Source organism: Lithobates pipiens, unplaced genomic scaffold, assembly GCF_037356315.1.
Source record: "Lithobates pipiens isolate NorthernLeopardFrog02 unplaced genomic scaffold, aLitPip1_a1.2 Scaffold_157, whole genome shotgun sequence".
Lineage (NCBI taxonomy): Eukaryota > Metazoa > Chordata > Amphibia > Anura > Ranidae > Lithobates > Lithobates pipiens.
Window position 1 is genome coordinate 66,465 of NW_027507746.1, and position 281,872 is coordinate 348,336.

At 49.3% G+C, this 281,872-nt stretch overlaps 4 protein-coding genes and 1 pseudogene across 9 annotated transcripts; 4 read left to right on the forward strand and 1 right to left on the reverse strand.

Annotated features, from left to right (window-relative positions):
* Nucleotides 1-65,863: 65,863 nt before the first annotated feature.
* On the forward strand, nt 65,864-76,062 carry LOC143981424 (zona pellucida sperm-binding protein 3-like). Its single transcript, XM_077479250.1, has 8 exons — nt 65,864-66,331; nt 67,758-67,870; nt 71,949-72,052; nt 72,149-72,326; nt 72,406-72,526; nt 72,603-72,694; nt 74,915-75,054; nt 75,806-76,062. Exons 1-8 carry the CDS (start codon nt 65,864-65,866, stop codon nt 76,045-76,047), a joined length of 1,458 nt encoding a protein of 485 aa, XP_077335376.1. The 3' UTR covers nt 76,048-76,062.
* Nucleotides 76,063-96,800: 20,738 nt separating this feature from the next.
* Nucleotides 96,801-107,997, forward strand: LOC143981425 (zona pellucida sperm-binding protein 3-like). The gene is made up of 8 exons (XM_077479251.1): nt 96,801-97,283; nt 101,677-101,789; nt 102,708-102,811; nt 102,887-103,061; nt 103,145-103,265; nt 103,344-103,435; nt 106,796-106,935; nt 107,751-107,997. Exons 1-8 carry the CDS (start codon nt 96,801-96,803, stop codon nt 107,978-107,980), a joined length of 1,458 nt encoding a protein of 485 aa, XP_077335377.1. The 3' UTR covers nt 107,981-107,997.
* A 14,949-nt stretch (nt 107,998-122,946) lies between these two features.
* On the forward strand, nt 122,947-165,695 carry LOC143981441 (zona pellucida sperm-binding protein 3-like). Of its 4 annotated transcripts, none has more exons than XM_077479281.1 (8): nt 122,947-123,429; nt 127,335-127,447; nt 128,352-128,455; nt 128,526-128,703; nt 128,786-128,906; nt 128,985-129,076; nt 132,372-132,511; nt 133,310-133,567. In XM_077479281.1, exons 1-8 carry the CDS (start codon nt 122,947-122,949, stop codon nt 133,549-133,551), a joined length of 1,473 nt encoding a protein of 490 aa, XP_077335407.1. In that variant the 3' UTR covers nt 133,552-133,567. The 4 variants fall into 4 exon arrangements, with proteins under 4 accessions (XP_077335407.1, XP_077335409.1, XP_077335410.1 ...); XM_077479283.1 differs by having other exon boundaries at nt 133,322-133,567; XM_077479284.1 differs by lacking the exons at nt 127,335-127,447; nt 128,352-128,455; nt 128,526-128,703; ... (2 more) ...; nt 132,372-132,511; nt 133,310-133,567 and adding exons at nt 158,481-158,593; nt 159,490-159,593; nt 159,674-159,851; ... (2 more) ...; nt 164,753-164,892; nt 165,449-165,695 and having other exon boundaries at nt 122,948-123,429.
* Nucleotides 165,696-168,484: 2,789 nt separating this feature from the next.
* On the forward strand, nt 168,485-182,175 carry LOC143981416 (zona pellucida sperm-binding protein 3-like; annotated as a pseudogene).
* Nucleotides 182,176-195,843: 13,668 nt separating this feature from the next.
* LOC143981426 (phospholipid scramblase 3-like) lies at nt 195,844-242,814 on the reverse strand. Of its 3 annotated transcripts, none has more exons than XM_077479253.1 (7): nt 241,683-242,676; nt 210,061-210,114; nt 206,328-206,355; nt 205,597-205,781; nt 202,423-202,584; nt 197,718-197,879; nt 195,844-196,355 (listed from the first exon to the last, which is right to left on the reverse strand). In XM_077479253.1, exons 2-7 carry the CDS (start codon nt 210,106-210,108, stop codon nt 196,296-196,298), a joined length of 645 nt encoding a protein of 214 aa, XP_077335379.1. In that variant the 5' UTR covers nt 210,109-210,114; nt 241,683-242,676; the 3' UTR covers nt 195,844-196,295. The 3 variants fall into 3 exon arrangements, with proteins under 3 accessions (XP_077335379.1, XP_077335380.1, XP_077335378.1); XM_077479254.1 differs by lacking the exon at nt 241,683-242,676 and adding an exon at nt 210,667-211,070; XM_077479252.1 differs by lacking the exons at nt 195,844-196,355; nt 197,718-197,879; nt 202,423-202,584 and having other exon boundaries at nt 205,609-205,781; nt 241,683-242,814.
* Between the last annotated feature and the right edge of the window lie 39,058 nt (nt 242,815-281,872).

Genomic DNA, 281,872 nt, shown 5'->3' on the forward strand with positions numbered 1-281,872 from the left:
TGGTGTAAGGCTAATGGTGAAAGACAACCTCCAACTACACAATATAATAACAGTATACCTTGTTATTACCTGAATGTCCTGTGTCTCCCCCTGCTGTTGAAAACAAGGAACAACACTCCACACCAGTTCACTTAACCAAAAATAACGTATTTTAACTGTAATAATGGTGAAGTAATACAATCACAGAAACTACAATGCCTCACCAACGTAGTGCAGCAATGCAGTGATTAACCACAATAATAAGTGTACATAAACTTGTAGTTGTATATACCTTGAAGGTGTGTCCTAAAGTGGAACTAGTGCCATAGGCTTGACTCTGGACAGCTCTCCCAGTTCCAGGCACACTCCAAGGGCTTAAGTGATATAAAAATTGACATCTGCAGTGTGTATGTATGTATGTATGTATGTGTGTATATATATATATATATATATATATATATCACTAGGGAGCTCCCCCTACTTTAGTCAATATACCAGGCCTTGTAATGCAGAATACAGTCCTCAATCTTCTTTCTTCTGCTAGCTTTGATATTTGCAATAATTTGTAATCCAAAAATTAGATGGCAAATATAACTGTAAATGAGTGTTGTACTTGTTCCTGTAGTGGAAACACCTGAGGTTGCTAGAACGATAACACAGGGTTAAGGACACTGTGCAAAATAGGCCTGAAGCCTGATTAACTTCAGTCTTTAGCAAAACCTTTTCTGTAGGGCTAGAGGTCCCAGCAGTGCTGTGTTGACTGCCTAAGTGCGTAATAGACAATGGGAATCAGCTGAAAAGTGTGACAGCTTTGCTCTGGTGCACTACGTCTTGCTTCTAGCCAGGCCGGCTCCGTTGCTCCGCAAGTTGAATCGGGTCCTTCTGGTGCTTCAAGAGGTGTCTCTGGATCCTCAACCGATAAGGGTCACTGTGTCTTGGTTCTGCTCTCAAAAGGATGGCAAAGTCTGTAAATGTTAGGCAGTGGCTGTAGGCCGTGCTCTCCGGAGACCTCCTCAGCAGTCCTCACAGGCAGGCCATACGTTCCGTAGAGACCTAAGATGGCCGCGCGGGGCCTTTTTATAATCTACCCAGCATGCAGTTCTGTCCAAGGTGACCATGGGTAGGTCACCTAGCATTCTGGGTAGGCAAAGGTCAAATAAAAAGAACATAAACCTAGTCACTTCCTGTGATGCTTTTCAATGTTCAAGAAAGAAAAGAATCCAAGGCCATTTCTTCTTATTGGTCGCTAGATGGCGCCAAATACTAAGCCATGATAATGTCCATAGACTTACATTGTAATAACATTAACATAGGATCAGTAGGCAGATATATTGGATAGTCTGACAACGCAGTGTTTTGATTTTATTTTTTGTACCCTTACAGGCACAGCTGTTATGTTGCGGACACTGACTGAAATCCTTCCTTTGCTTCTCTTCTGTGGCTTGGTTGACAACACTTCAGGGTTAACTTCCAGTCCTTTATGTTCCTTCTGGCTGTCCGTCTCCAGGATGATGAAAGGACCAGGCTGTTTACAACTCAAATTGATGGAGGCTCTCAGGCAGACTACCTCACCCGGCTGTATCAGTCTCTCACTCTTGTCCAGACACCAGATCTTTCCCACTCATTCTGGTGGGGCTTTCTCTTCGTGCACAAGATTCTGATACACCTGTGTCAGCATAGGGTGTATACTTGTGGAAAGAGTACTCATCTCTAGTGCAAGCAGCGTGAGTAGTCTTCTCACCAGGTCAGTGTTGGTTCCAATGATGATGGAACTCTTGTCAGCCCCTGGAGGGCGAGGGCACACTACGCCAAGGTGTCAAAGGTTTCAGCCCTTCCTGCTGTACTCGGGTCGAAGGTAAGCTTGACAGGTAGGTAACCATCATATGGGAAGTTCTGGGTACCTATCCCCCATATCTCCAGTTCCTCCAACTTTTGTAGTGGCAGGTGTTTGAGATACTTCTCATAAAATTCCCTGTAAAGCAATGTCACTTGAGCTCCAGTGTCCAGCAGAGCTTTGGTGTATATCCCTTCTATTTGGATAGAGACAATTGGTGAGGGACCCACTACCTTGGAAGGGAACCCACAGGGAGGGGTATTCTTAGCTGGCTTGGTGGCTTGCACCTTCAGCCTTGGTTTCCGTGGACTTTTTTCCTTCTTTTTTGACTTGCCTGAGGTCTCGGGTTTTTCTTGCGGGGGTGGGTTTGGAGTTAACTTCTTTAACAGGGCGCCAAGTTGACTCCTTTACTGGGGCCCTCTGAATTTTTCCACCAGCTTTTGTTCTACTTCCGACTCTACCGGACTTGGACACACTCGTCTGTAATGCCCCACTCCTCCACATTTGAAATAGACCTTTCTCTTTACCTGTTTCATAGCGTGGTTAGTGGTAGAGGCCACCAGCGTCTTGGGTGACGAGACTTCTGCCGTCTTTGGTTTCACCAGCCTTGCAACCAACATAGTCATCATCTCACATATTTCCTTCTGTGTCTGGAACAGTTTCTCCAGTCCAGGCTCACTTGTGAACAGATGGTGGGTAGACGAAAGCCAAGATCTCTGCTCAGCACTCGCTGTCAGGACACTGGGTTCTCGAGCGCCTGAGGGGGCGTCCAACTGTTGTACTTTGGCCCCCGTTGTGCTGGGAGGTGGAGGTTTCTTCTGCTTCTGATCTATCTCGATCTCCATCTTGGCTGCCTCATTAATCTCTTCAATGAGCACCTCACCTGGGGTCAAGAGATCTTCCAGGTACTGCTTCAACTGTAGCTTGATATAATCACTCCGTAGTCCAGTAGTCACGGACCTCTGGAATTTCTTCTGAATCAGTTCGGCTCCAAGGTGTTCTTCAGAGCCCTCCCCCTTTGATACAGACAGCAGGCGGTCTTTTAGCTCAATGGCTCGGAATAGAAAGTTCCGAGCCTCTTGACTACTCTGCGCCATATTTAGGACCTGTAGTCCTCACAGGCAGGCCATGCATTCCGAAGAGACCTAAGATGGCCACGCGGGGCCCTTTTATAATCTACCCAGCATGCAGTTCTGTCCAAGGTGACCATGGGTAGGTCACCTGGCATTCTGGGTAGGTCAAATAAAAGGAACATAAACATAGTCACTTCCTGTAATGCTTTTCAATGTTCAAGAAAGATAAGAATCCAAGTCCATTTCTTGTTATTGGCTGCTGGATGGTGCCAAATACTAAGCCATGATAATGTCAATAGACTTACATTGTAATACCATTAACATAGGATCAGTAGGCAGGAACGTCAGCGCTACATACTCTTATGTGAACACCATTGCTTTTCCATCGTAACTATAATGGACTACTGAACACGGCAGACCACGGCAGATTACCTGCAGCATATCACTGTCCACATCTTGGGTAAGGTAGATCATACCATATACCTACCCGCTAAACTTCTGTTACTTATGCCGCGTACACACGAATTTCCATCAAAAAAAATCTTGGTTGGTTTTTCCGAAAGGATTCTGCTCAAGCTTGGCTTGCATACACACGGTCACACAAAAGTTCTCAGAACTTTCGACCGTCAACAACGCAGTGACGTACAACACTACGACGAGCTGAGAAGTTCAATGCTTCCAAGCATGCGTCGAATTGTTTCCGAGCATGGGTAGGAATTTCGCGCGTCAGAATTTGTGCAGACGATCGGGTTTCCGGATCGGAACTTTTTCGAGAGAAAAATTCAGAACCTGCTCTCAACATTTTGCTGGCGGGAATGCCAGTCTGATGGAGCGTACACACGCTCGCATTTTCCGACCAAAACATCACATTGGTCTTTTGCTGGCGGCATTTCCGATCGTGTGTACGCGGCATTAGTCTGTTTGGTTTCTGATACTAATGATCGCTGTGCAGGCTATTTTCCTTTGTCCTGTGGACTGCAATATATATATATATTTGTGCTCACCAAATGGCTATCCATCCAACGAATAAAATTCAAACTACTACCAATAATTTACAAAGCTGTCCATAAGTCTGCCCCCAGCTACATCACTGACCTAGTCCCAAAATACCAACCAAGCCGCTCTCTTCGGACCTCCCAAGACCTCCTGCTCTCTAAGCTCCCTTGTCACCTCCCATCCTTTGGAACTCCCTACCCCAATCTATCCAACTGTCCCCTGATCTATCCATCTTTAGACGACCCCACAGCTATTACATTTTTTATCAAATGACCCTCCCTTTTTAGATTGTAAGCTCTATTGAGCAGGGCCCTCTGATTCCTCTGGTACCAAATTGTAATGTACGGTAACTGTATTGCAGGCATGTACTGGCCATCGGGACTACCGGGAGTTTCCCGGTGGGCCGATGGCTCAGTGGGCCACTCTGATTTAAGGGGGCTGGTGATGGGACACTCTGATGTAAGGGGGCTGGTGATGGGACACTCTGATGTAAGGGGGCTGCTGATAGGACACTCTGATGTAAGGGGGCTGCTGATGGGACACTCTGATGTAAGGGGGGTGCTGATGGGACACTGATGTAAGGGGGCTGCTGATGGGACACTCTGATGTAAGGGGGCTGCTGATGGGACACTCAAAATGGGCTGGTCTGGATGAAGTCCAGGGCCAAATTTCTTTCCCAGTCCAGTCCTGCTGTATTGTCTGCCTTAATTTTGTTAAGCGCTGCACAAACTGTTGGCGCTATATAAAACCTGTATAATAATAATAATAATAATCTACTATAATCCAATATGCCAATACCCTTTTTGCCGATTAACCTTAACAGCTTCATACAGCCTACTTCATTTACTATTTTCAGTCAAACGATTTTGAATGACTCTGAGATATTATATTTTTGCTGCCATTGTTTTTTCATAAAAGGAGTACCTGGTTCCACGTTTGATGCTGCCACATTGCTCAAATCTATATAGCATTTCTACGGCCCATATATTTCTGGACGTGCAGTGAAACCGTTCCCCCTACATGTTTGTCAGCGGTCTTGTGACCACTGAAATTACTTGTCTGGTCGTTTGACAACGTTGTCATTGGATAGTTAATGGCGAAGGTTATCGATTTTATACTTTATGTAGTCAATTACTGTGTATTTATACATACAATATATTTCTGTTTTGTTGTTATTCATTCATTATTTATATCTCTATGGTTCTATATGTGGTATCTTCTCTACGAATTTTCTCCTTTATCTCCAACAACATCTGTCTCCATGAGGGCAGGGCACAGGACAGGGATGCCCCCTCTCACCGCCGATGTTTAACCTTGCACTCGAACCCCTCTCCCATCATCCCGTTTCACTCGAAACTACACAGGGTTAAGGTGGGCTCCCCAAGAACTGCCCAGCCCTGTCTGCAGATGACATATCGGTCTTTACTTCAGACCCACGCACAGATATGCTACATATTCAAGAGGTGTTCACAATGTTTCGGGACTGCATGGGTTTGAGAATTAACTTCTCCAAGAGTGAAATATTACCACTACCCCCCCCCCGAAGAGGTGGGCAGAGACTACAGGAATGGAACAAGAGGTGGGCAGAGACTGCGGGCATGGAACAAGAGGTGGACAGAGACTGCAGGCATTGGCAAAAAGGGGTGGGCAGAGACTGTTGGCATGGTACAAGAAGTGGGCAGAGACTGTGGGCATGTAAAAAAGGGGTGGGCAGAGACTGTGGGCATGGTACAAGAAGTGGGCAGAGACTGCAGGAATGGCACAAGAGCACAAGAGGTGGTCAGAGACTGTGGGCATGGCACAAGAGGTGAGCAGAGACTGCAGGAATGGCACAAGAGCACAAGAGGTGGGCAGAGACTGCGGGCATGGCACAAGAGGTGGACAGAGACTGTGGGCATGGAACAAGAGGTGGGCAGAGACTGCAGGCATTGGCAAAAAGGTGGGCAGAGACTGTTGGCATGGTACAAGAAGTGGGCAGAGACTGTGGGCATGGAAAAAGGGGTGGGCAGAGACTGTGGGCATGGTACAAGAAGTGGGCAGAGACTGCAGGCATGGCAAAAGGGGTGGACAGAGACTGCGAGCATGGCACAACAGGTGGGCAGAGACTGTGCGCATGGCACAAGGGGTGAGACGGTAAGAGACTGCAGACATGGTACAAGAGATGGGCAGAGACAACGGGCATGGCACAAGAAGTGGGCAGAGACTGCAGGCATGGCATTAGAGAGACAGTTGGAGACTGCGGGCATGGCACAAGAGGTGGGCAGAGACTGTGGGCGTGGCAAAAGAGGTAGGCAGAGACTGTCAGCATGGCACAGTAGGTAAGCAAGAGTGAAATATTACCACTTTTCCAAACACACCTCTCCCTCCTTGGGCGCTTGGTTCAATCTTCCCAGTCGCCAAAAACCACATTACATACCTGCGAATCAAAATAGGTTCCCTCTATCAACTCAACTGCCTCCCTGTTTTCTCCATAATTACAGCGGAATTGGAAAGCTGGTCAGGTCTCCCTCTCTCAATGTTTGTCAGATGCCACCTATATGAGATGGTCAGCTTCCCAAAATTCCTGTACCCCCTACAGACCATCCCCCCCCCCCCCCCGCTATTGAAACACAAGGATCTCCAAAAATGATGTAGCGGCCATAACCTATTGGGCTTACTGGTCACCTCCGCTTGGCTTGCTCTTCCACGTCTAGGGGTTCCCAGGGTTGGTATCCAACAACTTGGACGCTGACACCAATAAAGTCCTTTTTGAAAAGTTTTATTTTGCAAGGGTAACATCTAGTAACACAGTCTCCTATAGGAACAGAAGGCAAGGGGTGAAGAACTCAGGCACCTTGAACTGCAGATACAAGAAAGTCTCTTATTCCACCCAGAGAATAGCCACTCGCAGCTGGGCACTTCAAGGCTGAACAGATCTCTAGCCGGAGATCATGGCAATCAGCACGCCAACTCAGAACTTGTCAAATTCTCCAGCCATGTACAAGTTATGACTTGAAAGTGAACAGGAACCTTTTTCCTCAGTAGCTGGAATGTTCTCTGTCTCCGGAATAGTACTGGAAAAAGTGTGGATTCGTCAATGTCCTTCCCAACTCAGTAACCGGGCACTTCTCAGCAGTTGTCGGCCCTCCTCTGAAGAGTCCTCCCCCGGTCACTTCCACGAGCTGTGGTGCCTCTCCAAGTCGAGAGCACACCAGCCGGTTCCGAGACTCGGGAACAGACGGATCCCTACCCCAGACCAGGCGGGTCTATTGGGGGTAACCAGCAGAACCACGTTGCGGGGTGTCGAACCAGGCTACCCCGGTCCTGGAAACCAAGACCAGACCACACGGGTCTCACAAACTCCTCTCCCTAAAACACGTGACCTCAACATCTTAAGTACCCCTTCCCAGACTCCTCAGCGGGCCTCAGCGGGCCCCGGCACTCTTAAGTACCCCTTCCCAGACTCCTCAGCAGGCCCCGGCACTCCCACCGATTGGTTCCGAGAAGGCTGATACCCAAACCGTCCAACCAGGCCTGGTTCTGAGCCTGTCATGTGCACCTCACCGCTCACATGACCAGGCAGAACTTCCAACACAGCCTGGCCAGACTGATGTCAAGGCCAACCTACATAATTATGTTGCGGGATGTCGGACACCCCATGACCGGGACCCCTCGCGGGGCTACCCCGGTCCTGGAAACCAAGACCAAACCACACGGGCCTCACAAACGCCTCTCCCTAAAACACGTGACCTCAACATCTTAAGTACTCCTTCCCAGACTCCTCAGAGGGCCCCGGCTCTCCCACCGATTGGGTATCAGCCTTCTCGGAACCAAACCTTCCAACCAGGCCTGGTTCTGGCTTGTCATGTGCACCTCACTGTACACATGACCAGGCAGAACTTCTAACACAGCCTGGCCAGACTGATGTCAAGGCCAACCTACGTAATTATGTTGCGGGATGTCGGACACCCCGTGACCAGGACCCCTCGCGAGGCTACCCCCGGTCCTGGAAACCAAGACCAGACCACACGGGCCTCATGAACTCCTCTCCCTAAAACACGTGACCTCAACATCTTAAGTACCCCTTCCCAGGCTCCTCAGCGGGGCTCGGCACTCCCACCGAGAAGGCTGATACCCAAACCTTCCAACCAGGCCTGGTTCTGAGCCTGTCATGTGCACCTCACTGTACACATGACCAGGCAGAACTTCTAACACAGCCTGGCCAGACTGATGTCAAAGTCAACCTACATAATTAAACCTCAGAACCCCACTACTGTTCTGAGGAAAAAACTAAATTTACACATGAGTGACATTTTGCCCAAAATGCCACCCGCTACAACTACAAAAAGCCCTAACCGCTTTCATATGGTGGGGGCATCGATCTCTAAAAGCTACATCTCCCCAAACCCCGAAGGGGAAGTTAACCTGCCAAACATACGACTTTACAATCTGTCCTGTCTCTTGAGAGGCGGTTTACACTGGATAACTAGACGTGTGTGATTGGTTTCGTACGAAACGAAAGTTCGTACGAATTTGCGAAAATTCATACATTCGTACGAATCCGAAATACAAATTTTTATGCATACGAATTTCGTACGAAATACGAAATTTCGTTTACGAATTTCAGATCCAAATTCATAACGAAAATTCGTAATTGTTAGGAAAAGTTAATGAACCTAAAATTTAAAACCCCAGGAAGTCAGCACAGCACAGGGATGGTGGGAACCCCTATGGGGAATTTCTATGCTTATGAATTTCATACCATTTACGAAATTTCTTTAAAGAATTTCGGAATTTCGGATCCAAATTAACAGAATTGTGACTGGTGTTTTGTTGACCAATCAGAGGAAGTCAGCACAGCACAGGGATGTTGGGAACCCCTCATAATGGGCACAGCGGGTATACACTCAGACCTGGGAACTCAGCACAGGGATGGTGGGAACCCTTCATAATGGGCACAGCGGGTGTACACTCAGACCTGGGAACTCAGCACAGGGATGGTGGGAACCCCTCATAATGGGCATGGCGGGTGTACAGACCTGGGAACTCAGCACAGGGATGGTGGGCCCCCCTCATAATGATAAATTCATCATAACGAACATTTGTTATTTTTAAGAAAAGTTAACGAAACTAAAGGTTAAAAACCCAGGAAGTCAGCACAGCACATGGATGGTGAGAACCCCTCATAATAGACATGGGCCCCCGTCAAAAAAATTGTTTTGTTTCATTCCGTTTCGTACAAAAAAAAGCGTATTTCGTAATTCGTGTACGAAATTCAATTCGGATTCTATAAAATATAAATTTTCGTTAGATTCGTAAACTTTTTGTTAAAATAACGAAAGTTCGTTGTGATGAATTTATCATTATGAGGGGTTCCCACCATCCCTGTGCTGAGTTCCCGGGTCTGTACACCCGCTGTGCCCATTATGAGGGGTTCCCACCATCTCTGTGCTGAGTTCCCAGGTTTGTACACCCGCTGTGCCCATTATGAGGGGTTCCCACCATCCCTGTGCTGGATTCCTGGGTTTGTACACCCGCTGTGCCCATTATGAGGGGTTCCCACCATCCCTGTGCTGAGTTCCCGGGTCTGTACACCCACTGTGCCCATTATGATGGGTTCCCACCATACCTGTGCTGAGTTCCTGGGTCTATACACCCGCTGTGCCCATTATGAGGGGTTCCCACCATCCCTGTGCTGAGTTCCCGGGTCTGTACACCCGCTGTGCCCATTATGAGGGGTTCTCACCATCCCTGTGCTGAGTTCCCGGGTCTGTACACCCGCTGTGCCCATTATGAAGGGTTCCCATCATCCCTGTGCTGAGTTCCCGGGTCTGTACACCCACTGTGCCCATTATGAGGGGCTCCCACCATCCCTGTGCTGAGTTCCCAGGTCCCTATTATGAGGGGTTCCCACCATCCCTGTGCTGAGTTCCCGGGTCTGCACACCCGCTGTGCCCATTATGAGGGGCTCCCACCATCCCTGTGCTGCTGAGTTCCCAGGTCCCCATTATGAGGGGTTCCTACCATCCCTGTGTTGAGTTCTCGGGTCCCTACCCCTGCTGTGCCCATTATGAGGGGTTCCCACCATCCCTGTGCTGAGTTCCCGGGTCTGTACACCCGCTGTGCCCATTATGAGGGGTTCCCACCATCCCTGTGCTGAGTTCCCGGGTCTGTACACCCGCTGTGCCCATTATGAGGGGTTCCCACCATCCCTGTGCTGAGTTCCCGGGTCTGTACACCCGCTGTGCCCATTATGAGGGGTTCCCACCATCCCTGTGCTGAGTTCCCGGGTCTATACACCCGCTGTGCCCATTATGAGGGGCTCCCACCATCCCTGTGCTGAGTTCCCAGGTCCCCATTATGAGGGGTTCCTACCATCCCTGTGCTGAGTTCTCGGGTCCCTACACCTGCTGTGCCCATTATGAGGGGTTCCCACCATCCCTGTGCTGAGTTCCAGAGTCTGCACACCCGCTGTGCCCATTATGAGGGGTTCCCATCATCTCCTGTGCTGTGCTGACTTCCTGGGGTTTTAACTTTTAGGTTCATTAACTTTTTGTAGCAATTATGAATTTTCGTCATGAATTTGGATCCGAAATCCGTGAAACAAAATTTCGTATTTCGGATGGAATTTGCCACCCCCCTCCCATCCACAATGCAAACCCCCACTCCACATGGCACAAGAGATGGGCAGAGACTGCGGGCATAGCACAAGGGAGAGACGGTTAGAGACTGCAGACATGGTACAAGAGATGGACAGAGACAGCGGGCATGGCACAAGAGGTGGGCAGAGACTGCGGACATGGCAAAAAGGGTGGGCAGAGACTGTGGGCATGGTACAAGAAGGGGGCAGAGACTGTGGGCATGGAAAAAGGGGTGGGCAGAGACAGCGGGCATGGCACAAGAGGTGGGAAGAGACTGTGGGCATGGCACAAGAGGTGGGAAGAGACTGTGGGCATGGCACAAGAGGTGAGCAGAGACTGCAGGAATAGCACAAGAGCACAAGAGGTGGGCAGAGACTGCGGGCATGGCACAAGAGGTTGACAGAGACTGTGGGCATGGCACAAGAGGTGAGCAGAGACTGCAGGAATAGCACAAGAGCAGAAGAGGTGGACAGAGACTGCGGGCATGGCACAAGAGGTGGACAGAGACTGTGGGCATGGCACAAGAGGTGGGCAGAGACCACAGGCATTGGCAAAAAGGGTGGGCAGAGACTGTTGGCATGCTACAAGAAGTGGGCCGAGACTGTGGGCATGGAAAAAGGGGTGGTCAGAGACTATGGGCATGGTACAAGAAGTGGGCAGAGACTGCGGGCATGGCAAAAGGGGTGGGCAGAGACTGCAAGCATGGAACAACAGGTGGCCAGAGACTGTGAGCATGGCACAAGGGAGAGATGTTTAGAGACTGCAGACATGGCACAAGAGATGATCAGAGACAGCGGGCATGGCACAAGAGAGACAGTTGGAGACTGCAGGCATGGCACAAGAGGTGGGCAGAGACTGTGGTCATGGCACAAGAGGTGGGCAGAGACTGTCAGCATGGCACAGTAGGTAAGCAGAGACTGTGGGCATGGCACGAGAGGTGGGCAGAGATCACGGGCATGGCACAAGCGAGAGACGGTCAGAGACTGCAGGCATGGCACAAGAGGTGGGCAGAGACTGCAGGCATGGCACAAGAGATGGGCAGAGACTGCAGGAATGGCACAAGAGGTGTGCAGAGACTGCGGGCATGGCACAAGAGGTAAGCAGAGACTGTGGGCATGGCACGAGAGGTGGGCAGAGATCACGGGCATGGCACAAGCGAGAGACGGTCAGAGACTGCAGGCATGGCACAAGAGGTGGGCAGAGACTGCAGGCATGGCACAAGAGATGGGCAGAGACTGCAGGAATGGCACAAGAGGTGTGCAGAGACTGCGGGCATGGCACAAGAGGTGGGCAGAGACTGTAGGCATGGCAAAAGAGGTGGGCAGAGACTGTGGGCATGGTACAAGAAGTGTGCAGAGACTGGGCATGGCAAAAGGGGTGGGCAGAGACTGGTGGGCAGAGACTGTGGGCATGGCACAAAGTATCCACCCCCCAGCAGGCCAGCACAAGTCCTCTCTCCTCTCAAAATGCCCCCTAGGACATACAGTATCCTCTTAGCCCCCCCTCCCCCACCCAAATCGCTGCCAGTATTTATTTCCAGCTTGTCTCTCTCACCTCCTGCTGTGTCCCCTCTCCCCATCCCCCACAAGTGTCATCTGTATTGTGTTTACTGACAGACCTCAGATCAGCCATGTCTCTCCTCCTGTCTGTGTACAGCCTGTATACATCACAGCCGAGGAGAAGGAGGAGACTCTGCCAAAGGCGAGCCGAGATCGCGGTGTGTGGGACGCTAAACGCATAGATCCCAACTGTCCCTGATTTGGAGGGACTGCCCCCGATTTGGAGAAATGTCCCTCTGTCCCTCTTTCCTCCTCATTTCTCCCTCATTTTGGTCTGATCTATATAGATGTATATAAAATGTACTTTTTATCTATCAAAAAGTGTTTCCCAGCGCTAAACCTTTCATCTGATTTCTAAATTGCTACATTTGTAAATTCCAAAAGCCGATATAAAGGAAGAGTATATTAATAGTAGTGATAGAAAAAAAGCACTTGTGGGCTTAACCAATCTTGTTTTTTTTATACAATTCTCCTTTAAGGGGGTGTGGCAAAGGGTGTGTCCTATGCCTGCCTACTTTTGCTGATAGGTGTCCCTCATCGCCATCTCAGAAAGTTGGGAGGTGTGCCAAACACCCTGCGTAAGCAGCGGGGCGGGTGACACTGGTGCCCACACTAGCACGCTCCTACCCGGGCAAGTGACTGAAGCCAAGTGGAATGGAAAAAGGGGTGGGCAGAGACAGCGGGCATGGCATAAGAGGTGAAAAGAGACTGTGGGCATGGCATAAGAGGTGGAAAGAGTCTGTGGACATGGCATAAGAGGTGAGAAGAGACTGCAGGAATGGCACAAGAGCACAAGGGGTGGACAGAGACTACGGGCATGGCACAAGAGGTGGAAAGAGACTGTGGGCATGGCATAAGAGGTGGAAAGAGACTGTGGGCATGGCACAAGAGGTGAGCAGAGACTGTGGGCATGGCACAAGAGGTGAGAAGAGACTGCAGGAATGGCGCAAGAGCACAAGAGGTGGACAGAGACTACGGGCATGGCATAAGAGGTGGACAGAGACTACAGGCATGGCATAGGAGGTGGAAAGAGGCTGTGGGCATGGCATAAGAGGTGGGCAGAGACTACAGGCATGGCATAAGAGGTGGAAAGAGACTGTGGGTATGGCATAAGAGGTGGAAAGAGACTGTGGGCATGGCACAAGAGGTGAGAAGAGACTGCAGGAATGGCGCAAGAGCACAAGAGGTGGACAGAGACTACGGGCATGGCATAAGAGGTTGACAGAGACTACAGGCATGGCATAGGAGGTGGAAAGAGACTGTGGGCATGGCATAAGAGGTGGGCAGAGACTACAGGCATGGCATAAGAGGTGGAAAGAGACTGTGGGTATGGCATAAGAGGTGGAAAGAGACTGTGGGCATGGCACAAGAGGTGAGAAGAGACTGCAGGAATGGCGCAAGAGCACAAGAGGTGGACAGAGACTACGGGCATGGCATAAGAGGTGGACAGAAACTACAGGCATGGCATAGGAGGTGGAAAGAGACTGTGGGCATGGCATAAGAGGTGGAAAGAGACTGTGGGCATGGCACAAGAGGTGAGAAGAGACTGCAGGAATAGCACAAGAGGTGGACAGAGTCTACGGGCATGGCACAAGAGGTGGAAAGAGACAGTGGGCATGGCATAAGAGGTGGGCAGAGACTACAGGCATGGCATAAGAGGGGGAAAGAGACTGTGGGTATGGCATAAGAGGTGGAAAGAGACTGTGGGCATGGCATAAGAGGTGTAAAGAGACTGTGAGCATGGCACAAGAGGTGAGCAGAGACGGCAGGAATGGCACAAGAGCACAAGAAGTGGACAGAGACTACGGGCATGGCACAAGAGGTGGACAGAGACTGTGGGCATGGCATAAGAGGTGGAAAGAGTCTGTGGACATGGCATAAGAGGTGAGAAGAGACTGCAGGAATGGCACAAGAGCACAAGGGGTGGACAGAGACTACGGGCATGGCACAAGAGGTGGAAAGAGACTGTGGGCATGGCATAAGAGGTGGAAAGAGACTGTGGGCATGGCATAAGAGGTGGAAAGAGACTGTGGGCATGGCACAAGAGGTGAGCAGAGACTGTGGGCATGGCACAAGAGGTGAGAAGAGACTGCAGGAATGGCGCAAGAGCACAAGAGGTGGACAGAGACTACGGGCATGGCATAAGAGGTGGACAGAGACTACAGGCATGGCATAGGAGGTGGAAAGAGACTGTGGGCATGGCATAAGAGGTGGGCAGAGACTACAGGCATGGCATAAGAGGTGGAAAGAGACTGTGGGTATGGCATAAGAGGTGGAAAGAGACTGTGGGCATGGCACAAGAGGTGAGAAGAGACTGCAGGAATGGCGCAAGAGCACAAGAGGTGGACAGAGACTACGGGCATGGCATAAGAGGTTGACAGAGACTACAGGCATGGCATAGGAGGTGGAAAGAGACTGTGGGCATGGCATAAGAGGTGGGCAGAGACTACAGGCATGGCATAAGAGGTGGAAAGAGACTGTGGGTATGGCATAAGAGGTGGAAAGAGACTGTGGGCATGGCACAAGAGGCGAGAAGAGACTGCAGGAATGGCGCAAGAGCACAAGAGGTGGACAGAGACTACGGGCATGGCATAAGAGGTGGACAGAAACTACAGGCATGGCATAGGAGGTGGAAAGAGACTGTGGGCATGGCATAAGAGGTGGAAAGAGACTGTGGGCATGGCACAAGAGGTGAGAAGAGACTGCAGGAATAGCACAAGAGGTGGACAGAGTCTACGGGCATGGCACAAGAGGTGGAAAGAGACAGTGGGCATGGCATAAGAGGTGGGCAGAGACTACAGGCATGGCATAAGAGGGGGAAAGAGACTGTGGGTATGGCATAAGAGGTGGAAAGAGACTGTGGGCATGGCATAAGAGGTGTAAAGAGACTGTGAGCATGGCACAAGAGGTGAGCAGAGACGGCAGGAATGGCACAAGAGCACAAGAAGTGGACAGAGACTACGGGCATGGCACAAGAGGTGGACAGAGACTGTGGGCATTGGCAAAAAGGGTGGGCAGAGACTGTGGGCATGGTACAAGAAGTGGGCAGAGACTGTGGACATGGAAAAAGGGGTGGGCAGAGACTGGGCCGGCATTCGCCGGGACTCCAGGATTTACCGCCACCCTGGCGCCCTCAGACGGCTGCCTGAGCTGCCTTACGGTGGCGCCGCCCCCAACCTCTACCCAACAAGCAATAAGCTTTGTATGCAGATTATGCCCACCTAGAGACATTTCGGGTTAAAACTTCCCTCCAGGATACACTCTTGGATCTCCATCATCATAAAATCTCTGATCTGTATGAACCACCGAACTCTCTATTGACAAAACCGATACACTCTGGCTCATATTGCTCGGCTTCCGGATCTCCAACACTGCCCTTTGTGCAGTGACCACAGGCCCTCCCTGCTCCACAGGCTCTGGTCCTGACCTCTTATCTCAGGTTGCTGGAGCCAAGTACCTATAGACAGGTCCATAAATATTGGGACATGGACACAATTCTAATCTTTTTGGCTCTATACACCACCACAATGGACTTGAAACGAAGCAAATTGCAGACTTTCAGCTTTAATCTGAGGGTATTCACATCCAAATCATGTGAACGGTGTAGGAATTACAACAGTTTGTGTATGTGCCTCCCACTTTTTAAGGGACCAAAAGTAATAGGACAATCGGCTGCTCAGCTGTTCCATGGCCATGTGTGTGTTATTCCCTCATTTACAAGGAGCAGATAAAAGGTGCAGAGTTCATTTCAAGCGTGCTATTTGCATTTGGAATGTGTTGCTGTCAACTCTCAATATGAGATCCAAAGAGCTGCCACTATCAGTGAAGCGAGCCATCATTAGGCAAAAAAAAAAACACAAACCCATCAGAGAGATAGCAAAAACATTAGGTGTGGCCATCAAATCAACTGTTTGGAACATCCTTAAAAAGAAAGAACGCACCTGTGAGCTCAGCAACACCAAAAGACCCGGAAGACCACGGAAAAAAAAAAACTGTGGTGGATGACCGAAGAATTCTTTCCCTGGTGAAGAAAACACCCTTCACAACAGGTTGGCCAGTTCAAGAACGCTCTCCAGGAGGTAGGTGCACGCGTGTCAAAGTCAACAATCAAGAGAAGACTCTTAGTGCAGCTAATGCCGCGTACACACGTAGCCGACTTCCCGCCAGACTGTCCGTCGGACTTTCCGAACGGGCTACTTGCCCACACACGGCACTTTTTCAGTGGACTAATAAGGCGTACTAAGTCCGCCCTACTATCCGCCCTACTTTTGAAATGAACGGACTCGCCCACACACTCGGAGGAAAGTCCGCTCATTTCGAGCGCGTCTCCAGGTAGGCGGGGCCCGCGAAGGAGACGCCGCTGGCCCCGCCACCTGGTATGAACTTAAAGGGGAACCCCAACGCCGAAAAAAATTGGCGTGGGGGTCCCCCCTAAGTCCACAACAGACCCCTGTCCAAGCACACTACCCGGCCGGCCAGGAAAAGAGGGGCAAGCGAGCGCCCCCTCCTGAGCCGTACCAGGCCGCGTGCCCTCAACATGGGGGGTGCCTTGGGGAAGGGGGGCCGCGCGGCCCCCCCACCCCAAAGCACCTTGTCCCCATGTTGATGAGGACAAGGGCCTCTTCCCGACAGAACCGAAGAGGGGGACAAGACCCCCGAAGTCAGAAGAGGCCACGGCGACGAAGAAGAATGCCGGGCTCCTCCACTAGCAAAAGAGCTACAAGAAGATAGCGGAGGAGTCCGGCGAGAAGACCCCCGAAGACGGAAGACCCCTGGAGCTGTGCAATAAATTATTTTATCTTGTGTGTTGTGTTTTTTTTTTGTACTTTATTTTACAGGTGAATGGGTAGGGGTACATTGTACCCCATGCTCATTTACATAGGGTGGGGGGCCGGTATCCGGGGGCCCCCTTATTAAAGGGGGCTCCCGGATTCCGATAAGCCCCCCGCCCGCAGACCCCGACAACCAACGGCCAGGGTTGTCGGGAAGAGGCCCTTGTCCTAATCAACATGGGGACAAGGTGCTTTGGGGTGGGGGGCCACGCGGCCCCCCTTCCCCAAGGCACCCCCCCATGTTGAGGGCACGTGGCCTGGTACGGCTCAGGAGGGGGGGGGCGCTCGCACGCCCCTCCTTTCCTGGCCGGCCGGGTAGCGTGCTCGGACAAGGGTCTTTTGTGGACTTGGGGGGGACCCCACGCCGATTTTTTTCTTTTCGGCGTTGGGGTTCCCCTTTAAGTCCATACCAGGTGGCGGGGCCAGCGACGTCTCCTTCGCGGGCCCTGCCTACCTGGAGACCCGCTCGAAATGAGCGGACTTTTCTCCGGGCGGGAAAAGTCAGTTCGTTTCAAAAGTACGGCGGACTGGCACACACACGGCCGGATTGTCCGCCGAAATGCGAGTCCGGCGGGAAGATTGGAGTGCAAAACTACTTTCTAAGTCCGCCGTACTTTCGGTTTAAAAAAGTATGCCGGAGGCTACACAGGGGGGGATTGTCTGGCGGACTTCAGTTTGCCGGACTTTTCCACCCGCTTGTTTGATCGTGTGTACGCGGCATAAAGCACATCTTGTTTGTTTCCTTTTCAAATCCATTGTGGTGGTGTATAGAGCCAAAAAGATTAGAATTGTGTCCATGTCCCAATATTTATGGACCTGACTGTACCTCCCAACATTTCGAGATGGGAATGAGGGACACCTACTAACAAATGTATGTGGGCATGGGACAAGCCCCCCTTGCCACACCCCCTTATAGAAGAATTAACCCCCAAAAAAAGGTTAATTAAAACCACAAGGACTTTTTTTTACGGCTACTATTCCTTTATATTGGCTTTTAAAATGCACAAATGCCGCCATTTAGAAATTGGATGAAAGGTTTAGCGCTGGGAAATACTTTTTGATAGATGAAAAGTTCATTTTATATACATCTATAGAGATCAGACCAAAATGAGGGACAAATGAGGAGGAAAGAGGGACAGAGGGACAGTTTTCGGTCTCCTAAACCCTCAGGGATATATACTCTATAGTCTTTGGCTTTCTGGATGTTCCTCTACCTAGGAAGATGAGAACACAAGCTAAAACAATCCAGTATAACAAAGCATGGTTATCCACATGCTATTATATGGCAGCTAGGAGGGCTATCCTCAAGCAATGGACATCACCCTCTTCTCCTACCACCAAAGATATTAAAAGAGACCTGCTGAACCTACTCAGAAAGGAAGATCTGGTCCTCTCCAACCATTGCAAGACGTCTCGCTTCCACCGCAAGTGGAACCTATATATCGACAGAGTATTACCGGAACTAAAATGCCAAATCCTCAGCTGTCTTTGTGACACTACTAAGGCCTCCAACTTTGACCTTAAGCCTCCTTAGGACCATCACCACAGATACACCACCACACATTGCAGGATGTTCTTCCTTGACTATCTTCCAATATCTGGCAGCTCTCCACTGCTCACTACTGATAAGTTTATTCTTTACCCTGCCATAAAACCACCATTTCTTACTGGTATTATCTTAGCCCTTGTACACACGGTCGGACATTCTGCCAACCAAATCCGTTGGATTTTGTCTGACGGATTTTGTCCAAGTTGTCGGAAAATCCGATCGTTCAGAACGTGGTGACGTAATTTCGTTACGATGGGACTATGTTCAGGCTAGTAGCCAATAGCTTTGGTGTAGGAATTTGATCTGAGCATGCGTGGCACTTTGTCCGATCAAAATTCTCTACACATGATCGGAGTATGTCCGATCGGACCAGTTTGTCGGAAAATATTTTCAACAAGTTGGAAAATTGGGTCCGACGGATATTCCGACGGAAACAGTCCGATGCAGACCACACACAGTCGGATTATCCGACAAAACGGTCCGATAGGACACATTCCGACGGAATCTCCGACCGCGTGTACAAGGGCTAAGGCCTGCTTGACTTTACTAATGCTTGACACGCTCAAGCTCAATAGTAGCTCATTCCATGTAAAACCTAGCTTGGGTTACCTCCCCCCACCCCCTCTTATGACTGGGAATGTTCTCTACAGAGACAGGAACTGAAACAGATGAAGAGTGCACAGCCGCTCTTTGCTCCTCAGCCTGCTGACCACTGCCTGTTGGTCCAGGGGTAGTCTCCCGGACCTCTGGGTCCACCTCCTCCCTAGTTTAGATAGCCCTATCCATGAAGGTCTCCTCCTCTATGTTCTGCTGCAGCCAACAGTCTGCAGCTTTCCCACCTATGTTATGGAAGACCTCCGGACAATCTCTGTGGAAATGGCCAAGCCTACCACATAGATTGCACTTAACTTTCTCATAGGTAGAACTGACGTGGCCAACCTCCCCACCAAAGACTACACTTCAGGATCGTACAAACACTTGCCACATGGGCCAGATTTACCATATTTAACCACTTTGGCCCTGCTAAGATTTACCCCTTTCCTGACCAAGCCCTTTTTTACCGTTTTAACTGACAATTGCGCGGTTGTGCGACGTGGCTCCCAATCAAAATTCTCCTCCTTTTTTTCCCCCACAAATAGAGATTTCTTTTGGTATTTGATCACCTCTGCATTTTTTTTATCGTGACTGCGACATTGCGGCAGAGAGATTGAACACTTTTGACACTATTTTGGGACCATTGACATTTACACAGTGATCAGAGCTATAAAAACGCACTAATTACTGTGTAAATGTCACTGGCAGGGAAGGGGTTAAACCCTAGGGGGCGATCAAGGGGTTAAGTGTGTTCCCTGGGTGTGTTCTAACTGTAGGGGGGATAGGCTCACTAGAACATGACAGAGACCGTTGCTCCCGATCACTGGGAGCAGTAGATCCCTGTCATGTTGCTAGGCAGAACCGGGAAATGCCTTGTTTACATAGGTATCTCCCAGTTCTGCCTCTCCGTGACACGATTGTGGGACACCGGCGGACATCGATTCCCAGAACTCTGTGCTCCTGCTTCACCACCAACCACAGCTTCACCTGAAAGTCTTTGTAAAGGCCGAAAAAAGCCTGGGACTCTCCTGGGAGACATCCTGGTCCAGGCATCAGAGGAGATCAGCACCACACAGACTGCAGCTGCTCCACAGGGAACCACACCCTCTGCACAGCACCACTTCTCTTGTCCTGTATGCCGTTTTTTTGCCGAAAACTCCAACCATGTCACTTCCGGTGACAGATTTCAGCAACAATTAGGGATTTTCGATGAGTTGGCTGTTTTCACAGAACACATACATACACAGGGCCGTCTTTAATATTGATTGGACCCTGGGCAAAACTTTTCTTGGGCCCCCCCCCCCCCCCATGCAGTTTTGCTCTCCGTCTGCTCTGAGACATACAATAAATAGCAGCTAGACTCAAAATCAGTTTACTGAATCAGATCAGGAAGCTATTGCGATTGGTTGCCAGAGGTTACAGTGTACCATTACCGCTCACTGACTGGTTTCTAGAGGTTACAGTGTACCATTACCGCTCACTGACTGGTTTCTAGAGGTTACAGCACACATTGCGGCTCACTGATTAGTTGCTAGAGGTTACAGCACATGATTTCTGCTTGTTGATTGGTTGCTAGAGATTACTGTGGACAGGGCCGCTGATAGGGCAGTACAGCCAGCCCTGTTGTACTGGGCCCGCCCCCATCAGCTCCACAGGGGGGCCCGGTCAGCTTTACAGTTAATTTCTGCAAATTAAAAACTAGAGCTTTCTAAACTAAGTTCTCCCCCACTAATACTTGCTTAGAGAAAGAGGGGGGGTTGTAATTACATTTTGCTGGGCCCCATCTGTTCTACAGAGGGTGAGCACAGAGCTTGGACTATTTCTCTTTTTTCGGGCGCATGTACATAAAGCTTCACCGCATATTGCTCTGCTAGTTAAATAGATCCGGCTGCCACTGCCCACTGCCTTCCCTGGCGGAGTGATAATATGGAACGTCGTAACTTAGCTCCGCCTCCCATGCCGACTGCCGAGACTGAGGTGAGGCGACAGGCGGCTCAATGGATAGGAGGGAGCAAGAACCTGGAGGACAGCGTGGCTGGACCTGCACTGCAGAGTGAGTGGAGAACAGCAGATAGAATCCTCACTGTCTCACGTAGGTAGGCTTACACACTGACACACAGCATAGCAGGTCATGATTATCTGCATTATGATCCTCATGCAGGCAGCACAGTCAGCATGTGCTCTGTCATGGATCTGTCAGTGTGTCATATTGCTGTTTGGTGCTTACTTTGTTATTGCTGTATGCTATTGCAGGGTTAAAGTTTGTAACACACAGTTAACAAAGTCAGCACCCAAAAGCCATGTGACACTGACAGATCCATGACAGAGCACATGCTGACTGTGCTACCTCTGTAATTTCCATAATTCTGATAATCATAAAATGCTGTGAGATGCTACTTTACACTTTCCTTGGGGGGGGTCAGTAAACGTGCCTCCCAATCACCCCCCTTTAACCACTTTCTGTCCAGCAATGTACTGGTACATTGTTGGATTGGAAGGGTGATATCTTGGTCATGGCTGCAGCAATGATCAGGATATTATTTTTTAGCCCCAACAAGTCTACACAAAGTAAAAGTAATCTTAGTGGCTAAGAAGCCCCTGGATTACTTTTGCAGGCAGTGGAAGGGGGTTTCACCACCGTTGCTCTCCCGTTCAATCAGGGGTCCCATTAACCACTTGCCGCCCGCCCTATTACAAATTGACGGCGGCAAAGTGGTTTCATAATCCTGACCGGACGTCATAGGACGTTCTCAGGATTATGAGCCGCTGCGCGCCCCCGGGGGCGCGCATCGCGGCGATCGTTGTTGCGGGGTGTCAGTCTGACACCCGGAGACTCTTTACCACGTCATCAGCCGTGTCCAATCACGGCTGATCACAGTGTAAATGGGAAGAGCCGGTGATCGGCTTTTCCTCACTCGTGTCACTCGCGTCTGTCAGACGCGAGTAGAGGAGAGCCGATCGGCTGCTCCTCTGACAGGGGGGTCTGTGCTGATCGATTATCAGCACAGCCCCCCCGAGGATGCCCACACTGGACCACCAGGGACGCCACCAGACCACCAGGGAAAAGGTAATCCTCCCTAGACCACCAGGGATGCCAATGGTCAGCACAATGGATGCCAATCAGTGCCCATAATGGATGCCAATCAGTGCCCACAATGGGCATCACTGATTGGCATGCATTATTGTTTGGCACTGATTGGCATCCATTAGTACAGTATAACACCAATGCCGCCTATGAGTGCCCACCTGTGCCCCCTATGAGTGCCCACCTGTGCCGCCTATGAGTGCCCACCTGTGCCGCCTATCTGTGCCCACCCATGCCCATCTGTGCTGCCTATCCATGCCCATCTGTGCCGCCTATCCATGCCCATCTGTGCCGCCTATCCATGCCCATCTCTGCCGCCCATCCATGCCAATCCGTGCCAGCTATCAGTGCCAATTTGTGCCACCTATCAGTGTCCATCCGTGTCGCCTATCAGTGTCGCCTATCAGTGCCGCCTATCAGTGCCGCCTATCAGTGTCCATCAATGCCACCTCATCAGTGCCACTTCATTGGTGCCCATCAGTGCCGCCTTATCAGTGCCCATTAGTGTAGCCCCAATCAGTGCCCATCAGTGAAGGAGAAAACGTACTTATTTACAAAGTTTTGAAACTGAAACAAAAAAAAACATTATTTTTTTCAAAATTTTCGGTATTTTTTTATTTGTAGCGCAAAAAATAAAAACCGTAGAGGTGATCAAATACCACCAAAAGAAAGCTCTATTTGTGGGGGAAAAAATGATACAATTTTCATTTGGGTACAGTGTAGCATGACCGCGCAATTGTCATTCAAAGTGCGACAGCGCTGAAAGCTGAAAATTGGTCTGGGCAGGAAGGTGTTTAAGTGCCCCCCCGGTATTGAAGTGGTTAAGGATGTGGGCAGCAACATCCAGTTCCTGGGACACAGTGAGAGGAGCTGATGATGTGCTTCCTACTTACATGGTCTCATATAAGCAAGCCATTACTGGCTTAAACAAACATCTGATCAAATCGATCTTTGTTTGATCAACTGCTTTGGAGGCCAGAGGAGAGATTTGGGGTCTAATAGACCCCAGACCTCTCCAGAAGGATGACCTGTCACTGCCCTATGCTATCAGAAGGGATGTTGTTCATAAAAGAGATACAAAAGGAAATTAAAGATACAGTGTACATTTTTTTTTTGTAATAAAATAAAATTGAAAACATTATTAAACTGCCTCTGTCCCCCTGTATTCATGCACAATAATGAACACGTGTGCATATGTAAACGGTGACAAATCTGCAGAGGTTTTGTCAGGTGAGGAGCCTAGGATGGGCTCGAGGGCGGGGTTGGGGGGGGGGGCCCAGTTGGGTAGGCTGTACGGGGCCCCATGATTTCTAACAGCGGCCCTGCCTGTGGATATGACCTCAGGGGGGCATGATATACATATCCATGCCGCCGGCCACCCGTATTTACATATAAATGCTGGTAATTTACATGTAAACACAGGGTCTGCAGGTGAGTCTTCTTTATACAACAATAGGGCAGAGCTGGGCAGAATTAGTAGCAGCACTTCACACTGAGATATCAGGACACAGCACAGGACTAAAACTTCAAGGGACAAGGGAATTTAAACCAGGATAGTTGGCAAGTATGAGGCAGCTGCTTTGGGCCCCACAACAATGACAGGGCCCAGGGCAGCTGCCCCGTTTGCCCTGCCTTAAAAACCGCCCTGTACATACAGCATATACATGTAGCACTAACCCCTGAAGGAGCTGCTGGTTTTGATTGGGATTACCGTTACCTTCTTTTCCTCAATTCACGTCTAGGGGTGTCCCGTGGTAGATGGCCCAGAAACTTGAGAGACTGACGACAGATCCGCATAAAGGGATTTTATTTGCAAAACGTAGACAGTCTCTTAAATTGGGATCAGAGGGTTGGAAAGGAAGTTCAGGTACTCTTATGCCCCGTACACACGAGAGGGATTAAGTCTGACAGACCTCCAAAGGAGTTCCGCCGGAGTTCCGCCGGAGTTCCGACGGAGTTCTGGCGGACTTTTCGACCGAACGGACTTGACCACACACCATCACACCAAACTCCGACGGAGTCGAACGTGATGACGTACGACTGGATTCGACGTAGGAAGTTCCTAGACAGTAGCCAATAGCTGCCCTAGCGTCGGTTTTAGTCCGTCGGAGTAGCACACACACGAGCGGATTTTTCAAAGGGGACCGGGTCTGGCGGAGTTCCGTCGGGAAAATTTAAAGCATGCTTCATTTCTAAAGTCCGTCAGACTTTAGCTTCGCTAAAGTCCGTTGCAGCCCACACACGATCGGATAGTCCGCCGGACTCAGTCCGTCGGAGTTTGGATGTCGAAAAGTCCGCTCGTGTGTACGGGGCATTAGTGTCAAAGTCAATGTTGAAGAACTTGCTTACTTTGACTGTATCCAGAGAATAGCCATTCGCAACTGGATGATCACTGATGTTGGACAGTCCCTCTCTCACAAGGCCTAGCAGCCAACAAGGTGCTTACTCAGGAACAAGTCTCTGCCACAGACGTTGTTGTAAAACATACAAGATAATGTCTCTGCCACAGACGTTGTTGTAGAACACGTAGGAAAACTAAACTTGAAGAACACTCGTAGGATACCTGGATCTTTCAGCCAGCTTGGCGATATCCACGAGACCGGATTCTCTTAGGTACTTCAGCTCCTCCAGGCTCTTACTAAGAAACCAACCCGTACGTGGTCTTCTTCTGAAGAGTCCTCCCCTGGAATGCTTGAAGTCACTGGATCTCTCCCAAACCGGAGACGGCACCCAACCACCTCAGAATACTCCTTTAGTTTCCTTGCATCGGGCTAGCCAGCCCCGAGACAACAAGTCAGGTGGATCCGCACCCCAGGCCATAGCCTTCCTGGGGGCTGGTCAGGAGGACCAGGACCATGAAGTTAATACATCCTTCTGGACCGGAACCCCAAACCACTTGATGTCCGCATCTTAAGTGCCCTCTCCCAGAAACCACAGCAAGAGCACCACTCCCACTAGGCGGGCTCTGAGAGAGAGTAATCTTAAAGCACCCAACCAGACTGTAGTTCCATGCCTGCCGGAAGAGACAGTGCCCCCCTGTGGCCAGGCTGAACATCTCATAGTCCAGTCAGACTGATGCTGAGGTCCAAATTTAAACAATTTTACCCAAAACAAACTGCAGTTCAGGTGGAACCTTAAATTTGAAAAACACATAACGTGTGCTCTTCAGGAGCCGGCGCTACATACAGTACGGTACAGGATGAGTTTGCTGTTTTGACGGGAAAACCGAGTAACGATTAAAAAAAAGTTGTTGTCGCCTTGGAGGTGGCCATGTTGTTGGTTACTAGCGGGTGGACTACCCCGTGTTCTGTCAAAACAACAAACTAGTCTAAATCTCCAATTATTGCTGAAATCTATCCCTGGAGGTGACATGGTTGGACTTTTCGGCAGAACACTAAGTGTAATTCTCAGTATCAGTTCTAATTTTATATATATGGACTCTGCACAGTACCACTTCCCATGTTTCATGTTCTGGGTGTAACTGATTTCCACCAGGAAGCTGGAGTAATGTAATTAGTTAAAATGTCTCAATAGGGAGGAGAATCTTTGTATGTTACGTCACTCTCATTCTTCCTTCTAGTTCATAAACTTGGCTCCAACTCAGGATAAGAGGAAGAGAAAGTCCAATAGTATTGTACATCAGACCACAGAGGAGAGACAGCAGAGAGCGGAGGAGACTCCACCAGGAGACATCAGACCACAGAGGAGAGACAGCAGAGAGGGGAGGAGACTCCACCAGGAGACATCAGACCACAGAGGAGAGACAGCAGAGAGCAGAGGAGACTCCACCAGGAGACATCAGACCACAGAGGAGAGACAGCAGAGAGCAGAGGAGACTCCACCAGGAGACATCAGACCACAGAAGAGAGACAGCAGAGAGCAGAGGAGACTCCACCAGGAGACATCAGACCACAGAAGAGAGACAGCAGAGAGCGGAGGAGACTCCACCAGGAGACATCAGACCACAGAAGAGAGACAGCAGAGAGCGGAGGAGACTCCACCAGGAGACATCAGACCACAGAGGAGAGACAGCAGAGAGCGGAGGAGACTCCACCAGGAGACATCAGACCACAGAGGAGAGACAGCAGAGAGCGGAGGAGACTCCACCAGGAGACATCAGACCACAGAGGAGAGACAGCAGAGAGCGGAGGAGACTCCACCAGCAGACATCAGACCACAGAGGAGAGACAGCAGAGAGCGGAGGAGACTCCACCAGGAGACATCAGACCACAGAGGAGAGACAGCAGAGAGCAGAGGAGACTCCACCAGGAGACATCAGACCACAGAGGAGAGACAGCAGAGAGCGGAGGAGACTCCACCAGGAGACATCAGACCACAGAGGAGAGACAGCAGAGAGCGGAGGAGACTCCACCAGGAGACATCAGACCACAGAGGAGAGACAGCAGAGAGCGGAGGAGACTCCACCGGGAGACATCAGACCACAGAGGAGAGACAGCAGAGAGCGGAGGAGACATCAGACCACAGAGGAGAGACAGCAGAGAGCGGAGGAGACTCCACCAGGAGACATCGGACCACAGAGGAGAGACAGCAGAGAGCGGAGGAGACTCCACCAGGAGACATCAGACCACAGAGGAGAGACAGCAGAGAGCGGAGGAGACTCCACCAGGAGACATCAGACCACAGAGGAGAGACAGCAGAGAGCGGAGGAAACTCCACCAGGAGACATCAGACTACAGAGGAGAGACAGCAGAGAGTGGAGGAGACTCCACCAGGAGACATCAGACCACAGAGGAGAGACAGCAGAGAGCGGAGGAGATTCCACCAGGAGACATCAGATCACAGAGGAGAGACAGCAGAGAGCGGAGGAGACTCCACCAGGAGACATCAGATCACAGAGGAGAGACAGCAGAGAGCGGAGGAGACTCCACCAGGAGACATCAGACCACAGAGGAGAGACAGCAGAGAGCGGAGGAGACTCCACCAGGAGACATCAGACCACAGAGGAGAGACAGCAGAGAGTGGAGGAGACTCCACCAGGAGACATCAGACCACAGAGGAGAGACAGCAGAGAGCGGAGGAGATTCCACCAGGAGACATCAGACCACAGAGGAGAGACAGCAGAGAGCGGAGGAGATTCCACCAGGAGACATCAGACCACAGAGGAGAGACAGCAGAGAGCGGAGGAGACTCCACCAGGAGACATCAGACTACAGAGGAGAGACAGCAGAGAGCGGAGGAGACTTCACCAGGAGACATCAGATCACAGAGGAGAGACAGCAGAGAGCGGAGGAGACTCCACCAGGAGACATCAGACCACAGAGGAGAGACAGCAGAGAGCGGAGGAGACTCCACCAGGAGACATCAGACCACAGAGGAGAGACAGCAGAGAGCGGAGGAGACTCCACCAGGAGACATCAGACCACAGAGGAGAGACAGCAGAGAGCGGAGGAGACTCCACCAGGAGACATCAGACCACAGAGGAGAGACAGCAGAGAGCGGAGGAGACTCCACCAGGAGACATCAGACCACAGAGGAGAGACAGCAGAGAGCGGAGGAGACTCCACCAGGAGACATCAGACCACAGAGGAGAGATGGCATTTTCCATTTTTTTGGGAGCAGTGATTTTAATAATGCTTAAAGTGAAACAAAAAAAGTGTAATATTCCTTTAAATTTCGTACCTGGTGGAGTCTCCTCCGCTCTCTGCTGTCTCTCCTCTGTAGTCTGATGTCTCCTGGTGGGGTCTCCTCCGCTCTCTGCTGTCTCTCCTCTGTGGTCTGATGTCTCCTGGTGGGGTCTCCTCCGCTCTCTGCTGTCTCTCCTCTGTGGTCTGATGTCTCCTGGTGGAGTCTCCTCCGCTCTCTGCTGTCTCTCCTCTGTGGTCTGATGTCTCCTGGTGGGGTCTCCTCCGCTCTCTGCTGTCTCTCCTCTGCTCTCTGCTGTCTCTCCTCTGTGGTCTGATGTCTCCTGGTGGAGTCTCCTCCACTCTCTGCTGTCTCTCCTCTGTGGTCTGATGTCTCCTGGTGGAGTCTCCTCCGCTCTCTGCTGTCTCTCCTCTGTGGTCTGATGTCTCCTGGTGGGGATCCCCAGCCATGTAAGCAAAGGGGGGAGGATATAGCGTGACATCACTGACCACATGACCATATTTGGGCAAGGACATTGACTCATCTGCTTTACGAGCATGGTCAATGACATCACTAGGTATATGCCCCGCCCCAATGGCCTCAGAACATGTCATTCATGGCGAATGTAGCAACAGAATCGGACCTGTCCCTTGTTCACTGGGATTTTTCATTTTTTGGTGAGTCGGCTGGGGGCCATTCCTAGTCATTGATGAAGATCTCCATCGCTTCAACAACATGGCTGAAAATGGGGGGGGGGGGGGGGGGGGTTCTTTTATTTTCCAATAAAAGATTTGGCAAAAAGTGTGTCATTATTTATACTTTTCATGTCTTTTATAATTTTACTTTTTACTTTTACTTATTCACATTGGGGGCAGTATCCAATGTTTACATTAAAGTGCCCCCCTTTACATCACAGCAACCCCCTTTACAATACAGCACCCCTTCGGACCAGAACACCCTTATTTACAATACAGCCCGCCCCCTTTACATCACCGCACCCCCCCTTTACAATACATCCCCCATTTACACTAGAGTGCCCCCTTCACAATACAGCCCCCTTTACATCACAGCACCCTTTTACACCAAAACACCCCTATTTACAATACAGCCCGCCCCTTTACAACACTGCACTCCCCTTTACAATACATCCCCCCTTTACAATACATAACCCTTTACATCACCACACCCCCCTTTACAATACAGCACCCCTTTTCATTAAGTGCCCCCCTTTCCATTACAGAACCCCCCTTTACAATACAACACCCCTTTACATTACAGAACCCCCCTTTACAATACAACACCCCTTTACATTACAGAACCCCCTTTACAATACAACACCCCTTTACACCAGAACACCCCTATTTACAATACAGCCCGCCCCTTTACATTACAGAACCCACCTTTTCCAATACAGCCCCCCTTTACACCAGAACACCCCCCTTTACATTACATCCCCTCTGTATAATACAGATCCTTATTTACATTACAGTGCCCGCTTTACATCACAGCCCCCCTTCCTTGTATCCCAGACCCCTTCACAGCCCCCTCCCCCACCTTCTTGTATCCCAGACCCCTTCACAGCCCCCTCCCCCACCTTCTTGTATCCCAGACCCCTTCTCAGCCCCCTCCCCCCCTCTTTGTATCCCAGACCCCTTCACAGCCCCCTCCCCCCTCCTTGTATCCCAGACCCCTTCACAGCCCCCTCCCCCCTCCTTGTATCCCAGACCCCTAGGTAGTGTCGTGGTCGGGATTTGAACCAGCGATCTTGTTTACTGCTAGGTGAAGGTGCTAAAACCTAGAGGTGACTAAGTACTACCAAAAAAAAAAGTAATTTGTGTACAGTGTAGCATGACCGCGCAATTGTCACTGAACGTGTGAGAGCGCTGAAAGCTGAAAATCAGCCTGGGCAGGAAGGGGGTGGAAGTGTCCGGTATCGAGGGGGTTAAAGGGCGGGAAGGTCAGGGGAGGCTGAAAATCAGCAACATGGAAGAGTCAGAGGAACACGACCAAAGTCAACATAGTCCAATGCCTGGCAGGAAAAATACAACACAAGACTGTCAGAGGCAAACCAGACAACCAGATTGTAATGAAACAAAAAATAGACAATAGACCCCCAACCCATCTGATCTGCACGTTGGTGAGGGTGGGAGACCATAAACTGGCCAAGGCTCAGAGTCTAAGCACCCCTCCACCGTGCACCAGATCTTCACATTGGTGAGAGTGGGAGCCCAAAAAATGGCTAAGGCTCAGAATGTAAGCACCCCCTCCCGCTAGATCTTCACCCCTCGTGGGATCTGCACATTGGTGAGGGTGGGTGCCCATAAACTGGCCAAGGCTCAGAGTCTAATCACCCCCCCGCCAGTTCTTTACCAGAGCACCCGGTAAGGAGATGAATGGCGGGTGGACCAGCATGTGGCCCTCAGTCACAGCTGACAGCAGAGCTTAGTACATAGCCAACAATGGATATCAGGAACAGGGACAGACAGAAGGTCAGGGCAGGCCGCAGACAAGCGTACTCAGAAGCAATCTGCAGTCTGTAGCAAGGAAACAGAAGGGCAGATCCGGTAAACCGAGGATCACTAGACCGCAGATTCTGGTTTTCTTTTCATTCTAAGTGGATAACAGCGAGGACCCCGTAAACTCCTTCACTGCCCGATACTTTTCTTTTCTTTTTGCACAAAACATAAAAATGCAAATTTTTGGCCTCAATTCTGCAAAAAGTACCGTGCAGTGACAGGTCCCTCTGCTTCCTCTGGTCCCTCTGCTTCCTCTGGTTCCTCTGGTTCCTCTGCTTCCTCTGGTCCCTCTGCTTCCTCTGGTTCCTCTGGTTCCTCTGCTCCCTCTGGTCCCTCTGCTTCCTCTGCTCCCTCTGGTCCCTCTGCTTCCTCTGCTTCCTCTGGATCCTCTGTTTCCTCTGGTCCCTCTGCTTCCTCTGCTCCCTCTGGTCCCTCTGCTTCCTCTGCTTCCTCTGGATCCTCTGTTTCCTCTGGTTCCTCTGCTCCCTCTGCTTCCTCTGCTCCCTCTGGTCCCTCTGCTTCCTCTGCTCCCTCTGGTCCCTCTGCTTCCTCTGCTTCCTCTGGATCCTCTGTTTCCTCTGGTTCCTCTGCTCCCTCTGCTTCCTCTGCTCCCTCTGGTCCCTCTGCTTCCTCTGCTTCCTCTGGATCCTCTGTTTCCTCTGGTCCCTCTGCTTCCTCTGCTCCCTCTGGTCCCTCTGCTTCCTCTGCTTCCTCTGGATCCTCTGTTTCCTCTGGTTCCTCTGCTCCCTCTGCTTCCTCTGCTCCCTCTGGTCCCTCTGCTTCCTCTGCTCCCTCTGGTCCCTCTGCTTCCTCTGCTTCCTCTGGATCCTCTGTTTCCTCTGGTCCCTCTGCTTCCTCTGCTCCCTCTGGTCCCTCTGCTTCCTCTGCTTCCTCTGGATCCTCTGTTTCCTCTGGTTCCTCTGCTCCCTCTGCTTCCTCTGCTCCCTCTGGTCCCTCTGCTTCCTCTGCTCCCTCTGGTCCCTCTGCTTCCTCTGCTTCCTCTGGATCCTCTGTTTCCTCTGCTTCCTCTGGATCCTCTGTTTCCTCTGCTCCCTCTGCTTCCTCTGCTTCCTCTGGTCCCTCTGGTTCCTCTGCTCCCTCTGCTTCCTCTGCTTCCTCTGGTCCCTCTGGTTCCTCTGCTTCCTCTGGTCCCTCTGGTTCCTCTGCTTCCTCTGCTTCCTCTGTTTCCTCTGCTTCCTCTGCTTCCTCTGGATCCTCTGTTTCCTCTGCTCCCTCTGCTTCCTCTGCTTCCTCTGGTCCCTCTGGTTCCTCTGCTTCCTCTGCTTCCTCTGGTCCCTCTGGTTCCTCTGGTTCCTCTGCTTCCTCTGGTCCCTCTGGTTCCTCTGGTTTCTATGCTTCCTCTGCTTCCTCTGTTTCCTCTGGTTCCTCTGTTTCCTCTGTTTCCTCTGGTTCCTCTGCTCCCTCTGGTCCCTCTGCTTCCTCTGGTCCCTCTGCTTCCTCTGGTCCCTCTGCTTCCTCTGCTTCCTCTGGACCCTCTGTTTCCTCTGGTTCCTCTGCTCCCTCTGCTTCCTCTGGTCCCTCTGGTTCCTCTGCTTCCTCTGGTTCCTCTGCTTCCTCTGGTCCCTCTGGTTCCTCTGCTTCCTCTGGTCCCTCTGGTTCCTCTGCTTCCTCTGGTTCCTCTGTTTCCTCTGGTTCCTCTGCTTCCTCTGGTTCCTCTGCTTCCTCTGCTTCCTCTGGTCCCTCTGGTTCCTCTGCTTCCTCTGGTTCCTCTGCTTCCTCTGGTCCCTCTGGTTCCTCTGCTTCCTCTGGTCCCTCTGGTTCCTCTGGTTCCTCTGGTTCCTCTGGTCCCTCTGGTTCCTCTGCTTCCTCTGGTCCCTCTGGTTCCTCTGGTTCCTCTGCTTCCTCTGGTCCCTCTGGTTCCTCTGCTTCCTCTGGTCCCTCTGGTTCCTCTGGTTCCTCTGGTTCCTCTGCTTCCTCTGGTCCCTCTGGTTCCTCTGGTTCCTCTGTTTCCTCTGGTTCCTCTGCTTCCTCTGGTTCCTCTGCTTCCTCTGCTTCCTCTGGTCCCTCTGGTTCCTCTGCTTCCTCTGGTCCCTCTGGTTCCTCTGCTTCCTCTGCTTCCTCTGGTCCCTCTGGTTCCTCTGCTTCCTCTGGTTCCTCTGCTTCCTCTGGTCCCTCTGGTTCCTCTGCTTCCTCTGCTTCCTCTGGTCCCTCTGGTTCCTCTGGTTCCTCTGCTTCCTCTGGTCCCTCTGGTTCCTCTGCTTCCTCTGGTTCCTCTGCTTCCTCTGGTCCCTCTGGTTCCTCTGCTTCCTCTGGTTCCTCTGTTTCCTCTGTTTCCTCTGCTTCCTCTGGTCCCTCTTTAAACTTGTAAACAAAAAGTGCCAAAAAATATCAGGTCTTCCAATGGGTAAAGGCTGTCCTCTTCTTCTTCTGAGCCACAGGCATTTGACTGACAGGAGCAGGAGCCTATGACTCTGCTGCCTTACATTAAGTAAGTAAGTAATGCAGAGTGAAGAGGTCAGTAGTAGGAAGTGTGCAGGGGTCAGGAGTAAGTAACACAGGATGCAGAGGTCAGTAGTATATATTGCAGAGTGCAGTGGTAAGGAGTAAGTAATGCACAGATTAGGGGTCAGTCGTTTGTAACACAGGATACAGAGGTCAGCAGTATGTAAAACAGAGTGTAGGGGCCAGGAGTAGGTTTTGCAGAGTTTAGTAGTAGCAGTGGCATGTAATTCAGTGTGCAGGGGTCAGGAGTAAGTAACACAGGATGCAGAGGTCAGTAGTATATATTGCAGAGTGCAGGGGTCAGGAGTAAGTAATGCACAGACTAGGGGTCAGTAGTTTGTAACACAGGATGCAGAGGTCAGCAGTATGTAAAGCAGAGTGTAGGGGCCAGGAGTAGGTTTTGCAGAGTTTAGTAGTAGCAGTAGCATGTAATTCAGTGTGCAGGGGTCTGGAGTAAGTAACACAGGATGCAGAGGTCAGTAGTGTATATTGCAGAGTGTAGGGCTCAGGAGTAAATAATTCACAGATTAGGGGTCAGGATTAGTAACACAGAATGCAGAGGTCAGCAGTGTGTAAAGCAGAGTGTAGGGGGCAGGAGTAGGTTTTGCAGAGTTTAGTAGTAGCAGTAGCATGTAATTCAGTGTGCAGGGGTCTGGAGTAAGTAACACAGGATGCAGAGGTCAGTAGTGTATATTGCAGAGTGCAGGGGTCAGGAGTAAGTAATGCACAGATTAGGGGTCAGTAGTTTATAACACAGGATGCAGAGGTCAGCAGTATGTAAAGCAGAGTGTAGGGGCCAGGAGTAGGTTTTGCAGAGTTTAGTAGTAGCAGTAGCATGTAATTCAGTGTGCAGGGGTCAGGAGTAAGTAACACAGGATGCAGAGGTCAGTAGTGTATATTGCAGAGTGTAGGGCTCAGGAGTAAGTAATTCACAGATTAGGGGTCAGGATTAGTAACACAGAATGCAGAGGTCAGTAGTGTGTAAAGCAGAGTGTAGGGGGCAGGAGTAGGTTTTGCAGAGTTTAGTAGTTGCAATAGCATGTAATTCAGTATGAAGGGGTCAGGAGTAAGTAACACAGGATGCAGAGGTCAGTAGTGTATATTGCAGATTGCAGGGGTCAGGAGTGAGTAACACAGGATGCAGAGGTCAGTAGTGTATATTGCAGAGTGTAGGGCTCAGGGCTAAGTAATGCACAGATTAGAGGTCAGTCGTTTGTAACACAGAATGCAGAGGTCAGCAGTATGTAAAGCAGAGTGTAGGGGCCAGGAGTAGGTTTTGCAGAGTTTAGTAGTAGCAGTAGCATGTAATTCAGTGTGCAGGGGTCAGGAGTAAGTAACACAGGACGCAGAGGTCAGTAGTGTATATTGCAGAGTGTAGGGCTCAGGAGTAAGTAATTCACAGATTAGGGGTCAGGATTAGTAACACAGAATGCAGAGGTCAGTAGTGTGTAAAGCAGAGTGTAGGGGGCAGGAGTAGGTTTTGCAGAGTTTAGTAGTTGCAATAGCATGTAATTCAGTATGAAGGGGTCAGGAGTAAGTAACACAGGATGCAGAGGTCAGTAGTATATATTGCAGAGTGCAGGGGTCAGGAGTAAGTAATGCACAGATTAGGGGTCAGTAGTTTGTAACACAGAATGCAGAGGTCAGCAGTATGTAAAGCATAGTGTAGGGGCCAGGAGTAGGTTTTACAGGGTTTAGTAGTAGCAGTAGCATGTAATTCAGAGTGAAGGGGTCAGGAGTAAGTAATGCACAGATTAGGGGTCAGTAGTTTGTAACACAGAATGCAGAGGTCGGTAGTGCGTAAAGCAGAGTGTAGGGGGCAGGAGTAGGTTTTGCCGAGTTTAAAGGTCAGTAGCATGTAATTCAGAGTGCAGGGGTGCAAAGAAAGCAAAGCAGAGTAACTCAGAGTTCCTGGGTCAGTAGTATGTAATGCAGATTTCATAGGTCACGTGTAAGTAAAGCAGAGTGCAAAAGCCAGTAGTAAGTAATGCAAAGTTCAAAGGTCGTGAGTAAGTAACGCATAGGGCCTGGGTCAGTAGTATTTAGCGCAGAGTTCGGTGGCCTGTAGTATATAATATACTGTGCATAGGATGTGGGATGTGGGAGTCATCAGGGTGGTGGTGGTTATGGTTTACCTATCAAATGGCTGGAATTGGTGAGTAGATTGTGATTACCGGTTGCCGATCCCCGGCCTCCGATCTCTTCTTCAGGTTGAAGCTTTCATCTTTAATAATTTAATCTGGTCACCATCCAGGGAAGTCTGCGAGAGGCCGGCATTGGAAGACTACTTTATCATTTAGAACCCAAATTTAACCAAAATGTATTTTTTCTCTCCGAGTGTCGGTCTGTATGGACGCGTTTTGTTCCCTCTGAGTATTTGGCATCCCGTACTTCCTGTCCTGGTGACCACCAGAGCATTGCTGTCATCATAACTTCCTGTCAGTGTGACCTATAAAACTATTGATCTTTATTATATGTTGCAGGGTATAAGAAATCTTTAATGTGGAACTCCAGCCAAACCTGAGATAAGGGCGGAGCCTTAGTAGATGTATCTATGGGGATTATAAATTTGGACCTACTGAGACCAACGGAATCTTAATTATCCCACTTCCCCACTTCCACATCCAAATTCCTATCCCTGTGCCATGTATACCTCTCCACTTCAGACTCACATTCTATTCCCCAAAGCACAAATCTACTCAACCCCGACCCCCGTCCATCACCCCAGGCTCCTATCCCATCACCAAAGGCACTCATCTACTCAACCCCGACACCCGTCCATCACCCCAGGCTCCTATCTCATCACCAAAGGCACTCATCTACTCAACCCCGACACCCGTCCATCACCCCAGGCTCCTATCCCATCACCAAAGGCGCTCATCTACTCAACCCCGACACCCATCCATCACCCCAGGCTCCTATCCCTCCACCAAAGGCGCTCATCTACTCGACCCCGACACCCGTCCATCACCCCAGGCTCCTATCCCATCACCAAAGGCACTCATCTACTCAACCCCGACACCCGTCCATCACCCCAGGCTCCTATCCCATCACCAAAGGCACTCATCTACTCAACCCCGACACCCGTCCATCACCCCAGGCTCCTATCTCATCACCAAAGGCACTCATCTACTCGACCCCGACACCCGTCCATCACCCCAGGCTCCTATCCCTCCACCAAAGGCGCTCATCTACTCGACCCCGACACCCGTCCATCACCCCAGGCTCCTATCCCTCCACCAAAGGCGCTCATCTACTCGACCCCGACACCCGTCCATCACCCCAGGCTCCTATCCCATCACCAAAGGCACTCATCTACTCAACCCCGACACCCATCCATCACCCTAGGCACCCATCTAGACAACCTTCACACCTAATCATCACTCAAGGCTCCTACCCCATCACTTTAGGCACCCATCTACTCATCCCTTACACCCATCCATCACCCCAGGTTCCCATCCATCTCTCTGCACCCATCTACTCAACCGTGATACCCATTCATAGCCCCAAATTCCCATCCCATCACCCTAGACACCCTTCTACTTAAACCTGACACCCTTCCATCACCCTAAGCTCCTATCCCATCAACCTTGGCACCCATCTACTCAACCCTGACACCCATCCATCACCCCAGGCTCCCATTACCCTTGGCACCCATCCCTTCAACCCTGTCACCAATCCATCACCCCTGGCTCCTATCCCATCACCCTAGACACCCATCAAGTCAACCCTGACACCCATCTATCATCCCAGGCACGTGTCTACTCATCCCAGTAACTTCTCCCCCCAGTCATCCCTTCCCTGATCTGTGGCACTCTTCTTTTTGCCCCTGACTTCTGTTAGACATGGCTGTATTGATGGCTATGGGGTTGCTGTTGGTTATGGTATCTAGAAATATGCTGTTGACTTGTCTTTGTTCTGTTTAACAGGTTAATGAACTCTCTGTGATAAAAACAAGTAAGCTCTATTATTGTTTTTTCTTCTTTTTTTTTTTTTGCTTGAATGTTTCCATTTTCCACTATTCCTTTCTTTGCCGTCAGTCTTCATAAGTTTTCCACCAATTATCTGGATGCTCTACAAGTGTAGTCAGTTTTTCCTTCTCAATGTTTAATGAAATTATAGATTTAACAGAGAACGTTTCCTGCTCCTCTTATTGGCCGAGCTGATTAGATCTCCAGATATATTAGATCTCCAAAATATGATTTTGTACATGTGCTTTGTGTCTATATTTTTCTCTTTTTAAACAAGAAATATTTGACATTAACATTTTATATTAAATATTTCCATACCCAGCCAACAGGTGGAGCTGTAGTCTCAATTTCTTACTTAGCGCCACCTATCAGTAAGATAAATTACCAGAAACAGACATAACATTTTGCTATAATCTGTCTATCTTCAGATACCTGAATTCCAGAAACTGTATATGTGAATTTATATTGAAGGGGAGATGGATGTAGCAATATCTAATCTATTTTTGTAGAATCTCATAGATGTTTCACCTCATTCAATAAATTCTTCTTATAATTCTGTCATTTCAGGCAAGGGTATATTCCAGAGCTGTAATGCCTATGATTTCTTTGGCATCGATGGCGAACTTGTGTATCAAGCCACTGAGCAGGAGGAGTGTTGTGGACCTGAGATTGATTGCAGGGTTACCAACACCCAAGGATATAATGTCCTCAACCTTCTTGAGCCTTCAGAGTGCTGTACCTGTGACACCAAGGCATGAAAGACTGGTTAGCCATACAGAGAGGACGTGTGGAATCGGGGACAACCCTTTAAGTAGCATCAATTGTAATCTCCATGTCTAGGCCCATTTCTTATATGCTACAACCCTCTAATAACATACAAGACATGAACATCTAGGATAAGTTGCAACTACATGAGGACAAAGTGCCTTCTTGCAAGCCTTTGCTGCCCTCCTCCTTCCTTGCAAGGTACCCTCCGAATGATAGGAGCATATGGTCTGGTATGGCACGAGAGGGAGGTCTGCACAATCATTTCCCCCTCTTTCCTGGCCACTAAGATGCATGCCTAGAAAAGGGACTCATATGGATTTTTTGTGGGATTACACACATTTATTTTGTTTATGTGCGTAGGGTTCCCATTAAAAATCTTAGATTTTGAAGCATACCAGATCCCCACCTAAAATAAGGGACTGGAATGGGTTTTGAGGACTCACAACTTTTTTATTTAGTCTGCCGTGCATGTTGGCTGGTATGTTTCACAAGGGAGGTGCATGCTTGCTGAGATACAAGGCATGGCCCTCTAGGACTGGTGAGATACAAGACATGGCCCTCTAGGACTGGTGAGATACAAGACATGGTCCTCTAGGATTGGTGAGATACAAGACATGGCCCTCTAGGACTGGAGAGATACAAGACATGGTCCTCTGGGATTGGTGAGCTACAAGGCATGGCCCTCTAGGACTGGTGAGATACAACACATGGCCCTCTAGGACTGCTGAGATACAAGGCATGGCTCTCTAGGACTGGTGAGATACAACACATGGCCCTCTAGGACTGCTGAGATACAAGGCATGGCCCTCTAGGACTGGTGAGATACAAGACATGTCCCTCTAGGACTGCTGAGATACAAGGCATGGCACTCTAGGACTGGTGAGATACAAGACATGGCCCTCTGGGATTGGTGAGCTACAAGGCATGGCCCTCTAGGACTGGTGAGATACAACACATGGCACTCTAGGACTGGTGAGATACAAGACATGGCCCTCTAGGACTGGTGAGATACAAGAAACGGCCCTCTAGGACTGATGAGATACAAGGCATGGCCCTCTAGGACTGCTGAGATACAAGGCATGGCACTCTAGGACTGGTGAGATACAAGACATGGCCCTCTAGGACTGGAGAAATACAAGACATGGTCCTCTGGGATTGGTGAGCTACAAGGCATGGCCCTCTAGGACTGGTGAGATACAACACATGGCACTCTAGGACTGGTGAGATACAAGACATGGCCCTCTAGGACTGGTGAGATACAAGACATGGCCTTCTAGGACTGGTGAGATACAAGAAACGGCCCTCTAGGACTGGTGAGATACAACACATGGCCCTCTAGGACTGCTGAGATACAAGGCATGGCACTCTAGGACTGGTGAGATACAAGACATGGCCCTCTAGGACTGAAGAGATACAAGACATGGTCCTCTGGGATTGGTGAGCTACAAGGCATGGCCCTCTAGGACTGGTGAGATACAACACATGGCCCTCTAGGACTGCTGAGATACAAGGCATGGCCCTCTAGGACTGGTGAGATACAACACACGGTCCTCTAGGACTGGTGGGATACAAGACATGGCCCACTAGGACTGATGAGATAGAAGACATGTGATGGAACGCCTTGGCACCCCACTTGGATGCTTTCGCCAAACAGTGCCTCCTGCCCTCCAAACCATTCCAGCAGACTGAGAGCTAATACCAGCCCTTTTACCCCAAGCACCATACACAGACAAGATGTTGATTTAAAATCTAAAGGAATGAATAGTGAGATACAAGACATGGCCCTCTAGGATTGGTGAGCTAGAAGGCATGGCCCTCTAGGACTGGTGAGATACAAGATATGGCCCTCTAGGACTGGTGAGATACAAGACATGACACTCTAGGACTGGTGATATACAAGACATGCCACTCTAGGACTGGTGAGATACAAGACACGGCCCTCTAGGACTGATGGGATACAAGACATGGCCCTCTAGGACTGGTGAGATACAAGACATGGCCCTCTAGGACTGGTGAGATACAACACACAGTCCTCTAGGACTGGTGGGATACAAGACATGGCCCACTAGGACTGATGAGATAGAAGACATGTGATGGAATGCCTTGGCACCCCACTTGGATGCTTTCGCCAAACAGTGTCTCCTGCCCTCCAAACCATTCCAGCAGACTGAGAGCTAATACCAGCCCTTTTACCCCAAGCACCATACACAGACAAGATGTTGATTTAAAATCAAAATGAATGAATGGTGAGATACAAGACATGGCCCTCTAGGACTGGTGAGATACAAGATATGGCCCTCTAGGACTGGTGAGATACAAGACATGACACTCTAGGACTGGTGAGATACAAGGCATGGCCCTCTAGGACTGGTGAGATACAAGACATGACACTCTAGGACTGGTGATATACAAGACATGACACTCTAGGATTGGTGAGATACAAGGCATGGCCCTCTAGGACTGGAGAGATACAAGACATGACACTCTAGGACTGGTGATATACAAGACATGGCCCTCTAGGACTGGTGAGATACAAGACATGGCCCTCTAGGACTGGTGAGATACAAGACATGGCACTCTAGGACTGATGGGATACAAGACATGGCCCTCTAGGACTGGTGAGATACAAGACATGGCCCTCTAGGACTGGTGAGATACAAGATATGGCCCTCTAGGACTGGTGAGATACAAGACATGACACTCTAGGACTGGTGAGATACAAGGCATGGCACTCTAGGACTGGTGAGATACAAGACATGACACTCTAGGACTGGTGATATACAAGACATGACACTCTAGGATTGGTGAGATACAAGGCATGGCCCTCTAGGACTGGTGAGATACAAGACATGACACTCTAGGACTGGTGATATACAAGACATGGCCCTCTAGGACTGGTGAGATACAAGACATGGCCCTCTAGGACTGGTGAGATACAAGACATGACACTCTAGGACTGGTGAGATACAAGGCATGGCACTCTAGGACTGGTGAGATACAAGACATGACACTCTAGGACTGGTGATATACAAGACATGACACTCTAGGATTGGTGAGATACAAGGCATGGCCCTCTAGGACTGGTGAGATACAAGACATGACACTCTAGGACTGGTGATATACAAGACATGGCCCTCTAGGACTGGTGAGATACAAGACATGGCCCTCTAGGACTGGTGAGATACAAGACATGGCCCTCTAGGACTGATGGGATACAAGACATGGCCCTCTAGGACTGGTGAGATACAAGACACAACCCTCTAGGACTGGTGAGATACAAGACACGACCCTCTAGGACTGGTGAGATACAAGACACGACCCTCTAGGACTGGTGGGATACAAGACATGGCCCTCTAGGACTGGTGAGATACAAGGCATGGCCCTCTAGGACTGGTGGGATACAAGACATGGCCCACTAGGACTGATGAGATAGAAAGACATGTGATGGAATGCCTTGGCACCCCACTTGGATGCTTTCGCCAAACAGTGTCTCCTGCCCTCCAAACCATTCCAGCAGACTGAGAGCTAATACCAGCCCTTTTACCCCAAGCACCATACACAGAGAAGATGTTGAGGTAAAATCCAAAGGAATGACTGTTTATTGAACAGAACTAAAAGTTATAAAAAGTTTCTAAAAAGTTTTTATAAACTTCAAACGTAGGTCAGTCACCACATGAACAATAAAATCAAGTTTTTACCCAAAACATCACACAATAGTTAGATAACAAGCTAAAGTTTAAACAAGGATAATATCATAAGAACCTCCAAGAGTTAGCAAAATTAGCCAACATACAGAAACAATAGGTGACTCAATTAACTCAACCAACAATGGGAATTCACACCTGGGAGGCACACAACGTGAGAGACACAACTCTTGCATTTTGTCCACTAGACAAGTCATCAGAAGATAAACAATGTTCCAGCAGTCTGATACAGTGGAATTCATTTATCTTCATAGATTTCTTGAGCATCATGGTTGATTAATATTTCTGTTCCAAGTGAAGGAGCCTCTCCAACTGACTCTGCAGGAGGGTCACCATATTCCCTCTGACCATTAACAAAATTAATATTACATCTTTCCATCCATTCCGGAAGGGAAGCCTTATTGTCCTTATGCAGAGAAGTAATACAAGCCTCACTTTCAGCATGCATCACATTGTTGTTACAGAATGATCTGCTCTCTCCGTGGGCCATGATCAGTGGGTTGGAGGCTTGTCCCTAGTCCTCTCCAAAAGCCCCTGTCCTGTTTGGGTCTTTCACAGTCTAATGCCTCGTATACATGATCAGACTTTCTGACAACAAACCCATGGAATTTTGTTTGAAGGTTGTTGGCTCCAACTTGTCTTGCATACACACGGTCACACAAATGTTGGGCAACAATTACGAACGTAGTGTCGTACAAGACGTACGGCGAGCCGATAAAAAGGAAGTTCAATAGTCATGTGATATCTCCACTACGATCGCTAGTTTTACAAGACCGAGCGCTTCCGGCTCATACTTGATTCCGAGCATGCGTGGACTTTTGTGCAACGGACTTGTGTACACACAATTGGAAAGTCGAACAACAAAAATTTGTTGGAGGAAAATCTGAGAACCTGCTAGCTCCTACATTTGTTGGCGGAAAGTCCAACAACAAATATTCAATGGAGCGTACACACGGTGGGGCTTTCCGCCAACAAAACTCACATCCAACATTTGTCCAATCGTGTGTACGGGGCATAAGACTGGTGAGAACAAATGCAAAACTTTGGGGACTATAGGGACTGTATGAATATAAAATATTGTAATCTAGACAGAGCTGGTTACAAGATTTGGTCCAAGAGGCCTGTTGTCAGAGAAGGACTTTGGCCTCCCATGCTTGCCTTGCTATTGCGCGCACGTGTGCGCAATGGCACACGTGTGCGCGCAGTGGCCCGCGAGTGTTTGGCTTGGCTATTTTAGACGGCTCTGGCATCCAAAGAGGTTGCTGGTTTGGTGTCAGCTTCCCGTTTGTACCTGTTTCCTGCTGTTTTGCCTGATTACCTGTTTTGACCCGGACCGTCCCTGACTACGTTGCTCTCATCCTTGATTCGACCCTCAGCTTGTTTAACGGACCTCTCCTGATCTGCCTTATGGACTCTCTTGCTTGATTACCCGTCCTGACCCTTAGCCTGCCTTACGGACTTCCTTGCCTGATTGTACGGATCTGACCGTTGGCCTGCCTTACGGACTCTCTTGCTTGATTACCCGTCCTGACCCTGGGCCTGCCTTACGGACTTCATAGTTTCATAGTTTCATAGTTAGTAAGGTTGAATAAAGACACCAGTCCATCCAGTTCAACCTGAGTGTCTACAATTGTCCCTATCCCTGTACATTACACACTCACATTGGTCCCTACCCTCAAGGAGCCCACAATCCAAGGTACCCATTCATATACTAGGGCCAATTTTTGACAGAAGCCAATTAACCTACTAGCATGTCTTTGGTTTCCTTGCCTGATTGTACGGATCTGACCTCTGGCCTGCTTCACGGACTCGTTTGCTTGATTACCCGTCCTGACCCTTAGCCTGCCTTACGGACTTCCTTGACTGATTGTACGGATCTGACCGTTGGCCTGCCTTACGGACTTCCTTGCCTGATTACCCGGATCTGACCCTTGGCCTGCCTTACGGACTCTCTTGCTTGATTACCCGTCCTGACCCTTAGCCTGCCTTACGGACTTCCTTGCCTGATTGTACGGATCTGACCGTTGGCCTGCCTTACGGACTTCCTTGCCTGATTACCCGGATCTGACCCTTGGCCTGCCTTACGGACTCTCTTGCTTGATTACCCGTCCTGACCCTGGGCCTGCCTTACGGACTTCCTTGCCTGATTGTACGAATCTGACCTCTGGCCTGCTTCACGGACTCTCTTGCTTGATTACCCGGATCTGACCCTTGGCCTGCCTTACGGACTTCCTTGCCTGATGGTACGAATCTGACCTCTGGCCTGCTTCACGGACTTGCTACTCTGTTGCCTGATCTCTTGTTACTTCCCGGATTGTTTACTACCACGCACGGGACCCTCAGCCAGTTCCTGATCTCCAGTAACTCACTGCTCAGCTCCTCAGCCCTCTTCAGGCACTTACACCTGCTGGTGGCCAGTGCTTCTGCATGCCACCCGCTCCCTGTACCACCTCCGGGGAACGGGGTGTGTGTAGTTGCAATGTGGCATGGGGCCCTCGGGCAGTGCCTGAGTGCCAGAATGGTCAGTCCGCCCCTGCTGTAGACTGTGCCCTGCAGCCTGCATTTCACGAATGGGCTGGAAAATGTTGGTCATGGAGTTCATAGCCCTGCAGAGACTATGCGATCCGCTCTCCATTATAAATGGAATTCTAATGCAGCATACACGCGATCGGATTATCCGACAACAAATGTTGGATGTGAGCTTGTTGACAGAAAGTCCGACCGTGCGTATGCTCTATCGAACATTTGTCGGCGGACCCCCCCACAGTTAGAACACACACATAGGGAACACATTTAACCCATTGATCGCCCCCTAGTGGTTAACCCCTTCCCTGCCAGTGACATTTTTACAGTAATCAGTGCATTTTTTATAGCACTGATCGCTGTATAAAATTACAATGGTCCCAAAAAATGTATCAAAATTGTCTGACGAGTCCGCCATAATGTCGCCATCATGATAAAAATCGCAGATCGTCATCATTACTAGTAAAAAAAAAAATATATATATATATATATATATATATATATATATATATATATATAAAAAATGCCATAAATCTATCCGCTATTCTGTAGACGCTATAACTTTTGCGCAAACAAATCAATATACACTTATTCAGATTTTTTTTAACCAAAGATATGTAGAAGAATACATATCGCCCTAAACCGAGGAAAAAAATCGTTTTTTTAAATATATTTTTTATATATTTTTGGGGGATATCTATTATAGCAAAAAGTAAAAAATATTGCGGTTTTTTTTTCTAAATTCTCTCTTTTTTTTGTTTATAGCGCAAAAAAATAAAAACCGCAGAGGTGATCAAATACCACCAAAAGAAAGCTCTGTTTGTGGGGAAAAAAAGGACGCCAATTTTGTTTGAGTGCCACGTCGCACGAACACGCAATTGTCAGTTAAAGCGACGCAGTGCCGAAGCGCAAAAAAGTGCTCTGGTCAGGAAGGGGGTAAAACTTTCCGGGGCTGAAGTGGTTAAGCAAGATGTGACATCACATCCACTGCGTTCTTTTTTAGTTACTGGGCATGGAGGAGGAGGGAGGGACTGGGCTGTTATTTAGGATCTGTGTACACGCCCACATGTGTGATGTCAATGGTCTCTTTAGCAATAGAGACCAAACTGAGCATGTGCAGCTTTACTACCCTCGGTGTGTCTTATCTAACCTTGCCAAGAGAACATGTCAGAGATCTTCTGCTCCCAGCGATTGGGAACAGCGATCTCTGTCATTTCCCTGGCAGCCCATCCCCTCTAAAGTTAGAACACACCCAGGGAACAGTTAACCCCTTGATCCCCCCCCCCAGTGTTAACCCCTTCCCTGCCAGTGTCATTTTTATAGCACTGATCAACGTAATAATGTCACTGGTGCCCCAAAAAGTGTCATATGGGGGGTCAGATATGTCCGGCACAATGTCGCAGTCCCGCTAAAAATCACAGATTACCGTCATTACCAGTAAAAACGATAAAAAAAAAAAAATTAAATAAAAGTTCCTAAATCTATCTCATAGTTTGTAGATTTGCGATTTTTTTTTTTACCAAAAATATGTAGAAGAATATATATCAGTCTAAACTGATGAATAAATTAGTTTTTTTTTTAATATTTTCTTTTTTTTGGATGTATATTATAGCAGAAAAAAAAATGTTTTTTTTTTTTTTTTTGTTTTTTTTTCAAAATTGTTGCTCTTTTTTTTTTATAGCGCAAAAAATAAAAACCGCAGAGGTGATCAAATACCACCAAAAAAAGCTCTATTCGTGGGGAAAAAAAACTATTTTGTTTAGGTACAGCGTTGCACAATCGCTCAATTGTCAGTTAAAGTGATGCAGTGCCGTATCGCAAAAAATAGCCTGGTCAGGAAGGGGGTAAATCCTTCTGGGGCTGAAGTGGTTAAGGGGCGGGGCTGGGAAGACGGCTGTGGCATCAGCTCTCAATGGGCTTCCCCACTGCCAGCTTAAAAAAAAAAAAAAAACATTTGCCGATATAAAAAAACAAAACAAAAAAATGGCGTGCCCCCCCCCCCCAAAAAAAAATAATCCATACCAGACTTTTTCTTATCTGAGCATGCCGCCTGGCAGGTCAGGAATGGGGGGGGGTTGACTGAGCGCCTCCCCGAACCATACCAGGTCACATGTCCTCAACATGGGGTGGTGCTTTGGGGCCCACCCCAAAGCACCTTGTCCCCATGTTGATGGAGACAAGGGTCTCTTCCCCACAACCATGGGCTGTGGTTGTGGGGGTTTGCGGGCAAGGGGCTTATTGGAATCTGGAAGCCCCCTTTAGCCCCCAGATCCCCCCCCCCATGTGAATGAGTATGGGGAAATATGTACCCCTACCCATCCACCAAACCACAGAGACAGTTTTTGACAATTCCATTATTAAAAAATAAAACAATAGTGTCCCCCCCCCCCGATGTAAATCCATCGTCAGTCACACCACCTGCCACACCGCCAGACTCGAAAAATAACAAAAAGAAATGCTTCACCTTCATTGACGGCTGACCGTCGAATGCCTCCTCCGCAGTTTGCCAGTTCTTATATAGGTAAGGGTGGGGCACCCTTGTGATGTCACTGACCCAGCATGCACTGTGCCAGGATGTCACGGGGGGGCAGTGTTGCCAGGTGGCCCCACCCTTACCTAGATAAGACCTGCCAAATGGCGGAGGAGGCCGTCAATGAAGGTGGAGCATTTTGTTCTTTTTGCGGGTGCGGTGGGCGTCGTGATTGATGATGAATTTACATTGGGGGACACTATTTTTTAATATCCGAGTAAAAAAAAAATTGGCAAAAAAACGGTGTGTGTGTTCAACATCAACATAGGGACAAGGTACTTTTCCCCCTGCCCCAAAGCACACCTCATGTTGATGGCATGTGGCCTAGTATGGTTCAGGGGGCAGAAGGTGCTCACTTGCCCCCCCCCCCTTTCCTGACTTGCCAGGCTGCATGTTCAGATAAGGGTCTGGTATGAATTTTAGGGGGGGACCACATTTTTTTTCCCAGTTTGGCGTGGGGTTCCCCTTAGAATCCACGTCAGACCTAAAGGGTCTGGTATGGACTGGGGGGATCCGACGCCATTTCTTTCTTCTTTTTTTTCTCAATAGCCGGGTGTCGGCAATTGCAAACACGAGTCAATGTAAATGTGATTAGATTTTTTTGCTGCAGTAGGTTCTATACATGCTACAGCTGCGCCACTTTAACCACTTCAGGACCGCCGTATTGCCAATGTACGTCAGCACAATGGCACAGGCAGGCAGAATCACGTACATCTACGTGATTGCCTTCCAGCGGGTGGGGGGTCCCATCGGACCCCCTCCCGCTGGTTACGGCGGTCCGATTCGGTGCAGGAGCGCTCCGTGATGAGGGGATGGCCGTTGGTTTTCGGCCACCCCCTCTGGATCGCTCCTGGCCAATGAGAAGCTTCCTCCCCTGTGTATTGTTTACACAGGAAGGAGGAAGTGATGTCATTCTCCTCGGGGCGGTCTTTTTGACCGGACTACGAGGAGAAGAGTAAAAGTAAGTCTGCACGAACACTACACTGACATGTAGGTACACACAGGCACACAAACCCCCCCCGATCCCCCCCCCGATCGCCCCCCGATCCCCCCGCCCCCCCTCCCCCCCCAGTCACAGTGTCACTGATTGCATTGATCATTTCTTTACTGATCAATGCATTCAGTGTCAGTTGTGACTAGTGATGGACGAACTTCCGACGGGACGTTTCGCGAACGCGAAACGCGAACGGACACAAACGTTCGCGAAAACGACCGTTCGCCGCGGGCTCCATTGACTTCAATGGGAGGCGAATTTCGCAAACCTTTAGGTCGAATTTGCGGCCACGGGGTAATTATTAGGGGGTAGCACGTAGTCCCACCACCTGGACAATAGCATAATACATGTATGAGGTGAATTTGGGATCGATAACTACAAGCATTTTTTTTTTATTTGGGAAATTGTTCTGACAATTCAGGACTATGGAGCTAATGAAGGCAATGGAGGAGAGGGAAGGTCAGGGACCAGGGTAGGCAAACAAGAGGGTGCAGGAGATACAGAGCACTGACAGCAGCACCGTAATACAGAGCACTGACATCAGCACCGTGACATACAGCGCTGACAGCAGCTCCGTGACATACAGCGCTGACAGCAGCTCCGTGACATACAGCGCTGACAGCATCTCCGTGACATACAGCGCTGACAGCAGCTCCGTGACATACAGCGCTGACAGCAGCTCCGTGACATACAGCGCTGACAGCAGCACCGTGACATACAGCGCTGACAGCAGCTCCGTGACATACAGCGCTGACAGCAGCTCCGTGACATACAGCGCTGACAGCAGCTCCGTGACATACAGCACTGACAGCAGCTCCGTGACATACAGCGCTGACAGCAGCTCCGTGACATACAGCGCTGACAGCAGCACCGTGACATACAGCGCTGACAGCAGCTCCGTGACATACAGCGCTGACAGCAGCTCCGTGACATACAGCACTGACAGCAGCTCCGTGACATACAGCGCTGACAGCAGCTCCGTGACATACAGCGCTGACAGCAGCACCGTGACATACAGCGCTGACAGCAGCTCCGTGACATACAGCGCTGACAGCAGCTCCGTGACATACAGCGCTGACAGCAGCTCCGTGACATACAGCGCTGACAGCAGCTCCGTGACATACAGCGCTGACAGCAGCTCCGTGACATACAGCGCTGACAGCAGCTCCGTGACATACAGCGCTGACAGCAGCTCCGTGACATACAGCGCTGACAGCAGCTCCGTGACATACAGCGCTGACAGCAGCTCCGTGACATACAGCGCTGACAGCAGCTCCGTGACATACAGCGCTGACAGCAGCACCGTGACATACAGCGCTGACAGCAGCTCCGTGACATACAGCGCTGACAGCAGCTCCGTGACATACAGCGCTGACAGCAGCACCGTGACATACAGCGCTGACAGCAGCTCCGTGACATACAGCGCTGACAGCAGCTCCGTGACATACAGCGCTGACAGCAGCTCCGTGACATACAGCGCTGACAGCAGCTCCGTGACATACAGCGCTGACAGCAGCTCCGTGACATACAGCGCTGACAGCAGCTCCGTGACATACAGCGCTGACAGCAGCTCCGTGACATACAGCGCTGACAGCAGCTCCGTGACATACAGCGCTGACAGCAGCTCCGTGACATACAGCGCTGACAGCAGCTCCGTGACATACAGCGCTGACAGCAGCTCCGTGACATACAGCGCTGACAGCAGCTCCGTGACATACAGCGCTGACAGCAGCTCCGTGACATACAGCGCTGACAGCAGCTCCGTGACATACAGCGCTGACAGCAGCACCGTAAGCAGCCCCAGGAGGAAGTCAGCACAGCACAGGGATGGTGTGATCCCCTCATAATAAGAACCCCCAGGAGGAAGTCAGCACAGCACAGGGATGGTGGGAGCCCCTCATAATAAGAACACCCAGGAGGAAGTCAGCACAGCACAGGGATGGTGGGAACCCCTCATAATAAGCAGCCCCAGTAGAAATATGACACCGCTCAACCTCTTCAAAGAGGAGGGTAGGGGCATATAGTACGGTGTGCTTTTTTGGGTCAGGGAAGTGAGCCAAATGAATTAAGAAGGTCTGTGTGCTTGATTCCAAAAATTGTTTATAGACATATACATGGTCTACTGATCACATGTGTTGAATTCCTCCGAGATCCATGCCTCATTCATTTTTAGAAATGTGAGGTAGTTAACACTGTGGTGAGCTAGGCGAGTACGCTTATCGGTCACAATCCCCCCTGCTGCGCTGAACGTCCTTTCGGACAGGACACTGGATGAGGGGCAAGCCAACAGTTCGATTGCAAATTGGGCAAGCTCTGGCCAGAGGTCAAGCCTGCCCACCCAGTAGTCTAGGGGTTCATCACTCCTCAGAGCGTCCACATCGGCCGTTAACCCAATGTAGTCGGACACCTGACGGTCTAGGCGTTCCCTGATGCTGGATCCGGATGACACCTGTCGATGGGTCGGCTGAAAGAATGACCTCATATCCGAAGTCACCAACACATCTTCAAACCGGCCTCTTCTTGCAGGCGCTGTTGGATTGGTACCCGCAAATCCTTCTCTGGGAGTGGGAATTGCTCCTCTGCCAGCGCACGCAAAAGCAGAATGCAGCATTTCTCGAAGCAAGGCCTGGAAGTGCTGCATTCTGACAGCCCTCTGCGACGGCGGTAACATTTCCGCCATTTTGTGTTTGTACCGGGGGTCTAAGTACGTTGCCACCCAGTACTGGTCCTTGACCCTCATGCTTTTTATACGGGGGTCCCTATTAAAACACTGGAGCATGAAGGCCCCCATTTGCACTAAAGTGGAAGCGGTGTGGTGGCCTGGCTCCTGCTCATCATCCAGGATAATGTCGTCCTCTTCATTCTCCTCTCCCCATCCTCGCACAACAGGGATCCCAGAAAGGTTTAAAGCATGCTCTTCTTGCTCCTGCTCATCCGCCCCGGCACCATCCTCCTCTGACTCCTCATCAGACTCCTGTTGTTGACTTGTCTCAGATAGAGTAGCCCCCCCTGGGAATTCATCCAGCATTGCGACTTCCTCATCTTCCCGCTCCTGCTCCTCCACAGCCTGATCAATGACACGACGCAATGCACGCTCCAGAAAGAAGGCATAAGGTACCATGTCACTGATGGCGCCATGGCTGCGACTGACCAGTTTGGTGATCTCCTCAAATGGCCGCAGAAGTCTGCATGTGTCGCGCATGAGCAGCCACTGGCGCGGTGAAAAAAAACCCAGCTCCCCAGAACCGTTTCTTTCGCAGAGTTCATACAGGTAGACGTTAACTGCACGTTTCTGCTGGAGCAGCCTATCAAGCATATAGAAGGTTGAGTTCCATCGCGTCGGGCAATCGCAAATAAGACGTCTGACCGGCAGATGGTGTCGCCGCTGAATGTCAGCAAGGCGAGCCATGGCCGTGTAAGATCTTCTGAAATGGGCCGAGATTTTCCTTGCCTGCCGCAAGATGTCCTGGACCCCAGGGTATTTGACAAGGAATCGCTGCACGACCAAGTTTAAGACGTGTGCCATGCACGGCACGTGCGTGATTTTGCCCTGTTTCAATGCGCTAAGCAGATTGGCACCGTTGTCACACACCACTTTACCAACTGTCAAATTGAGCGGTGTTAGCCACTCATCTGCCTGTGAACGCAAAGCTGAAAGGAGTGCCGGGCCAGTGTGGCTCTTTGCTTCCAGGCACAACAGACGCAGCACGGCATGGCAACGTCTCACCTGGCATGTGGAATAGGTTCTGGGGAGCTTGGGCGGTGCAGTGGAAGAGACGCTAGCAGCGGAAAAGGAGGAGGCAGCTGAGGAGGAGAGGGAGGAGGATGGAGTAGGAGGAGGAGAAGAAGAGTCAGGCCTGCATGCAATCCGTGGCGGTAAAACCAAATCTACACGGGTGCCACGGGTTACATGCTTGACGGCCGTCAGAAGGTTCACCCAGTGGGCAGTAAAACTGATATACCTTCCCTGCCCGTGTTTGCTAGACCACGTGTCTGTGGTCAGATGTATCTTGGCACCGACACTGTGTGCCAGAGATACATTCACTTGCCGCTGAACATGGCCATATAGCTCTGGGATGCCCTTCTCTGAGAAATACTTCCTTCCTGGGACCTTCCATTGTGGTGTTCCAATGGCCACAAATTTGCGAAAGGCCTCCGAGTCCACCAGTTTATATGGCAGTAGTTGGCGGGCTATGAGTTCTGACAAGCCAGCCGCCAACCGTTGGGCAAGAGGGTTATCCGGCGTCATCATTTTTTTACGCTCAAACATTAGGCCCACGGAAGCCTGCCTTTTTGCAGAAAAATGTGAGCTTGGCGTGATGGAAGGTGGAGTGGAGGACAATTGTGAGGAGAGAGGAGAAGGAGAAGTAGAAGACGAGGCTGGACGGTGAGAGCCTGCAGTGTGGCTTTGTGTGTTCCGTTGCTCCCACTGGGCTCGGTGATGGCTGCTCATGTGCCTTCTTAAGGCGGTCGTCCCTAGGTGAGTATTGGGCTTACCGCGACTAACGCGTTGACTGCAAAGATTGCAGATGGCAACGCTATTGTCAGCAGCGGACACGTTAAAAAAAGCCCACACTGCGGAGCCATGTGCCGGTGTCCTGGGAGCGCCAGATGTGACCGTACATGGTCGATGACTCGCTCCTGATACATTTGCAGTCTGCTTTGTCCCTGCTGTGCAATGTAAGTCATTGCTGCTTCTCCTCCCTATCTGCTGGTCCATATCTCCCTCTGAACTCCCCTCCTCTTCCTCTCTTGTGGGCACCCACGTGACATCACTAGACACGTCATCATCAACGTCACCTTCCCCACCGCTATAAGTAGAGTAGGCAGCAACACCGGGGACCAACCTCCTCCTTGGGCTGATCTGGGTACTGGCGTCAGACTGCTGAGTAGCGCTTGTTGCTACCTCCTCTTCCTGATCCAATACCAAGAGTGGCTGCGCATCAGAAATGTCCTCTTGATATGGATCGGAAAATAATTCCAGTGACTCAAGCGGAAGGTATGTGGTGGTGGTGGTGGTGGTCGTGTTGTTGGTGGTAGTGTCTTTGGGGGTGCACATAGCAGAGAGTGAAGAAGAGGGTGCAGATCGAGAGGATGAGGAGGGTGCAGAAGAGTAAGGCTGAGCGAGCCACTCAACCAAGTCTGGTGCATCCTTTAAAGTAATTGAACGCACCTTCTGCAACTTCCCACTTTGGCTCAAGCCTGTTGCTCCTGCCCTACCCCTACCACCCCTGCGGAAGGGCCTGCCTCTTCCTCTGCATGTCATTTTTTAAATGACCCTGTGACAAAACTCTTAGTCCCTATACCGCTGAAGGACTGCTGCAGTATAGGTGAGCGGTCAGCAGTGGTGCACGTCAACCCTATCTATTGTGGACCGATAGCGGTCCTTACAGAACAGCAGACTGTACCGCACTCAAGCCTATGTACCGTAGCACCCTATACCAAGTTACCAGTCCTTATAAGAACTTTTGTGGACCAAGCAGGTTGTGTATTAGTGTTTAGCAGACTGTACGTCAGTCCCTATACCGCTGAAGGACTGCTGCAGTATAGGGCAGCGGTCAGCAGTGGTGCACGTCAACCCTATCTATTGTGGACCGATAGCGGTCCTTACAGAACAGCAGACTGTACCGCACTCAAGCCTATGTACCGTAGCACCCTATACCAAGTTACCAGTCCTTATAAGAACTTTTGTGGACCAAGCAGGTTGTGTATTAGTGTTTAGCAGACTGTACGTCAGTCCCTATACCGCTGAAGGACTGCTGCAGTATAGGGCAGCGGTCAGCAGTGGTGCACGTCAACCCTATCTATTGTGGACCGATAGCGGTCCTTACAGAACAGCAGACTGTACCGCACTCAAGCCTATGTACCGTAGCACCCTATACCAAGTTACCAGTCCTTATAAGAACTTTTGTGGAACAAGCAGGTTGTGTGTTAGTGATTAGCAGACTGTACGTCAGTCCCTATACCAATGAAGGACTGCTGCAGTATAGGGCAGCGGTCAGCAGTAGTGCACGGCAACCCTATGTATTGTGGACCGATAGCGGTCCTTACAGAACAGCAGACTGTACCGCACTCAAGCCTATGTACCGTAGCACCCTATACCAAGTTACCAGTCCTTATAAGAACTTTTGTGGACCAAGCAGGTTGTGTATTAGTGTTTAGCAGACTGTACGTCAGTCCCTATACCGCTGAAGGACTGCTGCAGTATAGGGCAGCGGTCAGCAGTGGTGCACGTCAACCCTATGTATTGTGGACCGATAGCGGTCCTTACAGAACAGCAGACTGTAACGCACTCAGGCCTATGTACCGTAGCACCCTATACCAAGTTACCAGTCCTTATAAGAACTTTTGTGGACCAAGCAGGTTGTGTGTTAGTGATTAGCAGACTGTACGTCAGTCCCTATACCAATGAAGGACTGCTGCAGTATAGGGCAGCGGTCAGCAGTAGTGCACGGCAACCCTATGTATTGTGGACCGATAGCGGTCCTTACAGAACAGCAGACTGTAACGCACTCAGGCCTATGTACCGTAGCACCCTATACCAAGTTACCAGTCCTTATAAAAACTTTTGTGGACCAAGCAGGTTGTGTGTTAGTGTTTAGCAGACTGTGCGTCAGTCCCTATACCGCTGAAGGACTGCTGCAGTATAGGGCAGCGGTCAGCAGTGGTGCACGTCAACCCTATCTATTGTGGACCGATAGCGGTCCTTACAGAACAGCAGACTGTACCGCACTCAAGCCTATGTACCGTAGCACCCTATACCAAGTTACCAGTCCTTATAAGAACTTTTGTGGAACAAGCAGGTTGTGTGTTAGTGATTAGCAGACTGTACGTCAGTCCCTATACCAATGAAGGACTGCTGCAGTATAGGGCAGCGGTCAGCAGTAGTGCACGGCAACCCTATGTATTGTGGACCGATAGCGGTCCTTACAGAACAGCAGACTGTACCGCACTCAAGCCTATGTACCGTAGCACCCTATACCAAGTTACCAGTCCTTATAAGAACTTTTGTGGACCAAGCAGGTTGTGTGTTAGTGATTAGCAGACTGTACGTCAGTCCCTATACCAATGAAGGACTGCTGCAGTATAGGGCAGCGGTCAGCAGTAGTGCACGGCAACCCTATGTATTGTGGACCGATAGCGGTCCTTACAGAACAGCAGACTGTACCGCACCCAAGCCTATGTACCGTAGCACCCTAGACAGACCAAGTTACCAGTCCTGATAAAGAGCTTTGTGGAACAAGTGAGTTGTGAATGATTAGCAGACTGCAGCAGAAGGGCAGCAGTCAAGTATAATATTCTTTCTATATTTGGAAGAAAGAATATTATACGTGTACAAGCCTATTACCGTACCACTGATACCAGTCCTGAAAAGAACCTTTGTGGAACTAATAGTAACAGCAAGTCTTTAAAATTATCCTCACTGCCTGACACACTGCTTCCTGCCTGTCCCTATACAAATTGGCAAAAAAGAGTAGGCTGGAACGATTAGCTGGAACAGCTCTTTTGTGGACCTGATAGTAACAGCTAATGATGATGATGATGATGATGATGAAGAAAGACTAATCTGGCTGAGCTGTCCCTAAAATAGCAGCATACAGCGCTCTGTCCCTTTATCTAAACTGACAAAAGAAACTCAGGCTGCTGACCTAACACCTATACCAGTCCTGAAAAGAACTTTTGTGTACCAAATAGCTAGCGTTTTCTCTGTCCCTACTCCACACAGGATCCTTTCCCTACAGTGACAGAAGAAAGAATGTAAAATGGCCACCGGATCGGGTGTATTTATAGGTTAGGGGGAATGTCCAAGTGTCCATGAGCTGTCATGTCTCAATTGGTTGTCCTGTAACACATGATAAACGTGTCACGAAAGGTTAAAGTTCTTGTATACATTAAACACGTAAGTCCGCCGGGGCGAACGACGGAAAAAGGCGTTCGAACCCGCGGACGGCGAAAGTCGGAAATTCGCCGCGAAACGACCGCCGGGCGAACCGTTCGGCCATCACTAGTTGTGACAGTAAAAACTGTCAGGACAGTTAGTGTTAGGTCCAGGGTAGCCCCCTATCACCCCCCAATAAAGATTTAACCCCCTGATTGCCCCTAGAGTTAACCCTTTCACCCCCTTTTGCCAGTGTCACTAAGCGATCATTTTTCTGATCGCTGCATGTGTCGCTAGTGTCGCTAGGTAGCTAGTTATTTTTTTAGGTTCACCGCCAGGTTTTTATATCGCTAGGTACCCCGATATACTACCCAATAATGTTTTTAACCCCCTGATTGCCGCTAGTTAACCCTTTCACCCCCTTTTGCCAGTGTCACTAAGCGATCGTTTTTCTGATCGCTGCATTAGTGTCGCTACAGTCGCTAGGTAGCTAGTTATTTTTTTAGGTTCACCGCCAGGTTTTTATAGCGCTAGGTACCCCGATATACTACCCAATAATGTTTTTAACCCCCTGATTGCCGCTAGTTAACCCTTTCACCCCCTTTTGCCAGTGTCACTAAGCGATCATTTTTCTGATCGCTGCATGTGTCGCTAGGTAGCTAGTTATTTTTTTAGGTTCACCGCCAGGTTTTTATATCGCTAGGTACCCCGATATACTACCCAATAATGTTTTTAACCCCCTGATTGCTGCTAGTTAACCCTTTCACCCCCTTTTGCCAGTGTCACTAAGCGATCGTTTTTCTGATCGCTGCATTAGTGTCGCTACAGTCGCTAGGTAGCTAGTTATTTTTTTAGGTTCACCGCCAGGTTTTTATAGCGCTAGGTACCCCGATATACTACCCAATAATGGTTTTAACCCCCTGATTTCCGCTAGTTAACCCTTTCACCCCCTTTTGCCAGTGTCACTAAGCGATAATTTTTCTGAACGCTGCATCAGTGTCGCTAGTGTCGCTAGGTAGCTAGTTAACTAGGCTCCCAAAAAGTCCCCCACATGTGGTATCCCCGTACTCGGGAGAAGCAGCAGAATTTATTTTGGGGTGTAATTTGACTTCTGCCCATAGCATGTGTGAGCAATATATCATTTAGTGACAACTTTGTGCAAAAAAAAAAAAGTTTGTAATATTCCCGCAACTTTTGGCAAAATATAAAATATTCCATGGACTCAACATGCCTCTCAGTAAATAGCTTGGGGTGTCTACTTTCCAAAATGGGGTCATTTGGGGGGGTTTTGTGCTATTTTGGCATTTTATGGCCTTCGAAACTGTGATAGGTAGTGAGGAGTTAAATCAAAAATTTGCACCCTTAGAAATCCTGAAGGTGGTGATTGGTTTTCGGGGTGCCGTGCGCGACTAGACTCCCAAAAAGTCCCACACATGTGGTATCCCCGTACTCGGGAGAAGCAGCAGAATGTATTTTGGGGTGTCATTTCACATATAACCATGGCATGCGTGAGCAATATATCATTTAGTGACAACTTTTTGTAAAAAAAAAATTTTTTTTTTTTTTTTGTCATTATTCAATCCCTTAGGACAAAAAAAAATAAATATTCAATGGGCTCAACATACCCATCAGCAATTTCCTTGGGGTGTCTACTTTCCAAAATGGGGTCATTTGGGGGGGATTTGTACTGCCCTGCCATTTTAGCACCTCAAGAAATGAGATCGGCAGTCATAAATTAAAAGCTGTGTAAATTCCAGAAAATGTACTCTAGTTTGTAGACGCTATAACTTTTGCGCAAACCAAAAAATATACGCTTATTGACATTTTTTTTACTAAAGACATGTGGCTGAATAAATTTTGCCCTCAATGTATGACTAAAATTTAGTTTATTCGATTTTTCTTATAACAAAAAGAAGAAAATATCTTTTTTTTTCAAAATTTTCGCTCTTTTTCCATTTATATCGCAAAAAAAAAAAATCGCAGAGGCAATCAAATACCATCAAAAGAAAGCTCTATTTGTGGGAAGAAAAGGACGCAAATTTCGTTTGGGTGCAATATTGCATGACCGCGCAATTACCAGTTAAAGCAGCGCAGTGCGAAATTGCAAAAAGACCTCTGGTCCTTAAGGTGTTTATTGGTCCGGAACTGAAGTGGTTAAAGACAGACTAAGGGGACCCCCCAGGCACTGTATTTAAAGGCATTTTTAATTGTTATTGTTGCACTTTAAGCATCATTAAAATCACTGATCCTTATTATTATTTTTTATTGATACATGTCCCACAGGGCAGTACCCAAACCCCCATACCCCTTTTATGGTCAATTACTTGCATATGAGCCATCAAAATGGGGACTTTAGATTTTTCCTGTTCGGCTCCCATAGACTTTAATGGGGTTCGCCGTTCAGGTTTAGAACTTTTTCCCTATTCAGGAGTCCTGCTGCAAACTGAACAGGGGATTGTTCGGCCCTTGTCTACCCAGCATGACTGTGCCCCTCCCCCTGTACAAAGCCAGCTCCATAAAGACATGGTTTGACTAGTCTGGTGTGAGGGAACTCAAAAGTCCCACAGAGAGCACTGACCTCAAACCTACCGAACACCTTTGGGATGAATCGGAACACTGATGGTGAGCCAGGTCTTTTCGTCCAACACCCTACCAATGGGAGCAAGTTCCCATAGACACCCAGAAAAATCTTGTGGGAGGTCTTCCTAGAAGAGTGGAGGATGTTATAGCAACAAAGGGGGCAACTCCATATTAGTGGCCATAGAGCGAGGTTGATAATTCCATATTGATGGTCATGGGGGGAGGAAACGCCATAATAAGAGCCAAAGTTTTGGAATGGGATGTCCAACAAGTTTATATGGGCGTTATGGTCAGGGGTCCACAAGCATTTTGCTATATGGTATATTATAGTGAACTATCAGAATGCACTTTGGAATCCTCAGCGGTTTCCAACTTTCCCTGCCCCAGGAACCAGCCGCTCAGAAGTCAACCCCTTTATGGACTGGGGGGAGGGGTGGTGGCTTGGTGGTTATTTGTGTGGTGGTTGCAGCCTGTCATGGGGGGAGGTTAATGGGGGGTGCAGCCTGTCAGCTCGGGGGGGGGATGCAGCTTTTCACCTGGAGGGTTTGTATGTGGTTGTTGCAGCCTGTCACCTCACGGGTGGGGGGGGGCTGGGAGAGTGGGCAACCTAGGTCTCACCTGTCCCTGGCCGGATTTCCTCCCTCCCCTTCTTTTTGACAACAAAACCATGGATTTTTTTTCCGAAGGATGTTGGCTCAAACTTGTCTTGTATACACACGGTCACACAAATGTTGTCAGAAATTCTAAACGTCAAGAACGCGGTGACGTACAAGACATAGGACGAGCTGAGAAAATCGAAGTTCAATAGCCAATGGGGCTCTTCTTCTTGATTCCGAGCATGCGTGGAATTTTGTGCATCGGAATTGTGTACACACGATTGGAATTTCCGACAACAAGTTTTGTTGTCAGTAAATTTGAGAACCTCAACTCAAACATTTGTTGTCGGAAATTCTGAAAACAAATGTTCTATGGAGCGTACACACGGTCAGACTTTCCAACAACAAGCTCACAGCCAACATTTGTTGTCGGAAAATACTATCGTGTGTACAGGGCATTAGTGTTTCACAGTGATAAACCTTTCATCCAATTTCTAAATTGCTGCATTTGTAATTTTTAAAAGCCAATATAGAGGAAAAGTAGTAGTAAAAAAAAACTCCCTTGTGGATTTAATTAACCTTTTTTTGGGTTAATTCTCTGTTAAGGGGGCGTGTTCTATGCCTACATACGTGTGTTAGTAGGTGTCCCTCATTCCCATCTCAAAATGTTGGGAGGTATGTTTACTTCCTGTGTCCTCTGTAGACTTCCTGTGTTATCTACCCTGTGTTCTAAGTAAACTTCATGTGTTATCTGTCCTGTGTCCTCTGTACACTTCCTGTGTTATCTGTCATGTGTCTTCTGTGCACTTGCTGTGTTATCCGTCCAGTGTCCTCTATACACTTCATGTGTTATCTATCCTACGATAACTTCCTGTGTTATCTTTCCCAAGTCCTCTGTACACTTCCTGTGTTATCTGTCCTGTGTCTTCTGTGCACTTTGTGTGTTTTGCTGTCTTGTGTCCTCTGTACACTTCCTGTGTTATCTAGCCTCTGTACACTTTCTGTGTTATCTGTCCTATCGCCTCTGTATACCTCCTGTGTTATCTGTCCTGTGTTCTCTGTAAACTTCCTGTGTTATCTGTCCTATTTCCTCTGTACTCTTCCTGTGTTATCTGTCCTATTTCCTCTGTACTCTTCCTGTGTTATCTGTCCTGATTGCTCTGTACACTTCCTGTATTATCTTTCCTGTGTCCTCTGTACACTTCCTGTGCTATTTGTCATGTTTCCGTTGTACACTTCCTGTGTTATCTGTCCCGTGTCCTCTGTACACTTCCAGTGTTATCTGTTCTATATCCTCTGTGCACTTCCTCTGTCCTCTGTACACTTGCTGTTTTATCTGTTCTTTATGCACTTCCTGTGTTGTCTGTCCCATGTTCTCTGTACACTTCCTGTGTTATCTGTCCCATATCCTCTGTACACTTCCTGTGTTATCTGTTCCATGTCCTCTGTACACTTCCTGTGTTATCTGTCCTGTGCTCTCTGTACACTTCGTGTGTTCTCTGTACACTTCTTGTGTTATCTGTCCCGTGCCCTCTGTTCACTTCCTGTGTTATCTGTCCTGTGTCCTCTGTACATTTCCTGTGTTATCTGTTCCATGTCCTCTGTATACTTCTTGTGTTATCTATCCTCTGTATGCTTCCTATGTTATCTGTCCCGTGTCCTCTGTACACTTTCTGTTTTATATGTCCTTTGTACACTTCCTGTGTTATCTGTCCTATGCCCTCTGTACACTTCCTGTGTTATCTATCCCGTGTCCTCTGTACACTTCCTGTGTTATCTGTCCCATGTCCTCTTTACACTTGCTGTGTTATCTGTCCTTTGTCCTCTGTACACTTCCTGTATTATCTGTCCTCTGCACACTTCCTGTGTTATCTATCCTCTGTACACTTCCTATGTTATCTGTCCCATGTTCTCTGTACACTTCCTGTTTTATATGTCCTTTGTACACTTCCTGTGTTATCTGTCCTATGCCCTCTGTGCACTTCCTGTGTTATCTATCCCGTGTCCTCTGTACACTTCCTGTGTTATCTGTCCCATGTCCTCTTTACACTTGCTGTGTTCTCTGTCCTGTGTTCTCTGTACACTTCCTGTGTTATCTGTCCTGTGTCCTCTGTACACTTCCTGTGTTATATGTCCCGTGTTCTCTGTACACTTCCTGTGTTATATGTCCCATGTTCTCTGTACACTTCCTGTGTTATATGTCTCGTGTTCTCTGTACACTTCCTGTGTTATCTGTCCTGTGCCCTCTATACACTTCCTGTCTTATCCGTCCCGTGTCCTCTATACACTTCCTGTGTAATCTGTCCTGTGTTCTCTGAATGCTTCCTATGCTACTGCCCTCTAGTGGACACTGTCTCATAGCCAGATTTACTTGTGACCAATGTTCATCCAGGGAGAAGCGCCCTCTAGAGACAGCTCTGTGTTACAGTCCAATCTACCTGTGACCAATCATCACCCAGACAGGAGTGCCCCCTAGTGGCATCTCTGTGTATAAAATATTGTTTTGAAAATAGAAAAAAACTATTATATGTATCTAAAGCCTTTTTTATATATATTTTGGATTTCTTTTTTTTTTTTTATCTGTATTCCATTTGAGAAAATCCCCTTCACTTCCTGTCCTGTAGACAAAACAGGAAGTGAGAAGATATCATCGCAAAATGATTTCTCCTTTCAGTTATCAGAACATTGTGAAATTTCCCCTCTGTTCCTGTTCTGGTGATAACTCAAATTGAGGGGTTTAATCATCACTTTCTGTGGTCCCCAGGACAAATAGAGGGGACAAATCTTCCCAGAGGGGACACGGTAAGCAGTTACATCCTGACAGATGGTCCAATCCCTCCCTGTTGCACCAAAAGCTACAAGAAAAATGTTTTTGCCCTCACATACCCTTCAGGATCATTTTGGAAATAATGGAACATTTATTTGGGGTGACCGGAACTCTTCCGTCTCTCTCAGGAACTTCTGATTGAAGAGCGCAGGCACTGACAACGATCCCAATCTTGGAGCCAACACTGATTGGTGGATATCCCACCCAATCTGCAGACTCATCTCTTGTAAAGGACCATTCATCGTCTGTACATGTCATACATAGAATGAACGGGATGTATGAAGAGTGTCTGAAAGAAAAGAAGGAAAAAGTGGGTGGGATCAGTGTTATATATATATGGGTGGAGTCAGCGGTGTGATAAAGGCGGAATCAGTTGCGGTGATAAAGGCGCAGTCACAGATTAGAGTTGTATAAATAACAGAAACTTCCTTCAGCAAAGCTGAGAGGGATGGAAGGATTACAGGTGAAAAGAAGACCAGAGCGCCACCTGCTGGCTGAAGATAAAACCAAAAATATTCGCCTACCACATGTCATATCGATCTGATTGATGAAGGAGATATATGTACTGTATATATAGAGTATAAATGGATACAAATGTAGATTATTTATAGTTCTGATCAGAGTAAACATATAAAATCTGTACAATTGCTGCTACATATGATGGAAAGAAAAGCTTGTTGTCCTCTGTCCTGTCATGTGTGTGCATGACAGTCTCCTCCCCTGCAGTGCCCCTGTCCTCCTCAGTCTCCTCCCCTGCAGTGCCCCTGTCCTCCTCAGTCTCCTCCTCTGCAGTGCCCCTGTCGTTCTCAGTCTCCTCCCCTGCAGTGCACCTGTCCTTCTCAGTCTCCTCCTCTGCAGTGCACCTTTCCTTCTCAGTCTCCTCCTCTGCAGTGCACCTGTCCTTCTCAGTCTCCTCCCCTGCAGTGCACCTGTCCTTCTCAGTCTCCTCCTCTGAAGTGCACCTTTCCTTCTCAGTCTCCTCTCCTGCAGTGCACCTATCCTCCTCAGTCTCCTCCTCTGCAGTGCACCTTTCCTTCTCAGTCTCCTCCACTGCCGTGTCCCTGTCCTTCTCAGTCTCCTCCCCTGCAGTGCACCTGTCCTTCTCAGTCTCCTCCTCTGAAGTGCACCTTTCCTTCTCAGTCTCCTCTCCTGCAGTGCACCTATCCTCCTCAGTCTCCTCCTCTGCAGTGCACCTTTCCTTCTCAGTCTCCTCCACTGCCGTGTCCCTGTCCTTCTCAGTCTCCTCCCCTGCAGTGTCCCTGTTCTTCTCAGTCTCCTCCACTGCAGTGTTCCTGTCCTTCTCAGTCTCCTCCCCTGCAGTGTCCCTGTTCTTCTCAATCCCCCCCTGCAGTGTCCCTGTCCTTTTTAGTCTCCTCCCCCTGCAGTACACCTATCCTTCTCAGTCTCCTCCCCTGCAATGCACATATTCTTCTCAGTCTCCTCCTCTGCAGTGCACCTTTCCTTCTCAGTCTCCTCCACTGCAGTGTCCCTGTTCTTCTCAGTCTCCTCCCCTGCAGTGCCCCTGTCCTTCTCTGTCTCCTCCTCTGCAGTGCCCCTGTCCTTCTCAGTCTCTTCCCCTGCAATGCCCCTGTTATTCTCAGTCTCCTCCCCTGCAGTGCCCCTGTCCTTCTCAGTCTCCTCCCCTGCAATGCCCCTGTTATTCTCAGTCTCCTCCCCTGCAGTGCCCCTGTCCTTCTCAGTCTCCTCCCCTGCAATGCCCCTGTCCTTCTCTGTCTCCTCCTCTGCAGTGCCCCTGTTCTTCTCAATCTCCTCCTCTGCAGTGTCCCTGTTCTTCTCAGTCTCCTCCCCTGCAATGCCCCTGTCCTTCTCTGTCTCCTCCTCTGCAGTGCCCCTGTTCTTCTCAATCTCCTCCTCTGCAGTGTCCCTGTTCTTCTCAGTCTTCTCCCCTGCAGTGTCCCTGCCCTTCTTAGTCTCATCCTCTGCAGTGCACCTATTCTTCTCAGCAGTGGTGGCTGGTGCTCAACATTTTTTGGGGGTGCAAACAAACTGAAAAATACTGAAAAAAACATCAATCGCAGCCACTGTGCCATCAAACGCAGCCACTGTGCCTAACAAATGGCGCTACTGTGCCCATCAATTGCAGCCAATGTGCCCATCAATTGCAGCCACTGTGCCCATCAAATTCTGCCACTCTGCCCATGAAATGCTGCCACTCTGCCCATCAAATGTTGCTACTGTGCCATCCAATGCCGCCACTGTGACCCCCCTGCCCACTCGCCGTCTGCCCGGCGTTTACCCTGTCTCGGTGGGGCAGCGGGTGATAAAGGTGAGCGGTGTCCTCCGAGAGGTGTCCTTCGAGTGATGTCTTCATGTGACTCTTTCTGTCCTCTCCTCCTGTCAGGCATCCAATCACAGTGCCTGTTATTTCAGACAATCAGGTGATGGTTAACAGACCCGAGCACCTGATTGGCAGAGAGGTGGTTCAGTGTTAGGACAGCAAATATTCATTCTCTGTTCTAACACACCTGGGTGAACTGCGAGATCCAAGCAAGGCACTCACAGGTCAGCTTTTTTGATGCCTGTTTGAGCCTATGGCTCTAATCAGGTGCTTCAACCCCGCCCGCCCCGCCTCTGTAATTCAGATACTCTGTGCCCAAAAAGGGGCGGGGTCCTGATTAGGGGGTAGCAGTGGTGGCCATGGATAGATTCATGCAATGCATGAATCTATCCATTGGTCATAGAGGGGGTGGTTGGAGAGAGGGGATGGTGGCCGCGTGCCCTTATGGATGCACCGCCACTGCTTCTCAGTCTCCTCCCCTGCAGTACACTTATCCTTAGACTCCTCCCCTGCAGTACACCCATCCTTCTCAGTCTCCTCCCCTGCAGTGTCCCTGTCCTTCTTAGTCTCCCCCTCTGTAGTGTGCCTATCCTTCTTAGTCTCTTCCTCTGCAGTACACCTATCCTTCTCAGTCTCCTCCTCTGCAGTGCCCCTCTCCTTCTCAGTCTCCTCCCCTGCAGTGTCCCTGTCCTTCTTAGTCTCCCCCTCTGTAGTGTGCCTATCCTTCTTAGTCTCTTCCTCTGCAGTACACCTATCCTTCTCAGTCTCCTCCTCTGCAGTGCCCCTCTCCTTCTCAGTCTCCTCCCTTGCAGTGCCCCTGTCCTTCTCAGTCTCCTCCCCTGCAATGCACGTATCCTTCTCAGTCTCCTCCTATGCAGTGCACCCGTTCTTCTCAGTCTCCTCCCCTGCAGTGCCCCTCCCCTTCTCAGTCTCCTTCCCTGCAGTGCACCTGTCCTGCTCAGTCTTCTCCCCTGCAAAGTCCCTGTCCTTCTCAGTCTCCTCCCCTGCAGTGCACCTGTCCTTCTCAGTCTTCTCCTCTGCAGTACACCTATCCTTCTCAGACTCCTCCCCTGCAGTACACCCATCCTTCTCAGTCTCCTCCCCTGCAGTACACCTATCCTTCTCAGTCTCCTCCCCTGCAGTACACCTATCCTTCTCAGTCTCCTCCCCCTGCAGTACACCTATCCTTTTTAGTCTCCTCCCCCTGCAGTACACCTATCCTTCTCAGTCTCCTCCCCTGCAGTACACCTATCCTTCTCAGTCTCCTCCCCTGCAGTACACCTATCCTTCTCAGTATCCTCCCCTGCAATGCACGCATCATTCTCAGTCTCCTCCTCTATAGTGCACCTATCCTTATCAGAATCCCTCCCCCTGTGCCTGTCAGGATTACCTCTATCCTTGAGCTGAGTTCATTGGTTTGTATACCTGTTGTGCCCATTATGAGGGGCTTACACCATCCCTGTGATGACTTCCCAGATCTGTGCACCTGTTGTGCCCATTACGAGGGGTCCCCACCATCCCTGTGCTGACGTACCCAGTCTATACACTTGTTGGGCCCATTATGAGGGGTTCCCACCACCCCTGTGCTGATGTACCCAGTCTATACACTTGTTGGGCCCATTATGAGGGGTTCCCACCACCCCTGTGCTAAGTTCCTGGGTCTGTACACCTGCTGTTCCCATTATGAGAGGTTTACACCATCCCTGTGTTGAATTCACAGGTCTGTACACCTGCTTTGCCCATTATGAGGGGTCCCCATCATTCATGTGCTGGGTTCCTGGGTCTGTACACCTGCTGTTTCCATCATGAGGAGTTCCCACCATCCCTGTGCTGAGTTCCTTGGTCTGTACAACTGCTGTACCCAATATGAAGGGTTCCCACCATCCTTGTTCTGAGTTCCCAGGTCTGTGCACCTGCTGTGTCCAATATGAGGGGTTTCCACCATCCCTGTACTGAGGTCAATGGTCTGTACACCTGCTGTCCCCATTATAAGGAGTTCACACCATCCCTGTGCTGGGTTCCCAGGTCTGTACATGTGCTGTGCCCATTATGAGGGGTTCCCATCATCCCTGCACTGAGTTCCCGGATCTGTACATCTGCTGTGCCCATTATGAGGGTTTCCCACCATCCCTGTGCTGCTGAACCCTACAATAAATCTCTCCTGTTGGTGTGAGTGACATTAGTATTATGGTGTAGTATCAGTTGTATGTGATCCAATCATTGTACATCCTTGTGAGATTCCTCTCCTCCATGCAGCTTGTGTAGCACACTCCATGTGGACTGGTTTCTCCCATCTGATTCCAGTATGAGGATGAATCTAATCATCTTCTCTGGTGGATCTCCAGGGGGATGAAGTGACCTCCATTATTGGTTCAATCTCCCATCCATCATGTATAGTCCCAGCCATTGGGTGTGGTGATGATTTGCCCCAGCTGGGGGTATCAGTGGTTGGTGGGAGGGGTATAAAGGACAGCTCTCTCTCTCTCTCATTCATTGTGTTGTGTCTCTTATGGGCAGGATGGATTTTCTGGTGAAGGGTGGTTGGGTGCTGCTCCTGGCTGTGGCCTATTGGTCAGGGTTTGGCTGTGATGGAGTCTTGGTGAGACATGGCCGCCAGTCAGATTGGTGGAGAAGCAACCACCGGGCTCTACCTGGCCAGGGCTCTTCTAGATGGGGCTCCAGAGACTGGAATGCTAATCGCCCTGTTGTGGGTATTGGGGCTTCTAGGGGTTCACTTGCTGGACGTGTTGGTGGGGTTCCACGAGATCTGCCTCAGCCTGGGAGCTCCCCTATCAGCATCCAATGTGGCGAGGACAACATGGTGGTCAATGTCCAGAGGGATTTCTATGGAATTGGGAAGCTGGTCAAACCTTCTGACCTGAGCCTGGGGCCCCAAGGCTGCAAACCCAACCCCCAGAGTACAGACACCACTGTCACCTTCCAGATCAACCTCCAGGACTGCGGCAACATGGTGCAGGTAATCTTAAAATGTTCCCCTGTGTATTCTAGTTAATGGACCCCCCCTATAGTCCCCACCTTCCAGTAGTCTGTTGTGTAAAGAATCTTATCTGCTGCTTTTCTGGCTTCACTCACCTGGAACCACCTACTTCCTAATGAACCCGGTAGCTGATGTTCAATTGAGCTGGATCTGCCTTGATTCATATGGGCCCCCCCCCCCCTTTATTTTTATTTTTTATTTTTTTTATGGAGTGTACAGCAATTTTTTAACCAACTTTAAAGCTCCTCTTTGGGAAGGTCAAGCTAGAACTGAAGACATTTTTGGATAGGGTATGGTAGTGTTAGAACCTCTGTTGGGTACTATGTCCCATCTCTTCCTATCCTGTGGCCAAAACTTGAAGCAATAGAATTCCCCCCGAATGTCACCAGAACAGGTGCCCCTCATAGGATACCATGGCTCCCAATTGTCCCTGATTACAAGGCACGGTCCCTCTTTTCCCCCTCACGTGTCCCTCATTTTGGTCTGATCTATAAAATGCACTTTTTTTTTTTTTTTTTTTTTTTGTGGTTAATTCTCCTTTAAGGGGATGTGGCAGGAGGTGTCCTATGCCTAAATGCATTTGCTAGTAGGTGTCCCTCATTCCCCTCAAATGTTGGGGGGCGGTATGGGATACACTCTGTCTGCCGGCCACCCACGATCACTCAACGGGGATCTGTCAATGTAAACAGATCTCCCCCCCCCCCCCCCCCAGTTCTGTCAGGGGATTACAGAGTGATCGTCTGTTCCTAGTAATCAGGAACAGTAATCGAACTCCCCCCCCCCCCCCCCCCCCCCACCCCACATTTAGAAATGCCTCCCTAGGGAACACTTAACCCTTTGATCGCTCCGTAGTGTTAACCCCTTCCCTGCCAGTGTCATTTATACAGTAATCTGCATTTTTATACCCCTGATTGCTGTATAAATGTCACTGATCCAAAAATTGGCAAGTGTCTACTCTTTCTGCCACAATGTCGCAGTCCTAAAAATTGCGCGCGTGTCTTGCACCCACTACTTACAGAAGGATGTCGGTTATCTTTGGCCTTAGAGAGCCTCAGACTGGAAGAGGCTAAACACTTTGCTATGTAATAGAGGGCAGGTAAGCCTGCGGAGAGCCCACCCCTCAAAGGCACAGCGGCGCACTGGACACCAGCATATAGCAAATGTGTGCAAACTAAACCTGCTTCTAATAACTGCTAGGCAGGCTAATTTGGTTGTTTGCATACTGGTTGGTATGTTGAGCTGGGAATTTTCTTTGGTTGGGTTTTCTGGGCAACAAGGTCTTTTTGGGCCTGGCCTTGCAAGATGGGGGGCCATGCAATGGTGCGCTTGGGGCCTGGTCTCAGAAGTGACCCAAACAATGTCAGCTTTCATGTTGGTCTGTATCATTCTCCTCTTCTCTGCACAGATGACTCAAGAGTGGCTAATCTACACCACCAACCTGACCTACAACCCAACCTCCTCCATTCCAATCATCAGAACCAACCCAGCTGTGGTCCCCATAATGTGCTTCTACTACCGGTGAGTCAACACTACTGGATGAGCTTTACACTAAAGCACCATGCGGGTCCCAGCTGGTGTTCAGCATCTGGTCTAAGTTTGGACAGAGTGGGGGAAGGTTAAGCCCCTTGTTGGGTTTTTCTGCCATCTGTCCTTGTCAAGAGATTTCCATGCATTTCTTTTCCAGGAAGAAAATTTGTAGGAGGGTTGGGGAAATGGGATCAGTACTGCCATAGGACATGCAAATTAAATGCATTCAACGTTTTTTTACATACACACAAGCCATAAAATGTCAGTTTACAGAGATCCCTCAGTGCTATTTGGGATGTGGTACTTGTGTAACAATCATTTATTTTCCTGGTTGGTGTGTTGGTAGTCCATCTTAACAATATGGGTTTAAGTGTTTTTGTTTTAGGTACTTTAACTACTCTTGGGAGTCTGTCTACAACCTGACCCTTCTACTGCAATAATGACCAATTTAACATTACTAAGTAGTGATGGACGAACTTCCGACGGGACGTTTCGCGAAAGCGAAATGCGAACGGACCCAAACGTTCGCGAAACCGAACGTTCGCCGCGGGCCCCATTGACTTCAATGGGAGGCGAACTTTGCAAACCTTCATGTCGAATTTGCGGCCACGTGGTAATTATTAGGGGGTAAAACGTAGTCCCACCATCTGGACAATGACATAATACATGTATGAGGTGAATTTGGGATCGATAACTACAAGCATTTTTATTTTATTTGGGAAATTGTTCTAACAATTCAGGACTATGGAGCTAATGAAGGCAATGGAGGAGAGGGAAGGTCAGGGACCAGGGTAGGCAAAGAAGAGGGTGCAGGAGATGATCACCAGCAGCGTGACATACCGGAATGACACATGCACCGTGATAGAGGCATCTGACAGCAGCACCGTAATACAGAGCACTGACAGCAGCACCGTGACATACAGCGCTGACAGCAGCACCGTGACATACAGCGCTGACAGCAGCACCGTGACATACAGCGCTGACAGCAGCACCGTGACATACAGCGCTGACAGCAGCACCGTGACATACAGCGCTGACAGCAGCACCGTGACATACAGCGCTGACAGCAGCACCGTGACATACAGCGCTGACAGCAGCACCGTGACATACAGCACTGACAGCAGCACCGTAAGCAGCCCCAGGAGGAAGTCAGCACAGCACAGGGATGGTGTGATCCCCTCATAATAAGAACCCCCAGGAGGAAGTCAGCACAGCACAGGGATAGTGTGATCCCTTCATAATAAGAACCCCCAGGAGGAAGTCAGCACAGCACAGGGATATCATAAGCAGCCCCAGTAGAAATATGACACCGCTCAACCTCTTCAAAGAGGAGGGTAGGGGCATATAGTACGGTGTGCTTTTTTGGGTCAAGGAAGTGAGCAGACTGTACGTCAGTCCCTATACCGCTGAAGGACTGCTGCAGTATAGGGCAGCGGTCAGCAGTGGTGCACGTCAACCCTATCTATTGTGGACCGATAGCGGTCCTTACAGAACAGCAGACTGTACCGCACTCAAGCCTATGTACTGTAGCACCCTATACCAAGTTACCAGTCCTTATAAGAACTTTTGTGGAACAAGCAGGTTGTGTGTTAGTGATTAGCAGACTGTACGTCAGTCCCTATACCGCTGAAGGACTGCTGCAGTATAGGGCAGCGGTCAGCAGTGGTGCACGTCAACCCTATCTATTGTGGACCGATAGCGGTCCTTACAGAACAGCAGACTGTACCGCACTCAAGCCTATGTACCGTAGCACCCTATACCAAGTTACCAGTCCTTATAAGAACTTTTGTGGAACAAGCAGGTTGTGTGTTAGTGATTAGCAGACTGTACGTCAGTCCCTATACCGCTGAAGGACTGCTGCAGTATAGGGCAGCGGTCAGCAGTGGTGCACGTCAACCCTATCTATTGTGGACCGATAGCGGTCCTTACAGAACAGCAGACTGTACCGCACTCAAGCCTATGTACCGTAGCACCCTATACCAAGTTACCAGTCCTTATAAGAACTTTTGTGGAACAAGTGAGTTGTGAATGTTTAGCAGACTGCAGCAGAAGGGCAGCAGTCAAGTATAATATCCTTTCTATATTTGGAAGAAAGAATATTATACATGTACAAGCCTATTACTGTACCACTGATACCAGTCCTGAAAAGAACCTTTGTGGAACTAATAATAACAGCAAGTCTTTAAAATTACCCTCACTGCCTGACAACACTGCTTCCTTCCTGTCCCTATACAAATTGGCAAAAAAAGAGAACGATTAGTGGTTACTGGAACAGCTCTTTTGTGGACCTTGATAGTAACAGCTGATGATGATGATGATGATGATGATGATGAAAGACTAATCTGGCTGTCCCTGTAGCACACACCGTCCTTTCCCTTTCTCTAAACTAACAAAAGACACTCAGGCTGCTGCAAGAATCAGCAGCACAGCAAACCTATCAACACCTAACACCTATACCAGTCCTGAAAAGAACTTTTGTGTACCAAATAGCTAGTGGTTTATCTCTCCCTACTCCACACAGGAACCTGTCCCTATCGTAACAGAAGAAAGAATGTAAAATGGCCACCGGATCGGGTGTATTTATAGGTTAGGGGGAATGTCCAAGTGTCCATGTGCTGTCATGTCTCAATTGGCTGTCCTGTATCACATGATAAACGTGTCACCAAAGGTTAAAGTTCTTGTATACATTAAACACGTAAGTCCGCCGCGGCGAACGACGGAAAAAGGCGTTCGAACGTGCGGACCGCGAATGTCGGAAATTCGCCGCGAAACGACCGCCGGGCGAAACGTTCGTCCATCACTATTACTAAGCCCCTGTACACACGGTTGGAGATTTCCACAACCAAATACGTTGATTTTTTCCCGTCGGATCTTGTCCGAAACTGTTGCATACACACGGTCGGACAAAGTTGGCGAAAAATCCGATCTTTCAGAACGTGATGACGTAATTTCGTTACGATGGGACTACATTCAGGCTAGTAGCCAATAGCTTTGATGTAGGAATTTGATCTGAGCATGCGTGGCACTTGGTCCAATCAAAAGTCTCTACACATGATCGGAGTATGTCCGATCGGCCCAGTTGGTCGGGAAATATTTCCAACATGTTGGAAAATTGGGTCTGACGGATATTTCGACTGAATCGGTCCGATGCATAACACACAGTTGGATTATCCGATGACACGGTCCGATAGGACACATTCCGACGGATTCTCTGACCGTGTGTACAAGGGCTAAGAGTGATCATGGGAGGATCTGCATTGACAATGGTGGATACTTTTTTAAGTTTAACTTTAGAGACCGTCATGATCAAGATGGCGGGGGCTCCCTTTACCTTCCCTGAAGTCTTTACAATGTCCCTTTTTTGGCAATGTTGGGGTAATCATGAAGATGTATTGGCCTAATGAGGTTCTAAAGAGAATCTGGGGACACGTATATGGCGGCTGCTCCTACTCAAAGTGGTGGCAAACCCGCTTTGGGAAAATGGCTAAAACCTACAAGATGACAAAAGCATAATGAGCCAGCATACTAGATCATTAGGATTTAACTTAGATCAAAGCCCCCTGCAGCGATCCATCATCTCTTCTGGGAATTGCAGGCTCCGGTGTTGTGATTGGCCGGAGCTGCAATAACATCACTCCCGCTCACGGGAGCCACCGGTAACGGCACGTACTGCCGTTGATTCAGTGCCAATGACCTCCCCTGTATTTGCATGTGCCAACATCTCTTAAACCGTACAGGTTTAGGAGATATTCTGGGTAGCTACAGGTAAGCCTTATCATAGGCTTGCCTGTAGCAAAAAGTGGTCTGTAAGGGTTTACAATCACTTTAAAGGTTCAGGGATCATGTCCAGATCGTGGCTTCATTATCTGGCTCTTTCTTGTTACTGTCCTTCACCAGGAATGGAATCAACCAGACAGCTATGCTTTAGTAACATGCTGGCTAGTGCAATTGTAACCAGGATTTGACCCTATATTTCACAAGTCAGTGAACAGGAAATTGGTAATATAAATTTTGTGACATTAAATGACTACCTTTGATTCATTACTCGCCTTGATCTGGTTCTCTGTAGGCACGGTAATGTGAGCAGCCAGGCCATTAGGCCAACGTGGGTTCCATTCAGCACCACTGTGTCTTTAGAAGAAAGGTTGTCCTTCTCTTTGGTCCTGATGACTGGTGAGGAAGATGGTTGATCGGGAGGGGGGTAGATGTTGGGCCTTTACTAATCCCACTTTTTTTTTTTTTTTTTTTTTTTTTTTTTTATATATACAGAGGATTGGAGTGGTCCCAGAAGTTCTCCCATCTATCAGTTGGGGGATATTCTCTACATACAGGCCTCTGTGGATACTCACAACCAAATTGAGATGATCCTGTATGTGAACCGCTGTGTGGCCACCATATCTCCTGATGCCACCTCTTCTCCAAGTTATGACATCATTACAGACAACGGGTATGGGGGTTTTATTTTTTTTTGTTTTGGGGGGGGGGGGGTTGCTATGACCTAAATTGTAAGTTGCCATCTTCTGCAGGTGTCTGGTGGATGGAACACAAGTTGACTCCTCCTCAGCCTTCATCGCCCCAAGGGTCCAGACAAACACTCTACAGTTCACAGTGGATGCCTTCCGGTTCCTAGAGAATGATGTATCTCTGGTGAGGACTTTTTAAATTGGTTGCACAGATTGGTGCCTTCTACGAATGTTTAACCTATTAAAATATTCTATTCCAGATCTACTTAACCTGTTACCTGAAAGCTGCTGCTGCCACCCAGGTCCCAGATCCCATTAACAAGGCCTGTTCCTATAGTAAAGCCACAAACGGGTAAGACTATTAAAATGGCTGTTGGGTGTCCATGGGTCACTGCTCTTCCCATAGCCTCTGTCTATAATCACTTCTGCATGGATCTAGTAACCAGTGACTGGGACAAACTTTATGGACTTAACATGGTGGAATCCTAAAACGATAATGTAAACATGTAATAGTACAAAGGGAATCCTCTTGTAGGGCTCTTCCCATACCATGCACATTGGTAACATGGCTGGCCAGGTAAGTAGCCTAATGGGTTGAAAGTTGGTCTACAAGATCTCATGTGCCAGCATGATCAGAATTATGGGCATGGTACTCTGAATCTGCTTCTTGGACACTCTGTGGTCAGCTGTAAATTCCCTCCAAGGGGATCAATTTGTCACCAAGTAGAAGTATAGGCTCTAGATCTCAAATGAAGAATTCCTTGGGGACCTCGGTGTCACTTGAACTAGTATCCCTTATTGGAAGATTTCTACTTTATTACTTTTTTGGAGCCAGCCAAATTTTGAATTTTCTTTCAATTATAATGGTAAACTGGACAAAGGATGCATCTCCACTGTATGCATGGTTACATAGTTATGGTTAATAAGGGTGCATAAAGACAAGTTCAACCTGTGTAGAGAATCATTCCCCATATCCCCTGTGTATTTTTGCTAAGATGCCCAGCATTCAAGAGGTTTTAAACTATCCATACTTCCCACTGATTTGTGGAAGGGTTCCACATCCTTACCGCCGTGACTGAAACCCCCCTACACGGCTTGAGGTTAATCCGCTTCTCTTCCAGTCTCATTGGGTGGCCCCCGTGTCCTCTTATACAACCTGAGACTGGAAAGTTTCGTACTAGGGCTGGGATCACCATTGAGATTTGTATATCGCTATCATATTTGCTCTCAACCATCTCTTCTCCAAGGAGAATACATTTAGCGCTTGTAGCCATTCCTCATTGAGGTCCTCCAGTCCCCCATATTCATTTAGTTGCCCTTGTTTGGACTCTCTCCCTGCTCATCCTTTCTGAGGATTGGTGACCAGAACTGGAAGTAATACTCCAGATGTGGCTGAACCAGACTTTTATAAAGTGGCAGAATAATTGTCTATCTCTAGAGTAAATTCCCTTATTGATGCATGCCAATATTCTGCTGGCTTTGGTAGCCGCAGCTTGACACTGCATGTTTCTCAGTCTACTAGGACCCCCTAGATCAGTGATGGTGAACCTTGACACCCCAGATGTTTTGGAACTACATTTTCCATGATGCTCATGCACTCTGCAGTGTAGTGGAGCATCATGGGAAATGTAGTTCCAAAACATCTGGGGTGCCAAGGTTTGCCATCACTGCCCTAGATCCTTCTCCAACCTGGCATCCCCCTAGGGCAGTGATGGTGAACCTTGGCACCCCAGATGTTTTGGAACTACATTTCCCATGATGCTCATGCACTCTGCAGTGGAGTTGAGCATCATGGGGAAATGCAGTTCCAAAACATCTGGGGTGCCAAGGTTCACAATAGCTGCCCTAGGGGTTCCCCCCCACCAGTAACTTGCATTTTTTTTATCTTTACCACCAACTGCATTGCCTTAAGTTTATCAATGTTAAATGTAATTTGCCATGCAGTAGCCCACCCCACTAATTCAGGTCATCTTCTAAAGTTTCTATATCCTGCTGTGTTACCCTACATGTTTTTGTCATCCCCAAACTCTGAGCTCAAGCTATTTATCCCACCCTCATTTATAAATTTTAAACAGAATTGGTCCCAGGACAGAGCTTTGGGGTACCCTACTAACCACTGTAGACCATTCTGAGTATACGTTATTATACACAATCCTTTGGGCACGCCCCATAACCAGTTTTCTATCCAAGAACAAACATTATGGTCCATGTCTACAGACCTCAGCTTGTAGATTAAGCATTTGTGGGGACTGTGTAGAGTGACTTTTTTTTTTTTTTGTAAACCTGTCCTGATTACTGCTAATGATGCAGTTTTCATCAGAAAATTCTTGGATATGGTCCCTTATCCCCTTAAAGTTTACAAACTACACACCTTAGACTGACAGGCCTCCCTCTGGAGGGAACTATAGTTGCATCTGGAGGGTTGAGCCACAAGTCCTTTCAAGATAAATGTCAAACTACCATACCATGTTGGGTTTTCACCAAGCTTCCAGTGCAATGTCTAAAAAAAAAAAAAAAAAAAAAAAAAGCAAAAACGCAGGTTTTCATACTGACATTGAGTTCTCTTCTCCAGCTGGTCTGCAGTTGAGGGCCCCAGCAGTATCTGCCAGTGTTGTGGGACACCAGGCACCTGCAGCAACCCCACTGGTCTGACAGGAGGAAGGAGCCGATTTGGAAGACCGAGAGCCTTTGGGAAGAGGGAAGCCTTGGACGGTGAGTCTTGACCATGCAGCTGCTGCATACAATAGTGGTGTGGGGAATGAATTGCCTCCTGTAGCATTACAACAGGAGGGTTGAGAGGGGGATCCTGACTGGCTTGGGTTATTCCACTTGGCCCTGATTTTTATTTAATTTTTTTAATTTTTATGGCCCCCGGACAATAGAACAGGGTTCTGAGGGACAGATGTGGAAATGGAGGGGGGAGGCTATCACCTGAATGGCCTTCATATTGCTGCTTCTATCCCCCATAGACGACCCGCCCCCCCCCCCCCCCCCCAGTCATGCTTGCCTCAGTGGATGCTGCACTGACAACTGAGCCACTAAACACCGCTGATGGCTCGGTTCTCCTCCCCGAGCAATGCTGACAGTCAGCATTGTTTCTGTTCTACTTCTCCGTTCTCATCGGCTCACTGAGCTGCCATCAATCAAGGCAGCTGGCAGATCCAGACTTGGCAGTCGGGATGATGTGCTGCTTTGACTGATGGCGGTGACATTGGTGGAGAGCGGACTTCAGACCACTCTCCGCTGAAAACGGGTCACAGGAGTGCAAAACTAATTGAGAGGAAGAAGTCCAGCCTAAAAAGCTCAGGCTGGATTTCTCTAAGGGGTCAAACCCTCTGCTTTATTCTTTCAAATTGGTTGACATGACAATTTGAAGGCTTACAGTGGACACCTTCTGCACACTTGATTGGTAGCTGAGTTATCACCTGAAAGCTTTTAATTGCATTGTGTTCTGACTTTCTAGGTCCTACAGGAGAACCTAACATGGGAGAGGAACAGTCGGTGACCACCTTGGGACCTCTGCTTGTGATTGGGCCAAAACAAGATGACCTTGTAGCTGCAGTGATGAAGGAAGAGCCCGCCCCCGCAGAGCTCTGGTGGTTGGTGGCTGTCGGGTGTCTCAGTCTTCTGGTAGTCACTGTGTGTACAGTGTTCATTGTGAAGTCTCTGAAAAAGCCACAATATGTACTGTCTGTAGAGAAATAAAAAAAAAATTATCCTTTTTCTGTGGCTTGTCTTTCTATACTCATAGATGGTAATACAGTATAGGTTTAAATATCTATCATAGGGCAGAAGTCTGCCGCATGAGACCCACCTGGTCTTGGCCCTGTCTTTTATGGAGGTTTCTCCAATAAACTTCTCAAGGCAGAAGTCGTAGCCACATACAGTATCTCACATTTGTGTAGATATTTTCTTCCATCTCTCCATGTGACAACACTGAAGAAATGACACTTGTCTACAATGTAAAGTAGTGAGTGTACAGCTTGTATAACAGTGTAAATTTTCTGTCCCCTCAAACTCAACACACAGCTATTAATGTCTAAACCGCTGGCAACAAAAGTCAGTACACCCCTAAGTGAAAATGTCCAAATTGAGCCCAAAGTGTCAATATTTTGTGTGGCAGCCATCATTTTCCAGCACTGCCTTAACCCTCTTGGGCATGGAGGTCACCAGAGCTTCACAGGTTGGCACTGGAGTCCTCTTCCCCCCCCCCCCCCCCCCTCCCCCATGATGACATCAGAGCTGGTGGATGTTGGAGACCTTGCGCTCCTCCAACTTCCGTTTGAGGATGTCCCACAGATGATCATTAGGGTTTAGGTCTGGAGACATGCTTGGCCAGTCCATCACCTTTACCCTCAGCTTCATGACCTGTGCAGATAAGAGGTACACCTCCTTTTACCCAACCTGCTGTCCCATCATTACACCCCACACCTGTTCCCCATCCTCTTACCTAGAAGAATGAGACCACACTTTCTTTTGGGGTATAACCGGCCACAGCAGCCTTTTATTTACAAAAGATAAAACATGTATCAAACTTCAACCATCAATAACAAACTTCAGAAAATATATCAGTTTTTACCTGGTGGTCTTGTGCGGCACTTCCCCCAAATGTTCCACTTTTACACACACACCTCCCTCCTCATTAACTTAACCCTTGCTGTACCCTTTCCTCACTGTCATGCAGGCCCTTTACCTACTTTCCGCTTCGCTCCTCTCATTCCTGGGCCTCTCTTTAGCAAGACGGTGGTCCTTTTGGATGTGTTTGGGGTTATGTTGGAATACTGCATTCACATAGTTGCCAACATCACAAAAAAAAATGTTGGGACACTTTTTTTTTTTTACAGTAGGCGGAGTTGTATTATAATTAGGGGGTGGATATAGGCGTGGCATAGGGAAAGGCAAAAATGCAGCTTGGTTCACGTAAAATAGTGGGTGGGGCTTACACGGGCGTGGCTCAAAGGGTGTGTGGTTAGAGTCTGAGATGAATACGGGATGGAAGGACAGCAGGCCCCCCCCCCCCCCCCCCCGAATCTACTCCGAATACCTGGTGTTAGTGCTTCAATCATCCTGGCGCATGATTGTTATGGTGTCAGGATGATTGAAGCGCATTATTTCTATTATTGCATTGTAATATAAAATGAAATCATTAAACTCACCATAATGCAGAATCAGTGGGAGCCATGAGCGCGTCACTAGCCATGTTGCCTGCCACCAGGTGCCCCCAGCAGAGTCCCTCTTTACATCAGGTGCCCCATCAGAGCAGCCTTCCTCACATCTGTGTCTCCATCAGTGGAGCCCCTCCTTACATCTGGTGTCCCCATCAGTCCTCCTAACATCTGGTGCCCCTCTGACATCCAGACTGCGCCCCCCCCGACAGATCCTCCAGACTCGCTCTGACTGGCCCCCGACAGATCCTTCAGACTCGCTCTGACTGGCCCCCGACAGATCCTTCAGACTCGCTCTGACTGGCCCCCGACAGATCCTTCAGACTCGCTCTGACTGGCCCCCGACAGATCCTTCAGACTCGCTCTGACTGGCCCCCGACAGATCCTCCAGACTCGCTCTGACTGCTGCCCAACAGATCCTCCAGACTCGCTCTGACTGCTCCCTGACAGATCCTCCAGACTCGCTCTGACTGCTGCCCCCGACAGATCCTCCAGACTCGCTCTGACTGGCCCCCGACAGATCCTCCAGACGCCGTGACCATCATTGCCGTGTGGAAAGAGTTTCAACTGCGGTGCCGCAGCATCTCTATAGACCAGCTTCTGGTCTTCTTTAAAATGGCGGCCGGCGGAGACATTGTCTCTGCCGGCCGTGGACCTCTAGCGGCCAGCAGAAAAATTAACGGGGACAAACCGAATATCTCGGGACAAGGGTCCCAATCCCGGGAAATTCGGGACAGTTGGCAACTATGCATTCATGAATCCCTCAATGAACTGTAGCCCCCCCAGTGCTGGCAGCACTCATGCAGCCCCAGACCATGACACTCCCACCACCATGCCTGACTATAGGCAACACACACTTGTCTTTGTCCTCCTCACCTGGTTGCTGCCACACACGCTTGTCACCATCTGACACCAAATGTTTTTTTTTTATCTTGGTCTCATCAGACCACATGACATGGTTCCAGTAATCCATGTCCTTAGTCTGCTTGTCTTCAGCAAACTGTTTGCGGCTTTCTTGTGCATCTTTAGTAGAGGTTTCCTTCTGAGACAACAGCCAATGCAGATCAATTGTGTGCGGCGTATGGTCTGAGCACTGACAGGCTTCCCCACCCCTACAACCTCTGCAGCAATGCTGGCAGCACTCATACATCTATTTCCCAAAGACAACCTCTGGATATGACGCTGAGCACGTGACCTCAACTTCTTTGGTGGACCATGGTGAGGCCTGTTCTGAGTGGAACCTGTCCTGTTATACCGCTGTATGGTCTTGGCCACCGTGCTGCAGCTCAGTTTCAGGGTCTTGGCAATCTTCTTATAGCCTAGGCCAGTGATGGTGAACCTTGGCACCCCAGGTGTTTTGGAACTACATTTCCCACAATGCTCAACTACACTGCAGAATGCATGGGCATCATGGGAAATGTAGTTTCAAAACATCTGGGGTGCCAAGGGTCGCCATCACTGGCCTAGGCCATATTTATGTAGAGCAGCGCTATTTTATTTTTTAATTTTTTTTGATCCTCAGCTCTTTGCCATGAGGTGGCATGTTGAACTTCCAGTGACCAGTATGAGAGAGTGAGAGCGATAACGCCGAATTTGCCTCACCTGTTCCCCATTCACACCTGAGACCTTGTAACACTAACGAGTCACATGACACCGGGGAGGGAAAAATGGATAATTGGGCCCAATTTGGACATTTTCACTTAGGGGTGTACTGACGTTTGTTGGCAGCATTTTAGACATTAATGGCTGTGTGTTGAGTTATTTGGAGGGGACAGAAAATGTAAACTGTTATACAAGCTGTACACTCACTACTTTACATTGTAGACAAGTGTCATATGAAAAGATAGAATAAAACGTGAGGGGTGTACTCACTTTTGTCAGATACTGTATATAGGGTTACAAGGCCTGCAGACATACTACAGAATAATGGAGATTATGACTTGCTGCCCCTTAATACATCAGTGTGTCCTCATTTTGGCTTCCTAAATACCTCTTAATGACTTGTTCCACATTTTATCTGTTTCTTCACACGATCTATTATAGAAGACCAGGGAAAAAGCCAAAACCTGAAGGGATGGACAGCAAAGAAACAAAACTGGTTAACACCTTTTATCCCTCCTCTATTTGCACCTCCCTCAGAGCTCCCTCCTGTGGCTGATAGAATATGAAGAGAGAAGGGAGAGGACAGAATTAGGGATAAGCCGAACACCCCCCGGTTCGGTTCGCACCAGAACTTTCGAACGGACCCCAAATTCGAACGAACGTTAGAACCCCATTGAAGTTTATGGGACTCGAACGTTCGAAATGAAAAGTGCTAATTTTAACGGCTAATATGCAAGATACTGTCCTAAAAAGGGTTTGGGGACCCGGGTCCTGCCTCAGGGGACATGGGTCAATGCAAAAAAAAAGTTTTAAAAATGGCCGTTTTGGCGGGAGCACTGATTTTAATGACGATTAAAGTGGGAAAAAAAAGTGAAATATTCCTTTAAATATGGTGCCTGGGGGGTGTCTGTAGTATGCCTGTGAAGTGCCACGTGTTTCCCGTGTTTAGAACAGTCCCTGCACAAAATGACATTAAGCGGAAATAACACCATTTAAAACTGCTTGCGGTTTTAATGTTATATCTGGTTCCTGCAATATGGTTGAAAATCATTCAGAAAAATGGCATGGGTAGCCCTCCCTGCCCATTACCAGCCCCTTTGGGTCTTGTACGCATATTAAGGGGAACCCCGTACCCATATTAAAAAAAGGAAATGCGTGTGGCCCCCCAGGCCCTATATACTCAGAACAGCAGTATACAGGCGGTGCAAACAAGACAGGGACTGTGTAGGTTTGTTGTGTTAAGTTGAATCTGTTTGTCATTTTCAACTGGTACATTTTTAAAGTGTAGCTCCAGTCAAAAAAACTATTTTTAAGCTTTTTGGAAAACATAGGGAAGGGTTATCACCCCTGTATAATTTGTTTTGTCGTCCATCTTTTTTCATCTCACTTGCTGTTGTCTCCTTCCGTTTGCAAGTAGGAGATGTTTGCAAGTTGGATGTTTGAAAGTAGGGGCCTGCCCTATATGCTCTGCAGAAATGGCAGAACAAGGTGTTGGTGTTGCCACAACATTGTAAGCCCTCAAAGTGACTCTTGGTGGGCGCTGGAGCGCCCTGCTGTGAACGATTATATCAAGAATTGTAATTACATGCCATTGTTGAACAGTGGTAGAAAAATTGACCTTTGGTGGTTGTGGTGCTGGTGCCACAACACTATAAGTCCTCACCGTTACTCTGGGTGGGCACAGGAAGGGGCCCTCCTGTGAAATATTATATCAAGAATTGTAATTACATGTAGGGTTGCCACCTGTCCGGTTTTGACCCGGACAGTCCGGGTTTGGACACATGTGCCCGGGTTTCCACCCGTCGGAAACCCGGGCACACATCAACCGTCCTGTGGCAGCTGGATCTCTGGCTCCGGCCAGCGTGACCGCAACAAACATCAATGCTATCAATGTTCAGTTCACACTGCCTAAACATCGGTGCGCTCCGAGTCTGAGCCCAGCTCAGCAAAGGGCAGCAGCGGGTGTTCTGTGATTGGCCGAGTAGGCTGCAGGTCATGTGTGGGACGGACCGGATGGGGAACATGAAGGTCCCTGAAGAATTTGTCTCAAGCCGTAGCTGCTGGTCACATGTGGATGCAGGGCTGCACTGTGTCTGCATCATCGTGACAGCCCTGCATGCTCCGGAGTCCTAACCCGCGCTGTGTGTCTGTCTCCTGTCCGTCTCTCTCATCCGCTCTGTCAGCCCCCCCCCCCCTCCTGGCTCTCTATCTGCCAGACCCCCCCCTCTCCTCTCTGCCAGACCCCCCCTCTCCTCTCTGCCAGACCCCCCCTCTCCTCTCTGCCAGACCTCCTCTCTGCCAGTCCCTTCTCTCCTGTCTGTCTCTCTCTCTCTCTCTCTCTGCCAGACCCCCCTCTCCTCTCTGCCAGACCCCCCTCTCCTCTCTGCCAGACCCCCCTCTCCTCTCTGCCAGACCCCCCTCTCCTCTCTGCCAGTCCCCCCTCTCCTCTCTGCCAGTCCCCCCTCTCCTCTCTGCCAGTCCCCCCTCTCCTCTCTGCCAGACCCCCTCTCCTCTCTGCCAGACCCCCTCTCCTCTCTGCCAGACCCCCCTCTCCTGTCTCCCTCTCTGCCAGACCCTCCTCTCCTCTCTGCCAGATCCCCCTCTCCTCTCTGCCAGATCCCCCTCTCCTGTCTCTCTGCCAGACCCCCCTCTCCTGTCTCTCTGCCAGGCCCTCCCTCTCCTCTCTGCCAGGCCCCCCTCTCCTCTCTGCCAGGCCCTCCCTCTCCTCTCTGCCAGCCCCCCCCTCTCCTCTCTGCCAGGCCCCCCCCTCTCCTCTCTGCCAGTCCCCCCTCTCCTCTCTGCCAGTCCCCCCTCTCCTCTCTGCCAGTCCCCCCTCTCCTCTCTGCCAGTGCCCCCTCTCCTCTCTGCCAGTGCCCCCTCTCCTCTCTGCCAGTGCCCCCTCTCCTCTCTGCCAGACCCCCTCTCCTCTCTGCCAGTCCCCCCTCTCCTCTCTGCCAGTGCCCCCTCTCCTCTCTGCCAGTCCCCCCTCTCCTCTCTGCCAGTCCCCCCTCTCCTCTCTGCCAGTCCCCCCTCTCCTCTCTGCCAGTCCCCCCTCTCCTCTCTGCCAGTCCCCCCTCTCCTCTCTGCCAGTCCCCCCTCTCCTCTCTGCCAGTCCCCCCTCTCCTCTCTGCCAGTGCCCCCTCTCCTCTCTGCCAGTCCCCCCTCTCCTCTCTGCCAGTCCCCCCTCTCCTCTCTGCCAGTCCCCCCTCTCCTCTCTGCCAGTCCCCCCTCTCCTCTCTGCCAGTCCCCCCTCTCCTCTCTGCCAGTGCCCCCTCTCCTCTCTGCCAGTGCCCCCTCTCCTCTCTGCCAGTGCCCCCTCTCCTCTCTGCCAGTGCCCCCTCTCCTCTCTGCCAGACCCCCCTCTCCTCTCTGCCAGTCCCCCCTCTCCTCTCTGCCAGTCCCCCCTCTCCTCTCTGCCAGTCCCCCCTCTCCTCTCTGCCAGTCCCCCTTCTCCTCTCTGCCAGACCCCCTCTCCTCTCTGCCAGACCCCCCTCTCCTGTCTCCCTCTCTGCCAGACCCTCCTCTCCTCTCTGCCAGATCCCCCTCTCCTCTCTGCCAGATCCCCCTCTCCTGTCTCTCTGCCAGACCCCCCTCTCCTGTCTCTCTGCCAGGCCCTCCCTCTCCTCTCTGCCAGGCCCCCCCTCTCCTCTCTGCCAGGCCCTCCCTCTCCTCTCTGCCAGCCCCCCCCTCTCCTCTCTGCCAGGCCCCCCCTCTCCTCTCTGCCAGCCCCCCCCCTCTCCTCTCTGCCAGGCCCCCCCCTCTCCTCTCTGCCAGGCCCCCCCCTCTCCTGTCTCTCTCTCTGCCAGGCCCCCCCCCTCTCCTGTCTCTCTCTCTGCCAGTCCCCCCTCTCCTCTCTCTCTGCCAGTCCCCCCTCTCCTCTCTGCCAGTCCCCCCCTCTCCTCTCTGCCAGACCCCCCTCTCTGCCAGACCCCCCTCTCCTGTGTCTCTCTCTGCCAGGCCCTCCCTCTCCTCTCTGCCAGCCCCCCCCTCTCCTCTCTGCCAGTCCCCCCCCTCTCCTCTCTGCCAGTCCCCCCCTCTCCTCTCTGCCAGTCCCCCCCCCTCTCCTCTCTGCCAGTCCCCCCCTCTCCTCTCTGCCAGACCCCCCTCTCCTGTCTCTCTCTCTGCCAGACCCCCCTCTTCTGTCTCTCTCTCTGCCAGGCCCCCCTCTCCTCTCTGCCAGACCCCCCTTCCCCTCTCCTGTCTCTCTCTCCTCTCTGCTAGTGCCCCCTCTCCTCTCTGCCAGTGCCCCCTTTCCTCTCTGCCAGTCCCCCCTTTCCTCTCTGCCAGTCCCCCCTTTCCTCTCTGCCAGTCCCCCCTTTCCTCTCTGCCAGACCCCCCTTTCCTCTCTGCCAGTCCCCCCTCTCCTCTCTGCCAGTCCCCCCTCTCCTCTCTGCCAGTCCCCCCTCTCCTCTCTGCCAGTCCCCCCTCTCCTCTCTGCCAGTCCCCCCTCTCCTCTCTGCCAGATCCCCCTCTCCTCTCTGCCAGACCCCCCTCTCCTGTCTCTCTCTCTCTGCCAGGCCCCCCCCCTCTCCTGTCTCTCTCTCTGCCAGAGCCCCCTCTCCTGTCTCCCTCTCTGCCAGACCCCCCCCTCTCCTCTCTGCCAGACCCCCCCCTCTCCTCTCTGCCAGACCCCCCCCCTCTCCTCTCTGCCAGACCCCCCCCTCTCCTCTCTGCCAGACCCCCCCCCCTCTCCTCTCTGCCAGATCCCCCCTCTCCTCTCTGCCAGACCCCCCCCCCTCTCCTCTCTGCCAGACCCCCCCCTCTCCTCTCTGCCAGACCCCCCCCCCTCTCCTCTCTGCCAGATCCCCCCTCTCCTCTCTGCCAGACCCCCCCCCCTCTCCTCTCTGCCAGACCCCCCCCTCTCCTCTCTGCCAGACCCCCCCCTCTCCTCTCTGCCAGACCCCCCCCTCTCCTCTCTGCCAGACCCCCCCCTCTCCTCTCTGCCAGACCCCCCCTCTCCTCTCTGCCAGACCCCCCCTCTCCTCTCTGCCAGACCCCCTCCTCTCTGCCAGACCCCCCTCTCCTCTCTGCCTCTCTGCCAGACCCTCCTCTCCTCTCTGCCAGACCCCCCCTCTCCTCTCTGCCAGACCCCCCCTCTCCTCTCTGCCAGACCCCCCCTCTCCTCTCTGCCAGACCCCCCCTCCTCTCTGCCAGACCCCCCTCTCCTCTCTGCCTCTCTGCCAGACCCTCCTCTCCTCTCTGCCAGACCCCCCCCCTCTCCTCTCTGCCAGACCCCCCCTCCTCTCTGCCAGACCCCCCTCTCCTGTCTCCCTCTCTGCCAGACCCTCCTCTCCTCTCTGCCAGACCCTCCTCTCCTCTCTGTCAGACCCCCCCCTCCTCTCTGCCAGACCCCCCCTCCTCTCTGCCAGACCCCCCTCTCCTCTCTACCAGTCCCCCCTCTCCTGTCTCCCTCTCTGCCAGACCCTCCTCTCCTCTCTGCCAGACCCCCCCTCTCCTCTCTGCCAGACCCCCCCTCTCCTCTCTGCCAGACCCCCCCTCCTCTCTGCCAGACCCCCCTCTCCTCTCTGCCAGTCCCCCCTCTCCTGTCTCCCTCTCTGCCAGACCCTCCTCTCCTCTCTGCCAGACCCTCCTCTCCTCTCTGCCAGTCCCCCATCTCCTCTCTGCCAGATCCCCCTCTCCTCTCTGCCAGACCCCCCTCTCTGCCAGACCCCCCTCTCCTGTCTCTCTCTCTGCCAGACCCCCCCTCTCCTCTCTGCCAGACCCCCCTCTCCTCTCTGCCAGACCCCCCTCTCCTCTCTGCCAGACCCCCCTCTCCTCTCTGCCAGTCCCCCCTCTCCTCTCTGCCAGACCCCCCTCTCCTCTCTGCCAGACCCCCCTCTCCTCTCTGCCAGACCCCCCTCTCCTCTCTGCCAGACCCCCCTCTCCTCTCTGCCAGACCCCCCTCTCCTCTCTGCCAGACCCCCCTCTCCTCTCTGCCAGACCCCCCTCTCCTCTCTGCCAGACCCCCCTCTCCTCTCTGCCAGATCCCCCTCTCCTCTCTGCCAGATCCCCTTCTCCTCTCTGCCAGACCCCCCTCTCTGCCAGACCCCCCTCTCCTGTCTCTCTCTCTGCCAGGCCCTCCCTCTCCTCTCTGCCAGCCCCCCCCCTCTCTTCTCTGCCAGGCCCCCCTCTCCTCTCTGCCAGTCCCCCCTCTCCTCTCTGCCAGTCCCCCCTCTCCTCTCTGCCAGATCCCCCTCTCTGCCAGACCCCCCTCTCCTGTCTCCCTCTCTGCCAGACCCCCCTCTCCTCTCTGCCAGGCCCCCCCTCTCCTCTCTGCCAGGCCCCCCCTCTCCTCTCTGCCAGGCCCCCCCTCTCCTCTCTGCCAGACCCCCCTCTCCTCTCTGCCAGATCCCCCTCTCCTCTCTGCCAGATCCCCCTCTCTGCCAGACCCCCCTCTCTGCCAGACCCCCCTCTCCTGTCTCTCTCTCTGCCAGTCCCCCCTCTCCTCTCTGCCAGTCCCCCCTCTCCTCTCTGCCAGTCCCCCCTCTCCTCTCTGCCAGATTCCCCTCTCCTCTCTGCCAGATCCCCCTCTCCTCTCTGCCAGATCCCCCTCTCCTCTCTGCCAGATCCCCCTCTCCTCTCTGCCAGACCCCCCTCTCCTCTCTGCCAGACCCCCCCTCTCCTCTCTGCCAGATCCTCCCTCTCCTCTCTGCCAGACCCCCCTCTCCTCTCTGCCAGACCCCCCTCTCCTCTCTGCCAGACCCCCCTCTCCTCTCTGCCAGATCCCCCCTCTCCTCTCTGCCAGATCCCCCCTCTCCTCTGTGCCAGATCCCCCCTCTCCTCTCTGCCAGATCCCCCTCTCCTCTCTGCCAGACCCCCCTCTCTGCCAGACCCCCCTCTCCTGTCTCTCTCTCTGCCAGTCCCCCCTCTCCTCTCTGCCAGACCCCCCTCTCCTCTCTGCCAGACCCCCCCTCTCCTCTCTGCCAGTCCCCCCTCTCCTCTCTGCCAGACCCCCCTCTCCTCTCTGCCAGACCCCCCTCTCCTCTCTGCCAGACCCCCCTCTCCTCTCTGCCAGACCCCCCTCTCCTGTCTCCCTCTCTGCCAGACCCCCCTCTCCTCTCTGCCAGTCCCCCCTCTCCTCTCTGCCAGTCCCCCCTCTCCTCTCTGCCATTCCCCCCTCTCCTCTCTGCCAGACCCCCCTCTCCTCTCTGCCAGACCCCCCTCTCCTCTTTGCCATTCCCCCCTCTCCTCTCTGCCAGACCCCCCTCTCCTCTCTGCCAGATCCCCCTCTCCTCTCTGCCAGACCCCCCTCTCCTCTCTGCCAGACCCCCCTCTCCTCTCTGCCAGATCCCCCCTCTCCTCTCTGCCAGATCCCCCTCTCCTCTCTGCCAGATCCCCCTCTCCTCTCTGCCAGACCCCCCTCTCTGCCAGACCCCCCTCTCCTGTCTCTCTCTCTGCCAGACCCCCCTCTCCTCTCTGCCAGACCCCCCCTCTCCTCTCTGCCAGACCCCCCCTCTCCTCTCTGCCAGACCCCCCCTCTCCTCTCTGCCAGACCCCCCCTCTCCTCTCTGCCAGTCCCCCCTCTCCTCTCTGCCAGACCCCCCTCTCCTCTCTGCCAGACCCCCCTCTCCTGTCTCCCTCTCTGCCAGACCCCCCTCTCCTCTCTGCCAGTCCCCCCTCTCCTCTCTGCCAGTCCCCCCTCTCCTCTCTGCCATTCCCCCCTCTCCTCTCTGCCATTCCCCCCTCTCCTCTCTGCCAGATCCCCCTCTCCTCTCTGCCAGATCCCCCTCTCCTCTCTGCCAGATCCCCCTCTCCTCTCTGCCAGACACCCCTCTCTTGTCTCTCTCTCTGCCAGACCCCCCTCTCCTGTCTCTCTCTCTGCCAGGCCCTCCCTCTCCTCTCTGCCAGCCCCCCCCTCTCCTCTCTGCCAGCCCCCCCCCCTCTCCTCTCTGCCAGCCCCCCCCCTCTCCTCTCTGCCAGACCCCCCCTCTCCTCTCTGCCAGACCCCCCCTCTCCTCTCTGCCAGACCCCCCCTCTCCTCTCTGCCAGTCCCCCCTCTCCTCTCTGCCAGATCCCCCCTCTCCTCTCTGCCCGACCCCCCTCTCCTCTCTGCCAGACCCCCCTCTCCTGTCTCTCTCTGCCAGCCCCCCCCCTCTCCTCTCTGCCAGACCCCCCCTCTCCTGTCTCTCTCTCTGCCAGACCCCCCCTCTCCTCTCTGCCAGACCCCCCCCTCTCCTCTCTGCCAGCTTCCACACTTCCTGGCTCGAATCAGCTCTCGGTAAGGCAGTCTAATGGGGGTCTTTCAGGGCAGGGGATGCTGATGTGGGGATCCCTGATCTATCTAGGGGGGGACCGATATAAAGGGATTCTGATCTAATGGGTTCCTCTATGGGGGTCCCTGTATTATGGAGGGTGTAATACTGACCCCTATATTAAGTGTGTGACACTGACCCTGTGTTATGGGGGTTAACACTGACCCCTATATTGAAAAGGGGGGGTGATACTGACCCCTGTATTATGTCGCCTAGGATTGCCACCTGTGTGGGGTCCACTTGAATAACTCAGGTTTTCAATCGTGTCTGAATTTCTGCCTAAGACCCGGACACATTATTCAGATCGAACTGTGGCTTCGCAAGTTACCAAGATAGTCGGACACCAATCCATTGCCACCTGTTAAAATTGGCCACACAAACTGTTTGCCGCGGAGTGCTACGTGCGACGCATTATTGCTCTCCTCCAGGTCTTTAAAATCCTATAGAGTATAGCACAAAAAAATTTGCCATGCACCGCTAAAGTGTTCGGGTTTGGCTTGAAGAAAAGGTGGCAACCCTAATTACATGTCCCTGTTAAACAGGGGCAGAAAAATTGGGCCTTAGGCACTGGTGCTGGTGCCACCACACTGCAACCTCTGCCATATACTCTAGTTTGATTGCAGGAATTAGCCCTGCTGCAAAGCATTGCATCATAAATTGTACTTAAACGCCCCTGTTAAACAGGGGCAGAAAAATTGGGCTGATGGCATCAACCAGAACCAGAAATGTTCTTCCAACATATCAGCGGAGGAGGAAGAGGATAGACAATCAACATAACAGGACAGTCACTCAGCATCAGCATAGGCAGTCTTGAAGGGATGTGATATTTCAAAAAAAATTATTCGGTTACATCAGCTTCAGGTGCTTGGTAGCTGTGGGTGATCCAAGACTGATTCATCTTGATGAAGGTCAGTCGATCAACTGATTCGGTGGACAGGCGCACCCTGTGATCGGTAACAAAGCCACCAGCAGCATTGAAGGTGCTTTCCGAAAGAACGCTGGATGCAGGACAGGCCAGTAGCTCAATTGCATACTGTGCAAGCTCTGGCCAGTGATCCATCCTCAAGACCCAGTAAGCCAGAGGATTTTCAGTGGGAAAGGTGTCCAAGTCTGACCTTGCCCCTAGGTATTCCTGCACCATGTAAATCAGACGCTGGCGATGGTTGCTGGAACCGATCATACCTTGGGGCTGCAGACTAAAAAATTGTCTGAAAGCATCAGTCAGACGGCCACCTTCTCCACCGCTCCTTCTGACCGATGCCTCAGCAACACGTTGTCCAGGACCAGGAGTTTGTAACCTCCCAGTCTCTGGGAACGCGTTGCACAGACCTTTCTGCAAGGCCTCCCGGAGATGTCTCATCCTCTGCTCCCTCTGTGATGGCAAGATAAGGTCGGCAACCTTACCCTTGTACCGTGGATCAAGGAGAGTGGCCAGCCAGTAATGGTCCCTCTCCTTGATCCGAAGAATACGAGGATCCTTCCGCAGGCTTTGCAGGATCAGGGAGGCCATGCAGCGTAGGTTAGCTGAGGCATTCGGTCCGGAGTCCTCTGGGTCACTAAGGACAACATGATCCGCAGCTACCTCCTCCCAGCCACGTACAAGTCCACGTGTTTCTTGGGACTGTAAATCATCCCTACAGGACTGCTGCTGCTGATGCTGATGCTGATGCTGAGTGCCAGCCTCCACCTCCATGCTGACACAATCATCCTCCTCCTCCTCTTCCTCCTCCTCATCCTCTTCCTGTGTGATGGGTGGCACAGCAGGAACACTGTCTGGATAAAGAGGGCCTTGAGAGGCAAGGAAGTCCTCCTCTTCCTGCCTCTGTTCTGCCTCAAGTGCCCTGTCCATTATTCCACGCAGCGTATGCTCCAAGAGGTGGACAAGAGGTACCATGTCACTGATGCATGCACTGTCACTGCTCACCATCCTTGTGGCCTCCTCAAACGGTGACAGGACAGTGCATGCATCCCTGATCATGCCCCACTGGCGTGGTGAGAAAAAAACCAAGCTCCCCTGACCCTGTCCTGGTGCCGTAGTCGCACAGGTACTCATTGATGGCCCTCTGCTGCGTGTGCAGCCACTGCAGCATGGCCAATGTTGAGTTCCATCTGGTGGGCATGTCACATATAAGGCGGTTCTTGGGCAGGTTCAACTCCTTTTGGAGCTCAGCCAGCCGAGCACAGGCATTAAATGATCGGCGGAAATGCACACAGACTTTTCTGGCCTGCTTCAGGACATCCTGTAAGCCGGGGTACCTGCCCAAGAACCGCTGCACCACCAGGTTAAGGACGTGAGCTACACAGGGCACATGGGTCAGTTGTCCCTGTCGGAGGGCGGAGAGGAGGTTGGTGCCATTGTCGCAAACCACCATTCCTGGCTTAAGCTGGCGTGGCGTCAACCACTTCTCGGCCTGCCCCTGCAGAGCTGACAAAACATCCGCCCCAGTGTGGCTCCTGTCCCCCAAACAAACCAGCGCAAGCACGGCATGGCATCGTTTTGCCTGTGTACTTGCGTAGCCCCTGGAACGCCTACGGAGCACCGCTGGTTCTGAGGACAGAGCACTGGAAGAGGCCATGGAGGAAGAAGAAGAGGAGGGGGTGGAGGAGAGAGGTGTGTCACAACCAATAGTAGCATTTTGGAGGCGTGGTGGCGGAACAACCTCCAACACTACTGCACCTTGTCCTGCATCCTTCCCAGCTGCCAGAAGAGTGACCCAATGGGCCGTGAAAGACAGGTAACGTCCCTGTCCATGCCTGCTGAACCATGAGTCAGTGGTAATATGCACCTTACCGCTGACCGCCCTGTCCAGCGAGGCAAGGACATTGCCTTCCACATGCCGGTAGAGAGCCGGAATCGCCTTCTGTGATAAAAAGTGGCGTTTGGGGACCTGCCACTGAGGAACCGCACATTGTACAAACTCACGGAAGGGGGCCGAGTCTACCAACTGAAAAGGCAGCAGTTGAAGTGCTAGCAATTTAGCCAAGCTAGCATTCAACCGCTGGGCATGTGGATGGCTGGGAGTGAACTTCTTCCGCCGGTCCAGCAGCTGGGGCAGGGACATTTGCCTGCTATAATCGGACGTGGGTGTACTGCTAGCAGAGTTCCCGGAAGCACTTGGCTGTGACACACCTAATTCTACACCTTCATTCCTCTCAGAGCAGGTTTCAGAGAGGACTGAAGGTCTAGTGGGGTTGGAGATGCCAGCTGATGAGGAGCAAGGAGAGGTCCGCTTTGTTCTTTGGTGTGGGTCTTTGAGGTACACTTGCCAACGAGCTGCATGGCAGGTCAACATATGTCTGGTCAAGCATGTGGTGCCCAAGCGGCTGATGTTTTGGCCACGTGAGATACGCTTGAGACATATGTTGCAAATAGCAGCGGTGCGATCTGATGCACTCGTCTCAAAAAAGGCCCACACCAAAGAACTTTTAGAATAACGCGCAGAGGCAGCGCTCTGCACAGGCGGAGCTCTGCGGTGTGATTCAGTCGGTGTGCTGCCCCTAAGCTGGCCCCCGGAGGGCATCCTGCCTCATTGGACATGTGCCTCCTCCTCCTCCTCCTCCCTCCTCCCAGGCACCCACGTGGAGTCAGTGCCCTCATCATCCCCTCCCTCTTCATCGCTGTAGCAAACCTGGCAGTATGCTGCAGCTTGTGGAACATGACTGCCAGATTGCTGTCCTTCTTGAGCATCCCCTCTGTCTGCGCTCACGCTACTGCCTTCCTCTAGCTGAGTGTCATCATCAGAGCCCACAAAACACTGGGCATCCTCCTGGAGCATGTACCCAACACTGTGCTCAAAGAGTTCAGGAGACTCCTCAGGAGGACGTGGTGGGTCTAGGGAAGGAGTGACTGATGATGACATTGAGAGGAGGGAAGACGATGCGTTGGCAGCTGCTTTGCTAGTACCCTGAGACTGGGTGAGAGAGGATGAGGAGGATGAAGAGGGCTTGGTCATCCACTCTACCAAGTCGTTGGCATGTGGCGGTTCAACATGTCCAGCTGCCGAAAAGAAGGACAAGCATGTCCCATGGCCACGTGCTGATGACAATGCACTGCGTCCACGACCAGCACTGTTGTCTCTAGACACAGAGCCTGCTTGCCCTCTTTTATCGGCTCGCGCCTGTCTGCCTCTCCTTGCTGGCCTTCCAGACATGGTAATGGCCTGAAGGGAGTTGGGTAAAACAGCAGTTGGGTAGTGTATATTGTGCTGGAGGCACACAACACCCACTAACTCCTGCAGATGCCTTTATTATAGAACACCAGAGATAAAGGGGTATATACAGATGTATACTGTGCTGTGCTGGAGGCACACACAACTTCCAATAACTCCTGCAGATGGCAAGTGGGCTCAAATAGAGAACAGCTATGTAGGTGGATATAGCGGTATGTACTGGGTACAGAGCACGCAGACAGCACGCACTATCTCCTAACACTACTGACTGCAAGCTCTATTATAAAAGATAGATCACTAGCTATATAGGTGAGGTGAACATAGTGGTGTATACTGCGGTCAGGGCACGCAGACAATAACCACTACACAAAAGCAAGATAGAAAATCGGCCGAAAACGATCGGTGTGTACTGTGTTGAAGGTACACAGAACACCCACTGCTTCAGACGCCAACACACTACACGAGGCCGCCGCGATGGCGGCCTTATATAGTGTGGGGCGTGCACTACACAGCCTGAGCTATGATTGGCCACAGGCATCCTGCCTGTGGCCAATCATGGCTCTCCTCGCTGCTGGCGCTACGATTGGCCAAGCATGCGGGGTCACAGTGCATGCTTGGCCAATCATGAGCCAGCAATGCACTGCGCCATCGCAGTGCATTGTGGGCCGTGAGCGCCATGCGAATTTTCAAACGAACGGACCAAAATGTTCGGATTTCGCCGAACGGACGAACAGCCAATGTTCGAGTCGAACGTACGTTCGACTCGAACACGAAGCTCATCCCTAGACAGAATGGTGGAAGGTGAGGAGAGAGTCCAGAAGGAGGATCAAGAGGGGAGGGAGTGCAAGGAGAGGAAGGGTGGAGAGAAGACGGTGCAGGGAGAGGACAAAGAGGGTAAGAGGAGAGAGTGCCGATAGAAGCAAATAAAGGGAGTGTAGAGGGTGCAATAAGCTGTGACGGTCCTTCCCCCCCCAAATCCATAAGCCTGGCCCCTTATCTGAAATCCATGCATCTCCCGCCCTGCATGTAATGTGGGTTGTGATGAGGGCGGAGTCAGTGTTGTGATGAAAAATGTGAGATGTGTAAATAACAGGAGCTTCTTTCAGCATAGCTGAGAAGAATGAAAGGCTTACAGGTGAAAGGAAGACTAGAGTGCCACCTGCTGGCTGAGGATAAAACCAAAATATTCACCTACCATGTGTCATATTGATCTGATTGATGAAGATGTATGTATATCTAGAGTATGTATGGATACAAATGTAGATTCGTTATGATCAGAATAAATAGAAGAAAAGCTTGTTGTCCTTTTGTCCTGCCCTTTGTGTGCATGCCAGTCTCATCCTCTGCAGTGCACCTATGCTTCTCAGAACCTTCCCCTTCAGTGCACCTATCCTTCTCAGAACCCTCCTCTGCAGTGAACCTATCCCTCTCAGAACCCTCCTCTGCAGTGAACCTATCCCTCTCAGAACCCTCCTCTGCAGTGAACCTATCCCTCTCAGAACCCTCCCCTGCAGTGCACTTATCCTTTTTAGAACCCTCCTCTGCAGTGCACCTATCCTTCTCAGAACCCTCCCCTGCAGTGCACCTATCCTTCTCAGAACCCTCCCCTGCAGTGCACCTATCCTTCTCAGAAACCTCCCCTGCAGTGCACCTATCCTTCTCAGAACCCTCCTCTGCAGTGCACCTATCCTTCTCAGAACCCTCCTCTGCAGTGCACCTATCCTTCTCAGAACCCTCCCCTGCAGTGCACCTATCCTTCTCAGAACCCTCCCCTGCAGTGCACCTATCCTTCTCAGAACCCTCCCCTGCAGTGCACCTATCCTTCTCAGAATCCTCCCCTGCAGTGCACCTATCCTTCTCAGAATCCTCCCCTGCAGTGCACCTATCCTTCTCAGAACCCTCACTTGCAGTGCACCTATCCTTCTCAGAACCCTCCTCTGCAGTGCACCTATGCTCCTCAGAACCCTCCCCTGCAGTGCACCTATCCTTCTCAGAACCCTCCTCTGCAGTGCACCTATCCTTCTCAGAACCCTCCCCTGCAGTGCACCTATCCTTCTCAGAATCCTCCCCTGCAGTGCACCTATCCTTCTCAGAATCCTCCCCTGCAGTGCACCTATCCTTCTCAGAACCCTCACTTGCAGTGCACCTATCCTTCTCAGAACCCTCCTCTGCAGTGCACCTATGCTCCTCAGAACCCTCCCCTGCAGTGCACCTATCCTTCTCAGAACCCTCCCCTGCAGTGCACCTATCCTTCTCAGAAACCTCCCCTGCAGTGCACCTATCCTTCTCAGAACCCTCCTCTGCAGTGCACCTATCCTTCTCAGAACCCTCCTCTGCAGTGCACCTATCCTTCTCAGAACCCTCCCCTGCAGTGCACCTATCCTTCTCAGAACCCTCCCCTGCAGTGCACCTATCCTTCTCAGAACCCTCCCCTGCAGTGCACCTATCCTTCTCAGAACCCTCCTCTGCAGTGCACCTATCCCTCTCAGAACCCTCCTCTGCAGTGCATCTATCCTTCTCAAAACCCTCCTCTGCAGTGCACCTATCCTTCTCAGAACCCTCCTCTGCAGTGTACCTCTCCTTCTCAGAACCCTCCCCTGCAGTGCACCTATCCTTCTCAGAACCCTCCTCTGCAGTGCACCTATCCTTCTCCGAATCCTCCCCTGCAGTGCACCTATCCTTCTCAGAATCCTCCCCTGCAGTGCACCTATCCTTCTCAGAACCCTCCTCTGCAGTGCACCTATCCTTCCCAGAACCCTCCCCTGCAGTGCACCTATCCTTCCCAGAACCCTCCTCTGCAGTGCACCTATCCTTCTCAGAACCCTCCCCTGCAGTGCACCTATCCTTCTCAGAACCCTCCTCTGCAGTGCACCTATCCTTCTCAGAACCCTCCTCTGCAGTGCACCTATCCTTCTCAAGCTCCTCCTCTTTAGTTTACTTATCCATTTCAAGCCCCTCTTCAGTGCATCCATCCATCTTAATCCATTTTTCCCTTCAGTGAACCCAACCTTCTCAGCCCCCTCTTCTTCCCAGTTACATTGTTCTCAGCTATCTCCCAGGACTACATAACACCTCCTCCATTTTATGGAAATTAATAAAGTAGGAGGTGCTCTGTACTCCTGTCCCCAGGTGACAACGCTGCTCCTGTATGTATATAATACAGTCAGTGAGTGTTGACACCCTAGGACAGGATATGTGTCACAGGCTGGATCACCAGGTTAGAATAAAGGAAAAACATCTGGCAAAGAAAACTAATGTACTATATGACATTTAAAAAATGTCTTATAGTTTTGTGTGCCATTCTAAATAATTAACATTGTGTTGAGCATAATGTGCATTGACATGCATTGTGTTCACATGCTTGTTACCACAAGGCACCTACTGTGCCCATTATGAAGGGTTCCCACCATCCCTGTGCTGAGTTCCCGGGTCTGTACACCCGCTGTGCCCATTATGAGGGGTTCCCACCATCCCTGTGCTGAGTTCCTGGGTCTGTACACTCGCTGTGCCCATTATGAGAGGTTCCCACCATCCCTGTGCTGAGTTCCTGGGTCTGTACACCTACTGTGACCATTATAAGGGGTTCCCACCATCCCGGTGCTGAGTTCCCGGGTCTGTACACCCGCTGTGCCCATTATGAGGGGTTCCCACCATTCCTGTGCTGAGTTCCCAGGTCTGTACACCCGCTGGGCCCATTATGAGGGGTTCCCACCATTCCTGTGCTGAGTTCCCAGATCTGTACACCCGCTGGGCCCATTATGAGGAGTTCCCACCATCCCTGTGCTGAGTTCCCAGATCTGTACACCCGCTGTGCCCATTATGAGGGGTTCCCACCATCCCTGTGCTGAGTTCCCAGATCTGTACACCCGCTGTGCCCATTATGAAGGGTTCCCACCATCCCTGTGCTGAGTTCCCAGATCTGTACACCCGCTGTGCCCATTATGAGGAGTTCCCACCATCCCTGTGCTGAGTTCCCGGGTCTGTACACCCGCTGGGCCCATTATGAGGGGTTCCCACCATCCACGTGCTGAGTTCCCAGGTCTGTACACCCGCTGTGAACATTATGAGGGGTTCCCACCATCCCTGTGCTGACTGCTGAGTTCCTGGGTCTGTACACCTGCTGTGACCATTATGAGGGGTTCCACCATCCCTGTGCTGACTGCTGAGTTCCCGGGTCTGTACACTGCTGTGCCCATTATGAGGGGTTCCCACCAGTGGCGGCTGGTGAAGTTTTAGGAAGGGTGGGGTTTGGCGCCCCCCATCCTTTTTGACCCCTCCCACTTGGTTAAAAAGGGCATGGTGTCAGCGAAATAGTGGGTGTGGTTCTAAGGTGCCGTGGTTAGCGTCTGAGATGAACGAGGGATGGAGGGACAGCGCACGTGCTCCCCCTAAGAACCCTTTCACACCACACCGTCCATAGCGTGGGTGGTAAAACGCCGCTATTTTTTGCGGCGTTTTAACGCCGGTTTTGCGGCGCATTTCGGCCGCTAGCGGGGCGCTTTTACCCCCCGCTAGCGGCCGAGAAAGGGTTAAAACCGCCGGTAATACGCCGTATTACAGCGCTGCCCCATTGATTTCAATGGGGAGCGGCGGTGGAGGAGAGGTAAACACACCGCTCCTTCACCGCTTCAAAGAAGCTGCTGGCAAGACTTTTCCCTGACGTTCTGCCAGCGCACCGCTGTAGTGTGAAAGCCCTCGGGGGATCACACTGCACACAATGGTGCAGCTTCTTTAGGGCGGATTGCAGGCGCTATTTATAACGCTACTAGCTCCTGCAAAATGCCCTGGTGTGAGAGGGGTGTAAGGATGGGCTGCCACTGGTTCTCACCATCCCTGTGCTAAGTACTCGGTCTGTACACCCGCTGTGCCCATTATGGGGGGTTCCCACCATCCCTGGGCTATTGAGCCCTACAATAAATCTCTCCTGTTGGTGTGAGTGACATTAGTATTATGGTGTAGTATCAGTTGTATGTGATTCAGTCATTGTGTATCCTTGTGAGATTCCTCTCCTCCATGCAGCTTGTGTAGCACACTCCATGTGGACCTGTCTCTACCATATGATTCCAGCATAGGGATGAATCTAGTCAACTTCTCCGGTGGATCTCCAGGGGGATGAGGTGACCTCCATTATTGGTTCCATCTCCCATCCATCATGTATAGTTCCAGCCATTGGGTGTGGTGATGATTGGCCCCAGCTGGGGGCATCAGTGGTTGGTGGGAGGGGTATAAAAGACATCTCTCTCTCCCTCATTCATTGTGTTGTGTCTCTTATGGACAGGATGGGTTTTCTGGTGAAAGGTGGTTGGGTGCTGCTCCTGGCTGTGGCCTATTGGTCAGGGTTTGGCTGTGATGGAGTCTTGGTGAGACATGGCCGCCAGTCAGATTGGTGGAGGAACAACCAGCGAGCTCTACCTGGTCAGGGCTCTTCTAGATTGGGCTCCAGAGATTGGAATTCTAATCGCCCTGTTTTGGGGTTTGGGGCTCTTAGAGGTGGGACCTCTAGGGGTTCACTTGCTGGACGTGTTATTGGGGCTCCACGAGATCTGCTGCAGCCTGGGAGCTCCCCTATCAGCATCCAGTGTGGAGAGGACAACATGGTGGTCAATGTCCAGAGGGATTTCTATGGGATTGGGAAGCTGGTCAAACCTTCTGACCTGAGCCTGGGGCCCCAAGGCTGCAAACCCAACCCCCAGAGTACAGACACCACTGTCACCTTCCAGATCAACCTCCAGGACTGCGGCAACACAGTGCAGGTAATCTTCAAATGTTCCCACTCTAGTCAATTGCCAGAGGGTCATGTAAAATCTCTCTCTAAGGTTTCATTCCTATGGCCTCCCCTTTGAGCGTTGGGGAGGGCAGTGTACAGCAACTTCACTTTGGGAATGTGAAGGTAGAACTGAAGACCAAACCCTTTTGAATCAGGTTATGGAAGGCGTTAGAACCTCCTGTTGGGTATTTTGTCCCATTGAAGGATTTCCCATCACTTCCTGTCCTGTAGCTAAAACAGGAAGTGAGGAAATCCCCCAGGTTGTCACCAGAACAGGTGTCCCCATAGGATGCTATTAAAAACCTGATGGGGGGGGGGGGGGTTTAATCCATGCCACTTTATCCAGAGTTTTTCCCTTCAGCTACTTTAACCACTTGCTGACCATGTCACGCAGATATAGAACGGCACAATGGCTCTCCTGGACAAAATCGCGTACGGTTACGTCCTACCCATTTTCAGCCGTGTGTGTGTGTTCACACAAATCCCAGTCCTGTCAGAGGAAACGTATCGTTTGTTCCTGCTAAGTAGGAAAAAATGATATGGCTCCTCCCTTGTCACTCCCATCCCCACACAGAACACACTGAGGGAACACTCATTTAACCCCCAGATCGCTCCCCCCCCCCTGTTTTAACCCCTCCCCCTGTCAGTGATATTTACACAGTAATCAGTGCATTTTTTTTTTTTTTTTTTTTTTTTTTTTTTTTTTTTTTTTTTTTATAGCACTGATCGCTGTATAAATGCCAAAGGTCCCAAAAGTGTCACGTTTCTGATCTGTATGTCGCAGTACTGCTAAAAATCGCAGATCACCACCATTACTAGTAAAAAAAAAGCCATAAATCTTTCCCATAGTTTGCAGATGCTCTAACTTTTGCATATATCTATATCTCCCTAGGGAATAAAATGGCGGTCATTGCTACTTTTTATCTCGCAAAGTATTTGCGCAACTATTTTCAAACAAAACTCACATGTGTAGTTTGAATGGCATTTACATATGTGGGTGGGACTAACGTGTGCATTCGCTTCTGAGCGTGAGCTACTGGGGACAGGGGCGTTTTTTAAAAAAACTACTTTTTTATTTTATTTTTTGATCACTTTTATTCCTATTACAAGGAATGTAAACATCCCTTGTAATAGGAATCTGTGACAGGTCCTCTTTATGGAGAGATGTGGAGGTCTTACTGACCCTGTATATCTCCTCCAGGCTGGAAAGCATGAGATAGTGAAAAAAATTTCACTGATCGCGGCTTTGTTTACGTCCGGGAACCCGGGCAAGACGTCATAATGTTGCGCCCGGGCCTCTGACGGTCCTAGAGATGACTGGTGACCATCTGGTCACCGGAAATCTCTATTGTCGTCGTCCGGGCGTTTCTTTCTCCGGGTCCCTGATGGCACCGGATGGAGGCGGGGGGGGGGGGGGGAAATGTCGCCTGTAAGAACGATTAAGCGGAGGAACTGCCGCTATGATCATTCTCATGGTGCACAGAATCGCCAGCTGAAAACAAGGATATCTGAATGATGAATGTGGCAGCTAGTATCCTTCAGATATTCCCACTGAAAGTCCAGGATGTCATATGATGGCCGTGGGTGTGAAGTGGTTAAATAAACATCTGGGGATAGTGATTATAGCAAAAAGTACTGTAAAAAAATTTTTTTCATAATTGTTGTGCTTTTTGTTAATAGTGTAAAAAAATAAAACCCGCAGAAGTGATCAAATGCCACCAAAAGAAAGCTACTATTGAGGGGGGGGGGAGGGGGGGTGAAGGACGCAAATTTTGTTTGGTTATAGTGTCGAACGACCGCGCGATTGTCAGTTAAAGTGACGCAGTCCTGAATTGTAAAGTGCTCTGGTCAGAAAGGGGGTAAAATCTTCTGTTGCTGAAGCGGTTAAACACCAATCCTATGGGGGGCCCTTCTTGTTTGCTTGAATGGTGGGACACTTCCCCTGGTTCGCCCCCCCCCCCTTCAATCTGCCCACACCATAGACATGAGTCCATCATGCTCATGAGGTCGGTTTGCATATCTGGGATGCTGCTTGGAGTCACAGGACAACATGTTGCGGTTCAGTGTGTCGGTATTTTCTTGTTCGGTAAGAACCCAAAAAACTATCGGGGAACACAGCGCGCAGATGGAGGACCACCAGAAGTGTCCAATGAAAGAGGACTATCCGGACCATCTGTAGGGATAATGGTATGGGGGGCTGGACAGGTAGTGGGAACATTCTGTGCCCACTACATCTATGGTGGGGATACTTTAAGTAGGGGGGGCAGCAGACTGGAGACTTGTCTTTGTAGCTTGACCTTCTAATAATTATTGGAAGACCAGTCGCCAAACCATTCAGGTCGGCAAATCTGAATTTTAGCATTTTTATTCAGGTTTACTTTTGTTGGGTGCCGCTATCTTGAATGTGATGCCAGCAACTCCAGTAGACTGAGTTACCACTCCTCCCCTGATGGCTATATGGGGTTTATGTAGGAAGAGGTGAAAGCTGGGCCAGCACAAACTAAATAGCCCTCTTCTCCTCTTCTGAAGCCTCCATGCTAGGAGGTTGTGGACTTCTGAAATGTCAATTTACCTAGCAAGTCAATAAAAAACAAAGACTAAATCCACATGGAAAAGGAAACGCTGAATGCAACCTTTTTATTGACTACGTTTTTACCTGCATGCTTTGGCAGGACCTCTTTAACCACTTGCCGCCCGCCCTATTACAAATTGACGGCGGCAAAGTGGTTTCATAATCCTAACCGGACGTCATATGACGTGATTAGGATTATGAGCCCCCGGGGGCACGCATCGCGGCGCTCGTTGTTGCGGGGTGTCAGTCTGACACCCGGCAACTACGATCTTGGTAAAGAGTCTCCGACGGAGACTCTTTACCATGTGATCAGCCGTGTCCAATCACGGCTGATCACAGTGTAAATGGGAAGAGCCGGTGATCGGCTTTCCCTCACTCGCATCTGTCAGACGCGAGTAGGAGAGCCGATCGGCTGCTCCTCTGACAGGGGGGGGTCTGTGCTGATCGATTATCAGCACAGCCCCCCCGAGGATGCCCACACTGGACCACCAGGGACACCACTAGACCACCAGGGAAAAGGTAATAAAAATCCATAATCCTCCCTAGACCACCAGGGTGCCAGTCAGTGCCCATAATGGATGCCAATCAGTGGCCACAATGGGCATCACTGATTGGCATGCATTATTGTTTGGCACTGACTGGCATCCATTACTATAACACCTGTGTCGCCCATCCGTGCCACTTCATTGGTGCCCATCAGTGCCACCTTATCAGTGTAGCCCCATCAGTGCCCATCAGTGAAGGAGAAAACGTACTTATTTACAAAGTTTTGAAACTGAAACAAAAAAAATTTTTTTTTTCAATATTTTCGGTATTTTTTTATTTGTAGCGCAAAAAATAAAAACCGTAGAGGTGATCAAATACCACCAAAAGAAAGCTCTATTTGTGGGAAAAAAATGATAAAAATTTCATTTGGGTACAGTGTAGCATGACCGCGCAATTGTCATTCAAAGTGCGACAGCGCTGAAAGCTCAAAATTGGTCTGGGCAGGAAGGTGTTTAAGTGCCCTGTATTGAAGTGGTTAATATAAAGGCAAAGAGAACCTGTTGACCAATAAGTGGTCTTCTAAAAATGGAATGCTGTGGTGGTTCGGAGTTGCAGACCTTTAGTTTGTGAATCCTAAATGTCAGCTTGGTCTTCTCAGACACGGGTCAAGCAGTGAAGGCTTTGGGCCTGGTCTTCCCAGACAAGGACCAGGCCATGAGGCAAACAAATGTCCTCTTCCCCCACCTATAACTGGCCTTCACAGCAAGGAGCACATGGAAAGGCGATGCATGTCAAAATCAGCCAGCCTGCAACCAATCGGAATTATCCTGTCCAACAGTTTGTTAAAAACAAGGGTTAGTTTGCACACATTTGCAAATGCATGCATAATCTGTGGAGGAAGTTCACTGCACCCCGGTGTTATCTGCAGTCTTAACTCTATAAATGTTTGAGGGCCTCCACAGTGGAAGTGCATGCATGATAGAAGGAAGGTAAGCCTGGAGGGAGCCCACCCCTCAGTCTCAAGGACGCACTGGACACCAGTATATAACACACAATAATATAGCGATTGTGTGCAAACTAGTTTTTTTTTTTTTTTTTTATTTTTTTTATGCTGTTTATACAGGATAGTTTGGTGGTTTGCAGGCTGGTTGGTGAGTTGAGCTGGTATTTTAATCTGGTTTTGTTTTTCAGGCAATGAGAGCTTTTGGGTCTGGGAAGACAAAGGCCAGGCAGTGGTGGGCTTGGGGCCTGGTCTCAGAAATGGGCCAAACCATGTCGGTTTTCTATGTTGGTCTGTATCATTCTCCTCCTCTCTGCACAGATGACTCAAGACTGGCTAATCTACACCACCAACCTGACCTACAACCCAACCTCTTCCATTCCAATCATCAGAACCAACGCAGCTGTGGTCCCCATAATGTGCTTCTACTACCGGTGAGTCAACACTACTGGCCATGCTGGTCCCAGCTGGTGTTCAGCATCTGGTCAATCTCCTAAAGTTTGGACAGAGTGGGGGGAGGTTAAACGCCTTGTTGGGTTTTTCTGCCATCTGTCCTTGCCAAGAGATTTCCATGTAGTTTGTTTTCCTGGAAGAAAAATTGTAGGAGGATTGGGGCAATGTTTTATCGGTATTGTCACATGACATACAAATGAGTCTTCACACAATACAAGAGCCGTACAATTTCATAGTATACAGAGATCCCTCAATGCGATGTTACCTATGATTGTTGCTCAGAAGCAGCTATATATTTCCTATCCTGGTTGGGGTGTTGGCAGTCCATTTTGACATGAAGGGTTCAAGTGTTGGTTTTAGCTACTTTAACTACTCTTGACATCTGTAGACTTGGAGTCTGTGTCTCCAACCTAACCCTTCTACTGCAATAATGACCAATTTAATCTTAAGAGTGACCATGAGAGGATCTGCACTGACAATGGCGGCTAACTTTTAAGGAGAGCCTCATGATCAACATGGTGGGGCTCTTTGTCCACTGAAAGCTTTACAATATGTCTTTTTTTGGCAATGTTGGGGGGGGGGGGGGGGGGTGATTATGAAGATGTATTGGCCTAAAGAGAATCTGGAGACCAATATATATGGTAGCTGCTCCTGGCCACTTAAAGGTTCAGGAATCCTAGCCTGATTATGGTGTCACTATCTGGCTCTATCTTGTTACTGTCCTTCAACAGGAATGGAAACAACCAGGCAATCGTCCCTTAGTAACTTGCTAGCTAGTGCAACTGTGGAATACAGGGTCCAATCCTGGTAACAAGTCTGAACAAGAAACGAGTAATATAAATTTGACATTTAAATGACTTTCATTGACTCATTACTGACCTGGATCTGGTTCTCTGTAGGCACGGTAATGTGAGCAGCCAGGCCATTAAGCCAACGTGGGTTCCATTCAGCACCACTGTGTCTTTAGAAGAAAGGTTGTCCTTCTCTTTGGTCCTGATGACTGGTGAGGAAGATGGGTGATCAGGAAGGAGGGGTTATTGTTGGGTATCTTACTAATCCCCTTTCCTTATGTATACAGAGGATTGGAGTGGTCCCAGAAGTTCTCCCATCTATCAGTTGGGGGATATTCTCTACATACAGGCCTCTGTGGATACTCTCAACCAAATTGATATGATCCTGTATGTGGACCGCTGTGTGGCCACCATATCTCCTGATGCCACCTCTTCAAGTTATGACATCATTACAGACCATGGGTATGTGGGTTTTTATTTATTTTTTTTGTGGGAGGGGGTTGGGTTGCTATTTGATCTAAATTGTAAGTTACCATCTTCTGCAGGTGTCTGGTGGATGGAACACAAGCTGACACCACCTCGGCCTTCATCGCTCCAAGGGTCCAGACAAACACTCTACAGTTCACGGTGGATGCCTTTCGGTTCCTAGGGAATGATGTATCTCTGGTGAGGACTGTTTTTAAATTGGTTGCACAGATTGGTGCCTTCTACAAATGTTTAACCTATTAAAATATTCTCTTCTAGATTTACTTGACCTGTTACCTGAGAGCTGCTGCTGCCACCCAGGTCCCAGATCCCACTAACAAGGCCTGTTCCTATAGTAAAGCCACAAACGGGTAAGACTATTAAAATGGCTGAGTGTCGTAGATTGCTGCTCTTCCCATAGCATTTGTTTGTCTGTAATCACTTCTGCGTGTTCTAGTAACCAGTGACTGGGACAAACTTTATGGACCTAATAATGTGGATTCCTATTACAATGTAAATATTTAATGGTACACAGGTATCCTCTATAGGTCCCTTCCCATACCATGCATGTTGGCAACATAACTGGCCAGGAAAGTGGCCTCATGGAGCCATGGGTGTCCGCAGGTAGGGGCGAGGGGGGGGGGGGGGGGGGGTCAGCACTGTTAAATTTAGCACAGTGGCGTCAACATATGGGTCTGGGCAGACTGTACCCGGGTGCCACCTGCCAGTCGGGTGACACCATGCTGTCAAGCACCAGTGTAGTTTGTCTGCGGGCTCTTTTCCCTGCTCAGTCCAGCAGAGAACTCAGCGGTGCTGTGACAGGAGAAAGGCGAGCTGTCAGAGGTTTCCACCACTCGCATCCCCTTTCTCCAGTTAAGAGACAGCGGCTCTCACTAGGTTACCCACCCTGCTTCCTGCCTGCTCCGTTCCTTCCCCATTGGCCATAACTGAGGGCCAATCAAAGACTAGGAGAGCATCATGGGACATGTAGTCCCAAAGATTGGAGACCTAATTTTCTAAGAGGAAGGTACAGCTCGATCAAGAGGTTGAGAGACTGTAGCCTGGAAAAAAAGCTGAGGGAGAGGGTGCTACAGGACAGAGCGATCCACGCTGCCCAGCGCCACCAGAGAGCAAAAGGCTAAGCCACTGGCAGGGTACAGACATGCTACAATACTGACCAGAATGGCACCAGGGAAACCCAGAGTGAGCGATCATCCAGCCAGAGGATCACTGCTGTAGTCTTTGAGATATAAGGAGAAAAATGTTGGGACTTTATGTGAGACCTTGAACATCATGTACATAGGTTTCCATCCTTAATATATTGAAAGACACAGGGGAAAAATAAGGGACATGGGGGACAAGGGGACTTTATATGAAATACGACACTCAGGGTAGGTTAAGACATTGATTATAGTATATATAATGTTCTGAAGTGACAATAATTGGCATAGAGAAATATATATTTAATCGAAATATGTAAGTATGGTGTAGTCTTGCTGGGTCTGGTAAGAGGGCTTACTTATCCTAGGGACTGTACTATGTCTGCGGTCTCTGACCATAATGACATTGTCAAAAAGGGGCAGCACAGGGGGGTGACCCTAAAATGATGCCCCCCCCAAAAGAGTTCTGCGGACGCCCATGCATGGAGCTGAAAGTTGGTCTACAAGATTTCATGTGCCAGCATGATCAGAAATATGGGCAAGGTACTCAATCTAATTCTTGGACACCTTGTGGTCAGCTGAAAAATTCCCTCCAAGGTGATCAACTTGTCACTGTTTAGCACTTTTAAAAAAAAAAAAAAATTTTTGACCATATACCCCATTGCAGATTTCTCGTCACTTCCTGTCCAATAGCCAAACTTTTTTGGGGACACCCCAAAAATTTGGATTTTCTTTCACTATTCTAATAGTAAACTGGACAAATGGAGGATGAATCTTTCTAAGAGTATAGAGAATAAAAACTGTCCTAATCCATCCCCACTGCATACATAGTTGGTAGGGTTGAATAAAGACAACAGTCTATCCAGTTCAATCTGTGTAGAGAATCATTACCCCGTATATTTTTTGCCAAGATGCCTGTCCAAGAGTCTTTAAAAAAAAAAAAAAAAAAACTAGTCACACTTCCCACCGATTGTGGAAGAGTTCCACATCCTTACCACCCTGACTGTGGGGGGGGGGGACCTACACAGCTTAAGGTTAAACGGCTTCTCTTCCAGTCTCATTGTGTGGCCCCCGAGTCCTCTTACACTCAAACTAAACTTTCATACTTGTGCTGGGATCACCGTTGAGATTTGTATAACGATATATCTCCTCAAGTGTCTTCTCCAGGGAAAATACATTTTAGCGCTTGTAACCATTCTTCATAAATCAGGTCCTCCAGTCCCCATATTAATTTAGCTGCCCTTCTCTGGACTCGCTCCAGTACAACCTTTCTCAGGATTGGTGACCAGAACTGGACGGAATGCTCCAGATGTGGCCAAACTACAGTTTTATAAAATGGCAGAATAATCATTTTTATCTCAGGGTAAATTCCCCTTTAATACATGCCAATATTCTGCTGGCTTTGGTAGCCACAGCTTGGCACTGCATGTTATTTCTCAGTCTGTCTTCTACTAGGACCACCTAGATCAGGGGTCTCAAACTGGTGGCCCTCCAGCTGTTGCAAGCATGACTCCTACAGACAGAGGCATGATGGGACTTGTAGTTTAGCAACTGTCAGCCTCGCAATGCCTCATGGGACTTGTAGTTTTGCAACAGCTGGAGGGCCACCAGTTTGAGACCCCTGACCTAGATCCTTCTCCAACCTGGAATCCCCTAAGGAAGTGATGGTGAACCTTGGCACCCCAAATGTGTTGGAACTACATTTCCTATGATGCTCAACTACACTGCAGAGTGCATGAGCATCATGGGGGGGGGGGGGGGGGGGGAAATTTAGTTCCAAAACATCTGGGGTACTAAGGTTTCCCATTACTATCCTAGGGGGCGCTCCACCCTAATGAGTGAGTAACTTGCGTTTTTTTGTTTATACCCCCCCCCCCCGTGCATTACATTTATCAATATTAAAATTCATTAGCCGTGCAGTAGCCCACTCCACTAATTGAGGTCCTCTTGTAAAGTTTCTATATCCCGTTGTGGTTTTGCCCTTATTTTTGTGTCATCAGCAAACACTGAGATCAAGCTATTTATCCCACCTTCTATCATTTTATAAATAAATTAAACAGAAATGGCCCCAGGACAGAGTCTTGGGGTACCTCACTAACCACTGTATACCATTCTGAGTAGACATTATTAACCCTTGCCCCCCCATAGCCAGTTTTCTATCCAAGAACAAACCTTATGGTCCATGATTGTAGATTAGGCATTTGAGGGGACTGTAGCAAATGCTTTTGCAAAATCCAGATGCACCACATCCACCAGGCTACCCCTGTCCAAATGGTATTCCTTGTAGAATGTTAATGGGCTGGTTTGGCAAGAGTGACCTTTCGTAAACCTGTGCTGATTACTGCTAATGATATTATTTTCATCTGCAAATTTTGGGATATGGTCCCTTATCCCTTCAAATGGTTTACAAACTACCAGCATTAGACTGACAGGCCTATAATTCCCTCTGGAGGGATGAGCCCCAAGTCCTTTCAAGGTAAATGTCTGTCTAGCCATAGTGACTTTTCACCAAGTTTCCAGTGCATCTTCTAAACGCAGGTTTTCATACTGACATTGAGTTATCTTCTCCAGCTGGTCTGCAGTTGAGGGCCCCAGCAGTATCTGCCAGTGTTGTGGGACACCAGGCACCTGTACCAACCCTACTGGTCTGACAGGAGGAAGGAGCCGATTTGGAAGACCGAGAGCCTTTGGGAAGAGGGAAGCCTTGGATGGTGAGTCTTAACCATGCGGCTGCCATATAAAATAGTGATGTGGCTACACCTCCTTTTCAATGGGGAATGAATTGCCTCCTGTAGCATTACAACAGAAGGGTTGAGAGGGGGATCCTGACTGGCTTGGGCTATTCCACTTGGCCCTGATTTTTATGGCCCCCGGACAATAGAACAGGGTTCTGAGGGACAGATGTTGACATGGAGGGGGGAGGCTACCACCTGAATGGCCTTCATATTGCTGCTTCTATCCCCCATAGACTTTTTTTTTTTTTTTTTTTTTTTTTTTCTCTTCCCTAGTCATACTTGCCTCAGTGGATGCTGCACTGAGAACTGAGCCACTGAACACCGCTGATGGCTCTGTTCTCCTCACGCAATGCTGACAGTTGGCATTGATTCCGCTCTCTCATTGGAGTGCTGAGCTGTGGAGGGGTGGGGAGCCACCATCTCATTGGCTCACTAAGCTGCCATCAATCAAGGCAACTGGCAGATCCAGACTTGGCAGTCGGGATGATGTGCTGCCTTGACTGATGGCGGTGACATTGGTGGAGAGCGGACTTCAGACCACTCTCTGCTGAAAACGGGTCACAGGAGTGCAAAACTAATTGCTATCCTGTGACCCAGAGGAAGAAGCCCAGCCTAAAAAGCTCAGGCTGGATTTCTCTAAGGGGTCAAACCCTCTGCTTTATTCTGTCAAATTGGTTGACATGGCAATTTGAAGCCTTACAGTGGACACCTTCTGCACACTTGATTGGTAGCTGAGTTATCAATTGAAAGCTCTTAATTGCATTGTGTTCTGACTCTCGTTTCTCCTGCAGAACCTAACATGGAAGAGGAACAGTCGGTGACCACCTTGGGACCTCTGCTTGTGATTGGGCCAAAACAAAGTGACCTTGCAGCTGCAGTGATGAAGGAAGAACCCGCCCCCGCAGAGCTCTGGTGGTTGGTGGCTGTCGGGTGTCTCAGTCTTCTTATAGTCGCTATGTGTACAGTGTTCATTGTGAAGTCTCTGAAAAAGCCGCAATATGTACTGTCTGTAGAGAAATAAAAAAAATTATCCTTTTTCTGTGGCTTGTCTTTCTATACTCATAGATGGTAATACAGTATAGCTTTAAATATCTATCATGGGGCAGAAGGCTGCCGCATGAGACCCCCCTGGTCTTGGCCCTGTCTTTTATGGAGGTTTCTCCAATAAACTTCTCAAGGGGGCAGAAGTCGTAGCCACATGCAGTATCTCACAAGTAAGTACACCCCTCACATTTTTGTAAATATCTTCCATCTCTCCATGTGACAACACTGAAGAAATGACACTTGTCTACAATGTAAAGTAGTGAGTGTACAACTTGTATAACAGTGTACATTTTCTGTCCCCCTCAAAATTCAACACACAGCTATTAATGTCTAAACCGCTGGCAACAAAAGTCAGTACACCCCTAAGTGAAAATTTCCAAATTGGGCCCAAAGTGTCAATATTTTGTGTGGCCACCATTATTTTCCAGTACTGCCTTAACCCTCTTGGGCATAGAGGTCACCAGAGCTTCACAGGTTGCCACTGGAGTCCTCTTCCACTCCTCCATGATGATATCACAGAGTTGGTGGATGTTGGAGACCTTGCGCTCCTCCACCTTCCGTTTGAGGATGATCAATAGGGTTTAGGTCTGGAGACATGCTTGGCCAGTCCATCACCTTTACCCTCAGCTTCATGACCCGTGCAGATATGAGGTACACCTCCTTTTACCCAACCTGCTGTCCCATCACTACACCCCACACCTGTTCCCCATCCTCTTACCTATAAGAATGAGACCACACTTTCTTTTGGGGTATAACCGGCCACAGCAGCCTTTTATTTACAAAATATAAAAACGTGTATCAAACTTCAACCATAAATAACAAACTTCAGAAAATATCAGTTTTTTTACCCGGTGGATTTTGTACGGCACTTCCCCCAAATGTTCCACTTTTACACTGCGGGCTGGCTAACGTACTAGGCCACCGGCCGTGATAACTTCAGCCCGGAGACAACTCGCTACCCGCAGTGTCCACCTTCCCATCCTCCGCTAACCCGTGTTGGTTGTAACCAAGGGAGCCCATGTCCCTAATGAGTCCCCCACACTTCCATCTCCTGGGTCAGTTACCACCATACAAGACCACCACCGCCTCACTGAAAGCTGCCATGATGAATCCTCCAGCACACCTAAAAGGCAAGAAAATTAAAGACCGAACACCAACAACACTCAGGGAGGGAAATTCCTCTTTCCTCATGAATGCCGCCTGTAACTCCTGTTCCTTAACTAATTTAAAGACTCCTCCCCCTCCAGTTCTTTTTCCAACCACCTCCCTTCTCACTAACTTAACCCTTGCTGTACCCGTTCCTCACTGTCATGCAGGCACTTTCCCTACTTTCCGTTTCACTCTTCGTTCGCGGGCCTCTCTTTAGCAAGATGGTGGTTCTTTCTGAGGCGTTTGGGGTTATGTTGGAATACTGCCCTGCGGTCCAGTCTCTGAAGGGAGGGGATCATGCTCTGCTTCAGTATGTCACAGTACATGTTGGCATTCATGGTTCCCTCAATGAACTGTAGCCCCCCAGTGCCGGCAGCCCCAGACCATGACACTCCCACCACCATGCTTGACTGCAGGCAAGTTTGTCTTTGTACTCCCCACCTGGTTGCCCCCACACACTTGACACCATCTGAAACAAATGTTTTTTTTTTTTTTTTTCTTTGTCTCCTCAGACCACAGGACATGGTTCCAGTAATCCATGTCCTTGGTCTGCTTGTCTTCAGCAAACTGTTTGCCGGCTTTCTTGTGCATCTTTAGTAGAGGCTTCCTTCTGAGACAACAGCCATGCAGATCAATTGTGTGCGGCGTATGGTCTGAGCACTGACAGGCTTCCCCACCCCTACAACCTCTGCAGCAATGCTGGCAGCACTCATACATCTATTTCCCAAAGACAACCTCTGGATATGACGCTGAGCACGTGACCTCAACTTCTTTGGACCATGGTGAGGCCTGTTCTGAGGGGTACCTGTCCTGTTATACCCCTGTATGGTCTTGGCTACCATGCTGCAGCTCAGTTTCAGGGTCTTGGCAATCTTCTTATAGCCTAGGCCAGTGATGGCAAACCTTGGCACCCCAGATGTTTTGGAACTACATTTCCCACGATGCTCAACTACACTGCAGAATGCATGGGCATCATGGCAAATGTAGTTTCAAAACATCTGGGGTGCCAAGGTTCGCCATCACTGGCCTAGGCCATCTTTATGTAGAGCAGCGCTATTTTATTTTTTCATTTTTTTTTTTTGATCCTCAGCTCTTTGCCATGAGGTGGCATGTTGAACTTCCAGTGACCAGTGTGAGAGCGATAACGCCAAATTTGCCACACCTGTTCCCCATTCACACCTGAGACCTTGTAACACTAACAAGTCACAAGACACCAGGGAGGGAAAATGGATAATTGGGCCCAATTTGGACATTTTCACTTAGGGGTGTACTGACGTTTGTTGCCAGCATTTTAGACATTAATGGCTGTGTGTTGAGTTATTTGGAGGGGACAGAAAATGTAAACTGTTATACAAGCTGTACACTCACTACTTTACATTGTAGACAAGTGCCATATGAAAAGATAGAAATAAAAGGTGAGGGGTGTACTCACTTTTGTCAGATAGTGTATATAGGGTTACAAGGCCTGCAGACATACTACAGAATAATGGAGATTATGACTTGCTGCCCCTTAATACATCAGTGTGTCCTCATTTTGGCTTCCTAAATACCTCTTAATGACTTGTTCCACATTTTATCTGTTTCTTCACAAGATCTATTATAGAAGACCAGGGAAAAAGCCAAAACCTGAAGGGATGGACAGCAAAGAAACAAAACTGGTTAACACCTTTTATCCCTCCTCTATTTGCACCCCCCTCAGAGCTCCCTCCTGTGGCTGATAGAATATGAAGGGAGAAGGGAGAGGACAGAATGGCGGAAGGTGAGAAGAGAGTCCAGAAGGAGGATCAAGAGGGGAGGGAGTGCAAGGAGAGGAAGGGTGGAGAGAAGACGGTGCAGGGAGAGGACAAAGAGGGTGAGCGGAGAGAGTGCCGGTAGAAGCAAATAAAGGGAGTGTAGAGGGTGCAATAAGCTGTGACGGCCCTGGCCCCCCCCCCCAAATCCATAAGCCTGGCCCCTTATCTGAAATCCATGCATCTCCCGCCCTGCATGTAATGTGGGTTGTGATGAGGGCGGAGTCAGTGTTGTGATGAAAAATGTGAGATGTGTAAATAACATGAGCTTCTTTCAGCACAGCTGAGAAGAATGAAAGGCTTACAGGTGAAAGGGAGACTAGAGTGCCACCTGCTGGCTGAGGATAAAACCAAAATATTCACCTACCATGTGTCATATTGATCTGATTGATGAAGATGTATGTATATCTAGAGTATGTATGGATACAAATGTAGATTCGTTATGATCAGAATAAATGGAAGAAAAGTTTGTTGTCCTTTTGTCCTGCCGTGTGTGTGCATGCCAGTCTCATCCTCTGCAGTGCACCGATCCTTCTCAGAACTCTCCTCTGCAGTGAACCTATCCTTCTCAGAACCCTCCCCTGCAGTGCACCTATTCTTCTCAGAACTCTCCCCTGCAGTACACCTATCCTCCTCAGAACCCTCCCCTGCAGTGCACCTATCCTTCTCAGAACCCTCCCCTGCAGTACACCTATCCTTCTCAGAACCCTCCCCTGCAGTACACCTATCCCTCTCAGAACCCTCCCCTGCAGTGCACCGATCCTTCTCAGAACCCTCCCCTGCAGTGCACCGATCCTTCTCAGAACTCTCCCCTGCAGTGCACCTATCCTCCTCAGAACCCTTCCCTGCAGTGCACCTATCCTTCTCAGAACCCTCCCATGCAGTACACCTATCCTTCTCAGAACCCTCCCCTGCAGTGCACCTATCCCTCTCAGAACCCTCCTCTGCAGTGCACCGATCCTTCTCAGAACTCTCCCCTGCAGTGCACCTATCCTCCTCAGAACCCTCCCCTGCAGTGCACCTATCCTTCTCAGAACTCTCCCCTGCAGTGCACCTATCCTCCTCAGAACCCTCCCCTGCAATGCACCTATCTTTCTCAGAACCCTCCCCTGCAGTGCACCTATCCTTCTCAGAACCCTCCCCTTCAGTGCACCTATCCTTCTCAGAACCCTCCCCTGCAGTGCACCTATCCTTCTCAGAACCCTCCCCTGCAGTGCACCTATCCTTCTCAGAACCCTCCCCTTCAGTGCACCTATCCTTCTCAGAACCCTCCCCTTCAGTGCACCTATCCTTCTCAGAACCCTCCCCTGCAGTGCACCTATCCTTCTCAGAACCCTCCCCTGCAGTGCACCTATCCTTCTCAGAACCCTCCCCTTCAGTGCACCTATCCTTCTCAGAACCCTCCTCTGCAGTGCAACTATCCTTCCCAGAACCCTCCTCTGCAGTGCACCTATCCTTCTCAGAACCCTCCCCTGCAGTGCACCTATCCTTCTCAGAACCCTCCCCTGCAGTGCACCTATCCTTCTCAGAACCCTCCCCTGCAGTGCACCTATCCTTCTCAGAACCCTCCCCTGCAGTGCACCTATCCTTCTCAGAACCCTCCCCTGCAGTGCACCTATCCTTCTCAGAACCCTCCCCTGCAGTGCACCTATCCTTCTCAGAACCCTCCTCTGCAGTGCACCTATCCTTCTCAGAACCCTCCTCTGCAGTGCACCTATCCTTCTCAGAACCCTCCTCTGCAGTGCACCTATCCTTCTCAGAACCCTCCTCTGCAGTGCACCTATCCTTCTCAGAACCCTCCCCTGCAGTGCACCTATCCTTCTCAGAACCCTCCCCTGCAGTGCACCTATCCTTCTCAGAACCCTCCCCTGCAGTGCACCTATCCTTCTCAGAACCCTCCCCTGCAGTGCACCTATCCTTCTCAGAACCCTCCCCTGCAGTGCACCTATCCTTCTCAGAACCCTCCCCTGCAGTGCACCTATCCTTCTCAGAACCCTCCCCTGCAGTGCACCTATCCTTCTCAGAACCCTCCTCTGCAGTGCACCTATCCTTCTCAGAACCCTCCCCTGCAGTGCACCTATCCTTCTCAGAACCCTCCTCTGCAGTGCACCTATCCTTCTCAGAACCCTCCTCTGCAGTGCACCTATCCTTCTCAGAACCCTCCTCTGCAGTGCACCTATCCTTCTCAGAACCCTCCTCTGCAGTGCACCTATCCTTCTCAGAACCCTCCCCTGCAGTGCACCTATCCTTCTCAGAACCCTCCTCTGCAGTGCACCTATCCTTCTCAGAACCCTCCTCTGCAGTGCACCTATCCTTCTCAGAACCCTCCTCTGCAGTGCACCTATCCTTCTCAGAACCCTCCCCTGCAGTGCACCTATCCTTCTCAGAACCCTCATCTGCAGTGCACCTATCCTTCTCAGAACCCTCCTCTGCAGTGCACCTATCCTTCTCAGAACCCTCCTCTGCAGTGCACCTATCCTTCTCAGAACCCTCATCTGCAGTGCACCTATCCTTCTCAGAACCCTCCGCTGCAGTGCACCTATCCTCCTCAAGCTCCTCCTCTTTAGTTTACTTATCCATTTCAAGCCCCTCTTCAGTGCATCCATCCATCTTAATCCATTTTTCCCTTCAGTGAACCCAACCTTCTCAGCCCCCTCTTCTTCCCAGTTACATTGTTCTCAGCTATCTCCCAGGACTACATAACACCTCCTCCATTTTATGGAAATTAATAAAGTACGAGGTGCTCTGTACTCCTGTCCCCAGGTGACAACGCTGCTCCTGTATGTATATAATACAGTCAGTGAGTGTTGACACCCTAGGACAGGATGTGTGTCACAGGCAGGATCACCAGGTTAGAATAAAGGAAAAACATCTGGCAAAGAAAACTAATGTACTATATGACATTTAAAAAATGTCTTATAGTTTTGGGTGCCATTCTAAATAATTAACATTGTGTTGAGCATAATGTGCATTGACATGCATTGTGTTCACATGCTTGTTACCACAAGGCACCTACTGTGCCCATTATGAGGGGTTCCCACCATCCCTGTGCTGAGTTCCCGGGTCTGTACACCCGCTGTGCCCATTATGAGGGGTTCCCACCATCCCTGTGCTGAGTTCCTGGGTCTGTACACCTACTGTGACCATTATAAGGGGTTCCCACCATTCCTGTGCTGAGTTCCCAGGTCTGTACACCCGCTGGGCCCATTATGAGGGGTTCCCACCATTCCTGTGCTGAGTTCCCAGGTCTGTACACCCGCTGGGCCCATTATGAGGGGTTCCCACCATCCCCGTGCTGAGTTCCCAGGTCTGTACACCCGCTGTGCCCATTATGAGGGGTTCCCACCATTCCTGTGCTGAGTTCCCAGGTCTGTACACCCGCTGGGCCCATTATGAGGGGTTCCCACCATCCCCGTGCTGAGTTCCCAGGTCTGTACACCCGCTGGGCCCATTATGAGGGGTTCCCACCATCCCCGTGCTGAGTTCCCAGGTCTGTACACCCGCTGTGCCCATTATGAGGGGTTCCCACCATTCCTGTGCTGAGTTCCCAGGTCTGTACACCCGCTGGGCCCATTATGAGGGGTTCCCACCATTCCTGTGCTGAGTTCCCAGGTCTGTACACCCGCTGGGCCCATTATGAGGGGTTCTCACCATCCCTGTGCTGAGTTCCCAGGTCTGTACACCCGCTGGGCCCATTATGAGGGGTTCCCACCATCCCCGTGCTGAGTTCCCAGGTCTGTACACCCGCTGTGCCCTTTATGAGGGGTTCCCACCATCCCTGTGCTCAGTTCCTGGGTATGTACACCTACTGTGACCATTATGAGGGGTTCCCACCATCCCTCTGCTGAGTTCCCATATCTGTACACCTGATGTGCCCATTATGAGGAGTTCCCACCATCCCTATGCTGAGTTCCCAGGTCTGTACACCTGATGTGCGCATTATGAGGGGTTCCCACCAACTCTGTGCTGAGTTCCCGGGTCTGTACACCCGCTATGCCCATTATGAGGGGTTAATTTTGTTTTATTGAAAATCTTACAAACAACAACTTATATACAATAAAACCATAATAAATAAATAAAAACATATTTACAAAATAATTTAATATAATTATACAAACCAGAAAGAACAAGAACAAAATAAACGGTGCAAAAACAAATTGTGCATTACATAATCCCTATGGGAGAGCCAGACTAAGGAACATCACCGTCACCATGCATGTAGCCTTTTATCAAAATTGTATTTGATCTGAAAATCTAAGGGAGTGAAAGAAGAATACAAAGAAAGCCGCACACCCCGAGATCAACAGGCAGCAGCTACAGAGCCCTGATATTCCTCCACGCCTTTATCCAGGCCTCCTGCTGCCACCTGTCTTTCTCAAGACCCCGAATCTTCCCAACCTCACCCAGAATGTTCTGCACCACCACTTCCACAGGGAGGATTTTACCCCGTAAGGATACCTGACACCGTGCACTCCACGTGAAATAACGGACTACTAAACTAACTAAAAAAAGTGTTTCCAAATCATAATCCCGACGAGTCTGGAAAGCCCCATACACCCACTCTGCATAACTCATATGGGGGAGGAAGGGTATACTCAGAGCCCTCCCCACCCTCTTGTACACCTCTATATTAAAAGGGCACTGAAGTAGAAAGTGATCCATGGACTCCACCACTCCTCCACACTCCACTCTCGGGCAGCCCCGATCACTCATGGAAAGAAACTTCAAGTTGCCCTTCACATATAGTTTTCCATGAAAGGCAAGCCAAGCCTGATCCCTAAACTTCATTGGGATTCTCTCCAAATTAATCAACCGCAAACCCACCCCCAAAACCAGGCTTGGGCAATCCCTCAAGGCCAGTGGCTCGCAAAAAACAGAGCTCATGATCCGCTTCTCAAGAAGTTTCCTTGGAAGAGATCTGACTTCTCCTGCCGTTACTTGCCACTGCCGAAGTATTTTCAAACACGGGGCAACATAAGCCGGGAGCTTATCATGCTTGACCCTCAGGCTTTTCACTGGCCCACCATTTTCCCAGTCTCGCAGAAAGGGCCTAAACCAGGACTGGAAAATACCAACCCACCCAGGCGGTCTCTCTGCCAACATGTTACCAAGATTGTACTTCACAAACATCAGAGAGAAAAAGACTACAGGGTTGATCATCCCTAGACCACCCTCCCGCCTAGAAAGGTAAGTCACATTCCTTTTGACAAGGTTTATTCTGTTCCCCCATAACAGCTGGAAGAAACAAGTATAGACCCTGGTATAGAGAGAAGCTGGCAAAACGCAAACAAAACTGACATATAGAAAAATCGGAATCAGGTAAGTCTTGATCAGATCAACCTTTTCCCTCAAGGAAAGCTGCCAACCTTTCCAGCTTGCCACCTTGGCATCGGCATTCTCCAGCCTGTTCACCCAATTTGCATGACCATAGTCACCTGGGCCAAATTCAATGCCTAGAACTCTAATTTTTTGCTGGGGCTCCGGGAAGTCATCCGGGAGAACAAAGCTCTCACCTTCCACGCCCATCCAGAAAGCTTCACACTTGTCCTGGTTGACCTTTGAACCTGATGCCTCTGAATACTGCGTTATCACTGAGACCACCTCCTGCGCCTCCCCAGTCCCAGAGACAAAAACAGAAACATCATCAGCATAGGCCACAACTTTCAAAGGAGGCTCACCAGCGATGCCCAAAGGTACCCCACACAATGGCCCATTCTCCAGCCTTCTGACGAAGGGGTCGATTGCAAATGCATATAACAGAGGACTCAATGGGCACCCCTGACGCACACCTGAGCCAACCACAAAGGGTTGCCCGACCCAACCATTAACTAGCGGAAAGCTTTCAGCCCCTTTGTACAAAATCTTGAGCCAATCAATGAAACCCCCCCCCAGGCCATATCTGCCAAGAAGGAGCCATAAGTACTCATGATTAACCCTATCAAAGGCCTTAGCCTGATCCAATGTCAGCAAAAATTTACCCCAACCAGCAGCCCTACAACGCTCCAAGGCCTCCCGGACGGCTAACACTGCTGAGAAAGTGCTTCTACCTTGGACCGAACAGTGCTGGTGGTGGGATAACAAACTGCCTGCCACTGGCGATAATCGCCAGAAAAAAATCTTTGCCAGTATCTTTCTATCGACATTAAGAAGGCTAATGGGGCGCCAATTCTCAATAATCGAAGGATCTTTACCCTTTGACAGAAGGATCACTGCAGATTGCCTCATGGAGGGAGGGAGAGAACCCTCCTGCAAACAGCTATTAAAAACCTCCGCAAGGTAGGGAGCCAGGATCGTCTTAAAACATTTATAAAACTCAGCTGTCAACCCATCTGGCCCTGGCGTTTTCTTGATGGCCAGTTTATCAATAGCCTGGACTACCTCATCTGCAGTGATTTCATCTGTCAAATTCATCAAAGGAACATTACTCTCCAGTCCTGGTGTAGAGTCCAAAAAACCCAACATCCTTGTCCGATCAAGGTTCCTTCCTCCCAGGAGATCGGCATAGTATGACCTGACAACCTCCAGGATCCCTGACCTAGACTTCGTCAGGGAGCCCGTACTGTCCTTCAGGCCATGGACCGTCTTAACTGCTACGCTCTGTTTACAGTTCTGGTAAGGGTCAGGCGAATGGTATTTCCCGTAATCCCTCTCCTGAACCAAAGAGGCGTGCCGGTCATATTCATGTCTCCTAAGGAGGAGCTTCACCTCAGAGATCGCGCCAGAATCTCCTCCATTCGAAACAAGGCGGTCAAGTTTCCTCCGCAAACGCTGGTAGGTGATATACTTATCTTGCTGTTTCTTTCTTCCTATGGCCTTGAAAAGCTCAACAGTTCTCTGTTTTACAAGCTCCCACCATTCTGACTTGCTGTTGCAAAAGTCTAGGATCGTTACCTGTGCTTGAAAAAAGTCCTCAAAGGATTGTCTTACTCTCTCGTCTTCCAGGAGGGCCGAATTCAATCTCCAGATACCCCTCCCCCTAGGTGGCATGTCTGAGGCATTCAGAGTCACAGATAGAATACAGTGATCAGAAAACTCCACTGCCCGACACACAGGTGCCGAAAAAGCAGAGTCTCCCTTTAAAAAAAAACCTATCTATCCTACTCTGACTACTACCTCTCTGAAAAGTGAACCCCGTGCTGTCTGGGCAACGCTTAATGTGCGCATCTACCAGACCTGCTTCCCTAACTATCGCATTGAGAAAAAGGGTGTCATAGCCCAGCTTATCTCTGAAACCTCTCCTGTCTTTAGACCTAGTAATGGTGTTGAAATCACCTCCAAAGATAACCTGCTGGGCCGTAAAAAGAAAAGGCTTAATCTTTGTAAAGAGGCATTTCCTGTCCCACTTCGTCTGGGGACCATAGATGTTAATCAGGCGCAAGTCCTGCCCCCCTACAGAGACGTCCAAGACCATGCATCTCCCAATCTCTACCTCAATTACCCGCCGGCACGTTACCATACCAGAAAAAGGGACTGCAACCCCGCTGTAAGGCTCGGCCGCAAGAGACCAAAATGAGGGACCACGTCTCCACTCCTTCTTTGCCAGATGTATATCAGCCAGACTATTCAGATGGGTCTCTTGTAAAAACAAAATGTCAGCATCAAACTCGCTGAGCAAAAATAAGGCCATATGACGAGCGCTTACTGATCTCAAGCTGGCAACATTAATGGTTGCCACTTTTATCGGAGTGGGAACTGCCATTAGGGTAATTGAGGCAGACGTTTCTTAGCCTGACTACTCCCTCTGCCTGGAGAACCAGCACGCTTTGTTGCGCCCTGGCACTCATCATCCATGGAGGACGCTGAACTGAACGAGTCCCAATCATCATCATCATCATCATCGTCCGACAGGACCTTAAACTTATTTTCCAAAGGCAAAACTACAGGATTTAAGGGAACTGAACCCCTTTTTTTCCTTCTTTTGCCCCTCCTCCTCCTATCCTCCAACCACTCCATATCATCTTTGGATAAACCACAACCAGCCTCCCCACACCTATCCTCCCCTTCAACCCCCTCCCCCCCACTCTCCCTTCCCTTATCTACCACCAGGCCAGCCTCCCCACTATTTTCCCCACTCCTCTGGCCCCCACGATCTGCAATAGGAACCCTGCAGCGTCGGGGGAGGGGGACTGGCACCACACCTGATGCACCAGCCTCAGCACCTCTTGCTGCCTCTGCAATTTTAGAAGACACAGAAGGATAAGACACAGAAGGATTGGACACATTCTTGGCAACTGAAACTTTACATACAGGCTGGGCGGACACAGACACATTGGGTACTGGCACAGACTGGGAGGACACAGACACATTGGGTACTGGCACAGACTGGGGAACCACAGACTGGGGAGACACGGACCCATTGGGTATGGGCACAGACTGGGGAGACACAGACACATTGGGTATTGGCACAGACTGGGGAGACACATTGGGTATGGGCACAGACTCCGATGGAATCACAGGCCCTCCAGCTGATGAGCTCTGTGCATCCTCCATGTCCAGACGGAAGAACTCCCTCATGAGCTCAGGCTTATTGTGCATTGCCTCAGGACACTGACTATAAGGATGTCCCACTGCATTGCACAGATTACATCTTATAATATTACAATCCTTTGCCAAATGTCCTATACCCTGACACAGGGAGCACTTCATCACTGGACAGGAGGATGCAAGATGCCCTTTATCTCCACATTTATTGCAGAGCTTTGGCTGGCCCGGGTAGAAGATGGTCAGCCTGTCCCTCCCCAGGAAAGCTGAGGATGGCAGATGCTGGACAACATTATCAATAACCTTTAGTTTCAGCTGCACAGACCATCCCCCTGTCCATATTCCCCGATCGTCCAAAATCTTTCTCAGGGGGCTCAGGACGTCCCCATACCTCCTCAACCATACAGTCAGATCCCCTTGGGGTATAGATTCATTGCGCACAAGTATTGTCACCATCTTAATGAGGGGCTGGCGGGATATAAGTTTGGGGATGAGCCCTTTCCAGTCCGGCAGGCCCCTACACACGTGTTCAAACTTCTCCCAAAATATGTCCAGAGACTCGGGACGGATAAAGGACAAATCATATTCATAGGAACCTGCCGGACTGATCAGGGCGAAGATATCCGCAGGCCTAAACCCCATCTGCAGGATTTTATCCACCACCACCCTCCTATGTGGGGGGTTTCCATCGCCTTCCCATTTCAATTGTACAACATTCCTCCTTTTAAACAGGGAGAAAGATAAAATGTCCCCATGCTCCTTCCCTTCTTGCTCCCCCTTCCCAGAACCTGTGGCAGCAACACCAGCATAAGTTTTTCTTCCAGCTTTTGCAGTCTTGTCCTCAGATACATTCAAACCTGCTGGCAGAGAGTCTGAATCAGCTGGGATAGCAGTCTTCTGATTAGCAGGACCCACCCCCTCCCCCGAACACTCAGCTTCAATCCTGGGAGCCATCACAGTCTTGGCTGCTGCAGACTCCTGGAGAGCTGTAGTACTACTGCTCCCAGCATCTCCTCCACCATTCACAGGAACAGTTGCTGTGCCTGGTCCAGGCAAAGTCTCTGTATTGTCCATGGACCTCTCTGCAGACTGAAGCTGACAGTTATTAGCAGATGTATTTGCTTGCAGTACATTGTCTATGGTTCTGGGCTGACTGTCTGCAGTACCACAACCCTCAGCAGGCCCATTGTCATTAAAGATCCCACCATCCTGCACACACACAGTACCTGCACCTGCTCTCTCCACAGGACTTTCTTTCACAGGGCTGGGAACGGTGTCCATCTTCTCCTCACCTTCCTGGGGAGCTGAATCTGGACTGGCCTCCAGTTTGTTGATCAGATGCAGCATGTCAGAACCTTCATCCTCCTGCTCAGATGTTCCATATTGCTGGGGAGGGAAGGGGACAGAGGCCTCCGCCATTGAGGGCTCAGCAGATGTCTGAAATGTTGAACAGCTGGGCTCATCCTCCGGGCCCACTTTCTCACTCTCTGCTTCCATCTCCTCGCTCTCCATGCAGGAAGAAGCTCCTTTCCTCATTTGATTAAATCGCTCCTCATTTTTATATTTTTCTTTAAAAGCTCCACTATTCTCCTTCAGAGAACTCACCAATTCTTTCTGCTTCCGCAGAGCTTGTTCCAGGTCCTTCAATTCAGGCCTCAGAGCCGGTCTCTTCTTACTGAAGACTTTGGCACAAATCTGCTTCTTCTTTTTAAATTCAGCTTTCAAAGCTCCCAACTTCTCCTCTTCCTTCTCAATCCGCTTCAGCGTTTCCACAATCCTCCGTCTAAATGAAGACAGAGATTCATCCTTCCTTGGGCCAGGCCCAGAATCTTCCGCAGGTTGAGGCCTATCCAGGGGGCCCCCGCCAGGGTCCTCCCCAGGATCCAGCATCCTTCCTGGGGCAGAGGAGTAACTCTAGCCCCTGGTCTCTGGAAGCACAGGAGCAAAGGAACTAGCAACCTCTCACCTCGCTGTCAAGGAGAGGAATGGCAGTTTCCCACCATCCCTGTGCTGAGTTCCTGGGTCTGTACACCTACTGTGACCATTATAAGGGGTTCCCACCATTCCTGTGCTGAGTTCCCAGGTCTGTACACCCGCTGGGCCCATTATGAGGGGTTCCCACCATTCCTGTGCTGAGTTCCCAGGTCTGTACACCCGCTGGGCCCATTATGAGGGGTTCCCACCATCCCCGTGCTGAGTTCCCAGGTCTGTACACCCGCTGTGCCCATTATGAGGGGTTCCCACCATTCCTGTGCTGAGTTCCCAGGTCTGTACACCCGCTGGGCCCATTATGAGGGGTTCCCACCATTCCTGTGCTGAGTTCCCAGGTCTGTACACCCGCTGGGCCCATTATGAGGGGTTCCCACCATCCCCGTGCTGAGTTCCCAGGTCTGTACACCTGCTGTGACCATTATGAGGGGTTCCCACCATCCCTGTGCTGAGTTCCCGGGTCTGTACACTGCTGTGCCCATTATGAGGGGTTCCCTCCGGTGGCGGCTGGTGACGTTTTAGGAAGGGTGGGGTTTGGCGCCCCCCATCCTTTTTGACCCCTCCCACTTGGTTAAAAAGGGCATGGTGTCAGCGAAATAGTGGGTGTGGCTCTAAGGTGGCGTGGTTAGCGTCTGAGATGAACGAGGGATGGAGGGACAGCGCACGTGCTCCCCCTAAGAACCCTTTCACACCACACCGTCCATAGCATGGGTGGTAAAACGCCGCTATATTTTGCGGCGCATTTCGGCCGCTAGCGGGGCGCTTTTACCCCCCGCTAACGGCCGAGAAAGGGTTAAAACCGCCGGCAATATGCCGTATTACAGCGCTGCCCCATTGATTTCAATGGGGAGCAGCGTGGAGGAGAGGTAAATATACCGCTACTTCACCGCTTCAAAGAAGCTGCTGGCAGGACTTTTCCCTGACGTTCTGCCAGCGCACCGCTGTAGTGTGAAAGCCCTCGGGGGATCACACTACACACAATGGTGCAGCTTCTTTAGGGCGGATTGCAGGCGCTATTTCTAACGCTACTAGCGCCTGCAAAACGCCCTGGTGTGAAAGGGGTGTAAGGATGGGCTCCCACTGGTTCACACTATCCCTGTGCTAAGTACTCGGTCTGTACACCCGCTGTGCCCATTATGAGGGGTTCCCACCATCCCTGTGCTATTGAGCCCTACAATAAATCTCTCCTGTTGGTGTGAGTGACATTAGTATTATGGTGTAGTATCAGTTGTACATGATTCAGTCATTGTACATCCTGGTGAGATTGCTCTCCTCCATGCAACTCGTGTAGCACACTCCATGTGGACCTGTCTCTACCATATGATTCCAGCATAAGGATGAATCTAGTCAACTTCTCTGGTGGATCTCCAGGGGGATGAGGTGACCTCCATTATTGGTTCCATCTCCCATCCATCATGTATAGTCCCAGCCATTGGGTGTGGTGATGATTGGCCCCACCTGGGGGTCATCAGTGGTTGATGGGAGAGGTATAAAGGACAGCTCTCTCTCCCTCATTCATTGTGTTGTGTCTCTTATGGGTAGGATGGATTTTCTGGTGAAGGGTGGTTGGGTGCTGCTCCTGGCTGTGGCCTATTGGTCAGGGTTTGGCTGTGATGGAGTCTTGGTGAGACATGGCCGCCAGTCAGATTGGTGGAGGAACAACCAGCGAGCTCTACCTGGTCAGGGCTCTTCTAGATTGGGCTCCAGAGACTGGAATTCTAATCGCCCTGTTTTGGGGTTTGGGGCTCTTAGAGGTGGGACCTCTAGGGGTTCACTTGCTGGACGTGTTATTGGGGTTCCACGAGATCTGCCGCAGCCTGGGAGCTCCCCTATCAGCATCCAGTGTGGAGAGGACAACATGGTGGTCAATGTCCAGAGGGATTTCTATGGGATTGGGAAGCTGGTCAAACCTTCTGACCTGAGCCTGGGGCCCCAAGGCTGCAAACCCAACCCCCAGAGTACAGACACCACTGTCACCTTCCAGATCAACCTCCAGGACTGCGGCAACACGGTGCAGGTAATCTTCAAATGTTCCCACTCTAGTCAATGGCCCCCCCATAGTTCTCACCTTCCAGTAGTCAGTGTATAGAACCCTCCTCTCCATTATATCTCCCCCATTCCAATCTATTGCTGCAGCCTATACACTCTTAATAACCCCCCCCCCCCCCACTTGCCAGAGGGTCATGTAAAATCTCTCTCTAAGGTTTCATTCCTATGGCCTCCCCTTTGAGCGTTGGGGAGGGCAGTGTACAGCAACTTCACTTTGGGAATGTGAAGGTAGAACTGAAGACCAAACCCTTTTGAATCAGGTTATGGAAGGCGTTAGAACCTCCTGTTGGGTATTTTGTCCCATTGAAGGATTTCCCATCACTTCCTGTCCTGTGGCCAAAACAGGAAGTTAGGAAATCCCCCAGGTTGTCACCAGAACAGGTGTCCCCATAGGATGCTATTAAAAACCTGATGGGGGGGGGGGGGGGTTTAATCCATGCCATTTAATCCAGAGTTTTTCCCTTCAGTTACTTTAACCACTTGCTGACCATGTCACGCAGATATAGAACGGCACAATGGCTCTCCTGGACAAAATCGCGTACGGTTACGTCCTACCCATTTTCAGCCGTGTGTTCACACAAATCCCAGTCCTGTCAGAGGAGACGTATCGTCTGTTCCAGCTAAGTAGGAAAAATGATATGGCTCCTAGTCACTCCCATCCTCAAACAGTTAGAACACACTGAGGGAACACTCATTTAACCCCTTGATCGCCACCCTGTTTTAACCCCTTCCCTGCCAGTGATATTTACACAGTAATCAGTGCATTTTTATTTTATTTTTTATAGCACTGATCGCTGTATAAATGCCAATGGTCCCAAAAGTGTCATGTTTCTGATCTGTATGTTGCAGTACTGCAAAAAAAAAAAAATTGCAGATCGCCACCATTACTAGTAAAAAAAGCCATAAATCTTTCCCATAGTTTGCAGATGCTATAACTTTTGCATATATCTATATCTCCCTAGGGAAAAAAATGGCGGTCATTGCTACTTTTTATCTCGCAAACTATTTGCGCAACTATTTTTCAAACAAAACTTTTTTTTTTCCCCAAAAAAATGCATGATTTAAAAAAAATAACCAAATTTTTTTTTTTTTTTTGTATAATGTGAAAGATGTTACGTTGAGCATATAGATACCAAACATGTCATGCTTTTAAAATTGCGCACACTCATGGAATGACGCCAAACTTCAGTACTTAAAAATCTCCATAGGCGACGCTTTAAATTTTTTTTTTACAGGTTACATATTGAGAGTTACAGAGGAGGTCTACAGCTAGAATTGTTGCTTGCACTCTAACGCACGTGGCGATACCTCACATGTGTAGTTTGAATGGCATTTACATATGTGGGTAGGACTAACGTGTGCATTCGCTTCTAAGCGTGAGCTACTGGCGACAGGGGGGTTTTTAAAAAAAAAAAAAAAAAAAAAAAAAAAATTTTTTTTTTTTTTTTTTATATCACTTTTATTCCTATTACAAGGAATGTAAACATCCCTTGTAATAGGAATCTATGTGACAGGTCCTCTTTATGGAGAGATGTGGAGGTCTTACTGACCCCATATCTCTCCTCCAGGCTGGAAAGCATAAGATGGCGAAAAAAATTTCACTGATCCCATGCTGACAGCCGCGATTGCGGCTTTGTGTACGTCCGGGAACCCGGGCATGACGTCATAACGTTGCGCCTGGGCCTCCGACGGTCCTAGAGATGACTGGTGACCATCTGGCCACCGGAAATCTCTATCATCCCGCGCAGGGCGATTTTCTTCGGGTCCCCGATGGCACGGGAGAGCCCGGAGAAGCACTGGATGGCGGCGGGAGGGGGGGGGGTCCCCTCCCGTCGCCTGTAAGAACGATCAAGCGGAGGAACTGCCGCTAGGATCATTCTTATGGTGCACAGAATCACTGGCTGAAAACGAGGATATCTGAATGATGAATGTGGCGGCTAGTATCCTTCAGATATTCCCACAAAGTCCAGGACGTCGTATGACGGCCGTGGGCAGTAAGTGGTTAAATAAACATCTGGTGATAGTTATTATAGCAAAAAGTACCGTAAATTTTTTTTTTTTTTTTTTTTTTTTTTTTTTTCCAAGATTGTGCTTTTTGTTTATGGTGTAAAAAATAAAACCCGCAGAGGTGATCAAATGCCACCAAAAGAAAGCTCCTATTTGTGGGGGGGGGAACGCAAATTTTGTTTGGTTACAGCGTCGAACGACCAAGCGATTGTCAGTTAAAGCGAGGCAGTCCTGAATTGTAAAGTGCTCTGGTCAGAAAGGGGGTAAAATCTTCTGTTGCTGAAGCGGTTAAACACCAATCCTATGGGGGGGCCTTCTTGTTTGCTTGAATGGTGGGACGCTTCTCCCCCCTTCAATCTTCCCACACCATAGACATGAGTCCATCATGCTCATGAGGTCGGTTTGCATATCTGGGATGCTGCTTGGAGTCACATGACAACATGTTGCGGTTCAGTGTGTCGGTACTTTCTTGTTTGGTAGGAACCCAAAAAACGATCGGAACACAGCGCACAGATGGAGGACCACCAGAAGTGTCCAATGAAAGGACTATCCGGACCATCTGTGGGGATAATGGTATGGGTGGCTGGACAGATAGTGGGAACATTCTGTGCCCACTACATCTATGGTGGGGATACTTTAAGTAGGGGGGCCAGCAGACTGGAGACTTGTCTTTGTAGCTTGACCTTCTAATAACTATTGGAAGACCAGCCGCCAAACCATTCAGGTCGGCAAATCTGAATTTTAGCATTTTTATTCAGGTTTACTTTTGTGGAGACTGCTGTTGGGTGCCGCCATCTTGAATGTGATGTCAGCAACTCCAGTAGACTCTGAGTTACCACTCCTCCCCTGATGGCTCTATGGGGTTTATGTAGGAAGAGGTGAAAGCTGGGCCAGCACAAACTAAATAGCCCTCTCCTCCTCTTCTGAAGCCTCCATGCTAGGAGGTTGTTGACTTCTGAAATGTCAATTTACCTAGCAAGTCAATAAAAAAACAAAATAACTAAATCCACATGGAAAAGGAAACGCTGAATGTAACCATTTTATTGACGACGTTTTTTTCCTGCATGCTTTGGTGGCAGGACCTCTTTAATATAAAGGCAAAGAGAACCTGTCGCACAATAAGTGGTCTTCTAAAAATGGAATGCCGTGGTTGTTCGGAGTTGCAGACCTTTAGTTTGTGAATCCTAAATGTCAGCTTGGTCTTCTCAGACACGGGTCAAGCAATGAAGGCTTTGGGCCTGGTTTTCCCAGATAGGGACCAGGCCATGAGGCAAACAAATGTCCTCTTCCCCCACCTATAACTGGCCTTCACAGCAAGGAGCACATGGAAAGGCGATGCATGTCAAAATCAGCCAGCCTGCAACCAATCGGAATTATCCTGTCCAACAGTTTGTTAAAAACAGGGGTTAGTTTGCATACATTTGCAAATGCATGCATAATCTGGAGGAACTTCACCGCACCCTGGGTGTTATCTGCAGTCTTAACTCTATAAATGTTTGAGGGCCTCCACAGTGTAAGTGCATGCATGATAGAAGGAAGGTAAGCCTGGAGGGAGCCCACCCCTCAAAGTCTCGGACGCACTGGACACCAGTATATAACACAATGGCGCCATAATATAGCGATTGTGTGCAAACGATTTTTTTTTTTTTTTTTTTTATGCTGTTTATACAGGATAGTTTGGTGGTTTGCAGGCTGGTTGAGTTGAGCTGGTATTTTAATCTGGTTTTGTTTTTCAGGCAATGAGAGCTTTTGGGTCTGGGAAGACAAAGGCCAGGCAGTGGTGGGCTTGGGGCCTGGTCTCAGAAATGGGCCAAACCATGTCGGTTTTCTATGTTGGTCTGTATCATTCTCCTCCTCTTTGCACAGATGACTCAAGACTGGCTAATCTACATCACCAACCTGACCTACAACCCAACCTCCTCCATTCCAATCATCAGAACTAACTCAGCTGTGGTCCCCATAATGTGCTTCTACTACCGGTGAGTCAACACTACTGGCCATGCTGGTCCCAGCTGGTGTTCAGCATCTGGTCAATCTCCTAAAGTTTGGACAGAGTGGGGGAAGGTTAAACGCCTTGTTGGGTTTTTTTTTTTTCTGCCATTTGTCCTTGCCAAGAGATTTCCATGTAGTTTATTTTCCTGGAAGAAAAATTGTAGGAGGGTTGGGGCAATGTTTTATCGGTATTGTCACAGGACATACAAATGAGTGTCTTCACACAATACAAGAGCCATACAATTTCATAGTATACAGAGATCCCTCAATGCGATGTGGGTACCTAATGATTGTTGCTCAGAAGCAGCTATATATTTCCTATCCTGGTTGGGGTGTTGGCAGTCCATTTTGACATGAAGGGTTCAAGTTTTTGGTTTTAGCTACTTTATCTACTCTTGACCTCTGTAGACTTGGAGTCTGTGTCTACAACCTAACCCTTCTACTGCAATAATGACCAATTTAATCTTAAGAGTGATCATGAGAGGATCTGCATTGACAATGGTGGCTAATTTTAAGTTTAGAGAACCTCATGATCAACATGGTGGGCTCTTTGTCACTGAAGGCTTTTGTCAATGTTGGGGGTGATCATGAAGATGTATTGGCCTAAAGAGAATCTGGAGACAAATATATGGTAGCTGCTCCTGGCAACTTAAAGGTTCAGGAATCCTATCCTGATTATGGTGTCACTATCTGGCTCTATCTTGCTACTGTCCTTCAACAGGAATGGAATCAACCAGGCAATCGTCCCTTAGTAACTTGCTGGCTAGTGTAACTGTGGAACACAGGGTCAAATCCTGGTAACAAGTCTGAACAAGAAATGAGGAATATAAATTTGTGACATTTAAATGACTTTCACTGACTCATTACTGACCTTGATCTGGTTCTCTGTAGGCACGGTAATGTGAGCAGCCAGGCCATTAAGCCAACGTGGGTTCCATTCAGCACCACTGTGTCCTTAGAAGAAAGGTTGTCCTTCTCTTTGGTCCTGATGACTGGTGAGGAAGATGGGTGATCGGGAGGGGTTATGTTGGGTCTTTTACTAATCCCCTTTTCTTATGTATACAGAGGACTGGAGTGGTCCCAGAAGTTCTCCCATCTATCAGTTGGGGGATATTCTCTACATACAGGCCTCTGTGGATACTCGCAACCAAATTGCTATGATCCTCTATGTGGACCGCTGTGTGGCCACCATATCTCCCGATGCCACCTCTTCTCCAAGTTATGACATGATTACAGACAATGGGTATGTGGGTTTTTATTTATTTTTTTGTGGGAGGGGGTTGGGTTGCTATTTGATCTAAATTGTAAGTGACCATCTTCTGCAGGTGTCTGGTGGATGGAACACAAGCTGACACCACCTCGGCCTTCATCACTCCAAGGGTCCAGACAAACACTCTACAGTTCACGGTGGATGCCTTCCGGTTCCTAGGAAATGATGTATCTCTGGTGAGGACTGTTGTTAAATTGGTTGCACACATTGGTGCCTTCTACAAATGTTTAACCTATTAAAATCTTCTCTTCTAGATTTACTTGACCTGTTACCTGAGAGCTGTTGCTGCCACCCAGGTCCCAGATCCCACTAACAAGGCTTGTTCCTATAGTAAAGCCACAAATGGGTAAGACTATTAAAATGGCTGAGTCGTAGATTGCTGCTCTTCCCATAGCATTTGTTTGTCTGTAATCACTTCTGCGTGTTCTAGTAACCAGTGACTGGGACAAACTTTATGGACATAATAAGGTGGATTCCTATTACAATGTAAATATTTAATGGTACACAGGTATCCTCTATAGGCCCCTTCCCATACCATGCATGTTGGCAACATATCTGGCCAGGAAAGTAGCCTCATGGAGCCATGGGTGTCCACAGGTAGGGGCAAGGGGGGTCAAGTGCGGGAGGGGGCCCAGGAATCGGATCAGATCTGTACTGTTAAATTTAGCACAGTGGCGTCACTATATGGGTCTGGGCAGACAGCACCCTGGTGCCACCTGCCAGTCAGGCGACACCAAGGTGCTGTCAAGCCCCCCCCCCCCCCCAATTAGTGTAGTTGTCTGCGGGCTCCTTTCCCTGCTCAGTCCAGCAGAGAACTCGGCGGTGCTGTGACAGGAGAAAGGCGAGCTGTGGGCTGTCAGATGTTTCCACCACTCGCATCCCCTTTCTCCAGTTGAGGACAGCGGCTCTCACTATGTTACCCACCCTGCTTCCTGCCCGCTCCGTTCCTTCCCCATTGGCCATAACTGAGGGACAATCAAAGGAGACTAGGATTGCATCATGGGACATGTAGTCCCAAAGATTGGTGACCTAATTTTCTAAAAGGAGGAAGGTACAGCTCTATCAAGAGGTTGAGAGACTGTAGCCTGGAAAAAAGCTGAGGGAGAGGGTGCTACAGGACAGAGCGATCCATGCTGCCCAGCGCCACCAGAGAGCAAAAGGCTAAGCCACTGGCAGGGTACAGACATGCTACACTACTGACCGGAATGGCACCAGGGAAACCCAGAGTGAGCGATCATCCAGCCAGAGGATCACTGCTGTAGTCTTTGAGATAAAAGGAGAAAAATGTTGGGACTTTATGTGAGACCTTGAACATCGCGTACATAGGTCTCCATCCCTAATATATTGAAAGACACAGGGGAAAAATAAGGGACATAGGGGACAAGGGGGCTTTATATGAAATACGACACTCGGGCTAGGCTAAGACATTGATTATAGTATATACAATGTTCTGAAGTGACAATGGGCATAGAGCAATAATATATATTTAATCGAAATATGCAAGTATGGTGTAGTCTTGCTGGGTCTGGTAAGAGGGCCTGATGCCCATTATCCATTACTTATCCTAGGGACTGTACTATGTCTGCGGTCTCTGACCATAATGACAGTGTCAAAAAGGGGCGGCGCAGGGGGTGGCCCTAAAACTATGCCCGCCCCCCCAAAAAAGTTCTGCGGACGCCCATGCATGGAGCTGAAAGTTTGTCTACAAGATCTCGTGCTAGCATGTATGGGCCTGGTACTTTGAATCTGCTTCTTGGACACCTTGCGGTCCGCTGAGAAATTCCCTCCAAGGGGATCAACTTGTCACTGTGTAGGGAAACTTTTTTTTATATTCCCCCCCCCCCCCCCTTTTTTTTTTTCTCTTAAAAAGCCAGCAGCTCCAAATACTGCAGCTGCTGACTTTTAAAATGGTGACACTTACCTGTCCAGCGCACCCGTAATGCGATCGTCTCTCGGGTGCTGCCGCCGCCATCTTGGGTATGGGAATCGGGAAGTGGAGACTTTCGGCTTCATTTTCCGGTTCCCTACTGCGCATGCGCGAGTCGCGCTGCGCAATAAGGATGGACCCGCTGCCACTGGGAACTGTTTCCCAGCAGGCAGCGGGGGACTTTCGGAAAGGGGCGTAATCTACGCCCCTTTCCGCAGAGAGCTATCCCGGAAGTGGGTGCAGATACCTGTACTGTACAGGTACCTGCACCCCCCCCTCCCCCCCTGAAAGGTGCCAATTGTGGCGCCGGAGGGGGGGGAGGGTTCCGATGAGCCGGAGGTCCACTTTAGGGTGGACCTCCGCTTTAAGGTTAAACCACTTCTCTTCCAGTCTCATTGTGTGGCCCCCGAGTCCTCTTAAGCCCCATACACACTATCAGTTTTTCTGCTGAGTTTTTCCTTCAGATTTACCAAAACCATGTAATATGAGGTCAAACCTCAGGAGTTTCAATTTGTATCCAATCAGGCCGGCCCTTCTACTACATGGTTTTGGTAAACCTGAAGGAAAAACTCAGCAGAAAAACTGGTAGTGTGTATGGGGCTTTACACTCAAACTAAAGTTTCATACTTGTGCTGGGATCACCGTTGAGATTTGTATAACGCTATCATATCTCCTCAAGTGTCTTCTCCAGGGAAAATACATTTTAGCGCTTGTAGCCATCCTTCATAAATCAGGTGCTCCAGTCCCCATATTAATTTAGCTGCCCTTCTCTGGACTCGCTCCAGTACCACCTTTCTCAGGATTGGTGACCAGAACTGGACGGAATGCTCCAGATGTGGCCAAACCAGAGTTTTATAAAATGGCAGAATAATCATTTTTATCACTGGTAAATTCCCCTTTTAATACATGCCAATATTCTGCTGGCATTTGGTAGCCGCAGCTTGGCACTGCATGTTATTTCTCAGTCCGTCTTCTACTAGGACCACCTAGATCCTTCTCCAACCTGGAATCCCCCCGTGCATTACATTAATAAATATTAAAATTAATTTGCTATGCAGTAGCCCACTCCACTAATTTATTGAGGTCCTCTTGTAAAGTTTCTATATCCCGTCATGTTATTGCCCTTATATTTGTGTCATCAGCAAACACTGAGATCAAGCTATTTATCCCACCCTCTATCATTTTATAAATAAATTAAACAGAAATGGCCCCAGGACAGAGTCTTGGGGTACCTCAGTAACCACTGTAGACCATTCTGAGTAGACATTAACCCTTGCCCCCCAAAGCCAGTTTTCTATCCAAGAACAAACCTTATGGTCCATACTTGTAGATGAAGCATTCGAGGGGACTGTAGCAAATGCTTTTGAAAAATCCAGATGCACCACATCCACCAGGCTACCCCTGTCCAAATGGTATTCCTTGTAGAATGTTAATGGGCTGGTTTGGCAAGAGTGACCTTTCATAAACCCGTGCTGATTACTGCTAATGATATTATTTTCATCAGCAAATTCTTGGCTATGGTCCCTTATCCCTTCAAATAGTTTACAAACTACCAGCATTAGACTGACAGGCCTATAATTCCCTCTGGAGGGATGAGCCCCAAGTCCTTTCAAGGTAAATGTCTGTCTACCCATACAGTGTTGACTTTTCACCAAGTTTCCAGTGCATCTTCTAAATGCAGGTTTTCATACTGACATTGAGTTATCTTCTCCAGCTGGTCTGCAGTTGAGGGCCCCAGCAGTATCTGCCAGTGTTGTGGGACACCAGGCACCTGTACCAACCCCACTGGTCTGACAGGAGGAAGGAGCCGATTTGGAAGACCGAGAGCCTTTGGGAAGAGGGAAGCCTTGGACGGTGAGTCTTGACCAATAGTGGTGTGGCTACACCTCCTTTTCAATGGAGAATGAATTGCCTCCTGTTGTATTACAACAGGAGGGTTGAGAGGGGGATCCTGACTGGCTTGGGTTATTCCACTTGGCCCTGATTTTTTTTTTTTTTTTTTTTTTATGGACCCCGGACAATAGAACAGGGTTCTGAGGGACAAATGTGAAAATGGAGGGGGGAGGCTACCATCTGAATGGCCTTCATATTGCAGCTTCCCCATAGACTTACCCCCCCCCCCCCCCCCCCCCCCCCAGTCATACTTGCCTCAGTGGATGCTGAACTGAGCCACTAAACACCGCTGATGGCTCGGTTCTCCTCCCCGAGCAATGCTGACAGTCGGCATTGCTTCTGCTCTACGTCTCCGCTCTCATTGGAGCGCTGAGCTGTGGAGGGGTGGGGAGCTGCCATCTCATCAGCTCTGAGACTGCCATCAATCAAGGCAGCTGGCAGATCCAGACTTGGCAGTTGGGATGATGTGCTGCTTTGACTGATGGCGGTGACATTGGTGGAGAGCGGACTACAGACCACTCTCCGCTGAAAATGGGTCACAGGAGTGGAAAACTAATTTCACTTCTATGACCCAGAGGAATAAGCCCAGCCTAAAAAGCTCAGGCTGGATTTCTCTAAGGGGTCAAACCCTCTGCTTTATTCTGTCCAATTGATTAACATGGCAATTTGAAGTCTTACAGTGGACACCTTCTGAACACTTGATTAGTAGCTGAGTTATCACCTGAAAGCTCTTAATTGCATTGTGTTCTGACTCTCTAGGTCCTACAGGAGAACCTAACATGGGAGAGGAACAGTCGGTGACCACCTTGGGACCTCTGCTTGTGATTGGGCCAAAACAAAGTGACCTTGCAGCTGCAGTGATGAAGGAAGAGGCCGCCCCCGCAGAGCTCTGGTGGTTGGTGGCTGTCGGGTGTCTCAGTCTTCTTGTAGTCACTGTGTGTACGGTGTTCATTGTGAAGTCTCTGAAAAAGCCGCAATATGTACTGTCTGTAGAAAAATAAAAAATATATAATTTTATGTGCTTTGTCTTTCTATACTCATAGATGGTAATACAGTATAGCTTTCAATATCTATCATGGGGCAGAAGTCTGCCGCATGAGACCCACCTGGTCTTGGCCCTGTCTTTTATGGAGATTTCTCCAATAAACTTCTCAAGGCGGAAGTCGTAGCCACATACAGTATCTCACAAGTAAGTACACCCCTCACACTTTTGTAAATATTTTCTACCATCTCTCCATGTGACAACACTGAAGAAATGACACTTGTCTACAATGTAAAGTAGTGAGTGTACAGCTTGTATAACAGTGTAAATTTTCTGTCCCCTCAAAATAACTCAACACACAGCCATTAATGTCTAAACCGCTGGCAACAAAAGTGAGTACACCCCTAAGTGAAAATCTCCACTTTGAGCCCAAAGTGTCAATATTTCGTGTGGCTGCCATTTTCCAGCACGGCCTTAACCCTATTGAGCATGGAGGTCACCAGAGCTTCACAGGTTGCCACTGGAGTCCTCTTCATGATATCACACATTAAGAGATCTTGCTCTCCTCCCTTCTATTTGAGGATGTCCCACAGATGCTCAATAGGGTTTAGGTCTGGAGACATGATTGGCCCGTCCATCACCTTTACCCTCGGCTTCATTAGCAAGACCGTGGTCCTTTTTTGGAGGTGTTAGGGGTTATGTTGGAATACTGCCCTGTGTCCCAGTCTCCGAAGTGACCAGTATGAGAGGGTGAGAGCGATAACGCCACATTTAACACACCTGCTCCCCATTCACACCCGAGACCTTGTAACACTAACAGGTCACATGACACCGGGGGAGGGAAAATGGCTAATTGGGCCCAATTTGGACATTTTCAACTAGGGGTGTACTCACTTTTGTTGCCAGCGGTTTAGACATTAATGGCTGTGTGAGTTATTTTGAGGGGATGGCAAATTTACACTGTTATACAAGCTGTATACTCACTACTTTGTAGACAAGTGTCATATGAAAAGGGAATAAAATGTGAGGGGTGTAATCACTTTTGTCAGATACTGTATATAGGGTTACAAGGCCTGTAGACATACTACAGAATAATGGAGATAATGACTTGCTGCCCCTTAATTGCATCAGTGTGTCCTCACTTTGGCTTCCTAAATACCTCCTTTAAAAATGACTTGTTCCACATCTTGATCTGTTTCTTCACAAGATTTATAATAGAGCAGGGAAAAAGTAAAAACCGAAAAGGAAGGACAGCAAAAAACAAAACCGTACGATGGTGTGCAAGCAATAAGCCAAACTATTTGTAGCCAGGAGTGGTGAGAGAAACAGACTAGCGGCTTCCTGCAGTGCTGAACCTGCACCTTTATCAGCCACAGGAGGGAGCTGAGGGGGGGGGGGGGGTTGCAAATAGAGGAGGGATAGCGTATGAAGAGAGTACAGTGAGGGAAGGGAGAGCACAGACTGTAGGAAGGGGAGGAGCGAGTCCAGAAAGAGGATCAAGTGTGCAGGAAGAGGAAGGGTTGAGAAGACTGACAATGTACCATGTGTCATATTGATTTGATTGAAGATGTATATATGGATACAAATGTAGATTATCTATGATCAGAATAAATAGAAGAAAAGCTTGTCCCTTGTCCTGTGTGTGAATGCCAGTCTCATCCCCTGCAGTGCCCTCTCTCCTTCTCGGGAACCCTCCCCTGCAGTGCCCTCTCTCCTTCTCGGGAACCCTCCCCTGCAGTGCCCCATCTTCTTGCCCCGAACCTCATGGCCCTCCTGGCCTGTGGTGCGCAACCTATGTATCCGTTACCCGAGGCTGCGCAACTGAGAGTAGGCCCAGAACAGTCTTGGGGCCTACTGATCCAGGGATGATGCGGTGCTGTCTCGCCTGTAAGAGAGGCCCAGAACCTGGAGGATCCAGGGGAGGACTTTCGCCAAGAGAGGACCGAGCGCAAGGCTGGTAGCTCTGGAGAAATCTGGAAACTCAGAGGACGCAATCTGGATCAACACCCATACGGTATCGCCGGACCGGCTGAAAGACTGGTACTGTGTGGCAGTTCTTTAAGTTTATCAAAACCTCTCAGCAATGCTCAAGTTAATTAACAAGGCTGTGGCAGAGACTTTACCGAGTTTACCCCACCGGCTGCTAGGCCAAGTGAGAAGGGCTTATCCGGGGGCTGCTGAATGCAGTCTGTGAAACGGTTTTATCCTCTGGATTTTTTTTACTAAATCTACCCCGCAGTTACAAAGTGCCTGAACTCACCCCTAACCCCCTGACCTTTTTTATTGAGAGACTTAGTCCTTTTTATGGTTATTCAATAAAGGCAAAGTATTGAAAATTCACATTCTTTGGGACACTTTCCACAGGATCCCCAAGACGGAGATGCAAGCAGCTGAGGTAACGGTAAGCCCAAATAAAACTAGCAGCTCTTTCGGGGGTCAGTGCTACATATATAATGCAGTCAGGGAGTGTTGTCACCCTAGGACAGGATGTCACAGGCAGGATCACCAGGTGAGAATAAAGTAAAGAAAACAAATGCAGCCACCCATGTAATGTTGGGTAAGATGTAATGTATGACATAGTTTCATAGTAAGGTTGAATAAAGACACCAGTCCATCCAGCTCAACCTGAGTGAGTGTCTACCCCTATCCCTGTACATTGCACACTCACATTGGGTTATGGGCTCCTTGTGGGTAGGGACCAAAGTCCCCATTCATATACTAGGGCCAATTTTGGACAGAAGCTAATTAACATACCTGCATGTCTTTGGAGTGTGGGAGGAAACTGGAGGAAACCCGCACAGGGAGAACATGCAAACTCCAGGCAGATAGTGTCATGGTTGAGATTCGAACCAGTGACCCCCTTTTCCTGCTAGGTGAGGTAAGTGCTAACCACTACACCACTGTGCCGCCCACAAGTTTGTTCATTTAGCAAATGCTTATTGGGTGCTATTCTAAGTAATTGACATTGTGTTGACATGCATGTTACCACAAGGCACCTACTGTGGCCATTATGAGGGGTTCCCAATATCCCTGTGCTGAGTTCCCGGGTCTGTACACTCACTGTGCTCATTATGAGGAATTCCCACCATCCCTGTGCTCCTGAGCCCTACAATAAATCTTTTATGTTGGTGTGACAGTAGTAGTATGGTAAAATGAAAAGATAAAAGAAAAGGGGAATGTTGGGTCTTTATATGAAGCACAGCACCAGAATAGGGATGAGCCGAACACCCCCCTGTTCGGTTCACACCAGAAACTGCGAAGAGACTTAAAATTCACGTGAACTTTAGAACCCTATTAAAGTCTATGGGACTCGAACGTTCCAAATCTAAAGTGCTAATTTTAAAGGTTAATATGCAAGATATTGTCCTAAAAAGTGTGTTGGGAACCCGGGTCATGCCCCAGGGGACATGGATCAATGCAAACATTTTTTTTCAAAAATTGCTATTTTTTTGGGAGCAGTGATTTTAATAATGCTTAAAGTGAAACAATAAAAGTGAAATATTCCTTTAAATTCTTACCTGGGGGGTGTCTATAGTATGCCTGTGAAGGGGCGCATGTTTCCCGTGCTTAGAACTGTCCCTGCACAAAGTGTCATTTCTGCAGGAAAAAAAAGTAATTTAAAATCACTCATGGCTATAATGAATTGTCGGCTCCCCTTAATACAGAGAACAGTCTTTAAAAGTCATTGATTAAAAAAAAAAAAGCGTGGGGTTCCCCAAATTCAATTACCAGGTCCTTCAGGTCTGGTATGGATATTAAGGGGAACTCCATGCGAAATTAAAAAAAAAAAATGGCGTGGAGTTCCCCCCAAAAATCCATACCAGATCCTTTATCCGAGCACGCAACCTGGCAGGCCGCAGGAAAAGAGGGGGGGGAACGAGAGAGCCCCCCCCTCCTGAACTGTACCAGGCCACATGCCCTCAACATTGGGAGGATGCTTTGGGGGTCTGTGACCCCTCAAAGCACCATGTCCCCATGTTGATGGGGACAAGGGCCTCATCCCCACAACCCTGGCCGGTGGTTGTGGGGGTCTGCGGGCGGGGGGCTTATCAGAATCTGGAAGCCCCTTTTAACAAGGGGACCCCCAGATCCCGGCCCTCCTCTGTTTGAAATGGTAACGGGTACATTGTATCCCTACCATTTCACAAAGAAAGTGTAAAAAAATTGTAAAAAAAAAAACACAGACACCGTTGGGATAAGTCCTTTATTAAAAGTAAAAAAAATAAAAAAGATTCCAGCGGTGGTAATCCACTCTTGGTATCCAGGGATCGGTGATCTCTTCTCCAGGGTCCAGCGATGGGTGATCTCTCCCGATGACGTCTGGAGCAGTGCATCCTGTCTCCACCGGAGACACTGCGGGAATCCCGGCAGCCTAAAAGATCTTAGCTGAAGAGACAGGGCCACCCGTCACCTGACCCCGCCCCCTCTGACGTAAGGGGAAACCCGGGCTTCCCCAGTGATGTACAGGTGATCCCACCCCCCTCTGATGTAACGGAAACCGCTGGAATCTTTTTATTATTATTATTTTATTCAAACGGGGGGCTGGGATCTGGGGGTCCCCTTGTTAAAGGGGGCTTCCAGATTCTGATAAGCCCCCCACCCGCAGACCCCCCACAACCACCGGCCAGGGTTGTGGGGATGAGGCCCTTGTCCCCATCAACATGGGCACATGGTGTTTTGAGGGGTCACAGATCCCCAAAGCATCCTCCCAATGTTGAGGGCATGTGGCCTAGTACGGTTCAGAGAGGGAGCGCTCTCTCGTCCCCCCCTCTTTTCCTGTGGCCTGCCAGGTTGCGTGCTCGGATAAAGGGTCTGGTATGGATTTTTGGGGGGAACTCCACGCCATTTAAAAAAAAAAAAAATTAGAATGGAGTTAAAATCCTCGAAATACTGTTTAATGCGCAGTTTTACTGCATCCAGAATGATTGGGTCCGTGAGTAGGGAGGGATTTAATCTCCATATCTGTGCATGTCTAAGTGTGTCAGGGAATGAGATTGTTAAAGTAATGGGGTGGTGGTCCGAAAGAAACATACGGTCAATAGAGGTGTGGTGGAGAAGGGGAAGATCGTTTTGTGAGAGAAAGAAGTAGTATATTCTAGAGTATTTGTTGTGGGGGGGTCGAGTAAAAAGTGAAGTCTTTGCCGTTAGGGATTAGGGTTCTCCAAGTGTCATGGAGAAGGAGAGTCTGCAGTTGAGTTTTGATGGATCGGAGTGCAGTATAAGGAAAGGAAGATTTGCCATTGGAAGTGTCAAGCGTCGGATTCAGGGGTACGTTGAAATCGCCCCCCTAGTATTAGTGTACTTTCTGTAAAAGTGGTTAATAAGATCTTCCAAAAGAATGTAACTTGTGAGTTTGGGGCGTATATGTTTGCCATTGTGATTTTCCTACCCAGATAAGATCCTTTAATGAATAAAAATCTGCCCTTGTCACCCGTTATATGTGTCAAAGTGTTGGAATGGACAATGTTTAGCATGTATTATGTAGACACCTTTTGATTTAGATTTAGTGAGTTTGCTGAATGGTACTCAGTAGTGAAGTGGTGGTTATGCATTTTAGGTATCGTGTTTGCGCGGAAGTGCGTTTCCTGCAAGAACAGCACATCCGCTTTATTTCTCTGCATCACTAGGAACAACTGAGAGCGCTTTTCTGGTCTATTAAGTCCCTTCGCGTTTAGGAAAATAAAGTTTAAGCTGCAGAGTCTTTTTGTGGGAGGTTGGATTAGTCATCTTCAATGTGATCACAAAAGGTTAGCTCGTCGTTAAGCGAGTAGGTTTTCGGCAGTTATGGCAGTTGGGAGGGGGGGGGGGAGAAGGCTCTCAAGCGGGTCGGGGCAGTAGATTAGGAAATGAGAAGTGCGTCCGGCGCACAAAGTAGGGATGTGAAAGGACTAGGAGACAGTGGGGAAGGGGTGTCTGGAAGATCCTGCCAGCAGGAAACAGTCTGGTGCACGCGTGCGTGCGCCTGTTGGCGCCAGACGGGTTATTTAACTCGGTCTGTCACATTTAGCTCTTGCTGTCTGATCTACAGCGTGCGAGTATTCTGAACCTGAGAACCTGCCTTCTGTGACCTTGTTGACCCGGCTTGTCTACCTACCACTCCTGCTATCTGCCTGCACCTGATCCCGGCCTGTCTGACTACCCTTCTGCTTAATCCTCCGGTACTTTTGCTGTCTGCCTGATTACCGACCCAGCTTGTCCGACCATTCTCCTGCCTGCTTCTTGGTACCTTCGCTGACCACCTGACCTCCGACCCGGCCTGTCTGACTTCCCTGCTCCAGCATCCCGGTTCCTGGTGCCTGTCTGCTGTCCTGCCTCCAGTTGTTGTTCCAGCTCCTGCCTGCAGTCCAGCTTCAGCCTGAGTTCCTGCTCCTGTGTTCCAGTTCCAGTTGCCCACCTGCCATTCTGCTCCAGTCTGCTGCACCTGCTTGCTGATCCCGTTCCTTCCCGGTCCCAGCCGTCTCCTGATCCTGCTGGTGGTCCCGTTACAAGTACTTCCTGGGTTCCGGACCCCTCCGCTGCTGTTGATCCTGCCAGGCACTCGTGCCACTCGGACTCTTGTGCTTCCTGTATACTCTACCAGGGCCCTCGAGTCGGAGCCGCAAGAGAGGTCTCTTCCTGCAGGTCGGGCTCTTCCACTAGGTACGTGACAAGGGGATACCCCTGTTCCAACAACAGATGAGAACCCGCTCACCTGATCCTGCCGAAATAAAAAGAGTCGGAGGGGGTCAGTGGTAATAGGCTGATATGGATGCAAATGGTATATACCAGTGATTCTCAACCAGGGTTCCTCCAGAGGTTGCTAGGGGTTTCCTTCAGCATTGGGAAATTTCTGTCTCTCAGATAAGTTTCCTGACACCATTGATCTTTTTAACTATCTGTAAGGAGGTAATTCTTCCCAATGACCACAAGTGTAAGGACCGTTCTTCCCACTGACCATCACACTATTGTATCATGAGTTGTAGATTTCTAATTTTAAGCAGGGGGTTCCCTGAGACCGGAGAACTATTTCAAGGGTTCCTCTGTGTTGAAAAGGTTGAGAAAGGCTGGTATATACAAAGTAGGGATGTGAAAGGACTAGGACAGAGTGGGGAAGGGGATACCCTTGCACCGACAACAGATGAGAACCCGCTCATCACCTGATCCTGCGGAAATAAAAAGAGTTGGAGGGGGTCAGTGGTAATAGGCTGATATGGATGCGAATGCTATATACCAGTGATTCTCAACCAGGGTTCCACCAGAGGTTGCTAGGGGTTCCTTCAGCATTGGGCAATTTTTGGCTCTCAGATAAGTTTCCTGATACCATTGATCTTTTTAACTATCTGTAAGGAGGAAATTCTTCCCAATGACCACAACTGTAAGGACCATTCCTCTTACTGACCATGACACTAATGTATCATGAGTTGTAGATTTACATTTTTTAGCAGGGGTTCCCCCGAGGCCGGAGAACTATTTCAAGGGTTCCTCCATGTTGAAAAGGTCGAGAAAGGCTGGTCTATACACAAGCAATTTAGACCACTGTGTGCAGGGTGGTTCGTCTATTTAAGAAATCTGAACATGAACCGTTAAACCTATGGCCAAGTGTCAGTGTAAAAGCAAAGGTATGGGGTTTCTAATGTCGCGTACACATGATCGAATTGTCTGGTGTACTTAGTCCGACATACAATCCGGCGGATAGTCTGGCGGACTTTCTACCGAACGGACTTGGCCACACACGGACACACAAAAAGTCCGACGTTCGCTTGCGCGATGACGTATAGCACATACGACGGGACTAGAAAAAGGAAGTTCAATAGCCAGAAGCCAATAGCTTCCTTTTTCGTACTTGCTTCTGAGCATGTGTCATTCTTAGTCCGCTGTACTAGCATACTGACGAACGTATTGTCCGCTGAAACCCAAGTCCGACGGGAAGATTGGAGTTCAAAAATACTTTCTTAGTCCGCCAGACTTCACGCTGGAAAAGTCCACTGAAGCCCACACATGATCGAATTGTCCGCTGAAATGCGTAAGTACTCCGGACAATCTGATCGTGTGTACGCGGCATTAGGAGTACATGACCACTGTGTCAAATATTATTTGGATATGGGAATTCCCAAGAGATGAGTGTGATGAGGAAACCTCAAAAGTACAGCCTTGCAGCTGGGGGTATAAAGACGGGTAATCTAGGTACCGTTTCAGGCAAGTTAGGTGTACGCAGGTGGGCGTTTATAGTTGAATCCATATATATATCCTTTTGTTTTACCAAAACGTTACAAATATGCATAACAGTTGCAGAAACGTATTGTGTAAAATAGTCAATGAACTTATATTGGCATAAAGCAACTTGAACTGAAAGCTTAAGGCCATCAACAGGACAGCCAAGGTAAGTAGGGGGTCGCAGGAGATCATTTATAACCGAATACAGAACGTCTAATGTCTCACGCATTAATACATCTATATTAGCTTACATAGACAGTGCTTCGATGCAGGCAACTAATTCATTTGTAGCCTTTGCCGTTTTATTGGTGGAACCCTCTGGAGGCGTGACACTCATTATCTTAGCGAAGGCACCACAGAGCAGAGAATTCGTTATGAGCACTTGACCACCGTGGGTTGCGCTTTTCTGGTTTGGGTCTGTGAGTTCGTTCAAAACACCACTATGTGAGAACATGAGGTAGAAGGGGTAATAGTCAGATTATACAAGAGGGATAAGGTGGTAGGGGAAGAGTTTAGGAGTAGAATATGTCAATGAACCCGGGCTGCATCTCAATTACCCGGCCAACCCCTTCATGCCCTACTTATATCAGATAACAGCGGTATAAATGCACCTAGGTTGCTGAACACAGTCCTGCACTTCATTATAACCTAGTAAATTGAGCAAGGCGTTCCGATTAGATCATGGAATGGGAAGAAGAAAAAAAAAAAACGCGTGGGTAGAAGGCTGAGGTTCTGTCAGAAACCATGAATCAGACTGAGACAGAAGTACAATTAAATCACACTTGTTTATTAATAAAAATAAAAAGGTAAATAGAAAAAGCATAGTCAAGCATAGCCAGAGTCCAGTAACTGGATCGGGTAGTCAGCCAGTCCAAAGTTCAATAACCAGATCGGGTGATCAGCCAGGCCGGAAGTCAGGGATCCAAGTTGAGCAACTGCAAGCAGGATAAAGGAGCCAGGTGGGATGTCAGCAAGCCAGTCTTGAAACAAACCACAGGAGATGGTTCCTTCTGATGTGACCAACGCGAAGGCAGAGATGAAATGAGCTGGAAGGCTTTAAGTAGGCAGGTCAGACGAGCATCATCAGGAACAGCTGGTAACTGTGGAGAGAGAAGAGAGCTGGCAATTAGCCGACAGCTGAGCGGCCAGCCCAGAGAAGGAAGGGCTAAGCCAGCCCTGACAGGTTCATATGTCCCACTTGATCAATCGTTATTGCAGGACATTAGTCAATCCTTAGCATATAATGTGCTCAAAGTCTTCCGAGAAAGGGAGTTAGGGAGCAATTCAAGTGAGCCAGTACATTCTATGCTAAATGTGTGCTTACCCTTCAGTCCGGAGACCTGTAACCGTGGATATAAATGAGTCACTGGTCTCTCTCGATTGTGAGTCAGCTCAATTCAAGTTTTGAATGGCGGAGAGCAGGTCCCTCCTGTAGACACGGATGAGAGGGGTGTCACCGAGTGGTCGAGCTCTGCAGGTTCCAAACCGTTAATGGAATTAGTGTATTATCGCATAACAGTAGCCCTTGTGTTCGTTCAAGGTCAGATATCCAGACGGAAGAGGTCGAGCTCAGCCGCAGGGAAATGCTTCTGTGCCGTCAGTGCTGTACGCCGTGCCTAGAGAGAGCATAGGTGGTATCCGAAGGGGACATTCAAGAAACAAAATGAACGGTGAGGAATGATTATAACTCCTATAACTGTAACAATAAACTCAGGAGGGTTTAGATCAGCTTAGCTCAGTGGAGAATATGTGCAGCTGTGGGGCATCCTAGCGATCCCGACAAGCTCTCCGGGGTAGTGGAGCCATTGTAGGACTGCGGAGTAGTTGATGAAGCATCATTCTTGAGTTTCCTCTCATGGAGGAAGGCGAGCGGCGTCTCCTGAAAAGAGTAGCTTGGGTCTCCATTGATTCTTCCTCATTCATCCAGGAGGGGGGTTTTACCCAGGTGAAGTCAGCATACCAGTTGAGTAGATCCACAAGAGGTAAGTCTAATATGCGACAGAAATTCTCCAGTCCTTCTGGTACTCTCAAGAGAGCGGTGCGGGAGTTGCGTGTTGCCGAGAGACCAAAAGGGGAATTTCCAGCTATATGGGATTCCTTCTTTCTTGAGAACATCAAGTAAAGGACGGAGATCTTTACGATTTTTGAGGGTGATAGCCGACAAGTCTTGGTAAATATGAATAGGATGGCCTTCATGTTCAATCTCTCGTTTAATCCTCACATTCCTAAGGATATCTTCCTTCAGTTTGAAGTCCGAGATGCAGCATACAACGTCCCTCGGTGGATCCACCTCTCTGCCACGCGGCTTGAGGGCTCTATGGATACGCTCCATCTCAATAGGAGTCTGACATGGTTTGTCAAGGAGACTGTTAAAGATGGCCGTCACTGTGGGGATTAAGTGTTCACTGTCGACGGTCTCAGGGAGGCCTCTCACCCTCAGGTTATGCCGGCGTCCCCGGTTGTCAAAGTCTTCCATATGCCTGTTAATGTCTCTTAGGTACAGGGTATGTGAATCTACTGTATGATCTATCCTCTGTATGACTGCCTGTTGGCGGTGGGTCGTTTTCTCCACTTCTTGAACTCTGACCGCGATCGCCTGAATCTCATGGCGGAGATCTGAGATGGCTGCAAATAGCGTGTCCTTGATGTCCGCTACCACAGTACGGAGGTCGCTAAGGCTTAGTTACTGGTTGTCAGCCGTGTTAGTTGCCATAGATGGAGGCGAGGGAGAGGGGACTGTAGGGGATAGAGTGATCCCGCCAGATCTCTGTGAGGAGGCTGAGGTATTTTCCGCCATGTTCTGCCTATGGGTTCGGAACATCTCCGGAATATTATGTGTGCTACGGCCGCCGGGCTCTCCAGGGGAGCGCGACCTGGATCCTGAAGGACCACAGGAAGAGGTCCCCATATCTGGAGGGTCAGAGTCTGCAAAAGTCCCCTGTAGTAGCTGATGAAGGGCCAAGGTCTAACAGATCCGAGGGATTAGGCGGCCATTGTCTCTCAAGGCAAGCCACACCCCCCCCCTTAAAATCCATACCAGACCTGAAGGGTATGATATGGATATTTGGGGGGAACCCCACATAATTTATTTATTTTTATTTGGCGCGGGGTTCCCCTTAATAACCATGACTAGGGTAGCCAGATAACTTACTTCCCCAACAATACATGTAAACCTTAACTATTAACCTTAAATTAAATACTCGGACACCTGCTTGGATGAAAATGGCCTCAACGGCCTTTATTTAAATAACAATAAAAAAACGAAACTTTATTTTAAATATTTTGATAATACAAAAACTTGTAACAACTTCCAGTTACCCAAAAGACCCTAAGTGCTTTTTGGCTGGTCCCTGACGACCCCTTATTATTTTGAGCCTGTGATCCCCTCTTCGTCAGCATCTGTCCCCAGCCGCCAAACTTGCCTCGAGGACTCACTAACTGACCACAGACCCCCCAAACATGTTAGCCATTAATCTGGACTGACACCAGCCCAAACACAATGACTCCATCTCTGGCATGGGTCCCAACCTTTTTCAAATGACCCATGCATTTCTACATATATATTTTCATATATATATATAGCAGTCGCCAAGGACCCAATGCCACACCCCGAAACGACAACACTACCAACCAGACCACTATCTATTATTAGGGAGGGCGGGCGGGAACGTCTCTCCTCTCTTGCTGACCCCCAACTGCTGACTTGCCCCACCCTGGCACATGGAAGAATGAACCACACTCCCTCCCCCCTTGTGACCATCCACCAATGGGGTAAGTACGCCTGCATCCTAAAACCACCCCCACGCTGCCTTTTCTTAGCCCAGTCATTTCCTTGCACCCTGTCATGTATGTCCTGCGCTTCCTTTTTAATACAGCTCCGTACATGTCTTACCAGACCTAAAGGGCCTGGTAATTAATTTTTTTTTAATCAATGACTTTCAATGAGTGTTCTCTGTATTACGGGGAGCTGACAATTCATTATAGCCGTGAGTGATTTTAAATGACTTTTTTTCCTGCAGAAATGACACTTTGTGCAGGGACAGTTCTAAGCATGGGAAACATGCGCCCCTTCACAGGCATACTATAGACACCCCCCAGGTACTAAATTTAAAGGAATATTACACTTTTATTGTTTCACTTTAAGCATTATTAAAATCACTGCTCCTGAAAAAACTGACGTTTTTAAAACTTTTTTTTTTGCATTGATCCATGTCCCCTGGGGCAGGACCCGGGTCCCCAAACACTTTTTAGGACAATAACTTGCATATTAGCCTTTAAAATTAGCACTTTAGATTTCTCCCATAGACTTGTACATGGTGCTCCGTGGCTTTTCGAATTTGCCGCGAACACCCCAAATTGTTCGCTATTCGGCGAACGGGCGAACAGGCAATGTTCAAGTCGAACATGAGTTTGACTCGAACTCGAAGCTCATCCCTACACCAGAACCAAATTAATCAATTAGTAGATACTATTTAATGGTGCACATGGATGCATGTGGGACAGTAAATAACATAATAAACACATATAAATGTATACACACAGATAAGTGTTCCTTCTTAGTATATTAAAATGTATTAAATGTAGCCCAAACTTGCATATAGACATGACTGATTGCACAAATGATAATGTCAAATTGATTGAAGGTAGTCTCATAGCAGACGCATGGTAGCTGTGACAATGCATTGATATATAGCTTTGCGCCCGTTTCGTAGATAACTGCCACTCATCAGGAGCAAATGTGATATAGGTATAAGCTCGACTCGAACATCGGGTGTTTGCCCGTTTGCCGAAGAACGAACATTAAGGGGCGTTAGCGGTAAATTTGAGTGCCGTGGAACGCCCCATAATGCACTCGAGTGCATTAGTGTCTGATGATTGGCCAAAGCATGCACCTGACCTGCATGCTTTGGCCATTCACAGCACGCTCTGCAGAGAGAGCCATAATTGGGCAAAGGCAGGGTGCCTTTAGGGGGCTTAGGGGGACTAAGTCCATGCCCCACACTATATATAAAGCTGCTTACATTGTGGCCATGTATAGTGTGTGGATGGAGATAGATTAAGCTAGATTAGGCATATATATGTATGTGTATATATATATATATATATATATATATATATACACACACACAAACACAGACAAACAGTCAGTCTAGTGTGTGTGTGTGTGTGTGTGTGTGTGTGTGTATGTATATATATATATATATATATCTCCTGTTTCTCTGAAAATAAGACCTAGCGTGATTGCCAAATAAGCCCTACCTTGTTTCCCCTAAAAATAAGCCCTACCCTGAAAATAAGACCTTTCAAGGAGAAATAAGACAACAAGTTTATTTGGGGGGTAGGGCTTATATTGCAGCCATCACCGACAATCACGCTAGGTCTTATTTTCGGGGAAACAGGGTATATACTCTGCATTTAGCGTAGACTAGATATTCAGTGTATACTCTAGTATACTCTATATTCAGGCAGCGCAGGCAGTGTATTTGATTTACACATATATATATATATATATATATATATATATATATATATATATATATATATATATATATATATATATATATATATATATATATATATTCACACACACTCTGCATTCAGTGTAGCCTATATATACAGTGCATTTGGTGGTGTACAGTTTCTAATACACTTCAGGCGGTATACACAGTATATAGTACAGTGTGTACAGTTTCTAATACAGTGCAGGCGGTGTACACAGTATATAATACAGTGTAGTGTGCTGTGAAAAGATAAAATCCCCATCATGCCCAGAAGGCAACCAAGGAGAGGCAGACAATCACAGGCCACCAAAAGAGGCCAAGCAGGCTCTGTGTCTACAGTCAACAGAGATGGTCGTGGACATGGTGTATCTTCTGCAGGTGGCCAGTGGGGCACGCTTGTCCTTTTTTTCTGCTGCTGGCCGTGTTATTGTGCCAGAACATGGAGAACAGTTGATGGAGTGGATAACAAAGCCATCCTCATCCTCCTCATCTTTGTCACCCAGGCTCAGAGTAGTTTGCTTTCCAACGCAGATGCCAAAGCAGCCTATTCCATCGGCTCCTTATCCACAGTTACTCCTTCCGTAGCCCCACCATCAAACACAGAGGAGTCCCCAGAATTATTTGACCACAGTGTCGGTTACATGCTGCTGGAGGATGCACAGCAATTTGAAGGCTCCGATGTTGGTTCCCGGGTGGAGGAAGGCATGATCTATGCATCTAGTAATACACCCCTTCCCAGAAACCTTCCCTTTTCCTACCCCATACCTTTTACCTTTCCCCTTTACCTTACCCCCCCCAATAAATAGACCACACTGGAGTTTGGAGTATAAAATGGCCATAGCAGCCTTTATTTTAACCAATCTTCAGCCAAAATAAAATAAATAACTTTATTACTCTAATAGAACAATACTATATTGCAACAGCAATTACAACTCCCAGCCATTTGGTCTTTGACGGTACCTCGGTTCTCCTTTTAACTTTACCCTTTTTACCAATACACTGCGGGACCAAATTTTAACCATACCAGGCCTCCGGCCTACCCTTACGCTGGGATACACCAAAAAGGGGGCACATACCACATATGAGCCCCCCCCCCCCACACACTTCCATCACCTCCGTTTCTTTACCCCGTCAAAGACCAAAGGCACTGCCACAGCCCGCAAGGATGACCCCCTTAGCCTTAAGGGCCCCTCCACACCCGCAGAGCTCGCTCAATCCCATCCTGCACCCCCAGGGCCCAAAGGTCGGTCCCCACAGCCGTGAGATGCACGCCATCCCCCCGAAGGTACATGCCCACATTCACCTCCAACTCCGTGTGCCTTACCACCAACCCACCATTCCTCTTTATAAACCTCCCCAAGGCCTTGTTCACCTTTATCCTGGCCTTATTGAGCCTGACTACCGATCTGGCCATACGCCATGCAGTCCTTGCCACGATGTCGGACCATACCAGTACCATATCAGGAAAATCCCTGCGAAGCATCAAAAAATCCCTTTTGACATCCGCAACAAGATCCCTGGTGGACTGGACCCCCAAGTCATTACCCCCCACATGTAGTACTAACACATCCGGGGGCCTATCCAGTCCGGCGTACCGATGATTTTCCGGCACAACCCTGCTCCATTTCATCCCAGGGATCCCCAGCCACCGTATACACGCTTCCCTACTAGAAATCCCCAGTTGCCTTCCTTCTGGCCTGACATCCACTCTCCTGGCACCCCAAAAAACGTAGGAGTGTCCTAATATCCAGACGAGGCGTTCGCGACCTCCTTCTGAAATGACAAAGCGAAATACTAAAACAACTGAGTAACCCCCTTCTGTATCCCTCACGTCCAGCCAAACCCTTGCACCTCCCCCTGCACTGTACTCAGCAACCACCCCCCTGCAACCCTTCCGAGCCCCCACTTACACCAGTTGCGGCCTCACGTAGGACTTAAACCACCTTGATTCCCATCTCCCAATTCTCTTGACCGCTGCCTCATCCAACTCACATCTGCCAGCCTCTGTGGCCGCCCCAATGCGGAAGGAGTGGGAGGCAAACCTTTTCGGAATACAGCCACAAATTGAAATCTAGATAAGAAAGTACCATCCTTGTGCATCAACAAAGGACCCCCCCCCCCCCCACCCCGAGGTCTACTTCCCATAAATTCCGGGGAAGTAGCTTCCTTCGGGCCCATCAACTCCCTCAACTCCCCTTTGAGCCCTTCCACCTTGTCCCTAGGCAGTCGACATTCCATCGTGTCGGCATCGATCTCAATGCCCAAAAAACGTATAACCGTAGCCGGCCCTTCCGTCTTGTCAGCTGCCAATGGCAGCCCGAATTGCTCCACAATGTGCTGCAATGTGGCCAACAGGATCGCACACACATTGGAAGAAGGGGGCCCCACCACAAGGAAATCGTCTAAGTAATGAATCACTGACACCCATCCAGACACATCCCGCACCACCCATTCCAAAAATGAACTAAAAAGCTCAAACAAAGCACAGGATATGGAACAGCCCATAGGGAAACACCGGTCCACGTAAAACTGTTCCTGCCAGCAACACCCCAAGAGCCGAAAGCTCTCCGGGTGCACCGGCAAAAGCTGAAACGCCGCCTCGATGTCATACTTTGCCATAAGGGCCCCTTTTCCGTAATGCCGAACCCAACCCACCGCAGCGTCCAACGATGTGTATGACACCGTGCAGGCTTCGGGATCAATGGCATCGTTCACCGAACCCCCTCTGGGAAAGGAAAGGTGATGAATAAGCTGGAACTTGTTAGGTTCCTTCTTAGGCACCACCCCCAACGGAGACACCACTAAACCCGGCAACGGTTGCTCCGCGAAGGGGCCACACATTCTCCCCAACGCCACCTCCTTCGCCAATTTTTCGGTGACCACCCCTGGATTCCGCAATGCAGACCGCAAGTTCTTTGCCATCGGAGGAACCACCTGCAATGAACACGGAATCCTAAAACCCACTGTAAATCCTTCCCCCAACACCCGTGCAGCCTCCCTGTCCGGATACCTACTTAGGAAAGGCCGCATCTTTTCCACTCTCACCGGGGTTATCCCTCTTGAACCCAGGCTCGTCGGCACGATTGCCTTTCTTAAATCAACGGGAGAGCGAGTGGTTTCCCCCGCACCCTGAACACTCGTGTCGAAAACGACAGGACCCTCCGAACTTGCAGGACCCTTCGTTAAACTGCCAGCACACCCCCAATTTTTTCCCGGCCGGAAGTCCAGAGGCGGGAGTTCCCCCGGCCCCCCCTTGAAAAAACTGTTGCAGAGCCCTCGCCGACGCATCAAGCGCATCCAGAGGCTGATATCCTTGTGGTCCCACCTAATATCAGGACGCACGGCCCTCCTCTGCCGAAACTGCTCGTCATAACGCAGCCAAGCCGTACCCCCATACACCTGAGACTGCAGCCATTCAGTCCCCCTCGTCACGGCCGCCGCACAAAGCCACTCCATTAAGTCCGCTATGTCCGCCATGCCGCTCAATCCCTCGCACTGCTTATAGTCAGCCGGTCACAGACCCCCCGCACTGCTCACTACCTCCCGCTCCGGCCCTCAATCCGTCCGCTCGGTCACAGCAACGTGTCTCTTCCAACTTCCAAAACCTTGTGACCCACGCTTGCCGCTCGACTCCTCCCCACCTTTAAATAGTGTTCCGCCCCCTTTCCTCATGACGCTCAGCTCCGCCCCTCCTTCACTTCTTCCTTAATTTTAACCCTACAGGGGTTTTACTTAGCATCCGTCATGCCAGCCCTGCACCTCCGTCCTTGCCTTCGTTTCTGTGCTTCCCTGTAATGTGAGCCTGGAGAGAGGGGGTGACACAGAAGGACAAGAAGCTGGCAGTCATATTACCCAAGCTGCAACATACTGCCAAGTTTGCTCCAGTGATGAGGAGGGAGGGGATGATGAGGTCACTGACCATACTTGGGTACCTGAGAGAAAAGAGGAGAAAATGGAGGAGGAGTAGGAGGCACAACTCCAAGAGGTCAGCTTAACTTTTAAAAGTTCCTTTGTGTGGGTCTTTTTCGACATGTGTGCAGCAGATTGCACCGTTGCTGTTTGCAACCTATGTCTGAAGTGGATCAAGTGTGGCCAGAACAGCAGCCGCTTGGGCACCACATGCTTTGCCAGACATATGATGACCTGCCATGCAGTCTGTTGGCAGCAGCACCTGAAAGACCCACATCAAAGAAAAAGGCGGACTTCTCCTTGCACCTCATCTGAGATTTCAAACCCTACTATACCTCCAGTCCTCTCAAAAACCTTCACTGAGGAAAGAAGGTATAGCAATAGGTGTCACAAGTACTTGCAGCCAATCTGCTAGCAGTACACCACCAGTTGATTTCAGCAATTTCCCTACCCCAGTTTCTAAACCATAAAAAGAAATTTGATCCCAGCCATCCACATGCAAAGCGTCTAAATCCTAGCTTGGCCAAATTGCTAGCACTGCAACTGCTGCCTTTTCAGCTGGTAGACTCAGCCCCCTTTTGTGAATTTGTGGAATGTGCTGTACCACAGTGGCAGATTCCAAAACACCATTTCCTTTCCACGTAAGGCCATTCTGGTTCTCTACTGCCCTGTGGAAGGCAATGTTTTGGCCTCATTAGACAGGGCGGTCAGCAGTAAGGTTCATATTACCGCTGACTCGTGGTCCAGCAGGCATTGGCAGGGGCGCTACCTTTCCTTCACGGTGCACTGGGCAACTCTGCTGGCAGCTGGGAAGGATGCAGGACAGGGTTCAGTGTTGGAGCTTGTTCTGCCACCACGCCTCCAAATAGCTAGTGGTGATTCTGCCACAACATCTGTATGCTCCCCTCTCTCCTCTTCTTCTTCCTCCATGGCCTCTTCTGCAGAATTGTCCTCTGACTTGATATACAAGCGATGTCTTGATATAAGAGTAGCGTCATGTCAAAACCTCGGTTTGAGAGCGTTTTGCAAGACAAGCAAAATTGAGCCTTAGGTGTTGGTGCTGCCAGAACACTGTAACCCCTCACAGTTACTCTTGTTGGGCGCAGGAACGGGCCCTGCTGTGAAATATTATATCAAAAATTGTAATTACACGCCCCTGTTAAACAGGGGCATAAAAATTGGGCGGTGGTGCCCTAAAAATATTGTTAGAAGCTAGCATCATCATGATTGAGGAGGAATAACATAGGCAGCATAGGCAGTCTTCAAGGCATCCCAGATCCATAGCAAATTCAATCAGTTTATAAGCATCAGGTGCTTGATAGCTGCTGATCCAGGACTGATTTATTTTTATGAATGTGAGCCTATCAACAGGGTCTGTGGACAGGCGCAGTCTTTGATCCGTTACACATTTTTAAATAAATTTTGACTTGATTTACAAGCGATGTCTTGAAATAAGAGTAGCGTCATGTCACAACTGAGTATAAAAGAGAAGAGAGGCACCTCTAAGTGTAGTAATATGGTTACATTTAATGAAGGTACAACATTTACCAACATATTGGAACCCTTATGCCACGTACACACGATCGGAATTCTCGTCGGAAAAAGCTCTGATGGTTTTCTTGATGGAATTCTGCTCAAACTGTCTTGCCCACACGCGGTCACACCAAATTCCGACCGTCAAGAACACGGTGACGTACAACACTACGACGAGCCAAGAAAAAATTAAGTTCAATGATTCCGAGCATGGGTCGAATTGTTTCCGGGCATGCGTAGGAAATTCGCACGTCGGAATTGCTACAGACGATCGAATTTCCTTACCTTTTCCGGCGGGAAAAATTGAGAACATTCTCTCAATTTTTTGTTGTTGGGAATTCGCCCAGCAAAATTCTGATGGAGCCTACACACATTTTTCGATGAAAAGCTCTCATCGGTCTTTTGCTGGCCGAAATTTCCGATCGTGTGTATGCGGCATTGGAGACACCTTCTCTTTTATACTCTGTAGCTCCTGCTGGATTTTGCTTCTAATCCCCTTGTGGAAGCTGCCGTTTGTGGATGGACATTTTGCGGTTACACATTACTAGATTCTTTTTATATGGACTATAAACTGAAGGCCCTATGAATAAATGGTTGCGGAACGAATCATCTGAGTTTCCATTATTTCTTATGGGGAAATTCGCTTTGATATACAAGTGCTTTGATTACAAGCATGTTTCCGGAACAAATTATGCTTGCAATCCAAGGTTTTACTGTATCAGCAAACTGACTACGCAATAAATAATCGGTGAAGAGAAACAGAGACCAGATTGTGAGTGTAAAGTGGAACAGGTAAGTGACTCGCCATAGAATAAGTGATGGAATCAAAGATACCACAAAAAAACATCGATAAATAGAAAGCCAAATGTTACCTTTGGTATGAAGTAAAAAGCATAGTCCAGAGATGTGCATAGTGTCATCAAGGTGCAAGGAGCAAACTGAGCGTGTGCTCCACAGGGATGTGGAATAAATACTCACCACAACGCCACAAAGACCCCACCCACGTCACCCTGCATGCTGATGATAAGGCGGAGCCAGTGTTAGAGCGACAATTGATGCCCAGCACTAGACACCACAATCCTCCCTCAAATCGCATGCAGATGGATATACAATGTCAGCCCGCGGCGTCAAGGGCACGGCATGTGGGGGTGGCATCGACGCACAGTGAGCATCCGGCCCGTCCCCCCACGTCTGAGAATTGGGAGAGGAGGGTTCTCAGGCTCCTCCCGTTCATTTTACCTATCCATTTCAAGCCCCTCATCTTCAGTGCATCCATCCATCTTAATCTATTTCCCCTTCCATGAACCCAACCTTCTCAGTTACATTATTCTCAGCTATCACCCAGGACTGCAGAACACGTTCCTCCTTGTTATGGAGATGAACAAAAGGAGGAGGTGCTCTGTACTCCTGTCCCCAGTTAACAACATTGCTCCTGTATGTATATAATACAGTCAGTGAGTGTTGTCACCCTAGGACAGGATGTGTATCACAGGCAGGATCACCAGGTGAGAATAAAGGAGAAACACCTGAAAAAGAAAACGAATGCAGCCGCCCATCTAATGCCGGGTGGCTTTTGGGTGGCATTCTAAATTATTTACATTGTGTTGAGCATAATGTGCATTGGCATGCATTGTGTTCACATGCTTGTTACCACAAGGCACCCACTGTGCCCATTATGAGGGGTTCCCACCATCCCTGTGCTGAGTTCCCGGGTCTGTACACCCACTGTGCCCATTATGAGGGGTTCCCACCATCCCTGTGCTGAGTTCCCAAGTCTGTACACCTGCTGTGCCCATTATGAGGGGTTCCCACCATCCCTGTGCTGAGTTCCCAAGTCTGTACACCTGCTGTGCCCATTATGAGGGGTTCCCACCATCCCTGTGCTGAGTTCCCAAGTCTGTACACCTGCTGTGCCCATTATGAGGGGTTCCCACCATCCCTGTGCTGAGTTCCCGGGTCTGTACACCTGCTGTGCCCATTATGAGGGGTTCCCACCATCCCTGTGCTGAGTTCCCGGGTCTGTACACCTGCTGTGCCCATTATGAGGGGTTCCCACCATCCCTGTGCTAAGTTCCCAAGTCTGTACACCCGCTGTGCCCATTATGAGGGGTTCCCACCATCCCTGTGCTGAGTTCTGGGTCTGTACACCCGCTGTGCCCATTATGAGGGGTTCCCACCATCCCTGTGCTGAGTTCCTGGGTCTGTACACCTTCTGTGCCCATTATAAGTGGTCCCCCACCATCCCTGTGCCGAGTTCCCATGTCTGTACACCATCTGTGCCCATTATGAGGGGTTCCCACCATCCCTGTGCTGAGTTCCGGGTCTGTACACCCGCTGTGCCCATTATAAGGGGTTCCCACCATTCCTGTGCTGAGTTCCCATGTCTGTAGACCTGCCGTGTGCATTATGAGGGGTTCCCACCATCCCTGTGCTGAGTTCCCAGGTATGTACACCCACTGTGCCCATTATGAGGGGTTCCCACCATCCTTGTTGTGAGTTCCCAGGACTGTACACATGCTGTGCCCATTATAAGTGGTCCTCCACCATCCCTGTGCTGAGTTCCCATGTCTGTAGACCTGCCGTGCCCATTATGAGGGGTTCCCACCATCCCTGTGCTGAGTTCTCGAGTCTGTACATCTGCGGTGTCCATTATGAGAGGTGCCCACTATCCCTGTTCTGAGGTCCCAGGTCTGTACACCTGCTGTGCCCATTATGAGGGGTTCCCACCATCCTTTTACTAATGAGCCCAACAAGAAATCTCTCCCGTTGGTGTGAGTGACATTAGTATTATGGTGTAGTATCAGTTGTACGTGATCATTGTACATCCTTGTGATATTCTCCATGCAGCTTGTGTAGCACACTCCATGTGTACCCATCTCTCCCATCTGATTCCAGTATGAGGATGAATCTAATCGTCGTCTCTGGTGGATCTCCAGGGGGATGAGGTGACCTCCATTATTGGTTCAATCTCCCATCCATCATGTATAGTTCCAGCCATTGGGTGTGGTGATGATTGGCCCCAGCTGGGGGTATCAGTGGTTGGTGGGAGGGGTATAAAGGACAGCTCCCTCTCCCTCATTCATTGTGTTGTGTCTTTTATGGGCAGGATGGATTTTCTGGTGAAGGGTGGTTGGGTGCTGCTCCTGGCTGTGGCCTATTGGTCAGGGTTTGGCTGTGATGGAGTCTTGGTGAGACATGGCCGCCAGTCAGATTGGTGGAGGAGCAACCAGCGGGCTCTACCTGGCCAGGGCTCTTCTAGATGGGGCTCCAGAGACTGGAATTCTAATCGCCCTGTTGTGGGGGTTGGGGCTCCCAGAGGTGGGACCTCTAGGGGTTCACATGCTGGACGTGTTATTGGGGTTCCACGAGATCTGCCGCAGCCCGGGACCTCCCCTATCAGCATCCAGTGTGGAGAGGACAACATGGTGGTCAATGTCCAGAGGGATTTCTATGGGATTGGGAAGCTGATCAAACCTTCTGACCTGAGCCTGGGGCCCCAAGGCTGCAAACCCGACCCCCAGAGTACAGACACCACTGTCACCTTCCAGATCAACCTCCAGGACTGCGGCAACTTGGTGCAGGTAATCTTCAAATGTTCCCCCCTGTGTCCATGTATTCTAGTCAATGCTCCCCCCATAGTTCTCCGTATGTATGTCCATTGTCCATCTAGTTGCTGATGTACCATTGAGATGGACTAATGCCCCCACCTCCATTCCAATAAGAGAGGGACATGTACAATCCCTCTAAGGCTTCATTCATTTGGCCTCACCTTTGAGAGTAGGGGAGGGCAGTGTACAGCAACTTTAAAGCTCCCACCATCTCCAATTTGGGAAGGTGAAGGTAGAACTGAAGACCAAACCCTTTTGAATAGGGTAAGGGAGCGTTCGAACCTCCTGTTGGGTATTTTGTCCCATTGAGGGATTTCCTGTCCTATAGCCAAAACAGGAAGTGAGGCAATCCCTGGTTGTCACCAAAACAGGTGTCCCCATAGGATCCAATTAAAAACCTGATTGGGGGGATTAATCCATGCCACTTTATCCAGTTTTTCCTTCAGTTTAACTGCTTGCTGACTATGTCACGCAGATATACACTGGCTCTCCTGGGGAAATCTCATATGTCCTACCTGTTTTTGGCCATCAGAGGGTGCATTTCTGCAGCACAGTGGGGGACTGTGTTAGCCTCTTCCTTGCCAGTGACATTTACACAGCAATCAGTGTATTTTTATAGCACTGATCGCTGTATAAAAGTGTCAAGTCTCCAATCTGTATGTCGCAGGACTGCTAAAGCATCGCAGTGACAAATTGTAAAGTGCTCTAGTCAGGAGGTGGGGGGGGCGGGGTAAACACCAATTCTATGGTAGGCCCCTTCTCCTTGTTTGCTTGAATGGTGGGACACTTCCCCTGGTTTCCCCTTCAATCTGCCCACACCATAGACATGAGCCCATCATGCTCATGAGGTCAGTTTGCATATCTGAGATTCTGCTTGGAGTCACAGGACACAATGTTGAAGTTCAGTGTGTCTCTTGTTTGGTAGGAGCCTGAAAACTATCTGGAACGCCGCATACAGATGGAGAAGCACCAGAAGCGCCCAATGGAAGAGGACTCTCCAGACCATCTGTAGGGATAAGGGTATGGGTGACTTGGCAAGTAGTGGGAACATTCTGTGCTGACCCCCATCTATGGTGGGGATACTTTAAGTACGGGCCAGACTGGAGACTTGTCTTTGTAGATTGATCCTTTTAATAACTATTGGCAGACCATTCAGGTCCACAAATCTGAATTTTCACATTTCTATTCAGGTTTACTTTTGTGGAGATTGCTGTTGGGTGCCGCCATCTTGGATGTGATGTCAGCAGCTCCGGTAGACTTGGAGTTGCCACTTCTCCCCTGATGGCTGAATGAGGTTTATGTAGGAAGAGCTGGGCCAGCACAAACTAAATGGACACTCCAGAAGAGGAGAGGGCTATGCTAGGCGGTTGCTGACTTCTGGAATGTCACTTTACCTAGCAAGTCAATAAAAAATCCACATGGAAAAATGGAACGCTGCATGTAACAATTTTATTGACTATTTTACCTGCATGCTTTGGTGGCAGGACCTCTTTATCATAAAGGCAAAGAGAACCTGTCGTACAATAAGTGGCCTTCTAAAAAATGGAAGGCCGTGGTGGTTTGGTGTTGCAGACCTGAAGATTGTGAATCCTAAATGGTCAGCTTGGGTTTTCTCACACAGGTCAAGCAATGAAGGCTTTGGGCCTGGTCTTCCCAGACAGGGATGAGGCAAAGAAATGGCCACTGCCATACCTATAACTGGCCTTCGCAGCAAGGAGCACATGGAAAAGCGATGCATGTCAAACTCGGCCAGCCTGCAACCAATCTGGATTCTCCTATCCAACAGTTTGTTAAAAACGGGTTTAGTATGCATAATCTGTGGCGCAACTTCACCGCACCCTGGTGTTATCTGCAGGCTTAACTCTATAAATGTTTGAGGGCCTCCACAGTGGAAGTGCATTCAAGATGGAAGGAAGGTAAGCCTGATGGGAGCCCACCCCTCAAAGTCACAGGCACGTACTGGACACCATGGTGGCAGAATATAGCACTTATGTGCAATTTAGGCCTGTTTTTAATGCTAACTATTTAGACAGGATAACTTGGTGGTTTTGCAGGCTGGTTGAGCTGGGATTTTCTTTTGAGGGCTTTTGAGCCTAGAAAGACACGATCCAGGCAGTGGTGGGCTTGGGGTCTGGTCTCAGAAAAGGGCCAAACAATGTTGGCTTTCTATGTTAGTCTGTATCATTCTCCTCTTCTCTGCACAGATTACTCAAGACTGGCTAATCTACACCACCAACCTGACCTACAGCCCAACCTCCTCCATTCCAATCATCAGAACCAACCCAGCTGTGGTCCCCATAATGTGTTTCTACTACCGGTGAGTCAACACTACTAGATCAGCTTATATTGGGGCACCATGATGGTCCCAGCCAGTGTTCAGCATCTGGTCAATCTCTAAAGTTTGGACAGAGTGGGGGAAGGTTTAACACCTTGTTGGGTGTTTTTATGCCATCTGTCCTTGCCAAGATTTCTAGATTTCTTTTCTTGGAAGAAAAATTGTAGGATTGGGGCAACATTTTATTGGTATTGGCATAGGACGTGCAAATGAGTGTCTTCACACAAGAGCCATACATTTTCATAGTATAGAGATCCCTCAATGTGATGTGTAATTTTATTTTTTTTCTCATGAGCAACAATCAGATTTCCTTTCCTGGTTGGAGTGTATTGGCAGTCCATTTTGACATTAAGGGTTCAAGTGTTGGTTTTAGCTACTTTAACTACTCTTGACATCTGTAGACTTGGAGTCTGCCTACAACCTAACCCTTCTACTGCAATGACTAATTTAATCTTAAGAGTGATCATTTTGCATTGACAATGGTGGCTAAATTTAGAGAACCTTGTGATCCACATGGTGGGGCTCTTTGCCAAAAAAGGCATATTGTAAAGCCTTCAGTGACAATGTTGGGGGTGTTCATGAAGATGTATTGGCCTAAAGAGAATCTGGAGACAAATCTATGGTAGCTGCTCCTGGCCACTTAAAGGTTTAGGCTTCAGGGACCATGTCCTGATTATGGCGTCACTATCTGGCTCTATCTTGCTACTGTCCTTCAACAGGCATGGAATCAACCAGGCAATCGTCCCTTAGTAACTTGCTGGCTAGTGCAATTGTAACCAGGATTTGACCCTGTGTTCCACAAGTCTGAACAATAAATGCCTAATATAAATTTGTGACATTAAATGACTCATTACTGACCTTGATTTGGTTCTCTGTAGGCACGGTAATGTGAGCAGCCAGGCCGTTAAGCCAACGTGGGTTCCATTCAGCACCACTGTGTCTTCAGAAGAAAGGTTGTCCTTCTCTTTGGTCCTGATGACTGGTAAGGAAGATGGATGATCAGGTGGGAGGGGGGAGATGTTAGGCCTTTACTAATCCCCCCCCCCCTTTATATTTATACAGAGGACTGGAGGGGGCCCAGAAGTTCTCCCATCTATCAGTTGGGGGATATTCTCTACATACAGGCCTCTGTGGATGCTCGCAACCAAATTGCTATGATCCTGTATGTGGACCGCTGTGTGGCCACCATATCTCCTGATGCCACCTCTTCTCCAAGTTATGACCTCATTACAGACAATGGGTATGTTTTTTCAGTGGTGGTGGGGGGGGGGGGGGGGGGGTTGGGTTGCCATTTGACACAAATTGTAAGTGACCATCTTCTGCAGATGCCTGGTGGATGGAACACAAGCTGACTCCTCCTCAGCCTTCATCGCTCCAAGGGTCCAGACAAACACTCTACAGTTCACGGTGGATGCCTTCCGGTTCCTAGGAAATGATGTATCTCTGGTGAGGACTTTGAATTGGTTGCACATATTGGTGCCCATGGGTGTCCGCAGAAATTATTATTTTTTTTTCAGGGGAGGGCATCATTTTAGGTCACCCATGCTCCCCCTCTTTTCAACAGTTGTGAAGGGGAGGGGCTTAATCATTATCGCATAGGTGCAGGCATGTGCCCATCAACTGCAGCCTCATTGTGCCCATCCAAATTTGACCTGTACAGTATGGAGTATGTATGTCCATCACTGACTGCGGATATAAATCATCTGTCCTGTATACAGCTATAGATACAGATGTATATCTGCAGTCAGTGATAACGGAGGAATACAGGAAGGAAGATGGGTGTATATAGCTGTAGACAGGACAGATGATAGATTTCCTATATCTGGCACCCCCCTTCACTAATCATACCTGTATGCACTAAGCTCAGCTGCCCCCCCTCATCTGTGTATGTCAGGCCCACACACAGCTCTGCCCCCCCGTACACAAAAGGTCTCCTCTTGCCACTTGTACTCACAGCCCCCACTTGTAAGGTGGTCTTCCTTCTCCCACGTCCTGTTTCCACATGTCCCTGTGGAAAATACAACAAGCAACAAAGCAAACACGAGGGGCGCACATACAGGAAGCAGCCAGAGGTGGCAGTAAAGAGCTCTAAGTTCAGTGACCCTGATCTGCAGCAGCTGTGGGGCTGACTCTCACAAACCCAGATAAGGCCAAGGCAGACCCTTGCTGATTCCAGGGGGGTCACTTGTAGGGTGACCACATTTCCAAACTGCCATTTAGGGACACCCCCCCCCCCCCCAAAAAAAAGATGATTTTTTACATATTTTTTTGCCAATTTTTGGGGCAGGGGCATATGAAATCAGCAGACCTGTGTGCAAGATCAAAAGTGGGCCCTAGACATTAAGAACAACAACAATATGGCGCGCAAAGCGTGTCATGGTGAACAGTGGACATGTCTTAAATTGCACTAAATATTGGCTTAAAGGGGGTGTTGTTTAGGGCGGCAACTAACGATTATTTTCATAATCGATTAGTTGGCCGATTATTGTTTCGATTAATCGGTTAATAACCTTAAAAAAAAAAAAGTGTGTCAAATTATTGTTTAATAAATAGGGAATGCGGAGTGTATGGTGGTGAGTAGTATGTACAGGAGAGGAGTGCAGAATGTATGGCGGGGGTAATATGTACAGGAGAGGAGTACAGAGTGTATGGCAGGGGGTAATATGTACAGGAGAGGAGTGCGGGGTGTATGGCAGAGGGGTAATATGTACAGGGGAGGAGTGCGGGGTGTATGGCAGGGGGGTAATATATACAGGGGAGGAGTGCGGAGTGTATGGCAGGGCGGTAATATGTACAGGGGAGGAGTGCGGAGTGTATGGCAGGGGGGTAATATGTACAGGGGAGGAGTGCGGAGTGTATGGCAGGGGGGTAATATGTACAGGGGAGGAGTGCGGAGTGTATGGCGGGGGGTAATATGTACAGGGGAGGAGTGCGGGGTGTATGGCAGGGGGGTAATATGTACAGGAGAGGAGTACGGAGTGTATGGCGGGGGGTAATATGTACAGGGGAGGAGTGCGGGGTGTATGGCAGAGGGGTAATATGTACAGGGGAGGAGTGCGGGGTGTATGGTAGGGGGTAATATATACAGGGGAGGAGTGCGGAGTGTATGGCAGGGCGGTAATATGTACAGGGGAGGAGTGCGGAGTGTATGGCAGGGGGGTAATATGTACAGGGGAGGAGTGCGGGGTGTATGGCAGGGGGGTAATATGTACAGGGGAGGAGTGCGGAGTGTATGGCAGGGGGGTAATATGTACAGGGGAGGAGTGCGGAGTGTATGGCAGGGGGGTAATATGTACAGGGGAGGAGTGCGGGGTGTATGGCAGGGCGGTAATATGTACAGGGGAGGAGTGCGGAGTGTATGGCAGGGGGGTAATATGTACAGGGGAGGAGTGCGGGGTGTATGGCAGGGGGGTAACATGTACAGTGGAGGAGTGCGGAGTGTATGGCAGGGGGGTAACATGTACAGTGGAGGAGTGCGGAGTGTATGGCAGGAGGGTAACATGTACAGTGGAGGAGTGCGGAGTGTATGGCGGGGGGGGTAATATGTACAGGGGAGGAGTGCGGAGTGTATGGCAGGGGGTAGTTAGTGGAGAGAGGAGGAAGAGGAGTGCACCTCCTGATAGTCTGTTAAAGTTCCCAGGATACCAGACAGTACAATTATCTCCGTGATAGCAGCCAGTTTGTCTTTGAAGATGGGGAGGGAGCAAGTTGTGAAAGAAGAATACTTGCAGTGATTTGGGGGGATAAGAGCGTGCTGTATGTTCTAGGAGGGCACACTTTGGGAGGGGAGAGAAATTGTGCAGGAAGGGGGGGTTGAATAAAAAATCTGACCCCCCCCAGCACAATTTCTCTCCTTTGCTAAAGTGCCCCCTAGCACATACAGCACGCTCTTATCCCCCAAAATCGCTGCAAGTATTCTTTTTTGACAACTTGCCCCCCGTCTCTGTGTCTTCTTCTCCTGCAAGTGCCAAGCATTAATATTCTGTACAAACCTCAGATCAGCACATCCCGTCCTGTTGTGTCCATTCTCCTCCCCCTCCTTCTCCTGTCTGTGAGCCGAGGAAAAGGGGGAGGGGACTTCAGCCCATGTGTTAGTGTGAGGTGGGCAGGAGGGGGGAGGAAGGGAGAGATACCATGCAGTACACACTGTAATCGCAGTGTGTGGGAACAGAAACACCCCACACAAGCTGCAAGCCAGCCACTGGAGCCAAATGCGGAGGTAAAAGAACCAGCAGTGACTCCCAGCAGCACTAGCGTGGAGGAGGAGGATGTAAAATCCTCCTCCGCATTCAACGCTGGGCTGTGACGTCACTGGTTGCCAGACGCAAGGCGGCTATAGCAACCAGTGATCAGGAGGAGGTGGAGGCGGAGCTAGAGCCAGCGCTATGGCAGCTCGGTCCGCCCCTGTTCCCAGATTGTCAATTTCATTCCGGGACACTTTATTGTCCCGGAATGAAGGTGCCCGGGACTGGGGGCAGAGATATAAATTACGGGATAATCCCGGGCAATCCGGGACACGTGGGCACCCTAGTCACTTGCCCCTACCTGCGGACGCCCATGTTGGTGGTGCCTTTTAGGAATGTTTAACCTATTAAAATCTTCTATTCCAGATCTACATGACCTGTTACCTGAGAGCTGCTGCTGCCACCCAGGTCCCAGATCCCATGAACAAGGCCTGTTCCTATAGTCAAGCCACAAATGGGTAAGACTCTGAAAATGGCTGAGTGTCATAGATTGCTGCTCTTCCCATAGGATTTGTCTGTAATCACTTCTGCATGGTTCTAGTAACCAGTGACTGGGACAAACTTTATGGACCTAACATGGTGGATTTCTATTACAATATAAATATTTAATACAGGTATCCTCTGTAAGCCCCTTCCCATACCATGCACATTGGTAACATAGCTGGCCAGGAAAGTAGCCTCATGAAGCTGAAATTTGGTCTACAAGATCTCATGTGCCAACATGATCAGAATTCTGGGCATGGTACTCTCAATCTGCTTCTTGGACACCTTGTGGTCAGCTGAGAAATTCCCTCCAAGGGGATCAATTGGTCACTGTGTAGTAAACTTTTTTTTTTTTCTTTTTTTTTTTATTTTTTTTATTTACCCCATTGCAGACTTCTCCACTTCCTGTCCCATAGCCAAACTGGAATCAAAAGGAAATCCCTGCAAATTAAAGGAATTCCTTGGGGACCCCCAGGTCACCTGAACTAGTATCCCCCATTGGAAGATTTCTACTTTATTACATTTTTGGGGACAGCCCAAAAGTTTGGATTTTCTTTCACTATTAATTCGTAATGGTAAACTGGACAAATGGAGGATGAATCTCTACACTGCAGAGTGCATGAGCATCATGGGAAATGTAGTTCCAAAAGGTCTGGGGTGCCAAGGTTTGCCATTACTGTCCTAGGGGCTCTCCACCCTAATGAGTAACTTGTTTTATTACCCCCCCCTCCCCAGTGCATTACTTTACATTTATCAATATTAAACTTCATTTGCTATGCAGTAGCCCACGCCACTAATTTATTGAGGTCCTCTTGTAAAGTTTTTATATCCTGCTGTGGTGTTGCCCTACTTTATCATCAACAAAGACTGAGATCAAGCTATTTATCCCACCCTCTATCATTTTATCAATTAAACAGAAATAGTCTCAGGACAGAGCCTTGGGGGTACCCCACTAACCACTGTAGACCAGTCTGGGTATGTTATTAACCCTTTGGACATGCCCCTTCTATCCAAGAACAAACCTTATAGTCCATGCCTAGACCTCAGCTTGTAGACTAAGCATTCATGGGGACTGTATCAAATGCTTTTGAGAAGTCCAGATGGCAGATCCCTTCCTTGTAGAATGTTAATGGGCTGGTTTGGCAAGAGTGACCACTCATAAACCCGTGCTGATTACTGCTAATGATACTATTTTCATCTACAAATTCTTGGCTATGGTCCCTTATTCCTTTCAAATAGTTTACAAACTACCAACATTAGACTGACAAGCCTATAGTTCCCTCTGGAGGGATGAGCCCTAAGTCCTCTTTCAAGGTAAATGTCCCACTACCCATACAGTGTTGGCTTTTCACTGCACTTCCAGTGCATCTTCTAAACACGGGTTGTCATACATACTTTGGTTTGTTTTCTCCAGCTGGTCTGCAGTTGAGGGCCCCAGCAGTATCTGCCAGTGTTGTGGGACATCAGGCACCTGTAGCAACCCCACTGGTCTGACAGGAGGAAGGAGCCGATTTGGAAGACCGAGAGCCTTTGGGAAGAGGGAAGCCTTGAATGGTGAGTCTTAACCATGCAGCTGCCATATACAATAATGGTGTGGCCACATCTGTTCCTTTCAATGGGGGATGTCCCAAGAATGGCTTGCCTCCCGTTGCATTACAACAGAAGGGTTGGGAGGGAGGCCTCTAGTCCTGACTTTTTTTTTAAGGGTATTCCACCTGGCCTTGGGTTATTTTCACCCCCAGGTTAATAGAACGGGGTTCTGAGGGACACTGGTGGCAATGAGTGAGGGGATGGAGAAGGCTAGAACCTGGATGGCCTTCATATTGCTGCTTCTATTCTCCCTGTATACTCTCTCCACTTGTTTCAGAACTAGACTAGGAATGTAGGTCTACTGCACAGCCTTTTCATAGCAATGTACATCTTAAGGGTTCAAACCATCCTCTCCTCCATTCTGTTAAATTGGTTGTCATGACAATTTGCTTCATGAGGGTCTACAGTGGACACCTCCTCTGCACACTTGAGTAGGAGATGAGTTCTCACCTGAAAGCCCTTAGTTCTATTCTATAGAGATGTGTATGTGCCTCCTGACCCTCCAATATTTCTCCTGCAGAACCCAACATGGAAGAGCAACAGTCGGTGACCACCTTGGGACCTCTGCTTGTGATTGGGCCAAAACAAGATGACCTTGCAGCTGCAGTAACGAAGGAAGAGCCCACCCCCACAGAGCTCTGGTGGTTGGTGGCTGTCGGGTGTCTCAGTCTTCTGGTAGTCGCAGTGTGTACGGTGTTCATTGTGAAGTCTCTAAAAAAGCCGCAATATGTACTGTCTGTTGAAAAATAAAAAATCAATGTATCTAGTTTATTTTGCTTGATTCTAGATGGTAATACAGTATAGATTTGGTTTCTAGGGGCTTAAATATCTATCACAGGTCTCATGCGGTAGCCTTCTACCCCCGTGTTTGTGTCAAGATCATAACTATTACTGCCCCTATTGCGTCCTCCCTTTTTTGGCTTCCTACATCTCTTTAAAAATTTACTACTTCCACTTTTTTTTTTTTTTTTTTTTTTTTTTCACTTCACAAGATCTCTTATAGACTAGAGAAAGTCAAAACCTGTAGCGAAAAGGAATGAACAGCGAACAAAAAACATACGAGGGTGTGCAAGCAATAAGCCCAAACTATTTTTTGCTAGGAGTGGCAAGAGAAACACTGGCTGCAGCTGCTTCCTGCAGTGTTTAATAGACATGGGCGCCATCAATAAATCCGTTTCGTTCCGATTTTTAATAAAATTATTTCGTGTCCGAAATTCCATACTGTTTCGTACAAAATACGAATTGTCGTTAGGTTCGTTAACGTATATGAACATTCTTTACGATGAATTTAAAGGCAAAAATATACCTCAATATGACAGTCGATGCTGATGGCAGTTTGGTTTTTATCCGAAATACGAGGTTTAATTAGATGAGTAAGAGAGAAGCGGATTGTCTGCCATGCACTGCTGGTCCAGTTAGCCCCAGGAGGAGCAGGCGCAGCTTATTATGAGGGGCTCCCACCATCCCTGTGCTGACTTACTCCTGGGGCTGTACCTCCGCTGTGCATATTATGAGGGGCTCCCACTATCCCTGTGCTATGCTCATTATGAGGGGCTCCCACCATCCCTCTGCTGTGCTGACTTCCTCCTGGGGCTGCTTATGGTGCTGGTGTCGGTGCTCTCTATCACGGTGCTGGTGTCGGTGCTCTCTATCACGGTGCTGGTGTCGGTGCTCTCTAGAGGTCGAAAAAAGGGCTAACTTGCGTTTGAAAGACCTTTGCGCAAATACCGCGTCACATAAAATATTGCAACAACCACTATTTTATTCCCTAGGGTCTCTGCTAAAAAAAAAATATATATATAATTTTTGGGGCTTCTGAGTGATTTTCTAGCAGAAAATACTGGATTTTTACTTGTAAGCAACAAGTGTCAGAAAAGATTTAGTCTTTAAATGGTTAAACTGAGAACTTCTACACATGGAGTTCAGCCCATTGAAGAAGAAACATTGTATCACTTTGATCTTTTCTTGGCAACCCAGAGAGGAGGAAAGTCCTTCACTGATGTCTTCAGGCAACTTACATTGACTTCTATTACAGAAGTCTTTTGCAAGTCATAATAAGCATAATGACTGAGTCGTCGTCGGTTCGACGACAACTGATCCGAAATTCGTAAACAAAAGTTCTTATTCAGTAGAGAATTCGGACGCACGGCAATTCGTATTTCGGATCCTCCTGAACGTATGAATTTGGGTGACTTGAAGTGAGAGGGAGAAGATGTGTCCCGGGGGGGGGGGGGGGAGGATTTGTATGGGGAGCTAAAGGAGGGCTAATTTATGCTTAGGGGTAACCATGCAGATTAGTGCTCAGTGTTTTTGTTTTGGGATTTTTGCTGATACATAATGCCCATATATCTTAGGGGGGTGGTGCAGTTTGCCCTGGGCTCTAGATGACCTTGTCCTGGCACACTGCATGTCAGTCTCCTCCCCTGCAGGGCCCTGTTCTTATAACCAATGGCGTACCAAGTGTGGGGGGGGGGGGGGGGGGCAGTCTGTCCTGGGGGCCTCACATATGGGGGGGGGGGAGTCAATATAATACTCCCATACTGCCCTAGCCTGCCACCATAATACCCTATACTGACCTGACCTGCCACCATAAAACCTTATACAGCCCTAGCCTGCCACCATAATACCCTATACTGCCATTATAATACTCTAACCTTCTTAAATTGAGCTGCAGTCATGGAAAATCACACACTGTCGCTCAAAAGAAGCTCCTGCTACTTTTTAAGTGACACGCTTCGCACGCTGCGATTTTTGCTGGGGGGTGCCCTAAATAGGATCCGCCCTAGGTATGCCCCTGTCCTCCTCCAGAACCCTCCTCTGCAGGCACCCTGTCCTCCTCCAGAACCCTCTTCTTCCTCTGCACTTTACATATCCATTTAGAGCCCTTCATCCCCAGTGCATCCATTTCCCCTTCAGTGAACCCAACCTTCTCAGTTACATTGTTCTCAACTATCTCCCAGGACTACAGAACACCTCCCCCATATTATAGGAGATGAATAAAGGAGGAGGTGCTCTGTACTCCTGTCCCCAGGTGACAACGCTGCTCCTGTATGTATATAATACAGTCAGTTTTATCACCCTAGGACAGGATGTGTGTCACAGGCAGGATCACAATGTGAGACTAAAGGAAAAATATCTGAAAGAAAATGAATGCAGCCATCCATCTAATGTCGGGTACGATGTAATCTATATGACGTGTTCGTTCATTTAAGAAATGCCTGTGTCTTATGGATATACGGAGTCCTGTGGCTCTTGGGTCCTCTCGCAGAACTGAGAGTAGCCGAGTGTGCTCGGCTCGGCTCACAGTCACGCCCAGTCCCTGTGTTATGTTGATCATAGGGCGGGAGTGGGTGTGACTGTGAGCATAGCTGAGTACACTCTGCTATGTATCTCGGCGGGGCCCATGGGCTTGAGCCCAGTCAAGCCCAATGGTAAGTCCGGCCCTGGTTCCAGACATTTGGGTGTGGTGATGATTGGCCCCAGCTGGGGGTATCAGTGGTTGATGGGAGGATTATAAAGAACAGCTCTCTCCCTCATTCATTGTGTTTTTCCTCTTATGGGCAGGATGGGATTTCTGGTGAAGGGTGGTTGGGCGTTGGTCCTGACTGTGGCCTATTGGTCAGGGTTTGGCTGTGATGGAGTCTTGTTGAGACAGGGCAGCCAGTCAGATTGGTGGAGGAGCAACCAGCGGGCTCTACCTGGCCAGGGCTCTTCTAGATGGGGCTCCAGAGACTGGAACGCTAATCGTCCTGTTGTGGGGGTTGGGCCTCTAGGGGTTCACTTGCTGGACGTGTTGGGGTTTCACGAGATCTGATGCAGTTTGGGTGTTCCCCTATCAGTATCCAGTGTGGAGAGGACAACATGGTGGTCAACATCCAGAGGGATTTCTATGGGATTGGGAAGCTGGTCCGACCTTCTGACCTGAGCCTGGGGCCCCGTGGCTGCAAACGCAACCCCCAGAGTACAGACACCACTGTTACCTTCCAGATCAACCTCCAGGACTGCGGCAGCATGGTGCAGGTAGTCTTCAAATGTTCCCCCTGTGTCTATGTACTCTAGTCAATGCCCATAGTCCTCCCCTTCCAGTAGTCTGTCATGTATAGAAACGTATCTGCTGCTTTTCTGGCTTCACTCACCTGGAACCACCTAGTTCCTAATGACCCTGTAGCTGATATTCTATTGAGATGGATCCCCCCCCCCGCATTCCATTGTTTTGGGGGGCTTGTCTCTGCAGCCTATCCAGTCTTGATTCCCCACGAGCCAGAGTAGACTTCAAATATCTGCTTGCCAGAGAGGGACATGTACAATAAGGATGAGCTCAGGCATGTTCACAAACAGCACGTGCAGAGCCCGCCAGGAAGTTGGCACTGCAGAGCGCTAATTACAGGCAGTGAGGCATTGCCCCGATGTGCGGCTACAGAGATTGGGAAATTTTGCGCTGACTTCCTGGCGGACTCTGCACGTGGGGTGTGCGAATACGCCGGAGCTCATCCTTCATTTACAACATCCCTCTAAGGCTTGATTCATATGACCTCCCATTTGATGGAAATGTACAGCAACTTTAAAGCTCCATTTTAGGAAGGTGAAGGTAGAACTGAAGACCAAACCCTTTTTGAATAGGGTATGGGAGCATTAGAACCTCTGTTGGTATTATGTTCCATTGAGGGATTTCCTAACACTTCCTGTCCTGTAGCCAAAACAGGAAGTGAGGAAACCAGTCACCAGAACAGATGTACCCATAGCGTACAGACAATTAATAACCTGATGGGGGTTTTATCCATGCCACTTTATCCAAAGTGTTCCTTCAGTTACTTTAAACACCAATCATATGTTGGCCCTTCTCCCTGTTTGATCATGAGAACAGTTTGCATATCTGGGATGGCTACTTGGAGTCGCAGGACACCATGTTGCAGTCACTAATTCATGACTGGACTACGCAAACTCGCTTTACATAGGATTACCACAATATCAACTTGCGTGATTACAACTTATCTAAAACACGGCGGCAAGGCTGATAACGGGAAAAAAACCCTGGGAATCCATTTCTCCTTCACTGAGGAACCTACATTGGCTAACAGTAAAGAATCGGATCACATTCAAGACCCTCTGTCTCAACCACAAATGCGTGCATAGAGAAGCTCCTCAATACCTAATGAAGAAAATAAATCATTACACACCAAACCGCAGTCTTCCATCAGCCAACAAAAACCTCCTCCTCGTGCCCAAAGCCCGCTACAAATCAAAGGGGGATCGGAGATTTGCTGTCCAAGGACCTCGGTTATGGAACGCTCTACCAACCAACATCCGCCTGGAAGAAAACCACCAGGCCTTTAGGAAAAAACTTAAGACCTTCCTCTTCTAGATGATGGACAACCAAGCTCTTCAAAGTGCCTTGAAGCGATTCAGTTCGCGTTGTGCGCTATACAAATATTTCATTCATTCATTCAGTACAGTCTGTCGGTACACCCCCCGGTTCGCTTCATGCGAGAACCTGTGAACGGACCGAAAATTAGTGTGAGCTTTAGAACCCTGTTAAAGTCTATGGGACTCGAAGGTTAAAAATCAAAAGTGCTAATTTTAGAGGCTAATATGCAAGTTATTGTCCTAAAAAGTGTTTGGGGACCTGGGTCCTGCCCCAGGGGACATGGATCAATGCAAAAAAAAAAAGTTTTAAAAACGGACATTTTTTCAGGAGCAGTGATTTTAATAATGATTAAAGTGAAACAATAAAAGTGTAATATTCCTTTAAATTTCATACCTGGAGGGTGTCTATAGTATGCCTGTGAAGGGGCGCATGTTGCTTAGAACTGTCCCTGCACAAAGTGTAATTTCTGCAGGAAAAAAGTCACTTAAAATCACTCGCAGCTATAATGAATTATTGGCTCCCCGTGATACAGAGAACACTCATTGAAAGTCATTGATAAAAATTAAAAAAAAAACGTGGGGTTCCCCCCAAATTCAATTACTAGGCCCTTCAGGTCTGGTATGGATATTAAGGGGAACCCCACGTCAAATTTAAAAAAAAATGGTGTGGAGTTCCCTCCAAAAATCCATACCAGACCCTTTATCCGAGCATGTAACCTGTCAGGCCGCAGGAAAAGAGGGGGGATGAGAGAGCGCCCCCCCCTCCTGAACCGTACCAGGCCACATGCTCTCAACATTGGGAGGATGCTTTGGGGTCTGTGACCCCTCAAAGCACCATGTCCCTATGTTGATGGGGACAAGGGCCTCATCCCCACAACCCTCGCCGGTGGTTGTGGGGGTCTGCGGGCGGGGGGCTTATCAGAATCTGGAAGCCCCTTTTAACAAGGGGACCCCCAGATCCCGCCCCCCCTGCTTGAAATGGTAACTGGTACATTGTACCCCTACCATTTCACAAATAAAGCGTAAAAAATTGTTTAAAAAACACACAGACACCGTTGGGATAAGTCCTTTATTAAAAATATAAAAAAAAAATTAAAAAAAGATTCCAGCGGTGGTAATCCACTCTTGCTATCCTGCTATGGCTGATCTCTTCTCCGAGGTCCAGTGATGAGTGATCTCTCCCAATGACGTGCAGCGTATCCTGTCTCCACTGGAGACACTGCGGGAATCTCTGCAATCTGAAAGGTCTTAGCTGAGGAGGACGGGGCCACTCGTCACCTGACCCCGCCCCCTCTAACGCAAAGGGAAACCTGGGCTTCCCCAATGATGTATGGTTGACCCCGCCCCCCTCTGATGTAACGCAGGTTTCCGTTACAGCTTCCAGCGGAACCGCATAATCAGGGGAAGCCAGGAGACAAGGTTCCGGTCTTCTGGCGCAGCGTGTGGCTTGCTGGGTGTCCGGAGCCTGTGTAGATCCAGCAGAAGCTGTGACAACACTAAGGAGCCATGGAGGGCACTGCAGCAGTTCAGGCAGTTGACTCCGGTTCTTCTGGCACTGTTACCTCTCAGGTAAGCGTGGTGAGAGTAGACCATGGCTTACTCTGGGATGGGGTAAGGTCCTTGTGATCAAAGCCATTCCCTGGGTGGGGAACCACAGGTGAAGGGCGGGGCACTTCTCTCCTTCCCCCTGAGCACGGTGGTGGTTGGGGATAGGCTCTCATGGTTTGTCTTTTCTTTTGCTTTCAGGGTAAAGCACAGGACAGATCTCTGATACGGCCTCCCTGGAGAGAGTGTGCCGTTTGTGGGACAAAACTCGGTCCCAATTGGCAGAAACCGCTTTGCCCGGAATGTGTCAATTTAACTAAGGATGACTCCATGACAGAGTGTCATAAGATCCTTACGTCAGTAAAAGACGAAATTGCATCCACCTTTAAATCATTTAGAGGAATGATGGATAGGATGCAGGGTCCCTCTGTGCCCTTTTCTAGAGCGGCAAGTTTGCCCTCCCTGTCTGAACCCAGTCAGGAGGATGGGGAAGATAGGGAGAGAAAGCCCAGATCGCTTGCCTCTTCTCAAGTAGACTCAGGGTCTGATAGTGAAGAAGAGGAAGATTACTCCAGAGGGTCCAGGTACAAATTGACATTGGACGATCTGGGGGACTTATTAAAAGCGATCTATGACACCCTAGAGATCAGAGAGGAGTCAGTAGAGCTTTCTAAGCATGTCCTCATGTATCAGGGGGTCTCTGCCCAAAAATCCAGAGTTTTCCCCGTGCACAAATCTCTAGTGGAAGCGATCTTGCTGGAGTGGGAGCACCCTGAAAGGAGACCGTTCTTTTCAGGCAGTCTCAAACATAGATTTCCCTTTGAAAAGGATGTGGCCCAGCCTTGGAACAAGGTCCTCAAGTTGGATGCACCGCTAGCGAAGGTTTCCAAAAAGACTGATTTGGCCTTCGATGATCTGGGATCCCTTAAAGTGGAAGTAAACTCCCCTATCGTTTTCAGCCAAGGAAGCTGCCATCTTTGCCTCTGTTTAATCTTCAACTGCTATGGTGCTGCACATGTGATTCGTTATGACACCAGCCATTGGATGGTTTGATAGTTTGGCTGAGAGCACAGCTAATGTGCAGTTAGCATTCCCAGCATGCCTTTTTTTTAACTGTTTAAATCCATGGGTTTACTTCCACTTTAAGGACCCCATGGACAAAAGGGGTGATGTGCCACTAAAGAGGACTTGGGATGCCTCCTCTATTGTGCCCAAACCTGCCCTTGCAGCCACCTGTGTGGCTAGAAATTTGGAATGCTGGTTAACTCAGTTGCAGTCTCACATTTCTGCAGGCATGTCTCGACAATGCTAAAATCTTTTCCTTTTATTGTTTAAAGCAGTTGGGTTCCTAGCCGACGCTTCTGCAGAGTCGGTAAAGCAAGTGACCAGGTCTGCAGCTTTGGTTAATGCTGCAAGAAGAGCTGTATGGTTGAAAGCCTGGTCGGGAGATGCAGCATCAAAATTTAGGTAATCCACAAAACCTTTCTCAGGCGATCACCTTTTTGGTCCTGGGCTCCAAGAGGCCCTGGAGGTTACCCAGGACAAAAAGAGAGCCTTTCCAGAGAAAAAGAAGCCTGAGAGCAGACGTCTTTTTCGAGGGTTTAGGCAACAGACCCAGCAGGAGAGAAGAGGGTCGGCCTAAAAAACACTGGATGGGTCACAAGGGTCGTGGCAGAGGAGGAATACTATTCAATCCTCCTCAAAACACCCCAAAGCCCCAGTGACTCTTGTGTTCCGGTGGGAGGAAGGTTAGGGGATTTCCTCCCACAATGGACCAGCGCAACCTCAAGTCTGTTTATATTAGAAATAATAGAAAATGGCTACAAGTTGGGGTTCAATGCCATTCCCCCACCTACCACCTTAGTAACCCAGTTACCCAGAGACCGGGAGAAGGCAGAGGTTCTGAGTTTACTGTTGGGAAAGTTGTTGGATCAACAGGTCATCAGCCGAGTACCATATGCGGAACGCAGACAGGGGGGTATATTCCCATGTGTTCGTAGTTCGAAAGCCATCAGGCAAGTTCAGGTTGATTCTCAATCTCAGGCCCCTGAACAGGTTTGTCAGGTACAAGCGTTTCAGGATAGAGTCTATCTTCATGATAACGAACATCCTGTTTCCCGATTGCTATATGGCGACGATCGACCTCAGGGACGCATATTTGCATGTGCCGATACATCGGGAATTCCAGACAGCTGTTCATTTAAAGGGGGCTTAGAACTCGCTGGCGGACTTTCTCAGTCGTCAGTGTGTGAAACAGGACGAATGGTCACTCAACCAGGAAGTGTTCGAGCAGGTTGTGAGGACCTGGGACATACCAGAGGTGGACTTGTTCGCCTCACAAAGCAACAAAAAGGTTGCAGAGTTTTTCTCCCTGCACTCGTGGGATCTAGCCAGAGGGATGGATGCCTTCGCCAATGCATGACACTTCAACCTGTGCTATGCCTCGCCCCCCCCAGTAAGGCTAGTTGCAGCGGTCCTCCAGAAATTTCAGACCCAGGAAACGGATCTCATTTTGATAGCTCCATTCTGGCCAAGAAGGGCCTGGTTTGCAGTCCTAAATACGTTGGCCATATATCCTCCGATTCATCTTATGATGAGGGAGGATTTGGTTGCACAGGGTCCTATCCGGCATCCTCACATAGAGACCCTCAGACTTACAGCATGCTATCCGAGGAACAGCTGTTAAGGACCCAAGGCTTTTCAGAAAGGGTCATCAAGACGCTCTTAGAATGCCGAAAGCCAGTGACCAGGGCCGTTTACACCAAGGTATAGAAGAGGTTCAATTCCTGGTTAGTAGAAGAACCAGGAATTCCGGCAGTGCTGGACTTCTTCCAGGCAGGAGTGGAATTAGAGCTTTCTGTAAGCACCCTGAAGGTACAGGCTGCCGCTTTGAGTGTTTTTCTTCAGGTCCCCCTGTAGCAAGTTCATTTTGTAAAGAGTTACTTTAAAGCCCAGGCCAGTGAAGGTCGGAGCCTGTCCCTCTTGGGATCTATCGTTGGTACTTAGTAGACATGGGTGCCGTCAATAAATTTGTTTTGTTCCGTTCCGTTATGGTTCGTATTAGAATTAATTCGTACTTCATATTTCGTGTCCGAAATTCAATTTCAGTTCGTACGAAATACGAATTGTCGTTAGGTTCGTTAACTTGTACGAACGTTCTTTGCGATGAATTTAAAGGCAAAAATATATACCTCAATATGACAGTCGATGCTGATGGAAGTTTGTTTTTTTATCCGAAATACGAAATTCCAGTGACCCCGCACATCCCCGGTGACCCCATACAGTGCGGGGGATCAAAACTGGAGCAGCTGTGCATGGCAGCCATGTGCTCATTATGAGGGGCTCCCACCAACCCTGTGCTGACTTTCTCCTGGAGCTGTACCCTTGCTGTGCTCAGTATGTCAGCACAGCAGAGGTACAGCCCCAGGAGGAAGTCAGCATAGCACAGGGATGGTGGGAGCCCCTCATAATGAGCACAGCAGAGGTACAGCCCCAGGAGGAAGTCCCTCATAATGAGCACAGCAAAGGTACAGCCCCAGGAGGAAGTCAGCATAGCACAGGGATGGTGGGAGCCCCTCATAATGAGCACAGCAGAGGTACAGCCCCAGGAGGAAGTCAGAATAGCACAGGGATGGTGGGAGCCCCTCATAATAACCATAATGACTGAGTCGTCGATGCGACGACAACTGATCTGAAATTCGTAAACAAAGGTTTGTATTGCGTACAAAATTCTGACGCATGGCAATTCGTATTTCGGATTCCTCATGAACGTACGAATTTTCGGAAATTCGTACGAAACTAATCGCACATGTCTAGTACTTAGTGCACTTACAAAGAGTCCCTTTGAACCTCTGGAGAAATCTGATGTTAAATGGGTAGTTTTAAAGACAGCTTTTTTAATTGCAATCACCTCAGCCAGAAGAGTGACTTGCAGGCGCTCTTGATTAGAGAGCCTTTTCTGTTGATTTTGGAGTATAGGGTTGTGCTTAAAACATATCCTAGTTTCCTCCCTAAAGTTTCTTCTACTTTTCATAGAACTCAGGACATCATCCTGCCAACATTTTACTCCTCCTCAGAAGGTGACAAGGAAGGAGAATTCAGTTTAGTTGACATTAGGCATAGCCTTTTAGTTTATTTCGATATCCACAAAGACTTAAGGAAGACAGATTGGTTGTTTGTGAATTTTGTGGGGTCACGCAAAGGATTTAAGGCATCTAAATCCACCATCGCCAGATGGATTAGGATGACCATTTTAGAAGCATACAGTTTGGCAGGGAGGCAAGCGCCTCTAGTTAAGGCACCTTCAACTAGGGGGGTTTCAGCTTCGTGGGCAGAGAAAGCCGGTGCCACTTGATGCCAAGTTTTATAGCTGGAGCAAAAGGGGGTGTACTAATGTTGTGCCAGTGTGTTATGTATTTCAGAGCCTTCTGGCACTTCTTGCGGAAACTGAAGGGGAAGGCCTGGAGGGCCTCCTTTTAACCATTTGGGTGAATGTGTTTCTTGTCCCGGAGGGAAGAGCCCTATCTTTGAGGCTGTCCTGGAAGACTCCTAGAAAAATTTAAGTCTAAGGCCGCGTACACACGGGCGGACTGTTCGCCCAACTTTGTCCGCTGAACAGTGTTTGGGCGGACAGTCCGCTCGTGTGTGGGCTTTCAGCGGACAGTTTCAGCGGACAGTTGGACGGACAAGGTTTTTCGGAAATTCCGTAAAACTGTCCGCTGAAACCTTGTTTCAGCGAACAGTCCGCTCGTGTGTAGGCTTGTTCGTCAAACAAAGTTGCGCGCATGCTCAGAAAGGATTTTCACGCCGAAAGCTATAATGCAGTGTATAGGACGTCGTATTTTTCGTCCCGTCGTACGTGCCGTTCACGTCATCGCGCACGGTTTCAGCAAACTGTTCGTCCGTCGTGTGTGGCCATGTCCGTCCATGCTAAGTTTGAGCGGACTGTTTGCCGAAACTGTTGGACGGACAAAGTTGGGCGAACAGTCCGCGCGTGTGTACGCGGCCTAACTCTTTTTTTATACTTATGTACTTATGGGGGGGGCCTCTACAGATAATTGCAATACAAATGAACTTCAAGTGCAACAATGTTTTTTTTAGTTGGGAGGTTCCCACCATTACAGCACTTTAGAATTTTTTTATTTTTTAGATTGTTACACTTAATTCTATATGTCTTAGTTATTATTATAATGTGAATTTTTGCACTTTAAGTTCATTTTCCACCACCCTTGCTAAGTCCATGTCTTTATGGACCTTGCTTTGTGTTCTGGTGCGCAGTCATGTTGGAATAGGAAGGGGCCGTCCCCAAACTGTTCCCACAAAGTTGGGAGCATGACATTTTGTCCAAAATTTCTTGGTATGCTGATGCCTTAAGAGTTCCCTTCACTGGAACTAAGGGGCCAAACCCAACCCCTACAACAACCCCCCACACCATAATCCCCCCCCCCCTCCACCAAATAATTTGGACAAGTGCACAAAGCAAGGTCCATAAAGACATGGATGAGTTTGGGGTAGAGGAACTTGACTGGCCTTCACATTAGAGTGAAGACTATGAGCCAGGCCATCTCGTCCAACATCAGTGACTGACCTCACAAATGCTCTTCTGGAAGAATGGTCATACATTCCCATAGACACCCTCCTAAACCTTGTGGACGGCCTTCCCACAAGAGTTGAAGCTGTTATAGCTGCAAAGGGTGGGCCAACTCCATATTGAACCCTACAGACTAAGACTGGGACAGAAGGCTTGCCTTTAAAGTTTGTGTGTGTAAAGGTGTAAAGGCAGGCATCCCAATACTTTTAGTAATATAGTGTGAAAAAAAAAAAATATATATATATAATTTTTTTTTTAAGCTTTGGGGTGCACACGCCTATGACTGCAATATTGTATTATCTCATGCTGTCGTGGACTGTTTGTTGGGATAGTTTGGGGTGTTGTTGTATTCCAGTGTGTCTGCCTGCCTTAGGAGAAATATATTTGTATGTGTGTTCTTGGCATGTGGAGAGGGGAGGGGCGAATTCCTCCAACTCTCCCTGTTGATTGGACAGTTTACCCTGCCCTGAATCAAAGAGGGGGGGGTAGTTGTTCCCGGAGTGTATACCTGTGTTTGAATAAACCAGTTTGTTCACAAAAAAAATGGTTTATTCAAACACAGGTATACACTTCGGGAACATCCCCCCCCCCTTTGATTCAGGGCAGGGTAAACTGTCCAATCAGCAGAGAGAGTTGTTGGAGGAATTCGACCTTCTCCACCCTGCCCCCAGTCCACATGCCAGGGATACAAAACATCCATCCCATAATACATTTCTCCTAAGACGGACACAACAGAACAATGGAATACAACCACACCCCCCCAAACAATCCCAGCAAACAGTCCACAACAGCACGAGAACACAATACTGCAGTGCGGCTGTACAGAGTCTGACTAGCACAGATCAGACTGGGGTTCTCGGTCCCCCTGTGCCCCTAATGGATACAGGTTGATTTACACATAGGAGGGGTCGGGGGAGCTGGACATGGAGTTTCCAGAGCTCTCCAAGGTAAGCTGGGTTCCACAAGCCCCCCGGCCAAAGTGACTCCCGTCACAATAGTATATTACCAATATTTCATCCTTTTGAATATGGTTATGTTTTGAAAACATTATCAAGCATTTCTAGACCACAGAATTGTTTTTTATACAAAGGTTTTATCATATTTACTCCATAAATTATTATTATTATTTTTTTTGCAGCAATGAGCCTCATTTTAAAGTTCCATTCTTTTCCTTTGTTTCTACTTTTAACATCTGTAGACACACCCTAACCCTTCTACTCCAATAATAACCAATTGAATCTTACTAAGAGCGATCATAGGAGGCTCTGCATTAACAATGGTGGATAAGTTTACGTTTCTTAACTTTAAAGAACCTCATGATCAAGATGGTGGGGATCCCTTTTATTGTCCATGAAAGCTTAACAATATCCCTTTTTTGGCAATGTTGGGGTGATCATGAAGATGTATTGGCCTAAAGAGAATCCGGGGACAAATATGGCTATGCTAGCTGGTCACTCAAAAGTGGTTGTAAACCCTTTACAACCACTTTATACTACGGGAAAGCCTATAATTGGGCTTACCTGTAGCTACACTGGATATCTCTTCCTAAACATGCACGGTTAAGGAGATATCCTTGTATTTGCCTGTGCCGACGTCATTAGCACATGCACACCGAAGCAATGGCACGTACGTGCCATTGTACTGCGCTGTTACCGGTGGCTCCCACGTGCATGGGTGGAAGTGACATCACGGCTCTGGCCAGTCACAGCGCTGGAGCCGCAATACCCGGAAGTAACCCCCCCGGGAAGATGTCGGCTGCTGGATCGGTGCATGGGTTGCAATTTGACACAAATTGTAAGTGACCATCTTCTGCAGGTGTCTGGTGGATGGAACACAGGTTGACTCCTCCTCGGCCTTCATTGATCCAAGGGTCCAGACAAACATTCTACAGTTCACAGTGGATGCCTTCCGGTTCCTAGGAAATTATGTATCTCTGGTGAGGACTGTTTGAATTGGTTTCACAGATGGGTGCCTTCTAGGAATGTTTAACCTACTAAAACCTTCTATTCCAGATCTACTTAACCTGATACCTGAGAGCTGCTGCTGCCACCCAGGTCCCAGATCTCATTAACAAGGCCTGTTCCTATAGTAAAGCCACAAACAGGTGAGACTATTTAAAATGCCTGTTGGGTGTCCGTAGGTTGCTGCTCTTCCCATAGCCTCTGTCTGTCATCACTTCTGCATGGATCTAGTAACCAGAGACTGGGACAAACTTTAAGGACATAGCATGGTGGGTTCCTGTTACAATGGTGTCATCTGTAGGGCTTTTCCCCTACCATGTACATTGGTAACATATCTGGCCAGGTAAGTACCCTCATGGGCCTGAAAGTTGGTCAACAAGATCTCATGTGCCAGCATGATCAGAATTATGGTTAGCTGTAAATTCCCTCAAGGGAATCAACTGGTCACTGAGTAAAACTTTAGGCAAAGCTTTTTCTTTTTGGATAAACCAAGGGAGGGTTATAACCCTGTCAGGCTTTTTTTTTTTTACCATCTGCATATTTCCCTTCACTTCCTGTCCCATAGCCTAACAGGTAGTGAGAATTAAGCAAATTAAGGAATTCCTTGGGACCCCCAGGTCACCTGAACGAGTATCCCCACTGGAAAACTTCTACTTCATTACTTTTTTGGGGACTGCCAAAAAACTTGGCTTTTCTTTCAATTATAATGGTAAACCGGACAAATAGAGGGTGAATATTCTAAGGGGACACAGCAATAAACTGTTCTAATCCATCTCCACTGCATCTAGAGAGATGAGCCCCAAGTCCTCTCAAGGTAAATGTCAAACTAGCCATACAGTGTTGGCTTTTCGCCAAGCTTCCAGTGCATCTTCTAAAGATAGGTTGTCATGCTGACATTAGCATATCTTCTCCAGATGGTCTGTAGTTGAGGGCCCCAGCAGTATCTGCCAGTGTTGTGGGACATCAGGCACTGCCAGCAACCCTACTGGTCTGACAGGAGGAAGGAGCCGATTTCAAAGACCGAGAGCCTTTGGGAAGAGGGAAGCCTTGGACGGCGAGTCTTAACCATGCAGCTGTCGTGTACAATAATGGTGTGGCCACAGCTTCTCCTTTCAATGGGATGTCCTGAGAATGAGGAGGGGGGGTGGTCCTGACTGGTTTGGGGGTATTTCACCTGGCCTGGATTCTTATGCCCCCCATCCTGGACAATAGACCAGAGTTCTGAGGGACGCAGGTGGCAATAAAATAGGGATGAAGGGTGGGGGGGTGGTTTGGATAGAACCTGGATGGCCTTTACATTGCAGATTCTATCCACCATGGAGCCTTCCCCTCACTTGTTTCGGAACTACAACAGGAAAATCTCCTGTACAGCCTTTTCATAGCAATGCAAATTTTAAGGGTTCAAACCATCCTTTCCCATCCATTCTGTCAAATTGGTTAACGTGACAAATTCGATTCATGAGGGTCTACAGTGGACACCACCTTTGCACACTTGAGTAGGAGCTACATTTTATATATATATATATTTATTTGCCCTTTAGCTGCCTTGTATAGAGATGTGTATGTGCCTCCTGACCTTCCAATGTTTCTCCTGCAGAACCAAACGTGGAAGGGGAACAATCAATGACCACCTTGGGCCCTCTGCTTGTGATTGGGCCAAAACAAGGTGACCTTGCAGCTGCAGTGATCAAGGAAGAAGCCGCCCCCGCAGAGCTCTGGGTGTTGGTGGCTGTCGGGCCTCTCATTTAAATCATTTGATCTGGTCTTTTACTTAATTATAGATGGTAATGCGGTATAGTTTTGGTGCTTTCCAGGTGCTGTAAATCTCTCTCGTGGGCGTCATGCGACAGCCTTCTGCCCCCACCTTGCCTCAGCCCTGGTCTCATGTGTTTTATGAAGGTCGGTGGTTTCTCCAATAAACTTCTCAATTGGGGCCAGGGGCGAACTGACCATTTGGGCACTCGAGCACTGCCCGAGGGCCCCATGCCACTAAGGGGCCCCATCAGGGTTGCCAGCCTCAATAGAACCGGGGACAGTATGTAAAAATCTGTGTTTATTTAAAAATCCCAAGATTATAGCTGCCCTGCCTCTCCAGTACCTTTTCAGTGTGCATATGTGTATTTTGTGTGTGTATATTGTGTGTCTGTGTGTATTCTGTATGTGTGTGTGTATACTGTGTGGCCCCATAATCTATTGCCTGGGGGCCCCATGATCTCCTATTGCCTGGAGGCCCTATAATCTCCTATTGCCTGGAGGCCCTATAATCTCCTATTGCCTGGGGGCCCCATAATCTCCTATTGCCAGGGGGCCCCATAATCTCCTATTGCCCGGGGGCCCCAGATTTACCTATTGCCCAGGGCCCCATAATCTTCTCCTATTGCCCGGGGGTCCCATAATCTACTATTGCCCAGGGGCCCCATGAGTTGTCAGTCCACCCCTGAAGTTGCAGAAGTTGCAGCCACGTACAGTATAGCTCTGTATATAGGGTCACGAGGGCTGCAGACATACTACAGGACCACTAGACAGAATAATGGAGATCCTGACTATTACCGCCCCTCAATGCATCATTGCTTCATCACTTTGGCTTCCCACAACCCTCTTAAAAAGGATTTGTCCCACATTTTGATCTGTTTCCTCACAATATCTATTTATAGAAGACCAGAGTTAAAGTCCAAACCTGAAAAAGGGATGGACAACGAAGAAAAGCAAAAACCGTACGATGGTGTGCGAGCAAACTATTGTAGCCAAGCACCTGGCTACGAGTCAGTGGTGACTGCTGCAGTGTGACCAAATCCCCATAATTTTGTTTTTAAATTTTTTTTTTTTTTTAATGTTTTTGGTGTTTTAAATAGCCTTTCAGGAGGTAAATGTCTTTTCTGCATGTGCGCGCTGTAATATTTTGTTCTGTTCTAGGGTCTTATGGCTGCACCATATTTAATATATCTTTTATGGTGTGCCCAGCCCCCCCCCCCCAAATATCTTAATCACATGGATTTCAATGTGGTGCTGTGGTGAATTTAAGTTGTGTAAATTAACAGGAAGTTTCTTCAGCACAGCTGAAAGTGGAAGACTTACAGGTGAAAAGGAGACAAGAGCGCCACCTGCTGTCAAAAAATTAAAAACAAAATATTTAATCTAGGATGTGTTGTATATAGATCTGACTAGTGAAGGATAATTATATCATATATTGTGATACAAATTATTATTATTTATTTTTTCTGGTTCTGATGAGAATAAATACAATTTGTGCAATTGCTGCTTCACATGGAAAGAAACTTGATTCTGAGACCAAAGCACTGAGTGTGCAGTCCTGTGGAGGGGACAGTCTAGATTTTGCACTTGTCTTGTATGTTCATTTCAGCTTGGACACAGTGGGGGATGGGAAGAGAAGGAGGGGGCACTATGAATCCCCCCCCAGGTTTGTGGAAAGTTCACGTTTAAAGAAATGTCCATTTTCAGTCTCTGGTGTGGATTTTTGAGGGTGAACCCACACTTTTTTTTTTTTTTTTGCATGAGGTTTTCATCTAAAATTCATACCAGACCTGAAGGATCTTGTATGGAAATTAAAGAGGACACCCATGCCATTTTCTGTGTGGGTGCCCCCCCCTTGACACCCATAGCAGACCCTCATCCTAGATAAGGGTCTCTTATAGATTAAGGGGCAACCCAGCCAAATTGTTTAGAAACAGAAGGACAGCGTCTGGGAATGGTCATTTGCCAACAATTTAAACACAATTTTTTTAAATAAACTTGAAAGGTCCTAATGTAGAATTTTCTTTGGGGGGGGGGGGGGGGCGGCCATGCCATATTCTTCTTACTATTTGTTTATGGGGTTCCTGTTGAGACCCATAGCAGACCCTCATCTTGGGTAACAGCCTCATAGAGATTAATGGAAACAGGACAGCGGCCAGGAATAGCCATTTCCCGACAATTTAAACACTAATTTTTGTAAATAAACTTGAAGGGTCCTAATGTAAATTTTTTTTTTTTGAAGGAGGGGCGGCCATGCCATATTCTTCTTACTATTTGTTTATGGGGTTCCTGTTGAGACCCATAGCAGACCCTCATCTTGGATAACAGCCTCATAGAGATTAATGGAAACAGGACAGCGGCCAGGAACAGCCATTTACCGACAATTTAAACACTAATTTTTGTAAATAAACTTGAAGGGTCCTAATGTAAAAAATTTTTTTTGGAGGAGGGGCGGCCATGCCATATTCTTCTTACTATTTTTTTATGGGGTTCCTGTTGAGACCCATAGCAGACCCTCATCTTGGATAAGGCTGTCATATAGATTAATGGAAACAGGACAGCGGCCAGGAACAGTCATTTACCGACAATTTAAACACGTAAATTTGTTTGTAAATATGATAAGTGTGATATTGATTTTTTTTTGGGGGGGGGGCGTGTCATTTTTTTTTTTAATGTACAACAAAAGTGACACAAAATCTGTAAATTCCCATTTACCTGCAAGATTCCTTTTATGATGTAAATAATCTGGACCCCCCCAATGCATACCAGACCCTCCTCCTCCTTGGTGAGGATCTGGAATTTATTTTGGGGGGGTGCCCCTCAATGTATTTACTAAATAAAGGAAGATTGCAGGGAAATGTGAATTAAAAACATGTGGTTTCCCCATTGACATCCATACAAGACCCTTATCAAGGATAAAGGTCTGATTATTTATATATATTCTTTTTTTTTTTGATGTTCCCCATGAATGACAACATTAGACTTGCATCTTTGGTAAGCCACTTTTTAACAGTCAGCTCCCTTCAATGGAGATTGGATTTGGCTCCCAGACATCAATAATGTTTGCTGAATCCGCCTGGAAAACGAGGGGAGCGCACTTTAGTTCCCCCCCCCCCATTTGGTGATAAAGGAAGGTGTCCATTACTGGTTACAAGGGTTATAAAAACGTAAAATTTATGTCAAAATACTTACCGTAATTTTCCTTTCCTGATGGACTCCATGGCAGCCAACGTATGGATTTAGTCCCGCCTCCATTACCCTATAGGATGATACTCCCATAAATCTTTGCTCCTTGCCAGAGGCCGTGTTCGGTAACTATCCTACTCCAGCCATTTGGGAGGGAACTCCTGCTGCCATGGAGTCCATCAGGAAAGGAAAATTACGGTAAGTATTTTGATATAAATTTTCTGTTTTCCTGACAGACTCCATGGCAGCCTACGTGTGGGAAATAACTGGCCAAAACACACCCGGGTGGGAAAAATGCTGCATAGCAAAGATTTATTTGACACCGTCAACCGACAAAACTTTAACACCAAAGTCAACTGAGGATAGAGCCGCCGGCTCAACACAATAATGAGACATAAAGTGTGTATTGAAGACCACGAAGCCGCCCTGCATATCACGTCAGGAGTAGGGATGAGCCGAACACCCCCCGGTTTGGTTCGCACCAGAACTTTCGAACGGACCCCAAATTCGAACGAACGTTAGAACCCCATTGAAGTCTATGGGACTCGAACGTTCGAAATTAAAAGTGCTAAATTTAACGGCTAATATGCAAGATACTGTCCTAAAAAGGGTTTGGGGACCTGGCTCCTGCCCCAGGGGACATGGGTCAATGCCTAAAATGTTTTTAAAAATGTCCGTTTTGGCGGGAGCACTGATTTTAATGATGATTAAAGTGAAAAAAAAAGTGAAATATTCCTTTAAATATGGTGCCTGGGGGGTGTCTGTAGTATGCCTGTGAAGTGCCACGTGTTTCCCGTGTTTAGAACAGTCCCTGCAAAAAATGACATTAAACAGAAATAACATCATTGAAAACTGCTTGCGGTCTTAATGTTATATCTGGTTCCTGCAATATGGTTGAAAACCATTGAGAAAAATGGCATGGGTAGCCCTCCCTGCCCATTACCAGCCTCTTTGGGTCTTGTATGCATTTCAAGGGGAACCCCGTACCCATATTAAAAAAAGGAAATGCGTGTGGCCCCCAGGCCCTATATACTCAGAACAGCAGTATACAGGCGGTGCAAACAAGACAGGGACTGTGTAGGTTTGTTGTGTTAAGTTGAATCTGTTTGTAATTTTCAACTGGTACATTTTTAAAGTGTAGCTCCAGTCAAAAAAACTATTTTTAAGCTTTTTGGAAAACATAGGGAAGGGTTATCACCCCTGTATAATTTGTTTTGTCGTCCATCTTTTTTCATCTCACTTGCTGTTGTCTCCTTCCTTTTGCAAGTAGGATGTTTGAAAGTAGGGGCCTGCCCTATATGCTCTGCAGAAATGGCGGAACAAGGTGTTGGTTTTGCCACAACATTGTAAGCCCTCAAAGTGACTCTTGGTGGGCGCTGGAGCGCCCTGCTGTGAACGATTATATCAAAAATTGTAATTACATGCCATTGTTGAACAGTGGTAGAAAAATTGACCTTTGGTGGTTGTGGTGCTGGTGCCACAACACTATAAGTCCTCACAGTTACTCTGGGTGGGCACAGGAAGGGGCCCTCCTGTGAAATATTATATCAAGAATTGTAATTACATGTCCCTGTTAAACAGGGGCAGAAAAATTGGGCCTTAGGCACTGGTGCTGGTGCCACGACACTGCAACCTCTCCCATATACTCTAGTTTTATTGCAGGAATTAGCCCTGCTGCAAAGCATTGCATCAAAAATTGTAATTAAACGCCCCTGTTAACCACTTCCCGACCGCCGCACGACGATGTACGTCGACAGAATGGCACGGGCAGGCATAAGGGCTTACATGTACGTCCTTGCCTGCCCGCGGGTCGGGGGCCCGATCGGGCCCCCGCCCGGTGCCTGCGGCGGTCGGTATTCGTTCGGGAGCGATCCCGGACGAGGGGACGGCCATTCATTCATGGCCACCCCCTCACGATCGCTCCCGACGAATGAAAATGCTCCGTGACATCACTTCCTCTCCTGTAATGTAAACACAGGAGAGGAAGTGATGTAATCTCTCCTCCGTGTCGGTATTTTTCGTTCCGACACTGAGGAGAGAGGATCGGTGAGTTGTACCAACACGACACTACACAGTAGAACATGCCAGGCACACTCACACCCCCCCGATCACCCCCCTAATTACCCCTGCCCCCCCAGTCACAGTGACACCAATGTCATTTTTTTTTTGCATTGGTGTCATTTGTGACTGTAATAACTGTTAGGGCAGTTAGGGTTAGCCCCCTTTAGTTCTAAGGTACCCCCCTAACCCCCCCAATAAAGGTTTAACCCCGTGATCACCCCCCGTCGCCAGTGTCACTAAGGCTGGGTTCACATTGCAGCAGTTTATGAGAACGGATGTGATTCGCACCGCACTGCAGTGCAAATCACATCCGATCTCTGTGCGATTCGAGTTCAGCCATACAGATAGTATGGCTGAATTCGTGTCGCACCCGCCGCACCCGCCGCAAACTCGCACGGGACCCTTTTTTTGGTCCGCAGCAGAATCGGATCGCATGGGTGTTCACACCATGCGATCCGAGTTTGCAGATCGCACTGCGATATGCGAACTGATCTGGGGGTGTCATTAACATTTCACTGACACTCCCAGCAGTTCGCATAGGGCAGTGTGAACTGCCGCCGGGAGGCATGTGATGCGGGAACCCGCCGCGGATTCGTGGCGTTCCCGCATCGCTCCAGTGTGAACCCAGCCTAATAAGCGATCGTTTTTCTGATCGCTGTATTAGTGTCACAGGTGGCGCTAGTTAGGCAGGTAGGTATTTAGGTTCGCCGCAGCTTTTTATAGCGCCAGGGACCCCCATATACTACCGCATAAAGCCCCCTGATTGCCCCCTAGTTAACCCTTTCACCAGTGATCACCATATAACTGTTACAGGTGACGCTGGTTGGTTAGTTATTTTTTTATAGTTTCAGGGCACCCGCCATTTATTACCTAGTCTCACTAGTGTACCCCTAAATTTAGGGGTGTCTACTTTCCAAAATGGGGTCATTTGGGGGGGGGGGGTTTGTGCCATCTTGGCATTTTATGGCCTTCAAAACTGTAACGCCCTTAGAAAGCCTGAAGGCGGTGCTTGGTTTTCGGGGCCCCGTACGCGGCTAGGCTCCCAAAAAAGTCCCACATACGTGGTATCCCCGTACTCAGGAGAAGCAGCAGAATTTATTTTGGGGTGTCATTTCACATATGCCCATGGCATGCGTGAGCAATATATCATTTAGTGACAACTTTGTGAAAAAAAAAAAAAAAAAAAAAAGTTTGTAATATTCCCGCAACTTGTGGCAAAATATAAAATATTCCATGGACTCAACATGCCTCTCAGCAAATAGCTTGGGGTGTCTACTTTCTAAAATGGGGTCATTTGTGGGGGTTTTGTGCCATCTTGGCATTTTATGGCCTTCAAAACTGTAATAGGTAGTGAGAAGTGAAATCAAAAATTTACGCCCTTAGAAAGCCTGAAGGCGGTGCTTGGTTTTCGGGGCCCGTACGCGGCTAGGCTCCCAAAAAGTCCCACATATGTGGTATCCCCGCACTCAGGAGAAGCAGAAGAATTTATTTTGGGGTGTCATTTCACATATGCCCATAGCATGTGTGAGCAATATATCATTTAGTGACAACTTTGTGTAAAAAAAAATAAATACATTTTTTTTTGTCATTATTCAATCGCTTGAGGCAAAAAAAATAAAATATTCAATGGGCTCAACATGCCTCTTATCAATTTCCTTAGGGTGTCTACTTTCCAAAATGGGGTCATTTGGGGGGGGTTTGTACTGCCCTGCCATTTTAGCACCTCAAGAAATGAGATAGGCAGTCGTAAACTAAAAGCTGCGTAAATTTCAGAAAACGTACCTTAGTTTGTAGATGTGACAACTTTTGCGCAAACCAATAAATATACAATTATTGACTTTTTTTTTACCAAAGACATGTGGCTGAATACATTTTGGCCTAAATGTATGACTAAAATTGAGTTTATTGGATTTTTCTAATAACAAAAAGTAGAAAATATCATTTTTTTTCAAAATTTGCGGTCTTTTTACGTTTATATCGCAAAAAATAAAAATCGCAGAGGCAATCAAATACCATCAAAAGAAAGCTCTATTTGTGGGAAGAAAAGGACGCAAATTTTGTTTGGGTACAACATTGCATGACTGCGCAATTACCAGTTAAAGCAGCGCAGTGCCAAATTGTAAAAAGACCTCTGGTTATTTACCAGCAAAATGGTTCGGTCTGAAAGTCGTTAAACAGGGGCAGAAAAATTGGGCTTTAGGCACTGGTGCTGGTGCCACCACACAGCAACCTCTCCCATATACTCTAGTTTTATTGCAGGAATTAGCCCTGCTGCAAAGCATTGCATCAAAAATTGAACTTAAACGCCCCTGCTAAACAGGGGCAGAAAAATTGGGCCTTAGGCACTGGTGCTGGTGCCACCACACTGCAACCTCTCCCATATACTCTTGTTTTATTGCAGGAATTAGCCCTGCTGCAAAGCATTGCATCAAAAATTGAATTTAAACGCCCCTGTTAAACAGGGGCAGAAAAATTGGGCCTTAGGCACTGGTGCTGGTGCCACCACACTGCAACCTCTCCCATATACTCTAGTTTTATTGCAGGAATTAGCCCTGCTTTAAAGCATTGCATCAAAAATTGTACTTAAACGCCCCTGTTAAACAGGGGCAGAAAAATTGGGCCTTAGGCACTGGTGTTGGTGCCACCACACTGCAACCTCTCCCATATACTCTAGTTTTATTGCAGGAATTAGCCCTGTTGCAAAGCATTGCATCAAAAATTGTACTTAAACGCCCCTGTTAAACAGGGGCAGAAAAATTGGGCCTTAGGCACTGGTGCTGGTGCCACGACACTGCAACCTCTCCCATATACTCTAGTTTTATTGCAGGAATTAGCCCTGCTGCAAAGCATTGCATCAAAAATTGTACTTAAACGCCCCTGTTAAACAGGGGCAGAAAAATTGGGCTGATGGCATCACCCAGAACCAGAAATGTTCTTCCAACATATCAGCGGAGGAGGAAGAGGATAGACAATCAACATAACAGGACAGTCACTCAGCATCAGTATAGGCAGTCTTGAAGGGATGTGATATTTCAAAAAAAAATTATTCGGTTAGATCAGCTTCAGGTGCTTGGTAGCTGTGGGTGATCCAAGACTGATTCATCTTGATGAAGGTCAGTCGATCAACTGATTCGGAGGACAGGTGCACCCTGTGATCGGTAACAAAGCCACCAGCAGCACTGAAGGTGCGTTCCGAAAGAACGCTGGATGCAGGACAGGCCAGTAGCTCAATTGCATACTGTGCAAGCTCTGGCCAGTGATCCATCCTCAAGACCCAGTAAGCCAGAGGATTTTCGGTGGGAAAGGTGTCCAAGTCTGACCTTGCCCCTAGGTATTCCTGCACCATGTAAATCAGACGCTGGCGATGGGTGCTGGAACCGATCATACCTTGGGGCTGCGGACTAAAAAATTGTCTGAAAGCATCAGTCAGACGGCCACCTTCTCCACAGCTACTTCTGACCGATGCCTCAGCAACACGTTGTCCAGGACCAGGAGTTTGTAACCTCCCAGTCTCTGGGAACGCGTTGCACAGACCTTTCTGCAAGGCCTCCCGGAGATGTCTCATCCTCTGCTCCCTCTGCGATGGCAAGATAAGGTCGGCAACCTTACCCTTGTACCGTGGATCAAGGAGAGTGGCCAGCCAGTAATGGTCCCTCTCCTTGATCCGAAGAATACGAGGATCCTTCCGCAGGCTTTGCAGGATCAGGGAGGCCATGCAGCGTAGGTTAGCTGAGGCATTCGGTCCGGAGTCCTCTGGGTCACTAAGGGCAACATGATCCGCAGCTACCTCCTCCCAGCCACGTACAAGTCCACGTGTTTCTTGGGACTGTAAATCATCCCTACAAGACTTCTGCTGCTGATGCTGAGTGCCAGCCTTCACCTCCATGCTGACACAATCATCCTCCTCCTCCTCTTCCTCCTCTTCCTCCTCCTCATCCTCTTCCTGTGTGATGGGTGGCACAGCAGGAACACTGTCTGGATAAAGGGGGCCTTGAGAGGCAAGGAAGTCCTCATCTTCCTGCCTCTGTTCTGCCTCAAGTGCCCTGTCCATTATTCCACGCAGCGTATGCTCCAAGAGGTGGAAAAGAGGTACAGTGTCACTGATGCATGCACTGTCACTGCTCACCATCCTTGTGGCCTCCTCAAACGGTGACAGGACAGTGCATGCATCCCTGATCATGCCCCACTGGCATGGTGAGAAAAATCCGAGCTTCCCTGACCCTGTCCTGGTGCCGTAGTCGCACAGGTACTCATTGATGGCCCTCTGCTGCGTGTGCAGCCGCTGCAGCATGGCCAACGTTGAGTTCCACCTGGTGGGCATGTCACATATAAGGCGCTTCTTGGGCAGGTTCAAATCCTTTTGGAGCTCAGCCAGCCGAGCACAGGCATTAATGATCGGCGTAAATGCACACAGACTTTCCTGGCCTGCTTCAGGACATCCTGTAAGCCGGGGTACCTGCCCAAGAACCGCTGCACCACCAGGTTAAGGACGAGAGCTACACAGGGCACATGGGTCAGTTGTCCCTGTCGGAGGGCGGAGAGGAGGTTGGTGCCATTGTCACAAACCACCATTCCTGGCTTAAGCTGGCGTGGCGTCAACCACCTCTCGGCCTGCCCCTGCACAGCTGACAAAACATCCACCCCAGTGTGGCTCCTGTCCCCCAAACAAACCAGCACAAGCACGGCATGGCATCGCTTTGCCTGCGTACTTGCGTAGCCCCTGGAACGCCTACGGAGCACCGCTGGTTCTGAGGACAGAGCACTGGAAGAGGCCATGGAGGAAGAAGAAGAGGAGGGGGTGGAGGAGAGAGGTGTGTCACAACCAATAGTAGCATTTTGGAGGTGTGGTGGCGGAACAACCTCCAACACTACTGCACCTTGTCCTACATCCTTCCCAGCTGCCAGAAGAGTGACCCAATGGGCCGTGAAAGACAGGTAACGTCCCTGTCCATGCCTGCTGGACCATGAGTCAGCGGTAATATGAACCTTACCGCTGACCGCCCTGTCCAGCGAGGCAAGGACATTGCCTTCCACATGCCGGTAGAGAGCCGGAATCGCCTTCCGTGAGAAAAAGTGGCGTTTGGGGACCTGCCACTGAGGAACCGCACATTGTACAAACTCACGGAAGGGGGCCGAGTCTACCAACTGAAAAGGCAGCAGTTGAAGTGCTAGCAATTTAGCCAAGCTAGCATTCAACCGCTGGGCATGTGGATGGCTGGGAGTGAACTTCTTTCGCCGGTCCAGCAGCTGGGGCAGAGACATTTGCCTGCTATAATCAGACGTGGGTGTACTGCAAGCAGAGCGCCCGGAAGCACTTGGCTGTGACACACCTAATTCTACACCTTCATTCCTCTCAGAGCAGGTTTCAGAGAGGACTGAAGGTCTAGTGGGGTTGGAGATGCCAGCTGATGAGGAGCAAGGAGAGGTCCGCTTTGTTCTTTGGTGTGGGTCTTTGAGGTATGGCAGGTCAACATATGTCTGGTCAAACATGTGGTGCCCAAGCAGCTGATGTTTTGGCCACGCGAGATACGCTTGAGACATATGTTGCAAATAGCAGCGGTGCGATCTGATGCACTCGTCTCAAAAAAAGGCCCACACCAAAGAACTTTTAGAATAACGCGCAGAGGCAGCGCCCTGCACAGGCGGAGCTCTGCAGTGTGATTCAGTCGGTGTGCTGCCCCTAAGCTGGCCCCCGAAGGGCATCCTGCCTGTTGGACATGTGCCTCCTCCTTCTCCTGTCTCCTACCAGGCACCCACGTGGAGTCAGTGCCCTCATCATCCCCTCCCTCTTCATCGCTGTAGCAAACCTGGCAGTATGCTGCAGCTTGTGGAACATGACTGCCAGATTGCTGTCCTTCTTGAGCATCCCCTCTCTCTACGCTCACGCTACTGCCTTCCTCTAGCTGAGTGTCATCATCAGAGCCTACAAAACACTGGGCATCCTCCTGGAGCATGTGCCCAACACTGTGCTCAAAGAGTTCAGGAGACTCCTCAGGAGGACGTGGTGGGTCTAGGGAAGGAGTCACTGATGATGACATTGAGAGGAGGGAAGACGATGCGTTGGCAGCTGCTTTGATAGTACCCTGAGACTGGGTGAGAGAGGATGAGGAGGATGAAGAGGGCTTGGTCATCCACTCTACCAAGTCGTTGGCATGTTGCGGTTCAACATGTCCAGCTGCCGAAAAGAAGGACAAGCGTGTCCCATGGCCACGTGCTGATGACAATGCACTGCGTCCACGACCAGCACTGTTGTCTCTAGACACAGAGCCTGCTTGCCCTCTTTTATCGGCTCGCGCCTGTCTGCCTCTCCTTGCTGGCCTTCCAGACATGGTAATGGCCTGAAGGGAGTTGGGTAAAACAGCAGTGTAATGGAGTCACACAACACCCACTAAGCCCTGCAAATGGCTCTATTAGAGAACAGCAATAAAGGGTAGATACAGGTGTATATTGTGCTGGAGGCACAAAACACCCACTAACTCCTGCAGATGCCTTTATTATAGAACACCAGAGATAAAGGGGTATATACAGATGTATACTGTGCTGTGCTGGAGGCACACACAACTTCCAATAACTCCTGCAGATGGCAAGTGGGCTCAAATAGAGAAGAGCTATGTAGGTGGATATAGCGGTGTGTACTGGGTACAGAGCACGCAGACAGCACGCACAAGCTCCTAACACTACTGACTGCAAGCTCTATTATAAAAGATAGATCACTAGCTATATAGGTGAGGTGAATACAGCGGTGTATACTGCGGTCAGGGCACACAGACAACAACCACTACACAACAGCAAGATCGAAAATCGGCTGAAAACGATCGGTGTGTACTGTGTTGAAGGTACACAGAACACCCACTAACTGCTTCAGACGCCAACACACTACACTAGGCCGCCGCGCTGGCGGCCTTATATAGTGTGGGGCGTGTACTACACAGCCTGAGCTATGATTGGCCACAGGCATCCTGCCTGTGGCCAATCATGGCTCTCCTCGCTGCTGGCGCTGTGATTGGCCAAGCATGCCTGGTCACAGTGCATGCGTGGCCAATCATGAGCCAGCAATGCACTGCGATGACGCAGTGCATTGTGGGCCGTGAGCGCCACACGAATTTGGCGCGAACGGCCCATAACGTTCGGAATTCGCCGAACGGGCGAACAGCCGATGTTCGAGTCGAACGTATGTTCGACTCGAACACGAAGCTCATCCCTAGTGGGGATTAACCAGAGACTCACTCGCCTGGAGCGGCTTCTGAAGGAAATTTCACTAGATTTTAGTTAGGGGTATCAGAGTAAAGGGGGCTGAATACAAATGCACGCCGCACTTTTCACACATTTATTTATAATAAATGTTGAAAACAATTTATCATTTTAATTTCCGCTTCACAATTATGTGCCACTGTGTTGGTCTATCACATAAAATCCCAATAAAATACATTTACGTTTTTGGTTATAATGTGACAAAATGTGGAAAATTTCAAGGGGTGTGAATACTTTTTCAAATCACTATAGGTTCACTGCAGAGGAGGGTTCTGGGAAGGATAAGTTCACTGCAGAAGAGGGTTCTGAGAAGGATAGGTGCACTGCAGAGGAGAGTTCTGAGAAGGATAGGCACACTGCAGAGGAGGATTCTGAGAAGGATAAGTTCACTGCAGAAGAGGGTTCTAAGAAGGATAGGTTCACTGCAGAAGGGGGTTCTAAGAAGGATAGGTGCACTGCACATGAGGATATAAGGATTCTGGGAAGGATAGGTGCACTGCACATGAGGATTCTGGGAAGGATAGGTGCACTGCAGAGGAGACTGAGAAGGATAGGTGCTCTGAAGGAGAGGGTTCTAAAACTAATAGGTGCATTGCAGAAAAGGAGGCTGATTAAGATAGATGCACTGCGGAGGAGGAGACTGAGAAGGGTGGTGCCATGAAGGAGAGGGCGCTGAGAAGTATGAGTAGAAGTCTGAAGAGGTCTAGGGACAAATGCACTGCAGAGGAGGAGACTGCGAAGGGTAGATGCACTGCAGAGGAGGAGACTGAGCAGGATAGGTGCACTGCATGGGAGGTTTTGGAGATGGATAGGTGCACTGCAGGGGAGGGTTCTGAGAAGGATAGGTGCACTGCAGGGGAGGCTTCTAAGAAGGATAGGTGCACTGCAGGGGAGGCTTCTAAGAAGGATAGGTGCACTGCAGAGGAGGATTCTGGGAAGGATAGGTGCACTGCACAGGAGACTGAGAAGGATAGGTGCTCTGAAGGAGAGGGTTCTAAAACGGATTGGTGCACTGCAGAAAAGGAGACTGAGAAAGATAGATGCACTGCGGAGGAGGAGACTGAGAAGGGTGGTGCCATGAAGGAAAGGGCTCTGAGAAGTATGAGTAGAAGTCTGAAGAGGTCTAAGGACAAATGCACTGCAGAGGAGGAGACTGCGAAGGGTAGATGCACTGCAGGGGAGGTTTCGGAGGGGGATAGGTGCACTGCAGGGGAGGTTTCAGAGAAGGATAGGTGCACTGCAGGGGAGGGTTCTGAGAAGGATAGGTGCACTGCAGAGGAGGGTTCTGAGAAGAATAGGTGCACTGCAGGGGAGGGTTCTGAGAAGAATAGGTGCACTGAAGGCGAGGGCACTGAGAAGGATGGGTACAAGTGTGAAGGGGTCGAAGAATAATAAGTGCACTGCAGAGGAGGAAACTGAGAAGAAGACGTATGCCACAGAAGAGGAGAATCAGAAGGATAAGTATACTGAAGAGGAGGGGGCCTAGGGATTTGAGAAGGATGGGTACAGTGAAGGGGCCTAAGAAGGACAGGTGAACTGCAGGGGAGGGTCCTGAGAAGGATGGGGCCACTGAAGGGGATTAAGAAGAATAGATGCAATGCAGGGGAGGAGACTGGAAAGGATAGGTGCACTCCAGGGAGGGAAGTGAGAAGTATAAATGGACTGGAGATGGGGGGAGACTGTGGAGCATGGGTGCACAGAAGGGGTGGGGACTGTGGAGGATGGGTGAACAGAAGGGGAGGGGACTGTGGAGGATGGGTGCACAGAAGGGGAGGGGACTGAGGAGGATTAGTACACAGAAGGGGAGGGGACTGTGGAGGATTAGTACACAGAAGGGGAGGGGACTGTGGAGGATGGGTGAACAGAAGGGGAGGGGTCCTATCATCCCACCCAGTGTTATTTCTGATATAGTGCCCCCCTCCACCCCTTGCTGTGTCTGGGTCCCAGGAATGCATACACACTGCAGGACAGAGGACCAAATCTAGACTGTCCCCTCCAAAATCGGGACTGTCTCCTCCAAAATCAGGACTGTCCCCTCCAAAAATCAGGACCGTCTCCTCCAAAATCGGGACTGTCCCCTCCAAAATCGGGACTGTCCCCTCCAAATCAGGACTGTCTCCTTCTCTACATGTTTTGGTCTAAATAACAAGCTTTTCTTTTTATTATGTGGAAACAAAACAAATTTTATTTGTGTATTCTGATCAGAACCAAAAAAAAAAAAAAAACATTTGTATCCATATATACATACAGTGTATACCCTTCATCTATCAGATCAATGTGAAACATTTTAGATGAATATTTGGGATTTATTTTCAGCCAGCAGGCGGCGCTCTGGTCTTCTTTTAACCTGTAAACCTTCCATCCTTCTCAGCCGTGCTGAAGGAAACTCCTCTTATTTAGTCTCAAATCAAAAGCAGGCAATTGTACTCTTTAGCTAAAACACAGAACACTGGGAGTCATTTGTCGTGTGATATATATCCTATACACATACATAGTATACATATACATTTCTAAATCATATATAATAAAATTGACCCTTGTAGGTTTCTTGGATTGTTAGGAAAGTTAAAACCAGAGGACCTTCATACATCCAGTTCATTCTCTGTATTTCATGTACAGAACACGTATGTCTGCGCTTTGGCTGGGATATCCTCCAATCAGCGTCGACGCGCAACTCGGGCCTGTTCTTGGCGCTTGCACTTTTCAATCAGAAGGTCCTGAAAGAAACAGAGGAGTTCCGGTCACCCCCAAATAAATGTCCAATGACTTCCAATGAAAATCTTAAATGATATCTAAAGGTATAACTGTTTTTTATTTTTGGTGGAAGAGGGAAGGGTGGGACCCTCTGTCAGGATTTAATTGCTGACCGTGTCCCCTCTGGTGAGATCCATCCCCTCAATTTACCCTGGTAAAGTGATAAGAAAATCCCACATTTTGAGTTGTCACCAGAATAGGAAAAGAAAGGAAAACCCTAAACGGGGACACCTGTTCTGATGACAACCATCTAAGATAACACAGGAAGTGTACAGAGGACACGGGACAGATAACACAGGAAGTGTACAGAGGACACGGGACAGATAACACAGAAAGTGTACAGAGGACACGGGACAGATAACACAGAAAGTGTACAGAGGACACGGGTCAGATAACACAGGAAGTGTACAGAGGACACGGGTCAGATAACACAGGAAGTGTACAGAGGACACGGGACAGATAACACAGAAAGTGTACAGAGGACACGGGTCAGATAACACAGAAAGTGTACAGAGGACACGGGTCAGATAACACAGGAAGTGTACAGAGGACACGGGACAGATAACACAGAAAGTGTACAGAGGACACGGGTCAGATAACACAGGAAGTGTACAGAGGACACGGGTCAGATAACACAGGAAGTGTACAGAGGACACGGGACAGATAACACAGAAAGTGTACAGAGGACACGGGTCAGATAACACAGAAAGTGTACAGAGGACACGGGTCAGATAACACAGGGAGTGTACAGAGGACACGGGACAGATAACACAGGGAGTGTACAGAGGACACGGGACAGATAACACAGGAAGTGTACAGAGGACACGGGACAGATAACACAGGAAGTGTACAGAGGACACGGGACAGATAACACAGGAAGTGTACAGAGGACTCGGGACAGATAACACAGAAAGTGTACAGAGGACACGGGTCAGATAACACAGGAAGTGTACAGAGGACACGGGACAGATAACACAGAAAGTGTACAGAGGACACGGGTCAGATAACACAGAAAGTGTACAGAGGACACGGGTCAGATAACACAGGGAGTGTACAGAGGACACGGGACAGATAACACAGGAAGTGTACAGAGGACATGGGACAGATAACACAGGAAGTGTACAGAGGACATGGGACAGATAACACAGGAAGTGTACAGAGGACACGGGTCAGATAACACAGGAAGTGTACAGAGGACACGGGACAGATAACACAGGAAGTGTACAGAGTACATGAAAATGGGACAAGGATTCAGTACAGATAAACTCATTGCAGTGTTTTTTCCATCCTCACACTCATTGCACTCATCCCAGGCTCAGACTCACAATGAATAGGGCGGAGGCCATTATCATGGCTTTCATGGAGACATGGAGGTCTATCGGGAAATCCATGGTATAGTTGTCTTTATAGCCTAACAACTCGTGGCTTAACCCCCGCCACACACGTGTGATGACCCCGATTTGTGTTATTCTATCAGCAGAGAGAATCTGGAGGGAGAAGAGAGGGAATCATTATGACCACCAGAGTGTTTACATGGAGAACATCAATCATAAGATGAGAGGACATTACACTTTTCTACTGTAAAGGTTTAAATATTAGCCCTTGTACACACGGTCTACTAGCCTGAACGTAGTCCCGTCGTAACGAAATAACGTCATCACGTTATGTACAATTGGATTTCCCGACAACTTAGTCCGACCGTGTGTATGCAACATCACTTCCGGACCTCTTCCGGAATTAATCCGTCGGAATTACTCCGACGGATTTGGTTGTCGGAATCTCCGACCGCGTGTATAAGGGTTTACAGTACCTCTACCTAGTAAATTCTTTAAATATTACTGAATCTTTCTATACTGGACAAAGTGTGAAACTTCCCTTAAATGACTCCCATACCTCATAATTATTCCATTTTGGGGAGACATGTTCAGTTTAATAGAGCCCCTCCCCCAATTTGGCATTTGTCTCTCTTCTCTAAAATATCTCTCAGAGAAGTCTCCATGAGTCTGACTTCTTCCTCCTTCATAGAACTCCATACTTCCTTCTACTTCCCTTCAGAGGCCACCAAAGACATTGTAGGGTGAAGAAGAAGGTTCAAGCTGATGAATTAAATCTACGTAAAAAATTTTCATTTTGGAAGATTTCCCCTAAATTCAGGGAAGTACCTAGAGCATTTGGCACCCGGGGCGGATCCAATATCTGCCCCCCCCCCCACGTTAAAATGTAAAAACACCCCACTGTGCCTCTTGCATACCTCAGCATTCTTCAATATCTCTTTGTTACTAGTGTGTACCCCCACTCCACAACTGCACCCCTGGACCCCTTTAAATTACACAGCACCCTGCACCTCTGGACCCCTATACATTACAAGCCCCCCCTGCACCTCTGGACCCCTTTACATTACACAGCACGCTGCACCTCTGGATCTCTTTACATTACACAGCCCCCTGCACCCCTGGACCCCTTTACATTACACAGCACCCTGCACCTCTGGACCCCTTTACATTAACACAGTCCCCCTGCACCTCTGGACCCCTTTACATTACACAACCCCCTGCACCTCTGGATCCCTTTATATTACACAGTCCCCCCTGCACCTCTGGACCCCTTTACATTACACAGCCCCCCTGCACTTCTGGATCCCTTTACATTACACAACACTCTGCACCTCTGGACCCCTTTACATTACACAGCACCCTGCTCCTCTGGACCCATTTGCATTATACAGCACCCTGCATCACTGGACTCCTTTACATTACACAGCCCCCTGCACCTCTGGACCCCTTTACATTACACAGCACCCTGAATCACTGGACCCCTTTAAATTACACAGCCCCCCCACTGCTCTGGACCTCCTGTATGTTACACAGACCCCCCTCTTAAAAGCAGACACCGCCTCAGTGCAGACACCCCCCCCCCTCAGTGCAGACCCCCCCTCCCCATTCAGAAACTCAGATCGGCGGCACATCCACAGAACATCCCCTCCCCCTCTGTGCACATAAACAGAGAGGAGGGGGAGGCGGCTTCACCCGGCTGTGCCTGTGTGATGTCAGGTGTTCTATCGAGAACTACCGAACACCAGTGACCAGGACCACTCAGACAGCCCGTGGTCCCGAGAGGAGGGGATGGATTGTGCAGCTCTGTCACCCCGCACCCTCCCCCTTTGTAGCACCATTGTAGCTGCCTCTCCCTGCTGCTCTTATCTGTCGCTGCCTAAAGCCACCCCGCGGCGCTGTCACCGCTTCAGTTGCGCAGGGGGGTAGCGCCGGCATGAGATCCCCCCCCAGTGTGTAGTACCCGGGGCGGCCCGCCCCCCCACTTGGTACTCCACTGCCTCAATTCCTGTTCTGATGGCAACTCAAATTTTTGGATTTCCTAACATTTTCCTGACTTTGCCATTTATATGTACCCCGTGTAAAAGAATGTCTTTAGTGGTTGAGTTTATTGTGCAGTTATGTACTGATAAGCTTCAGTGGACATCGTTACAGCAAATATTAAATATTGGAATCCTGCAGATTCAGAGGTGACCAGAATTGTGAGGCACACAGAAAACTCCAAAGTGCAGTGTGATTATTCAGTATACTATCTAGTAAAATTCTTGTGTATTGCTGACCATCACACATATATGAGCTTGTTGGATATATGGCCGTTTATATGAAGTTGACCCCCCCCCCCATTGTTGCTATAACATCCTCTACTTTTCTAGGAAGACCTTCCACAAGATTTTGGAGGGTGTCTGTGGGAATGTATGCCCATTGGTGCAATTAGGTCATAATGTTGGATGAGAAAACCTTGCTCACCATTGATGTTCCAATTCACCCCAAAGCTGTTAAATAGGGATGAGGTCGGGGCTCTGTGCAGGACACTCACGTTCCTCCACAACAGACTCGTCAAAATATGTCTTTACAAAGCTGGCTTTGTATGCAGGGGAACAGTCAAGGTGGAACAGAATAGGGTCTTCACCAAACTGTTCCACAAGGCTCGAAGAGAACAATTGTCTACAATGTCTTTCTAATGCCGCGTACACATTAGACTATCCGGCGGACTTAGTATGGCGGACAAACCGCCGGAAAGTCCGCCGGACTTTCCGAACAAGCGGACCTGCCCACACACGCCCGGACTATGACAGGAGTCCGCCGTACTTTTGAAATGAACGGACTTGCCCACACACGGCGGAAAGTCAGTTCATTTTGAACGTGGCTCCAGGTAGCCGGGACTAGCACAGGAAGTCAATGTCACCGCCTTCGGCGGCCAGATTGACATGTCGCTGGCCCAGTCACCTGGTATGGACTTAAAGGGGAAGCCCTACACCAAAAAAACGGCATGGGGTCCCCCCTAGGTCCATATGAGACCCTTATCCGAGCACGCTACCTGGCCGGTCAGGAAAGAGGGTGGGGACAAGCGAGCGCCCTGTGGCCCCCCCACCCTGAAGCACCTTGCCCCCATGTTGATGAGGGCAAGGGTCTCTTCCCGACAACCCTGGCCGTTGGTTGTTGGGGTCTGCGGGTGGGGGGCTTATCAGAATCCGGGAGCCCCCTTAAATAAGGGGGCCCCAGATCCTGGCCTCCCACCCTATGTGAATGAGTATTGGGGTACCATGTACCCCTACCCATTCGCCTGTGAAAAAAAGTGTAAAAATAAAACACAGCTCCGGTGGTCTTCTTCCATCTTGGGGGGGTCTTCTCGCCAGACTCCTCCGTTATCTTCTGCTCTTTTACTAGCTCTTTCACTAGCGGAGGAGCCCGGCTTTCTTCTTCCTCGCCGCCGCCGTCCGGGGGTCTTCTTCCGACTTCGGTGGTCTTGCCCCCCTCTTCGGTTCTTCTTGCTGGGCCTCCACTCCTTCTTCCAGCTCTTTTACTAGCCGTGGCCCGGTCTTCTGTCGCCGCAAGACCCCCCCAAGACGGAAAAAGACCACCGGAGCTGTGCAATAAATCATTTTTCCAATAAGTTGATATGGACGTAGGGGGAGCCCCACGCCGTTTTTTTCAGCGTAGGGCTTCCCCTTTAAGTCCATACCAGGTGACAGGGCCAGCGCCGAAGGCGGCGACATTGACTTCCTGCGCTAGTCTCGTCTACCTGGAGCCGCATTCAAAATGAACAGACTTTTCTCCGTGTGCGGGAAAGTCCGTTCATTTCAAAAGTCCGGTGGATTAGCACACACGCGGCTGGATTGTCCACCGGACTCGCAGTCTGGCGGACGATTTTTGAGTCAAAACTACTTTGTAAGTCCGCCGGACTTTTGGCGAACCAAGTCCAAGGGATAGTTTGATTGGGTGTACGCGCCATATGATATAGTATTAACAGAACCCTCCACTGGAGACACGTAAGCTCAATCATTTGGAGGCCTTCCATGTAAAACTGAGTCTGACCATATATTATGAATACAATGATTCAGTCAAACAAAGAACCATGACCAAAGGATACAGTCTGGAACACAATAGATGGGGTAACAGGTAACAAGAGGCAAAAGTGGGTGGTGGGACAGGCCAGGGACCTGAGTTAAATGCCAAGACACTGAGAGCAAGGTTGGGTGGAGATATATAGTCTCCAGGTAGCCAGTAGCCAGGTGGTAACGATGTTGTGTAGTCAACTGCTTGGAGACATCCACTGAAGGCTACAGGACTTAGAAGCCCATTTATAATAGAGCCCATTCATGAAATGCAGGCTTGCAATGCATGGACTACATGAGAATACAGATTGCTCTCCTAACACAGCAGAGAGAACTCTTGCAGAACTTACTGCAACTATTGCCACCTTGCACTATAACATTTCAAGAACAACTGGCTTGTCCTTGAATTTTCAGCTGAGGCTACAAATGTTAAAAAATAAGAATGGCAAGAATGGCAAAAAAAAAGGCATTTAAGATGTGAAGACGTTTCTCTTCCTTTCCTTTCCATCAATAACAAAATAATGAAAGCCCATAGCAGGCAGGAAGCATGGCGGATATCCCCACCTCAGCCACACAGCAGAGGCAACCTGATGAAAGTATTATTTCCAAAAAGTAAAGAATTTGGCTCTTGTTGATAGACTGACCTTATAATGGAGGTCAGACATGAAGCCTTCCCCCCATCCTGGACCTTTCACATTAAGACACACAAGTCCCGATGGATCCAAGATGTCGAAACTTAAGGTGAAACTTGTCCACTCTTGCATTATGTAACCGAGGATCTCCCCGGAGGAACTGGAGACCTGCAACTATAATAATACATTGTCACAAGATGTTTTCTAATGAGTTTGTTCATCATATCCACATCTGTACTCGGACGGTCCAGCAGGTTTATCTGGACCCATTACTTGTCAATAATCACCAGTCCTAAAGAAAAGCAACATTTATAAACAGCTTTAGTGGACCAAATCTTGTAACCAGCTCCACCTAAATGACGGTGTTTTATATCCCATATATCCATATAGTCCACAAAGCTGTGCATTTGTTCACCAATCTTAGAGGGCCATATGTTGTACCACAACAGTCCTAGAGGCCATTATTTTGTACTTCACCAGCACTAGAAATCCATTCGTTCCTTCTTACCAACCTTGAGTTCCATGGCTTTGATATAACTGGTTTTATAAGTTTGTGCTTTATATCTAACCAGTCTTAGAAGACCAAGGCTTTTAGCTTCAAGGCCTTAGTGTTTCAAGTCGTATCGCAACAGTTGTTTAAGATCATCCAATTATCTAACCATACATTGTATCTAACTAGTCCTAGAGGACCATATCAACTGAATATTACACCAGTTGTTGAAGATCATCCAACTAGCTAACCGTACATTGAATCTAGCTAGTCCTAGAGGACCATGCCCAGGGCTGGACTGGGACAGAAATTTGGCCCTGGACTTCATCCAGACCGGCCCACTTACATTTTGAGTGTCCCATCACCAGCCCCCTTACATCAGAGTGTCCCATCAGCAGCCCCCTTACATACGAGTGTCCTATCAGCACCCCCTTACATCAGAGTGTCCCAACAGCACCCCTTACATCAGAGTGTCCCATCACCAGCCCCCTTACATCAGAGTGTCCCATCAGCACCCCCTTACATCAGAGTGTCCCATCAGCAGCCCCCTTAGATCAGAGTGTCCCATTAGCAGCCCCCTTACATACGAGTGTCCTATCAGCACCCCCTTACATCAGAGTGTCCCATCAGCAGCCCCCTTAGATCAGAGTGTCCTATCAGCACCCCCTTACATCAGAGTGTCCCATCAGCAGCCCCCTTAGATCAGAGTGTCCCATTAGCAGCCCCCTTAGATCAGAGTGTCCCATCAGAAGCCCCCTTACATACGAGTGTCCTATCAGCACCCCCTTACATCAGAGTGTCCCATCAGCAGCCCCCTTACATACGAGTGTCCTATCAGCACCCCCTTACATCAGAGTGTCCCATCAGCAGCCCCCTTAGATCAGAGTGTCCCATTAGCAGCCCCCTTAGATCAGAGTGTCCCATCAGAAGCCCCCTTAGATCAGAGTGTCCCATCAGCAGCCCCCTTAGATCAGAGTGTCCCATCAGCAGCCCCCTTATATCCGAGTGTCCCATCAGCAGCCCCCTTAGATCAGAGTGTCCCATCAGCAGCTCCCTTAGATCAGAGTGTCCCATCAGCAGCCCCCTTACATCAGAGTGTCCCATCAGCACCCCCTTACATCAGAGTGTCCCATCAGCAGCCCCCTTACATCAGAGTGTCTCATCAGCAGCCCCCTTACATCAGAGTGTCCCATCAGCACCCCCTTACATCAGAGTGTCTCATCAGCACCCCCTTACATCAGAGTGTTGCCAACATCAGCCCCCTTACATCAGAGTGTCCCATCAGCACCCCCTTACATCAGAGTGTCCCATTAGCACCCCCTTACATCAGAGTGTCCCATCACCAGTCCCCTTACATCAGAGTGTCCCATCAGCAGCCCCCTTACATCAGAGTGTCCCATCAGCACCCCTTACATCAGAGTGTCCCATCAGCACCCCCTTACATCAGAGTGTCCCATCACCAGCCCCCTTACATCAGAGTGTCCCATCAGCAGCCCCCTTACATCAGAGTGTCCCATCAGCACCCCTTACATCAGAGTGTCCCATCACCAGCCCCCTTACATCAGAGTGTCCCATCAGCAGCCCCCTTACATCAGAGTGTCCCATCAGCACCCCTTACATCAGAGTGTCCCATCAGCACCCCCTTACATCAGAGTGTCCCATCAGCACCCCCTTACATCAGAGTGTCCCATCAGCACCCCCTTACATCAGAGTGTCCCATCACCAGCCCCCTTACATCAGAGTGTCCCATCAGCAGCCCCCTTACATCAGAGTGTCCCATCAGCACCCCTTACATCAGAGTGTCCCATCAGCACCCCCTTACATCAGAGTGTCCCATCAGCACCCCCTTACATCAGAGTGTCCCATCACCAGCCCCCTTACATCAGAGTGTCCCATCACCAGCCCCCTTACATCAGAGTGTCCCATCAGCAGCCCCCTTACATCAGAGTGTCCCATCAGCACCCCCTTATATCAGAGTGTCTCATCAGCAGCCCCCTTACATCAGAGTGTCCCACCAGCACCCCCTTACATCAGAGTGTCCCATCAGCACCCCCTTACATCAGAGTGTCCCATCAGCACCCCCTTACATCAGAGTGTCCCATCAGCAGCCCCCTTACGTCAGAGTGTCCCATCAGCACCCCCTTACATCAGAGTGTCCCATCAGCACCCCTTACATCAGAGTGTCCCATCAGCACCCCCTTACATCAGAGTGTCCCATCAGCACCCCTTACATCAGAGTGTCCCAGGCTATTATCCTAAATAGGGTTCTGGTGTAGATTTTTAATTTGGACCCTACACACACACATACAAAAAATACAAACTTGTGGGATCCTCTAGAAATCCACGAGTCCCTTATCTAGACCAGGAAAGGGGGATAGTGATTGTGCACCCCCTTCCTCTGGTACCATATCAGGCAACATGCTCTTAACATTGAGAGGATACCTTGCCAGGAAGGAGAGGCAGCAAAGATCTGTGACAAAGCATCCTGTCCCCATGATCTTGGGGACAAGGGCCTCATTATTGCATCCCTAGCCCAGTGGAAGTAGGGATCTGCAACTAATTCTAGAGGTCTATGTTTTGTATGTTATTAGAGGGTTGTAGCATATAAGAAATGGACCAAGACATAGAACATACAATGTATGCTACTTAAGGGGTTGTCACAAGTCCCTTATGTATGGTTAAGCAGTCTTTCATACCTTGGTGTCACAGGTACAGCACTCGAAAGGCACAAGAAGGTTGAGGACATTATATCCTTGGGTGTTGGCAACCCTGCAATCCATCTGAGGGCCACAACACTCCCGCTGCTCAGTGGCTTGGTACACAAGTTGGCCATCGGTGCCAAACAAATCATACGTGTTATAGTTCTGGAATATAACGTTCCCTGAAATGATAGAATTATAAGAAGAAATTATAGAATAAGATCAAATGTCTCTGAGATTCTGCAAAAATAAATTAAAATAGACAAAATGTTTCTCATCTACCCTTCCTATAATCCAAATATATAAAGAAACACCAATCCAAGCGAATGTTATTTCCTTAGCTTCTCCCATCAGTAGGATTTACTATCTAAGTAAGAAATGGACACTACAGCTCCACCTGCTGGCTGAGTATTAAAATAATCAATATAAAATGTATTGTAAAATATTTAAAACTATAGATCTGATAATACATAAAGCAATGCACAAAATGACATTGTATTCTAGTTAAAACAAAAATAGTCTAATGGGTTATATCTGGAGATGTAAACAGCTCTGCCATTAAGAGCAGCAGGAAACGTTCTCAGTTAAACTGATTATTTCATTGAACATAAGAAGGAAACACTGGCTACACTTGTAGATGATCTTGGTAATTGTTGGAAGACTAATGAAGAGCCGGGGCAATGAAAGTAATGCTCACGTTTTACAAATTAAAAAGTAACAGAACTTACTTGTCTTTTTCATGAAGAGTCCATTGACCTGTTAAACAGAACAAAGAGGAGTCAAAAGCATATTCCTAGTAAACTTAACCAACACTCTCATGTCCATCGATGCCTCCTTGTCTAAAAGATGTGTGGGGCAGGTACCTGGGTGATGGTCGGGTCAGGTGTCAGAGTTGAGTAGATGGGTGCCTAGAGTGATGAGATGGGAGTCTGGTATGAGGGATGGGTGTTAGAGATAAGTTCTGAGGGTGATGGGATGAGAGTCTGGGGTGGTGGATGGGTGACAAGGTTGAGTAGATGAGTGCCTAGAGTGATAGGATAGGAATCTGGGGTGATGGATGAGTGTCAGGGTTGAGTAGATGGGTGCCCAGGGTGATGGGATAGGAGCCTGGGGTGATGGATGGATGCCAAGGGTGATGGGATGAGAGTCTGGGGTGATGGACAGATGTCAGGGTTGAGTAGATGGGTGCCTAGGGTGATGGGATAGGAGTCTTGGGTGATGAATGAGTGCCAAGGTTGATGGGATGAGAGTCTGGAGTGATAGATGGGTGTCAAGGTTGAGTAGATGGGTGCCTAAAGTGATGGAATGGAAGTTTGGGGTGATGGATGGGCATCTGGATTAAGTAGATGGGTGCCTAGGGTGATAGGATTGGAGTCTGGGTTGAAGCATGAGTGTCAGGGATGAGTTGATAAGATCCTAGGGTGATAGGATGGGAGTCTGGGGTAATGGATGGGTGTCAAGGTTGAGTAGACGAGTGCCTAGAGTGATAGGATGGGAATCTGGGGTGATGTGGTGGATGTCAGGGTTGAGTAGATATGTGCCTAGAGTGATGAGATGGAAGTCTGGGACTAGGGATGGGTGTCAGGGATGATTAGATAAGTGCTGATGGTGAAGGGGTTGGAGTCTCAGGTGGTGGATGGGTGACAAGGTTGAGTAGATGAGTGCCTAGTGTGATAGCATAGGAATCAGGGGTGATGGATGGGTGTCAGTGTTGAGTAGATGGGCACCCAGGGTGATGGGATAGGAGCCTGGGGTGATGGATGGGTGCCAAGGGTGATGGGATGAGAGTCTAGGGTGATGTGATGGGTGTCAGGGTTGAGTAGATGGGTGCCTGGGGTGATGGATAGATGCCAAGGGTGATGGGATGAGAGTCTGGGGTGATGGGATGGGTATCAGGGTTCAGTAAATGAGTGCCCAGGGTGATTGGATGGGAGTCTGGGGTGATGGATGGGTGTCAGAAATGAGTAGATGATTGCCAAGGGTGATGGGATGAGAGTTGGGGGTAATGAATTGGTGTCAGGGTTGAGAAGATGGGTTCCTAAGGTGATGTGATAAAAGTTTGGGGTGATGGATGGGTGTCAAGGTTGAGTAGATGGGTGCCTAGAGTGATAGGATTGGAATCTGGGTTGAAGCATTGGTGTCAGGGATGAGTTGATATGATCCTAGGGTTATAGGATGGGAGTCTTGGGAAGTGGATGGGTGTCAGGGTTGGGTAGATGGGTGCCTAGGCTGATGGGATGGGAGTCTGGGATGATGGATGGATGTCAGGGTTGGGTAGATGGATGCCTAGGGTGATGTGATGGGAGTCTGGGGTGATGGATGGATGTCAGGATTGGGTAGATGGGTGCCTAGGGTGATGTGATGGGAGTCTGGGGTGATGGATGGATGTTGTGGATCAGTAGATGAATGCTCAGGGGGATGGGATTGGAGCCTAGGGTGATGGGATGAGAGTCTAGGGTGATGTGATGGGTGTCAGGGTTGAGTAGATGGGTGCCTGGGGTGATGGATAGGTGCCAAGGGTGATGGGATGAGAGTCCGGGGTGATGTGATGGGTGTCAGGGTTCAGTAAATGAGTGCCCAGGGTGATTGGATGGGAGTCTGGGGTGATGGATGGGTGTCAGAGATGAGTAGATAGGTTCCTAAGGTGATGTGATAGAAGTTTGGGGTGATGGATGGGTGTCAAGGTTGGGTAGATGGGTGCCTAGGGTGATAGGATTGGAGTCTGGGTTGAAGCATGGGTGTCAGGGATGAGTTGATACGATCCTAGGGTTATAGGATGGGAGTCTGGGGAAATGGGTGGGTGTCAGGGTTGGGTAGATGGGTGCCTAGGCTGATGGGATGGGAGTCTGGGGTGGTGGCTGGATGTCAGGGTTGGGTAGATGGGTGCCTAGGGTGATGTGATGGGAGTCTGGGGTGATGGATGGATGTCAGGGTTGGGTAGATGGGTGCATAGGGTGATGTGATGGGAATCTGGGGTGATGGATGGATGCAAGGGTTGGGTAGATGGGTGCCTAGGCTGATGGGATGGGAGTCTGGGATGATGGATGGATGTCAGGGTTGGGTAGATGGGTGCCTAGGGTGATGTGATGGGAGTCTGGAGTGATGGATGGATGTCAGGGTTGGGTAGATGGGTGCCTAGGGTGATGTGATGGGAATCTGGGGTGATGGATGGATGCAAGGGTTGGGTAGATGGGTGCCTAGGCTGATGGGATGGGAGTCTGGGATGATGGATGGATGTCAGGGTTGGGTAGATGGGTGCCTAGGGTGATGTGATGGGAGTCTGGGGTGATGGATGGATGTTGTTGATCAGTAGATGAATGCCCAGGGTGATGGGATAGTAGCCTGGGGTGATGGATGGGTGCCAAGGATGATGGGATGAGAGTCTAGGGTGATGTGATGGGTGTCAGGGTTGAGTAGATGGGTGCCAGGGGTGATGGATTGGTGCCAAGGGTGATGGGATGAGAGTCCGGGGTGATGTGATGGGTGTCAAGGTTCAGTAAATGAGTGCCCAGGGTGATTGGATGGGAGTCTGGGGTGATGGTTGGGTGTCAGAGATGAGTAGATGATTGCCAAGGGTGATGGGATGAGAGTCGGGGGTGATGGATTGATGTCAGGGTTGAGAAGATGGGTCCCTAAGGTGATGTGATAGAAGTTTGGGGTGATGAATGGGTGTCAAGGTTGAGTAGATGGGTGCCTAGGGTGATAGGATTGGAGTCTGGGTTGAAGCATGGGTGTCAGGGATGAGTTGATAAGATCCTAGGGTTATAGGATGGGAGTCTGGGGAAATGGATGGATGTAAGGGTTGGGTAGGTGGGTGCCTTGGCTGATGGGATGGGAGTCTGGGGTGATGGATGGATGTCGTGGACAGTAGATGAATGCCCAGGGTGATGGGATTGGAGTCTGAAGTGATGTGATGAGTGTCGGGGTTGAGTAAATGAGTTCCTAGGGTGATGGGATTGGAGTCTGGGGTAATGCATGAGTTTCAGGGTTATGTACATGAGTGCGTAGGGTGATGGATGGGTGTCAGGGTTGAGTAGATAGGTGCCTAGTGTGATGGGATGGGTGCCTAGGGTGATGGCATAGGTGCCTGGGGTGATGGCATAGGTGCCTGGGGTGATGGGATAGGTGCCTGGGGTGATGTGATGGGTGTCAGGGTTGAGTAGATTGGTGCTAATGTGATGGAATGGGAGGCTGGGGTGAGGAGATAGGTATATGTGGCAACGGAATAGGAAGTGGGACATAGAAGTGGGAAGTAGGAGAACTAGGATTCCATTGGGCTTTATAGGTTAAAACATAGGCCAATAAAAAAAGTCTGCCTGACCGAGGCTTCGACCTTATCCCACCACATCCAGGTTTGGCTGGATTTCCTCAAATATTTCTTATGCAGACCAGCTGTTGCCTTGAGATCAGTATCTGGGGGTGTAATCCGCCCTCCAGACAGGTTCTCTTTACACATCTCACCTGAAGAAGATATTCCAGTCCAGGTGGAGCAACAGGAACTCCGTCCATAATACCCTGCAACATATAATAAAGATCAATAGTTTTATGGGTAACACTGGCAGGAAGTTATGATGACAGCAATGCTCTGGTGGTCCCCGAAATAGGAAGTACAGGATAAAAAATACTCAAAAAAAAAGTTACTGGGGAACCGGTGGGGCGGTGGGGGGGGGGGGGAGGTGTTGTCCTGAAGTTCCCCTTTAACTCTAATCTGGTGAGCTGTAAAGATTTTTTAGAAGCGCCACCTATGGGCAATATTGGATTTCATTTTTTTTCTACTGACCTTCTGCTTTCAGAAAATATTTCATGTTTCGGGAGGAGGGGTGGGGGTGAAGTAATGTTAAGATCAAAAATGTGCACTTTGATGTTTGTGCGACAAAATGAAAAAAAAAAAATGAAAATAAAGGCTCCAGCAGTGAAAGGGTTAATGGGGCCTCACTGATATCTACTTAGAAAAAAATAAATAAAAAAGCAGCATGTTGTGTGTGGTGATCTTTGTTGGCTGGATCTGTGTCCCTGTTACCGACTGCAGCTTGTATCTGACTATGTTTGTCCATGGCCGGCCCTCACCTCCCGCCTGTTCCTGGGATCGCCTGTTGACTCTGTACTGTGTTCTGTTCCTGTCCAGCTGCCAACTGTGACTGAGGACCACATCCTGGCACACCCACCAGTAACCTCTTAGTTGCCGGGGTGCTCTGGTGAAGATCTGGTGAAGATCTGGTGAAGATCTGGTGTGTGTGGTCAGACTCGGCCGATTTATGGTCTCCCACCCTCTCCAATCTGAAGATCCCACAGAGGGTCCTCTATCCGTTTTTTTTTTTTCATTATAATCTGGATCTCTGGTTTGCCTCTGACAGTCTCGTGTTTATCTTATTTTTTTTTCCCTGTAAGGCAATGGACTGTTCAGTGTCGTCATATCCCTCTGACTCTTCCATGTTGGGACTTTCTAGCCTCAGATGACCTCCCAGCACTTTAATTGTCCTCTTCATGGCCAATAGTGATGGCCGAACGGTTCGCCCGGCGGTCGTTTCGCGGCGAATTTCCGACTTTCGCCGTCCGCGGGTTCGAACGCCTTTTTCCGTCGTTCGCCCCGGCGGACTTACGTGTTTAATGTATACAAGAACTTTAACCTTTCGTGACACGTTTATCATGTGTTACAGGACAACCAATTGAGACATGACAGCTCATGGACACTTGGACATTCCCCCTAACCTATAAATACACCCGATCCGGTGGCCATTTTACATTCTTTCTTCTGTCACTGTAGGGAAAGGATCCTGTGTGGAGTAGGGACAGAGAAAACGCTAGCTATTTGGTACACAAAAGTTCTTTTCAGGACTGGTATAGGTGTTAGGTCAGCAGCCTGAGTTTCTTTTGTCAGTTTAGATAAAGGGACAGAGCGCTGTATGCTGCTATTTTAGGGACAGCTCAGCCAGATTAGTCTTTCTTCATCATCATCATCATCATCATCATTAGCTGTTACTATCAGGTCCACAAAAGAGCTGTTCCAGCTAATCGTTCCAGCCTACTCTTTTTTGCCAATTTGTATAGGGACAGGCAGGAAGCAGTGTGTCAGGCAGTGAGGATAATTTTAAAGACTTGCTGTTACTATTAGTTCCACAAAGGTTCTTTTCAGGACTGGTATCAGTGGTACGGTAATAGGCTTGTACACGTATAATATTCTTTCTTCCAAATATAGAAAGAATATTATACTTGACTGCTGCCCTTCTGCTGCAGTCTGCTAATCATTCACAACTCACTTGTTCCACAAAGCTCTTTATCAGGACTGGTAACTTGGTCTGTCTAGGGTGCTACGGTACATAGGCTTGGGTGCGGTACAGTCTGCTGTTCTGTAAGGACCGCTATCGGTCCACAATACATAGGGTTGCCGTGCACTACTGCTGACCGCTGCCCTATACTGCAGCAGTCCTTCAGCGGTATAGGGACTGACGCACAGTCTGCTAAACACTAATACACAACCTGCTTGGTCCACAAAAGTTCTTATAAGGACTGGTAACTTGGTATAGGGTGCTACGGTACATAGGCCTGAGTGCAGTACAGTCTGCTGTTCTGTAAGGACCGCTATCGGTCCACAATACATAGGGTTGCCGTGCACTACTGCTGACCGCTGCCCTATACTGCAGCAGTCCTTCATTGGTATAGGGACTGACGTACAGTCTGCTAATCACTAACACACAACCTGCTTGGTCCACAAAAGTTCTTATAAGGACTGGTAACTTGGTATAGGGTGCTACGGTACATAGGCCTGAGTGCAGTACAGTCTGCTGTTCTGTAAGGACCGCTATCGGTCCACAATACATAGGGTTGCCGTGCACTACTGCTGACCGCTGCCCTATACTGCAGCAGTCCTTCATTGGTATAGGGACTGACGTACAGTCTGCTAATCACTAACACACAACCTGCTTGGTCCACAAAAGTTCTTATAAGGACTGGTAACTTGGTATAGGGTGCTACGGTACATAGGCCTGAGTGCGTTACAGTCTGCTGTTCTGTAAGGACCGCTATCGGTCCACAATACATAGGGTTGCCGTGCACTACTGCTGACCGCTGCCCTATACTGCAGCAGTCCTTCATTGGTATAGGGACTGACGTACAGTCTGCTAATCACTAACACACAACCTGCTTGGTCCACAAAAGTTCTTATAAGGACTGGTAACTTGGTATAGGGTGCTACGGTACATAGGCCTGAGTGCGTTACAGTCTGCTGTTCTGTAAGGACCGCTATCGGTCCACAATACATAGGGTTGCCGTGCACTACTGCTGACCGCTGCCCTATACTGCAGCAGTCCTTCAGCGGTATAGGGACTGACGCACAGTCTGCTAAACACTAACACACAACCTGCTTGGTCCACAAAAGTTTTTATAAGGACTGGTAACTTGGTATAGGGTGCTACGGTACATAGGCCTGAGTGCAGTACAGTCTGCTGTTCTGTAAGGACCGCTATCGGTCCACAATACATAGGGTTGCCGTGCACTACTGCTGACCGCTGCCCTATACTGCAGCAGTCCTTCATTGGTATAGGGACTGACGTACAGTCTGCTAATCACTAACACACAACCTGCTTGGTCCACAAAAGTTCTTATAAGGACTGGTAACTTGGTATAGGGTGCTACGGTACATAGGCCTGAGTGCGTTACAGTCTGCTGTTCTGTAAGGACCGCTATCGGTCCACAATAGATAGGGTTGACGTGCACTACTGCTGACCGCTGCCCTATACTGCAGCAGTCCTTCATTGGTATAGGGACTGACGTACAGTCTGCTAATCACTAACACACAACCTGCTTGTTCCACAAAAGTTCTTATAAGGACTGGTAACTTGGTATAGGGTGCTACGGTACATAGGCTTGAGTGCGGTACAGTCTGCTGTTCTGTAAGGACCGCTATCGGTCCACAATAGATAGGGTTGACGTGCACCACTGCTGACCGCTGCCCTATACTGCAGCAGTCCTTCAGCGGTATAGGGACTGACGTACAGTCTGCTAAACACTAATACACAACCTGCTTGGTCCACAAAAGTTCTTATAAGGACTGGTAACTTGGTATAGGGTGCTACGGTACATAGGCTTGAGTGCGGTACAGTCTGCTGTTCTGTAAGGACCGCTATCGGTCCACAATAGATAGGGTTGACGTGCACCACTGCTGACCGCTGCCCTATACTGCAGCAGTCCTTCAGCGGTATAGGGACTGACGTACAGTCTGCTAAACACTAATACACAACCTGCTTGGTCCACAAAAGTTCTTATAAGGACTGGTAACTTGGTATAGGGTGCTACGGTACATAGGCTTGAGTGCGGTACAGTCTGCTGTTCTGTAAGGACCGCTATCGGTCCACAATAGATAGGGTTGACGTGCACCACTGCTGACCGCTGCCCTATACTGCAGCAGTCCTTCAGCGGTATAGGGACTGACGTACAGTCTGCTAAACACTAATACACAACCTGCTTGGTCCACAAAAGTTCTTATAAGGACTGGTAACTTGGTATAGGGTGCTACGGTACATAGGCTTGAGTGCGGTACAGTCTGCTGTTCTGTAAGGACCGCTATCGGTCCACAATAGATAGGGTTGACGTGCACCACTGCTGACCGCTGCCCTATACTGCAGCAGTCCTTCAGCGGTATAGGGACTGACGTACAGTCTGCTAAACACTAATACACAACCTGCTTGGTCCACAAAAGTTCTTATAAGGACTGGTAACTTGGTATAGGGTGCTACGGTACATAGGCTTGAGTGCGGTACAGTCTGCTGTTCTGTAAGGACCGCTATCGGTCCACAATAGATAGGGTTGACGTGCACCACTGCTGACCGCTGCCCTATACTGCAGCAGTCCTTCAGCGGTATAGGGACTGACGTACAGTCTGCTAAACACTAATACACAACCTGCTTGGTCCACAAAAGTTCTTATAAGGACTGGTAACTTGGTATAGGGTGCTACGGTACATAGGCTTGAGTGCGGTACAGTCTGCTGTTCTGTAAGGACCGCTATAGGTCCACAATAGATAGGGTTGACGTGCACCACTGCTGACCGCTGCCCTATACTGCAGCAGTCCTTCAGCGGTATAGGGACTGACGTACAGTCTGCTAAACACTAATACACAACCTGCTTGGTCCACAAAAGTTCTTATAAGGACTGGTAACTTGGTATAGGGTGCTACGGTACATAGGCTTGAGTGCGGTACAGTCTGCTGTTCTGTAAGGACCGCTATAGGTCCACAATAGATAGGGTTGACGTGCACCACTGCTGACCGCTGCCCTATACTGCAGCAGTCCTTCAGCGGTATAGGGACTGACGTACAGTCTGCTAAACACTAATACACAACCTGCTTGGTCCACAAAAGTTCTTATAAGGACTGGTAACTTGGTATAGGGTGCTACGGTACATAGGCTTGAGTGCGGTACAGTCTGCTGTTCTGTAAGGACCGCTATAGGTCCACAATAGATAGGGTTGACGTGCACCACTGCTGACCGCTCACCTATACTGCAGCAGTCCTTCAGCGGTATAGGGACTAAGAGTTTTGTCACAGGGTCATTTAAAAAATGACATGCAGAGGAAGAGGCAGGCCCTTCCGTAGGGGTGGTAGGGGTAGGGCAGGAGCAACAGGCTTGAGCCAAAGTGGGAAGTTGCAGAAGGTGCGTTCAATTACTTTAAAGGATGCACCAGACTTGGTTGAGTGGCTCGCTCAGCCTTACTCTTCTGCACCCTCCTCATCCTCTCGATCTGCACCCTCTTCTTCACTCTCTGCTATGTGCACCCCCAAAGACACTACCACCAACAACACGACCACCACCACCACCACCACATACCTTCCGCTTGAGTCACTGGAATTATTTTCCGATCCATATCAAGAGGACATTTCTGATGCGCAGCCACTCTTGGTATTGGATCAGGAAGAGGAGGTAGCAACAAGCGCTACTCAGCAGTCTGACGCCAGTACCCAGATCAGCCCAAGGAGGAGGTTGGTCCCCGGTGTTGCTGCCTACTCTACTTATAGCGGTGGGGAAGGTGACGTTGATGATGACGTGTCTAGTGATGTCACGTGGGTGCCCACAAGAGAGGAAGAGGAGGGGAGTTCAGAGGGAGATATGGACCAGCAGATAGGGAGGAGAAGCAGCAATGACTTACATTGCACAGCAGGGACAAAGCAGACTGCAAATGTATCAGGAGCGAGTCATCGACCATGTACGGTCACATCTGGCGCTCCCAGGACACCGGCACATGGCTCCGCAGTGTGGGCTTTTTTTAACGTGTCCGCTGCTGACAATAGCGTTGCCATCTGCAATCTTTGCAGTCAACGCGTTAGTCGCGGTAAGCCCAATACTCACCTAGGGACGACCGCCTTAAGAAGGCACATGAGCAGCCATCACCGAGCCCAGTGGGAGCAACGGAACACACAAAGCCACACTGCAGGCTCTCACCGTCCAGCCTCGTCTTCTACTTCTCCTTCTCCTCTCTCCTCACAATTGTCCTCCACTCCACCTTCCATCACGCCAAGCTCACATTTTTCTGCAAAAAGGCAGGCTTCCGTGGGCCTAATGTTTGAGCGTAAAAAAATGATGACGCCGGATAACCCTCTTGCCCAACGGTTGGCGGCTGGCTTGTCAGAACTCATAGCCCGCCAACTACTGCCATATAAACTGGTGGACTCGGAGGCCTTTCGCAAATTTGTGGCCATTGGAACACCACAATGGAAGGTCCCAGGAAGGAAGTATTTCTCAGAGAAGGGCATCCCAGAGCTATATGGCCATGTTCAGCGGCAAGTGAATGTATCTCTGGCACACAGTGTCGGTGCCAAGATACATCTGACCACAGACACGTGGTCTAGCAAACACGGGCAGGGAAGGTATATCAGTTTTACTGCCCACTGGGTGAACCTTCTGACGGCCGTCAAGCATGTAACCCGTGGCACCCGTGTAGATTTGGTTTTACCGCCACGGATTGCATGCAGGCCTGACTCTTCTTCTCCTCCTCCTACTCCATCCTCCTCCCTCTCCTCCTCAGCTGCCTCCTCCTTTTCCGCTGCTAGCGTCTCTTCCACTGCACCGCCCAAGCTCCCCAGAACCTATTCCACATGCCAGGTGAGACGTTGCCATGCCGTGCTGCGTCTGTTGTGCCTGGAAGCAAAGAGCCACACTGGCCCGGCACTCCTTTCAGCTTTGCGTTCACAGGCAGATGAGTGGCTAACACCGCTCAATTTGACAGTTGGTAAAGTGGTGTGTGACAACGGTGCCAATCTGCTTAGCGCATTGAAACAGGGCAAAATCACGCACGTGCCGTGCATGGCACACGTCTTAAACTTGGTCGTGCAGCGATTCCTTGTCAAATACCCTGGGGTCCAGGACATCTTGCGGCAGGCAAGGAAAATCTCGGCCCATTTCAGAAGATCTTACACGGCCATGGCTCGCCTTGCTGACATTCAGCGGCGACACCATCTGCCGGTCAGACGTCTTATTTGCGATTGCCCGACGCGATGGAACTCAACCTTCTATATGCTTGATAGGCTGCTCCAGCAGAAACGTGCAGTTAACGTCTACCTGTATGAACTCTGCGAAAGAAACGGTTCTGGGGAGCTGGGTTTTTTTTCACCGCGCCAGTGGCTGCTCATGCGCGACACATGCAGACTTCTGCGGCCATTTGAGGAGATCACCAAACTGGTCAGTCGCAGCCATGGCGCCATCAGTGACATGGTACCTTATGCCTTCTTTCTGGAGCGTGCATTGCGTCGTGTCATTGATCAGGCTGTGGAGGAGCAGGAGCGGGAAGATGAGGAAGTCGCAATGCTGGATGAATTCCCAGGGGGGGCTACTCTATCTGAGACAAGTCAACAACAGGAGTCTGATGAGGAGTCAGAGGAGGATGGTGCCGGGGCGGATGAGCAGGAGCAAGAAGAGCATGCTTTAAACCTTTCTGGGATCCCTGTTGTGCGAGGATGGGGAGAGGAGAATGAAGAGGACGACATTATCCTGGATGATGAGCAGGAGCCAGGCCACCACACCGCTTCCACTTTAGTGCAAATGGGGGCCTTCATGCTCCAGTGTTTTAATAGGGACCCCCGTATAAAAAGCATGAGGGTCAAGGACCAGTACTGGGTGGCAACGTACTTAGACCCCCGGTACAAACACAAAATGGCGGAAATGTTACCGCCGTCGCAGAGGGCTGTCAGAATGCAGCACTTCCAGGCCTTGCTTCGAGAAATGCTGCATTCTGCTTTTGCGTGCGCTGGCAGAGGAGCAATTCCCACTCCCAGAGAAGGATTTGCGGGTACCAATCCAACAGCGCCTGCAAGAAGAGGCCGGTTTGAAGATGTGTTGGTGACTTCGGATATGAGGTCATTCTTTCAGCCGACCCATCGACAGGTGTCATCCGGATCCAGCATCAGGGAACGCCTAGACCGTCAGGTGTCCGACTACATTGGGTTAACGGCCGATGTGGACGCTCTGAGGAGTGATGAACCCCTAGACTACTGGGTGGGCAGGCTTGACCTCTGGCCAGAGCTTGCCCAATTTGCAATCGAACTGTTGGCTTGCCCCTCATCCAGTGTCCTGTCCGAAAGGACGTTCAGCGCAGCAGGGGGGATTGTGACCGATAAGCGTACTCGCCTAGCTCACCACAGTGTTAACTACCTCACATTTCTAAAAATGAATGAGGCATGGATCTCGGAGGAATTCAACACATGTGATCAGTAGACCATGTATATGTCTATAAACAATTTTTGGAATCAAGCACACAGACCTTCTTAATTCATTTGGCTCACTTCCCTGACCCAAAAAAGCACACCGTACTATATGCCCCTACCCTCCTCTTTGAAGAGGTTGAGCGGTGTCATATTTCTACTGGGGCTGCTTATTATGAGGGGTTCCCACCATCCCTGTGCTGTGCTGACTTCCTCCTGGGTGTTCTTATTATGAGGGGCTCCCACCATCCCTGTGCTGTGCTGACTTCCTCCTGGGGGTTCTTATTATGAGGGGATCACACCATCCCTGTGCTGTGCTGACTTCCTCCTGGGGCTGCTTACGGTGCTGCTGTCAGCGCTGTATGTCACGGAGCTGCTGTCAGCGCTGTATGTCACGGAGCTGCTGTCAGCGCTGTATGTCACGGAGCTGCTGTCAGCGCTGTATGTCACGGAGCTGCTGTCAGCGCTGTATGTCACGGAGCTGCTGTCAGCGCTGTATGTCACGGAGCTGCTGTCAGCGCTGTATGTCACGGAGCTGCTGTCAGCGCTGTATGTCACGGAGCTGCTGTCAGCGCTGTATGTCACGGAGCTGCTGTCAGCGCTGTATGTCACGGAGCTGCTGTCAGCGCTGTATGTCACGGAGCTGCTGTCAGCGCTGTATGTCACGGAGCTGCTGTCAGCGCTGTATGTCACGGTGCTGCTGTCAGCGCTGTATGTCACGGAGCTGCTGTCAGCGCTGTATGTCACGGAGCTGCTGTCAGCGCTGTATGTCACGGAGCTGCTGTCAGCGCTGTATGTCACGGAGCTGCTGTCAGCGCTGTATGTCACGGAGCTGCTGTCAGCGCTGTATGTCACGGTGCTGCTGTCAGCGCTGTATGTCACGGAGCTGCTGTCAGCGCTGTATGTCACGGAGCTGCTGTCAGCGCTGTATGTCACGGAGCTGCTGTCAGCGCTGTATGTCACGGAGCTGCTGTCAGCGCTGTATGTCACGGAGCTGCTGTCAGCGCTGTATGTCACGGTGCTGATGTCAGTGCTCTGTATTACGGTGCTGCTGTCAGTGCTCTGTATCTCCTGCACCCTCTTGTTTGCCTACCCTGGTCCCTGACCTTCCCTCTCCTCCATTGCCTTCATTAGCTCCATAGTCCTGAATTGTCAGAACAATTTCCCAAATAAAAAAAAAATGCTTGTAGTTATCGATCCCAAATTCACCTCATACATGTATTATGCTATTGTCCAGGTGGTGGGACTACGTGCTACCCCCTAATAATTACCCCGTGGCCGCAAATTCGACCTAAAGGTTTGCGAAATTCGCCTCCCATTGAAGTCAATGGAGCCCGCGGCGAACGGTCGTTTTCGCGAACGTTTGTGTCCGTTCGCGTTTCGCGTTCGCGAAACGTCCCGTCGGAAGTTCGTCCATCACTAATGGCCAATAAATCCTCCACATTGGTATTGATCCCCCTGTACAATATTGTCTTATACTTCAATACTGGATTTATTATCTTCAGTGAGACAAACCCCTTCATTGATCTGCTTTACAAACATTGATCAGACAGGAGATAGAGAAATACAAAGTAACATTGTTTATAAACATTGATCAGACCGGAGGTAGAGAGATACAAAGGGTCCGTTCACACAGGGGCAACACGACTTTCAACACGACTTTTGGAGGCAACTTGGACACGACCTGAACACGATTTGGGGCGACTTACAACACGACTTTAAGTCGCCCCAGGCCAGGCGACTTTTGCCGCGGCCAATCAGAGAATGAGCTCTCAAGAGGGAACTCCACGCCAAATTATGAAAAAAATTTGGCGTGGGTTCTCCCTTCGAGAGCATACCAGGCCCTTAGGTCTGGGATGAATATTAAGGGGAACCCCCTACGCCGAAAAAACGGCGTGGGGGTCCCCCCCAGATTCATACCAGACCCTAATCCGAACACGCTACCCGGCCAGCCAGGAAAGGGGGTGGGGACGAGCGTGCGCCCCCCCCCCCTCCTGAGCCGTACCAGGCCGCGTGCCCTCAACATGGGGGGTGCCTTGGGGAAGGGGGGGCCGTGTGGCCCCCCCACCCCAAAGCACCTTGTCCCCATGTCGATGAGGACAAGGGCCTCTTCCCGACAACCCTGGCCCTCGATTGTCGGGGTCTGCGGGCGAGGGGCTTATCGGAATCCGGGAGCCCCCTTTAATAAGGGGGCCCCCCCGGATACCGGCCCCCCACCCTATGTGAATGAGTATGGGGTACAATGTACCCCTACCCATTCACCTGTGAAAAAAAGTACAAAAATAAAACACAACACACAAGATAAAATAGTTTATTGCACAGCTCCGGGGGTCTTCCTTCTTCGGGGGTCTTCTCGCCGGACTCCTCCGCTATCTTCTTGTAGCTCTTTTGCTAGCAGAGGAGTCCGGCTTTCTTCCTCGCCGCCGCCCTCTTCTTCCGACTTCGGGGGTCTTGTCCCCCTCTTCGGTTCTTCTGCCGGGCCACCGCGCCTTCTTATAGCTCTTTTACAGGCGGTGGCCCGGTCTTCTGTCGCCGCCGCCGCCTTCCGTTCTTCTTCTTCTTCTCCTTCTTCTCCTTGAGATGTTGACTCGACGTTCTCTCCGGCCGCAATGCCAGGGACGCGCTGCGCGGCGACTTATATAGGGACAAGGGGCGGGGTCATCGGTTGATGTCACATGGGTTGGTGTCACATGGTGACCCCGCCCCCTTACGATGTCACAGTCCCGGAGGATGCTGGGACTGTCGCCATGTGACGTCAACCCATGTGACATCAACCGATGACCCCGCCCCTTGTCCCTATATAAGTCGCCGCGCAGCGCGTCCCTGGCATTGCGGCCAGAGAGAGAGCGTTGAGTCAACATCTCCAGGAGAAGAAGGAGAAGAAGAAGAAGAACGGAAGGCGGCGACAGAAGACCGGCCCACCGCCTGTAAAAGAGCTAGAAGAAGGCGCGGTGCCCCGGCAGAAGAACCGAAGAGGGGGACAAGACCCCCGAAGTCGGAAGAAGAGGCCGGCGACGAGGAAGAAAGCCGGGCTCCTCCGCTAGCAAAAGAGCTACAAGAAGATAGCGGAGGAGTCCGGCGAGAAGACCCCCGAAGACGGAAGACCCCCGGAGCTGTGCAATAAACTATTTTATCTTGTGTGTTGCGGTTTTTTTTGTACTTTTTTTCACAGGTGAATAGGTAGGGGGGCCGGTATCCGGGTGGGCCCCCTTATTAAAGGGGGCTCCCGGATTCCGATAAGCCCCTCGCCGGCAGACCCCGACAACCAACGGCCAGGGTTGTCGGGAAGAGGCCCTTGTCCTCATCAACATGGGGACAAGGTGCTTTGGGGTGGGGGGGCTGCGCGGCCCCCCTTCCCCAAGGCACCCCCCATGTTGAGGGCACGCAGCCTGGTATGGCTCAGGAGGGGGGGCGCACGCTCGTCCCCACCCCCTTTCCTGGCCGGCCAGGTAGCGTGCTCGGATAAGGGTCTGGTATGAATCTGGGGGGGACCCCCACGCCGTTTTTTCAGCGTAGGGGGTTCCCCTTAATATTCATACCAGACCTAAGGGCCTGGTATGCTCTCGGAGGGGGAACCCACGCCAAATTTTTTTCAGAAATTTGGCGTGGAGTGCCCTCTTGAGAGCTGATAATTCTGTCAGAGTCGCCTCCGTATAAACGGAGATCCGACTTGGAGGCGACCTACACTGAAATCAATGGGTACCGGTCGCCTACAAGTCGGATTCAAGTAGTACAGGAACCTTTATGGAAATCGGAGCGACTTCAGTAGTGTGGATTAAGACTGCTCTCATTCACTTACATTGCTTTTTAAATGTTGTCCGACCTGAGGCGACTAGGGGCGACCTGAAGTCGGATCGGAGTTGCCCCTGTGTGAACGGACCCTAAGTAACATTGTTTATAAACATTGATTAGACAGGAGATAAAGAGATACAAAGAAATATTGTTTATAAACATTGATCAGACAGGAGATAGAGAAATACAAAGTAATATTGTTTATAAACATTGATCAGACAGGAGGTAGAGAGATACAAAGTAATATTGTTTATAAACATTGATCAGACGGGAGATAGAAAAATACAAAGTAACATTGTTTCTAAACATTGATCAGATGGGAGATAAGGAGATACAAAGTAACATTGTTTATAAACATTGATCAGTCAGGAGATAGAGAGATACAAAGTAACATTGTAAATAAACATTGATCAGACGGGCGCTAAAGACATTCAAAGAAACATTATTTATAAACATTGATCTGACGGGAGATGAGGAGATACAAAGTAATATTGTTTATAAACATTGATCAGATGGGAGGCAGAGAGATACAAAGTAACATTGTTTATAAACATTGATTAGACTGGAGCTAAAGAGATACAAAGTAATATTGTTTATAAACATTGGTCAGACGGGAGACAGAGAGATACAAATAATATTGTTTATAAACATTGATCAGATGGGAGCTAAAAAGATACAAAGTAACGTTATTTATAAACATTGATCAGACGGGAGATAAGGAGATACAAAATAATATTGTTTATAAACATCGATCAGACGGGAGGTAGATAGATACAAATTAACGTTGTGAAAGAAAATAGGAATACCACAGAGCAAACAAACTACATTAGATAATAGTAAAGTGCTAGTGCTAATATAGAATAAATGTGCAAAAAACACAAGGGATTGGTGACATTTCATAAACAAGCATGTAGCCAGTGAAAATTCTAAATGTGCAAAAATGCATATATACAACTCCCATTATGACGTTACCAAGTGCTAGGCTTGTTTATGAAATTTCACAAATTCATTTTTGCACTGTGGTATTCCTATTTTCTTTCCCATTTTTTTTATAAACATTGATCAGACAGCCAGCCTATGGTCCAATGATAGCTGGGCATGAGGTTCGTCATTGCGGGTGGACGTCATAGGACATCCTCATGGATTGTGCTTCGCGCACGCCCTACAATCAGTCCCCGGCTCTGGACACAGCCAATGACAGATCACCCTTCCGGGCCGCTGCCGGTACCATGTGATCACTGTGACTGTAGTTCACATGACAATTGTAAACAACGGATGACTTTGTTTCATGCCATTTATTGTGTACAATTGTGTTGCTAGCTGTGATTGGTCATAGTAATCATATGGTACAGACAGGACCAATCACAGCTAATCATAAATCATACACACTGGGGGGGGGGAGGGAGGATTTACTAAACCTGGAGAGCGCAAAATCTGATGCAGCTGTGCGTAGGAAGCTTCCGGGTTTTATTGTCCAAACTTAACTGAACAAGCTGACATTAGAAGCTTGTTTGGCTACCATGCACAGCTGTACCAGATTCTGACTGCTCGGGTTTTAGTAAAATCTCCCCCCACTGAATGAATCAGTTAAATTAAATAAAAATTGCTTATAACAGTGAAATGCACTGGTATAAGCAATAATAATGTTTAACCCCCCCACCCCCCGCAAAAACAATAAATAAACCTGATCACTTCTCCAGAGTAGTACATTATTACTATGGTGACACTGTACTATTCTGGTCTCAGTGTTTTTTTTTTTGTTTTGTTTTGTTTTAAATCTTAAAAAATAATGAAAAGGTAATAAAAAATAAATTAAAAAAATATATATATGTATCTATTTTGTTTACATGCTGTCATCAGTCATTGTTCCTGATCACTACCCCACCAGTCATATGATGACTCCGTACTGCGCTGGTGACAGTAAAGAAAAGAAAAAAAGTAAATTTTTGTGACGGGAGTCACTTTGGGTGGGGGGGGTGGAACCCAGAATCCCTTGGGGAGGTTGGGAAACCCTTGTTTCAGCTCCCCATGCACCTCCTATGTATAAGTCACCCTGTGTCTCTTATGGGGGCACAGGGTGAACGAGAACCCCAGTATGATGTGTACTAATCTGACTAATCTGTACTAACCTGACTCACTGTACAGTGTCACACTGGAATGTATATATATATATATATATATATATATATATATATATATTGTAATATTGTCTCAAACTATCAATCTATGGTGTGCTCCATGTTGGGTCGTTTGGGGTGTGGCTGTATTCCATTGTTCTATTGTGTCTGTCTGCTTTGGGTATTATGGGATGTGTTTGTAGATTAGCTGTGAGGGGGGGGGGGGGCAAATTCCTACAACAGCTCTCCTTGCTGAGTGGACAGTCTACCCCGCCCTGAATGCAAAGGAAGGGGATTTTCCCCAGTGTTACCTCTGTCTACCTGTGTTTCAATAAAATGTTCATGTTGAGAAACCAAATGAGTACTGCTTAGTTATTGGTTGTCAGTGGTTTGGAATATCTGCTATCTAAAAAAAATGTAAAAATATATATATATATGTATCTATTTTGTTTACATGCTGTCATCAGTCATTGTTCCTGATCACTACCCCACCAGTCATATGATGACTCCGTACTGCACTGGGGACAGTAAAGAAAAAAAAAAGTTAATTTTGTGACGGGAGCCACTTTGGGTGGGGGGGGGGGGGGGTGGAACCCAGAATCCCTTGGGGAGGTTGGAAAACCCTTGTTTCAGCTCTCCATGCACCTCCTATGTCTAAGTCACCCTGTGTCTCTAATAGGGGCACAGGGTGACCGAGAACCCCAGTATGATGTGTACTAATCTGACTCACTGTACAACCACACTGGAATGTATATATATATATATATATATATATATATATATATATATATATATATATATATATATATATATATATAGTATATTGTCTCAAACTATGGTGTACTCCATGTTGGGTCGTTTGGGGTGTGGCTGTATTCCATTGTTCTATTGTGTCTGTCTGCTTTGGGTATTATGGGATGTGTTTGTAGATTATCTGAGGGGGGGGGCAAATTCCTACAACAGCTCTCCCTGCTGATTGGACAGTCTACCTCGCCCTGAATGCAAAGGAAGGGGATTTTCCCCAGTTTTACCTCTGTGTACCAGTGTTTCAATAAAATGTTCATGTTGAGAATACCTGGAGCTCAGGCTGGACAGGCTGTTCCAGCAGGAGACAGAGCTGGACAATCATTATCGGGCTCTGCAATGGCACACGGAGCAGGAATATTTAGGGGAGACAACAGAATGCTCTCCGGAGGGATATGACTTTGGCAGCCCTGGATTGCTGTGGTAGAGCCTTACAGACGGTTTTGTGTTTGGCGATTAAGGAGAACCTACCCTTGAGCACCTGAAGATTATAGAGAGGCTATGCTCGGTCTTAAAGGGGTCTCAGAGCTTAAACTGGACCTGGAATATTTGCTAAGGAAGGACCAGCATCTGGAAAAGGCATTCAGGAAACTGCTAGAACATGTTCAGCAGCATGCCAGAGAATTGGCAGTGGAAACTGCGGAGATTGCTTCAGCTAAAGCTGAAATGCTCACAAACAGAGCTCTGTTAACCTCTGCCTAGCACCAATAACATCTTCTGGGTTCCACGGACAGAAGATGGTGAACCTCTATCCCCAGACACAAGTTTCAGAGATTGGGGATTTAATAGACTTCTCAGCTGAGGAAGGACAACCTGGTGAGCCTCTAGCAGAAGACATCAGGGCCAAACATCACTGAGCTCTGTCCAGCACCAACAGCATCTGTGGTGTTACCAGAAACATCTCCAGTTGAAGTACAGTTGAAGCGCTGACAACTGGACAGAGGGTCCAAGACCTCTGCCCTACACTTGTGGCAGTTCCAAAGGCCCAGGGTGAGAAGGTGGTGGTGTGTTCACCCCCCTCCAGCAAGGATCCATTCACCTGGGAGACAGTACCATAGACATGTCCTCCCAGCTGCCAGATGAGGGTAAGAGAAGTGAAGCAGCTAGCTTCCCTTCCCAGCAGCAGATGGCACCCTAGAATGATGCCAGCAACCCAGCAGAAGGGCTGGCAACAGGGCCGAGTGCTGCTGGCCTATGCCCTCAACTAACAAGACGCGGTCTCCATCTGTATACCACAGGGATGCTGGGCAGTCGGCCCAGATTCCCAACAGTGACGTGAGCCCAGCCACCCTGTCTTCTCTCCACCGGCTGAAAGGAATCCAGGGAGAAGGGCCAGTACGCACTTCTCCCAAGCAGTGGATATGTTCTCTGAGAGAGGCAGAGGTTGGCTGGGTGAGTAATGCTATGTTTGGGACAATTTATTTGGGGTACTGTGTGGATACCAGCATTGGGGGACTGGAACTACTGACTAGCTTTGGCGTCAACCCGTCTGGGGTCTCCTTCTGTATTGGTCTGCTGCCGATAGGGGAGAGAGTCACTTTGGGTGGGGGAGGCCTGTGGAACCTAGAATCCCTTGGGGAGGTTGGAAAGCCCTTGTTTCAGCTCCCCATGCACCTCCTATGTCTAAGTCACCCTTTGTCTCTAACTAAGCCACCCTTTCTCTCTAAGCCCCTGTACACACGGTCAGAGATTTCCACAACCAAATCTGTAGGATTTTGCCCGTCGGATTTTGTCCATCGGATCTTGTCCGAAACTGTTGCATACACACGGACGGACAAAGTTGGCGAAAAAATCCGATCTTTCAGAACGTGATGATGTAATTTTGTTACGATGGGACTACATTCAGGCTAGTAGCCAATAGCTTTGATGTGGGAATTTGATCTGAGCATGCGTGGCACTTGGTCCGATCAAAATTCGCTACACATGATGGGAGTATGTCCGATCGGCCCACTTGGTCGGGAAATATTTCCAACATGTTGGAAAATTGGGTCCGACGGATATTCCGACGGAATCAGTCCGATGCATACCACACACAGTCGGATTATCCAGATTCTCCGACCGTGTGTACAAGGGCTAATAGGAGCACAGGCTGACCGAGGACCCGAGTCTAATCTGTACTAATCAGACTCACTGTACACACACTGAAATGTTGTATATATATATATATATATATATATATATATATATATATATATATATGTATATATATATACCGTATATACTCGAGTATAGGCCGACCCGAGTATAAGCCGAGGCCCCCAATTTACCCCCAAAAAACTGGAAAACTTATTGACTCGTGTATAAGCCGAGGGTGAGACATGGCTGTCCATCCCTGTGTGTCCGTCCATCCCTGTGTGTGTGTCCGTCCATCCATCCCTGTGTGTGTGTCCATCCATCCATCCATCCCTGTGTGTGTATCCATCCATCCATCCATCCCTGTGTGTGTGTGTGTGTGTGTGTGTGTGTGTGTGTATCCATCCATCCATCCATCCCTGTGTGTGTGTGTGTGTATCCATCCATCCATCCATCCATCCCTGTGTGTGTGTGTGTGTGTGTGTGTGTATCCATCCATCCATCCATCCATCCCTGTGTGTGTGTGTGTGTGTGTGTGTGTGTGTGTGTGTGTGTGTGTGTGTGTGTGTGTGTGTGTGTGTGTGTGTCCGTGCAGCCTTGTGTGTGTGTCCAGCCTACCTGTGTCCCAAGCCTCCGTCCCGAGCCGCCGTCGTCCCGAGCCTCCTCCGTCCCGTGCCGTGCCTCCTCCGTCCCGTGCCGTGCCTCCTCCGTCCCGTGCCGTGCCTCCCCCGTGCCGTGCCTCCTCCGTCCCGTGTCTCCTCCGTCCCGTGCCGTGCCGTGCCTCCTCCGTCCCGTGCCGATGGATCGCCGCTCTTCTCGGCGGCCATTCTACAATTCAAAGTTCCGCCTCCGCCTGTGATAGGCGGAACACTCAATTTCCCAGCAGCCTGTGTTCCGCCTATCACAGACATCCTCTCATACTCGTCCGTAGTATGAGAATGAGCGGATGTCCGTGATAGGCGGAACACTGACTGCTGGGAAATTCAGTGTTCCGCCTATCACAGGCGGAGGCGGAGAAGGAGGCGCGGCTTTTGAAAATTAATGTCCGCCGTCTGTCTGCTCGATACGCTGATCGAGCAGTCAGACAGCGGCGACTCGAGTATAAGCCGAGGGGGCACTTTCAGCCTCAAAAAAGAGGCTGAAAATCTCGGCTTATACTCGAGTATATACGGTATATATATATATATATTGTCTCATACTATGGTGTGTTCTGTGTTGGGTCATTTGGGGTGTGGCTGTATTCCATTGTGTCTGCCTGCCTTGGGTATTATGGGATGTTTATGTAGATTAGCTGTGAGAGGGGAGGGGGCAAATTCCTCCAACAGCTCTCCCTGCTGATTGGACAGTCTACCCCCCCCCCCCCCCCATTTGCATTTAGGGAAGGAGAGTGTCCCAAGTGTTACATTTGTGTACCTGTGTTTCAATAGACAGTTTATGTTGAGCAACCAAATGAGTACTGCCTAGTTCGGTGATGGCGAACCTTGGCACCCCAGGGAACTGCATTTCCCATGATGCTCCATTACACTGCAGAGTGGATGAGCATTATGGGAAATGTAGTTCCAAAACATCTGGGGTGCCAAGGTTCGCCATCACTGGCCTAGTTATTGGTTGCCAAGGATTTGGAATATCTGATATCTGAATATCAGATATCTATATTCAGACTGAGAGGAAGCGGTATATGACGAAAGCACTCAAGCAGAGAGCGGGAAGTTTTGTTACAATTTTTCAAACTGTCATGACAAAAAATTACACCTTGCCATGCTTCTTACTAAATACTGTGCACATTGGGGTGATTTGGGGGGTATTTGCACTGTCCTGGCTTGTTCGGGCCTCAAGAAATGAGATTGGCCCTCAGTACATCAGGATTGATCGATTTTCAGATATATATACCATAGTTTGTTATAACTTTCCTTCAGACTAAATAATATACACTGATTTGGGTTATTTTTCACCAAAGAAATGTAGAATAATACATTTTGGCCATAATTTTTGAAGAACGATTATTTATTTGCCAAATTTTATAACAGAAATTAACAAACATTTTTTCAAAACGTTTTGAATTTTTTCCATTTACTTAGCAAAAAATAAAGATCCCGGCGGTGATCAAATACCACCAAAGGAAAGCTCTAGTTGTGTGAAGAAGTTATAAAAATGTAGTATGTGTACAGTGTTACATGTCTGTGCAATTGTCATTCAAATGCTTTCGTCATATACTGCTTCCTCCCAGTCTGAATATAGATATCAGATATTCCAAACTGCTGATAACCAATAACTAGGCAGTACTCATTTGGTTGCTCAATTGTCATTCAAAGTGTGACAGCACTGAAAGCTGAAAATTGGCCTGGGAAGGAAGGGGGTGACAATGCCCCGATATTGAAGGGGTTAACTTCTTCACACTTTGGATGTAACAGACACACCCAAAGAGCTGAACTAGTTTTCTACGATTTTCCTTATTATTATATAGAGAAAAAATACAAAAAATATCCTATCAGGTTTACGTGCTGGAATCACTTTGTAGGAAGGCGTTGTTCGAACAAATCCTTGCTCCCCATCCTAGTAATTTCTTGTTGTGCAATGTGTGGGGGTAGTCAGTCTCTATAGTTCGCAGCACCAGTCTGTCTCACTGATAGGGATGAGCTCAGACATGTTCACATGGTCCACGTGCAGAGCCCACCAGGAAGTCGGCGCAGCGCTGCGCTAATCACAGGCATTGAGACATTGCCCGATCTCTGCAGCCGCACATCGGGGCAATGTCTTACTGCCTGTGATTAGCGCAGCGCTGCGCCGACTTCCTGGTGGGCTCTGCACGTGGACTATGTGAACATGTCTGAGCTCATCCTTAGTCACCCACCACCTGATAAGTGTGGTGAAGTATAGGCCTGAACACAGGGCCGTCTTTAAGGCAGCGCAAAAGTGGCAGCTGCCCTGGGCCCTGTCATTGTTGTGTGGTGCAAAGCAGCTGCCTCATCCTTGCCAACTATGCTGGTTTAAATTTCCTTGTCCCTTGAGGTTATAGCCCTTGTACACACGGTCATAAATTCAGACAGAAAATGTCCGCTCAGACCGTGTTGTCAGATAATCCGAATGTCCGACCAACAAAGTTTGAGAGCTGGATATAACATTTTCCGACAACATGATCCGATCGGACTTTGTCCGATCATTTGCAGAGAATTCTGATTGGACGCATGATCAAATTACGAGACCAAAGCTATTGGCTACTAGCCTGAACGTCGTCCCGTAATAACGGACGAACGTCGCCACGTTCCCGAACGACAACTTTGTCCGACCGTTTGTATGCAACACCAGTTTCGGACAATATCCGTCGGAAAAAATCCGATGGATTTTGTGGTCGGAATGTCCGATCGTGTGTACAAGGGCTTTGTCAGGAACGGTGTCCTTTCTGGTTTCACCTGCTGGTGGCACTATTACGTTCTGCACCAAAAGGTGTAATTCCAGTGGCCACCAGCGGGTGTCTCTCTGCTCGGACTTCAGACTTGCCATCAAGCACACCTGTCATGGGTCTGCTGGACTATATAGACCCGCCCTGAACTATGCTGCCAGTGCCTACTCTTGTTCCAGCACCCCATTTGTTATCCTGTCATCCAGTCCTGTTCCCTGCTCCTTGGTCTGCTTCCTTATCCCTGGTTTTTGTCCCCTTGTTGCTTTTGTCCCTGCTTTATTATTTCTTGTTTGTTTCCTTGCTTGTATATTATATTAGTTAGATAGATGGTTTTGGGGTTTGTCTTGTATTTGCTTTGCTTGTTTATGGTTGCTTGACCAGGGTAGTCTAAAGGTCCCTCTTCTTTTACCTGTTACCCATTCCACTCCAACCCCCACCCCTTTTACCACAACCATGAAGGATGAGACCACACCTTGCTTTGGAGTAAAATGGCCATAACAGCCTTTATTACCATTACTCAAACACTCCAATCAAAATATATATCTCAATATATAAATAGCCAAATTATATATATATGTATAACCATAACCAACATCAGGTATAACGAATAGCATATAAATAACATGCCCGGTCTGGTGATCTCTGACGGTGACCCATAACTTTACCAAACAACCAACTCACTGCGGTACCCACTTCCACTTAACCAGGCCTCCAGCTGTGACCGCTCGGAGACAACTTCCGACAGTGATAACCATAAAGGTATTCCATCCAACGTTCAGGAATACACCGGAGGGACCCATAATAGCAATGGGCCCCCCACCCCTTATCAGATGACCTCTGATTTACCGCCAACCGTCAAAGACCACCAGACAAACACCGCCACAGCCCGAAAGGGTGACTCCCTTACCCTTAAGGGCCACCCCACACCCACAAGGCCTTAGAATACCGTCTTGCAATCCCAAGGACCACCCATCAAGCCCTACCTCGGCTAAGTGCACCCCATCCCGTCCAACGCACACACCCCACTGCATTGCAGCTCCCAGGTGCCGAACCATGAACTCGCTATGCTGTGCCACAAACCACCCCGCCCCTTGTGTACCCTAATACGGGTCCAATCGATGCCCCCGACCAAACGAGCCCAGCGCCATACCGTTCCGGCTACAATGTCCGATCAGCCCACCACTGTACCCGCAACACATGACGTTCAACCTCCCCGAACACACGTTCCCACGTCCCCCCGGGATCCCCAACCATCGCAAGCAAGCCTCACTCCGAGAAATACCGAGTTGCCTGCCCCCAGGTCGTTGGTCTCCTCTCCTAGCCCCCAAACACACGTAGGAGCGCCCCACGATCCAGACAAGGCGAGCCATACCTCCATCTGAAAAGAAAACCAACAGCATAAAACCAGCCATCAACTACCACCATTGCACCCACCTCCACAGGAAACCAGCCACACCACCCTGCACATATGTAAACAACTTCCACTTGCGTTGTGCATGTGCGTCCACTCATGTCCCTTTTTTTTTTTTTTTTTTTTTTTTTTTTAATAGAAACCCACTCAAACCACCGCCAACTGTGGCCCAACATATGCACGAAACCACCGAGATTCCCATCTCCCAATCCGGCGAACTGCCGTCTCGTCCAACCCACACCGGGCAGCCTCAGTGACCGCCCGATCCGGTAGGAGTGCGACGCAAAGTCTCTGCTATCCAAACCCACCCCCCGCAAACACTCCCGGAACACCGCAACAAATTGGTACTTGAACAAAAAAGGACCATTCCACATACCGCTGGAAAGGCCCCCCCCCCCCCCCCGTCACACCTCGCAAAAGCCCTGAACCGCCACCACGGGGCAAACCCCGGAACCAGGTAATGCAAACCGGGACACCAGAACCCTCTCCCCCTGCTGGTCCGTCTTGGACCAGCGCAGCCATAGCCCCCCCGGTCCCGTCCAGACGTACCATGCCGTCCAACAGACCCCCAGTCACCCCCTTGGTCGGGATCACCCATTCCCCGATCAGAAACGCCCCATAAAGCCAAAGAAAACGCTGCTGTGAACAGCCGCACCTCGCAACCCGAAGAGCAAACAAAACCCCAGCCGATAACAGATCGCCGGCAGGTTCGTGAACGTGACCGGCCTCCGCGCATCCCCCGTCCTGTTCTGCTCGCGATAACCTTCCCACGCCCGTCACACACAGAAAGCACATTTATTTATTCATTTATTCATCTGCTTAGTGTTATCTATTTTATTTATTCAGTTTTCCATTTTTTTTTTTTTATTATCATCCGCCCATAAAAAATCCAAACAAGAACGTCAAACACGCCAGTTTCCGGCCACCCGAGGAAACCGACACCCCTTGCTCCCCATTTCAGGCCCCAAAGTAGAGCACAAACAGCCGCCTACCGCGTCCCCGATCACTGACCCCTGCCCCCAAACCCGACCCAACCATTCGGTCCAAACCTTGGAGAAGGCCGCCCACGTGGACGCGCTCGCCAACTGCCTGAGCCATCCCGCAGCCACCTAATCCACCCCTGGCAAGGGACTCCATCTGCTTCCGTGCCCGGAGCAAGCTCCCCGAACCTCTCCCACCGAAAATGAGACAGGGAGTCAGCCAACTCAAATGCCACGCCCGAGATGTGCACAGCGTAAAGAAAAAATGCAACTGTAACAATGAAAAACTGCCGCATCAGCCGTGTAACCGGAGGGGAAGTAGCTGCCATGCGGTTAACCACCTGCCCAACACCCACGTCGTCGCAAGTAATGCGCAACTTCAAATACCTACACTCCTCCCCCCACAGCTCCAATGCTAACACCACCGAAAATAGTTTCAACCGAACCAGATTCCCCAGGAAACCCGCTGTCTCCCATGTCTCCGGCCAAGGCCCCGCGCTCCACTTGCCCCTGAAAAAACGCCCCTTACCCAGTAGGACCCGCCCCATCTGTGGCCAAGGCCATGGCAAAGTTGCTACCCGGGCCCGCCATCCCCATTGCCCTACCATTGCAGGAAGCCAAGAACTCATGCCAAACCCGCAAGTCCCCCCTATGGTCCCTACCAGGCGCACAAAGTGCGTCAGACGCTGACCCCCACCGTAGCCGCCGACAGCCGCCCACGGAAAATCTTTCCCATGGGAATGATCCTCCCAGCGAAGCGCAGCCTACCCGGGAGTGACTGCACGTCCGCAACTGAACCCTATTTCCGCGCCAGTGGCACCCCAACAGCCAAAAGCTATCATGAGGAACAGGGAGCAGCCGATTCCACATCGGCCTTGGCCATCAGCGCCCCCTGACCATACCGCCGCACCCACCGTACTGCCGCGCCGAACGACCCGTAGGACACCGTGCACGCCGCTGGGTCAATAAAACCGTGGACTGAGCCCCCTTGTCGGAAACGACAGGTGATGGATGAGCAAAACTTCCCCACTCGCTTCTTGGGGACCACCCACAATGGGACAACCAAGTCGGGCCAAGGCCGTCCCCCAAACGGCCCCCCCCGTCCGCCACCTCCCTTTTGCAGCCCATCAGCCACCACCCCCGGTGCTGCGATGCCGACTTCAACTTCTTCGCCACCAGCGGCACCGCTGGCAGCGACCGGTAATCCCGAAGCCATCCCGAAACCCCGCCGGCAGCACCCGCGCCACCGCCCACTCCGGATACCTACTCAGAAAAGGAAGCATCCACGCCCGTATCACCGGCGTCCTCCCATGTCTGAGCAGCATCCCCGACTCGATCCCCTGTCCGGAAGCACCGAGACAGCATGTGTGCTCCACCGTAGCCGGAACACCCACGCCGGAACCTGCACGCTCCCCCGAACTGGCATGCTCCCCCGTTGAACTGCCCCCAGACCCCCCATTCCTTTCCGGCCGGCAGTCCAGAGGTAGGCGCACACCCGGTCCCCCCTTGAAGAAACTGAGGCGGGGGCCGCGCCTACGACATAAGCCTCATCCAGAAGCTGATGTCCTAGCGGTCCCAGCACAACTCCGGCCGCACTGCTATGCGCTGCCGGAATTTCCCGCCATACCGGAGCCACCACCCCCCATACCCCCTATGGGCCGTCCCGATCGCCGCCACAGAGCAGAACAGCGCCAAGCAAAGCTCGGGGCTCCTCCCCCCCAACGACGCTCGCCAGAATGGCAAATGCCCGTAACCAATTAGTAAAGTGCGCGGTAGCAAACCACCGCTTCTTCTCATCCTCCTGCGTGGAATCATCGGGCCTGACCCCGTCCAATCTAAACTTCACCCAATGGGAGAAGCGAAAATGTCTCCCCTTACTCCCCAGTCCCGAGCCGTACCCTCACCTCCCGTGTCCCACGGGCCCCCAGCGGCCCCTCGAAACACCCGTACACCACCTACCACGTCACATCGGCGAACCGAACAATAACCGACCGTACAGCCGCTACCGCTTGGTTGTTCTATCCCCGGAACCCCCCCCAAGCACCCCGGCCAGGGGAGCCCCCCACGGGGCCACCAGCGGCGGCTGCGCCAGCCCCCGGTCAAACCGCCCCACCAAGGCCCGCAGCCATCCAGCAAAACCTGCATCCGTGCGGCAGGTTCAGCACCCGCGCTGCCCAGTCCCGCCGCCGGAACCCCCGCCACGCTGAGGCCTGCCCAACATGCCCCACTGGCCTCCCCGTGCCTGCCTGTACCACCCCCAACAGACCCCGCAATGCCGCAGACAATCAGAAAGCATCATGTGATCCACCTGGCTGTCCAGGAACTCTCCCCACAGCCGGACTGGTGACATCCTCTGCTGGATCCGGTAACTCATCGTCCGGAATCTCTCCTTCGGACCGATCCTCCTCCTCCCCGGCAGACTGGCGATGCGGACCAGACCTGCCAGCTCTTGGGGAAGCAGACACCCGGGCGCCCCTGCTGGTCTTCTGCGTGGAGCAGCCTGCAGGTGGTCCCCGCTCCTGACCAGGCTGAAGTGCTGACCCCTCGCTCCAGGCCGCCTGATCCCCGGAAGAGCCAGCCCGAGCAGCCATCCCTCCTGCTAAACTGGGCCCCGCTGCAGAGTCCCCCCTCCCCCCACCCGCAGTCTACAAAGGTGCTCCCCCGCCCCGTGGCATGCCCGCCCCACCCCCCGACACAGGCCGGCGGCGTGAAGACCGCCCGAGGCCAACTAAGTCCACCTGAGTCCCCCTCGCCGGGGGGAGCGATCGGTCTTCCGCAGGGCTCCGCACTAAACGAGGTGGCCGAGTAGCAGGCCCAGGTAAAAGTGCGAAACTGGGCACCGCTGCAGAGTCCCCCCTCCCCCCACCCGCAGTCTACAAAGATGCTCCCCCGCCTCGTGGCATGCCCGCCCCACCCCCCGACACAGGCCGGCGGCGTGATGACCGCCCGAGGCCCACTAAGTCCACCTGAGTCCCCCCCCGGGGAGCGATCGGTCTTCCCCAGGGCTCCGCACTAAACGAGGTGGCCGAGGAGCAGGCCCAGGTAAAAGTGCGCCGAAGGCCGCGACCTCCGCGTGCGCAGCAGACTCTCACCACTCCAATAGTCCGGTCCCACCGCAACCGCCAGCCACCCGAGACGCTCCTTCAGCCAGACCGGCCCTCGTTCCTCCGTCCGTCGCCTCAGCCCCGCCAGGAGTGTTGCAAGGTCCGCCATCACCGAGGAGCAGTGGTGTAAAACTGCCTCCTCTCTCTGTCCCTTCCTTCGCACTGCCCGTTGCTCCGCCCCTTCCTCCTTTTAAAGTGCTCCTCCCCTTCCATTACATCTTCCACTTGCTCCTCCCCCATAGCCTCTCTCTCTGAACCTTAACCCCTTAGACCTTATACAACCCTGTCATGCCCGGCCCTTCCTTACTTCCCTTTCAGTCCATCCACTGCGGGCCTCCCTGTTTAGTGGTGGTGCACGTGTGTCCTTATCTTTAATAAATATATACCGTATATTTTTCCTTTTACTTGTTGTCCTTATTCCTTGGTGCAGCCCAGCGATCTGACTACCTGCTTGGATGTTTATGTATAACATCCGTGACAGAATTCTGAAGCCATACAATCAGATCGGCTGCACCTTGGGAATTGGGCCTGAGAACTTGCTATTGTTTTATGATGGATTTTGAAAACATTTTGTATTTCTCGCTCCTGGCAACCGATGACGACAAAGATTTCTGTTATCAGACATTGGCTGAATACGCTAGGGAACCATTGTTAGAATGCATCTGCCTAGCTCGTGATCAAGGCAGTTTTTTTGTTTGAAGACATGTAACCATTAATTAAGATCTGTCCAGAGTTGGCCCTGTCTGATGTAGCTGGGGGGGTGACTATACACCCCCTTTTTAGTGCAACCCAGGTGGAATCTTTGGTTTGGCTGTTGGAGGATGACTTTCTTTGAGCAATATTCAGCCTGTCCTCAACAGCTGCTTGCAAGTTGTATTGAATCAGTGCAGTCTCTGGTCAGACAAGCAATGAGCAAACCTGATTTGGTGAAATCATTATTACAGGCCTGGTCAAGTCTGTTGCACCCAGCCTCTGTCAGCTCCCAATATACCTTCCTACCAATGAAGTACCAGTAGCCCGTTTCCTCCTGCTGCACCTATCCTGCCTTTAACCCTACCCCCCCCCCCCCCCCGCTTCTCCTCAGCTGCCTCTTCCAGCTCCACTAAATCTCCCTTCAAAATCTGCTCCCTCTGTTTTACCATCCCTCCGCTCTTCGCTTTTACCAGCCGCATCCACTACCTACAGCCCTGTACCCACATACAAATCTTCATTTGCTAAAGCCAAAAAGAAGCGGAAGTTTTTCCCAACACATACCATTCTGTCATCACCCACTCCTGCCTCCACACCAGTTAATCCACTCCCGCCTGATGTTCCAATGCCTGCTGTCCAGCCTGATGTCCCAGTGCCTGCTATACAGCCTGATGTGCCAGCCTTCCAGTCTGATGTCCCTGTGCCGGCCTTCCAGTCTGATGTCCCGCGGCCTGCCTTCCAGTCTGATGTCCCGCTGCCTGCTTTCCAGTCTGATGTCCCGCTGCCTGCTTTCCAGTCTGATGTGCCAGCTTCCCAGTCTGAGGTGTTCCTGTGCCTGCTGCCCAGCCTGAGGCATTCCTGTGCCTGCTGCCCAGCCTGAAGCGTTCCTGTGCCTGATGCCCAGCCTGAGGCATTCCTGTGCCTGCTGCCCAGCCTGAGGTGTTCCTGTGCCTGCTGCCCAGCCTGATTTGCCTGCTGCCCAGCCTGATGTGCCCGTGCCTGCTGCCCAGCCTGATGTGCCTCTGCCTGCTGCCCAGCCTGATGTGCCAGTTGCCCAGTCTGATGTACCAGCTTCCCAGCATGAGGGGTTCCTGTCTGCTGCCCAGCCTGAGGTGGTCCTGTGCCTGCTGCCCAGCCTGAGGTGGTCCTGTGCCTGCTGTCCAGCCTGAGGTGGTCCTGTGCCTGCTGTCCAGCCTGAGGTGTGCCTGCTGCCCAGCCTGAGGTGTTCCTGTGCCTGCTGCCCAGCCTGATGTGCCCGTGCCTGCTGCCCAGCCTGATGTGCCCATGCCTGCTGCCCAGCCTGATGTGCCCGTGCCTGCTGCCCAGCCTGATGTGCCCGTGCCTGCTGCCCAGCCTGATGTGCCCGTGCCTGCTGCCCAGACTGATGTGCCTCTGTTTGCTGCCCAGCCTGATGTGCCTGCTGCCCAGCTTGATGTGCCACTGTCCTCTGCCCAGCCTGATGTGCCACTGTCCTCTGCCCAGCCTGATGTGCCACTGTCCTCTGCCCAGCCTGATGTGCCACTGTCCTCTGCCCAGCCTGATGTGCCACTGTCCTCTGCCCAGCCTGATGTGTTCGTGCCTGCAGCCCAGCCTGATGTGCCCGTGCCTCTGCCTGCTGCCCAGCCTGATGTGTGCCCCTGTCCGCTGCCCAACCTGATGTGTGCCTTTGCCTGCTGGCCAGCTTGAAGTGCCCCTGTCCGCTGCCCAGCTTGAAGTGCCACTGTCCAGCTTGATGTGCCTTTGCATGCTGTCCAGCTTGATGTACCTCTGCTTGCTGCCCAGCCTGATGACTCAGAGCCTTCTGCCCAGCCTGATTACATGGTGCCTGCTAAAACTGTTCCTGACTGATGCCCATCTTGCCGCTGTGTCAACCCTGTTTGTCACCCAGCCTGAATGTAGTGCCCTTGTGTCGTCTGCCTCCGATGGTTTCTTGCTCGTTACCCTGCTTAGTTTCATCTCCGGATCCAAACTTCCTGACCCAGGTGGTGGGGTGCGTGTCCTATTTTCGGACTCTGGTGGCACGTCCCCCAGTGAACTAAAAGACTCTGGCCTTAGAAGTGCGAAGAAGTCCCCAGACTCAGTAGGGGAAAATTTTAGGGTGTTTCTGCACCCACTCCGACGGTCATACCCAGGGCTAAATAGAGCCACTCCTTTAGGAGGGGGAACTGTCAGGAACGGTGTCATTTCTGGTTTAACCTGCTAGTGGCACTATTATGTTCTGCACCAAAAGGTGTAATTCCAGTTGCCACCAGCGGGTGTCTCCCTGCTCGGACTTCAGACTTGCCATCAAGAACATCTTTCATGGGTCAGCTGGACTATATAGACCCGCCCTGAACTATGCTCAGTGCTTCAGAATTCCTCTGTCCCCTTGTTGCTTTTGTCCCTGCTGTATTATTTCTTGTTTGTTTCCTTGCTTGTGTATTATATTAGTTAGATAGTTAGGTGGTTTTGGGGTTTGTCTTGTATTTGCTTTGCTTGCTTATGGTTGCTGTTTATTGGTGGTGCACGTGTGTCCTTATCTTTAATAAATATATATATTTTTCCTTTTACTTGTTCCTATTCCTTGGTGCAGCCCAGTGATCTGACTACCTGCTTGGATGTTTATGTATAACATCCGTGACAGGCTTAGTCCTGTGCTGTGTCCCGATATCTCAGTGTGAAGTGCTGCTACTAATGCTTCCCAGCTCTGCCCTATTGTTGTGTACAGACGGCTCACCTGCAGACCGTGTTTACATTACATACATTCTATGGAAATAGCCGTGGCCGGCAGCATTGATATGTAAATAAAGATGGCATTCATATGTATATCATGCCCCCGTGCGGTCATATCCACCATCACTTCTGCTGAATGCTGCCCACTGGGGAGACAAAGGGGCATGCATAAAAGTACTGCCTGCAACTGTGGTCATTAAGCTCAACATCAGCCTTTTCTGCAAAGGTAAGCAAATTAGTGGGAGAAGGGTAGTGGGAGGTGTGCAGAGGTAGGCAGAGAAGGAATTACAGTTTGGGGTGCACAGGGGTGCAAGGAGGGTATGTATCAGGGGCGAACTGACAACTCATGGGGCCCCCCGGCAACAGGAGAAGATTATGGGGCCCCTGGGCAACAGGAGAAGATTATGGGGCCCCCGGGCAACAGGAGAAGATTATGGGGCCCCCAGGAAACAGGAGAAGATTATGGGGCCCCCGGTAACAGGAGAAGATTATGGTGCCCCCAGGCAATAGATTATGCGGCCACACAGTATACACACACACACACACACACACACACACACACACAGACACACAATAGACACACAATATACACACACTGTATACACACAGAATGCACATACACACACTGAAAAGGTACTGGAGAGGCGAGGCAGCTATAATCTTGTGATTTTTTTTAAAAACACAGATTTTTACATTCTGTCCCTGGTTTTATTGAGGCTGGCAACCCTGATGGGGCCCCTTAGTGGCATGGGGCCCTCTGGCAGTGCCCGAATGGTCAGTCCACCCCTGGTATGGATGGAGGTAAGGAAGGTGGATGCAAAGATGAGCAGAGGAGGAAGGTAGAGTTAAAGGAGGGGAGGGGGATTGGAGTGGAGAGAATGGGAGAGGTTTGGGGGGGGGGGGGGGGGTGCAGAGGTTAGCAGGGGTTTTAGGATGCAAAGGTGTACTGACAGGGTGGAAAAAGATGTAAGTCACGTGTAAGGCAGCCCATTCATTTCACCGGGCTGCTCTATGCGCAAGAAAGTCCCTAAGCCTTAATTTCAATTAATGGCACTGCTGGGCAACAATTAATGGCACTGCTGGGCAACAACTAATGGCACTGCTGTGTATCTGCTGAAGGGCAGCACGTTTCTGTGGTGTCAGGATAGCGATTTTGCATGCGTTCCCAACACACACAAATTTGAATGCAGGCTAAATGTCTCGGTTACATTGGTGGTCAGTGTAAATCTTCTCATTACATTGGAGCTTGGTGTAGAATCCTTTCATTCACCCTTGTGGCCGGTGTGAATGTCCCCCTTACATTGGTGGTCAGTGTAAATCCCTCCTTACATTGGTGGTTACTGTCAATGCTCCTACTACATTAGTGGTCAGTGTAAACCACCCCCAATTTATTGGTGGCCAGTGTTGAAACTCCTCTTTATATTGATAGTCGGTAAAAAAAAAAAAAAAAAAAAAAAAAAAATCAGCTTTGCCATTGATCACACCCTCATCTCCACCCAGCACTGCCACTGATCCCAGGAGTTCTAGGATCCCTAGGAGTTTTCTGTCTATTGATGGGTCCACTGACCTCCCCAGTCCATAGTGTGCAGGCAGTGAGGAGATGATGTGCTGTAACCTCTAGCAACCAATCATTGAGCAGTAATGATGTGCAGTAACCTCTAGCAACCAATCAACAAGCATAAATCATGTGCTGTAACCTCTAGCAACTAATCAGTGAGCCGTAATGGGTGCTGTAACCTCTATCAACCAATCAGTGAGCATTAATGATGTGCAGTAACCTCTAGCAACCAATCAACAAGCAGAAATCATGTGCTGTAACCTCTAGCAACCAATCAGTGATCCGTAATGGGTGCTATAACCTCTAGAAACCATTCAGTAAGTGGTAATGATACGCTGTAAACCTCTAACAACGCGTCAGTAAGCGGTAATGACATGCTGTAACCTCTGGCAACCAATCGCTGTCTAATCTGATTCAGTAAACTGATTTTGAGGCTAGCTGGTATTTATTGTATGTCTCGGAGCAGGTGGAGAGCAAAATTGCATGGAGGGGGCCCCAAGAAAACGTTTGCCCAGTGTCCAATCAATATTAAAGACGGCCCTGACTGAACGGTCGGAAAAGGATGTAGAATGCAATCTTCAAGCAAGTAATGTGCAATCTTGGTTCTTTTCCAGAAAGTGTACCATATTATTTATTACAGTCTTAGAGACGAGTGACAAGTCCAACATAATAATAATAATGAAAAAGTAGAAGAGGAATCTGCATGATAACGTAAAGTAATAATAAACTGATAAAATAATAATAATGATATTACCGAGGTGACCTCTCCCCTCTGCCGTTTGTCCTCTGTGGTCTGATGTCTCCTGGTGGAGTCTCCTCCTCTCTCTGCTGTCTCTCCTCTGTGGTCTGATGTCTCCTGGTGGAGTCTCCTCCGCTCTCTGCTGTCTCTCCTCTGTGGTCTGATGTCTCCTGGTGGGGTCTCTTCCGCTCTCTGCTGTCTCTCCTCTGTGGTCTGATGTCTCCTGGTGGCGTCTCCTCCGCTCTCCGCTGTCTCTCCTCTGTGGTCTGATGTCTCCTGGTGGAGTCTCCTCCACTCTATGCTGTCTCTCCTCTGTGGTCTGATGTCTCCTGGTGGAGTCTCCTCCGCTCTCTGCTGTCTCTCCTCTGTGGTCTGATGTCTCCTGGTGGAGTCTCCTCCACTCTCTGCTGTCTCTCCTCTGTGGTCTGATGTCTCCTGGTGGAGTCTCCTCCGCTCTCTGCTGTCTCTCCTCTGTGGTCTGATGTCTCCCGGTGGAGTCTCCTCCGCTCTCTGCTGTCTCTCCTCGGTGGTCTGATGTCTCCTGGTGGAGTCTCCTCTGCTCTCTGCTGTCTCTCCTCTGTGGTCTGATGTCTCCTGGTGGAGTCTCCTCCGCTCTCTGCTGTCTCTCCTCTGTGGTCTGATGTCTCCTGGTGGAGTCTCCTCCGCTCTCTGCTGTCTCTCCTCTGTGGTCTGATGTCTCCTGGTGGAGTCTCCTCCGCTCTCTGCTGTCTCTCCTCGGTGGTCTGATGTCTCCTGGTGGAGTCTCCTCCGCTCTCTGCTGTCTCTCCTCTGTGGTCTGATGTCTCCTGGTGGAGTCTCCTCCGCTCTCTGCTGTCTCTCCTCTGTGGCCTGATGTCTCCTGGTGGAGTCTCCTCCGCTCTCTGCTGTCTCTCCTCTGTGGTCTGATGTCTCCTGGTGGAGTCTCCTCCACTCTCTGCTGTCTCTCCTCTGTGGTCTGATGTCTCCTGGTGGAGTCTCCTCCGCTCTGCTGTCTCTCCTCTGTGGTCTGATGTACTATAAAAGTGGAGTCTCGTCCTCTTCCTGCTGTTGGAGCCAAGTTTATGAAATAGAAGGAAGAATGTGAGTGACGTAACATACAACGATTCTCCTCCCTATTGTTGCAAAGTATCATTTTAACTAATTACATTACTACAACATCCTGTTGGAAAACATCAGTTATACCCAGAGCATGGGGCAAGAGAAGTGGTACTGTGCAGAGTCCATACATACAGAATAAGAACAGATACCGAGAATTACACCCGACATACAGGACAAGAGAAGTGGTACTGTGCAGAGTCCATACATACAGAATAAGAACAAATACCGAGAATTACACCCGACATACAGGACAAGAGAAGTGGTACTGTGCAGAGTCCATACATACAGAATAAGCACAGATACAGAGAATTACACCCGACATACAGGACAAGAGAAGTGGTACTGTGCAGAGTCCATATATACAGAATAAGAACAGATACCGAGAATTACACCCGACATACAGGACAAGAGAAGTGGTACTGTGCAGAGTCCATACATACAGAATAAGCACAGATACAGAGAATTACACCCGACATACAGGACAAGAGAAGTGGTACTGTGCAGAGTCCATATATACAGAATAAGAACAGATACCGAGAATTACACCCGACATACAGGACAAGAGAAGTGGTACTGTGCAGAGTCCATACATACAGAATAAGAACAGATACCGAGAATTACACCCGACATACAGGACAAGAGAAGTGGTACTGTGCAGAGTCTATACATACAGAATAAGAACAGATACTGAGAATTACACCCGACATACAGGACAAGAGAAGTAGTACTGTGCAGAGTCCATATATACAGAATAAGAACAGATACCGAGAATTACACCCGACATACAGGACAAGAGAAGTGGTACTGTGCAGAGTCCATACATACAGAATAAGAACAGATACTGAGAATTTGAGAGATGCAATGGGGGTTACTTTAGTAAAGCTGGGGAGTGCAAAATCCGCCTCACTTCTGCATAGAAACCAATCAGCATCCAGGTTTTATTGCCAAAGCTTAAATTGAACAAGCTGACGCTAGAAGCTGATCGGTTTCTATATGAAAGTGAGCCTGATTTAGCATTCTCCAATTTAGTAAATTAACCCCAATGTATCACTCTTTAAAGCATTGATCAGACAGGAAATAGAGAGATACAAAGTAACATTGTTTAGAAACATTGATCAAATAGAAACAAATATTAGCTTCCATCTTTATATGATGTTAGCTAAAGCAAAAAGAAAGGGGGGCATGGCTTGGCGCCGAACTGTGATGGCAGCCTGATCACAGAGCTCCGGCGAACGGGTCCTCGGCTAGCACTTTCCCATCAGCGTTGAGGCTGGCAAACAGGTCGGAAGGGATGGCGGGGAAGTCCACACCAGTCCCCCGCTCGCAACCAGATTCGTGCTCGCAGCTAAACCGCACGATTCCCGAGCTGTTCCGGACACAGCAAGGCGAGTCTCAGGCCGCGCACATGGCGGCGGGAGGAGCCCTCTCCAACGGGGCGCAAGAGGCCCGGGGGATCCCTGAGGTGTCCCAGGATAAACTCCCGGCTTCCTCCCTCAGCTTGGCAGACCTCCAAATGGTGGCGATGGACATCAAAGCCACACTTGCAGCGGCAATCACGGACCTTAAAGCAGAGGTGAAAGGGATGGTCACCAGGATTGAGCAGGTGGAAGCTGTGACGGCTAAAATAATAAAAACAGTGTAGCGCTTCAATAATAATGAATGTGATCAACACAAATTATAAAAATAATAATATGACAAAAATCGCATAAATATAAATGCCTAGAAATAAATGTCCAACATTAGGCGCTCATTCCGCTATGTAGCTGGCATAGGGGTGACCAAACCGTCACAGAGAAGAAAAATGGTGTACTAGGCGAATGTATTCATGTGGGTCTGCTTGACTGTAAACATCAGAGAAAAGTAGATAAATACTTCTTACCGGAACAGTTGGACTCACACAGTCATATGACGGTTGAGTCTAGAAGGCTTGGGGTCACAATCTGGGACCAAGGAGTGTAAGGAGGGAGGTCTGTTGAGCTGATGGAAGAGCTCCGGACGGTTGTAGGCTCAAAGATGGATCCTTTCAGATGGAACGTCAAAGTAATCAAGCTCAGACGCAGCCCGTTGTACCAATACTCCAACCTCCCCCGGATGAGGAGGGGGGTGTTGTGAAGTTTTAAACCAAAAGAATGAAGAAAAAGAAAAAAAGGCTCCACATGGTGCGGGTCAAACGATATAAAAAATGTTGGTTTATTGAAGTCAAAAGATAATTAATGACTTAGTGATCACGTAAAAAACAAAATAAAATTAAAAGCAATGTGGGGTGCCAACAGCTCGCCCGACGCGTTTCGACATATGTGTCTTCAACAGGGGCATGTTGGAGCCCACCACATTGCTAACAAATATATAGAGAATGAGAGAGAGGTTCCACCTGACAAGAGGCGGGGAATCCGATCTCAGACAGCCTCTTAAAGGTACAGTGAACAGTTTTGTCAAATCAGAATATACTTGTTCAGACACTATAAGCAAATACAAATAACATATAAAATGTCACTCATACAGAGTATTAAATGGGTATTGATAACAATAAAATCTAAAAAATATGTGAAACATATGCCACCATGCTCACGCGTGGATAGCACTAAATAGATTGCATTGTTCATAGCCTAATCAGGTATATAGATGCAGGATGATTCAATTCACTTAAAAAGCATATACAGAAAACACATCCAGCACTAATACAAAGAGATCAGACATGCGTTGTTAATTATACATAAATTACATTGTACCTTCACCTGAAAGTGCTAGTTTACATTTGCGTTATTCATATCCTCATCACACTCATAAAATGCAGGAAGATTCAATGCACATATAGAGCATATACAGAAAACACATCCAGCTTTAGTACAAAAAAATCAGACATGCATTGTTAATTATACATAGGCTGCATTGTACTATCCCATAAACGGACTGGTTTATTTGTATTATATCATAGATGGAGCTGTGAGAGTCTCAGTAATAATGTCTGATAGAGATCTATCATTATGTAATTTAGATGTCTCTTACTTGTTGTACTAGCAGTGTGTAACCTGGAAATCTGCATGAGTAACCATGGTGACAATTCATATGTGATGATCAGTCTTTTTAAGTTCGGATCAGATGATCTAAAGTGTCATGACGTGCAATAACACAGGAAAGGCTACACCAATCACTCAGTGTATATGTCATGTGACTAAATGTGGGAGTGGTTGAAAAAAGCTCACATCTAAAGAGTAGGGGCGTGTATGTTTCCACATCATTATGCAGGAATATAAGGAGGGGAGGACATTCAAAACTTGGCGCCAATATCTCCTTATTGTGCGTTCCACGCTGCGGATCAAAACGAGCAGCGTGAGCACGTATCAAGTGGATTGAGCAGGTGGAAGCTGTGACGGCAGCACATGGAGCAGCCATTCAACAGGTACAATTTACTTCAGGGGCACAGGAGCAGATCATCCTTGATATGCACAGGCACCTCGAGGACTTAGATAACAGGGGGCGGAGACACAATTTGAGGTTCAGGGGTATCCCGGAATCAATTGAAAACCCCCATGTCCAGCAAGCCGTATGGGCGATCTGCAATACACTCCTAGGGAGACCACCGGACGCTCCGGTGGAAATGGAGAGATGCCACAGAGCCCTGCGTCCAAGGGGCCGTGAATGGGACCCCCCCAGGGATGTCATTTGCTGCCTAGTTAGCTTTAGCCAAAAAGAAGACATCCTTCGCCAGGCACGCACGCAAGGTCAGATCCTACATGAGGGTGCTCATGTTCAAATCTACCAAGACTTGTCGGCCATTACTCTGCAGCACAGAAGGGAACTCTGCCCCCTCCTCAGCGTACTGAGAGACAGACACATTGCATATCGCTGGAAGTTCCCTTTTTGCTTACAAGCGACAGCTGGGAATCGCACAGCCTCTCTGCGTACTCCGGCGGACCTTACTGCTTTCTGTGACACCCTTGGGATCCCTAGAGTGGAAGTGCCCGAATGGTACAGCACCCTGATCAGACCGGATCCCTGGATCCAGATTCCACGGGACCTCACTCCCCGCTCTCATTGAAACAGACACAGGCGTCGTAGATCATCCTCTGCTTCTTCCCACAGAGGTCTGGACGACATCGCTGACCGTAGCCCGGGGGGGCTCCCCTCGTCCATCCGCAGGAAAATGGCAGATTGAGTCGCTCAGGACGAGCGCTGGGTGAGGACCTGCTTTTTTCTTTACTATTGCACTCAGTTCTTTTTGGCAAGCTCATAGTTACCTCAGAATGTGACGTTGCAAGTTGGTATGGTTAAGCTTGCCCTTTGCTACCCACTACCGTTCTCTTCAGATTCTCCCCCCTTTTTTTTTTTTTTTTGTTCTTTTAATTTTTTTTTTTCTCTTTGCATTTTGGTGACCTGATTGCACCCAGACTATTACTTGACATCCGGTCCCGCACCTACAGCGAGTCATGAGAAGAGGATGTTTGCGGTCTGTTTCCTCTTTGTTGACTATGGCTTCCTCCCTACAATTAGACGCCCCTCTTGAGGTGGAATCACACAGCCTGAAGTTCCACAACATCGGTCATTTTCCTCGGGCTGATCAACAGGACTTCTGTTTCTTTGCTGCTCGGTGGGTTTTTTTTTTTCTTTTTCTTTTTTTTTTTTGTCTCCCTCTCTCCACCCCACTTTGCTCTAGAGATGTAAATCTTTGGTTAAGAGCTGACTTTAGATTTCACAGGCTCCAGTTGGACCATGCTGGTTGCCCAGTAGACGATGGACCACGTGGACTCTACTATGCATTTAGGGGGTTCTGCTTTCCGATCTCTGAGCCCTCGGGGACTACTTAGCCTTCATTTGGTTTTTGCTGTTTTGTAGGTTCAAGGGCCTAGTGCCCCGTTTTAATGAATTTGGGTAATGTCTGTCCTGCAGTTTGGGTAACCTCTACCAGGTTTTTGTAGACCAGCGGGGTTTCCCTGGTTTACGCCTGGTAGAAGTCAGATCTGTGGTTTGTAATCTCCGGATACCTGTCTTGAGGTTAAACAACAAAATTGACGGACAAATAATGTATGGGGGGTTGCGGACCACAGTTCCCACACGACATGCTATTATAGAACATAATAACGGTAGTGAGGTTGCCAGCTTCCTGTTATGCAATATGTTATGTACATGTCTTGAGTTTGTCAGATGCCTTAATTACGTTCTTCTTGACAATTGTAGGATAAAGTTTCATTGCTTGGTTCCCCTCAGCACCCTCAGTCCTCCCAGACCATCCTTTCTGACCCATTAACGGGCATTTTAGCCCTACCCTCTACCTCACCTTCCAACTTTCTTATAGCCGAATTTCCCGGTTCGCTGCAGCGATTCCAGAGTTTAGTGCCCAACCCCTGACCCCACACCAGAGAGGCAGGTCCTCTTTGACCTCTGCCGGCTTACCCTCTACTGTACCCCCTCCCCCCCGGTCATCCGTCCTGCCCCTTCCCTATTCCCTACCTTAGGTGGAGTGGCAGGCTCTGCGGCCACCTCCGGCGGATTGAGCCTACGAGCTCAGGTACTTGGGTACCGTTGTGCGTTTGTGCGGTGTGTGTAGTGTTTTTTTTTTTTTGTGTGATTTTTTTTCTCTCCCTCCTTCTCTCTTCTCTCGCCCTCCTTTCCCCCCGTCCACAACCTGCCCACTCGAGGTAACGTATTATCAACGAACTAATTCTTACATCATGGCAGATAAAGTAGAGAACGTAACGCATTTATCTCTGAAGGTGTGCTCATTCAATGCGAAGGGCCTTAACAAACCATGTAAATGTAGCAACGTGCTCTCGGAAGCACACAAACTAAGATCACAAGTATTATTTGTCCAAGAAACACACTTCAAACAAGGCTCTGCGCCCCGTTTCTCGAGTAGCTGTTTTCCTGTAGCCTTCCACTCAACCAACCCTGGGGCTAGATTGAAAGGGGTCTCAATCCTCTTATCTAAATCCTTCCCAATGACAATCGAAGACCAATTGATAGACCGAGAAGGGAGATTCCTGTTTCTAAAAGGCGTTTGGCAAAATAGACCTCTCACGCTAGCTAACATATACTGCCCAAACACCAAGCAGGTCACTTTCATGAAAGATATAGCATCTAAATTGTCCCTCTTCCAATCAGGCCTGGTAATCCTGGGGGGAGATTTTAATATTCCCCTAGACCCTCTTGTTGACACCTCCACGGGCACCTCATCCCTTCCCTTTTCGGCCTTACGGCAGATCAAGATGCAGCTGACATCTCTAGCGTTACATGATTCATGGAGAACGCTGCACCCATCAGATCGCGATTACACCTTTTATTCGGCTCCACACAACAGGTATTCGAGGCTCGACTACCTGTTTGTATCTCAAACAGATTTATCCTTTCTCCAGCAGGCCACGATCGAAAGTATGGTCCTGTCAGACCATCACCCCATCACCTTAACCTTGTCCTTCCTAGAATCACATAAAACCACCAAGCTGTGGAGACTGAATGCGTCCACTCTAGCAGACCTAGAGGATCTAACGGAAATAGGCGATTCCATTCGGAACTTTTTCTTAGACAATGACACCCCGGAAACGTCCGCTATGACACAGTGGGAGGCCCATAAATGCGTGATCCGGGGGCGGGTGCTGGCTATCGCGGCTCGGAAAAAAAAAGCCCACCAAACCTTGATCCGGTCCCTGTCCTCCAAAATCCATAAGCTGGAACTTAAACACAAGCGCTCGCTGGCGCTAGAGGTTGCACAGGAACTGGCGGAAGCGCGAACGGCTCTTTTAGAAAAGTTGAATAGAGTGACAACACGGCGGAATAGCCTAACACAAAAGCTGTTTTACGAACACGGTAATAAACCTGGGAAGCTTTTAGCCAGGGCTACCCAACAACGTAAAGCAATGTTTACAGTGCACCATATCACAGATAGGTTAGGTACAACCCATAGGAAAAATGAAGATATCGCTAGTCAATTTCAATTATACTATAGTGACTTATACAACCTAAAGCCTCCTGGTCTTCCCCAATCGCAACCAGGGTTACGGGAGAAAGCCATCAGGGATTTCCTAAACGCACACAGCCCAAATGCCCTTTCAGCCACAGATCGTGAGGCCTTGGAAGCCCCCATTAGATGTGAGGAATTCCTGGAGGCTTTGAAAACCACTAAACCGGGTAAATCACCTGGCCCGGACGGCTTCTCAGCCCTTTATTACAAAACGTTTGCGGAAGCTCTTGCCCCAAAATTCACCAAAGCGTTTAAAACGCTTTCCACCAGTCCTTGCGACTCAGCCAGGCTTTTGGAAGCATATGTTGTTGTAATCCCCAAGGAGGACAAAAACCCGGCTGAGGTAGCCAGCTACCGCCCAATCTCCCTATTAAACGTAGACGTCAAAATCTACGCAAAAATTCTGGCCTCACGTTTAGCACACCTGGTCCCAGGTTGGGTTGGCCTGGATCAAGTTGGGTTTGTCCCTGGACGCGAAGCCAGGGACAACACCATCAAGGCGATTAACTTGCACCACTGGCTTAAGATCTCGGGACAGGAGGGCTTCTTCCTGGCTTTAGATGCGGAGAAGGCGTTCGACAGGGTAGCATGGGATTATATGGCATCAGTCCTGGACTCAATTGGGGTAGGCCCATTGATGAAAGCCCGCATTATGGCCTTATACGCCAATCCCCATGCTTGGGTCAAGGTAAACAACCACCTGTCGGACGCCTTCTCCATACATAACGGGACGAGACAGGGGTGCCCGCTGTCCCCCCTGTTATACGTGCTTTCACTAGAGCCATTCTTGCGCTGCATCCGGGCCAACCCAAACATTAAAGGTGTAAAAGTACAAGACCAGGAATTCAAGATTGCTGCATTTGCAGACGATATGCTTTTCTCCCTCACTTCCCCCGTCACGTCCCTGCCTAACCTGCTTCAAGAACTGCAACACTTCCAATCGATTTCGAATCTTAAGATCAATTATAAAAAATCTTACGCACTTAATGTTTCTCTATCACTAGACACGGTCAAACAATGTCAGCTCAACTTTCCCTTTTCATGGAATTCCGTCGCGATTCAATATCTAGGCATTCAATTACCATCGGATCTCACCCAACTTTATAACAAAAATTTCCCGTCACAAATCAGTCGACTTAAGTCAAACACACAAAGGTGGGATAAACCACACATATCTTGGTTTGGACGCGCATCCATCTTTAAAATGACGGTCCTGCCCCGACTCTTGTACAAATTACAAACAATACCGATTCACATCCCCCCTTCCTTTTTCATTACGTACAAATCCATTTGCCGTTCCTTTATTTGGAGGGGGAATAGGGCTAGGATCAGCTGGGACACTTTGACTTGCGTGAAAAATGTGGGGGGCATTGGTCTACCTGACCTACACCGTTATTATTGGGCTACACATTTAGCTCGTATTGTGGACTGGAAGATTCATAGTAGCTGTAAACAATGGGTGGGGTTAGAGAACCTGATTGCCAATGCAGACCTCCGTTCTCTTCCCTGGACTATGAAGACCACCACTCTGAGCGGGGTCTCAACACATCCCCTTATTGCCCCTACACTGGAGGTCTTCAAAAAAGCTTGTTCTAAATACGACGTTTCCGCCCAACTTTCCCCCATCACTCCCCTGTGCAATAATCCAGACTTTGCCCCGGGCTTGGACAGAAACTTCCTTGAGAAGGAATGGCCCTTTGAGGAGATACTTGCCAAACACTTCTTTTGCAGAAACAGGTTCATGAGCAGGGCGGACCTGGCGGGGATCTCCAAATCGGGCTCCTTTCCATTTTGGTCTTACCTCCAAATCAAGCATTTTTTAGACGATCCCAAAAAGAAAAGTGGGTTTACCAGAATGCTTACGACTCTGGAGTCGCTCTGCTCGGGTTCCTCCCCCCAGAGACATGTTATCTCTATTTTATATGGCTCCCTCCAGGGGCCCATTCCAAAGAGTCTACAGCGGGAAAGGAGATTCTGGGGAGAGGAGCCTTGGCAGAGAGATTCTGGATGATTCGTGGGAAAAAATTAATTTCTTCCTCCATAAGGGTACAATTAACGCCACCCTACAGGAGAGCGGCTACAAACTGAGGACGCGGTGGTACAGAACTCCGGATTTATTACATAGGATCTCACCCACCATTCCAGAGCATTGTTGGCGTTGTGGTCAGGAGTGTGGCACCCTGATCCACATCTGGTGGTTTTGCCCCGCAATCCAGCCATTCTGGAAAAAAATTCACGAAGTTACGCCAATGATCTCAGAGCTTTCGCTAGAATTTGGCCCTGCCCAGTATCTGCTCCATCTTACAGAAATTCCCAAAAAGTGCTACAAGTCCTCAGTAGCTATTCATATGATTAAAGCAGCCAGACTATGTATCCCTAAACATTGGCGAACCACTTCCATCCCGACTCTTTCGGAATGGACAAATCGTATCAATCAGACAGCAGCTATGGAAGAAATCATACATACAGCATTAGATAAAATGTCCTCCTACGCATTGACTTGGCACCCTTGGTTGTCTTTCAAATACTCTCAGGCTTATAAAACCCTCAGAGAGGGCTCACCCTCATGAACTGGAAAGTTGGTATGGATTAAGCCTGCCCCTCTAGGAATTTAATGGCCTTGGGAGAGGGTAGCTGGAGTGGAAACACCCCCCTCTCCCGATGTCCGGAGCTCCAACCATTGTTATCCGTCGGGTTCGGCGGGGTGCGGGGAGCGCAGAGTTGAGAGAAAACCTCCCCCCTCCCTACTCTTCCCCTCCTCATTTATTGGTCTGTATCCCCCCCCTTTTTTTTTTTTTTTTTTGTGTGTGTTGTGTTGTGTGTGTGTTGTCCTTGGTTTGCGCAACTATTGACACTCTAATTAAGCAGGGGCCTTAGACATAGGTCCAGCTCCCAGAATGGGGTTATTTATTAGCCTACCTTACGAGCAACATGTTTGTGTTTTCTATTGTTAACCAGTTTTCTTATATCACTGTTAATAACCTTTTGTACACTGTATTTTGGAATACAACTGCATGTGCATTACCTGTATGTCTGCAAATTTTTTTGAATAAAAATTGTTCATGGGAAAAAAAAAAAAAAAAAGAAAGATTTTGTTTTTTTGTTTTTATTAAAGTAGAAGTACTGGGGAAGGTTGTTTGGCTTAAGCCCACTGGGTCACTCAGCCGATCCAGACTGTGGAAAGATCCCGACTTTAAAGTCAGGATCCATCCAGATGCCAGGACTGGCAGCTAGCTCCTCCTGCCAGCGATCTGCTGAGAGCCTGAGCCAGCCACTCCCACCCCCTCCATAGCCCGGAGGGGGGCTCCAAATTAGTGCCAGAGAGGCAAAGAAGAGAGCGGGATGACCGACAGTCACTGGTTGTCTGTCTCAGTGCAGGCTGAGAAATGAGCGATCAGAGTTGTTTGATCTCTCAGTTCTCAGTCAGTAGAAGTGGTGGGAATGGATGCTGCATCCACCTAGGTAAGTACAAATAAAGACATTTTATATATATATATATATATATATATATATATATATATATATACATACATACACAGTATATATATATATATATATATATATATATATATATATATATACATATATATATATATATATATATATATATACATATATATATATATATATATATATATATATATATACATATATATATATATATATATATATATATATATATATATATATATAATAAAAACATAATTCTCTCTGTTAACATTTGTTCCTATATAAACCCCTATTAACCCTTTGCTTACCATAACCAGCTCTAATTATCCTTCTTCCCTTTGACTATGATTTTTATATTACTATTATTTTTATCTTCTTTATAATATCAGGTTTATGTGTTGGAAGGGCTTAGCGGATATGTGTTATTCATATAATTTGTGGTTTCCTGTCCTTGGAATGGTCTTGTACATAATGTGGAGGTAGTTTTATATAATCTGCAGCACCGGTCTGTGCCACCGATCTCCTGATCATTGTTGGCGTGTCGAATGGGGAAAGGCTCTACAACGTCTTTGTAATTTCCAGGCAACCTTGTTTGTTTTCCGGAGCGTATCATTGCACCGTATTCTTTATTACAGTCCCAGAGACAGATGACAAGCCCAGCACGGTAAACATGGACTCTTCCTCTCATTTTAGCCAGATCACAGTTCCCTTGATACACACCTTTATTCACCAAGATGGGGAAGATGCCAATTGGTGGACCAGATGAACACTTTTGGATCTTACAAAGTTCTTTGGATTCCACCTATCCTTTGACAGCTGCATAAACAGGTTTTAAATGCTGCAGACCCCCTCCTGAGGTTCTGGATCATACCATCTAAAGAGAGATATAGTATTTCCTGACAGACTCCATGGCAGCCAACGTGTGGGTTTAGTCCCGCCTCCATTACCCTATAGGACGATACTCCCATAAATCTTTGCTCCCTGCCAGAGGCCGTGTTCTTTTTTGTCCTCCTCCATAGGACCTAACATGTGTCTTTTTACCCTGAAGAAATTTTTTTCTGTGATATGGACCGGCCGAGCGACTTGGAGTCGCATATTTCCAATAAGCTCTAGCAACTAGTGGAGTATGGAAAAGGGGCATATGGAAGAGGCGCTGAAGAGGTGTATGCCTGGTCACTGACAGGTGAAGCCGCGTGTTAGTCGTGAGCCTGTGTTCAGGAGTGGTGAGCTTTATGTTTGTCCATGGCAGCCATTCTGAGTCATTTTCTGTGTGTTTTTGTTTTCGTGCTCTGTGTCTCTTGTGTCCCCCATACATCGCTCTGCGGTGTATCTGGCAAGCTGGGCGGCTGGTTTCCTTGCGTTCCTGCCGCCCAGCTACTTCCTCGTTCACCACTCGGTCGTCCTGCGCATGCGTGAGACCGGCGCGAGGATGAGGCTTGGTTTAAGCATACGCGTTGCGGGCTTCGCGCATGCACACTAGCGTTTTCATGGCCTAATTCGTGACATCATTAAGGTGGCAGTTTTAAAAACAGAGAACAGCTTGCAGAGCCTCTGGGATGCTTGTAAAGCCTGCAGTGCCATTCCTGAGCCCTGATTTCTTCAGCATTAGGTATGTGTCTATGGGCAAAGGTCAGTTTATCTTTGCTTATCCTAGCTGTTCTCTGTGTTTAATTGGGGCTGTTTTATTTCCAGCCCTGATGGATCCCTTGGATGCCTCGCCGCCTGCTAGTGGCCAGCCCTCCCGTAGCAGGTACTTTTTTGGGGTTACCTGCCGGGGGGGGGCAGTAGAATATTAAGGGAATGTTCTGCTAACACTGCTGGTTTCTCCCTTTTTCAGCCCTTCTAGGTCTACTCAACGCCGGAGTTCTCACCGAGGAAGTGATTCGTCTAAGTCCCACCGCTGGCATTCCTCTTCCAGATCCAGACGTCATGATTCTCCTGCGAGAACTAGTCTCCATAGCCGGGAACCTTCCCACCCTTCTACAGCTTGCCCAAGTCACGCAGCTGAAGGTTTATGCTGGGGGTGCAGGACGCAGGTTCCTGCTGACAAGTCCCTTTGTGATGCCTGTTATGTCAAAGCGACAGGTGAAAGGAGTGACTCTGACCAACAGCTGAAGTCTATGGTGGAAAAATTGGTCAAGGACAGTCTAAAGAAATTTGAAGCCCCCCATTTGTCTCCCTAAAGCCCCGTACACACGAGAGGACTTATGTCCGACAGACTTCCGAAGGAGTTCCGTCGGAGTTCTGCTGGAATTCCGACGGAGTTCTGACAGACTTTTCGGCTGAGCGGACTTGGCCACACACGATCACACTAAACTCCGACGGATTCTAACGTGATGACGTACGACTGGACTCGAATAAGGAAGTTCATAGCCAGTAGCCAATAGCTGCCCTAGCGTCGGTTTTAGTCCGTCGGAGTAGCATACACACGAGCGGATTTTTCTAAGGGGACGGGGTCCGGCGGAGTTCCTTCGGAAAAATTTGAAGCATGTTCCATATTCTAAAGTCCTTCGGACTTTGGCGAGTCAAAAGTCCGTTGCAGCCCACACACGATCGGATAGTCTGACGGACTCAGTCCTTCGGACTTTGGATGTTGAAAAGTCCGCTCGTGTGTACGCGGCAATAGAGTCTCCAAGGTCTCCCGGGAGGGATGCTCAGGCCCAGGACACATGGGATTCCTCTTTGCCTAGCCATCCGTCTGCTGTCCTCTCAGAGAGTGAATCTGAGGAAGAAGAGTCTGGTTCGGGTTTTGACTTTGCCTTGCTTCCTCCTTTGGTCAAAGCCATCAAGGAAACGCTGAACTGGGAAGAGCCGGTAGTGGCTCTGGCGAAGCAAAGAAAGTTTTTTAAACAATTAAAGAAGGAGCGTATTAGCTTCCCTTTCCTCTCGGAGTTGGGAGAAGTGATCTCAGATGAGTGGAGCAAGGTAGAGAAAAAGAATTCTCTTCTATCTAAGATCCAGAGACTTTACCCTTTTAAGGAGGAAGAAGTTAAATATTTGGAGTCTTCCCCTCTGGTGGATGCGGCAGTAATCAAACTGGTCAGACATGTGACCCTTCCTCTTGAGGACACAGTCTCTTTTAAGGATGCTCTGGACAGGAGAATTGATTCTGACCTGAAGAGGATCTATCTTACGGCTGGCATGGCCTGTAAACCGGCTCTGGCCTTAGCGGCTCTGTCTAGAGCGATGGAAGTTTGGTCTGATAGTGTGAAACACTCAGAAACGTCTCAGAAGATCTTGCCAAGGGTTCTCCCATTCAAGAACTAAGACTGGCTTCGGCTTTCTTGGGGGAGGCCTCGATCGATATTATCCGACTGGTGGCTCGAGTTATGCTCTCATCTGTAACTGCCAAGCGTGCCCTGTGGCTCTGTCCTTGGCTAGCCGATCCCACTTCTAAGCAGGTTTGGTGCCTTAATCCCTTTGATGGTTCTTCACTTTTAGGCAATAAGCTGGATAGTGCTATAACTCGGGCCACCGGGGGTAAGTCGGGGTTTCTCCCCCAGGATAGGCACCTGCAGAGTCAAAGGAGATCGTTCCCAAGAAAGCAGGGTCAAGACTGTGCCAGGGAGGCACGCACTTACATGCCTGGAGGGAATTCTCCAGATCCTGGAGGTCCAGACAGACATCTCTCAAAAAATCTGCAAAGGGCAGTTCGATGGGGGAAAAGGAGCCTACTAAGTCCTTTTGAGATCGGGCCCATCCAGGCGGTCCGGGTGGGAGCTCATTTGTTTCACTTTCGGCACGTCTGGGCGGCCTCGATCCAGGATTTTTGGACCATCAAGACGTTCTCCTTCGGGCACACTTGGTTGTTCAGCAGTGTCCCCAAACTCAAGTGTGTTCCCACATCCATTCCAAGGTCGGAAGAAAAAAGACAAATTTTTTTAGCCTACATAAAATCTTTGTTGGATCAAGGTGCCGCTATTCCTGTTCCAGACAACCAACGCGGCATGGGAATGTATTCCCCTCTTTTCCTGGTCCAGAAAAAGAACGGTACATGGAGACCCGTAATAGACTTGACGCGTCTAAATCGCTTCATAAGAAAGGAGAAATTCAAAATGGAAACTCTGTCCACGATTCAACAATCAGTGCAGCCAGGGGACTGGCTTGTCTCAATAGATCTCAAAGACGCCTATTTTCACGTCCCGGTGGCCACAGAGTTCCAACAGTTTCTTCGTTTCTCCATTGGCCAGCTTCATTTACAGTTTACCTGCCTTCCTTTCGGTCTGTCAACCTCCCCTCGCACATTCTCAAAGGTCCTTCTAGCAGTTGTAGCATTGTTGAGAGTCAGGAAAATCCGGATTCATCATTATCTGGATGATTTGCTTCTTCTGGCTCAGGACAAGGATTGTCTCTTGAAACACTGGGATCAAGTTATCGCAACCCTCAAGGAATTCGGGTGGCTCCTGAATTTGGAGAAAAGCCAGTTAGTTCCTACACAGTCTCTCGTGTTCCTCGGTGCTCTGTTCAATACGGCAAAAGGTACCATCTCTCTGCCCGAAGAGAAGGTTGCAGTAGTACGGGACAGGATCCACCTGGCCCTCTCTTCGTCTCGTCTCAGTGCTCTTCATTGCCTAAAGATCATAGGCACCATGGTGTCCACCATACCGATGGTGAAGTGGGCACGGTGGAGGATGCGCCCCTTTCAAATGGGTTTTCTTCGCCAATGGTCAGGAGAAAAGGTCCAGTCCATCGAGATTACTCAGACCATGAGAGGTTCCCTCCTCTGGTGGCTTCGTCGGGAGAACCTGTTGAATTGCCACTCCCTTCTTCCAATCAAATGGATCACAGTGACGTCAGATGCCAGCAACAGGGGCTGGGGGGCGCATTGTCTATCGGAAGTGGCTCAGGGCATTTGAGGCTTTCCCTCTCGGGGGAATAGTGTCAAATGTGCTAGAACTACGAGCAGCCTTCCTAGCATTGTTGGCATTTCCGCATCTGATAGTGGGAGCATCCGTAGTCCTCAGGCTGGACAATACGACTGCGGTCGCATACGTAAGGAAGCAAGGGGGCACCAGAAGTCGGTCTCTGCTGCCGGAAGTGGATCCAATAATTTGTTGGGCCCAAAAGAATCTGGCCAACCTAACAGCAACCTATGTGCCTGGAGTTCTCACCGTCCAAGCGGACTTTCTCTCACGAGTCCACTTGGACAACAACGAGTGTGCCCTTCACGAAGATGTGTTTCAGTGGGTTCTATCCATGGGGATTTCTCCAGAAGTAGATCTCTTCACCTCCCGTTTCAACAGGAAGCTAACGAGATTCTATTCGAGGTTCAAGGATCCGCAGGCCTACGTGATAGATGCCCTAACAGAGCAGTGGTGGCTCCACAAGGCATACGCCTTCCCTCCAATTCCAATTATCTTTCAGTTCCTGAAGAGACTCAGATGGGAGGAAGTGGAGGTGTTGGCAATAATTCCGTATTGGCCCAACAGGCCTTATTTTCCTCTCCTATCCCTCCTCAGTTTTCGGGACCCAGTTCCTCTCCCATCCAGACGGGACCTGCTCTCCCAAGGCTCGATTCTCCATCCATGTCTGGCTCACCTTCAGTTGAGGGTCTGGTTCTTGAGAGGGGAAGGCTGGAAGCACTAGAGTGTCCTAAGGAGGCCATTTCCACCCTCTTAAGTGCAAGGAGAAGAAGTACTAATAAGGTGTATGAACGGATCTGGGCCAAATTTGTATCTTATTTGTCTTCCAGAACTAGTTCCTACGTTTCACCTGCAGTTCAAGACGTTTTGGGTTTCCTGCAATCAGGCTTTGACTTACCCTTGTCAGTTAGTTCCCTTCGGGTTCAAGTCTCGGCTATCTCCGCATTTACAGGGGTTCCGTGGCCCAAGCATGCCCTTATCCAGCAGTTCTTCAAAGGCGCAGTAAGATTGAGACCCCAGAGAAAACCCAGATTCCCTAAATGGGATCTGCCTCTAGTTCTGGACTTTTTTTCTCATTTCAATAAGGCTCTTTCCATCAGAGAACTCACCTTGAAAACTGGATTCCTGGTGGCGGTCACCTCGGCAAAACGAGTATCAGAGATTCAGGTTCTAGGAGTCAAAGAACCCTTTCTAACTTTTTTTCCGGACAGGGTGGTCCTAGTTCCAATGTTGGGGTCAAACCCTAAGGTCACCTCGGTTTTTCATGAAAATCAGGAAATCTCTCTACCCACATTCAGATCCTCGGATTCCTCGGAAGTTCATCCACTTGATGTTGGTCGCTCATTAAAGCTATATTTGGAGTCTACAGCTCCATTCCGGCAGTCGGACTTCCTGTTCGTTCTGTTCTGTGGGAAGAACAAGGGCACTAAAGCATCAGTCAGGTCAATTGCGGCATGGATAGTTCAAGCAGTGGGCGTACAGAGAAAAGGGCTTGGCTCCTCCTCAGGCGGTGACGGCACATTCGACCAGAAGTCTTTCTACCTCGTGTCGGCCTCTCGCCATGTGGCTCCTGACTAGGGATGAGCTTCGTGTTCGAGTCGAACATACGTTCGACTCGAACATCGGCTGTTCGCCCGTTTGGCGAATTCCGAACGTTATGGGCCGTTCGCGCCAAATTCGTGTGGCGTTCACGGCCCACAATGCACTGCGTCATTGCAGTGCATTGCTGGCTCATGATTGGCCAAGCATGCACTGTGATCCCGCATGCTTGGCCAATCACAGCGCCAGCAGCGAGGAGAGCCATGATTGGCCACAGGCAGGATGCCTGTGGCCAATCATAGCTCAGGCTGTGTAGTACACGCCCCACACTATATAAGGCCGCCAGCGCGGCGGCCTAGTGTAGTGTGTTGGCGTCTGAAGCAGTTAGTGGGTGTTCTGTGTACCTTCAACACAGTACACACCGATCGTTTTCAGCTGATTTTCGATCTTGCTGTTGTGTAGTGGTTGTTGTCTGCGTGCCCTGACCGCAGTATACACCGCTATATTCACCTCACCTATATAGCTAGTGATCTATCCTTTATAATAGAGCTTGCAGTCAGTAGTGTTAGGAGCTTGTGCGTGCTGTCTGCGTGCTCTGTACCCAGTACACACCGCTATATCCACCTACATAGCTCTTCTCTATTTGAGCCCACTTGCCAACTGCAGGAGTTATTGGAAGTTGTGTGTGCCTCCAGCACAGCACAGTATACATCTGTATATACCCCTTTATCTCTGGTGTTCTATAATAAAGGCATCTGCAGGAGTTAGTGGGTGTTGTGTGACTCCAGCACAATATACACCTGTATCTACCGTTTATTGCTGTTCTCTAATAGAGCCATCTGCAGGGCTTAGTGGGTGTTGTGTGACTCCATTACACTGCTGTTTTACCCAACTCCCTTCAGGCCATTACCATGTCTGGAAGGCCAGCAAGGAGAGGCAGACAGGCGCGAGCCGATAAAAGAGGGCAAGCAGGCTCTGTGTCTAGAGACAACAGTGCTGGTCGTGGACGCGGTGCATTGTCATCAGCACGTGGCCATGGGACACGCTTATCCTTCTTTTCAGCAGCTGGACATGTTGAACCGCAACATGCTAACGACTTGGTAGAGTGGATGACCAAGCCCTCTTCATCCTCCTCATCCTCTCTCACCCAGTCTCAGGGTACTATCAAAGCAGCTGCCAACACATCGTCTTCTCTCCTCTCAATGTCATCATCAGTGACTCCTTCCCTAGACCCACCACGTCCTCCTGAGGAGTCTCCTGAACTCTTTGAGCACAGTGTTGGGTACATGCTCGAGGAGGATGCCCAGTGTTTTGTGGGCTCTGATTAGGGATGAGCCGAACACCCCCCGGTTCGGTTCGCACCAGAACTTTCGAACGGACCCCAAATTCGAACGAACGTTAGAACCCCATTGAAGTCTATGGGACTCGAACGTTCGAAATGAAAAGTGCTAATTTTAACAGCTAATATGCAAGATACTGTCCTAAAAAGGGTTTGGGGACCTGGCTCCTGCCCCAGGGGACATGGGTCAATGCCTAAAATGTTTTTAAAAATGGCCGTTTTGGCGGGAGCACTGATTTTAATGATGATTAAAGTGAAAAAAAAAGTGAAATATTCCTTTAAATATGGTGCCTGGGGGGTGTCTGTAGTATGCCTGTGAAGTGCCACGTGTTTCCCGTGTTTAGAACAGTCCCTGCACAAAATGACATTAAACGGAAATAACACCATTTAAAACTGGTTGCGGTTTTAATGTTATATCTAGTTCCTGCAATATGGTTGAAAATCATTGAGAAAAACGGCATGGGTAGCCCTCCCTGCCCATTACCAGCCTATTTGGGTCTTGTACGCATATTAAGGGGAACCCCGTACCCATATTAAAAAAAGGAAATGCGTGTGGCCCCCAGGCCCTATATACTCAGAACAGCAGTATACAGGCGGTGCAAACAAGACAGGGACTGTGTAGGTTTGTTGTGTTAAGTTGAATCTGTTTGTAATTTTCAACTGGTACATTTTTAAAGTGGAGCTCCAGTCAAAAAAACTATTTTTAAGCTTTTTGGAAAACATAGGGAAGGGTTATCACCCCTGTATAATTTGTTTTGTCGTCCATCTTTTTTCATCTCACTTGCTGTTGTCTCCTTCCGTTTGCAAGTAGGAGATGTTTGTAAGTTGGATGTTTGAAAGTAGGGGCCTGCCCTATATGCTCTGCAGAAATGGCGGAACAAGGTGTTGGTTTTGCCACAACATTGTAAGCCCTCAAAGTGACTCTTGGTGGGCGCTGGAGCGCCCTGCTGTGAACGATTATATCAAGAATTGTAATTACATGCCATTGTTGAACAGTGGTAGAAAAATTGACCTTTGGTGGTTGTGGTGCTGGTGCCACAACACTATAAGTCCTCACCGTTACTCTGGGTGGGCACAGGAAGGGGCCCTCCTGTGAAATATTATATCAAGAATTGTAATTACATGTCCCTGTTAAACAGGGGCAGAAAAATTTGGCCTTAGGCACTGTTGCTGCTGCCACCACACTGCAACCTCTCCCATATACTCTAGTTTTATTGCAGGAATTAGCCCTGCTGCAAAGCATTGCATCAAAAATTGTACTTAAACGCCCCTGTTAAACAGGGGCAGAAAAATTGTGCCTTAGGCACTGGTGCTGGTGCCACCACACTGCAACCTCTCCCATATACTCTACTTTTATTGCAGGAATTAGCCCTGCTGCAAAGCATTGCATCAAAAATTGTACTTAAACGCCCCTGTTAAACAGGGGCAGAAAAATTGGGCCTTAGGCACTGGTGCTGGTGCCACCACACTGCATCCTCTTCCATATACTCTAGTTTTATTGCAGGAATTAGCCCTGCTGCAAAGCATTGCATCAGAAATTGTAATTAAACGCCCCTGTTAAACAGGGGCAGAAAAATTGGGCCTTAGGCACTGGTGCTGGTGCCACCACACTGCAACCTCTCCCATATACTCTTGTTTGATTGCAGGAATTAGCCCTGCTGCAAAGCATTGTATCAAAAATTGTACTTAAACACCCCTGTTAAACAGGGGCAGAAAAATTGGGCTGATGGCATCAACCAGAACCAGAAATGTTCTTCCAACATATCAGCGGAGGAGGAAGAGGATAGACAATCAACATAACAGGACAGTCACTCAGCATCAGCATAGGCAGTCTTGAAGGGATGTGGTATTTCAAAAAAAATTATTCGGTTACATCAGCTTCAGGTGCTTGGTAGCTGTGGGTGATCCAAGACTGATTCATCTTGATGAAGGTCAGTCGATCAACTGATTCGGTGGACAGGCGCACCCTGTGATCGGTAACAAAGCCACCAGCAGCACTGAAGGTGCGTTCCGAAAGAACGCTGGATGCAGGACAGCCAGTAGCTCAATTGCATACTGTGCAAGCTCTGGCCAGTGATCCATCCTCAAGACCCAGTAAGCCAGAGGATTTTCGGTGGGAAAGGTGTCCAAGTCTGACCTTGCCCCTAGGTATTCCTGCACCATGTAAATCAGACGCTGGCGATGGGTGCTGGAACCGATCATACCTTGGGGCTGCGGACTAAAAAATTGTCTGAAAGCATCAGTCAGACGGCCACCTTCTCCACCGCTCCTTCTGACCGATGCCTCAGCAACACGTTGTCCAGGACCAGGAGTTTGTAACCTCCCAGTCTCTGGGAATGCGTTGCACAGACCTTTCTGCAAGGCCTCCCGGAGATGTCTCATCCTCTGCTCCCTCTGCGATGGCAAGATAAGGTCGGCAACCTTACCCTTGTACCGTGGATCAAGGAGAGTGGCCAGCCAGTAATGGTCCCTCTCCTTGATCCGAAGAATACGAGGATCCTTCCGCAGGCTTTGCAGGATCAGGGAGGCCATGCAGCGTAGGTTAGCTGAGGCATTCGGTCCGGAGTCCTCTGGGTCACTAAGGACAACATGATCCGCAGCTACCTCCTCCCAGCCATGTACAAGTCCACGTGTTTCTTGGGACTGTAAATCATCCCTACAAGACTGCTGCTGCTGCTGCTGATGCTGAGTGCCAGCCTCCACCTCCATGCTGACACAATCATCCTCCTCCTCCTCTTCCTCCTCCTCATCCTCTTCCTGTGTGATGGGTGGCACAGCAGGAACAGTGTCTGGATAAAGGGGGCCTTGAGAGGCAAGGAAGTCCTCCTCTTCCTGCCTCTGTTCTGCCTCAAGTGCCCTGTCCATTATTCCACGCAGCGTATGCTCCAAGAGGTGGACAAGAGGTACAGTGTCACTGATGCATGCACTGTCACTGCTCACCATCCTTGTGGCCTCCTCAAACGGTGACAGGACAGTGCATGCATCCCTGATCATGCCCCACTGGCGTGGTGAGAAAAAACCGAGCTCCCCTGACCCTGTCCTGGTGCCGTAGTCGCACAGGTACTCATTGATGGCCCTCTGCTGCATGTGCAGCCGCTGCAGCATGGCCAATGTTGAGTTCCATCTGGTGGGCATGTCACATATAAGGCGGTTCTTGGGCAGGTTCAACTCCTTTTGGAGCTCAGCCAGCCGAGCACAGGCATTAAATGATCGGCGGAAATGCACACAGACTTTCCTGGCCTGCTTCAGGACATCCTGTAAGCCGGGGTACCTGCCCAAGAACCGCTGCACCACCAGGTTAAGGACGTGAGCTACACAGGGCACATGGGTCAGTTGTCCCTGTCGGAGGGCGGAGAGGAGGTTGGTGCCATTGTCACAAACCACCATTCCTGGCTTAAGCTGGCGTGGCGTCAACCACCTCTCGGCCTGCCCCTGCAGAGCTGACAAAACATCCGCCCCAGTGTGGCTCCTGTCCCCCAAACAAACCAGCGCAAGCACGGCATGGCATCGTTTTGCCTGCGTACTTGCGTAGCCCCTGGAACGCCTACGGAGCACCGCTGGTTCTGAGGACAGAGCACTGGAAGAGGCCATGGAGGAAGAAGAAGAGGATGGGGTGGAGGAGAGAGGTGTGTCACAACCAATAGTAGCATTTTGGAGGCGTGGTGGCGGAACAACCTCCAACACTACTGCACCTTGTCCTGCATCCTTCCCAGCTGCCAGAAGAGTGACCCAATGGGCCGTGAAAGACAGGTAACGTCCCTGTCCATGCCTGCTGGACCATGAGTCAGCGGTAATATGCACCTTACCGCTGACCGCCCTGTCCAGCGAGGCAAGGACATTGCCTTCCACATGCCGGTAGAGAGCCGGAATCACCTTCCGTGAGAAAAAGTGGCGTTTGGGGACCTGCCACTGAGGAACCGCACATTGTACAAACTCACAGAAGGGGGCCGAGTCTACCAACTGAAAAGGCAGCAGTTGAAGTGCTAGCAATTTAGCCAAGCTAGCATTCAACCGCTGGGCATGTGGATGGCTGGGAGTGAACTTCTTCCGCCGGTCCAGCAGCTGGGGCAGGGACATTTGCCTGCTATAATCGGACGTGGGTGTACCGCTAGCAGATTTCCCGGAAGCACTTGGCTGTGACACACCTAATTCTACACCTTCATTCCTCTCAGAGCAGGTTTCAGAGAGGACTGAAGCTCTAGTGGGGTTGGAGATGCCAGCTGATGAGGAGCAAGGAGAGGTCCGCTTTGTTCTTTGGTGTGGGTCTTTGAGGTACGCTTGCCAACGAGCTGCATGGCAGGTCAACATATGTCTGGTCAAGCATGTGGTGCCCAAGTGGCTGATGTTTTGGCCACGTGAGATACGCTTGAGACATATGTTGCAAATAGCAGCGGTGCGATCTGATGCACTCGTCTCAACGTCTCAAAAAAGGCCCACACCAAAGAACTTTTAGAATAACGTGCAGAGGCAGCGCCCTGCACAGGCGGAGCTCTGCGGTGTGATTCAGTCGGTGTGCTGCCCCTAAGCTGGCCCCCGGAGGGCATCCTGCCTCGTTGGACATGTGCCTCCTCCTCCTCCTCCTCCTCCTCCTCCTCCCTCCTTCCAGGCACCCACGTGGAGTCAGTGCCCTCATCACCCCCTCCCTCTTCATCGCTGTAGCAAACCTGGCAGTATGCTGCAGCTTGTGGAACATGACTGCCAGATTGCTGTCCTTCTTGAGCATCCCCTCTCTCTGCGCTCACGCTACTGCCTTCCTCTAGCTGAGTGTCATCATCAGAGCCCACAAAACACTGGGCATCCTCCTGGAGCATGTACCCAACACTGTGCTCAAAGAGATCAGGAGACTCCTCAGGAGGACGTGGTGGGTCTAGGGAAGGAGTCACTGATGATGACATTGAGAAGAGGGAAGACGATGCGTTGGCAGCTGCTTTGCTACTACCCTGAGACTGGGTGAGAGAGGATGAGGAGGATGAAGAGGGCTTGGTCATCCACTCTACCAAGTCGTTGGCATGTTGCGGTTCAACATGTCCAGCTGCCGAAAAGAAGGACAAGCATGTCCCATGGCCACGTGCTGATGACAATGCACCGCGTCCACGACCAGCACTGTTGTCTCTAGACACAGAGCCTGCTTGCCCTCTTTTATCGGCTCGCGCCTGTCTGCCTCTCCTTGCTGGCCTTCCAGACATGGTAATTAGTGATGGACGAACTTCTGACGGGACGTTTCGCGAACGCGGACCGCGAACGGTCGGCCCGAACGTTCGCGGCGGGCCCCATTGACTTCAATGGGAGGCGAACGTTTTAAAACTTTAGGTCGAATTTGCTGCCACAGGATAATTATTAGGTGGGCAAACATAGTCCCACCACATGGCCAATGACATAACACATGTATGGGGTGAATTTGGGATCGATAACTACAAGCATTCTTTTTTTATATGGAAAATTGTTCTGACAATTCAGGACTGTGGCGCGCATGAAGGCAATGGAGGAGAGGGAAGGTCAGGGACCAGGGTAGGCAGAGAAGAGGGTGCAGGAGATGATCACCAGCAGCGTGACATACAGCAATGACACGTGATAGAGGCATCTGACAACAACACCGTAATAGAGGGCACTGACATCAGCAGCGTGACATAAAGCATTAACACCAGTACCGTGACATACAGCATTGACAGCAACACCGTGATAGAGAGCACTGACATCAGAAGCGTGACATACAGCACTGACATCAGCACCGTGATATACAGCACTGACAGCAGCACCGTGACAGAGAGCACTGACATCAGAAGCGTGACATTAAGCACTCACACCAGCACCGTGATATGCAGCACTGACAGCAGCACCGTAAGCAGCCCCAGGAGGAAGTCAGCACAGCAAAGGGATGGTGGGAGCCCCTCATAATAAGAACCCCCAGGAGGAAGTCAGCACAGCACAGGGATGGTGTGATCCCCTCATAATAAGAACCCCCAGGAGGAAGTCAGCACAGCACAGGGATGGTGTGATCCCCTCATAAGCAGCCCCAGTAGAAATATGACACCGCTCAACCTCTTCAAAGAGGAGGGTAGGGGCATATAGTACGGTGTGCTTTTTTGGGACAAGGAAGTGAGCCAAATGAAGAAAGAAGGTCTGTGTGCTTGATTAAAAAAAATTGTTTATAGACATATACATGGTTTACTGGTCACATGTGTTGAATTCCTCCAAGATCCATGCCTCATTCATTTTTATAAATGTGAGGTAGTTAACACTGTCGTGAGCTAGGCGAGTACGCTTATCGGTCACGATCCCCCCTGCTGCGCTGAACGTCCTTTCGGACAGGACACTGGATGAGGGGCAAGCCAACAGTTCGATTGCAAATTGGGCAAGCTCTGGCCAGAGGTCAAGCCTGCCCACCCAGTATTCCAGGGGTTCATCACTCCTCAGAGCTTCCACATCGGCCATTAACCCAATGTAGTCGGACACCTGACGGTCTAGGCGTTCCCTGATGCTGGATCCGGATGACACCTGTCGATGGGTCGGCTGAAAGAATGACCTCATATCCGAAGTCACCAACACATCTTCAAACCGGCCTCTTCTTGCAGGCGCTGTTGGATTGGTACCCGCAACTCCTTCTCTGGGAGTGGGAATTGCTCCTCTGCCAGCGCACGCAAAAGCAGAATGCAGCATTTCTCGAAGCAAGGCCTGGAAGTGCTGCATTCTGACAGCCCTCTGTGACGGCGGTAACATTTCCGCCATTTTGTGTTTGTACCGGGGGTCTAAGTACGTTGCCACCCAGTACTGGTCCTTGACCCTTATGCTTTTTATACGGGGGTCCCTATTAAAACACTGGAGCATGAAGGCCCCCATTTGCACTAAAGTGGAAGCGGTGTGGTGGCCTGGCTCCTGCTCATCATCCAGGATAATGTCGTCCTCTACATTCTCCTCTCCCCATCCACGCACAACAGGGATCCCAGAAAGGTTTAAAGCACGCTCTTCTTGCTCCTCCTCATCCGCCCCGGCACCATCCTCCTCTGACTCCTCTTCAGACTCCTGTTGTTGACTTGTCTCAGATAGAGTAGCCCCCCCTGGGAATTCATCCAGCATTGCGACTTCCTCATCTTCCCGCTCCTGCTCCTCCACAGCTTGATCAATGACACAACGCAATGCACGCTCCATAAAGAAGGCATAAGGTACCATGTCACTGATGGCGCCATGGCTGCGACTGACCAGTTTGGTGATCTCCTCAAATGGCCGCAGAAGTCTGCATGCATCGCGCATGAGCAGCCACTGGCGCGGTGAAAAAAAACCCAGCTCCCCAGAACCGTTTCTTTCGCAGAGTTCATACAGGTAGACGTTAACTGCACGTTTCTGCTGGAGCAGCCTATCAAGCATATAGAAGGTTGAGTTCCATTGCGTCGGGCAATCGCAAATAAGACGTCTGACCGGCAGATGGTGTCGCCGCTGAATGTCAGCAAGGCGAGCCATGGCCGTGTAAGATCTTCTGAAATGGGCCGAGATTTTCCTTGCCTGCCGCAAGATGTCCTGGACTCCAGGGTATTTGACAAGGAATCGCTGCACGACCAAGTTTAAGACGTGTGCCATGCATGGCACGTGCGTGATTTTGCCCTGTTTCAATGCGCTAAGCAGATTGGCACCGTTGTCACACACCACTTTACCAACTGTCAAATTGAGCGGTGTTAGCCACTGATCTGCCTGTGAACGCAAAGCTGAAAGGAGTGGAGGGCCAGTGTGGCTCTTGGCTTCCAGGCACAACAGACGCAGCACGGCATGGCAACGTCTCACCTGGCATGTGGAATAGGTTCTGGGGAGCTTGGGCGGCGCAGCGGAAGAGACGCTAGCAGCGGAAAAGGAGGAGCCAGCTGAGGAGGAGAGGGAGGAGGATGGAGTAGGAGGAAGAGATGAAGAGTCAGGCCTGCATGCAATCCGTGGCGGTAAAACCAAATCTACACGGGTGCCACGGGTTACATGCTTGACGGCCGTCAGAAGGTTCACCCAGTGGGCAGTAAAAGTGATATACCTTCCCTGCCCATGTTTGCTAGACCACGTGTCTGTGGTCAGATGTATCTTGGCACTGACACTGTGTGCCAGAGATACATTCACTTGCCGCTGATCATGGCCATATAGCTCTGGGATGCCCTTCTCTGAGAAATACTTCCTTCCTGGGACCTTCCATTGTGGTGTTCCAATGGCCACAAATTTGCGAAAGGCCTCCGAGTCCACCAGTTTATATGGCAGTAGTTGGCGGGCTATCAGTTCTGACAAGCCAGCCGTCAACCGTTGGGCAAGAGGGTTATCCGGCATCATCATTTTTTTATGCTCGAACATTAGGCCCACGGAAGCCTGCCTTTTTGCAGAAAAACGTGAGCTTGGCGTGATGGAAGGTGGAGTGGAGGACAATTGTGAGGAGAGAGGAGAAGTAGAAGACGAGGCTGGACGGTGAGAGCCTGCAGTGTGGCTTTGAGTGTTCCGTTGCTCCCACTCGGCTCGGTGATGGCTGCTCATGTGCCTTCTTAAGGCGGTCGTCCCTAGGTGAGTGTTGGGCTTACCGCGACTAAGGCGTTGACTGTAAAGATTGCAGATGGCAACGCTATTGTCAGCAGCGGACACGTTAAAAAAAGCCCACACTGCGGAGCCATGTGCCGGTGTCCTGGGAGCGCCAGATATGACCGTACATGGTCGATGACTCGCTCCTGATAGATTTGCAGTCTGCTTTGTCCCTCCTGTGCAATGTAAGTTAGTCCTGCTTCTCCTCCCTATCTGCTGGTCCATATCTCCCTCTGAACTCCCCTCCTCTTCCTCTCTTGTGGGCACCCACGTGACATCACTAGACACGCCATCATCAACGTCACCTTCCCCACCGCTATAAGTAGAGATCTCGGAGTAGGCAGCAACACCGGGGACCAACCTCCTCCTTGGGCTGATCTGGGTACTGTCGTCAGACTGCTGAGTAGTGGTTGTTGCTACCTCCTCTTCCTGATCCAATACCAAGAGTGGCTGCGCATCAGAAATGTCCTCTTGATATGGATCGGAAAATAATTCCTGTGACTCAAGCGGAAGGTATGTGGTGGTGGTGGTGGTGGTGTTGTTGGTGGTAGTGTCTTTGGGGGTGCACATAGCAGAGAGTGAAGAAGAGGGTGCAGATCGAGAGGATGAGGAGGGTGCAGAAGAGTAAGGCTGAGTGAGCCACTCAACCAAGTCTGGTGCGTCCTTTAAAGTAATTGAACGCACCTTCTGCAACTTCCCACTTTGGCTCAAGGCTGTTGCTCCTGCCCTACCCCTACCACCCCTGCGGAAGGGCCTGCCTCTTCCTCTGCCTGTCATTTTTTAAATGACCCTGTGACAAAACTCTTAGTCCCTATACCGATGAAGGACTGCTGCAGTATAGGGCAGTGGTCAGCAGTGGTGCACCTCAACCCTATCTATTGTGGACCGATACCGGTCCTTACAGAACAGCAGACTGTGCCTCACTCAACCCTATGTACTGTAGCACCCTTCACCAAGTTACCAGTCCTTATAAGGACCTTTGTGGACCAAGTAGGTTGTGTGTGACTGATTAGCAGACTGTACGTCAGTCCCTATACCGCTGAAGGACTGCTGCAGTATAGGGCAGCGGTCAGCAGTGGTGCACCTCAACCCTATGTATTGTGGACCGATAACAGTCCTTATAGAATAGCATCCTGCCTGTGGCCAATCATGGCTCTCCTCGCTGCTGGCGCTGCGATTGGCCAAGCATGCGGGGTCACAGTGCATGCTTGGCCAATCATGAGCCATCAATGCACTGCGCCATCGCAGTGCATTGTGGGCCGTGAGCGCCACACGAATTTGACGCGAACGGACCAAAATGTTCGGATTTCGCCGAACGGACGAACAGCCAATGTTCGAGTCGAACGTACATTCGACTCGAACACGAAGCTCATCCCTAGCTCTGATGATGACACTCAGCTAGAGGAAGGCAGTAGCGTGAATGCAGAGAGAGGGGATGCTCAAGAAGGACAGCAATCTGGCAGTCATGTTCCACAAGCTGCAGCATACTGCCAGGTTTGCTACAGCGATGAAGAGGGAGGGGATGATGAGGGCACTGACTCCACGTGGGTGCCTGGTAGGAGAGAGGAGGAGGAGGAGGAAGAGGCACATGTCCAACGAGGCAGGATGCCCTCCGGGGGCCAGCTTAGAGGCAGCACACCGACTGAATAACACCACGGAGCTCCGCCTGTGCAGGGCGCTGCCTCTGCGCGTTATTCTAAAAGTTCTTTGGTGTGGGCCTTTTTTGAGACGAGTGCATCAGATCGCACCGCTGCTATTTGCAACATATGTCTCAAGCGTATCTCGCGTGGCCAAAACATCAGCCGCTTGGGCACCACATGCTTGACCAGACATATGTTGACCTGCCATGCAGCTCGTTGGCAAGCGTACCTCAAAGACCCACACCAAAGAACAAAGCGGACCTCTCCTTGCTCCTCATCAGCTGGCATCTCCAACCCCACTAGACCTTCAGTCCTCTCTGAAACCTGCTCTGAGAGGAATGAAGGTGTAGAATTAGGTGTGTCACAGCCAAGTGCTTCCGGGAACTCTGCTAGCGGTACACCCACGTCCGATTATAGCAGGCAAATGTCTCTGCCCCAGCTGCTGGACCGGCGAAAGAAGTTCACTCCCAGCCATCCACATGCCCAGCGGTTGAATGCTAGCTTGGCTAAATTGCTAGCACTTCAACTGCTGCCTTTTCAGTTGGTAGACTCGGCCCCCTTTCGTGAGTTTGTACAATGTGCGGTTCCTCAGTGGCAGGTCCCCAAACGCCACTTTTTCTCACGGAAGGCGATTCCGGCTCTCTACCGGCATGTGGAAGGCAATGTCCTTGCCTCGCTGGACAGGGCGGTCAGCGGTAAGGTGCATATTACCGCTGACTCATGGTCCAGCAGGCATGGACAGGGACGTTACCTGTCTTTCACGGCCCATTGGGTCACTCTTCTGGCTGCTGGGAAGGATGCAGGACAAGGTGCAGTAGTGTTGGAGGTTGTTCCGCCACCACGCCTTCAAAATGCTACTATTGGTTGTGACACACCTCTCTCCTCCACCCCCTCCTCTTCTTCTTCCTCCATGGCCTCTTCCAGTGCTCTGTCCTCAGTGCTCTGTCCTCAGAACCAGCGGTGCTCCGTAGGCATTCCAGGGGCTACGCAAGTACGCAGGCAAAACGATGCCATGCCGTGCTTGCGCTGGTTTGTTTGGGGGACAGGAGCCACACTGGGGCGGATGTTTTGTCAGCTCTGCAGGGGCAGGCCGAGAGGTGGTTGACGCCACGCCAGCTTAAGCCAGGAATGGTGGTTTGTGACAATGGCACCAACCTTCTCTCCGCCCTCCGACAGGGACCACTGACCCATGTGCCCTGTGTAGCTCACGTCCTTAACCTGGTGGTGCAGCGGTTCTTGGGCAGGTACCCCGGCTTACAGGATGTACTGAAGCAGGCCAGGAAAGTCTGTGTGCATTTCCACCAATCATTTAATGCCTGTGCTCGGCTGGCTGAGCTCCAAAAGGAGTTGAACCTGCCCAAGAACCGCCTTATATGTGACATGCCCACCAGGTGGAACTCAACGTTGGCCATGCTGCAGCGGCTGCACATGCAGCAGAGGGCCATCAATGAGTACCTGTGTGACTACGGCACCAGGACAGGGTCAGGGGAGCTCGGTTTTTTCTCACCACGCCAGTGGGGCATGATCAGGGATGCATGCACTGTCCTGTCACCGTTTGAGGAGGCCACAAGGATGGTGAGCAGTGACAGTGCATGCATCAGTGACACTGTACCTCTTGTCCACCTCTTGGAGCATACGCTGCGTGGAATAATGGACAGGGCACTTGAGGCAGAACAGAGGCAGGAAGAGGAGGACTTCCTTGCCTCTCAAGGCCCCCTTTATCCAGACAGTGTTCCTGCTGTGCCACCCATCACACAGGAAGAGGATGAGGAGAAGGAAGAGGAGGAGGAGGATGATTGTGTCAGCATGGAGGTGGAGGCTGGCACTCAGCATCAGCAGCAGCAGCAGCAGTCTTGTAGGGATGATTTACAGTCCCAAGAAACACGTGGACTTGTACGTGGCTGGGAGGAGGTAGCTTCGGATCATGTTGCCCTTAGTGACCCAGAGGACTCCGGACCGAATGCCTCAGCTAACCTACACTGCATGGCCTCCCTGATCCTGCAAAGCCTGCGGAAGGATCCTCGTATTCTTCGGATCAAGGAGAGGGACCATTACTGGCTGGCCACTCTCCTTGATCCACGGTACAAGGGTAAGGTTGCCGACCTTATCTTGCTATCGCAGAGGGAGCAGAGGATGAGACATCTCCGGGAGGCCTTGCAGAAAGGTCTGTGCAACGCGTTCCCAGAGACTGGGAGGTTACAAACTCCTGGTCCTGGACAACGTGTTGCTGAGGCATCGGTCAGAAGGAGTGGTGAAGAAGGTTTCCGTCTGACTGATGCTTTCAGACAATTTTTTAGTCCGCAGCCCCAAGGTATGATCGGTTCCAGCAACCATCGCCAGCGTCTGATTTACATGGTGCAGGAATACCTAGGGGCAAGGTCAGACTTGGACACCTTTCCCACCGAAAATCCTCTGGCTTACTGGGTCTTGAGGATGGATCACTGGCCAGAGCTTGCACAGTATGCAATTGAGCTACTGGCCTGTCCTGCATCCAGCGTTCTTTCGGAACGCACCTTCAGTGCTGCTGGTGGCTTTGTTACCGATTACAGGGTGCGCCTGTCCACCGAATCAGTTGATCGACTGACCTTCATCAAGATGAATCAGTCTTGGATCACCCACAGCTACCAAGCACCTGAAGCTGATGTAACCGAATAATTTATGTTATGTTGATTGTCTATCCTCTTCCTCCTCCGCTGATATGTTGGAAGAACATTTCTGGTTCTGGTTGATGCCATTAGCCCAATTTTTCTGCCCCTGTTTAACAGGGGCGTTTAAGTACAATTTTTGATGCAATGCTTTGCAGCAGGGCTAATTCCTGCAATAAAACAAGAGTATATGGGAGAGGTTGCAGTGTGGTGGCACCAGCACCAGTGCCTAAGGCCCAATTTTTCTGCCCCTGTTTAACAGGGACATGTAATTACAATTCTTGATATAATATTTCACAGGAGGGCCCTTTCCTGTGCCCACCCAGAGTAACTGTGAGGACTTATAGTGTTGTGGCACCAGCACCACAACCACCAAAGGTCAATTTTTCTACCACTGTTCAACAATGGCATGTAATTACAATTCTTGATATAATCGTTCACAGCAGGGCGCTCCAGCGCCCACCAAGAGTCACTTTGAGGGCTTACAATGTTGTGGCAAAACCAACACCTTGTTCCGCCATTTCTGCAGAGCATATAGGGCAGGCCCCTACTTTCAAACATCCAACTTACAAACATCTCCTACTTGCAAACGGAAGGAGACAACAGCAAGTGAGATGAAAAAAGATGGACGACAAAACAAATTATACAGGGGTGATAACCCTTCCCTATGTTTTCCAAAAAGCTTAAAAATAGTTTTTTTGACTGGAGCTACACTTTAAAAATGTACCAGTTGAAAATTACAAACAGATTCAACTTAACACAACAAATCTACACAGTCCCTGTCTTGTTTGCACCGCCTGTATACTGCTGTTCTGAGTATATAGGGCCTGGGGGCCACACGCATTTCCTTTTTTTAATATGGGTACAGGGTTCCCCTTGATATGCGTACAAGACCCAAATAGGCTGGTAATGGGCAGGGAGGGCTACCCATGCCATTTTTCTCAATGATTTTCAACCATATTGCAGGAACCAGATATAACATTAAAAACGCAAGCAGTTTTAAATGGTGTTATTTCCGTTTAATGTCATTTGGTGCAGGGACTGTTCTAAACACGGGAAACACGTGGCACTTCACAGGCATACTACAGACACCCCCCAGGCACCATATTTAAAGGAATATTTCACTTTTTTTTTTCACTTTAATCGTCATTAAAATCAGTGCTCCCGCCAAAACGGCCGTTTTTAAAAACATTTTAGGCATTGACCCATGTCCCCTGGGGCAGGAGCCAGGTCCCCAAACCCTTTTTAGGACAGTATCTTGCATATTAGCCGTTAAAATTAGCACTTTTAATTTCGAACGTTCGAGTCCCATAGACTTCAATGGGGTTCTAAAGTTCGTTCGAATTTGGGGTCCGTTCAAAAGATCTGGTGCGAACCGAACCGGGGGGTGTTCGGCTCATCCCTAATCCCCACACACACACACACATTAGTCGGGTGCTAGCCCAGCTCACATGCTGTGTAGCATGAAGAAATAATTCCGGGCGGCTGCACTTCCAAAAATCTTTTTATTGAAGGTTCATATGACAAGTGGTGGACAGATGGAGCAGGGGACAAAGAGGTAGACGGGTTTCGCGCAAATGCTGGCGCTTAGACATTGCCTATTGGAACTAGTCACCACAATCACCTCTACACTATGCTAATGTGTCATCATTAGATTGCAGGTGAACTAACTAATTAAAATTAGTACTCAGCTGGTGTTACAAAAGAAAACTCAGCTAGAATTACACGGTACTTACACTCAAATCTGATGTAAAGAGTTTGGTTCAAATCCATTGCCAGAAAAAAATATGATACACCAATTGAACGTGGAGCAAACTCCACACATCAGTCAAAATAATAGAAAACGTGTATATATGTATACACACAATGAAGTTGATCTTGAGAACAAATGATTTTAAAAGCAAAGTGTTATGCCGCGTACACACGATCGGACTTTCCGACAACAAAACCGTGGATTTTTTTTCCGAAGGATGTTGGCTCAAACTTGTCTTGCATACATACAAATTTTGTCGGAAATTCCGAACGTCAAGAACGTGGTGGCGTACAACACGTACGACGAGCCGAGAAAAATGAAGTTCAATAAATAGTTTGGCTCTTCTGCTTGATTCCGATCATGCGTGGACATTTGTGCGTCGGACTTGTGTACACACACTCGGAATTTCCGACAACAAAGTTTTGTTTTGGACGCCTAACGCAGAGAGGAGAGAGAGGAGACACCGCGGAAGCTGCTCCAGGAGAGGACACCAGAGCAGCTTTGCCGGAGCCTGCCACGCACTCACCTCCCGCATCCAAGGAAAGGACAGCGGGTGGTGGTGGGGGAGTGTGTCAGTGCCACAGGGGGAGGGGGTAGTGCCATTCCACCAGTGGCCCGGGGGGGGGGGGGGGGCGAGGGGAGGTTGTTTGCCATCACCCCGCAAAAAAAACACACCAGCCGCCTAAACTGACCGGGCCGGGCAAGGAGAGCATTCATCAGAGAAGCAGCCAAGAGGTCCATGGTAACTCTGGAGGAGCTGCAGAGATCCACAGCTCAGGGGGGAGAATCTGTCCACAGGACAACTATTAGTCGTCTCTCCACAAATCTGCCCTTTATAGAAGAGTGACAAGAAGAAAGACATTGGTGAAAGAAAGCCATAAGAAGTCCCGTTAGCAGGTTGCAAGAAGTCATGTGGGGGACACAGCAAACATGTGGAAGAAGGTGCTCTGGTCAGATGAGACCAAAATTTTACTTTTTGGCCTAAAAGTAAAACGCTATGTGTGGGGAAAACTAACACAGCACATTACCCTGAACACACCATCCCCACCGTGAAACATGGTGGTGGCAGCATCATGTGGTGGGGATGGTTTTCTTCAGCAGGGACAGGGAAGCTGGTCAGAGTTGATGGGAAGATGGATGGAGCCAAATACAGGACAATCTTAGAAGAAAACCTGTTAGAGTCTGAAAAAAACTTGAGACCGGGGTGGAGGTTCACCTTCCAGCAGGACAAAGACCCGAAACATCCAGCCAGAGCTACAATGGAATGGTTTAGATCAGAGCATATCCATGTGTTAGAATGGCCCAGTCACAGTCCAGACCTGAATCCCATTGAGAATCTGTGGCAAAACTTGAAAATTGCTGATCACAGACGCTCTCCATCCAATCTGACAGAGCTTGAGATATTTTACAAAGAAGAAGAATGGGCAGAAATGTCCTCTCTAGATGTGCAAAGCTGGTAGAGACGTCCCCAAAAAGACTTGCAGCTGTAATTTCAGCGAAAGGGGGTTCTACAAGGTATTGACTTGTGTTAGTCTATCACATAAAATCCCAATAAAATACATTTCAAGGGGGTATGAATACTTTTTCAAGACACTGTATCCTTCTCAGTCTCCTCCTCTGCAGTGCACCAATCCTTCTTAGGCCCTTCTCATTCAGTGCACTCATCCTACTCGATCCTATGCCCTTCAGTTTACCTATACTTCTTCGGCTCCTCCCCTTCAGTGCACCTATCCTTCTTCGGCTCCTCCCCTTCAGTGCACCTATCCTTCTTCGGCTCCTCCCCTTCAGTGCACCTATCCTTCTTAGGCTCCTCTCCTTCAGTGCACCCATCCTTCTTAGGCTCCTCCCCTTCAGTTCACCTATCCTTCTTAGGCTCCTCCCCTTCAATGCACCTATCCTTCTTAGGCTCCTCCCCTTCAGTGCACATATCCTTCTTAGGCTCCGCCCCTTCAGTGCACCTATCCTTCTTATGCCCCTCCCCTTCAGTGCGCCCATCCTTCTTAGGCTCCTCCCCTTCAGTGCACCCACCCTTCTTAGGCTCCGCCCCTTCAGTGCACCTATCCTTCTTATGCCCCTCCCCTTCAGTGCGCCCATCCTTCTTAGGCTCCTCCCCTTCATTGCACCCATCCTTCTTAGGCTCCTCCCCTTCAGTGCACCTATCCTTCTTATGCTCCTCACCTTCAGTTTATCTATCCTTCTTAAGCCACTCCCCTTCAGTGAGCCCAACCTTCTCAGCCTCCTCCTCTTCCCTATTACATGGTTCCCAGCTATCTCTGTGGACTAAAGAACACCGTTATAAAGATGAGGAAAGGAGGTGTTCTGTAGTCCTGTCCCCATATAATAACGTGGCTCCTGTAAACATATAATATAGTCGGTGAGTGTTACTACCTTAGGACAGGATGTGTATCCCTGGCAGGATCACCAGGTGAGAATAAAGGAAAAACACCTAAAAAAGACAACAAATGCAGCTGCCCCTCTAAAGATGGGTGAGATGTACTATATGACATTTAAGAAACGCCTGTGCCTTATGGCTTTTGGGTGTCATTCTAAATAAAGGGCATAGCATTAAACATAATGTGCATTGACATTCATTGTGCTGACTTGTTTCTTACCACAAGGTACCTATTCCCATCATCCCTCTGCTCTGCTGAGTTCTGGGGTCAGTATACCTGCTGTGCCCATTATGAGGAGTTCCCACCATCCATATGCTGAGTTCTTGGGTCTGTACACTTGCTGTGTCCATTATGAGGTGTAGCACCCTGGAGTTTAGGCAGGGTTGCTCCTAAATTTACCTGCCAGGAGTATCTACCTTGGCTAAATGTTAGGGATCATTTAATTTCTCCCTAAGTCTGGCACTGCTGAACTTTCTCTTCTGCTGCTGGGTGGCCGGGTACCTGGTGGCATTAGATAGGAGAAGGGAAATGCAAGGTCAGGTTATGGGTATATGGGGTATCTCAGCCAATAGGTAGGGGTTTTCTTGGAACCCTTGGCCTGCTGGGAGAACCTATATATTCGGGTGAGGTCAGGTGAGCTATGTTCTGTGCCACCTGGACGGCTATCTGGGTGGACGTGTGTTGTATTGCCTGGGCTGCGTGACCGGAGTTTGGGTCTATCCTGGGCACATCTGGTGCTAGGCTGTCTGAGGGCCTATCTAGAAGTGAGAGAGCAGCGCAGGGTTGGGATTGTGGATTGTGTTGCAGTCCAACCAGAAGTGACGGTTCTGCCAACCGGAGAACCTGTCATGGTCGGAGGTAGAGGGGAAGCTGTCGCCACTAAGGGACCAATCACCTTATCACCAGGGGCCACAGTGAGTAGCTGAAGCAAGTACCGGAGCAGTATTCTCACCAACCAGGGACGGTGAAGAATTTGGAAACTTCATTGGGTATCAAGCCAGGGAACCAACCAGCGAAGGTGACATTTGCAGAGCAGCCTTGTGTGTCAAGCCAGGGACCGAGCAGGCCAGCGGGGTGAAGCTTGAGAAGTGACTTGAGTGCCAAGCCAGGGAGCCAACAGAGAAGCGGGGGGTGAGGCTTGAGGAAGATACCACCGTGAAGATTGGAGGAGCTCAAGGGATTCAGTGGCAGTGAATCATCTAGTCTACTGAGAGAAACCGGGAGCTCAGTGGGCTGAAGAACGACAAGAAAAGAAGGGGGCTGGGACTTTAAATGAGGTGGGCAGGTGGGGCCAAATGATCAGTCACCATTGTAAAAAATCATTCAAAAAAATAAATGATGATATGATAACAGTCCAATTGTAGGATAACAGTCACATAATGTATACACAATGATAGATACATAGCGAACAAGGTAACAGCCCACGTGTGATGCCGGGCAATGATCCCTAATAGATGATAAAACCATTCTAAAATGCACAGTCACACAACTGCTGGATAGAGCCATGTTGCTATAAAAGACCTTATTGGAAAAATGGTTATTATGGTGCATGTCGTGAGCCCGACGCGTTTCGTGTTACAAACACTCTTCAGGGGCAATTTTCACCAAAATCTACAAAAAAATTATATATATATATATATATATATATATATATATATATATATATATATATATATCAATGGAGTACAGTGGGCATTATTAAAAGGGAGGGTATACATGTGGGGGAAGAGAGAGCATCACTCATCCCCCAATGCATACTCACATGCCAATGGAGTGTAAACCACAAGGGGTCAGTAGCTGCAGCCCACCAAATAGGTCAAGTCCGGGAGCTGAGGGAAGATCTCAATGAGGGAAGGCCAGGCACACAGAGAGATCCCCATGAAATGTTCTGGTGATAATCCGCACCGGTGATGTGTAGTGATATGGATTATACAATGAATAGGAATGCACTATAAAATGTGTATGAAGTATAAATAGAGAGTTACTAGAACCCAGAATCACAAATAGTAAAGATGAGTGTCGGTGTTGTTGAATGTCTAAAGTCAAGAAAAGGAAAGACAAAGAACGTAAAGAAAAGAAAGAAAAGGAAATGGAAGCCACATCCATGGTGAAAAAAAAAACAGATTGTAGTAGTTTGCCCAGATAGAAAATACAACGCCGGCGCTGGATCGCCCAGCGGACATCACGTGCGTGGCATGGGGGCATGACGCTGACGCACGGAGGGCAAACCCACCCGATCTCCCCCCGCATCCACCGAAGCGGATGTAGGGTAAGGGGGAGGGGCCCTGACGTGCCCTCGCTGCTCCCAGGTAATTGACAGCCAGGGCACCCAATCAGCCCCAGACCCCACCAGGATACACAGAAACTGCACCACAAGGACTAAATACCAATAATGATTAATGAAAAACCATAAAAGAAATATATAATAATATATCCCCCATAAAGGGGGCAGGCAATTCGGGGCAAATGCCTTATAGATCAACATCTATGACGGTGAAGGCGAACCTTGGCACCCCAGATGTTTTGGAACTACATTTCCCATGATGCTCTGGCACGTTGCAGTGTAGTGGAGCATCATGGGAAATGTAGTTCCAAAACATCTGGGGTGCCAAGGTTCGCCATCACTGATCTATGATGATAGACTTCCTGATGGCCCCACAACACACCTCCATCCCTATTAAAGAAGAACCACAAGAAGCGATTGTAGTGGAAGTGAACTGTTACGCTTTGTGTTAGGAACTGTTAAAGACCGTTGCCATAGGAGACAGCATTCCTACACATGCAGATGTGGCGTCTCGCTGGATGACTTTCCCTGCATGGCTGTCCTCCTGTTGAAGTCTTGGAGTCTGCCAATGAATCTTGCAACTACTTAAGGGTGTCCTGGACCTAATCCTCTCTCCCAAAGTTCTGCTACGAGAAATAAAATGTATTTTGCATTCAAGAAGTGTCTGGCGTCCACTGAATCTAACTGCTTTGCACCCACCATGCCTCATAACTATGAATGAGCTCAGGCGTGTTCGCATGGTCCACGTGCAGAGCCCGCCAGGAAGTCGGCGCAGAGCTGTGCTAATCAAAGTCAGTGAGACATTGTCCGATCTCTGCAGCCGCACATCTTGGCGGGTCTCACTACCTGTGATTAGCGCAGCGCTGCACCGACTTCCTTGCGGGCTCTGCAAGTGGACCATGCGAACACGCCTGAGCTCATCCTTACCCCACAACACACCATATACTAGAAGGACGTTGGCTATCTCTGGCCCTGGAGGTTCTCATTAGACTGAAGGAGGCCTGAGACCGTGCTACAGAGGAGTTTCCACCATCCCTGTGCTGAGTTCTCATATCTGTACACCTGCAGCGCCCATTATGAGGGGTTCTCACCATCCCTGTGCTGAGTTCATGCGTCTTTACACCCACTGTGCCCATTATAAGGGGTTCCCACCATCCCTGTGCTGAGTTCCCAGGTCTGTACACCTGCAGCACCCATTATGAGGGGTTCCCACCATCCCTGTGCTGAGTTCCCAGGTCTGTACACCTACTGTACCCATTATGAGGGGTCTCCACCATCACTGTGCTGAGTTCCCAGGTCTGTACACCTGCTGTGCCCATTATGAGGGGTTCTCATCATCCCTGTGCTGAGTTCCCATATCTGTACATCCGCTGTGCCCATTATGAGGGGTTCCCACCATCCCTGTGCTGAGTTCCCATATCTGTACATCCGCTGTGCCCATTATGAGGGGTTCCCACCATCCCTGTGCTGAGTTCCCAGATCTGTACACCCGCTGTGCCCATTATGAGGGGTTCCCACCATCCCTGTGCTGAGTTCCCAGATCTGTACACCCGCTGTGCCCATTATGAGGGGTTCCCACCATCCCTGTGCTGAGTTCCAGGGTCTGTACACCTGCTGTGCCCATTTTTCGGGATTCCCACCATGCCTGTGCTATTGAGCCCTACAATAAATCTCTCCCGTTGGTGTGAGTGACATTAGTATTATGGTGTAGT

Bases quoted from the DNA above. Each gene is read 5' to 3' on its own strand.
- LOC143981426 (XM_077479252.1), bottom strand. From the start codon at position 242,799: ATGATACTTTGCAACAATAGGGAGGAGAATCGTTGTATGTTACGTCAC. The intron at 210,115-241,682 runs GTAATATCATTA...TATATGTTGCAG, and splicing joins AGAGGGGAGAGGTCACCTCG to GGTATTATGGACGGAGTTCC. The intron at 206,356-210,060 runs GTGAGATGTGTA...TCTGTTTAACAG, and splicing joins GACTGGAATATCTTCTTCAG to GTCAATGGACTCTTCATGAA.
- LOC143981424 (XM_077479250.1), top strand. From the start codon at position 65,864: ATGGGCAGGATGGATTTTCTGGTGAAGGGTGGTTGGGTGCTGCTCCTG. The intron at 72,053-72,148 runs GTGAGGAAGATG...TTATATATACAG, and splicing joins CTCTTTGGTCCTGATGACTG to AGGATTGGAGTGGTCCCAGA. The intron at 75,055-75,805 runs GTGAGTCTTGAC...CTGACTTTCTAG, and splicing joins GAAGAGGGAAGCCTTGGACG to GTCCTACAGGAGAACCTAAC.
- LOC143981441 (XM_077479281.1), top strand. From the start codon at position 122,947: ATGGGTAGGATGGATTTTCTGGTGAAGGGTGGTTGGGTGCTGCTCCTG. The intron at 128,907-128,984 runs GTGAGGACTGTT...CTTCTCTTCTAG, and splicing joins TAGGAAATGATGTATCTCTG to ATTTACTTGACCTGTTACCT. The intron at 129,077-132,371 runs GTAAGACTATTA...TATCTTCTCCAG, and splicing joins TATAGTAAAGCCACAAATGG to CTGGTCTGCAGTTGAGGGCC.
- LOC143981425 (XM_077479251.1), top strand. From the start codon at position 96,801: ATGGACAGGATGGGTTTTCTGGTGAAAGGTGGTTGGGTGCTGCTCCTG. The intron at 103,062-103,144 runs GTATGTGGGTTT...CATCTTCTGCAG, and splicing joins GACATCATTACAGACCATGG to GTGTCTGGTGGATGGAACAC. The intron at 103,436-106,795 runs GTAAGACTATTA...TATCTTCTCCAG, and splicing joins TATAGTAAAGCCACAAACGG to CTGGTCTGCAGTTGAGGGCC.